At 38.0% G+C, this 270,439-nt stretch overlaps 5 protein-coding genes across 16 annotated transcripts; 3 read left to right on the top strand and 2 right to left on the bottom strand.

The window, feature by feature from the left end:
• The first annotated feature begins 21,463 nt into the window (after nt 1–21,463).
• FAR1 (fatty acyl-CoA reductase 1) lies at nt 21,464–59,866 on the top strand. 6 transcript variants are annotated; one of them, XM_061999236.1, is made up of 13 exons: nt 21,464–21,563; nt 22,064–22,166; nt 34,579–34,773; nt 37,295–37,470; nt 39,996–40,175; nt 42,846–43,023; nt 43,937–43,981; nt 44,084–44,211; nt 45,420–45,487; nt 47,473–47,644; nt 53,615–53,744; nt 54,868–54,995; nt 57,000–59,866. In XM_061999236.1, the coding sequence occupies exons 2-13, from the start codon at nt 22,158–22,160 to the stop codon at nt 57,160–57,162; spliced, it is 1,572 nt and encodes a 523-aa protein (XP_061855220.1). In that variant the 5' UTR covers nt 21,464–21,563; nt 22,064–22,157; the 3' UTR covers nt 57,163–59,866. The 6 variants fall into 6 exon arrangements, with proteins under 6 accessions (XP_061855220.1, XP_061855224.1, XP_061855221.1 ...); XM_061999240.1 differs by having other exon boundaries at nt 21,466–21,563; nt 44,084–44,202; XM_061999237.1 differs by lacking the exon at nt 47,473–47,644 and adding an exon at nt 47,002–47,173 and having other exon boundaries at nt 21,466–21,563.
• A 21,501-nt stretch (nt 59,867–81,367) lies between these two features.
• On the top strand, nt 81,368–100,599 carry OVCH2 (ovochymase 2). Its single transcript, XM_062000045.1, has 22 exons — nt 81,368–81,458; nt 84,346–84,455; nt 85,130–85,221; nt 86,315–86,487; nt 87,220–87,315; nt 87,706–87,857; nt 88,513–88,708; nt 90,082–90,105; nt 91,465–91,555; nt 91,661–91,794; nt 92,148–92,288; nt 93,219–93,349; nt 93,725–93,818; nt 94,634–94,765; nt 95,163–95,243; nt 95,827–96,013; nt 97,118–97,187; nt 97,618–97,813; nt 98,066–98,217; nt 98,549–98,717; nt 99,121–99,175; nt 100,580–100,599. The coding sequence occupies exons 1-21, from the start codon at nt 81,368–81,370 to the stop codon at nt 99,141–99,143; spliced, it is 2,535 nt and encodes an 844-aa protein (XP_061856029.1). The 3' UTR covers nt 99,144–99,175; nt 100,580–100,599.
• Nucleotides 100,600–104,456: 3,857 nt separating this feature from the next.
• Nucleotides 104,457–125,228, top strand: LOC104550691 (NADH-cytochrome b5 reductase 2). Of its 2 annotated transcripts, XM_062000559.1 has the most exons (10): nt 104,457–104,527; nt 104,628–104,774; nt 105,691–105,763; nt 107,398–107,504; nt 108,496–108,625; nt 110,042–110,125; nt 110,559–110,644; nt 111,403–111,502; nt 113,227–113,425; nt 124,898–125,228. In XM_062000559.1, the coding sequence occupies exons 1-9, from the start codon at nt 104,522–104,524 to the stop codon at nt 113,397–113,399; spliced, it is 906 nt and encodes a 301-aa protein (XP_061856543.1). In that variant the 5' UTR covers nt 104,457–104,521; the 3' UTR covers nt 113,400–113,425; nt 124,898–125,228. The 2 variants fall into 2 exon arrangements, with proteins under 2 accessions (XP_061856543.1, XP_061856544.1); XM_062000560.1 differs by lacking the exon at nt 124,898–125,228 and having other exon boundaries at nt 113,227–115,001.
• PPFIBP2 (PPFIA binding protein 2) lies at nt 114,405–216,983 on the bottom strand. Of its 6 annotated transcripts, XM_062000554.1 has the most exons (29): nt 216,921–216,983; nt 197,810–197,903; nt 182,429–182,643; nt 163,511–163,600; nt 159,392–159,505; nt 150,410–150,541; nt 142,231–142,323; nt 139,669–139,777; nt 138,159–138,191; nt 136,396–136,457; nt 133,799–133,874; nt 133,452–133,547; nt 132,284–132,381; nt 132,027–132,091; nt 131,731–131,799; nt 131,261–131,321; nt 129,340–129,381; nt 127,629–127,773; nt 124,889–125,027; nt 124,097–124,225; nt 123,468–123,618; nt 123,189–123,300; nt 122,664–122,752; nt 121,653–121,775; nt 120,484–120,606; nt 119,522–119,710; nt 118,959–119,129; nt 117,363–117,428; nt 114,405–116,706 (listed from the first exon to the last, which is right to left on the bottom strand). In XM_062000554.1, the coding sequence occupies exons 2-29, from the start codon at nt 197,871–197,873 to the stop codon at nt 116,635–116,637; spliced, it is 2,928 nt and encodes a 975-aa protein (XP_061856538.1). In that variant the 5' UTR covers nt 197,874–197,903; nt 216,921–216,983; the 3' UTR covers nt 114,405–116,634. The 6 variants fall into 6 exon arrangements, with proteins under 6 accessions (XP_061856538.1, XP_061856536.1, XP_061856542.1 ...); XM_062000552.1 differs by having other exon boundaries at nt 114,405–117,428; XM_062000558.1 differs by lacking the exon at nt 138,159–138,191.
• An 11,152-nt stretch (nt 216,984–228,135) lies between these two features.
• Nucleotides 228,136–234,617, bottom strand: OLFML1 (olfactomedin like 1). Its single transcript, XM_010197974.2, has 3 exons — nt 234,492–234,617; nt 232,272–232,560; nt 228,136–229,348 (listed from the first exon to the last, which is right to left on the bottom strand). Exons 1-3 carry the CDS (start codon nt 234,615–234,617, stop codon nt 228,570–228,572), a joined length of 1,194 nt encoding a protein of 397 aa, XP_010196276.2. The 3' UTR covers nt 228,136–228,569.
• Nucleotides 234,618–270,439: the final 35,822 nt, after the last annotated feature.

Here is a 270,439-nt window from a genome sequence, read left to right as displayed (position 1 = left end):
TTACTATGCAAGAGGAACTGCAGCTGGAGAGAGGAGAGAGAATGTGTGAGAGTGACAGACCTGCAGACACCAAGATCAATGAAGAAGGAGGGGGAGGAGGAGCTCCAGGTAGCAGAGCAGAGATTCCCCTCCAGCCCATGGTGAAACAACTGTGCCTCTGCAGCCCATGGAGGCTAACGATGGAGCAGAGATCCCTCTGCAGTCCGTGGAGGACCTCATGGGTGGATGCACACAAAGGAGGCTGTGACCGCATGGGAAGCCCATGCTGGAGCAGTGTCTTGGCAGGACCTGTGGAAGCGTGGAGAGAGGAGCTCACACTGGAGCAGGTTTGCTTGCAGGACCCCCTGGGGGACCCAAGCTGGAGCAATGTGTTCCTGAAGGACTGCACCCCATGGAAGGGACCCAGACTGGAACAGTTCATGAAGAACCGAATCCCATGGGAAGGATTCATATTGAAGAAGTTTGTGGAGAGCTGTCTCCTATGGGGGGGACCCAGCACTGGAGCTGGGAAAGAGTTTGAGGAGTCCTGTTCCTCAGGAGGTAGGAGTGGCAGAGACAGGAGGAAGTAAAGTTGAGGCCAGGAAGAAGAGGACGAGGGTGGCAGGTGTTGATGGTGAGGTGTTTATAAGATTTGGTTCTGTTTCTCATTATCCTTCTCTACTTTGATTAATGACAAATAAAACTTCCCCAAGTGAAGTCTGTTTTTTCCTGTAACAGCAATTGGTGAGTGATCTCTCCCTGTCCTGATCTAGAACCTTAAGCCTTTGTTTATATTTTCTCTCCCGTATCCATTTGAGGAGGGAGTGATAGAGCAGCTTTTGTGGGCACCTGGTAGCCAGCCAGGGTCAACCCACCACAACAGGTAATAGTCCAGCATTACAAACTGGAAAACAAAGGCAAAGGGGTTACTTGTTTCACTCAAAGTCTTGAAATTTGTGCTCAGAGTGTGTGTGTGGGTGATTTAACACTTGCTCTTTTAAATAGACACCACAGCTATTGATTTCTGTGTTGTTAAAGTGTCTTTCTTGGTGTTTTTCTAGGGAGGCAGTATGAATATACTCTGCTTTGTAGCAGAGAATAAGTGTAGTGTAAGAGTCCAGCCAAGGGCCTGCCAGTTGAGAAGCCACCATATTTTTCCTGGGGAAGTAGAAGAGTTATGTATTGTCACAGCAATACCAACTTGTACAGCTCTGCAACATGTCCACATTTCACTCTCTCTGTGTCTACAACTGTTCCAGTGCTGGAATTGCTCCCTCAGAATTATCACCACTATTGGCTGCACAAGTGCAAACTTTTGGGTGTCTTGAACTACTACAGGACTTGGGTCATAATTTTGTCATTTTAGCAATAAAGCTGAACATTTTCTTCCAAGAACAAATTCCAGTGTTGGCTGCATGGTTTCTGTGGATCTAGACTTGCGTATTTATACTCTGTATTCTCCTTCACCTTGGTGCAAATACAGCAGAAGATAGAGGTGATTCATGTGTCTCTTTGAGCAGATGGCAAGTTTTTACATCATTTATAAATGCTATGCATTCTTCTGGGTTCTTTTTTAATTTCAACAAGGAACTCGCCTTGCTCTTGTGTGTTCCTTCCCAGGGAAAGCTCTAACTGATGGGGCATTTATAACTAAGAGACTCTCTTGGTCCCACCATTCACTTCCTATTTCTTCTGCCACATGCAGCTATGAACATAGGAACACTTTGCTTAAAAATGAAAAACAAAGGAAGATTTTAGAGGCCAGTACTGTCTTGCTGATAAGCGTGAAATTTATGTTTACTCTCAGGGAATGAGTAGTTTTGCCTACTTTTTGTAGTAACTTAATATCCATCCTAAACCTTTTTCTATCCTCTCTCTCATGTATTAACAACTATGCAGGCTCCATCTTGTTCCTTTCACTGTAGGCTCACATTAGAATAAGCCCTATTGACACATATAATTCTTTATTCCTTCCCTTCTTTTCTTTGAGGTGGACTCTGTACAAACTGTTCCAGTTCTAGGTAAAGTGAAACACTGACTGTTCACGATGAAGATCGGTATCATAGAATGGTGGGGTTGGAAGGGACCTTTAGAGATCATCTAGTCCAATCCAGGATGCAGAATTCTATTTCATCAGAGTCAGTGTTCACCGTGATTCTTGGATTTAATGTTTTTTCCTTTAAGAGCTTATATGAGGTGTAACTTAGCGTCTGTTCTCTAGGATCTCTAGCCACTTTTAAAACAGAACATTGTTGCTCTTAAGTTTTTCTGCCTGCAATGATTTAAAACACTAAATCTTTTAAACATAGTAAAACTGTAAAGGGATTTCCAGCAAAGTCTCAGATAAAGTTATTGGAGCATTAAAAAGTGAATGCTTCTTATGATCATGATGGGCATGTCCTTAACTCAATATACATGACACTTTTTCATCTTTCAGGATTCATACTTGTCACAAAATCAGTGCACATAGAATTGTGAAAGTCCATGCTCCAATATTACTATTTTCTCCAGTAGTGCTTTGATGTCAGAGGAGCTAATTATTACCCTGAATTCTTGTTTGAAAAGAAAAATCAAATGGAAAGTACAAATCTATTGAAGGATTTCCACTTCTTCTAGTTTTAGCTGTAGAATTACAGATGTAATTTGCCAGGAATTGTTTTTTAGAAAACTTCATTAAGAGTGAGGGGTACAGATTAGATTATTTTTAACAGTAGTGGTTTTAGCATGACATCAGTCTAGTGCAGTATCCTCCATAATAGTAATTTTATTAACCATCTTTTAGAAATGCTTTCATAGTTTTGTCTACATGAAAAATTCAGATGGCAGGCGCTGCTTATATGACTGAAACACTGGTGCCACTTCATCACCATGCAACTTCCCAGATTTGCCTCTAAACTGCTCCTCAGAAAACTAACCCAGTGTATCGCCTGGCGTATTTGTCCTTGTATTCCAGGCTGGAGTTTGTCCAACAGTGTGTCTTCTCTAACAGTGATTTCTGTTTTATTAATCCCATTGTCTGCTTTGTTGTCATGTCCTCTCTGTCTTCTCTGACCTCTGCAGCAAAGAACCTCATAGCCATCATGGATTCAAACGGTTAGATGTCACATATTTCTAAGCCAGCAAGCAGACTGTGTGCAGAAAGAGGAGGTAGGAAGTAGGGGAGGGGGAGAGGTGAGCAGTGAGGTGGCACTAGAAGACTGACTGTGTACAGCTGTACTTACACTTACCATCGAAATCGGTAGGTCAGAGCCCATCTTAGAGCAGCTGTAATCCATCTCTCTGGCTTGGAAAGATAGCACAGGCCTGAGGCAAGTATAAAGCTTACACACATAAGCCAGATGGACAGAGGCAAATTAATGACTTAAAGGTTTAATGAGGCTTCCTGCATCTTCCTGTCCAGGTACAGACATTAATGTGTAAACGTGCAACTAGAGTTGCTCTTCTAGCTTCTTGCCTTCAGGCATTGTATCGTGCAAAACACATATATTTATGTAGGTAAAGGCAGTGTGATTCACGTTGTCAGTGGCAGTTTCTTGCAGTTCACTGCTATTACACTAACAAGATGATTTAAAGTCAGTGGGAAAGAAGGATCTGAGGCCTATAAACCATGTTAAGCATTGTATGAATGTGCTTTATGACATGCACAGCCATTTTCTTAGTAGTCCTTGTGAATGTACAGATGTTTTCCTCCCTTCTAAGAATCAGGCTCATAATTTCCTAGAGAAAGGTAACATTAATACTTAGTATTTATCGTGACTTATACAGATATTCAGGTAGCCATTTCATTGGATTCTATTTTCCTATCATCAGTACATAATACAGAGCATCATTTATTGTCATTAGTATTGAGTTTTGTCATCATTAACTATCTTCAACATACACTTTGCTCTACTCATGACTTGCCTATTCATGAATATGACTTCCAGCATTCCTTTATGTTAACGACTCTATAAGGTATGCAACTTCTTATCAATAATAAATTGGATGGAGCAAAATGAATTAAAAAAATCTTAACATTCCAGCTAATTTCCTGCTCACTGGACAAAGCCTGCTCAGCACTCTCACTGTTCACAGTAAGAAGGCAAATGTTTTCAAAAAGAATTACCTGACTGAGGCAAAACAAAATGATATATCTTGTGTGAGAGGATGTGCAGGGTCAGTTTTGAATACACACAGCAGAATCAGCTCAGATGCTGCACCATCTCTACAGAATTGTCCTTAGATTTCAAGTCATATTAGAATGCTTGAATGTGCACTCAGCACACAACTTCAGTGTGACACACATATTCATATATTCAGTTAAGTTACCATACTTCATATTAATCTTGTATAAATTTAGGGACAGGTATGATCAAAAGATACTAAGGCCTAAAGCTATCACTATAGATGCATCTGTTTTGCTCACAGAGCTCCTGTGATGCAAACTGGACTACTGCTGGGCTATGTGCTAATCCCAAATAAGGGAGAACTAAGATAAATGTAAAGCAAGCTATGTCCTCTCAATCCCAGTTCTGCATCAGAAGAAATATAACTGAAAATATAGACCAATATTTCAATAGCAGGTGCACTCCAACATCTGCAGGACACAACAGAATGTACAATATCCAGGGTCACTCTGTCTGGGAAGATTCATAAGTATGCTATACATATTTATTTCTTCTACATGCATTTCTTCTACATGCAAGACTGTAGGACTTGCAGAAGCAGCCTTTCCATATACTCAGCTTTTCAGAAGTCATGGCTATGTTTGTTGGAGTCACTAGATAAACCTAATGCTCTAATATTTTATATGTATGTAGGGAAGAGTTGCCTGCAGTTTGGCTTAGAAAGAAGAGCAGCAACTGTTGACTGAGGAAGATGAATCTTATTCTTAACCTTGATAGGCTGTTTAGCTTTTAGCAAGCCACTTAACCTTTCTGTGCCTCCAGTTCAATACCAGTAAAACAGAAGTAGTAAACTAATTCTTTATAAATGTTGTTGAGTCCAAGGAGATAAATATACTAGAGCAAGGATAAATATTTGCAAGCAGACATGCCCTAGCCATTGGAGTAAAGTGCACTCTCCTCAACACATGATCTTGTAGCAGGCTTGTGGAGTGCAGTCCATTTGCACAGCCACTGGATCAGTTCTGCTTTTCTGCTTATAATGCAGAACCATTGGAGAGCAAACAATGAAAACAGTACAAGAGCCTGTGATTTACAAGCCCAAATAACAATCACGTACCTGGAGTAGGGAGTCTTACTAAAAATATAGTCACTGCATTCTATTTACTTTCATCCAGAATGGATGAGTTAATAGAATACAGTTTATAGCTCTGTTTATGTGTCACTCTTTTTGTAACCCCAATTTCTGCAAGTTCTTTTTTCTTAATGCCTGGAATACATATTTTATCCTTGTATAAACATCCACAATCAAACTGGTTTCTTTAGATACCAATAATGAAAGCAGTGTTTGCAATGTGTGCAAACCAACATACTCTAAAAAGAGATCTCATGCTCTCACATATACTACTTAATCAGTAGAGATTGTAAGTGTGATTGTACATAGACATAAACACACATTTATTCTTGTGATTGTGGCCTTGTTTGTATTAGCAAGTGCCATAGCACAGCAGGAAAGGATCTGTAAAGTAAACCAGTTGATTCTGTGGGCCTTATTTCACACTATATGTGTCTTGGGAGGCAGTTTGTCCACACCAACTCTAGTGCTGTCAACTGAATTAGTTGTTGGGTCACATTAGGAGGGCTTCCAGGGTAAACTTCTGGTTTCAGGTTGTTTCACTGCCTGAATCAAAGCATGATTTGCTTTGGAAGTGCATGCCTAATCTGAAGAAAATGCTAATGTAGCTGCACCCTAAATCGTCCCAACACTTACTGCTTCTAAATGAACATCTGAAGGCTGAGCTGAAGAAGACTTTATTTTTTCTGCACTATCCAGAGGAAACCTAAACGTCATGTGCCATCATCCTTCAAGCTATGAAACTCTGCCCTCAGCTCCTAATAAGAAAAGAAGTTTCCAGATGTCTCAGTTTAGGCCCATCAGGGAACAAAAGACCACGATTAGCCTCAAGTACCAAAGACCTGAGAATTGCCAAAGGGCAGGGAGAGCTTAATTGCCGCTTTAGGTCCAGGACAAAACAGACCAGGCTACTTGGCTTGAGAAAGAAAGCAGAAAATAATTTAATGCAACACCAACTAAAGCGCAACCATAAAACCCCAACATAACAAACATAAAACAACACAGAATGGTACAACAATGAAGAGTCTGATCAGCCCTTTAAGACCACCTTCTCCCCACTCCTCCCCTCTTCTTGGGCTCAGAGCACTGATCCAGGTATTTTTACCTCCTCCCCCCTTGAACGGCCCAAGGGGGTAGGGAATTGGGGCTTCAGTCAGTCTATTCCTGATAGCTTCTGCCCTTTGTCTCTCCTCAGGGCAGATGGCTCCACACCAGCCCTCCCTGCAAGTCCGACCCCCCCCCCCCCCCCCCCCCCCCCCCAGCCCTGCACAGGCTGCTCCAATGTGCATTTATCCCAAAGGCTCCTCTGTGCCTCTCGTGTGGGGCTGCTCTGCGGCGTGCAGGCTCTCCAACACGGCCTGGGCCATGGCCGTCTCCCCACACAGTCCCTCGCCCGTCCGGGCTCACTCACATGGAGCTGCTGGTGGCTCTCAGTCCTGCCATTGCCCTCCAAGGGCTGTAGGGGTACGGCCTGTGTTCTCAGCACGGCTTGCAGAGGGGTCTCTGGTCTGGTGCTCCTCCTTCCTTCCTTCCTCCTTCTCTGACTGTGGGGTCCGCGTGGTCACATCCATCTTGTATCACCCTTACATCTCCTGCAAGCACTTCAAATTCCCATCCCTAAATAATGATGGCAGAGGAGCCAGATTGACCCAACTGGGCCAGAGGTGGGTCTGAACCCAGGAGCTGGGGGAGAGTCCAAAAACTCTTTACAGGGTCTTCACTGCAACCCACAGCTCCTTGCTAAACCATGACACCAGATATCAGAAAGTGATGAGTTTTAGCATAAAATAAGCAAATCCTTCTCAGTGGAGTTCCAAATGTGCAAATGGCTTTCTCTGTTATCTTCAGCTTGGACTCTGGAAATTGGCTTTGGATATGGCATACAGGATCCTTTCTGAGTCAGTTTGTATTTGTATTTTTCTCCTCCTGGCAGACAGTCAGCTTACTCTTATTTTCCCACATTTTAAGCCTGCCAGAAAAAGTAAGTATCTAAGTCCTCCCTAACTTTGTCAGTCCTTCCATCACAAAAGAATTTAAGTATCTTTAGCTAAAGAAACATTCTGTGAACCAAAGCCCTCCTTATCCTCATGCAACAACTTGAATATCTAAGAAAAGAACAAGTTCCAGCAACTTTCTGGGCTTTTCTATTGCTCAGAGCTCCCTGTCTCCATTTTTGTCTCCGGATTCCTCTGTGCCAAAGTTACATGTGTATACCTTTCTTTTGTATATACCAATACTGAGAATTTCTCTGTGAGAGAGGAAGTTTTCTTCATTTTATCTAGAATCAGCCTTAATTTCTTTACACTTCTCTCCGTGTGGACTGTGCCAATTGCATCACATAGCCATGAGGGAAAAAAATAGATACTGGCCCATGACATTTTTCTAACTTTCTGTAATGAAAAGCTCCATGGATTTTACAAGAAACTGAAATAAAATGTTTTATTGAACTATTTTTTGGTAAGAATTACTAGAAAAAATGTTTTCGCTCTGGAGAAATTCATTCAGCAGTGATGAATCTTTTCCTGTTATTTTAATGAGCTATTTCTGTAAACAATTACTAGTTTCACACAAGATTATGTCTTTTACCAAAAATGTGGCAAGTAACAGCTTGCTGAGAGATCTGTCCCACTCACAGAATATCCTGTGTTTCAAGGGAGGAGAAATTTACCTAATATGTTCATGCCATCTGAAGTATTTCAACAATACCTATATATTTTCAAATCAAATTATTATTATCACAATCATTTTCAAAACACAGCATTTTTAGTTGTCAAGTTCATTTCACACAAAGAGAGCCATCACCATGAAAATTTTAAAAGAAGCCATCAGATCGAGATGTGAGTTTTCTGAACACAAGCTTTTCCACAAATGGGCAAATCAGTATAAATGCTTCTTTAATGTATTTTAAAATGTCAGTGGGAACAAATGAATATTTTATCACTTGAAAGATGAACTCTTCAGCATTTAGCTGGGATTATGTAACTTTAAATTGCATCTGAGCACAAGTCTTCCCCCATTCTCTAGGCGATAGAAATGGCCTAAACTGGGAATAAAAATGAGACTCTGAATCCCAGAAGCACGATATTGCATGTCACAAGAAAACCACAATGAAAAAGGGTTCAGAGCTGCAAATTAAGTGGCTTTATATACAAAGAAGTATTCTGGAGAAAACTCCAGGATTTGGTATATCTGTCTGAAGAACTTCAGGAATATGTCTGGAATAATCAGCCTGCAGCACTTATTAAAGAAAGTACATAAGAAACTGATCCAGACAGAAAGATACAAATCTAAATACTATAATATCCCAGAGGAACTGAAGACAGAGGCTGAAGACGATGCTAATGTGTATGGCAAGATTCCTGCAGAAACTGGAGTTAATGAAGGTGTAAGGGTTGGTAATTTGGTAACCTGGTAAATTCTGCAAAGTAAGGCCGATCCTCTACTAAAGAATAAGACTGAACAAATCCAGTATAGTAGCCTTGACTATATAGAGACTTGCTGCAGATAGAAAAGTTAATGAGCACTGCAGCCTCTGACTTTATTCCTACATAAACAGGCGTGAGAGAAAAGGACAGAGGTGATAATGTCAAGTCACATCCTGATGTGGAATCAGGACAGAGATAGAGTTCACATCTGCATTTGTGAGCCCAAAGGCATTCCCAGACATCTACACATAGATAAAAAAACTGAGAATTGGCCAAACCTTGTGTATGTGCAAAAGGCAGTAAGTTTGATCCCTGGAGAAAGCCAAGCAGTATTTCTCAGTTCCAGTATGACTAAACAGCTCTGCCATCTATTTTTTGCCTGGATTCTGTCATATTGGAGAGAATACATGCTTTTGTCTAGAGCTTTTGTTTAGGTTTGTGAGATTACAGCTCTTTATTATTTTTTGCTGAAGCATTTACAACGAAAAGATGGCTTAAAGTGATAAGTATTTTTTTCAAACTTTCAGATCAAATGTACTCCTTTGACTAAGCAAAAAAAATTGTGAAGGGAGATAATTAGGCCAGTGTCCCTTACAAGTTAACTATACGTGTGTCTATTGCAGACTCCTGAGATATCAAATAGCCCAGCTGGCTGTGCTAACCCCAGAACTGGAATCAGTATCACTGCATCCTCATAGTACTGCACTCAAACTAATTAGTTGTGCGATGAGAGATGGCTTTTTCAGCTTGCCATGTGGTTCATAGTATATTATAGCTCAAGCTAAATGTCTCCACTCTGCTTGCTTCTGGGCCATATGTCTCTGTTAGCCTCCAAGAAGTTTGCTTAGGGGTCTTTGCATTCAGTCTCCCGTGGGATGTAGTTAGGCTCCAAGCAGACATCTCAGGCGATTGGGTAGGGCCTTGGAATGGAAAAGAGCCTCTTAAGAGAGCGTGCAAGAACAGCATAAGATTGCCTGCACCTTAAACTGAAGGCATGGCTCCATTTAATGGTGTTTCTAAGGTGAAGAGGTAGATATTGATCTGCCTGTAGCTCTCTGCATAGCTGGCTACTAGTCTCCTAACTCCTCTGACAAGCATTTGATCCTGGTAAAAAAGCCATCAGGTCAGTGCTGTTGCTATGATTTAAGAACTGTCTGCATCCTTATGTTCCCTGCAACGGTAATGTAACAGACAAGCAGAGGCATTTCATGCTACTACAAGAAACTGAACTGGAGATCACAAATCCTAGGCTATCCTTACTTGCCACTCCCGTAACTTCTGCCTGGGATCACCACCAAGTGCCAGGGCTGTGTTGCTGTATGCTGACATAACCCGATTTTCTTTTCAAGGTAACGTTTGTTCAGAACTTTCGTGTTTTGTAATACTTTGATTGAGTATTAATTTCAAGATCTCTGTAGTGTATTTGTCCAGAATTACTGATAGGTGCACTTACCTGCATTGTAATTTCAGGTTTGGAAATTAGAGAGCCCTGCAGTGATGTGGTTGTATGTGATCCTTTGTTCACAAACATATGGCAGGACTCACCACCTACATGCTATGGCTTCTATGTGTGTCCAGTTTAATTTCAAAACAACCACAGATCCTTTGTCCTACATAAACAGTTGTAGAAACAAGAGCGATGAGATCAGCATAAATTAGAGAAACAGAAGTTGCAGCCAGAGCAAAGAGATTTACCTTTAAGATTGGTTAAGCCTTGGAGTTGAACCACATAAGGTCCCTTCTAAATAATTTTTTTCTATGATTCTAAGAGATTCCAAGAGATTGTAGCACCCAGTCTAGCAAGGTGAAGAGGAGATAAGAGAGTGAAGAAATAAGAATGGAAAATGGATTAAATTTAAGGGTAAAACAATAGGAAGGCTTGATGTATTCTGAATTCTGCCTACCAAATGGATTGCTATACTTCAGGCAAAATTAATGGAAGCAAATGCTACAGTTTCATTCCCATGAAATACTAAAGAATGTAAAGATGTTTAGCTAATAGAAATAGTTAAGCTAAATGCAGTTGATATAACATCAGGGAAACACAGATTTAACAGACCAAACTCACAGTACAAAATACTATTTATGACATAATAGTGTGACAAAACCCTGTCCTGCATTAAGCAGGAGGAAAAAAAAAAAAAGAGAGAGAAAGAAAAGGAAAGAAAACCAGATTTAAATTCCAATTGGATATATGTCACATTCAGTGTATGGCCAAAGACTGGGGATCCTGACCCAGTGTCAAATAAGGGCAGCTGTTACAATATTGTGCTGCCATTCACCGGGATCTTGATGGGCTTCAGAGTTGGGCAGAGAGGAACCTCATGAGGTTCAACAAGGACAAGTGCAGAGTCCTGCATCTAGGAAGGAGCAACCCCAGGAAAGGCTGCGGGAACTGGGGAACTGTTTAGTCTGGAGAAGAGGAGACTGAGGGGGGATCTTATTAACATTTACAAATGTCTAAATGGTAGGTGTCAGGATGTTGGGACATCCCTTTTTTCTATAGTAGCTAGCAACAGGACAAGGGGTAATGGTATGAAGCTGGAACACAAAATGTTCCACTTAAACATAAGCAAAAACTTATGTGAGAGTGATGGAGCAGTGGCACAGGCTGCCCAGAGGGGCTGTGGAGTCTCCTTCCTTGGAGGTTGTCAAGACCTGCCTGGACATGTTCCATGCGACCTGATCTAGGTGAACCTGCTTCTGCAGGGGAGTTGGACTAGATGATCTCTAAAGGTCCCTTCCAACCCCTACCATTCTATGATTCTATGATTCTATAATCTTACAGATGAAAAATGCTCAGATTGGTTTATTCTACTTCTGAGCCTCAAAGTTCACAAAATCAATCTGAATAAGGTTTGCAAAGGTGTTTGACTTTTAGGCATCTGCCTGCTTCAGCTCCTGACTGGAAACCCTGGATCTCTAAGCAATGCATTCAATTGTAATTCTGCTAGCTGATCCTGCCCAGCATAGAGAGAAATGTAATTTACAGCCCAAAAGACAGATTTCAGCTGCTTCTCTTATTAAGGGAATCCTAGTTAGGAGGAGGGATGTATTTTCTAATCCACATTATATCTCTATTCACAACTCTGTTCCAAAGATTTTATTACATAAAGCAAAACAGTGAAAGAAAGAGAAGATTGACACCCAGAGTGTACAGTAGCCTGTTGTCAAGGTCATTATCATGGACCATGGGAGAAAGAAGTAACGCTAAAGTTACAAATCAGATAAGTCAACACCAGTGTGAGTGCCTTAACCACCACATTACTGGATCATTTAGACTTTAGACAAAAGGAGATCACAGCTCAGAATGACTTCTGAGTCCTGTTGGAGTAAGGGCTATTGCATTTAGACTGACACTCAGGTGGGGGGTCTTTTGGCTCTGTCTAGATAGAAGTATATATCATCTACTTAGCATTTAAACAGTGAGCCTGACATGTTCAGGCAGTAGTAGACCACCTCTACATATTCTTCATGGGCAAAACAAAGTATTTTTCAAACTCCAACGCACAGAGTTTGCTGTATTTGTTGTGTATTTGCAAATCATTGTTACAGCACATGCACAGTAGATCTGAATCTACTGAATCTGAAACTACTGCGTGTTTGTTACAGCGTTTTCAATTTCTGAACATCCTGCTATCTGCTTAGGACTGAATGGTGAGACAACCAGAAACCCTCAACAAATGTCCAATATCCTTAAATCCTGCCCAGTCAAAATATCTGTAGAACCTTTTGCAAACAAAGGCTGTATCCTTCGGAACCTAAAGTCCTGATTACTCTGCTATAAGAGTCAAGTCCCGTTGAGGATTGCAGCAATATTATAGCAATATTGCAGCTGCAATTAGAACATAAAGTATAGACTATAAATTCAAATGTCTTTAAAAGAAAAAAAATACCCCAAGGCAGCAAGTGTTACAACAATGGATTTGCTGGAATTTAAGTTTGTGTTGCCAAGAATATAATCTAATATGGCTAATATGAAGGTAAAGATTAAGCAGCTCTGTAGTATGTGGCTCAACTGACTGTAACTTATCTGAACAAAGGATTTTTTCGGGGTTAGAATTAATATAATTCATTGCTTCATGGAAAAATAATCTTAACAGAGGTGTCTTGGCATCAGTGGCATCTTGCAACTGTGCATCACAAACTTAGACGACATTGCTCAATGTGTGTAAATCTGCTCCTCTGATTTAGTGAAGATAATGACTGCCAAACTGTGCCAATATTGTCTTTCTCAATGTTACCCTAAGTATGGCCAGTAAAAGACTTAAGGAAACAGCGTAAGAAACAAAGGCAGGGTGTTGTTCATCTTAATACCCAACTTCTGTCTTTCAATGCTACTTAGATGTCATAAATAATTTATTGGGAAACTGCCTATGGCATTGTGGTGATGGCTTTAAATCAGTGTCAAATATTACATTAGAATCACAATGGCATCTTAAACTATAAATGGTCCCTGCTCCATATAAGTGATAACATAAAGTAAGACAAAAGAATATGCCACAAATGAGTTAATTGCAAATACTAATCTCATACTCAGTGTTCAGGAGCCTTCGCTGTCTTTTTTTGCTACTGCTCACTTGTCGCTCTATGTAAATAAATAAGTTAATCATAGGAAGTTCCACAGTTCCTGAATATGATCTCTCTCCCACTGCTACCACTATTTTTCTAGTTTTTGACCTTTAATCATGTTTCAGGTCATATCACTCAATGACTCACATGAAATTCTAGAGTCATTTTTAGGCAAGTGGAAATAAAGAATCTCAGAATGGGTACTGAGACTATGGTGAAGGACCTGAAGATGAGTACATACCAGATTGATCTTTTCTTCTTTGTGCTATTGTATCTGCTGCAGTATCATTTAGGGATAGTTTCCAGGCTCTGGCCAGACATGCTGGCAGACTAACACAATAACAATAGGAATCACTTCAACATAACATTTTCTTCATCATGATGAAGTTTCCTAAGGTGAGATTTGCATTTGTCCATACTTTAATGCATGTTACAATCTGGCATCTTTACAGTGAACTTGTACACATTCATCTGTTGAAGCTGTAATCTGCAATGAACCTGAGGCTGTTCTGATGATCTATTCGCATTATGTTAGCCTGAAAACTTTGATGAAGGATAACAAGACTTAGCTCTGTAACAAGTACAACACATGAGTGCTGACAGTGCAGCTGTGAGAAGACATATGTGTTTTTTTCCTCATGCTATTCAAGGATTCACAATCAAAGTTTCCACCATTCTTCATTTCTATGCCTCTTGGATTTTCTAAACATCTTTCTCCACCTCCACTGTCTGAAAAGTCAATGGCACATCACAAAACCATTCAAGATTTAAGTGTTATGTCAACAACTCCATTTTCTGCCTTCAGCTCTTCCTCATCCATATACGCATCTTCATGTTTTAAGTCCTTTTTCCTGCCTTGCTTATTGTTGCCATTCCCCTCTTTCTTTTATTACTTTTCTTTTATTACTTTTCTTTTATTACTTTTCTTTTATTACTTTTCTTTTCTTGCTCTTTATTTACTTGCTTCTGCCACGTCAAAAGCTATATTTCCATGTTCAGATTTCAGAAAGGTGCAACCAGGAACTTTAAGAAAATTACACTCCTTGTGAATCTGTGTCAAGAGAAAGCCACATGTATCTTAGGTAGTGAGATTACCCCATGACAATATCAAGGTTTGCTAAACTCACAAGAACTGCTGGGCTTGAGGGAATCGTTGCCTGAATAAATTTAAATTAACAAAAGCAGTATTCTTGAAGATCAGGAATGTTAACTACCTACAATAGATACAGCAATGACAGAGAGCTTGAAGACATCCTCAGATGGGAATACCCTACAAAGCTGGCACATGCCACTACACAAGAAAACATAAAACAGTGGGTACCAGTGGCTCAGGATATTCATTTCCTAACCTCACAGAAAATTCTGGAGGTGTTATGTCTTTAACTTTCTCCCCACCCCAACCAGCATCAACAGATTCTTATATTAAAACAAAAATACTTTTTGAATGTGTTTCTAGGGTGGAAAGCATGGGGCTTCTGGTGGAATAACAGCAATTAGCTCAGAGCTGTGGAGAAGTAATATACATTGCTGACCTGATCAAAAGACCATAGTGCTCTGTGCTATTGCAGCAGCACAGAGTTTGCACAGGCAGGCAGCACTGGATGGCAAAAATGATGAAGTATTCATCATGAGCAATATGACAAGGAATTGTATAGTTTATGTAATTATACTGATAAAGAAATGACTGTTCCTGTTTATGTGGGCTAGATGTTAATTGTGTGTAATCAGCCCTTGAGGACAAATTATCAAGCTTATGCAAGAAACGGCTAACTACTGCAGAAATAGAAGAGAGAGCTGACCATGAATTCAAAAGTATCAAATTTTGGGGTATGTTATGTAATTACTAAGCAAAACAAGTAAGCAGATTTCAATGTTTTGATATGGAAAACTAATAAATCAGATAAGAGGAAAAGTGAAGCATGAAATGAGCTGTTGCAAAAGTTAATGGCTACAAGTAATGTTGATGTGGATAAATGCTAAGAAAATTCACCAATAAAGTAAAAAAAACCATCACTTCAAATAATTAATGATTTCCAATTAGAATTAATACTAAACCAGCCTACAGCCCAGACTAGTAGAAATCAGAAAAAAAAAATCATTCATATAGAAACATGTATTTTTGTGCTTGGGAACAAATAACAACACTGTATGCTAGAACCTCAGCAGTTTGTCATGACAGAAGAGGAAACCAAAATATATTCATCAAAGTCACACCTTTTATGAACTGCTGCCATGAGGCAGTTATGAGAAAAACAACCATAAGCCTAAGCTGCCATCAAGAGATCTGTTTTCAGTAGAGGTATGAAAATATTTTTGCTGTGTAAGATCTCAGTGAAACTACATCTGGCATATTGTATAAAATTATTAATCTGAAAAAAAGGCAAAGATGAGCTCCTTTAATGATTATGAAAGACATGCTCTACACAAGAGAAAGCTTACAGAACATCCCTGTTCTAGCCCAATACTAAAATGGGATTTCTCTTTACAGGAGTAACACTGGGAATGATTTATTGGATAAAAGGCAAGCGCTGGTGGAGAAACAAAGATGTGTATTGATAAATGCATTTAGACTGCAAATTAAAGGACATAGAAAAGAAGATTAGAAGCAGCAAAATGCAACTGTGTTAAAAATGAAACAATAATTTTACAAAGGGACTTCTGTGACCCAATGCCTGTGACAGGTAGGTACTAGAGCCATGAGCCCTTTCAGTTCCCTTTAGTCCTAATGTTCATAACAGGGCTATCTGTCTTGTAATATTTTTTCAGCCACTCTGCTGTTCCTAAGTGAGCAACAACTTTAATATCTTTAATATCTGGTTCCTTTCAACAAGTCTATCCTGTACAAAATTTGTTCTTTACTGAGCTATTTTATTTTAGTCATATGATTCAGACAGCCCCATTTCTTAAATGGTGTGATGACCTAAGACTCACACGATCAAGTTGTAACTAAACCTCTGTCCTTAAAGGATCAGTTCACTCTATAGCACTCCTCATACATATCAGCCATTCCTAGCAACTGTTCCACTTACCCAGAGTTTTATCTGTATACACAATGTACTACAAGGCAATTAAACCTATTGATATGTCAAAATGCAATTCTATCAGAAAATTTCAATAACAAAGAGGGAAAATATCAAATACAGATACCACTAATATCAAGCTGACAGGACTCAGCATGGAAGCCAGTAGAGATAAGAAATGTTTTAATGTGTTTTTTTCAAAATAAAGAGTAAGAAATTAAGTTTCATACTTTGGATCTTGCAACAGGTATTTCTGCCACTCTTAAATGATGCAGCAAGAATGCAAAAGGATAAATGATGTTTGTGTAATAGCAAATTATGAAAATCAACTGACAGGAACCTTAAAAAGTTCAACACAGGGAACTGCAAAACCCTGCACTGGGGAGGAATAACCAGATGCACCAGTACAGCCTGGGGACTAACTAGGTGGAAAGCTGCTTTGTAGCAGCCCTGGGAAGCTGGGTGGACAGAACATTGACCCTGAACCAAGCAATGTGTCCTCATAGCAAAGAAGGCCAACAGCCTCCTGGATGGCATTAGGAAAAGCATTGCCAGCAGATCAAAGGAGCTGATCCTTCTCCTCAGCACTGGAGAGACATTTCTGGGGTGCCAGGACAGAAGAGTCTGGGACATACTGGAGTGAGTAGAGCAAAGGGCCATGAAGGTGATCCAGTGACAGAAGTATCTGTCATGTGAGGACAGGCTGAGAGAGCTGGGATTGTTCAAGCTGGAGGAGAGATGGCTCAAGCAGATCTTATGGGTGTGTATGAGTACCTGGTCAAGGGTACTTAAGGGAGCGAAGAAAATGGAGCCAGACTCTTCTCAGTGGTGTCCAGTGATAGGACAAGATGCTACAAACAGAAATACAGGACATTCCATTTAAACAAATGAAATTTTTTTTTTTTCTTGTAAGGATGGTGAAACATTGGCTAGGGTTATGCAGAGAGGATATAGTCTCTGCTTGGATATTCAAAACCCAACTGGACACAGCCCTGATGAACCTGCTCTAGGTGGCTCTGCTCTGAACAGGAAGGGTGGACTAGACAGTCTCCAGAAATGCCTTCCATTCTGTGATTTAGTGAGTTAGTAATCTTTACTGATGATATATTATAATCCTAACAGTTGCTACCAAACCCCAAAGAATTAGCACATTAGCATGGCAAACACACAGAGGGTAGTAGAATGCATTAAATATGTTCAGGTTTAAATTTAAAAACCATTCAGAACACTAAATGAGCGTGCTCAATCAGTTAATTCATTAGTAAAAGGACAAAGAATCACTTGACCAAAAACTTAGTTCTTTGGTGAGGTCTTTGCACTGTTTTGAATCCAAAGAGATCTTTAAATATTCTAATTCTCTTTAATATATAGCTGAAAATAAGTTCCTGGACTTTCTTAAACTGATTTAACTAGTTTGGATCAGACCCTTATCTTTGAACCATAGTATCACTAATTAGAGAATAGTTTAAAATGTATTAGTTACTGCTCATATAAAGCCCATGTTCTGAGCTTCTGTATAACTGACTCACTCATACTACATCATGTACAAAATTAAGTCCAAAGTTCCAGCCTATATTACTGTGACTGCAATGCACTGTAGGAAATCAGCCATTAATGCTCCTAACATCAAAAATACACCCTTTATAAACACCTTCTTTAGGCATGGCTGTTAACTCCTATCAGCATAAGCACAATTGAGATATTGTAAGTATGTTAAATTTGCTGAACAGAAACTTCCTGTGCACATACAGCATGGAATGAAAAAGTTTTGTTGACTAATCTCTTCATTAACTGGGTTACGTTTAGCAAGAAATAGAAGTGAGCACCCATACAGCCCTCATAAGTAGGCAGCTTGTGGTAAAGAAATTATGCAGCACCCACTCTCTTCCCCCATAATAGGTCTGCAACTGACTGAAATAAACTACCGTTTGCTCTGTTTCTGAGGTATATAGTGATGGAACTACATACAAAGAAACTAAGTTTCTGTATGAACATTGTGTTTCTGTAGCATGGCTGCAATTTCTAGTGATACTTCATGGTTTTGGTCTGGCACTGCTGCCAGTGACACAATTTTCAGTTTCCAAAGCAGGGAGACTGGGGAACCTAGTCCAGGCCTGGATGCAAAATTAAAGAGTTTGTCTATAAAAGGCATAAAGTTCTTACAACGATTGGTTTTGCTTAAAACTGAAGAGAGGCAATAAAGTAATCTCTGGAAGATTCCTGTGAATGAAATAACTTGCTAGTATTGCTTAGAAACGTGGACCAATTTAGACATGAATGGGATTGCTTCCCCCCACCCCGATTCTGAGTATGTAGGTGTTTGTTTCATACTCTCACAGATAAGAAACCAAGATTTGGCCTTGCAGACACTTGTAGCTCTTAACCTATAGATTTCTGTAACATTGTGTCACACAACCTCTTTGTGGTGTGTAAAGGTTTTTCAAACACTTTTCTTTTTTTATATTAGCTAATGTAAGTCTATGTTCGTTTTTAAAATAATTTATTCAGCATTGCCAGACTACAGCAAATTTGTATTAGTTAGTATTAGTATCTTCCCAGTTTTTCCTGTGATGAAAAATTCACAATGCTATTTTGAATAACCAGTTTGGTAGGTCCTTTGAGAAGCAACTATATGTTACAACATTAAAATGCAAATGCATTGTGATACTATGTCACTATGATGATTTCCTGCTGATAAGTAATTTAGGAGGGGTAAATTAATTGTGACTTTGAAAGAGTAATATGGAACTAAATGAGATTGTTATGTCTTATAGTATCCTCACAATTTCTGAGGCTCTTGAGATCCTGAACACTGTGGACTCACACTGTATCATTACAGTACTCTGCTTTATTAAGACATTTTGGCCTAGTACAGTGTAAGCCTGGTTTAGACAGCTAAAAGTACATTGCAACCTGTTTTGAGTTCACTGAACAGGACTGAATATAACACCAATGAACACCACAAACCGACAACAGTGTGCTCTGACCACTCTGTATTTGTTTTGTGTTCCGATGGCATCTGAAATCACTCTGTGATACCACTCTCTGCTGTGTTGCCATTGTCAGCTTGTGGCGGTGCACATATTTGATCTGTGATGACGGCGCGGTGATCTTTTCTTCAGAGGTATGGAGGTCATAGAACCCACAAAAACGAATCTGTGACTTTTATGTTGTACTTTGCCACTCAGTTAAGGACTGCAGTAATTAGATATTTTCAGCCTGCAGAATACACACTCGATAAATTTTGTGTATTTTTATGTTTTTTCCCTATTTTGCCAGGAAATTGAGTTTAAAATCCTGATACTAGAATCGCTTAATTATTATTATTATAAACAAGAATTTCTATTAAGTGCCAACAATTAATGCACTGTCATTGCATTATAACCTATCATTAATGAGACATAATGATTATCAGATATTTTCATTACAGATAAGGTTTAAAGACCCACCATTTTTTTTGCTGTTTTAAAAAATGAGACTGGACAATATACACTGCTGTGCCCACATTGTCTTCCCCTTTACTTACACGTGGTGTAATAGACACATTTTACAAACTGATTTCTGAAAAAGGCACCCAAATTTAACTTCTGTAATGACTTGAGAAACTTTAAATTACACATGCTGAACACAGATTTTTAAATAAATATATTTTCAGGAGTGTTCACGTGCACTGACTGCAATTTTGCATGTGCATCTCTCTGCTGCAGTGGACTCTTCCATACTGGGAAGTTGGAAATGCACAAGCTTCATCCCTATAGTCAGAAAGGCTGTATTTCACCAGCATAAAAAAGTAAACATGGGTGCTGTAATAGCATAAAACAAAGTATTAAAACCTTTGAGCAGAAATGTGGGAGATTTGGACTCAAATCTTTGCACTGCCTGAGTTGGTTTTCCTATACAGCAGATGACTGGATAATGCTTCAGCTTCAAGGAGCAAGTATTTTCCAAGGAACAGTTGTGATAAGGAGTTCAGAGTTACGTGATTCTAAATACTCTGTCAAGAAGTGCTTAGGTACTAGGTTTAACTAGTATGGAGTAGAAAAATCAAGAGAGTACACATCCAGCAATAAGGATAAAATCATATTTGAATTGCTGTGGATTATCTGAGCCCAGCATTCATTCTCATGGCCTGCATCGGACAGAAGCCATCTGAAAAACCGATATGCAGTTGCATAAGCAAAGACTGTGCTTACAGTTCCTATACAATTCTTTATATGCACGATAATCTGAATATGGCTTACACAAGCTTATATAAGGTGTTTCCTAACTTTTGAATGCTAGATTTTATTTTTTTATGAGCTGATGCTTGTCCATCTGTGCAATATTTAGTTGTGAAACAAATGGCATATGGTGACAGGGCATGGCATAATGGCATGTTGCTTGGTTGCCCAGCAGTATTTGGTAACAAATGGTGAGGTAAGGGGAATGGGGAGTGCAATGGTTTCAGTAGCACAAATATGACATGTATCAATAACACGCTGGTAATACTGACATTCCGCATGTAACACAGCACAAGGTCCTCAGACATTTGGTGCAAAGTGCTGGATATTTCTCCGTTGTTGCTGCTGTGTGAATGCCAGCTTAGTGGGAAAGGTCCACCGCTGCTCACAGCCTTCTCCAGCTCCCCTAGCCAGGTTCACTGTTTCGGAGACCACGGTTGCTTTATATGGCTTCAGTTGCTTTTGGATCTTTTGGCTCATTTCAACTTAGTGTCTCAGCATTCCAGGTTTAAAACTTATCAGCAATGAGCAAAACCACTGACAGTGGAGTTGCTGGGTATCTACCTCAGGGGTCAGGCCTAGAGAGCAGCTGTACATAAGCACGGGACAGCGCGACGGGCTCGTGTTCTGCTTGTGCGTGGCGCGCAGCTGGGCGCAGGCCGTGGAGGGCTCCTCCGGTGGCGGCCTGCGGGGAAAACTGCGACGAGTGGCCACGAGCCCGGGGCCGGCGGCAGAGGCTGCGCTCCCGCTGTCGGGCGGCGCGGCGGCCTCTGTTTGGCGGGCACGGGCACGGGCACGGGCATCGGCAGCGGTGCGGGATGGGGCGGAGCGGAGGCACGAGCGCAAATCACGGCCGCGGCCGCGGCCCCGCGCGCCCCCGGCCGCCCCACCCGCCGAGCCGCGGCGCTGGGTGGGGCTCCTGGCAGCCGCCAACCCCCTGCGTCCTCGTCCCTCCGAGCGGCGGAGCGAGGAGCCAATCGGCGGGCGGGTAGCGTGTGCGCAACGGCCAACGGGAGCGGTTCTTTTAGGACCGCTGTCCAAGCCCCTCACAGCGGCGGGGGACGGCGCGGGGAGTGTGGCGGCCGGGCGGGGCACAGCGCCCAGAGCAGGTAGCTGCCGTGCGGGCTGCAGCGGGAGGTTGAGGCGAGCCGGCGCGTCTGGGGACCGCGGGTTGGGCCGCTCCATCCTCTGCTGCTGTCCGTGAGAGGGGGTACGCAGGGACCTGGCCGTCGGCGCGCGTTTCCGGGAGGCTGCCGGGGAGGGAGGGTGGCGGGAGGAGGGGGAGGGAGCTGGGGACGGGGATCTCTGAGGTGCGTTGTGGTGACGGGCAGGCGGCCGAGCCGGAGGCCCGTTACGGGCGGGGGAGCTCAGTTACCAGGATCTGTGCTTAAAAAACGGGAGAATCCCGAACGCTTCTCGGCGCGCCTGTCTCGGCACCGCCGGGCTGGGCTCTCGTGTGTGCAAGGCCGAAAGCCACGGCGGCTCTTCCACCTGCCGCTGGGCCCGGAGCCGGGGGCTGACACCCATTGCCTCATGCTGTTCCTCGCCCGCGCGCCCGTCTCTCCGGCTGCTCTGCACTCCTGTCGCTGGATGGGCCTCTTGTGAACAGCCGGCTCTTGCTGCGAAGCAGTTCAGGCGTCCCCCAGCTCCGGCCGTTCTGCCACGGGAGTTCCCCTTCCTCAGAAGCAGTGGAGTTGCGGCTAATGCAAAGGGTAGGCTTACAGGAAGAGGTCCCAGGTTTCTCTCCGCTTAGAAGGATGTATGGGGAAGAGAAACGAAATAGTACGTTTCTTCAAACGGGAGGCCCACTTCAGTGGGTCCATGCATCAGGAAATAGTAGGTTGAGAGCTGTGATGGCTCTTGGTATGTGCAGCAGCCCCAAACTCTGGGTAGAGTCTTGGAGGGTCCTTGGGCAGGAGCCGAGTGGGTCTACAAACCTTCTTGAGTGGTTTAAAGTGTTGCTAGCTGAAGCAATACAGTGATTTGGAGCAAACTTGTAACTGAAATGCGCTTAAATCCCATGGAAATAGAAACCTTTAATTTCATTTAACCTACTTCATAGATAGAATAACTGAAAGCTTTTGACATCTTAATAACTGTTGCAATAGTAATTAAACCAGAAGTGGAGCATGTAGGAGTTTCACTTTCTGTGATGTTCATTGGTACAGTAACAGGCTAGAATTTCATGACCCCTAACTTCCCCAATTTGTGTATCGTGTCTGTGCTTCATATCTTAAGATACCGATATGTCAGCAATTTGGAGATTATGTATTAGGTTTAAATATAGATATATTTCCAATATCTTTACTCTTCAGCTTGTCTACACTGTTTTTGTACCCTCTCCCTAAATATAGGTGACTTAAAAATCAGCCGTTTCTCTGCCTAGAAGCTGGATACGAAAGGTTGGCTGCAGGATTTTGATTTTTTGTTTATTTGTTTTCTCCTCATAGCTGTTGCAGAGCTATAAAGTAATATGACAATTGAAATCTATAACGTTTTACTGCAAATTCTTAGTCTTGATAGCCATAAGCAGCTGATACTTGCCAGTAAAATGTTAGCATTGAAGCAAGACTGTAACTTTTATAATAGCAAAAGATTTCTCAGTGTATGGTATTTAGTGTTCCTCAGACTCTGAAAATGTACATGATACCTACTAGCCAGATTTAAGCAGTGAGTGTCACTGTCAGTCTTATAGTGCAACTCCTGAATACATGCTGTGATTCTGCTTAAGAGAACCAGATTTAAAAGTTCAAGGACTACATGTCTCAAAATAACTATACTAACATTTCTCCTTGAAATGGAAATCCAGTTCATCCATAGAACCTTGTAGCTCCTGAGAAGCCAAACTGAACCTTGTCCTGACTACTATAAAGCAAAGGATCACTTGTCATCTTCCTGTTTCTGAGCTCTGGCTCTTGCAGGAGCTCAGTTCCCCACAACCACGATACTTTCAGTGCTTGGAAGAGATGTGTAGCAAACTCAAATGGTTATACAACAACTTGGAAAGTATAAGTAAGTGCTAGAAAAAGTACTAGACGTCACTGGAGACATAGCTGTATGATGGCAGTGAATTCAGGTTTGGTTAGCATCTCCAGCTAGAAATGGTGTCTGTTTTGTTTGTATGGTTTTATGCTCACAAAATACTCAGTGTTTGAGGAGACTCTGTTTTCAATACAGTGTGCCTGTTACTTGTGTGCTGGAAGCTGGGTAACTTAAAAGCAAATGTATTTTCTTTTGAGAAGTAACTAATATTATCCACACTTGTAATTAGTTTGGTACTTTGTAGGTGGGGTAGTTAACATCATTTAATGGCTGGGCATGGTTACTGCCATCATGTACACCCCTAGTGTTTCTCCCATTTGCTATTTCTGAGCCTTGCAGTCACACAGTTCCCCAGCTATGCATTATTGAGCCTCAACACTTCGAAGTTTGGAAGCTGCGAATAGACTGAACAACTCCATTCTCTCTGAATAGACGAACTCTGACTGTTTGCTTTTTTTACTTGTAAGTATCTCCGAGACAGGGTTTACACTGAGGCTGTCCTTAAAAATGTCCTTCCTTGCCTTTAAGTTTCCAAACTTTCTAAAGAATATGTGACTCAGTTGATGTACCCTGTTACTTTCTTCCTTTGGACCTGGTTAGAAAGACTATGCTTAGTAGGTCTTGCTAAGTGACACCTGGTGTTGGGCGATCTGTAGTCACGACAACATGCCAGCCTTTCCGTGCCATTGTTCAGCTTGATGTTTGTAAATTTGTAGGGCTCCTTGTGCAATAGGCATAATTGAGAGATCCAAATAACACATCTATTAGTGTAAACAGGACTTAAGATTGGAACCCTTGGTATCTATGTAATCAGTATCAGCTGTGGGAGCGGAGTGAATACTTTCCATCTTCTGAGAAGGAAAAAACCCTTAATGAATCCTTTTGTAATTGGTGTTCACTTCTATGTGTCTTGTTTGTAGGAGGCTTGCTTTACCTGTGTATATGTTTAAGCTAATTTTAAAGATAAAGATATTAAGATGGGCTTTTATTTTTTAACAGGGTATTACTCTATGTATATAGGAAAAAAGGAAAGGTAAACTTGTGTGTTTTTTAAAGAAGGTGATTAGGCTTCAAATACAATTTGATAGAGCAGTTGCCAGATAAATAAGTTACTTTTAGGTTTCAGAAGAATTATTGAGAAGTTCTGTAGGACCAAAATGGGAGAGGAAATATCTTCAAAGATTTGCAATGGAAAGGCATAAAATTGCACCATGTTAAGATATTATATTGATTGACTATGATTTTGCATGAAGAATTTTGAAATGGCTCACCTAAACGTTAAGGAATTTAGTTCTTGGTTACAGTTATGGAGGACTTGAGTGTAATTTTAAGGAAGAATTTTAAAATCTTAACTGTTTTTATACCTACTTGCCAATCAACTTGCCAGCTGTGAGAATGTATACTGCGAGTGTCCTTTACTGCAGAAGTAGTAAAATTGGGGTTTTCTGAAATATGATCAAGAGCAGTTGAGGATTTTCTTACGAAAGTGTAGTCGGTGAGTTAGTACTAAATACTCACGTGTATCTATCAAATAATGAATTACAATTGGGTTATTTCCTCCCCATGCCTGTAAATATTTCTTAAACTATCTGAAACTCTTCAGTCAAAAATTACCAAGAGGATCAGCACGGTTAATAACTTTGGATTTTCTTTTTAATTGTAAAAAGTATGTGGAAGAATGGAAGAAGTCTGGAAGTGTTGACTCCTAGAGTTTCCAATTTGTTGTGTGATGTCTGCTGTAAAATGTGACTCAAGCTTTTGAACTCCATAATAAATGGAATTTAAAACAAAGGGAGATTTAGAATTGGGTCTTTTATTCTTGATGAGGTATTGTAATTGTAAATGGTTGGTAAATAAATTTAATCCTACATCCCAGACTAGCTCAGATGGTTTATCTTTTCCTCCTGATGTTTGAAACAGAATGCCATTGCAGGTACAGTTTTTGGGTAGTTAACTTTATCCTGTTTGATCAAAATGAGGAATGTGAATCTGGGTGTTTAACTATACCAGCTGACAAACTGTTGAGCCACAGGAGTGGTGCTTCTTTTACATCTCCTTCCCTCTACTTGATTTTTGGCTTTCCCCTCCTAGCAAAATGACAGTATCACAGCAACAATTGGAGCAATCATTCTCCTGCTCCTAAGACTTCCTAGTGGTAACCTGGACTGGATATCAGCAGACTCGTATGAAGGGTAAACTGATGTCTTTGGCTAACTTTCTGAATGCAGTCATTGAGTGATCTTGTAGCTTTAGCAGTTTGTGTAGTAGTCAACTGTGAGTGAAATTTCCAACGTAGATCTCTAGTTAAATAAAATGATCTGGAACTACGATCCTTTTCAGCAAATCTGGAATTTGCCTGCCTCTTGTTTTCTTAGAACTTGTTTGAAAGTTCTTTGGATATAACTACTAAACATGTTTCCACGTGAACTGAAGATGTGGTATAGTAAATGTACTTATGTGGCATGTGCTTCACTGTAATAGCTTAACTTCTAATCTATGCCTTCTGTGCAACTTGGAGAAATGAAGTTAATTATACCAGAAGATTGATTTTTTTTTTTTTTTTTTTTTAAATTCAAGATGAACTTGGAAGATTAAGTTCAAACAGTAAATAGTTTGGAAAAAACATTAACTTACAACCAAACTATAAAGGGACAGTAAAACCTTTTACTCTGTTTTGATTCATTTTCAGAGGAGGGACTTGTTATAAAAGAAATGTGATTACAGCAAAGCAAGAGCTCTAGCACTCTGTGAACAGAGTATTTACTACTGAAAAGTAATTTCTAAGTCCTCTGGTATAGAATCCATGAGTAGAAGTGTAAATGAATGGAAAGTTGTAGTAAAATGAGATTTTTTGCTGAAAAGGAAATGTGTGAACACCTACGTAAGAGTTATCTGTGTAACTACATGCACTGAATACCTCTAATGGCTGAGTTCTGCTGAGATCAACTTAACAGTGGCCCACAATGAGGACAACTTCACCTCAGTGAAACTAAAAGATCAGAAGTTAAAGACCCCATGACAGCCGCAGGCCTGACTTCACAGTGTCTTACTTTTGCAAGGTTGTCTTCAAATGACTAGTGAAATAGTTTGTGAATTGGGCTGAATTCTGCTAATTTTTTGAGTGGTCATGGGTTAGTCTTCCTAAAGCAACTGAGTGCTTCGTTTTTCTCATTGTTTTCTTAAAGGTGGTTACAGACCTGCTTCAGTGTCTGGTATCCGTGTGTTTTTTGATATTAAAATGCTGTAGTGCTGTTAAATAGTTCATGGACAGCATTAGTTAGGTCACTTAGATTGGTTTGATAATGCTCCTTGCCTTGAATGTATAATACAGCCAGAAGTAGATGTTACATCCAGGAGAAATGTAACTTGAGGAGCATACAGTCCAGGAATAACTTTCAGTATCTAGTGCATTTCTGTTAAGAATACTGAGGAGAGTTGTTTTTTAAAAGCAAGTCTACTTTGCTTATAGCCTTATGTCCACAAATAAACAGTTCTTTAGTTAGTTACTCTTAACTGGTGTTATGTTGCAATAGATAAATGATTTAAGGTGGACAAATCTCTTCACTAGTAATAGCTCAGTCTCTTTGAACATCCTCTAGATTGAAGAGTACAACTAGTTTGAAATGTCTATTGGGGTTTTTTTTGGGTTTTTTTTTGAGAATATCTCTAATATACTGAATATCAATCACAAGTTTGCTGGGCTTTACTTATAGCTTTGGCTGTTTTAGTGGCATTTATACTGCAATTGTGATGATAACTTTGGTGTAATCTTTCAGATTTTTTTCTTCATTTTGTTGCATTTCACTTGTTTGTGGAGATCATGAGTAAGGGCATGGTGGTATACATAGGAGAACTTTCTATTACCCTGAATCCACTCCAGTTACATGTTTGGAAAATGTGGGACACCATTGCACATACTACCAAGCATAGGCCAAGCTGGCTAACTGGTATTAAATTAGTAGACTCATTGATAACTCTTTAGAACTTAGCTGCTCTAATTGGCTTCCAAACTTGGCAACATATCCTTCAACTCCTGGAGATGTGTTAAACTTTCTTGGCAGGTTTATCCTGCGGGGACCACGGCTTACAACTAGTAAAGCAAATGACCTTGCAGAGAGTAGATAAGAATGTTGATGAAGTCTAAAACATGGCTAAACTTGTCTTTGCTAGCTATGGGAAAAATCCCAAGCCTTCCATGTGATAGCAAAATTTGTTACAGATATTATTTAAGGTTAACTTGACCCAAAAGCAGTTTACAACAGGAAATACTGTGTTCCATCGTTTCAGTCTCTACCAGTCTTCTAAAACAGTATCTTTCAGAGATAAGGTTTCCCAATGGATATAACCTTGGACTGGGAAGGCAAACAGTCATCCTTTGGTGATATGTTGGATAGGTATTGTCCAAATAGGGCAGATCGTTGACCTTTGTGGTGGCTGAAAGTGTGGACGTTCTGCTGATAACATTCATTGATATACTTGTGTGGAAACAAGACATCAATTGAAATGAGACATATTATCGTGGTATGACCCAGGCTTGTCTTTCTGGCAGTAACTTTGTTTAGATGAGTTAAATATTACTTCCTTTGTTGCCTGAATCTCTCAAATTTTTAGGTTTCTTTGTTTGCTATAGTGTCCTTGCAGTGTGCCAGTTGAAGGTCTATATAAGGGGACTTCTGTAATGGTTTTTGTCTGGTGTAGATTCAAGTTTGGTGTTTAAAAAATACTTGGCATATTCATATTTGATGTCTAGATGGGCTTCGTCTCCTCCTGAATATACATAAAATTCCACCTTTTGGGCCTTTTCCTGTTGTGCTGCTAGTACTAGGTTCAAGCTATCAGAGAGAAAGGGGGAAGTTAATCTGTCAGGATGTATTTTTGCAGAACTTTGTGGCCTATTGCTGATGCTTGAGAGGTTGAGAAATACATGTTTTCTGTTTCCTGTGAGTGATAATCTCAATATAATTGAATTTGGAGGGAGCATGCTGTTGACCTAACAGTTGTCAGTGACAAAGTAGAAACAGATCATTTATTCTGAAGGACTCTTTCTGGTAGCTGGATTTAGCATTTAAACATTCAGTGGAACTACAGCAGGCTTTCCTGGCACTTGGAAAGCAAATCTTTAAGCATCTTGCTTTGTGTTTGGAAAAATCTGAGAATTGATCTTTTTCCTGTTAAAAACAGAATTGTCCTTGTTTTGAGAGCCAGAGACCTCTGTTTGAAGCAATGAGTTAAATATTGCTGCAAGTAGCTCTGAAGGCAAACAGAGCTGCTGTTGTTTGCTTCATAATAGCACTTGTTCAGCCTTGAACACTAGAATTTTTTTACAAGATGGGGAATGTTGGCTACAATCCTGGAGTGTGGGTTTTTTTACTGAACTGCTTAGGAGCTCTTGATTTATCAAAGGACAGCACCCAAATAAGCAGTATCTTTAAAGTGTCACCATTGGTTTAGCCCTTAACCTGTGAATTTGTATGTATCTTAACATAAGTTTCTCTGTAGCAACTTGATGAAGCTTCCTGTACTAAAGGCTGTTTATCTGTCGTCTGGTAATTTTAATCATCTCTCTTCTAGAGCACATATCCTTTACAGAACTTTTTCACCCTTTTAACGGTCAGATTTATCTTTTCTTGACTGTTACTACTTACTAGCTAAACGTAGCTACGACACAGGGATTCAGATATTCCCCAGTGTCCATTAGACAATTTTGTGTTATATGAGTTATATGTTCTGCGTGTTTCAAGAGGTAACTGCTAACAAGTCATTGGGTAACTGAAGTCATTGAAAATATGTATTGCTGGTTAATAGCTGCAGTTCAGCTATTGCAAACTTGCTGTAAGATAGAACTAGATAAAATGGTTGCTGACACTTAAATGTAGCATTTTAAGACAGATTTTTTGTTTTTTCTATGTTGGCTTGCAAGGTAGGGATTATTTTTCTAGATCTACTCCAGCCTATTATGTTAGAAATAAAACCAAAGTCCTACAGGGAACTATGTCTGTTTCTTAACTGTTTTTTGAAAAAAACATAATTACAACATAGTCCTTCAGTAATTTGCTGCCATAAAGAACTTTAGAAGGTAACACAGGTAATAGATCGTACCTGTGAGGTAAGTCCCTTCTGAGCTTGAAACTGGGAGTCGCCAGCAGTGCTATGTAAACTGACATGTGGAGATGCATTCTCAGAGAAGGCAGGGAAAGGTGGAGAATGGGAACATTCTTTCCTTTTCTGACAGTTGAGAACTTTTCTTTTGAGTAGGGCAAAACAGGCTGCTGATTTCCAACTTTGTTCATTCACACCTAGATTCCATTCATGTTTGTTTTACTCTTAATTCAAGGGGTGGTTTTTTTTAGTGCTTCTAGGCAGTTCCTTTACAATCCCAGTGTTTATTGCTGTAACTTTGGCAGGAAGGTATACTTCTGAAAAGGTCACCAGTTCTGTTTTCTAGGTAGAATCTTCTTACAAGTAGAAGACATGCTATGAATGAAGTCTTCTGGGGCTGGTTGTCAGAGAGGGAAATGATGTTGAGAGTTTCTCAAAGTGTGCATATCTGTCATGATTTAGGTCATCCATCAGCAAAGCACCTTGTGACAGCTTGCTTGCTTGTTTCCTTACTCACCAGTTGTGGTTTCAAGCAAAACAGACTTGACATGGGGAGGAAGAAAAAAATCAATTGAATTTGTTACCAGTCAAATCAGAGCAGGGTAATGAGGAAATAAAACCAGATCTTAAGAACACCTTCTCCCACCTCTCCATTCTTCCTGAGCTGAATGTTGCTCCTGATTTTTTTTTTTCTACCTCCTCCTCACCAGCAGTGCAAGGGAATGAGGATTGTGGTCAGTTCATTACATGTTTCTTCTGCTGCTCCTTTCTCCCCAGAGAAGTGGATGCTTCACATTCTTCCCCTGCTCCAGTGTTGGGTTCCTTTCAGGGGAGACAGCTCTTCATGAGCTTTTCTGACATGAGTCCTTCCCATGGGCTACCATTCTTTAGGAACAGACTGCTCCAGTGTGAATCCATTCCATGGAACCTGCAGTCCTTCATGAACAGACTGTAGTGGGATGTCTACTGTCAACATGCTTCAGGTGCTGCTGCCTGCTCTGGTATGGGGTTTGTCACAGGCTGCAGGTGCATCTTGGCTCCACTTTTACCCTCCATATGCGGCAGGGGCACAGTCTGCTGTCTCATCGTAGGCTTCTGGGGAGTGTCTGCTCCAGCACTCCTGCTCCTTCTTCACTGACCTTAGGGTCTGCACAGTTATTTCCCATCCCACTCCTCACTCTGCTGCAGGTTTTTCTGTCTTAAATGAGTTATCCCAGAGGTGCTACCACTGTCACTGATTGGCTTGACTTTAGCCAGAGGCCAACTAGCTTTGAGCTGGGGAAGCTTCTAGCAGCTGCTCACAGGAGCCCCTGCCAGTAGCCCCTCCGCTACTACCAAAACACCAACACTCAAGACACTGTTAGTCCTTTAAAAAGAGCCTGCAAACATATAGATGTTGCTGCCTCTATAGAGTGTGGGTTTTTTATGTATGTTTGTGCATTTTTCAGGTTAATTGAATTTTATCATTATGTTAAGCATGGCTTTGCATTGGTATGATTACCCAGAAGGCTGTGCTGCCATTCAGGAAGATCTGGGTAGAGTTGGGCAAAGAGGAACCTCTTGAGGTTTCACAAGGACAAGTGCCAAGTCCTGCACGTGGGGAGGAACAACCCCATGCACCAGTGCAGACTTGAGGTGACCTACTGGAGAGCAACTCTGAAGAGAGGAACCTGGGAGTTCCAGTCAATAACAAACTAAACATGAGCCACTAATGTGCCTTTGTGGCCAAGAAGGCCATTGGTATTCTGGAATGCATCTAGAAGAATGTGACCAGCAGGTCAAGGTAGATTCTGCTCCCGCTCTATTCTGCCTGGATGAGGCCTCATCTGGAGTCCTGTGTCCAGTTCTGGGCTCCACAACTCAAGAGGAACAGGGAACTTCTGGAGAGAGTCCAGGGCAGGGCCACCAAGATGACCAGGACACTGGAATATCTTTTCTGCAAGAAAAGGCTGCGGAACTGGAACTGTTTAGCTTGGAGAAGACTGAGGGTGGACCTCATCAACACTTATAAGTATCTAAAGGATGGATGTCAAGAGGCTGTGGAGAGGCTTTTTAATGTTGTTTCCAGCAACATGATGAGGTGTAATGGACACAAGCTGGAACATGAAAAGTTCCCCTTGAACACAAGGAAAAACTTCTTTTCTGTGAGAGTGATGTAGCCCTGGCACAGGCTGCTCAGGGAGGGTACAGTCTCCTCTGGAGGTTTTCAAAAACCTGCCTGGACATGTTCCTGTGTGACCTGTTTGAGGTGGACCTGCTTTAGCAGCAGGATTGGACTAGGTGATCTCTAGAGGTCCATTCCAACCCATGAGAAGATCCTCTATGATGATTCTTGGCCTGGTATCAACCTCATACTCAAAGGAATATGGTCAGAAAAGACTATGGCAGGAAACTATCTGATCTATTCTGACTGCTAATTTTCTTTACATTGTATGGCCCTAAATATGGTTACATTTTTCAGTTAGCTAAAATACTGGCCAGAGCCACACAGATATTTCTACTGTCAGCATAGGGGGTTTTTTTTTCATTGTTTTTGCTTTTAGGAACGGATGTTGGACTGTAGCCCATGTACTGGCTGTTTCAGTGAGATTCCTGTGTTTACATAGCCAAAAACTGTCTCTGCCCATGTGAATAGGGTTGCAGAATGAGGGTACAGCATTATGTCAGAAGTAGTATTAAGCCTTCCTTTGAAGACAGGCAAGCAAATGATGGTATTTAAGTACTGTTGTAGAGTCTTCAGGGGTAAAAAATATCAATTGTTGCTAGGCAGGTATATTAGTAAAAAGATTATGTTGGAGCCATAACAAAACCATCTTGGTGACAAAATTGGTACAGTGATGGTTGAAAGGGTGTTCTGTTTTTTCTCTTTGAGGGAACAGAACATTTCCTATATCCTATATGTAGGAGCAAAGATGCAGGATTTTTTAGGTGGAAATGGAGTTGTATGTTATACTGAGACTATGACAATGGAAGTTATGGGGAGGACATACTAAGCAGAGAACATTGACTGTGGCTCTTGAAAGGGCAATTAAGACAAGAAGTCAGTTATCTTACACAAAACAGGGGGGAAAAAAATGACTCATAAGCATGCTATATCTTGCTCTGCATGCATTATTGCAGGAAGTGTGCTTTGAAATTTGTGTTAGTTTAAGTATGTGGCCAAATTGGTTAGCATTTTTTTTTTACCTCTTTCCATCTCATCAACCTTCAAAGAAACAACTTTGGGTCATGTAGCCAATGGAAATAGTAGTGCTTGTTGTATTCTGAACTAGCTACTGTATCCAATTATCAGTTTTTAGATGCGTCAATAATAAATGCAGAAGCTAACAATGTCAAAGAAGGGAGCCAAAATAAAGTTTGTAATGTTGGGCCAAAACCCATAAGACTCTGCACTCAGACTCCTGAAACTGATGCTTGTGCAGGTGATAACTCATTTCTGCAAGTAATCACTTAGAGCTCATTCAGAGGCTTTGTTGTGTATGAGCACATGAAAAGTACAGCACAATTTTTTTAGTATGACAGATACCAGAGATGTAGACAAGCATTCAAAAAATGTTTACTTACTTTTCAGGCAAAAAGTGCAAATTAATCCTGTAGTTGTTTAGTCCTAACATACAACATCTCCTGTGTTCCCTAAGATCCTACTTACAGTAGCTTACTCTTTTAATTATGTTTATAGTTTTTTTTTTTTTTAAAGTTGCATTCCTTTATTCTTGAGTGGTAGATGAAGAAAGGCTCTCATCCTGTTTTAGGTACTCAATGTTACGATTCTTATGTGCTCAAGAAACATTCCATCTGTGTTTCAGAAGAATAATTTTTGTTAGTTTTCTAGTATCATGGTTTTATGGAATCTACCTCTTTAGTGTTTTGGTCATAATAATTTGTTTGTGAATCTGCTTCAGGAAGCTACAACTAAACTTAAACTACATTTACTTGTTTTCCTAAGTCTAACTAGAAAGATGGGTAAAACATGGTGGAAGTATATCTATCTACATGTTACACCCTTCTTTTTAAGGGTTACACTAAAGATGATATATTGGACTTAACAAAATGGCTTGAAGTTAGCCTGAGGCACAGATTGAGTTCTAAAGGACATAAAGGTCATTTTCCAAAGACCACATTAATGGGGGAAATCTGAAATTAGACATAATTTCCAAGTGGTTTACCTGGGGAGGAGGGGAATAATAATTCTCATAGTTAACTTCCGAACTAAAGCAAAACATGGAACAATTTTGAGTTTTGTGCTGATTTGTGTAACAATCCCATGCCCTTCATTTTATTAGGACATATATTTGTGGATAACTTAAGTCTTTAGTTAGAGAATTCTAATCACTATTTTGAGAGACAAAACCCAACAGATTTAATTGATAAAAAGGATGGTAACATGTATGATTTGTGGAACTGTATGTTTTTTTGGTAATCAATGTAAAACCATCAGATCTCATACCAAGCAGCTATCTATACCTTTTCTCTGGCCTAGCATAATTTGTAGAAAGGCTCAGCCTAAGACTGACGGGGGACTCTGCTGACACAGGCGAAATACCAGGGCCAGCAGTTGGCAGATGTCCGGCTTCCTGACTTCTATCAACAGATTTGAAGTATCTACTTGCAATTATATTTTAATGATACGACCTTCAGTTTACATGGAACAGCCACTTGAATGGTAAAGGACCATGCACATAGGGGTAAAAAAAGAATTAAGTCGAGCTTTTTTTCCTAGACTGAATGGGTGTCTTAATTCCTTGAGACACTGTTAACAGGGACAGTTTACAAGAAGGTCTGGGTTGACTCTAGTGACCCTATAGGACTCTTGGAAGGTGATGAAAAAGATATCTTGAAGTACTGGTTGTAGGATAAAAAAATTAGTTGTAAAGTGTTTCTTTCAGGCATGAGATTGAATGTTTGTGTCTGTGCTATTTGTCTTCTGCAAATCTGAACTCTTAGAAGTTCTTGAATATACTTTTGTGTTTAACTTTTATTAAGGTCATAATGGTTTCCATCCCCGAATACTATGAAGGAAAGAATGTCCTCCTGACAGGAGCTACAGGCTTCATGGGAAAAGTGCTTCTGGAAAAGTTGCTCAGATCTTGTCCTAAAGTGAAGGCAGTATATGTATTGGTAAGACACAAAGCAGGACAGACACCTGAAGCACGAATAGAAGAAATTACGAGCTGTAAGGTATGTATTGTATGCTCACAAAGTGAATTTTTTGTCCTTTATAATGTTCACTTTTCATTTTGATAACAACTTTGCTTTGTCTAAAGCAAAATATTGTTGTGAAATGTGTTTTCATTCTAAGAGAAATTAAAATCCAAGACCTGAGAGTGCTTCTACAGCTGTTTTTCAATCTGTTGGTCTCTAGCAAAGCCAGTAGTGGAAAATTATCCTGTATTTAATTTGGGAGGTGGACATTCAGCTGTAATCCAGAATTGAGGATGTCAACCACCCATGATAAAACTTAAGATTTGAAGTATAATGAAGTGCAAGGAGCAATGTGGACTGAGAGTTACAAGATAGGGCTGAGAATCTTCTTTAGATCTCAGGCAAGTCACTATTTTCATTGTGCCTTTTCTGTAAGATGAGACTTAGTACTTCTGATTTTCTTGAATGGGCTATTGGATCTAATAGTACCCTGTTGAGATCATCTATTCTTGCTTAAGTAGCTTATGTTTGCAAACAGAAAATAAATGTTTGTCTTAATAGATTCTATTACAAATTTCTGGTAGTCATGCGGATTACTAGAAGCTTATCAACAAAAGAAAAGACACAGAAATTTTATGTTGTGGAATTCTCAAAGTGACTATATAAATGATTTTCTGTGCCTTCTGGGTGGGATAATTTCCTCCTGCAAAGATCATTACCCTAATACTCTGGTGTGGTAAGCTGGACGTTCTTAGTACATGCACAATTCCTCCAGAAGATTATAAAAACTTTTAATAGGATCTGTTTTCTTAAGTTGTCCAGTTGCAGGGGCCTTGCCAGGAATTTTTCATAATTGTTCATTAAGTGTTCTACAAGTGCTTGGACTTGTTTCTCAAGTTTAAATCTAAATGGGTGAATGTGTTGAGATGCAAATAGCAAAAAAAAAAGGTTGAGATTTCTGCTTTCTTTGGACTTCAGATATGTAATTCCTCTGTTAATTTGCCATATGTATTGTGCTCTAGGTGTTTATTCTTGTTCCCTGTTTTTCCCTGTCAATACTAGTGTGAGGTATGTAGGAGTAATGTATGGCTATGGGTGTGAAAAGGGGCAGAACAGGTAAAGCATACAAAGCTACTAAAGGGTTGGTTTTTTTTAATGCTTATCCATGGGACAGCTTTGCTAGTGTAATACATGCCACACATTAACATGACTAAAAGGTAGTTGCTTCAGTTCCCTAGAGACAGAGACCATTGAAAATGTAGGAGGTTTATTGTCAAAGTGGCAAAAGATTTCCTGCCCTTCAGTAAGCACAGATTGCTTTACCTCATAAGAATGACAGAAGCTTTAAATGCTGTCTTGGCAGCTTTGTCTTTAAGGTGTAGTTTGACATTTATGAAAGCAGTTCAAGATCTCTTGTCACTGAAGATGTCCCAAATTCTCCCTATAGCATCACTACTACTGCTTTAGGTGGCCACAGAGTGAGGTTTATTTGCTCACAGTTGAGCTGAAAAAATATATCTATAAAAGTAGTGATTTTCAGCTGGATCCACAAGCCTAGTATGCTCATGCGGCTTTCGGGCTCCTTGATATTGCCAGTGCAAGAGAAGCAATGAGAAAGTAGAGAATTCAGGAGAGGGAGCAATCTGTTTGGTAGCGGTACAAACTTATGTTGCTGTAAGTCATGGAACCGTACCTTTGGATGACTTACTTTATAATTGAAAATGAGTTAATGTCTCTATTCTGTAAGGAAATGTATTTTAGTTGTTTACATTTGGTATATCCACATTCATGGAGCAGGGGGGAAAAAGTACTGCTGTGACTTTAGTACATTTTAATTGAATGATGTTGAAGCAGTTGCTAAGATACTGGCCCCTCTACAATTAAGAATACGGATCTGCTCTAGTGAGACTTCAAGTGTGTTTTATTCCCACAACACTGCTTTGCTCAGGAAAACTAATGAGTGTTAAAAAGATGAGGCAAGAATTTTTGACTGTGTGTTAAGCCAGTTAATTGGGAGAAGCATAGATGATAGTGGTTCTTGAATTACTGGAGATTTTTGAAGTTTAGTGAAAGCTTTCTAATCCTAAAACCCAACATGACTTGTGCAAGCCTAAGAATTTGCGTAGCTATTATCAAATTTGGGAGGTGGGAAGACCTTACCTTTTCCTTTTTTTGAAAATTGTCTTTTGAGCCCTGATGTCTAACAGAGGCCGTTCCTTCCTCTTCCTGGTATTGATATCTCCTTTTAAGGATAGGGATGAGAATTAAGAATATTTAAGTGCAAAATGAAGTCTTATTACACTTTGTACAACACATGCAATACTGCTTTCACCATGTGGGATAAAACGTGCAGAATTCATCACTGAGTATGTTCATGAAAAGTCAGAAGCATATTGTAGTAATCTTAACATGCTTTTCTAACTTACTGAGTATCTTGAGAAATAAGGCATAACACTGTACAGACAGAAATGTGGGGGTTTTCTCCACTGAAATGAAACATGTATCTCTTTATCTTCATTGACTATTGGTTTGACTTTTTAGTCCTTTTTTTTGACAGCTCTTTGACAGGTTGAGAGACGAGCAACCAGACTTCAGAGAAAAAATAATAGTAATTACAAGTGAACTTACACAGCCAGAACTGGACCTTAATGAACCAATTAAGGAAAAACTTATTGAATGCATTAATATTATATTTCATTGTGCTGCTACAGTGAGATTCAATGAAACATTAAGGTGAGTCTAAAATTCTCTGTACTCTGGCCTGGTAAACCAGTGTTACTCAAAAGGAGCAAGCAAATCAAGTGTCTGCACAACCCAGCAGTGTGTCAGTCTGCTTCATGTGCTCTGGTATTTGTGTGCTTGGTCAGCTTCATGATGCTCTTGAGGCAATGATCTTTCACCAAAACTTACCTTGGCTGATGAGGTTTTGTTTGCTTTTCTTAGGTAGATGAAGGCATGTTATTTAGACTTGCTTGGCCCCGAGGTTAAATTACCCTATTTAACATGGAAAAGTTTGTATCTTTATAACTTTAGGGGAAAAGGACAAATACATTATTAGCACTTCGCAAAACTACAAGAATAATTGATTTTGTTTCTGTAGGCCCCTCAGATTTGTCTGTGCAGAGGGGATGTTGGTGTGTTTCTCTTTGCTTTAATTAAATCCCTGTGCCTGAATTTTACTTGTTTTGAAGGGATGCTGTTGAAGACACTAGGGAACATGTTGCTATTCTGAGTCTTCCTAACATCATGTTTTGTTCTGTTACGTGGAATCGGTAGGAAGAAAGCTGTAGCGATATGTACTATGCTCACTGCTAACACTGGAGCATTTTTCCTAGTATGTAAAAGGGAATATAAACTATTCCTTTAGCCTTCTTTGTTAAAAGGGGAATGAATGCTTTCAGAGGATAACTTTTTGGCAGAAGTATATGCTGGGGAAGCTCTAAACACTTGATCTCTACCTGTTGAACAAACAGGAGATGAGATACTGCTCAGCCTTTTCCATGTGTTCAGGTCTGTCATTAAGAGGAATAGAGATTTGCATTGGAGGGAGTAAGGAGAAGTAGATGCATAGGGAGAAATATGGAAGCTTCTGCTACTAGAGAAAGGAGTACTAGAATTAGGAAAATATTATTTTTACTTTTTGTGAAAAACAGTGGCTTGATTTAGTGTTGAATTACTGGAATAAATACTCAATCTGAGTAAACAACCTTGAGGAATGCCATCAGTTTTTATGTGGGGAGCACAGGGAGGAAGCAACCAAGATAAACCACTTATCAAGTTGGGTTTTTTTTGAGTTGCTATGAGGGTATGCACCTGCTCTCTTAAGAATACTGCACTGTGTGCTGAAACATCACTGAATTGCCTCTATTTGCTACTGTTTTATGTTTTTGAAATTTTAAGGAACTGCCAACTTGACAGAAACCCAGAGGAACTTTTAAAATAATTTGAAGGAGTGGTGGAAAGGACTCTTGGTAGAAAAATGCTCTGACAGCTCCTGATTTCTTGGGAGGCCCAGTATGTTGTTTAGCTAAATAGAAAATATGAGCATTTCTTCGGTGTCCTGGTGTCTAATCTTAATTGACAGATATGCTGGAGTGGTTGAAGGAACCTTACAAATCTGAAGACCACCTAGAGCAGCCTTCATCAGATATTTAACAAGAATGACTAATGTCAAGCTCAAAATACTTGGCTTAGAGCCAGTGGTAGGAATAAAGTTGAAGCAAAATGCTTGGGTTTTTGTTCTGTTTTGTAACTTATAATTGCTATACATGTCTGTATCTTGAAGTGGTATGTACAGCTCTGATTATGAGCTCTTTCATTTCTTGAAAGAGACAGTGAAGACTGAGAGGAATATGTTTATCTAAAAATCCTCACTAACTTATTCAGTAGTAACATTTTGTATTAGTGTTGATTACTTGAGAGTAGTGATCCCCTTCTGTCCCACCAATGCTTCAGTAGTAATTTGTGATAAGTTTCAAATTTAGTTGTTTTTTTTTCTGGGGGTCCAAGAGATTTTTATTGATGTGAAACTTTGATAAAGCTTTATTTAGTTGTATTCTTGAAATTTAGTTCATCAATGCCCTGTGTACAAGAAAACTAATGCCCATAATAGTTGGTCAGTAGCTTGTGTTCTGGTGGGAATTGTAGATAGATCTACCTACTTTCCTACAATGCCCTTAGAGCACTGATTCAATGAGAACCAGTAAGTTGGAGAATGGAAGCCAGGTTCTCAGTGGTTTTCTTCTTTCTTCCTTCCTGTAATCCTGTTGTGCAATTGAGCCTTGTGCTATCCTATGAGAAGATGCCACTCTCCAGCTTACAGCCTTCTACATCTTCTGAGTTTTTGACCTAACTCAGCTTGAACTAGGAAGTTCAGAGAAGTTCAGTTCTGATGTGACAGCCAGGTCTTGTGTTATTTCCTTCCCATTTTATGAGAAATATTGTTTTGCGAATAGTTTGAGGAGATAAATATGCTAACTTTCTCCTCTAGTAATGGAGCATGAGGATTCCAATAAGAACCATGTAAAATGTAGGAAAATGCTCCTGAACATTAAAAGATGTTCTAGGTTAAGACTACGACATATTGTTCTGAGCAGAAAGGTAGAAAACTGTCCGTGCTGCTTTTCTGGGGAGGGTGAAGTATTTGAGAATACTTTATATAACCATTGTTGAGACATTGGGTAGTGAATTGACTAGTTAATTCTTTTTACTTGTTTTTGTCTTGCTTTCTACTAATCAAACTTATGTTTCAACAACAGAGATGCTGTTCAGCTCAATGTGACTGCCACACAAGAGCTCCTCTTCTTGGCACAACGAATGAAGAATCTGGAAGTGTTCATGCATGTTTCAACTGCCTATGCATACTGCAATCGAAAACAGATTGAGGAAATATTTTATCCACCTCCTGTTGATCCCAGGAAACTGATAGATTCTCTTGAGTATGTTTTATGAAGCTACTTCAGTAATCTGTAACTGCTTGCTTCCTAGTAATGAAGTATCAAAAACTGGTTAGAAAGCACAAAAGATGGAGAAGTTAGCTAGTGCTGTCCTGTAAGTCTGACAGCATGTCTGACACTTCCCTCTTCTATAAAGGAGATTGGTTAAGGTTTGGGTTTTTTGTTTTATCTGAGCTAGGTGTGGAGTGGTCCTGAAGGAGAGGAATGCTCATATCTACAGTTGATGCCTCCTGTGTGCTAGAAGTGGCAGTTTTTGACCTGTATGATGACCTGCATCAGGAGCTATTAAAAACCAAAATAAGCTGTGCTGTTACAAATGTGCTGACACTGACATTGTGAATGAAAGGGATAAAACTAAGACAGTCATCTTAACAACAGCTTCCACTATATCCATCTAAACACCATTGCAAGATCAAACTCACATACTGACAGTATTTTTTTAACGTCTCAAAAACACAACTGTAGAAATAGTTCTGTCATATATTCAGAGAGCACAAACACTAAAAATCTGTTTTCTGTAGCTTTTTAGTCTTGAGTCAGACATTACTGGGTGGAGAAAAAGACTTATTGTATATTTCATTTTTTGTGTTTATTAACTGTCTTGAGGCTGAATTTAATAACTGTCAAACCCTAACTAAAACAGGTGGTAAATACAGGCTATATAAAGTGTAATGCAATAAATAATCATCTCAACTCTAAACCTTAATCTCTCTCATCTTCCCTGCCATACAAAGTGTATACTGAGCCAACCTTTTTTTTATAATACTGATTTGAAATACACTTTCAAATGAGATATTCTTACATAGTAATATTATTGTCTATCTGTTCACAAGCAGGTTAAAGATAACTTAAACTGCTTGGTTTGGCTTTGGACAGCTGTCTGTATTTTGGAACTCATGGCAATGAGGGAAGAATTTTGTAAACTTACACAAGAGTGTAAGTTTACAGCTGGCTGAGACACATAGAAACAAATTTGTGTCCATTTCTAGGCTTTTCTGCTTTTCTTACCCCAATATACGTTGTGGAGGGAGTCTCATGCATGTTAGCTTTGATTGTGACAGAACATTGCTGAATAAAAGAGTTGGCTAAATTCCATTTACATGGCTAAGATGTTAGGTGACTGGTGCAAATAACATACTAGTTGTGTTTTGAAGTGGAGAACACAGAAGTCGCTGTAGTGTGAGGCACATCTGTTGTGCTTATATGCTCTGACTGAAGGTTACTATGATCTTAAATAGAAACTGATGAATGAATTGGGAAACAAGATGAAATTGCAAACCTTTTCTAAAATGAGGGGAGAAACATGGTGGTGGGTGATGGCATAACACCACAAGGGTGAAGGTGATGGTTGTAGTGCAGCTGGTACTCCTTCACTGTGGCATGGCTTTTTAGGTCACTTAATGCTGACTAAGGAGCAGTATGTCTATGTCCAAAAGACTTAACTTGCTATGTTTGTACATCATATTTGAGAATTTAGTTGATACAGTTAGGATTATTATAAAGGAATGTATTACTTGCTCTATAGTTAGTGAGTAATAAATGAATTACTCAGACAAAAAAGTAAATAGCAATATATTCCTTCCAGTGGACACTGAACACTCCTCTCTTACTGAGAAACTTGTTTTTATTTCAGTCTGTATCCTTTTCCTTTACCATAATTTTTCCTTTCTCGTTCAACTTAAATCTTGGGGTTTTTTTTCCCCTTGAATGTTTATTGAAGTTCATGTACTTTCTTTCTACAGTACACCATATAAAATACTTCAGAAACACTTCAGAAACTGTGTAACTGGGCACATGTTCTGGTGAAAGATTTTGTTTGTTTGTTCTTGACATTTATTCTCAAATGTTCAGGTTTTATGCTTTAATTTGAAACAATGAGCATAAAGTCAGTGTAAGCAGTCTTCTGGAAGTTGGTAGTGGTGTCTGTAAAAGAACCAATCTAACTACACTGCCACTGTAGAATCTCAAATATAACATTCTTCCTGAAGGTGCTTCTTACATATAGTTTTACCACTTTCATCAGTAGCGTATAATCAAAATGAGTAACAGACAGGCTCTTTTAAACTTGATTTTTCTTGCCTCTGGGTTTCGCCTTCAGTTTAAGTAAGCAAAAAAAAAAAATCCAAGCTCTTCTATTTTGATGAATGTTTTTTTAGGAGACTGTGGTTTTCAAGTTAAGTGCATTATAAGCTGTCAACAGACACTTTTTGTTTGATATGCAAACGCTTACGGAAATGTTTTACAACTTTAAGCTGTTGAAAGGAGAGAAGTGTGTGACATACTTCAGTGGAAGTTGGTGTTACATTCTGAAAATCAAGCTGAGATTTGAAGTGTACGAGTTTAGTGTTAGGTTTTGGTGTTTTTGCAGAAACATGACAAAGACCTGAGTTTAGTTATTGTCTAAACTTGAAAATTTCTTGTTCATCTGTGCTTATGCAGCTTCTAAGGAGATGGTAATGCTTTGGTAGTTTTGGTGTGGCTATATTTTTGTGTAATCTTTTTGCCTTGGGTAATGTTTCTAAGAAGAGATTAGATTTGAATTTTACTTCCCAAAATATTTCTTTAGTTGATTATTCTTTCTGCATATTGCTTTTGCCCCCTGTGGTGAAGCAACACCGTAATTTATGCTTGCCTCTTGTTTTGTTTCTTTAGGTGGATGGATGATGGCCTGGTGAATGACATTACTCCTAAACTGATAGGTGACAGACCTAATACTTACACATATACAAAAGCCTTAGCTGAATATATAGTACAACAAGAAGGTGCAAAATTAAACACAGCCATTATAAGGCCGTCTATTGTTGGTGCTAGCTGGAAGGAGCCTTTTCCCGTAAGTCACCTGAATTTTCACCTGACTGTCTTGCCTGTAAATTGCAGTACATACTGATAATCTGTCATCTAGTGACCTTCATAGAGGAAAATCTTTTAGTCTGAAGCTGTGGCTGGCTTGCTTCTGGATAACAACTTTGATATAAGAGCTGTCAAATACGGTACTCATATGTGACATTTAGGAGTAAATGACTTCTAGTCATAGCACAACTTGCTTCTGTCACAATGGGAGATACTATTTCACAGGAATAAAATTGTTAGCTTTCTGCTTGATGATTCTCTCTAGCTTCATGGTCCCTCTTCAAGACCATTGAAGATATAGCATGTGTGCTATATTTGTGGGAGATTAGTGTTGAAATAGCTTCTGCAGCTCAAGACTGCATGTCTCAAGCCCTTAAGATTGATGTAATTGGATTTTTGTACCTTTTTGAGTATGTATAACATACATATCAAACCAGTAAGTACATAATGTCCATAAAAACTGTCATTGAAGTTGAGCAAGAATGTCTTCTCTTAGAAAAATAAAAAACCTCATAGTCAATAGCAAAACTATGTATCTGTCTTCTGTGAGTTGCTAGGAGCTAGTCTAAAAGTACTTGTAAACTTGAATACTTTGTATGTATAAATATATTAGTGTGCTGCAGTTTATTCACTAAGAAATAAGCTAGCATCTCATGTTGAAGGACTAGTGAATCTACAGGTAGATCTTGCGTCTGAAGTCATAGCAGCTTGTTCCATCACCAGATGTTGCTAAAGAAGAACTTCATTTAGAGACATAGGAATTAATATTTTTCTCCTTTATGCTCTTTTACCTTCATCCCTTACACTCGTAGAAACTTACCAAATTTTCACTTGAAACTGCTAACTTCAGAATACTCTAACCACATCCTTTTCTTCTCCCCTGTTCATAATAGGGATGGATTGATAACTTCAATGGACCTAGCGGGCTCTTCATTGCTGTAAGTAATGAATGTACTTATTTTTTCCTCCTTTCGGAAGGCAACAAAGCTTCATATGTTTTACTGGTGGATGTTCTGTCTCTCTTTGTTTTGTTCTTTAAGGCAGGAAAAGGAATTCTTCGAACAATGAGAGCTTCCAACAATGCAGTAGCAGATCTTGTTCCAGTAGATGTTGTTGTCAATACGACACTGGCTGCTGCCTGGTATTCTGGAGTTAATAGGTATAACAGGTGACAATAGAGAGTACTAAGTCAGTCTTCTATTGAACTTCTAATCATTGTCCTGCTATTCTCTCAGGACAAACGAATCTCAGGTTCTAACAGCTCTAGTCCCTCAAAGTCTAACTTTGTTATACTAAAGAGGAAGACATCACCTACTGATACTGTTCATGAAATCGGAATAGTTTGGGTTGGAAGGGACCTTAAAGATCATCTAGCTCCAACCTTCCTGTGATGGGCAGGGACACCTTCCACTAAACTAAGTTGCTCAAAGCCCCATCCAACCTGGTCTTGAATGCTTCTGGGCATGGGACAGCCACAGCCTCTCTGGGAAACATGTTCCAGTGCCTCACCACCCTCACTAAGAGGAACTTCTTCCTAACGTGTAGTTTAAATCTACCCTCTTTCAGGTTAAAACCATTACCCCCTACTCTGTAACTACATGCCCATGTAAAAAGTCCCTCTCAAGCTTTCTTGTAGGACCCCTTTAGGTACTGGAAGGTTGCTGTATGGTCTCCCTGGAGCCTTGTTCTCTAGGCTGAACAACCCTAGTTGTCTCAACCTGTCTTAATAGCAGAGGTGCTCCAGCCCTCTGATCATCTTTGTGGCTGTTCCATGGCTTCCTTATGTTGGATACTCCAGAGCTGGATGGTGGGGTCTCACAAGAGCAGAGGAGGAGAATCACCTCCCTCAAGTTGTTTCTTTTGGTGCAGCCCAGGATATGGTTGGCTTTCTGGGCTGCAAAAGTGCATTGCCAAGCCATGTGGAGCTTTTAATCCACCAACACCTCCAAGTCCAATCTGTATCTCGGGCTGTATTTGTGCTTGGTGTTGCACTAACCCATGCGCAGGACCCTGCATTTGACTGGGTTGAACTTCATAAGATTTGCATGGGCTGACCTCTAAAGCCAGTCAGAGTCCCTCTAGATGGGTCCATCTGTTGTACAAGCTATGCCTGGAAATTCCTTCCTGGGCCCTTTTAATTAGTATGGTCTAAGGTAATGTGGGTGATGCCTTCTCTGACAGAAAAAGATGTAGATAATAGTTAAAGGAGGAGAAAATTACTGGAAGATGATACAGAAAGCAATCTAATGAGAGACTGATTCTCTCTGCTTTATGACAATTATGCTGTGGAGGGAATGAAATAACTTTGGGTATATCTTTTGTCTGTGTTTTTAAAAGGTTGTCTTCTAACTTGCTCTTTTGTCTTTTTGTCCCCAGACCAAGAAATGTCATGATATATAACTGTACAACAGGTGGCACCAATCCTTTCCACTGGGGTGAAGTTGGTATGCCGTGTTCCTCTTTTTCATTAGCAATAGAAAGAATTAAGTCAAATAATAAAAGCACAGGCTACAATCAGTAGATCACATTGCATTTTTATTTTTGAAGCTAGTATAGTAGCCATACCTCTCCATTTTGCAGTTTATTGTGCTTTTTCATTGTTTTCAGTTGTTGATTCTTTTCCCTTGCAGCTTTATCACTGTTTCATTTTGTTCTTTTTTTTTTTTATTCCATTATAACTTAAACTATGGGAGAACTGATTTTACTGTTTACTACTGCTGTGACCTAATCTGCAGAGTGTGGGTAGCTTACAGGGAGAAAGTATTGCTCAGAGAAGCAGTAGTGATGTCAGGTTTAATGCCAACCTGACTAAGTACACACTGATAAACAGCCCACAATTAGATGTTTTATATGGTTGCATAATTGAGAGGTATGGTAGTAGTTTTGCACTTGTGTAGCTCTTTGTGTTTCGCTTCAGATAACTGTTGATTGAGGTGGCTTTTTTAATCTTCAGATAGCTACATGAAACTTAAACTATTCATGTGCAGGGAGAAAAGGTATCTTTAAGAAAGTATTGTCACCTATTTTCAGCTGTGTGAGATATCCTGACTAGAATGTAGCTTGCATGCCAAAAGCTTTCTAATAGCTTTTGTTATAAATAGCAATACAAGTTGGCTGGCATGGTAAAGCTCTGGTTTAGTTTTCTTTTTTTAAATAGGTCAGATCTCTTGGTTAACTTCAATACTTTAATATTTTATTTCTTTTTACTACTTCCTTTATGCTTTTTACTTACTTTTGCCTGTTTTATATGCATCTGTATTTATAAACTGTATTTCTTAAACAAAACGTGGAAAATTGCTGCCTTTGTTTATATCCCAATATGAATTGGGATATTTAAACTGTCTATAAATGGCAGCTTAAAATTATAAAGCATTATTAAAAGGAGTGTTGAACTTCAGCATAACTTTTAAAGACATTGATTCTGCATATCTGTCGTGCAGAGTTTTCAGAGGTCAGCAGGAGTTTCTCATGGAGTCCCATTCTAATACCTTTTTTCTTAATGCTTAATTGTTTAAAAACGTCATTTGAATTGCACTTCAGAGTCTTGCAAAGTCTTTGGTCTGTTTTGAAATTGTTCTTCACACAAGATCAGAATAGCCTTCATGAAATACAGATGTCTATTTAAACAGCTTCACATACTATATAAACTGAAACTGCTATGAATTGTTGAAATCAACAACTTTTAAGGTAGGGAAAGAGGAACGGAAAGAGAGAAGCTACAATAAAGTATGATGACAAAAATGAAGACATAGAAAACCTCTTCATTGTAATAAGAACCAGTTCAACAGTATTTTAGGTTAAAAACTTGAGGTTTTGTTTTGTTCTCTGTGGATTCTAGAAGTTAGGGTGGTTGTTTAAGTAATGTACTGGCACAATGTTGTACACTGTAATGTACTTTGAAAACCATTACATTTTACATGGTTATTATCAAAGCTGTTACACAACTTTTCTTTCTCAGAATACCATGTAATTTCTACTTTCAAGAGGAATCCTCTCGAACAGGCCTTCAGACGGCCCAATGTAAATCTAACTTCCAATCACCTTTTATATCATTACTGGATTGCTGTAAGCCATAAGGCCCCAGCATTCCTGTATGATATCTACCTCAGGATTACTGGAAGAAGCCCAAGGTAATGGTGACTAGCTCTGTCTTGTCTGTTCCTCTGACTTTTAAACCAAGCTATACTTACTTTATGATGTATATTGATTTTTTTTTTTCTTCCACTGAATGTTTTGTGACTAAAACTCAGCCTTTATTCCTGAGAACAGGTCTTTGAATTCAAAGTGACTTTTAACTTTCTAGCAAAGATGAGGATGTTTTTGTTGGATAGTTTGGGGGTTTGAGTAATCAAGGTAAACATCTAGCAAGTGATGGTTGTTCTTGAATAATAAATATTAAAAATATATTGATCCTTATTTTTTCCTACAGGATACCACATTAATTTGAATTTCAAGATAAATCCGTTAGAAAATGCAGTAAGGCGCCCTAACTGTAGTTTGCAGTCCAACCCTGTTTTGTTTCAATATTGGACTACAGTCAGCCATACGGTGCCTGCGTATGTGCATGATCTTTTGCTCAGATTGACAGGTCATAAACCATGGTAAGAAGGTCAGGGCTAAAAATACCTTGCTGATAAGGTGGTGGTGGAGACTTGTGAAGAAGACATGGCATGGGTACTATCTAAATTTACTAACTATAAGCAATAACAATCCAGTGGCTGTGTTTTCAAGAGGTTAATGACTGACTAATCAATACTATCCAAGATATCTCAGATCAGAATTCTAGTCAGTCATTAAGCTCTAGGAAGTGGCTTGCATTATGATTGTTGCTATTACAAATGGAATGGGAGACGGAGTTAATAATCACAGGCTATTCCTGTAGATGATACAAATCAACATACCAGATCAAGATGTATCATCTCAACATTCCATTCAGTTTATAATATTTATGCTGGCTAAATTCTTCAGTGATAAAAAAGCATGGCTCTGCTGAATAGGCTAAACTAAATTATATAGAATAAATAGGAGATGTCATTTGAGTTTTTCAGCCAAGCCATATGATCTGAACTCAGTGCATGTATTATGTCCTCAAAATTATCTGCCTTTGGACTGTGAAATCTCCATGGTGGTGAGAGTGTATTAACACAAGTGAGTATTCATTCATGGTTCTGTAGTTTAGGCCAGTTACAGGGAGGGGAAAAGTTCTGTAACAGATTGGTAGAGGATCAGTAGAAGGTAAGTGACTTTCAGGAGAACTTCTAAACTGCCTTGGCTTTTGTTGTTCCAGGCCTCCTCAATAGTGTAATACAGCAGCAGCTGTGCCTGTATAGTAATCTTTCACAGTAAAAAAGGTGTAATCTCCTCAGATCAAAAGAAGGTGTTGAATGTACAAGTTCCTAGCTTTTAGGTACTTTTACAGTTTTGAATTATTCTTAATAAAAAATGATAGGACTTCCCTGACAGTTGTGAAGACTTCCATCACTCACTAAAGATTTATGCTATAAATGCCAATCTGCTGTTTTTCAAATGGTTAAAGGAGTGTTGCTGCCAGAATCTTGTCAGTCTTTAAATGGTGTCAAGTCTCTGACCAGTGGGAGTTTAACAAGTCTGTGAATGATCATGTTACTTAGACCACTGTTAGCAGCTTTATATTACAACATTGGGAATGTTGGATCTTGTTTTTGCTTTTTCTGGGGTTCTTACTTGGTGTCTAAAGATTGAATTCAGAGTTTTAGTCAGTGCTAGTACAGTTGATGACATCAAATTTCTAGCCTATGAAGTAGTATTACTGTGTTTTTAATTAGTTTAATATGACAGTGGGTGGGTGAGTTTCTTATCATGGATTTGTGGTTTGGAGGAAAGATGGGAGATTCAGCTGAAACAAGCTCTTGTTCAGCCACTAAGGTTACTCAAATGCACTTGAAACAAAAGCTTTTAAGCTTGATACCCAGCCTGCTTATAGGAATATAGCTTTCATTATATAGTGCTCTGGGACCCTGCAATAGGAGCAGTAGAAGCAAATATGCAAGCAAGACATGCAACATTAAATTCTGGGCTGTTTAATGACAGAAGTTTGAGACAGATCCTTACTCTTCAACTTCTTGTCTTCTGGCTCCAAGTAGTTTGAAAGCTGCTTTATTTAACTGGTGACCTGGAGACAGTCATAGTACAGGGTTGTACTACTGTTGCTGTAGTTATTGTGTCCTGTACATGAAATGGTTTTAAGTGTGAGGCAGAATATACAAGGAAACTTCTGAAGCTGTAGAGACACGATTGAAGATTGTTAACCTCTATATAATGTTCTGAGTGAAGAAGACCTGGCTTAATAAAAATAGGAACTTTTCCACCACAGTTTAATAGAACTTGAACAGTATAGTAAAACAGTAGTAAAATAGGCACAAGACAGTTAAAATACTGTGCTATACTTGACTTCACATGGTGAGCAACCTGCCTTCTCTGTGCTCAGTCTGAATACACTTCTGAGCTTCAGCAATGAAATTACTGTGTATATTTAACTGCACTGTTGTCATACTATCAGGATATTGTACTTCAGCAGAATTTTTAACAAGTAGGAGAAATACATTAGGCCTTCAGAACTAAAGGATTATATTCATTATAATGAAAAGCCTTCCTCTTCAGGGTTTCTTGAAATCTTTTTGCAATATAAAATCCATTCTTTTGCACCTCACTCAAGGAAGCAATATTTTCAATGAGATGGAAACATTTTTGCTGTTCATGCATCTAGTTGAAGATTCTTGAATTTAACAGTTCTCTAGTAATATTAACAGTTAAGGAAAGGGAAGGAATAAATAGTAGTTATTCCTAAATGTATAGAAAGAATATGTACAATGAAGACTTAATATTTTATACTAAAGATTGTTGTAGCATTGTGCAATTACGTAAACCATGGTGATTATCCTCTGCATCCAAGATTAAGGATACAGTGGTTAGTGGTAGCTTGGTTGCATAGCAAAGCTTATTTACAGTCAAATTAACTTTTAGATAAGGCATAGATGTCTCTTGTAACTTTTGCATAATGCCTGGCCAAACAGAGCTATATGTTACTTAAAAACAATTCAGTAGATTTAAAATCTTAAAGCCTATAAAAATACCTACCCAACAGATCTTTCCAATTACTCTGGAAGAACAGAACATGGCATGAAATATTTCAAATTGTAATTCAAGGACTTCTCTCCAGCGACCCATTTTTTGTTACTGATTCTTGGAAAGCTAGAGGGAAGGTGTGATTGGTGTATGTAGGGAGGTTTAAAGGATGCAGTTTCCCATCTTATCTCAGTTTAAAGCTTCTTAAACTTAACATGAAGCACCTTTCACATAGTCATTTTTGATTTGTAAGACGGTAACTAAAGAGCACAGTTTTATTGACTAGATTAATATGGCTTTTCTTCCTAGAAGCACTTCTAAATTGTGCACTTGGAACCACAGAGCTGCTGGAAGGGTTAGAATTCCAGTAGTATGCCTTTACAAAATTTACAGGCAAATAAAAATCTGAACAAAGACAAAACTGAAAGTTCATTTTATTTATTTTAGAGGAATCCTTTTAAGAAATATATTAGTAACTCTAATGCTTATGCAGAGACTTGAAGGTTACTTGAAGGATCAGTCTGTATTTAGCATGAGAATTGGTTTTAGCCTGGAGACAATAGATTGTTTGCAAGACTTCTTCAAAATGCAGGTTACTTTCTATGGTCTGGTATAGAAACATGGCCACCTAACTTATGGATAATTAAATTAACTATTGCTTAAAACATTTGATTTAATGACTTCTTAAAATGCTGTCATGTAGTTAGTGTTGATGGCACTAAGCACTGCAAATTCTACCTAGTGTCTAGGTACAAGTCTAGCATTGCTGACTGACACCACCATTAGGATGATCAGCAGATCTGAGAAATTGTCTTCAGCTTATAAGATGTGATGCAATGCTTGATGATATACTGACTGGTTAAATGATCTTGATATTTATTACTTCGATCCGATCGCTATCTGTGGAACAACCTGTGAAGTGTATATTTCAAATCTTAGGTTAAAAGATAAAGTTCCATTATGTGTATTCACACTCCTTATTTGAGCTGAGTGCATGTTCTCATTTGCAGGAACAGTATGCTGCCACTGAAGTTATAGAACTTAATCTGCCAGAGCTACACAAGTGTCCACAGTCATTGCTGACATACCTGAATGAGAGGATGTCACTATACTTTTCCATCTCCTCAAGAAAAACTGTAGTTTCAGGTTGATTTTAGGCAAAATAACATGCTGCCAGCAAGAAAATCAGCCCTCTTCTGCAACCTTGTAATTGATCTAGCAGTTGAGAGAATGTGGAGACATTTGATTCTTTAGCCTGATATGTCAAGAAACTAACTCCCCAAAGAAAACAAAAAAATTGCCAGTGGTGAATTGAATCAGCGGGTTCTTTGGCCAATCACTAATTCCAATGTGAGTCAAAGGGAGGGGAAAGGCAGCAGCTGAGGTAGAATTCTTTTTAGCTACTTCATTTTTTTAATCTCATGTTTTTTAATGAGCTTATGCTCTAAAACATCTATCCCTAAGCAGAGACAGCAAGATTCCCAGCAGAGGTTAGTCTTTATGTTAATTTAAATTCAATTTAGTTTTTACTTACGGTAAAGAGCAAAAAGCAATGTCAGTGGCCAGTAACAAGCTCAAATGCTTATCTAATTAGATATTCATTTGCAACAATTAGTATTTTTCAGGGTCACAAGTTTTCTTAAACTGTAGCACTCTAACTGAAAGTCAGGTGGTCGTCCAGTTTATCATAAGAATTGGGGAGGCACAAAGGGCAAGTCAACTAAATTAAATAATCTTAAGACTCTTAGTGGGCAGCTGTTTGCAAAGAATCTAAGTACTTAGCCACTGTGTCTTATTCAGCATTACTGTTTCCAGGCCGTTTTTTCTCTGAGGTCTTTCTGGTTTGTCTGACTTGTTTTCCAAGTTCTGAGTATTTTGATGTAACTAATATGCTATTTGAATGTTTGGTTCAGCCTTGTTAGTGTAGGATGTGTTTTGAATGTGCAGCATAAGTCCCTAACCATTTCTCAATCAGAGGAATTCTGGTTCAGTTCATCTCCAGCTCCTACTGTTGCCACCTTGCTCAACTGGTAAAACTATAAAAAGATGTACTGTCTACTCATAAAATTCGGTGGTGGTCTAAAACTTGAATACAACCCTGAGTTACTGTGTTGATAGGTTCCTGTAGGGTTTAAGGAAAAATATGCTTAAAAAATATTCTACTTTTTCAACTGTTCCTGTAAGTTTGTATTATTCCAGTCATGAGAAGAAAGAGACAGTTCTTTGCCCTTAGATGCTGAGATGCCAGTCAGTAGTGACAGTAAGGGACACTAATGTGATACAAAATTCTTTGTCTTTAGAAGAGTTTCTAGGATGATGAGCTATATAACTTCTAGAAGTGTGAATGCTTCAAGGCAGATTTCAGAGAAAAATCAGTGGGTTTTTTGCTTCTGTGAGCTTTATTGAAAAAAACTTACCTTCAGAAAGCCATTTGAGTTGTTCTGCTTTCTTTGCTGCCCTCCCTGTGCTTAAAATGATCGGTGTGTCCTACTATAAGGATCAAATTGGAAGCAGTTCTGCAAGGTGGAAATAACTTGAGCACTCAAAGCAGGAATTTGTTAGCATTAGGTTATGTGCTACTAGTTAGTACTTACTAAAAATTGACTGTAACAATTTCATAAATGTGGAAACTGCATCTGAGAGACTCAAACTTTTTACGTTCATTTCACATAGTCTGATTAAAGAGAAGCTTGCCCAAATTGATCCTTATAACATAATTTCTCTGTATTTCAAGTGATGGTTTTATAGAATGGCTCCTTTCGTGTAAAAATAAATGATGGAAGGTATTTCTGCATATTTTGAAGTAGTATAGAACTGATCGCCTGACTAGCAGAATCTGCGGTCTGTCTGTGCCCTTAAATGTTTTCGTGCCCTTAAATATTTCTCTGTCCTTTGCTGTGGAAACAGTAGGGTTAAGGGACACAGACTTTTTTTTTAAGCCTTGATCTCCTAGTGACCATAATAAACCATTTTTTTTGTTTTGTTACAGAGATCTGGTATTGCACAGTGTGCAGGAAGATCCAGGAAACTTACTTCCTTACTTAAAGTTGTCATGTGCATATGTTCTGCTCTGTACAATTTGACTCTCTCATCAAGTCAGGTTGTTCAGTACATCTAGATAATCCAGTATACTGAAGTGTTCTGTGTCATAAACTAAGAGTTACCAACAGAAGACAATATTTTATTATCTCTTCTATAGGGAAGAAACTATTGTGCTGGAAAGTAGGGTGAGGAAAGTAGTCATCATGTGACTTCTGATTCTATGTGAAGATTGGACAGCTAAAGGCCACTTAATATGCAGAAATATCCTGTTGATCTATTAACATGCTTTGAGTACAGAGCAAGATGGAATATGTTAACAAAGGGCTGTGGGTTTGGAGGGTAAAAAGTTTACAATCTCACTGTCTGTTCTTGTTTGAGCTAATCTTCACCACTGTAACCTGTACATTTCATGACTTGGACTGTAGGATGATGAAAACAATAACACGTCTTCATAAGGCCATGATGTTATTAGAATACTTTACAAGCAATTCTTGGATCTGGAATACTGAAAACATGACTATGCTGATGAACCAGCTAAATCCCGAAGATAGAAAGGCAAGTAGCTGTGTAATATGGGCATAGAGACTGAAGATGAATATAAGCTTATTTATTCAGATTGATTGAGGATGTGATCTGGTAATGCTCTGGTAATGTGGAGCTAGCCCTAGTACTCCTTTCAGTTACGCCAGAGCTTTGTTATGAGCCGTTGTATTGGTGGTGTGCTCAGAAATGAGGAAGGGCAGGACCCCTTTGAAGGAGGCATGATATCAATGATGATTGCCTTTGGAGTTGCCTGATCAAGTGATCTAGTGTTACCCGTCTATCAACCAAGTGGCCAAGTTGTTATGGCTTTACATACATCATTAATAAAATAAGGCTTTACTTTTTGACCACTGTTTTTTGAGGAACAAGAGGTAGATTTTGAGGGACTTTCTTACTTGTTTTTAAACTAGTATCAACTTTTATATACTCATTTTATGCTTTGCCCCAAGTGCTGTTTGTGTTGCAAGAAATTTAAGTGTAAACTACGTCACTTGTTTCTGAGGCACACTTGCTCTGTGGCCAAAAGTGCCTCATACAAGGGGAAAAGTATAACAGAAGCAGGATGACAGAAAAGTTTGAAGAACAACAAAAACACATGAAGTGCAGGGTCTGAGTAAAAGTGAATGAAGGAGCTCCAAGGAAAAATCAAAGTCTTCCCACTGTGTGTTATTGGCTGCGTGTGTATGTAAGCCTCAAGTTTTATGTGGTTTACCAATCTGAAATTAAGACACCTGTGTGGCAGGCTGACCCTGGCTGCCTGCCAGGTGCCTTCTGTAGCTGGTCTACTCGTCCCTTCCTCAGCTGTGCAGGGGAGAGAAAATAATGAAAGGCTTGTAGATGGAGAGACAGGGGAGATCACTCACCATTTACTGTCAATGGCAAAACAGACTCAACTTGAAGAAATTAGTTCAATTTATCACCAATCAAATCAGAGAAGGATAATGAGAAATAGGACCAAATCTTAAAAACACCTTCTCCCCACCCTTCCCAGTCTCAACTTTACCCCTGATTTCCTCTACCTTCTTGGGTGCAAGAAATTTATCTGATACAAAGACACTTATTTTACTTTAAATTGCTATATATATAGCAGGTGCATTTTCAGGCAACTAACACTGAAAGCTTTTATTTTATACAGACCTTTAATTTTGATGTTCGACAACTTCATTGGGCAGAATACATGGAAAACTACTGCATGGGAACAAAGAAATATGTGCTGAATGAGGAAATGTCTGGCCTCCCTGCAGCCAGGAAACACTTGAATAAGTAAGTATAAACTTTAATTTTCCTGTTTATATTTTCTGTGTTTTTCTGCCCTTGTCAAATTTTGCATTTGCCTCTTATGACTTAATTGATCTTTATGAGCACCTGTTGAGGTTCTCCAGAATATTTCTGTTCCAGTCCAGTGGTCTGAAGCATTCTCTAAAGAAGCCAGGTGTCATCTTTCTTGTTCTGTTTGTTGCTCTTGAGTTCTTCTCAATGTTAATATTTACACTATTAGTCCAGGATTATGGTTCTAGCCCTGATCACTGGTGTATACTGTAATCCAGGTTTGTGATTCTACCCAAGTATCTTTTGAAAGGTAAAAAGGTACACAGAAACACAAGGTCAGAATGGCTTGTTCAGTTGAGGAGGCTTAATGGAACAATAGTTGTTTCTTCTGGGAAAGTGATCTTTTGAAGCGGGTGAGCAAACAGGCATGGACTCTCCATGCCTAGAGAGTCCATGCAGGAGACTTTGATGTTGGTCCTCTAAGATGATTTCTCTTAGCTTTTTGTCTTTGACTTAACAATTTGATTGCATTATTACTGTACAGAATTTTACTGGCAGGGTTGCCCTAGCTTTGTAGACTTGTTGATTTATTTCTTTCAAGAGTGAAATAAGTGATTAATTCTCTTCTGCAATACTGCTTCACATCAGTTATCCTGATAGCACAAAGAGAAGTTGTCTGAGTCATTATGTGTGTCATTCTTCTAAAGACGGGATTTGTAGTTGTAGAATATATTAGCATGTTACAATACAATCTGAAATATGCTTCTGAAAGATGGTAATCTGTGCTAATGGTGGGGATAGCTGGAGGGGTACCTCCTTCTATGTTTACTTTTGTGTGGCTTTTTAATTTGGACTCTTGTTAGAAAGTAGTTGTCATGCAGTTACTATCTTTTGTACGAAAGAGTGTACCAAAAAGTAACATGAGAAATAGTCTTATATTGGAACAGCATCTGGCTGCCTCCAGCTGTCAGTTTATAAGTGGGCTCTTTTGCAAGAGTTTTGAACTTTAACACGTACTAATTCTGAGGTATTAAATTGGTCTCTTCTGTTACCATCTGTCTAAACTGTATTCTGAATTGGGAGTCCACTGCTTCAGTATTAACTAGATGTGTCAGCCTAGGGGACCTGGCTTCTCTAGGAATTAGTTCTTGAATTAAAAAGTAGACTTTACTTTTGTAATAACAGAAATGGGTTTTTTTCTACAAATAAGATGTGTAGAGGAAGATCTGGCTATAGTAAAAGGCAGCTTCCTTGTAAAATGGGGTAAAGGCAGTGAGTATTTTTTAAAAAGGACTGCTTTTAAAAGGTATTGTCATGATATATATGCTGACTCAGATTTCTCTGTTTCTAAGAAACCAGAGCAAGTTCTGCTTTTTATTTGTCTTGAAGCTTCTATCTTTACGTGTGAGAAGATTGTTACAAGTCACAGTTGTCCTGAAAGGACATTTAGTTTCTCCTAATATTTAAATATAGTTCTCTGAGAAGGAATGAGTTTAAAATTGAAGAGAAGACTCTGGACTCTGTGGCTGGAAAATCGCATGGTGTGGATTTTTTTTTCAGTGGTAGCTGAAGTTACTTCCGCATATCTGGGAAGTTTAAAACCATGATGGGGACTATGGGAGTTCACATTAAGTGTTTATTTGGTTTTTGGGGTGGATGGGAACCTTTTATAGGGAAGTTACTGTGTGTATGACATTAGCTTCGTGAGGTTTTTTAATAAGCAGCTATAAAGCAAAAGTACATGTGGTTGCTACAGGCCTGGCTTAGTTTCTTAGTTTTAATGCGTTCCACTTTTCAGCAGTGAACTTATGGATAAGTCTTCACTATTTAGTCCTTCACTTACCTTAATTCTATCATTCACTTAATACCACTCATAATGTGTCTTGAGATGAATAGATGAACAAATAAAGTTGTACGTTAGAAGTTAATTTTTAAAGTGTTCTCTTTTTTTTCCTGTAAGTATTTTGGCTTTTAATGATTTCTTTTGTCATTTGTTAGGTTAAGGAATATACGCTATGGCTTCAATACAGTTCTCGTGATCCTCATCTGGCGTATCTTCATTGCAAGATCACAAATGGCAAGAAATATCTGGTACTTTGTGGTTAGTCTGTGTTACAAGTTCCTCTCCTACTTCAGAGCCTCCAGTACTATGAGATACTGAAGAAGATGATAATTTAGCATTAGGACATCTATGCATATGGTGGTCTAACTGCACAAAGCCTGTAACATGTAGTCATCTCACATTTTGTAAAAGCATAATTTCATCTTAAGTTGGAGTGTGAAATACACAGTATGGTATATGTAATGTTAGCTGTATATCTTCCTGGAAACAGAGAAAATAAAATGGTCATGTGCCAGGTTGAATTGGCATTAGACGAAGCATTTAATTAACTTCAACTCTTTTTGAGCTGGGGAAAACATTTTAGGCCACTGACCACCGTAACTGTGCAATTTGAACGTGTTTGATTTGGAATCTGCCTTAATATGATTTTTTTCTTGTAAGTTTTACTCCACATTAAGCAAGATAAATACCAGCTTGGTTGTTGCTAGTTGCTGTAGACATATTTATTTTAAGTTCTTCCAAGATACAAAGGGTTTTGCAAGTTCTAAAGCGTAAAAATGATGGTGGATGTTCTGAAGGAAATTATTTGAAGACTTCTGTCTTTACTTTTTGCCACTTCTTCCCTTCTCATCAAAGTAGAGATGCAAAAATAGTGCCTACTTTGCTTCAAAAAGAAAAAAAAATCCAAACCAGCTTTCCTTAACTACTGAAAGGCCTTTTGTCATATCTGGTCTTCAGAATGCACTTATTCATTCCGTTCTGTGCATGAAACTGGCTGTATCCAACTTGTGTTTATGTCAACATGAACAATTCTCTGAAAGCAGAATTGATCCTATCATTGAATAGACAAAAGGAAATGTAACCTTGAGGGAGGCAAAAATAAAGTCATTGACCATCCTCTTCTTTTTTAATTGGATTTTTGTTGGGAACGTAGAGCCAGCACTTGATTGTTACACTTCAGACTTCAAAATGTAAATGTATTTGAAAGGAATTTATGATGCTTAGTTTCTGTTTATGTTACTGGCAATAGTAGTTGGACAAACTATAGGCTTTCACTGAGATATACCTGATTTTAAATTCTAAGCAAAGTTAGCAAATATGTCATGAATTAATAATTTTAATCTCTGAGATGTGAAATCTGATGTGTGGACAACACCAGTGTGTAAGCACACTTGCTTATCCCTGCCCCAATAAAACTTAATTTAACTGGGCAAGCAGAGCAAGGTGTACCTTGCTTCAAAATGAAATTCTTCTGTCCATCTTTAACGTAAATAACTAGGTTAAATCTGAAGAAATCTGGGGTTTTTTTGCATGTTACTTTGTTTCAATAGGTAAAATATTTGTAAAAATAGCACACTGTAAGAAAAGATTGGGTCTCTGTTTCAGGCAGTACATGAAGATCTCTTTAAATTTTTGTTGCACAGAACTCTGAGAACACTGTAATGTTCCTCTAATTGATGCACTGACCAGCACTCTTGCCCAGTGTTTGTTCATTAAAGTCAGTTTATACTGATGAATATATTCTTGAATCTGCTTGGAAAGGCAAATGATGACTTAATTACAGAAGAGCTACATTATACTTGCCCGTGGTAGTTTTTTGTCCTATTTTAAGTATGTAAAGAACTTATTTTGCTATTCTTGTGAAAACTCTTACTTTATAGAGAACACCTTTCGTGCAGGTGTATATCTCATTTTGAAAAGATAATGGCTTCCTTGTTGAAGCTGAATATTCTGTAGTAAGTAGTTTAAGCTGTAATTCCTTTTCAAAATTGCCTGTGTATATATTAAGCTAGTGATGAAAAGCCTGAATGGTCTAGGACCACACCTTGTGTGAGAGACCTCTGTGGCTGAAAACAAATTACAGCTTCTGTGATTGAAGATACTACACTTTAACAAATGCATTAGGTGTATGACATTTTTAGTTGCCTCCCCACTTGTCTTTAGACCTGAAAGTATGCTTAAGAGTTCCTGCATTGTAGGCTTTTTTCAGAGGTGCCTACTGTCCAATGACACCCCTTGTTACATGTTGGCATGTGGCTAAAGTTTGTGTAAGAAAAATACTTCGTATTCTGAAAGTGATTCTGTCAAGCAATTCACTTAAGAATTTGGTTCTTCAATACATGGTATTTTAAATGTTTGTTAATACTGAAAACTATGAAGCCAGTGAACTGATTATTTCTGGTCCAAAACACTGCTTAGAAATCTAATCTTTTGAATAAATGATGGAGAAAAAGATGACTTAGAACATAAGGCTATTTAACTTCTTTAAATATTTGCCAATTTAGAAACCCAAATTCTTTCTCATCTTTGGAGATGATGGATTCTGTGCACTCATCAGTCATCCTATTTAACTGACAATAGATTTAGCGTCATGTTTAGTTTTGTCACTTCTTATGGTCAGTCTGTGAGATTCTACCTGAACCTACTGTGGTTTTTTTCCATATCAGAACCTAATTCTCTTGCAGTTCTTTGTACCAGTGTTTGCACATAACAGATGTTGATGAGAATATACCAGAACTCTTATTTTGATACAGTAAGCTAGACTCACTGTACTGACTAGTAAGTTCCAGGAGGTATTCCAGTTGGTTAAATAGGAAGAGTGGTCAGAAACAACACAATCACTTAACAGTTAGTGGTATTTAAATTTGGGACCAGGAAAAAAAGTTACATTTTCCTGTAATGTTTTTCTGATGTAGGAACAGATGTTTGGAAGCAAATGCTAAATCTGTGACCTTTTATAAGACATAAACAGAAATATTGGGTGCCTTTGTTTGTAAACCAAAAATAAACAAATCCCTTGAAAGTGGTGTTACAGTGTTTATTGTATTTTTCCTTAGTTTTAATCTAATTTGTGGGAAGTAACTGGACTGTATAAATGCTATCTTAATATATGTCAACACGCTCTTTCCTTTGTGAGAATCTTTGGAAATCAAGGTCATGACTAATATTGCATTTTAGAAAACAAAATGAAAAAAAACCCTTCACATTACAAAAAAACCCCAAACAAAACTCCTGCAATCCAAACCTTCATTGGGTGGTGTCAAAACACATAGTGAGGTATTCTTGGATGAGATGTTTTTCTGCCCCTTGTCTGTTCATTTGTGGTATTAGTTTCAAATTTGCTTAAATAGATGGGTGTTTTTTCATGTGGTTTAAAAGGGTTACTGTGATATTTCTGTATTAGCTTTTGGATTAATATTTTGAGGAATTGCAAACAACTACAGTGTAGCATCTGCATTTTGTGGTGAGGGAGGAAAAGGTGACATTAAGTTAGTACATCACCAAAGTGGATTGGGTTTTGTTTTGTAACCTCAGTTTCTTCAAGTGTTCAGATTTCAAGGATTCTTCCTCTTTGTATTGAAGGCACAGTTCCAGAGATGATGCATCATCTGTAAGCTGTGGTATGAAGTCTTTAAAACATAACCTTTCCTTTAGTTAACCATATATAGATGGCTTTTGTTGGTTTGTTCAGTTGATTCAGAGGTAAGAAAACAAAAGAAATTGTTATCCCTTACATCTATCATGCTGCTAAAAATTTTGCTCTTTCTTCATAGTACAGTACTACATCATACATTGTTCAAAAACATCAAGCATTTAGAGGTAACTTGGATCTGAGAAGTACACTGAACAGAGCTGGGAAGTGTTAACTTTTCATAGTATTTTTGTATATTTCACAATATACTGAGGAGACTTTTAAGACAGAAGCAAGGAAAGATCACCTAAGAATGGCCACTCTGGAGAAATGTAAGTGAGCTACTTTTTAAAGTGTATTCACAGCTGTTTTGCTGAAGTATGTACAATTTATTTTGTTGACCTTGGTGACCTTCACTGTGTACTTGACTAAATCTTTAGAAACTGTGGAATGGTTCCAATGGACCTGAAATGAATTGTCTGCTCTTATTTTTAATATGTGCTGTACCGTCATAATTTTAGAATCAAAGGTTGACAGGTCTCACTTACCTAAGCTTTAAATTCTAGGTTTTCTTACTGTCTTCTGTAGTGTTCTTCAGACAGCTCTGCCCTCCTTTCTGCAAGATAAAGGTGACCCAAATAAACTCTGAGCTGCTTCTCTGCCATCTCAAACTAAATTTAAACCTACTTCTACATTCAAGATATAAGTTCTTTCCTTGTTAATTTTATCTTAATACTTCTCTTCAGTGTGGAGTTGGCATTCACTTTGGTGTTCCCTGCTCTACAACAAATATGACTCACTGATACATAATTAGTAAGTATGCAATTGTCTTTTCTGGAATGTGGAACAGTGACATCTTTGAGCAGCTTTTATTTTTACTATGAGAAGCAAGAGAAACCACAATTAATTAGTGAAAGCAAAAGTTCTAAGACATTAATGCACTGAACAAAACCGGAATGCTTAGAGCCATGGGCTCTAGTTGGAGTGATTCTGTTATATCCATTGACTAGAAGCTCAGTGATTATCACCAGAAGACTTTAATTTCATTTTACTTGAATTATTACACCCTTCAGGATGGTAATTTTCTATGGCTCCTGAAAACTTCATATCCTGACATGTAGAATCAAGGCCTCTTTAGCTTCATTTATGAGTATATGAAAAAACTAAAGGCTGAGCTTACCATAAGTTTATTAGAGGAAAAAAAAATCAACTCAGCACTTGGTTAAAATTTTCCTGGGATGTAAAATGAACATATGGTAGAAGTTTCTGCTACATCTTCTGTCTATGCCCTATTTCTACTATGAAAACAGCAGTTCAGTCTGCCACCATAAGTGTCAGAAAGTAGCTGTGGTATTCTTGTTTAAATCAGCAAACATCTGATTTACTGCTTAAGTTAAAATTATTTGGTACTATTTGCCATTATTAACTTCTAAGATTGATAAACCAGACTTAAAACAGCATCATATAGTTGAATATCTTTAAGAAACTCGATAGCTCATCTTTTCCTTCATTCCTGATGAAATTATCCCAGAACCAGATGTCTAAGGATACAAATAGTTATATTTACTGTATAAGGTACCTAACTTGGATGCAATTCTCGAATCTGAAATTAGGAGGCTTGCTTTCCTCTGTTACACAGTTTTCTCAGTATGATTTATAGTAAGACAAATACTCAAAGGCAGTGACATTGTGGAGTGGAGAGAAAAAGACGTGGAAAGGAAGTGATTAAAATTCTGAGAAGAGGCTGAATATTGTCAATATTTGTTCTTATGATGGTATGTATGTGGAATTGAGGCTGTATTGACATGATGTTGCATCATGTGCCTCATAATCTGCATTGTATATATAGTGAGCCAAGCAAGTCAGGCAAAAGTTATTTGTGAGCCTGTGTGAACAGTTCTCATTGCCAGCACTTCTCACTTAACTTCAAGGTTGAGATTCAGGTTGGAGAGGGACAGTACTTGAAGAGGAGTCTTGGAGTATTTGTTGCCAGTGTATGAAAGCTTGTGGAGTCTGTGGAAAATGAGGTTTTCTTTGCAATATGCAGAACAGACATCTTAGTGCAAGTTATTTACTCAGTACAAACTACAGGAGTATCCGACAAATACACAGTAGTCCAGCCCATGATTAGACTTCTGTGAACAGACTCTCAATCAGTTCAATTAGGCTTTGAAACTACTTGTATTTCAAGGAGGTAACTAATTTTAAACAATTTGCATAGGCTAGAATAAGTAGACTTGATGGCCATTTTAAGTCCTTAGCAGAAAGAGTGGAAATTTCTTGCTCCACTTACTGGGCTGTGTAACTTCTTGCTTCACGTTCCTTCAAGGACTATTTATTTAGTATTCTTATTTCTAAACTTTTAGTTAGTAGTAAAGTATAATTCTCTGACTATGTGAAGCTACTTTTAGTCTCTCTACTTTGAGAGACTAGTTGGTTTTTGTTTATCTGTGTCTTTCAAACCCATCTTGCCTTTCCTGTTTCATAAAGGCTGTCCCAATTTAGGCCACAGCCTGCTATTTGTTGCATAAAGCACACAGCACATCCTTTCAGAACCTTGCATCTAATAATGAAGGTAAGGATTCAAGTCTACTTTAGGCCAGAGAAGCGGCATCCTCCTGAAGCTGTTGAGCTTTCACTTAGTAACTGTGAATTAGCAACATATGCTATTCTGACTGTTAAATGCAACCTTCTTCAAGCCTGCAACTTGAAAGAGCTGTCTTCTGAATACAATGGGGGAGGACCGATAAACTGATTTCCCCTGGCATTCTGTTTACTTGCTGGTAGAGCACTTATCAGCCTCTTAACAAGATCTGATGTAGGCCTCCTAATAATCACCTCTTTTCTCTATATCATGTTGCAAGAGTGACAATCCAGGAGGCTGCTTCCCTATTTGGCTCCTAGGTTTAAACTTCCCTTGCTGAAGGGGCTCTTTTAAAAGAGAGACTAGAGCTCTGGATTTAGCTATGCTTCAGTAAGGTCTGCTAAGTTTCAAGTATTTTATGATGGATTAGTTTGCGTTGAGCAAACAAACTGTTGGCTCCCTTTTCCTCCTACACCCGAGTGCTACTGTTTGTTCCTTGGCCCTTGCCACCCGCTCAGCTGCCTGTAGTGCTAGGCTTTTAGTGTAAATGCTTCTTATGAAAGATGCAGACACTTTGTTTTATTGGGTTTTAGTTCCCAAGAATATTAAATTCTGATTCTTGGAAACAAAGACTTCTAATTCTCCTGAGACAACACATATTAGTATAAATTATATCCTTATGAGGTTACTTAGTGACTAGAGAATGTTTCTACTTTTCGATCTATGTGTGTAGTTTTAAGCCACAACTAATCTTTCCTTGTCAGTGACACCTGTGGTTTTCCTCTGTTAAATATTTGATTTGGAAAGAAAAACATGCAAGGTAACTTCCCCTCTTTGTGACTCTAATGTAAAACCTAGTCTATCCATTTTTAATAGCAATGTGCTGCACTTAGCCTAGTAAGTCACCTTCTGGGTGAATTAGCTACTTCTGTGCTGGTTTCTGCATTCCATCTGGTTTCTGTATTTCGGAGCCAAATGAGTTCAAAGAGCTTGAAATATGACTTGAAATTCTACAGAACATTAGATGGCTGAAGATATTTTAGGGACTAACATTCTGATACTACTCCGTGAAAGCTTTACTTGTAACAATTCTCTCTGGTTAGGGAGAGAGAACCACTCCTTTATAAAAAGAAGTGTTAAGTGATCTGTTATATCAGTCTCCCAGTGTTAGGGTAGAGAAAGGAAAGTACTGATGAGTTAGACCTCTGATAGGAGATACTAGTCATGTCTGAATTAATGAGCTAAAATATTTTTACTCAGACTTGGTAGAAAAGTACTGGCAGAATTATAGAAGCAGTTGATGATTCTCTCTTTATTAGCACAATGGATCAAATAACCTTGCTTCTACTTAGAACTTTTTTGTTTTTGCTTACAGAAGTTACAGTAAATTGCCGAGACCAGAAAGCAAGTGCAAAAAAAATATAATCAGCCAGTCTTCTTGGCACTTCTTTCTTTGTTTTAGAATTAAATGCAGTCTTGTCACTTTGGTCGTTCTGTTGGAAACCCTTGGGTTTTGTGCTTCTTGTTTGTCTTTTGTTGAAATGTCAGGAGTTATTACCCTGAGTGCCAACAGTGATCACTGTAGCTGGCAGAGAGGCTGAATGAGGGATGTGGAAACAGATGCTCCCTTCAATCTCCGTAGCTTTACAGGTGCTTGACATGCAGGTTTAGTAATTAACCTTTTTATCTTTTTATAGTGGGCATCTTTTAGGATCTGAAGCTGGATATGTTGTGACATGGTAAAGTGGCTTGCTTCAAGGGGCTATTTTTTCAAGCACTTAAAAATCCTGAAAAACCACACTAAAGGGAAAGCCAGTATCACCAGCATTTAGTATATGATTTAGTAATACCCTTGCTAAATCATGAGGTGCTGGTGTCACCACATCAGAATGTTTTTTGTTTTTTTCTGTTGAGAAGCTTCTAAAATGTGACAGGTGAATATAATTGCAGCTTGATAAGTGCTTATGATCTTAAAGCATGAAATCTGTTCACAGGTCTCTTAATTCTTCCTACCAATGAAACATTGGGTGACTCCTATTTTAAGATCACCTTCTTGGAAACCCTAGTTTAGAACAGCTGTTTATTAACATGTTGTGCTGCAAAGAGATGCAGGTCTTGCACATAAACTGCTTTGGGGTTAGGAGAACAAGCTCACTGTGGCCTCAAGTGATGCTGAAAGATTGGGCTACCTCCACTTCAAACTGAGAGCACCTGCTGCTTGTCTTCCTGCCCAGTTTGTCTCCTTTCATGTGATTTTCTGGGTTGATTGCTGCTACATCTTCTCACTCATTCATCTAGAAGCTTTTGCTTGCTCTCTTAATCAGGAGCAGTTTTGTAGGATTCCTTAGGAAGCTGGTCACAATTGGCTCATCTGCATAGATGAGCATAGACTTCAGGTAAGAGCAAAGTATTAATTAACAATCTCCATAAAGACAGAACAGAAAAGACTCAGAGATTCCTCTGAATAGTGGCTTGTTTGAACTGACCCACAGTGAACTTGCTGCTCTATTTTTTCATCTTTTCTGCATCATCCGTGTGCCTCTCTATGCTGGCTTGTAAACGCTTGCCTCCCAAGGGACTGCTTGCTTCCTCCACTTCACTGCAGTTAATTAAAGCGTTTGTCCTCAACTGCTGTCCTTGCAGTCATAGTTCCTTTGATAGAAGGCAGCAGCTTTTTCTGTTGGAGCATGTATAGTGTGCTAACAGCTGTTCAAATATGCTTCACAGCTTCTGGGTTTTTTAGAACTTCTAAGATATCTTACTAAATATATGGCAGATTACAAGTTTTTGTTGTGCAATGCTTTATCTTCTCAGGACTTTGGTATCCTTAGCCTAGGTAGATTTGGAGGCTAGTGTGAATTCCTAGACATAGCTCACCAGGAAAACATTAATGTGATTTCTTGTGCACATAGTCAATACTTGAACTTGTAAGATTAAAAATAAGTGGGCTTTTTTTTCAATGTAAAATGTGTGAAGTGAAAAACTACCAGTGTCTTTGCTTTTTACCCCTTAGGGCTGTCTGCAAGATCATGCTGGCTATCAATTGTTGGGTTTTATAGGAATTCTTATACAGTGACCGTAACTTCTGTTGTTCAACCTTCTTGTTTATTACTGGTTTTATGTCCTCTGGAAATAATATTTTCTGACAGAATTCTATTAAGATCAGGTATCTCCACAGCAGATTTGAGTCCTCATGTTTCTTTAAATTATTAAGTTGCATTAATCCTATTCAGAACACACCTAGTAATTGGCAAGCATTATCTAATAATTAGAAAAATTTCCAGTATTTAACATATATGTCTCAATCTCAATCAACATGTACAAATATGTATGGACTAATATATACTACTAGTCCTTCCTGCTCTGTTTTGTTTATGACTCCTGATTTCATTTGTGGCTCGTTTTGGAACTGAGGGAGGAAACACTTAACCATTACTATTTTGAACACAACTTCTTTGCAGGAAGGTTAAATATAGTATACCTGTGCTAATTTGTGCCATCCGTTGGGTGCTTGGCTTGTATCAAAACTGCACTAGTCCAGTACTTTTGATGTTTTCATACCATGGTCGTCATGCTGGCTGTGTGAGATCACTCTTTGGTCTGAGAAGACATAAAGCTAATCTGGATATGGCATGATTTCAAATTCTTTGGGACTAATGACTGATGCTGTGCTGTAGAATTAAATACTCTCAAGGTTATGTCCCCTGGTGAGCTTCTAAAGGAGGCTTTTGAGGTATACACCATTGATAAATGCAAAAATGCCAATAGGTTTGACAAATATAAATATCAAGGGACACCAGAATTGAAGTGAGGGGGAACACAGGTTGTCGCTAGTGCCTCAACAGATGTGGAAGATGGGAAGAAACATTTCACTCATTGCAGAAATTACTTCGTGAGACTCATCTAAAGCCTTCTGCCTTGCTACCTTTTGAAAGAAAGAAGTATTTGAAAGAAAGGGGAAAGGGGCAAAAAAGTGTGAAACTTTATACCACTGGATTAAACACTACCACAAGCTGTGTGAGGTTTATTTGCACCTGACTGAAAGTGGAAAATGAGGTTTAAAATGGAAGGTGAATGATGAATCATTGCTCTTAAAATATTTCTACTCTTGTTCTTTAGGGTGGGAAGTATAACTGCTTTAGAGATTGTGTTTTAAAAGTAAGCACTCTTACTAAGTAAATTATTGCAAATGCTGATTTTTGATCCTGCAGGAATTGACTACAGTTATTGGTAAAATTGCTGTAGAATAGCGTCTCTTGGGCTGTTTAGTTCTGTTCTGCCAAAATGAAGTATCTGAGGAGATATGAAAGGTACAAGAGTCGTAACTGAAATGTTGATTGTATTGCAGGTTTTGAACAACAGACTCCTGGCCAGTGTCTGGGGTGTCTTGGAACAAAAGTAATTTGAATATATGTGACTTTAATTGTTAATATCTGCTTAGATTTAACTACACTATCATTTTGAACAGTGTGCATCGGTAAGCTTAGTAGGAAAACAATACTTGATGTTCTGAAAAAGTGGCAAAATTAATCTCTGTATGTACTCAGACAGCAACATTATCATAGCAGGTTTTCTGACACCGCTGTTCTTTCAACTCTTTTTCTTTAGAGAGTAATGGCTGAAGATTAGTTGTTTGTTGATAACTAAGAAACACAGAGCCCAGATCTCTCTTACCTGGCAATTTACTTCTTTAGGAAAGAGGCTTGCCCCGGGAGACTGACTGTAAGTGGTGCATGTCTACCAATATAGCATTTTATAAAGTACTCAATCTATACAGTCAATACTGTTTACCACTAGTGGCAATACCTACTGTATTAGGATAGTCAGGCAGATGGTTCTAATTCTAATAGATTGTCTTCCATGTCATTATAGAATAGATGATTAAAATACTAGCCCAAATTTAGGTATTTCTGAACAAAAATAATCCCCTCTAAATTAGATGATTTATTTCTTGTTTAAACTCTACAAGCATAAGTGTGTGTATACACGTATATGCGTATGCAAATGTATGAATGGCTTTTCAGTGTCAATCTCTGTAGCAAAAGTTTAAATGCTTGCAGTGCAAGAGGATTTTCACCACTTCACAGAACTGGAAGATTTATCTTCATCATTATAGGTATATTAAATGCAGTATATGGTTTGAAGCCTTGTAGTTCTATAAGTTGTTAGTTACTGCACATAGTAACTGATGCATGTATTGTCAATAAGTTGTGCTCCAGAACAATTGAGTTTCGAGTAGATAGGATAAAGAGACTGAAAATAGAAAAACTATGTCATAAAAACTATTTTTATGGCTGTGTTAAGATGTGTAAGCTCTAGTTTTAGTGTTGAGTTTGAAAGCTTGATGACTGGTAAATGAACTTGCAGAGAGATGGTGTCAGTCTTAAAAATACCCTCTGCACATGCTCCAGCAGGTAGCAATAAATGGAAAGATGAAAGAAGAGGAGCAAGTTCAGTTGCATTCCATGAAAGGCACTCTCACTCCTGCCAGTTAATGAAAACAACCTGGGAGCTTGTAACTGCACACATTTGAGGGGAAAAGAAATCATTTTAGCTTTACTCGTTCTACAGCTATGTCGGAGCTGTGTTCTAGAGTTAATTTTTAGAGGAAACTTGAATGCATAACTAAGCAGTGGTGGAATGAAATGGTGGATTGAAAGTGCTGATGCACCATTAATAATGAAACTGCAGATGCTGTTGGTTCAGTGAGTTTATGAACTGACAGCTCATTTGAATAGAGTGAGCCAGAAGAGGATGTTTTAAAGTGGGGATCATACAATGGCCTGTTGCACACAGACTGTTAGGTAAGCATTGATAAACATAATGCATGGTGATGGCAATTATTGTGTGTTGTTTTTGAAGACTTAATTGTACCTGTTGACAAATAAATTGTTACTACTGCAGAGGCTCATGATAGCCTGTTGTCTAACTTCACTTGAGTAATATAATTGCAGTTAGATGTCTTGAGACAGATACAACATTTTGTTTCACACACCCATATATCTCTTGTTCCGTGGCAATACTGCATGCTGTCACTGCTGGTGCTGCCAGGAATGCTTTGTGTGCAGAGATGAGAAATGCAGGACATTTCAGATGACCAGCTCCAAGTTGCTCATGTTCTTGCAATATCACTCAGAGCCGCTTTTGTTAGGAATCTGTCTGTGTTTCCATAGTAAACTCTGGTCTGAAGCTCTTCAGGGTGGACTTGGCAAACAGGCCAGGCCTGATTTTCTCGCAGCTGCCACTAATCTCAACTGCAGGAGCAAAAACTGGAAGAATGAAGTGAGTTTTCTTCAGGGGGGTGAAACAGTTATTGCATCAAGGATGCCTGGACATGTTCCTATGTGACCTGATCTAGGTGAACTTGCTTCTGCAGGGGGATTAGCCTAGATGATCACTAAAGGTCCCTTCCAACCCTACCATTCTATGACATTCTGCCCGACAAAACCAACTCTTTACAAGAACTCTCATGCATACATACACTTGATGTTTTGTTGGGGAAGAGGATTGTTTCCATTTAAAGAGAATTTTCCTGAGAGGAAAATGTCTAAAGAAACCCAGCTCAGCTGTTGCTTGAGTTGGCCAGTTAAATTTAGACTGCAGCAGATGATTTGATACCCAACAAACTTTAGTTCTGAAAGCCACATTTTCAAGTCCTAAACTCTCTACTATAGAGAGCTTTACAGTAGCAAGGACTGTAGTTCTTGCTAGGAAGTTTGGGTGCCAATAGAAATCTAACTATGGCAAAGTAGAACTTCCTCTGGTCTCAATCTTGTCTTCTTTGCAGAACAATTATTGGCCTCAGTCAATCTCAGAGTGTTTTAGATATTGAAGTTTTTAGAAGTTGAAATGACCAGGAAGACATGTAAAATATGCAACAGAAGAGTGGCATTTCAGAGGTTCTTAATTGATTTTGATATTTTTATCCTGTTTTTAAGTTAATGTATCCATTCTACTATTCTGACCTTTGATGTGGCCACTTAGGCAATGTTGAGATGAAATTCTGGGTTTGTATATTTACTTGTATCAATAATAGAATTTTGTACAGCACATTGGGTATTTCAGAGTCATGAATGAATGAGTGTAACAAAAAAACCTTCAACTCTAAAATTTTAAGCCAAAATGTACTCAAATTCTATTGTCAGGGTTTTTCTACATTTATGAAGTCTAGATGGTTGCTTTGTGCCAGCATTACTTTTAAGTTAATCTAGGAATGAAGAGAACCTTGGCTAAACACAGATCACAATTGATGAAGGTTGTGAAAGAACAGAAAATCAAAATGTAACCAAAAGTTTCTTGTACTCAGTGTTGAATTCTGGTCATAGAATCATGGAATGATAGGGGTTGGAAGAGACCTTTAGAGATCATCTAGTCCAACCCCCCCATAGGATACACTTTGTGGCATTGCAGTGTTAAACTCTTTAATTTATCTGGTGTTTAAAAAATGACTCACAGGGAACACACCTGTTAAGTAACCACTTGTTTCTTGCTTCCTGCCTGTGACAATAACAATATTGGAGACTACTTGAATTATTAATTCTTTCTAATCCTAAATCTGGCATCCTTTCTGCAAGTTGAGAGCTGCAGAAACCTTTTGGTTTGCTTGCTTGCTATGTGGAAACAGTTCAGGATTCATAGAATCACAGAATGTTTGGGGTTGGAAGGGACATTTAGAGATCATCTAGTCCACCTCCCGTGCTAAAGCAGATCCACCTGGGTCAGGTCCACAGGATTGTGTCCAGGCAGATTTTGAAAAGAAGAAGGAGCCTCCACACCCTCCCTGGGCAGCCTGTGCCAGGGCTCCCTCACCTGAACAGTAAAATAGTTTTGCTTCTGTTTAAATGAAACTTTTTGTGTTCCAGCTTCTTTCCATTACCCTTTGTCCTGTCACTAGATACAACAGAAAAAGCTGATGCCCCAACCTCCTGATATCCACCATTTAGACATTTGTAAATATTAATGAGATGCCTCCTCAGTCTCCTCCGGACTAAACAGCCCCAGTTCCTGCAGCCTTTCCTCATAAGGAAGATGCTCCAGTCCCCTGATCATCTTGGTGGCCCTGCGCTGGACTCTCTCCAGAAGTTCCCTGTCCCTCTTGAGCCGGGGAGCCCAGAACTGGACATGACTTACTGAGGATATACTCCCTCCTCATCCTGGTTGTTGATGAAGATGTTGAACAAGACTGGCCCCAGAACTGATCCCTGTGGAACTCCACTGGCCACAGGCCGTTGATCACCACCCTCTGGGCTCTGTCATTCCGCCATCTCTTGATCTGCCTCACTGTCCAGTCATCCAAGCCACACTGCCTGAGCTTTTTGATAAGGATTTTATGGGAAATGGTGTAAAAAGCCTTGGTACAGTCAAGGTATATGACATCCACTGCTCTCCTTCATTTACCCTGCCAGTTATGCCCTTAGAGAAGTCTATGGGATAGGTCAAACAGGATTTCCTCTTGAGTCCACATTGACTCCTCCTGTTAACCATCTTTTCTTTCACATTCCAAAGGATTCTAAAGACTATACCAGGTCCATGGAGGACCTCTGACATTGCAGGTAAAAATACAGTGCAGAAATAAACTGACTCTGTTTATCTTGGTGGAGAAGAGCATGCAAAAGATGCAGAAGGTGCTAAACTGAAAGAGTTATTGGTGAGATCATCCTCAATGTTGATGGCAGGGTGTCCCTTGGCTGGCATGTGATGTTAATCCAACAGTCCTGTTATGTGTGACATTAAAAATCATGTTTTATTGTGATTTTCTTGTTTTGAGGTGAGTTTTTGTTAGTTTTGTTTTCTGTTTGTTTCAGTAGGTTACTCTGGAGGCAGATTTATATATCCTAGCCCCTTTCCATTCGTGCATCTGTTCATACACACACACATACACACTACCCAAGCTTTTTATGTTGGCTTTCTTTTCGTGAAAAAATACCAGAAACCACAGTTTACCCCGGACATTTGCTCTAGAGAAGGTAGGGCATTCCTAAATCATGAATTAGTGATGCAATGCCATGCATATTACATTAGGGCAAGGAACAGTACAGCACTAATGTCTACTAATTCACTATACACCAGCACAGAGTGGCACAAAACTACAGTATTCTGCAGTATTTGTGGACTGCAATGTTCTGAGGGCTTGACATGGCCTTTTCCTACATAAAAAGGGTTGCATTGTGCACAAAGTTTTGAAAGAAAGACTGCTATTTAGTGTGTTTCAGCTGTTTTTCTGTAGGGAGTCAGTATTTACTATCTAGTTTGTTGTAGGCGGGGGGGGGAGGGATGGTGGTTATGGGATTTTGGAAGGTTTTTCCTTTTGTTCTTTTTTTTTAAGAACTACCCAGATTGCATTATCAGCACAGTGTTGCTCACAATTATGACTGACCCCCATGCCAATGAAGTCTTAAGCATGTACAGAATTTGTAGCTGGTCTAGTTTTATCTCCTCCTTACATCAGCTTAAGAATGAAACTTGGTTATGTTATTTAACACTATGCCTGTATTGGTTGAATTCATATGTCTTTTTGAGCCACAAATAAACATGCTGGCCAGTCTCCTGGTGCCACATAGCACTATGTCAAAAATTACTGTCTTTGGAAGAAAGAGGGCTGATACTGGAACTTGCCTGTTCAGCAGCTTCAACTGACACTGATTGTGTGGAGTAGAATGCATCTGCTGATGGAAGGCAGAAGCCACTTCCTGTCTTTGAGCATAATGTGATTTCTGTAGTGTTCTGTGATCTTCATTAAAGGCCTCCAATTTTGGACTTAATTGCTGCAAGGGAATCGACCTTGACTTTTTTTTCTTTCCCCTCCTCCTCACCACAGTTATTTTTCCAAAGACTTCAATTGTGTTTGTACATTTGAAGTGCTGGAAGTTTGTTTTTTTCTTTTTACAGCAGACCTTTCCTCTCTTACTCTATCTTTCGAGCTACATCTACCATTATAGAAAAATATCGTCCCTTTACTTTCCATAGAAAAGTTTTCTTCTTTCTCTCTTTTGTTCTACTGTGTGATATTTACTGTAACACAACACCTGTTGTGTTTTTCCGTAAAGGAGACAACTAGTAGTTTCCTTACTGGCTGGTGATACTTAAGCAGCAAGTCCCCTGTGGCAGATCTTGCAGGTGGTTGCATTGATAGAAGCTGCTTGCAAAGTCTTTGCTGCTTGGAGGCAGGAGGCTACTTATGAAAGTGAGAAAACAGGCAATTAATCCAGCTTGAGAATTCTAAGCCAGCTAAATCTTAAACCCAGATGATTTTTGTATCGGTGCATATGTCTGTACTAGGATGAATCCTTAAATTTGTTGTGAGGCAGAATGAGGTTGTAAATAACTGTCCCTTGTACACTCAACTTTGAGATACAAAACTGGAAAAGCCGTACAAAAATAATGCAGCAAGATCTGTGCTGTGAGTCACTGTTACGGGTAACGAGGTTCCTTATTCTGACGGGAAGCACCACAGATTTCTTGGCTTTCCTTAAGCCTTCTCTGCACTCATCAAAATGGGTTACTTCTTCAATGTCTACTAAGAGGATTATGAACTAAAATACCTGATACCTCAGAGGATTTGAATGAGCTTTGTCTTGCAGTACAGAGAGGAAACAATTGATTTTTATATCTACATCTGCTTGCATGGCTGCATTTTACCATACCAAACAATGGCAAACTGTCCAACGTTTACCAACTACCTCTACAACAGGAGTGGGGTTGCTCTGCCATCTTATGGCAGAGTTAAGAACAGAACACAATAGTTTCAGCTTTAGTGAAGATTGCTGCATGCATATTACTCTGGGGCAGCTAGAAGAATAAATATGAATTCAGTTGATTGATTCTGCTGTTGGCTGTATTTTAATGATAAATAAAGGACATATCCTGTCATTGTTAACTAGTCCTGTTTGGCAAAGGTTTCCCAGCTTTCTGAAGTTACTTTCTCTTTGATCTTGGCCTGACTTTGTGCTTTCTGTACTCTTAAGTTACTCTGGTAGTATAATACAGAGACATAGAGAAAAAGAGATCCTGAGAAGAAGACTGCCACAAAGTTAAGACGAAACTGTCTTCTGTCTACTATTTCCATGTTTAAAGGTGAAGACTGGGGATCTTGCACTTTTTCTCAAACTCAAGGCCTACTATCTAGTTTTCAGCCTGGAAAGTACTCCCAGAGAATTTAAAATTAATCTTTCTACAGTTCTGGCATAATATAAATAGCTTTACAAGCATGCTACTTTCTCCTTCTTCTTTCCTTTTTTTCTGGCTTCACCTCCCAGACTAAACCAGTAGCTGGTGGGTATGAACCTGCTCTCTGATTCTTCTTGTGCTGATTACATCTTCCCATGGTTCCTGAAAATAAATTATTTAGCTATGGGGACCAAGCCTGGCCAAAAGCAAACAGACCATGGTTCTGTGCCAGTTTTCTGTAACAGTGAAAGCTGGTCTCTGTTGACTGATCAAGAGCAACTATGTGGATTGCTTTTGGATTTCCTTTTACTGGACTCTTAAGTTCCTTGGACAAATCATTCTTCTCTCAGTCAGTATGAACATATCAGAATGATTCCTTTCAAGAGGATGATGAGGGGACAAGTGATTTTTTTTTTTTTCAAGTGGCTTGACTAATTACACTGGAAACCATTCTGTTCTTTATCGTTGGTTATGCTGAGAGAAGTATGTTCTTGGAAAAAAAGAATTTTGTCCTAATCTACAGCGCCTGCTTCATGAACATTGTTCAGCCAAATCATGCTGGATTGAACTGGTGTAATCTCAACGGTTCTTGTTGAAGTGTGGTATGATATTAAAATGTATTTGCTTATTGGTTTACTTGTTTTCCAGCAGTAAGCTGTGTGAAGCATCCTTAGGGCTCTTTTCTGTGCACACAGTACTGACAGCAGGAGGGAGATGGAGGAGGGAGGTAGGGACGGAGAGAGCTGGCAGCAATGCAGGGCCTGCTTTTCCAGTGCCTTGCATCTCACAGCAGTGAGGTGCCTGCTGAGTGAAGAGAGACAAGACCTCACAGCCTTGATGCTCGTAACAACCTCTGTGTGGTACGCTGCCTCATGAGCTCAGGTTCACTGCGTTGCAGGCTTTATTTTTCTGGATGTGAGAGGTTGCTAAATACCAGGTCTAGATGCTTGTGGAACAACACCAGTAATTGTTGCTATGTAAGTGTTGTACGTGAAATTAGTGCTTTAGTCTTCCTCAATTTTTTATTAATGTTTCTCAATCTTTTATTTATGTTTACACTGAGGAGCTGCCACTGTGCTAAAGACCACACATTGCCTTAGCAACAAAAAATTCCTGAGGGGATGCTGTGTGCTGGTCGCTTAGCACCCAAACATACTTCTGACTGTAACTGCTTAATCCCTATGCCAGATTTTCCTTGGCTGACAAGTGTTAGTATTGATCTTCCTTTAAAGCATTTTGAGATACTCAGGCCAAATATTTGAGCTAAGCACAAGTTTGTACCCTTTCTCTTCCTTTCTGTTTTACCAATTAATGCCATGCTGTAGATGTAAGGCTGGACTGTACCTTAGCACACAGTGCTTTTGATAGCCTGCAGTATTTTTGTGTTTGTTGATGTTGTTTATCTTTTCACTTTGAAAGGTGAAATCTCCATCTATGAGAGGACTTAGCTACAAAAGGAAAATGTATGTCATTGTATTACTCATTGTAAATGCAAGTAACTGAGCCTGCATCTACAATTCTCACAATTCAGTGAGCTCTTAAAGCAGGAAGAATGGAGCTGAAAAGTGGCAACAGGCCAGCAGGTGTGATTTCTTTTAGTTCTTGGTTACTGGTTACTTTTGCCTAGTATAGCAACTGTTGCACTTTGCGTGGCATCATGAAAATGAACTTAATGTGTTTTCCTCTGAAGTTGTCCTTTTTTTGCATGGGCGACTCAAGTAGATCTTGATGCAGATCCAAAAGCCTGAATTAAAGACCAAATGTTCTGGGAAATGGTGTCTTGGGGGTGTTTCTGTGGGTTCTTATTCCAAGTACTCCTTTCAACATTCTTGCTATTGTACACTTTGTTCTGTGCCCTGACAGGTCAACTGAAGAATTTAGGAGGATGTAGCAAGTTGAAGTAAAAACATTATTAAAGGACAATCTTTCTCATTTTACTGCTCCCTCTGAGTCCTTACTTTAGTTAATTAGAAGCAATAAAACATAACTAAATATCTCTCTGCAAGGCAAGAACACTGGCCCTTTCAGTTATGTGGAGGGCTGTAACGGGAACACAGTGGAAGTGGGGGAGGAAATGTTAAAAGCATGAGGTCTCAGAAGCTAGCCTGCATCCAAGGGCATCTGATATATTGGGCTGAGGAATACTTGGGAGGATGTGAAATGGGTCTAAGTTGTGCAGAGGTAATAGCAACTTTTCCAAGTTTCCAAAGATGCTTTGCCCTTTCAGGGATCTTCACACCCTAAGAAAATGGGTTTCATAATCCCCAGAGTGTGATAGCTGGTATTTAAATATTGCAGAACATTTTAACTGAGACATATTTACTAACCAGAACCAGACAGGAGTTTGTAACAAAGCTTGGAGCAGAATGGAAAACTGGGTCTGTTTTTAGTACAATACTGTGTGTAAAACCCAGTCTGGCTAAAGTTTTACGATTGCTTTAGGAATTTTAAATCATAAGTGGAGGCTGCAGCCCCCAGGAGTGGACTGATCTGTCCAATGCATGCATTCGTTTATCCTCCTTCACATTGGCACTCGCATTCAGCTTTTGACTAACAGCTTTGATCAAGAAACCAATCCAGCTGTAAAAGCAAATCCAGCTACATAAAAAAGAAGAGTATTCAGCTCCCCACACAGCCTGACCAGAACTGAGGCTAGCACAAGGAGAATGGCAGCAATGAGCACTTTCATGGGGGACAGGGTACAGCTGCCCTCTTGGCAGCAGCCTAAAGTTAGTAGTTGAAGGCTGCTGTGAATCTGCAAGTGCTGTGGGAACATCTGTAAATTTTTTGGAGTGCTTCTGAAGCATTTGCTTTGTGTGTTTTCAACAGTTATTGTGTGTCCTTCGTACGGTAGCAATCAATCCTCCGCACTGTTTGTAGCAATAGATAGAAATGAAATAGGTTCAAAATGATACTGACTTAAAACTTTGATTTCTGGTCTTTTTCAAAATATTTCTTTGCTTATTTTTCAGCGTAATATTTTGCTTCCCCAAAACTGTCCCCGTGGCTGAAAAATCATCAATACAAATCTCTTTGGAAAGGAAATTTATAGCACTTGAGCATTATTACTGTAAAATTTTAGTTTGCAGATCTTTTTGCAATATTTACCTAAACCTAGCTGTAATCCTAAATGATAATACTAGCTTAACTAGGATTCACATGTTGAGGTGAAATTCTGTGTTCTGGGGCGTGTCTCTTTTGCAAAAACTCAAGCAAATTTGTCAATGTTCTTTGTTCACAGCCACGTGACTCCCAGCTGAAGGCAGAACAGCATGGTTCTGCCCTGAGATGAGACTGTATCTGTAGGGAGAGAGAGGGAAAACCATTTGTGAGCCAAAGAGTTATTCAATGTTTTGATTCTAGGAGCTGAGGTTTGCAAGGAGATAATTCTTTCAGCTTGATCTTTGAAGTATCGTGAAGGCTTTGGCTGAAAAAAATGAATGAAAAGTTAACCTGACTCAATGTGTGGGTGGGTGGTGGGGTTTTTTTTCAAGCATATTAATATTGAAGTGTGTTTTGCACTGGTGCCATTTTACATGCATCATTGTCTACTTTCATTTTGGGGAAAGGTTATGTAATAATGGGCTTATGTTGAAAATTGAAGTTGATTTTCTTGTTGCGTCACACTTGGGCATGATTTGAATGGAGTAATTGGAATTACAATAGGCTAAACCTGCTGAAAGATAAATTTGGAAAATCAAAACTCATGCAGAGCTGTCAAAACAAATGCATTCAATCCCTGTTAAAACTGCATCTACTTTCAGTGAAGAACTGCTAGTATTCATAAATGTAATGCATGAGTGATAAGATTTCTGAAGCTTGATATTTCAAGACATTGTATCTGTTAAAAATATGAAACAATTTTATTGAACTAATAGATTTTTAAGTTTTCTAGCTGTGACCTTGCAAACTGCTTGGATGTGATCAGTGACCCTTGAAAGCACAGCTTATTGTGTTTAAAAAACCCCAAACCAACCCACAACCAATCCCAACAAAAAACCAGTCCAATTTAAATGTATTTTCTATTGATGTTCTAACAGGTTAATTACTAAAGAGCATTTTCTGATGGTTTTACCCTTCCCACCCTCTGTCCTTCACTCCTTCCCTTTTCACTTAAACTTCACACTAGATGAGTAAATTTTCCACCTTTCTTCCTCCTCAGACAGGAGAAGCAACATGAAGCAGCTTTTCTAGCAAGAACAGGAAGCGATTATCAAGTGGGGGTTACGTCTTGCAGTCTGGCCATCCCAGTGGTCTACTAAACTTCACTGACAAGCAGCCTACATTTCCTCCCATGAGCCTTCAGCCCTCTTTAAAAACCCCTAAAACGAGAACAACAGAGCAATCATTCTAGAAGGTGCTAATGGAGAATATTATCCATATTCTTTGCTTTCTTTTGGTCCTAAACTTATTTTCATATGTGCATGTTTGACTTTCTAAAAATAATCTTATAGGAAGGAGCAGCAATGTACATTTCTACAAGCTCAAGCATGGTTGGATTTACGAGCATTTTATTCCCCAAGTGCACACAGCAAATGAAGGGACAGGCCAGACCAACTAGCATCGAGCAGCACCATTATTTTTGGGCTAAGGGCTGGCTTTGCCTGCTAAAACATGGATCAGGGCACTTTGCACACTTAGTGATTTAGTGGCTTTGTTTTCCTTACTGCAAAGATATAGGACACTAACAGGCTACAAAGCCAAATCTGCATTGAGATTCAGAGCAAATGTGTGGATGGAGATCAAGTCGTAAGATGTGACCTTTGCCTGCCTTTGTGGAGTGATGCTGGTGAGCTGCCTGCCAAAGCTGCGAGCTTTAGGAGCAACAGCAGGTCTCCAGTGGGGGAAGTAGGTAAAGTCATTAGTGCCTCTGCCTGCACACGATAAAGATAACAGTTTCAAGAGAGAGATAAGTAGCAAAAGAGGAGAACAAAGAATAGTAGGACAAGAAATTCTGCACTTCTGGTTTGCCATCCCAGATAAGGAGCAGGTTGTACAGAACGTGCCCTTCTGTGCAATTTCTTTCTGACCTCTTCAGCTGCTGCACAGTAAGTGTTGCCTCTGTCATCAATTTGAAATGACCCCATTGTTTCTCCATTTGCCATTGGGCCAGATGTTTCTATTTCTCGTTGGTAATGTGACAGATGTAGTTTGCACAGCATCACTTAAAACTACAGACATGGTTTATTCTTAGTTTTATATCATCCTGTTGGATGGCATCATTCCAAAGGATGTCCTTGTGGTGGGTGGTCAAAGAGCTCTACTGTACATGAAACTGGTTTAGGGGGTTTAGGGATTTTGTTTTGTCCCTGTGGAAAACAAATGAATTCATAAAAGAAAGCAGCCTCCCAAGTTTTGGATTGGAGCTGCAGTGATATTGGTGATGCAGGTTTCAGAGGTTGCAGGATTAGGCATTTGCACAGGACAAGTAGGAAAATTGTGGTATTAACAAGTTCTGTATATTTATAACAGAAAACAACCACAACTCAAAGTTTCTAGGACAGAGTTTGTATTCAATTGTCTGTTATGAAATTTCATATTCAGAGTAAAAGCTGATTTTTGTTATCCTCTGACTGGCAGAAGACAGCAGCAACAAAAACCTAGAATTGAATAAAGACGTAAGTGGTTGTTGGGATGTTGACTGATTGTGGAGGAGGGGAGTGTTTTGAAATCCTTGGCCAAATAATAGAACATATACTTGACTCATTAGCCTCAGTCTATTGAATAAGATTGTTTTCTTTAGGAGTCTAAGCAGAAATAAAAACCATGAGTCTTTCCCACTGTGATGATAACCACAAAAAGAGAAGCTGTGTTAGTACTGCTGCAACTTATGTTAAAAGAATCTATATTGCATTTACCTGTTGAAAAAAATGGAGTTTTGGTAAGCTGACTAGGAAAGTATTGAAGACTGAAATTTGTATTAGCGTGCATGTGTTATTTACTTCATAGTTCTGCCTTCAAAGCTGAATGCATTTCCCATGATGTAAATTACGGAGTTTGTGGGACTGTTGAAGGTGGAAACACTGAATAAATTTTTACAAAGAAAGAGCAAGCTGAGGATCTCAACCACTTAAGCCAGGAAAAAAAAAAGCCACAGACAAACAATGTATTTCTCTGTCTTGTATAAATATTTCTTTGTTCTCAGGTATAAATATCCTTTGCCCTTCTGGTACAAATGAGACTCGTGGTTTCTATCATCCAAAGTAGATCTATTGATTCTCTTGACCTGAATGTCTTACTGTGTGCTTATATATTTAATACAAATTTAAGATAATTTGGGTGATATTTTAATGGTATTAACCTCTTTATTCAGTCATTTCCAAGTCAAAACTTTCATCAGTTTTAGCAAGTATTGCTAAAGTGTTCATTTTCCAGGGTAATTGAACTTATGTTTTCTGTTTTATGAAATCTTTTAATTTAGCTGCTCAGTTGTTCTTTATTTAGGAATTTAACAGCCTTCTAAGAGACTTGCACTTAAATTGCTGTTAAAAGCGGAGCTTAACCATGAATGTGACTCGGAACTGGCACTGCTGATTACAGCAATACTGAAACAATTTTTAAAGGCTGAGCCTTGTCCTCCTTAGGGTGTAAAATTAGGGTATAACCCTGCTGTTTTGGAAAAAAGACTGATGCAGAGAGCCATCCTTGGCATGTGCCACACCGAGCATACTGACAGCAAAATTACAAACTTAGGTTTTATTTCTCAGGTCTGTAAAATTGGCCAAATACAAAGTGTATGGGAAATAAAAGGCAGTGCCTCTTCAAAAGCTGTTGAAATTGTAGGGACAAATAGCAACTGACATTCTGTTCATGTGTGTTCTACTTCGATGTGTAGGTCAACCTGGGTAAAAGCTGCTAGCAAAGCATGCAACAGCACCTTCACTTTGTCATTTAGCCTGGAAAATCTACTTTCAGGGAGGATTTTAGCTAGTGTTTTACAGCAAAGACTTCAGTAATGGCATATAAAAGAATCATGCTCTGTTAAATTTGGAAAACTTATTTGTGCAGGTAAGTGCTTTATGGCTGGATTAATGAGTAACTTCCACTTCAATTAGTTGCTGTTCTCCTGCAGTGCAGTATTTGGGTTTCTTTTTCCCTGTAAAACCTCTGCTTGTTTTCACGCAGTCAGTTAGCACCCCAGGATGTGCATTGCCCCCAGTAAGCTGCAGTTACTCCTGATGGCAATAGTTTGTATTCCAGAGTTTCATGCTGTACCATCTGCTCTTCAGAAAGGTAGGTTGAAAATTGCATGTGTGCCTTTAACAATTTTTTAAGTACTAACGGTTTTGTTCTTAGGCAGTGCCAAGCATGGGAGTCTGTGATGAAGCGAAGAAGCTGCACTAGTTTTACCCTCTAAGTTTCTGAACCTAAGAGCTCATAAACTTAGACAGAAGGTAGCATTAGAATAATTGGTCTGGTTTCCATTCTTTGTTTTTGTTCCAATCTGTAATTCAGTTATCTTTTAATGAGTAATTCTTACAAAACATTTCTCAAGTTCCCTGATGATTTAGAATGAATAGCATAATATTAATAATTAATTTAAATACCCTTAGATTTGCAGCAAGTCGATGAAGGTCATGGTTTAGTGTGTTACCTGTGGGCTACAAAGAAAATACAATGAGTCCTCTCTTCCGTTGTCTTACATCGTAAAATCCAGACTATTTAGAGGAGAGTGGGGACATAATTAATGATTGCATTTGTTCCTGTTTCCTTCATGAAGATGTACTGGTTTATAGTAAACTGGAATGGAAATCAGTTTTTGGCTGTTTGCATAACTGTTTTGCTTCCATTTTAAATTCCTGGTAATAAAATGGGAAATACAGAGCTTGATTTCCAAACTTATGCAAGTTGTCTTCACTGTAAAAACAATATTTTGGCTGCCAAAACAGGCATAGTATCTAAATCATCATCGTAAGTTGCTCACTGAAGCACTCCAAAATGTAGTGTTCTGTAGAATGATTTTCACTGGCTGCAGGGTCCTGCCTTACAGACAAATGTGATACACTTTGCATAGAGAACTCCCCTCTGACCAGTGAGCAGCATTGATCATGAAGCAGTCTGTAAAGCAGTCGGCAATCTCTTGGGCTTACAAATCTTGTGACATGCAAGATTTTTAGGGTATGTCAAAATAGGAAGAATGTAAATTTGGTGTAATATAAATATTAACTTTTATACAAATCTTGCATATGTTAGAAGAATAGACTTATTCAATGCTGAAAGGAAAAAACCCGAAGTTTTAGTTCAGCCATCTGATTTTTAGATTATTTATATGGTTTTGCCCATTTCCCCAGTACCAAATGCCTTTTGGTAAAACCTAAATCCTGTTTTTCTAAGTTCTATCTGTTTCTTCTTTCCCTTTATCTTTGCACATGAGTGCAATGAGAATCAGGAAATAAATTTAAAAATCAGATAAAGGAACTATGTGATTTCTATATAAAACCTTTAATGTTTAAATTCTAGGGTAAGTATCACTGTGTCAACATTATTGTGACACTGTAATCACTGGCATCAGCCATGCTAATCCTGAGGATGATTGCAAAACCCATTTTGTAGAGGTTGTAAGATGCATTTTATAATAAAGCTTGGAGGATTCCACACTTGTATAGAAGTATTGGTACTTATTCCTTTTGAATACGGCCACTTATCTGCCAAAACAACAACAAAATGTTCCAAGTGTATAGATGATAAATCTTTCCCAATGTAGTGTTTAATGGAAATGCTAATAAAATGTCTTAAAGTTATATGAGATCTCATTGAACCCAAACACATCTCTAAGGAAAAAAAGAATAAATTGTGGCCACTTAGGTTTGAGAAGTGCACTACAAAGAATTCCTCTGTTACAATGTGCTGCTTGGCAGAAGTGCTTACTTTGGTTCTGTCTTTCTTAAAATACTCCCAAATGATTAATTATCACCACAGATGCTTGTTTCTGTAAATACATCCCTTTACAAACACATAAATACTATCACCTTCACTTATCCACAGTAGATGATAGTAGTGAGTTAAGAAGGAATAACACAGTAATAAAGGTTCCAGAGAAATTCAGCCAGTTGTTAGTCATCAAGATCTATCCATTGTGCTTCTTGACCCCATTTGTCCAAAATATTTCAAGTACTAGTGCTGGGTGCAAAGAGATTACACAAAAAGCAATAATGAATGATTTAGTCCTAAAATAATCCCAAAACTCTTTCCAGTAAGAGAATGTTGATATTCTAAAAGTTCAAGTAAGCATGGACCCAGTGAGAATATTAAAATGTAGATGTGCACACACGTTCATGGAAAGCAAAATTTACTATTTGTGATACAAATGAACCAGAAAGTGTTCATTTAGAGAAGTTCTGGAAATCTGGAGGAGACTGAGAGATCTTATTAACATAAACATCTAAAGAGTGGATGTCAGGAGGTTGGGGCATCCCTTTTTTCTATTGTAGCTAGTAACAGGACAAGGCGTAATGGGATGAAGCTGGGACACAGAAAGTTCCATTTAAATGTAAGAAAAAACTGTTTCACTGTTGAGGTGAGGGAGCCCTGGCACAGGCTGCCCAGGGAGGGTGTGGAGTCTCCTTCTCTGGAGGTTTTCAAAACCCACCTGGATGTGTTCCTGTGTGACCTGGTCTGGGTGGACCTGCTTTGGCTGGGAGTTGGACTAGATGATCTCTGAATGTCTGTTCCAACCCCTACCACTCTAGGATTCTATGATCCTGTGATGAGGCAGCAGGCAGTCTAGTACAGATGAGCCTGCAGCTATTGCAGCAGGTTGTGTGGCAGTAGACGTTACAGATGCCGGGGTAAAAGAGGGAGCAGCTGAAGAACAGTATGAGTGCCAGTCTTTATACTGAGAGAATAAGCTCTGCTGAGCAGGGAAGGCAAAAACCTTACTTATCTTGGACAAAAATTCTATGATTCTATGAAACCAAAAAACATTGCCTTTTCCTTAGTCCAATACAGCTTTTGTCTGGGCAGTTTATATTAGGAATTATAAGATTTGGCTCCCATCAGGGCAGAGACTGCACTGACTTCAGCACCAGGCTGTGCTTTCCAATTTTATGTTGCCAAAAAAAAGTAGAAAAACTTAAATCCAGACTGAATCCTTCCCTCTTTTCCCCTTTTTGTTCCTCAGATCCTAAATGTGGGCAGAAAGTTCAAGAGGCAAATCCATGGAGTTACTTTAACCTTTTCACTCGGATTGTTGGGGGAAACCAAGTGAAACAAGGCTCACATCCGTGGCAGGTGGGCACAAGCAAATGTCATTTTATCTTCAGAATAGAGTCCTGACTTTTTGTAAAATATAGCAAAAGAAGAGATCAATATGCTTTGAGCTTACTGGTGCTTGTGGTGCATTATTGAGCTCCACCCTGCCTTTATGCAAAGCAATGAAGCAGATGGGAAGGACATGGAATGTGTCCTTCTCTGTAATAAACTTTCTTATTTTTTTTTAGTTCTGTTTATATTTCTAATTATTCTAATTATTTCTGAAAGATTATCTGTAGATTAGTCTATTGTAAAGCCATGTGGGTGAAACTGCTCAAAAATAGGACATCAAAGGACATCACTCCCAGCCCCCAACTATGGTCAGACATCATGGATTCACAGTGCTCCCAGTGACCTACAAAGGAACAATTGTCTGCTACCTAGAAACATTTACAGCGTGCTGAGTACCTCAGTGACTTGACATCTATTACATGTATATTGCTTTTCTTCAGGTACCAAGTCACAGTTGAGAGGAGAACAGCAAGGTTTAGACTCTTAGACTCAAGGGCTGTAAGAATATCACAAGTATTTGCTTGAAATGCAGCATGTACTTTAGCTATGTGAATCTTCTACTCTCTGTTTTCTTCCTCAAATGCAATCAGGGTAGATACAAACATATTCTTTACTTGGCTTGCTGTCTATATGTGATGCAGGTTTCCTTGAAACGAAGGCAAAAACATTTCTGTGGAGGCACCATTGTTTCTGCTCAGTGGGTGGTCACAGCAGCTCACTGCATCTTAGACAGGTATGGATGTGATATTTCAGGAGCAGGCTGCAGGTGCAGAAAAATGTTGATTGTACAGATGTGTGTGTGCTGTAGCATCTTTTTTTTGGCAGTTACTTACAGGTGCTACCCTTTTATTTATAACCAATGTTTTCCATGTTTGGACAGAAAGGTAGAAAAAACTAAAACTTGAACATCTCAAAAATAATTAAAATCAATTTAGAGGGATTGGTGGAGAATGATTTTGGAACTGTAGGTAAAAATATGTATATAATTATAATTATCAGGTGGCTACATATTTTTTTATCACTACCTGGCAGAGTATATGTAATCAAATGGTGAGTGGATATAGTGCTGGCCTCTTGCATGTTGGTGATTTTCAGCCTTAGTGTTTAAAAAAATGGTCCTTGAACAATGTATGGGAGGTTTCTGTTCTAATTCTGTGGTGGCTCTACTGAGCTTCTAATTCCCTTGTTGTTAATACTGAATCTTCATACTAATGGATCACCTGGAATTATAAATTTCATTGTATGTGATCACATCTTGGTCAAAATATCCAATAGCTGCAGAGTTTATGTTAACTACAGAAGGACAGGCACTGTCTAAATCAGCATACAGCCTCTTGACTTCTTCAAGTCTGGTGAATAAATTTGAAGTATGATAATAAAGTTTATAATGATTGTATTTGTTTATAATGATTGCATTTGCTGCACATATGGTAGGTTGTGCCATAAAGCAGGGTTCACAATGTTTTTAAGGTATAAACTGAGAATGCTAGAAAAGTGATCTTATTTTTTCTGTACTTTCCTATATTCAAATTTTCCCTCCTTCTTCAAAAAGCAGTGTGGCTAAACAGTAAGATGTCCTGATTCCTTAGTGGACCACTAAGCCAGAGTCAGGAGTTTAGTTAAATGATTTTTCTTCTTAGTCCTTTTCATCTCCCGATTGCTGCTGCAGGTCACACTCAACTCTTGCTGACCTATTAAGTGCTCTAAAATCTTAAGATGAAAGGTATTAGATATCAACAATAACAATCATTTACTCTGTTTATAAACAACTATATTTTTTCATTTGGAAGATTCTGTAGCTGAAGTATTATTTTCCAATTCTGCAGGAACCTGCTCCAGTACTTGAATGTCACTGCAGGAGAGCATGATTTGAGGATCATGGAGAATGGCGAGCAAACACTGCCTGTTAAATATGTCATTAAGCATCCAAAGTTTGACCCTAGAATGCCAATGAACTATGACATTGCCCTTCTGAAGCTGGATGGAGCCTTCAACTTCAGTAAGGCCGTAGTTATTTGTGGTCTTTTTTCAGTGGGGAAGATAAGGAAAAGTCTTGAAACTCAATTTAAATCCATTGCACAGCTGTCACATTAAACCACTAAAAATCTCCAGTGTTTTGCAACTGAAGTATTTAATTTGCAAGAGCTAAGTCATAAAAATGTGTCAGTAGAATTAAAAAATGTGAGACTTCATACTCCCTTGAGCAAAAATGTATTGTCCTTTATAGAAAAGAGATGAAAATCAGACCAAATAGCTGTGTATTATTGGTTTTTTTAATCTAAGGCAAAGGTACAGATTTCTGTCTGTGCTGAACAGTAAAGCTAGTCAAAGCTTGGCCTTATGGTCAGGTTGAAGGCTACTTTCACAACAGTTTTACAGAATACTGAGGTGCATAGGAGGATTCACCCAACACTTTACTGTTCCAAAGACTCCACCTCAAATTTTTAGGCCATTACTTTTTCTGATAGAAGTGTGCATCATGATAACAGCTAAGTTTAAGCTGAATGGCGAGGCCCAGGCTGAAGTTTGTGGTGCTCTTGGCTTTCTGTTTCCATTCCAAAACACTATAAAGTGGAGGCACAGTTAAATTGTCAAATGACAGATTAATTATCAGATGCCACAAAAATAACAGTACTTTTCAGTTTAAAACAAACTAACTAGGAAAGGAAGGGGAATTTTTTTTGTTTTCTTTCAAATACTTACCACTAAAATTCATGTCCACGTGGGGCAGGTTCATCAGTTTTGCCAGCATGTCTTCCTGATCCAGGTGAAAAGTTTGAAGCAGGATACGTCTGCACTGCTTGTGGTTGGGGCCGCGTAAATGAGAGTAAGCCACGCAAATTATTCTTTGACGTTCAGATTTCTCAGTGGCTCGTTTCTGAAGCTAAGTTGATTGCAAAGGTGTTATCAGACCAGAAGAGTCCATCAACCAATTGTAATAGTTGTAATCTCAAATCTTTGCTAGCCTCTATGCCTACCTGTGCATTACCTCAAAGTGGGTCACTGCGGTATAGAGACCTGTATTTCAATCTTTACATATTTTGAAATTTATTCAAGTAAAACTGCTTATGTAGACATACTTAGATGTTTATCAAGACATGCCTGTAACCATAAAATAGCTTGGGGAAAGTTTCCAACTAATTTCTTTGTTGTATTAGCAGTGACATTAAATTCAGCTTTCAGCATTCCTTATGAACAAGGGGGGTTTATATTGCAGATGGAGTACTCCCTCAAGTCTTATATGAAGTCAATCTGCCAATCTTAAGCAGTAAGGAGTGTTCAAGAGCATTATCAACTTTAAAGAAGCCCATCCATGGTGACACTGTAATGTGTGCTGGATTTCCAGATGGAGGAAAAGATGCCTGCCAGGTCAGCTGAAAAGAGGGTCTTGAGTACTTCACATGTGTTTCTCAGAGGCTCAGTGCTCTGTGTGCCTAAGTGCACTGTAAACTGCAATCTTTGGAGTGGATTTATTTTGATGTATAAATTCTTTCAAAGGTTCTGCATGGGACAATACACTTCATTATGTGATTCCATTTGAATTATGGGTTGTATGACAGGTTCTTAAGGGCACTTTTGCAATGTATCCCACTGCGATAACGCTTCAGGCTTTGTAACTTCAGAACGCTTGATAAATTAATTAGTTGATGTTGCTAAGATGCTGAGAACAAAAGTGGAAAGTATCATCTTGGATTAGGAGAAGGCAAGGAAGTGAGGTAAAGGTTAAGTGATTGTTCCTTGTCACAGGGGTGATAAAAAAGCTCCTCACTCCTTTTTACATGGTGAAACAGAACAGGTAGCCACCCATGAGGGAATTAGTCTGTCGTCTTCCTTATGACAATCCTGATTAAAGGCACTTTTTTTATTGTTTCTTCACAGTTTTTGTTAAATTCCTCTCCCTTACATTGCAGGTGTGCTGGTATGGCACAAAAGAGAGCTCAATAACCTCTTTAAGGTTTGCCCTGTGTTATGCACCTTTCTTTTGAAAGCTGTGGATTGTGGGCTTTTACTTCTGTTTTTCCAGGGAGACTCAGGGGGCCCTCTTTTGTGTCGGCGGAAGCATGGTGCCTGGACTCTCGCTGGTGTCATCTCCTGGGGGATGGGATGTGCTCGTGGCTGGACAAATAATGAGAAGAAGAAACATTACAACAGAGGATCTCCGGGAATATTCACGGACCTTAGCACAGTGCTTTCTTGGATTGAAGAGAACATGAGTGCTGGTATTAAATCTCCACAGTAATGTGCCTCTCACTTTTAACAAATCTTCTGTTTCTTAATCTTTTTCAAGATACAACACTTACATTTTCTCATTTTTCCTAGCAAATCACTGTAGTATTTCACAATGCCTTTAAGTATGTGGTACTGATTGGCAGTTGACAAAACCAAATTGAGAGCATTCTAAATGTTTGCTTGTCTTCCACTTTGTCTCTTGCTTGAACTACATGTGCACGTATGCATTGTTTTCTATTAACTTGAAGAATAGTTCTTTTACCCAGATAGCCAATTAGCCTGGTATTTTTGTTTTTAAGGGGAAGTTCACCTTTTGAAAATGTCTGAAATTCCATACGTACCTCTCTGAAGTCACTTGCCATTTATCTCAGATGAAATGAGTTGGATCAGATATTTGATTATTTGGGGGAAAGTCATGCTCCCAAAAGTGCTTTTGCTTATTTTGCCCAAAAGGCTACATATGCCCTCTGTATAGAAATGGAAATAACATTTTCTTCCAGTTTGGGCTACTTTTTGTTAAAAGATATTGGAGAATGTGTTAAAATATAAATAGACAACTCAAAAATTGAGGACAGCTGTTTAAGAGGTTTTGCTAGCCAATGATAATAAAGAAAGTTGTGAGAGAAAAAACAGAGAACTTCCCTATTAGAAACCAGCTTCAGCTGGTGATTGAAAGAAGGAACCCTTGTAGTGATGGAGACCAATTAAAAGGGGTTAGTTTCTGAAATATATTTTGGTTTTCAATTTACAAACACAAAAAAAGAAAATTTGCTAGTTGGTCCATTTAATTATCAGGAAAAAAACCCCAATATGATTAGCTATTGTGGTAATTAAATTGTGTTGGATCCAGTGAACAGAAACAGTGACTTAGGTAAAGTGAGAACACGGTTCTCAATTGCACTGCACTAGGTTTTGCTTGCTCACTCTTTTACACTGTCACACTAGTGCAACAGATCTTTACTCTAATTGCTGTTCAGGCTTAATATCTCTCTGATGTGATTCTGGCAGTTGAATTCTGCTATCCTTACCTGAAATGTGTAGCATTTACTCAAGAATTAGGTATAAAGAGAGTACTGTGCTGCTCACACTGAGCAGTGGCCTATCAATGTATAATTAATTCTAGAAATGACTTGCCCAGAATTTTTTATTCCAAAGTCAGAGTTGTCTAAACCTGCAATTTTGTTTAATTCTAAGCCTAGTTAATTGTAGACACTATGTTCCCATGAAGCATTTGAATTTACCTTAGTGCTAGCTGTATAAAATTACCATTTCACACAGATAAAAATAAAGCCTGCATTGTGAATACAAACCTACAGTAATTGATTTTTTTTTCCTCTCCCTTCCCCTACCCCTCCTTTATTAGATCTGAAAATGAAAAGCACCACAGGTGAGTACAGTATTTTTTCAGTATCTTCTGTCTGTGTTAGAGCATAAAAAGACCCCCCTCAAAAGTCTGATATATTACTTATGGAAGAAGAGATATGAAAAAGCTTGATTCATCAAAGCACTTTAAAATGGAAACTTTAAATATATAGTTTTTTCCTTCTGGTTCTGTAAAGGAAATTACTTATGTGGAGTTCAACTTAAGTGCCGGTGACTTCAAAAAGGAATTTTCCTTAAGACAGCTGCATATGAAGCCCTATTTATATTGAAATGCTAATGAAATTAATAGGAAAAATGTAGAACAGAACCTTAGGCAATGCATGAAATCTATTGAGTGAAGCTGATTCTATATAAAAATAAAGATTCTAAATAGAAGGTATGAGGTAAATTTGTACATTCTACAATGGCTTTACTTATCTAGTGTCTATTTCTGTGAATAAAAGGCAAAAACACGCTCCACAGAACCCAACCCCAAATGTAACAGGTTTTAAAATGGAAATATTTCTTTGATTCCGCCATATTTATGTTCTTGTTGGACACTCTGTTCATCTAAGTAGAAGTTCACCTGAAGATGCTGAAACAACTCTCGTGAACCAGATCTGAAAAAATTAATTTTAGTAATCTATAGTGAAATTTCTAAGTGAGCTTTGGGCACACAGTCAGTGTGTGTGGACTTGCTGTGGCCAGTGAGAACTGGGTATTCAAATGCTGTTTGTATCTTTTTGACATTTTTTACTCTTCTTCCTCGGGTACCATTAAGATAATCTTATAAGTGCATAATTCCTTTAAACTTTTTCATATACATGATTGTTGCTATATGTCATACTGGCTTACCTTGCAAGGAGAAAGAAAGGTAAGAGGAGATAAGTGTTGCTAGAAACACAATTACTTACAAAACTTACCTGGAGAGGAAGGCTTCTTCTGCTTCTGTTAAAATGTTTTTAATACCATGTTGTACTGTTTCAAAAGTCTGCTGCTGTGACATAGCTGAGGATGTTGTTACAAATGGTCTGCAATGAATGTTTATGTCTTGAGATATGCAGTTTTCCTCCCTGAGAAATATTTATACTGAAGTCCTAATTTAAACAAAGAGTTTACTTCAGGTAAGAAGCAAACACTGACATTTGTACAATAAAATATGATAACATGCTGGCAGTGCTTCATTTTTTCTCCCAAGTTATCTTTTTAAAAACTAATTTTAATAGTTTCAAATGAAAGAGAAAAGACCCAGCATCACTCTGCCAGCAGAAACAAGATACACCTGTGTCATCTTGAGTGTCATGATGTTCTGTAGATGTTTGAGCTTTTTGGATTGCTTGTGTCAAACCTGATTCCTTCTATATGTTTTAACTCTACAATGCAGCATTTTGTAGCATTCAGGATGGCAAACTCCCTGGCAGTGAAGGAGAATTAAATTTCCCTGGAAGTCCCAAAAAGTTCTATCAAAACCACCAGTAAGTATAAAATCACAGTCTTTCCCCAGAAACTATTCTCTGTACTGGTGTAGTTGGGTTTTTTTTGTTGTGGTTTGGTGAACAGGAAATAATTTGTTGTTCCAGATTGTGTGTATGGACTCTACTTGTACCAGAAGGGAATTACATATTGCTTCATTTTTCACACTTTGATATAGAGCCAGAAACGTTTTGTGACTATGATTCTTTATCAGTCTATTCAAAAGATGACAGACTTGTTGGTAAGTTGCTGTCCTGTCCTCTCATTCTTTGAAATAATTTGTCAGTGTACTTCATTCTAACATGGTTGTGTGAAATATGATGTAAAATAAAATACAGTGGGGAAGGAGAAAAGAATAGAAAATGCCTGGTAGAGAATTGTGTCAGCATATGACTTTCTGGTGGCAAGGATTTTCAGTTTTTAATACTGTGCATCTATTTAGGCTAATGGATTAATAGAGAATGTAGAGGAATGAATAGGAAATTTTCTTTTCAGACTAAATTTTTATAGCTAAGTACTAAAAATTGTATATGCAAGTTTTCTCAGGTGACTGAAGACTTTAAACAGTGATTATTCTCTAATGATATATTTCAGGGAAATTCTGTGGAGGAGTTCCTCCATTACCTATTTTGATTGGCTCCAATAGTATAAGACTGAAATTTGTTTCTGACAGCAGAGATTCTGGAACTGGTTTTTCCATGACCTACAAAGTTCTTACACCAGCTATTCTTCCTGGTAAGTCTAAGTCCAGTGATACACCTGTCTGCATTCTTGGGTGGTGACCTGAAAAGAATTTTCAGGAGAAAATAAATCAGAGGAAGCTGCTATAATATTTCTATGTAGATGACGTTATGAACAGCATGAAGTGTAGTTAGGGTGCTGTGTGATGTTGTGGGGAGTCGGGGGTGCCAGAAAGAAACAGCATAGATGATGTTAAGAGAAGCCCTTTATTAACTTTGCCTTTCCTTCGTGCCCTTCATGCAAGATCTCATTCCTTCCTTACTTTCAGAGTGTTTTAAAATTCAGTTAATAACATTAGTCAAATGAGCAAAATTTCCAGATGAAAGCTGCTTTGCTAGTCCCAAGCATGCTGTCATGGAAGGGCCCTGAGGGAGACAGTTAATGCTAAGATATATGTCATGGAGAACTGCTTTCAGTTTTGCTGTGCAGAGTGATTCACCATCATTAGAGAGGGCTAGCCTAAGGGCTATCTGCTGAGTCTGGACAATCCAGTTACCTGTTGACCCTGTTTCTGCAGCTTTTTGGACTAGTTTCTTTCCTTTGAAGAGTGTAAGGGCAGAATGTGGAGAGGAATCCCCTCTGAGGGGTCTTGCCACTTGATAACCCATCAGCAAGATGTCCTCTGATTGTGGTTTATGTCCCCACTTTGCTCTCTGAAGAAAGTTGGCAAATGTTCTTCTGACGTGCTTTTCTATCACCCCACACAGGTACTGTGCCTACAGCACACTGCCTGTAGCCCTGTAGGGAGTCGGCAGCCATGGGTTGCATTGCTGTTCTGCACAGGAACAGAAGGATTTGACTTGCTGCTCCTGTCATGTTCTCTTTCTCACCTCCACAAGAGGTTTTCTGGTTTTATTTTTTTTGTATGTGATTTTTTTAAGAGAAATTCACAGTACTTCTGTTTTTGTTTTCCTGGATTTCCAGATTCTGGCTGTGAGTCCTTAGCTGTGCTTTTTGAAGAAGGAGTGTTACAAAGTATGCACTATCCAGAGCACTACAGTAACATGGCAGCCTGTCAATGGATTATTTGTGCACCAAAGGAACACGTGATCAAGGTACAATATCTCCTGTCTACAGAATGGAAGTGAACACCACTGAGTTAGCAAGAAGTTATGTGGTTAAGGACAAGCAAGATCAAGCAACATAAGCTTGATGCAGTTAAGAGAAATCACTTTTCATCCCAAAAGCCAGATAGGTTTTCATTTCTCCTTTAGGTTATATCAAAACAGGATTTCCCAGTTTCAATTTTATCATGAAAGACTCTTTGAGCAAATGTAATATGCTATGTATCACCTGTGAGAGTCTGAATGTCATAGAAACCAAACCCTAAAGGAATCATTGTGTATGCTAAAGACCCTATTGTAGATATTTGATTTTTTTTCTGTGTGAATTTAACAACAAGGTTCACTGTTTCATTTTTTATTTAAAAGCTTACATACCAGTCTTTTGAAGTAGAAGAAAGTGAAGACTGCTCTTATGATGCCGTGACTGTGTATGAAGATGTTGGAAAAGAGGAGGAAATTGGTTCGACTTTTGATGTTTGATACATTTTGGGGATGACTTGTTTCTTTTATGACTTTCACTAGCCCTTTTTTACATTCTAAAACCAAGTTCACCTCTAGAGTCTCAGGCACTGTTACAAGTACTGGTTTCAGTACCTTGAAAAATATTTGCAGGTATTACTGCTTCTGTCCCACTGACAGAGGCAAAACCACATTGAACAGAACAGTTTTGCATATTTAAATCCTGTAAGAAATGCAGTTCGGAATTCACATCAGGGAAGAAAAGGACATAATAGCGCAATCGTTTGTTTTTATAGTAATGATCAGCCACAGAAAGAATCCAAGAGGTGTCCTTTTAGTCACCCAGTTGTTCACTCCAGATGAGTATTCATAAAATTCTTGCCACCTTGCTGGAAATTACCCTGGCTTAGGTTGAATGAGAGACAGATCTGTCCCAATCAACTGATTTCAGCACTTGCTTGATGCTGGTGCTTGTCTAAGCGCTAGCAGATGCTAGTGTTGAAACATTAACAGGGGAAAATTCAGTTTCCAGCGTGTTAATGGCAACCTATGAGTGAGTGCTGCAAGATCTTCTTGTGAAATAACATGAATCTCCTTATTCTTGTGAGATAATTACTGAACAAACACACACTATCAGAACAGAACAAGCCTTCAGCCTCAGTCAACTTATCTCTACTCCCGTCTTGTGCACAGTTATTTTTTACCCTCCAGCATGAGAACTACAATGCACAGAGTATTGAGTACCCAGTGTTGAAAGAGATAAGCATGAAAAAGTACATGTTAATATGCAGTGACCTGTTACTTTCTCATCTTTAGCTAAGTCCTGTGGATTTACCCTGCCAGCAACTGTTCTAAGCTCCTCTGCTACTATGGTTGTTGTCTTTCACTCTGATGAAACAGAGACCTTTGGAGGATTCAGAGCTGCAATATCTTTTGTTCATGTAACAGGTAACAGAAGTAACTTGGGAAACTGGCAGCACAAAGGGCTCCTTGGGGAATCTAGCTATTCAGAATTATTTTGCTGTAAGAGAATCTCATCCAACAAATCATTTCAGGGAAAGAAACGGTATTATGAACCTATTGAGGCATCGAACAAAGGGCCTATTGAGTGGGTGAAGAGAAACAGTGAATCTACACAACCCCTCTGAGTTTTATTTTTTTCTAAGAGTAGTTTGGTGCATTTTAAACGGCACTTTACCATCATGTGAAGATGCAATAGCACGGATCTCTACTCTAGAATAATCTGTTCTTTCTGCAAAAATTATAATAAAGAAAAAAGGGATTTTTGTGATAAAAGCATCCCTCAGTACAGCCTGATAACACATTTACTGTTTTAATTTGCTAGAATTAGGTACTTTGAACTCAACTAGTGAAGAAAAATTTGAAGATACAGATATGACTGAAGAAGAAATACAAGTTACAGCAGGTAAGCCAACCCAAGTTATATTTTCTTCATGGGAATAGGAAGTACCTTTTGGACTATAATTTCAATGGTGTTTTCTCTAAATTTTCCATTTAGATTTTTAGGAAATAGAAAGATGAATAGTAACACTTCTATGCTTTAGCTTTAGAATTAGCAGAATTTAATTTTTCTTGTTTCCTTCAACTTGTTAAGTCATTTACAGCAATACGTGATGTTATTTCAGCTTGTGTGACAGTTTGTACCTACTTGCTTTGGTGGAAATATCTGCAAAGAGTACAAGGTAGTTGAAAAGAATAATCAGAATTTTAGAACTTCCCTTTTCCCCTCCAGTACTTTATTGAGAGTGGATGAGCCCATATTCAGTGCAGTTTTCATCATGATGAAGCTCTGGTTTTGTTAAAATCATCTATTCATACTATCTCTAAACATTTGGATCCTTTGTGATGAGGGAAATGGAAAGATTTAGCAAAAAGGGGAAGGGAGGAAGCTTGAGAAGCTGTTGGGCAGCTCTTAAATGAACTGTTCTTTGCTTCTTCAAATCTTAGCTTCTAAAAGCTTCTTGAGACATCAGTGCTTTCTGTTTCAGGTGATATTTGTGGAATGCCTTCGAATCAGCCCAGGTTCATCTTCAGTAGGATAATTGGAGGTGAAGAAGCTGTACCATACTCCTGGCCTTGGCAGGTCAGTTTACAAATTTCAGATGAGCATATCTGTGGAGGAGCTGTTCTGGCCAAAGAATGGGTTGTCACAGCTGCTCACTGCTTTAATTTGAAGTAAGTACACTGGGATGAACCCTTCCCTGTAATTGCACGGTGTGTCTCTGCAGCGTGGTAGTTCTGCCCAGGGTGGCTGTCACAGTTTCGGTTACCACCTACTTACAGCTCTCACTGGCACTGGATTCTTTTGCTCCACATGCATGTGGAGCACTAGGATCATAGTGGCTACTTAATAAGTAGCCTACTTCTGTAAGCTTGGTTTTCATTCAGATCAGTTTTCAGAAGAGATGACAAGATACTAAGACCTTTCTCTTACCTTATTTACCTTAGGTAACTTACACCTTACTTACTCTTAGGTAACTAATTAGCGTTTGTGTCATTATGGAGCATGTTTTTGTTCAGGTAGAATCAACCTATCAAAACACTTTAAAACTACTAAATTTGTGTAGATTTTGGAGAACAGAAAGGAGGTTTCTGGGTACAGGGTTCATGCTGTTCCCTTGTAGAACCTATCAATCTATTAAATCAGATTGCATAGAATTTCTTCTGTCATTATTGACATTCACATTCTCCAGTTCTTTGATTTTCTTCCCCACCACAACGCTGGGGATCTGAAATGCAAGTGCTGTTTTGAATTTTGAACTTTTGCTTCTAAGTTTCTAGATATTATTTGGCAAGATTTTATGTCAGGAGCATTGTTGCACTGTGTTAAAGGTACTGCTTTAAGAGCCATATTAAGGAGAAATTCTCTATTACACATTATCATCACATTAGAATTTGCATATGTGGCTTAATGATTGTATGCAACTAATTTCATCGGGGACTTATGATACATTTTCAGGCAGTAAAAGGGTTTGGTTATGAAACCAAAGGGTGGAATGAAATGTTTCTGTTGCATTTCTTTGATATCACTTGATAGGTAGTAATGTTTCAGAGGTCACCCATTTTTTCATTTAAGAGGTCAGGACCAGCACTGTCCCTGGATGATGTGTAGACCATGCAGGCCTTGTGTTCTGCAGCAGGCACTCCCAGTCACAGAATCACAGTGAGATAAAGATAAGATTAGTATCTGTTTTAAGTGGGGGAGGTTTTAAGATTTCACAGGTTTCAAGAATGCTGTTATAGCAGCCTGAGAATGGGAATGCCCTTTTATTTTTTTAGGGAATTATATAGAGACTTATGGATGGTGGTAACGGGACTTCATGATCTTGCAGAGCAAGAATACAGACAGGTACTGTAAGTTCTGCTTAGCAAAAAAATAGAGATCAATCTTGAAAAATAGTTTTTAATGTAAACACAGCCTGCATGCTGATCCTAATCTGTGTTTACAAAACTGCTTTTGCATGACTGTCAGAGAAAGTGTATCAACACAGATTGGTACCTTCACCGGGAAAGAGTTCCAAAGCTCAGCATCTCAGACGATGTGTGACTGAGGAGTGTATTGTCTCTAAATGCCCTGGTGACATAACTTTCCACTTCCTTTAGACTTGACAAGTATTTTTCCAAGATGCTCTTTCTGCACTTCCTGGGTAGAGTTTGCTGCATGTTCCCTGATCTAGGTCCAAAAGGCATTATCTTGACTTGTTAATATAAGACAGCTGGTGTTTTCAGCAGCTGCTTTTAAAGTCATTCAGAAAATGTCCACGTCTCTGTTTTCCTAGAAAAGGTCAGTAAAGCAGTATATTATACATCCAAGTTTTAACAAGACCACTATGGACTCTGATATCGCCTTACTGAAACTGGCTGAGCCCTTGGAATTCAACCACTATGTGCGCCCGGTGTGCCTCCCTGCCAGGGAGGAGGTGGTTCAGCCCTCAAGGGTGTGTGTTGTCACAGGATGGGGTGCACCTGAAGAAGGTATGTAAGCTCTGCTAGTTGAGTGAGCATGCTGTAGCTGTGTTTTAAATACTCCCTTCTGTGTTGTAACGTTCATTCTGTCTGTACATTAGCTTCTGCAGAAAAGGCACGTTAAAAAGATTTCAGTGGTGTAAGCTCAGTTGATCATGCAGGGAAACAGGTATGGGGAAAGAAGTCAGCTAATTTAGATTGAAACTATTTGAAAGCTTCTTTCATGGCCCTGCTCGTTTCTGAGATGTCTTTTACTTCAAGGCAGAGCAAAAGGGAAAAAACTGCATCAGCTGGAAGTCCCCATCCTGGTGCTTGACACGTGTCAGAGCTATTACATAAATCTTCCCAGTGCACTGACCCAGAGGATGATCTGTGCAGGATTCCCTCTGGAAGAAGGCAAGGACTCATGCACAGTAAGTTGTGTCCATCACCTTTGCCGACTGACACTTGGGTTATGGCCAAATGGGTTCTGAAAAGGGGATTGTTAAGACCTCACTAAGAGCTATATTCTTGCCAACAGGCTGTAGGTGATTTACAGGGAAAGACTCCTTAACGATAGGATTTTAATTACTCGTGTTGCAAGAGGAAGTACTTTCCTTGAACAAAGGTTATTTCTTTCTCTGCCTTTTTAAAACAAAAACCCTCAGACATGAGTAGCTGGGACTTCTCATAGCTGAGATGGTATTTTAAAAACATAAGCAGTGAAGTTAGCTCATAACAAGATTCCTTTGTCCTTGTGCACAGGGTGATTCTGGTGGCCCATTAGTTTGTCCCTCAGAAGATAACTCGGGATTTTACACCCTTCATGGCATCACTAGCTGGGGCTTGGGATGTGGTAGGAAGAGCTACCCAGGAGTATACACAAATGTTGGTGTTTTTGTTGACTGGATCAAGCAGATTGTTAATAGTAGTGGTATGTATGAAAAAAAACCAACAAAGAACCCAATTAAATGAATGCTCTTTCTCTTGCTAGAGGCTTAATTTGAAGTCTTTTCCTTTTTGAGGGTGCCTTTTCTTATATTGGGGTGTCCAGCACTTCCTGAAATCTTGACTGTTTAAAATACCTGCAGAAACAGACCTAAATCAGTAACCACTTCTGAAAACCTTATTTCTTCTGGATGTATTATATTTCCCTCTCTGTTGCATTTCTTGCATTGATCAATAGGTTTTCCTTACTGCTGCTTTGTTTCTCAGGGTTGGGAGGAGGTAGGAACTGACACATGATGACAGATTAGTCCTTTTCAATAAGTTTGCAGCCTGCCTTTGTAGACAGTCTTGGCAAAGTTTACCCTGTTTTATTTTTCTTCTTTTTTTAGATCTCCCCATTATCATGGTGTGACCATCAAAAGAGCAGTTCTGACAGGCCACATGGTAAACATATCCAAAACACAACTGTCATTAAAAGCAAAATTTGGTGGGAATGTGTTAGCTCATGATTGGTGAACAGATTCCAAAGGAGCTGATACTCTGGTGAATTTACTGCTGATTTATCTGAAATGAGACTTTGGCTTTAAACACTTGTGCTTGGGGCGGACACAAGTTAGTTGCAGGCTTCTGACACTGTTAATCTATATTAGAAAGAAGGAAAGGGAAAATAAGCCACCATGTATACCATACATCAGGCATGTCCTTGAATGTAGTGCTGGAGAGCAAAAAACAGGCCACAGAAATGAAATAAGTTCCTGTGTTAAACAACTGAAGGGGCAGTAAGCCCTCCTTCCATCAAGGTGAATGTGAGTGTTACCCCTGGCTCTGAGAGGAGGCACTGGCAGTAGTAGTTCATCACTGAGGAGCAGGATGATATTGTCTAGTTGTTGGAGTTATGAATCATTCCAACTGTTGGGGAAAGAATATCTTTAATATAGTTCCTGTTTTAATAAATTGCATGCTGTTTAAACAGAAGTGTTTGAAAAGACAGGTGTTACAGGCCAAGGGCCTTTGGCACCATGCAAGAACTGACAGATATCCTATTTAATCTATACCAATAATTAGAGGGGTATTGTGTAATCCACACTGCAAACTGAGTACATTTACTTGTAAATAGCAGTTTGTTTAATGCCCACATAGCTATTTACACAAGAAATGGTGATGAGAGTCTGCAATTATCTTTGCAGACTTCCATGCACAGTCTTAGTGTTTAGAAACTAGATCAGTATGATAGTAGGTTACACAAGCATAATCCTTCTTTGACTCATTGGCCTGGAAAGGAACTGGAAGGTTAAGATATCTCATTTTGTTTCTGTTGATATTACTAGCAAAAATCTTTAGAGATGTGTTTCCCATACATGCATTTCTTGCCACTAACCCTATTTTTTGGTGGCATTAGTTTAGAACTTCTGATTTTTTTTCTTTAAGACGTAGTTTTATCCGGTAGCTGTGGAAAAAAAAAATCTCCCTTTATTTTCAAATTAATATGGCAAATGTTTCTCACCACTTTCTTCACTGTAAAGTTTTAGGCAAAAGGCCACAAAATAATCTAGAGCATGAGCTTTCTGTGAACCTCTGAAAACACTTCATGGTGGAAGGATAAATTCGGGTTCATTGCAAGGCACAGCTGGATGACATTATTGATAGACATCCTCATTCTATCTGTGATAAACTCTCTGAGGAGTCTTTGGAGATCAATGGAGGGAAAATAGCCTTTGTAATTTTTCATTGTAAAAGTCTGTTAATGTTAAGTTATGGTAGAGTTTTCTGCTAGATAACAATATCTGTTTAACTGTGCTGGCAGCAGATGTGTCTAATCACTTCGTTGCTATTCTGTTTTGCTTACAGGAACAAGATGACTTAAAATACCTGTAAAGCTTTTGTCTACTTATAAATTCAATACAAGGTTATCAAGTGTGGGTGTTCAGGAAGAGAAAAAGGTGGAGGGAGAATTACAGGTGGTATCAGCTGTTCTAGCCCTATTGAATGCAGTGGTTATATGCTGATAAATTGATATATCTTAAAATTCCTTTCATGTATTTGTAATGCTATCTTAAAGTATTTGTGTTTGATTGATAGAATACTTACTTTTTGCTTGACTTCATGGTGTTGACCTTTATGATTCTCTTAGTATGGTTTTGCAAGCAGTTTTGCTTTTGTTTGTTGCATCTTTTTAGCCTATTGTAAACTGCTAGTATCTTTTAGCAGTAATGTGAGCTGTTTCATGATGCAAATGAAATCTGATTAAAAAATAAATCCTTTTAATGGTGTTCATCTGCTATTTTAGTTTTTACAAAATTTATATTAATCCGCTTTAATTTTTGACAGTTTATGAGACTTCCCTGAACCCTGCAGTCAAAAGGTAGGATATTAGTAGCCTACCTGAGTATTGAAGTAGGCTGAAGTTTCCCACTTGCTTAAAATCTGGATATAAACATTTTTTCTGTGGCATGTAAGTAAAAATGTTGTCTTTGTAACGTTCTTCCTATGGATGCCTACCTGTGACCTTATTGAGGGGAATCTGCTAGTCCAACCAAGGAGGTTGGACTAGATGATCTCTAGTGGTCCCTTCCAACCCCTACCGTTCTATGGTTATATGGAAACAAATGAAGGCTCATTGTCTTGTTCATTGGCACTGTGCTAAATATTTAGAGTAAAAGCCTATGTGCAAAAATACCTTGCTCTGACCTTTGTTTAACGTGAGCCTCTGTGACCATAAGTCCTCCTGCTTAGCTCTGAAATGGTAGTCCTGCATGGGCCTGTGTGCTGGGAGTGTGGCCAATGATGTGGCTTTTGTAGATGTGTTGTTAGAGCATTTTTGTAACTTGTTGAAAAGGTAAGATCTGTTAAAGCATCTCTGGCGATGTTACAGAAGAGGAAGTGGTTGTCTGAAAGTCAGGTTCTGGCTGTATAGACACAAATGATGTTAAAACCATAGCTGATTTCTGAGTGTGTGGCATTACCTCTGTGAATTCTTGATTCATGATTCTTTTACTTTCCCATCTCTTCCCTTTCCAGCCTTAGGCAGCATAGTGCCTTCCTGCTTTGTACTGCTTTCGGTTGCTTCCACTCCTGTGACCTCCTGGCTGAAACCAAAGGAGCAACAGAGACCAGCATAGTGTCCTTCCTTGAGATATCCTGGAGATATGCAGGCCATGCAGTTCCTGACTCTCTTCTTCCACAATGAGTCTACCCAAAAGGATCTGACAATCATTGTATTTAGGTGGTAGGGTGGAACTGTGTTCTCATGTGATGTTCCCAGTTTTCTTCTCTTTCCCCTAAGCCTTTCTTCCTTTGTACTTTTTGAGGACAAGTGGCACAAAGGCACATTTCTCATTTAAGAATCCATTTACTGCCATGTGTTGAATGTGCAGAAGGACTGCTACTTCATCTGAAGTGACTAGACTTGGATCTTTGCATGCTCTCAGAAGAGTGAATTTAACAGTAACAACAGTAACATTTAACACCAGAGGAACTGTAGATTCTATATCTGTGTAAGGCAAGTTAACAAGAGGGAAGAATTAGGCTTGGCACTTGGAAGAAAAAAATGTTAAAAGGTTTTTATCTAGGCCAAAACCCTGCCTCTGGCAAAAAAAGGAAGAATCAAAGGAGCATTAGGAATAGTTAATATAGAAAACAAGAAATACTTCTCAGTGTTTGCCAAGCTCTACAAAACCCCTTACTTACCTTTCTCTTGTTGAAGGCAAGAGAAGTGTCTTGTTCTTGAGGGGTGATTAACGCTTCCTATTAATAGTAGAATTCAGAGAAGCACTGATAACTGCATAGCTTTGCAATTATTAGCCACAGCAGACAGAAAGTCATGTCTTGAGTTTATCCTTTGTTTAAAACTTATTTTCATATTTATCATAGATTCATAGAATGGTAGGGGTTGGAAGGGACCTTTAGAGATCATCTAGTCCACCTTCCCTGCAGAAGCAGATTAATCCTTCACTTGTTTTTATTTATCCTGCAGGAAAAGTAATGACTGACAAATCTGAATGTTTATTGTCTCAACTGTTTTCCTTCTGCTTTATTCTGCATGAATTTTGAGCCTTTTGCCACATGGATATAAGGTAGATCACTCATGAAACCAAAACACTAAAAGCTGCAAACTGTAGCCAGTATTGTTAGAAAATAAGAAGTCGCAGCACTGGGGTGGGAGACACTAGCTTCTGTGATCATGGTGAAAGTGTCATTGAGCCTGGGGGTCCTGTGCTCAGTTACAATATGCTGAGGACAGTGGCTGTATGTGACACTGATACAAGGAGTTAATTTGCTTCAGGAACAGTGCAATAGTTTTGGTAGAGGTTCCCCTGCTTTTGAACTCAGGTGAGGAAAGCTAGTATCAACAAATAGTTAAACAATGTCTGAGGTATGAATTCTCTGGTCTTCCATAGTCAGTACTTCAGTAGCAGAAGAGACTGAGTGTCTTTTTCTTTCAGTTGTTTTACACATAAAATTCATTAAAAAACCTAATAAGTCAGATTTGTTATCTTCTTGTCATCTACAGCTTGGCATAACATGACGTTGTTTCTGGCACTCTTTCCTTCCCCATAGGTTTGATCAGTTTGTTTTCTTCCTCCTGACAGACATGTCTGTGTGATATGGACATGCTTCATTTTCAGATGAAGTTTCCTGAACCTTGTGATATGGAATTGGACTTCAAAGACTTATTTTCCTTTAACTGACTTATTTTCCTTTCCTTGTGCCTGTCCCAAGCTCTGTGCTCCTGTCTCACACTCAGTAGAGGGAGTAATGGTACTTAGTCTCTTCTGTGGCTTGTGGGATTTTTGGTTTGATGTTTTGTTTGTTTTTGAGAAAGTGTGGGTTGTTTTGTTTGGTTTTGGGGTTTTTGAAGTCCATAGGTACTAAATACTTTGTTACTGCTCTTTGTCACAAAGTAAAATTTTGGCCCAGGGTGTAGGGAGGAAATTAAGAAGTAGCTTCCATTTTTTCCAGTCACAGGAGATAAAGTTCAGGTTTCTCACCTCTCCTTTCTTTAGTCATTTGCCAATAGTTTGCCACAGACTGTGGGCCATACTCTCTGCAGAGGCAGTCACAGCAAAGCCAAGCAATGAGCAAGGGTAGTGCCTCTTGCTGGGTGCACTGTCCTTGTAATACAGTCTTTCCCTGTCACGGTGATATTTCATCAGGGTTGCACCTATTGCAGACTTGAGGGAAGATGTTTGTGTATGAAAATTAAGATGCCATCTTTACCTGTGAACCTTGTATGTGAGATTGTAAGGTTGGGTTGCATGCTATTTCTGCTTAGATGACTTGAACTTTTGCTGTTTTACAGGACAGGCTATGGCAAATGGACTGGCCCAGGGCTCGTGCATCACTGTTTTTGGTTGCTGAAGATGTAAGCAATGAGAATTGAAGCAGGAAAATGCAGAGGAAGAAAAACGACTATAGCCAGTGAGTGCCCACCCTGGGTAACTGCATTTTGTGGCTGTTTCCACTCCACTGTGTTGTGCAGAGTGAGTCTGGTCGCTTGCAGTGGCAGGTGTAAGTGGTGCGCTCTCATCCTGGGACCTGCCGTCCAAAATGGTCCCGCAGCCCGTTCTGTCACGGGAAATGCTGGTAGAACGCTAGGTGCTTTACAAGGCTCCAAACGGGCGTTCGTTTCCCTTTCAGCCTCAGTTGCGAGAGGAGATGAGTTTCCTGCAGGCCCCCGCCCCTACCTCCGCCCGCCCGCGCTGAACCGCCCCGGGCACCGGGAGGAGGAACCGGCGGGAGGGGCTGAGCTCTGCAGGCGGGCCGAGGGCGCGGGAGCTGCGGGCGGCCGCCATGGAGGTGAGGGGACCGGGAGGGAGGCGGCCCGGGGCAGCCCCGGCCTGGGGCCGGTGCGGGTGTGGCAGCCCGTGCCCCTCACCGTCCGCGCTTCTCCTCACAGGCAGCCCCGGTGGCGATCGCTGTGGCCGTGGTAGCCGCGACTGCCCTGCTGCTGCTGCTGCTGCGAGGGACGGGGCGAAGGGCGAGCGGCCGCCTCACCCTGCAGGACCCGCTCGCCAAGTACCCGCTGCGGCTGGTGGACAAAGAGGTGACCGAGCGCCCGGGCGACCCCTCGCATGCCTCGTCCCGATCCTGTGGGGGATGGGCTGAGGGGCGGCCGGTCCGATGGATGGGCCCGGGGGAAGCTGAGGGGCGGCCGGTCGGATGGCTGGGCCCGGGGGAAACTGGGGGGCGGCCGGTCGGATGGCTGGGCCCGGGGGAAGCTGAGGGGCGGCCGGTCGGATGGCTGGGCCCGGGGGAAGCTGGGGGGCGGCCGGTCGGATGGCTGGGCCCGGGGGAAGCTGGGGGGCGGCCGGTCGGATGGCTGGGCCCGGGGGAAGCTGGGCCAGCCGGTGGGATGGATGGTGGGGGCAGGGGGTGGTGTGACTGTGTGGTGGCCGGGGGAGCAGAGGGGGGGTGGCCATGGGCAAGGAAACGCTGTAATGTTTCCACGAGGTAGAAAAGGATTCTTAAAAGCATCTATGTCAACACTACGGTGTTACAGTCGTTTGAAAAGTAGACTCGTGTCTCTGTATATTTAAGTCCTAAGTTCAGAGCTGTGTTTCTCCCTTAGTTTCTGTACAGCGTGCATCGGAGAGGAGTAGCCCCTAACAGCTTATGCTTTGGCACGCTGTGTCTTGCCTGATCTTTGGCCACAAATGATGAAATCTACTCACTGGCCTGGGGCAACAGAGGGTTTCCAAATTTTCTTTGTGTAAAGGTGCTGTAGAGATTATGCAGACAGGCAAAAGACACTCCCTGGGAAATTAACAAGGAAAAGACTGGTTCTAAATATTTAGGTCTATATAAATTTCATTTTTCGAAGCCATTTCTGCCTCTCTCCCTAGTATTTGGCTTGCATGCTAGCAAAGAACAGACTTAGTAAGGCATACCATGTTTAGTAGAGTTTGAAATTCAAAGCAGTGGTGATGTTGACCTCATTCGGATTTTGGTTTTTTGTTCAGGAAATCAGTCATGACACTAAGAAATTCCGATTTGGGCTACCTTCACCTGATCATGTATTAGGATTACCTGTAGGTAAGTACTTGAAAACACTTTGGTAAATATATGTATAACTGTACTTGTAGTTCTTGGACTTCTGACTGTGAATTGAAGGCTCAGCAGAGCAGGGAGTCTGAATGCTGCTGTGTCAGAAATGCCAGGTTTCCCAAAGGCTTATACTTGTGATCTTTTTTGTGTGCTTTGTTCTGCTTGTGTTATGTGGTGTAGTTTCGAAAAAGAACAGTGAAACTGAACTGAGTCTGATAGAATTCATCACCAGTCGGGAAATAAGCAGAATGGTATCTTTCAAAGCTTTTTCAATTTTATCATTCTACTTCTATTTCATGGCTTCAGTTTATTTTCATCTGCCTTCTTGCTTTTGGTGAGTACCTGTAAATGAGAATAACAACTCTTACACCTGGGAGGCTTGTAAGTATTCTGTGCAGAGCAAAAGGGAAAATACAGCCACTGTGTACAGAAGATGCTGAAATATTCAGAGCGTTTTCTGTGTGTGCACTTCCCTTTGGTTTACATACACATGCATGCAACCTTGGCTTTCTGTTGAATGAAGTTCATCTCAGACTAAGATTGGCACGATGATCATTCCTGTGCTCTGCAAAGCTGATGACATTGAACTTTGGACTATGAATCTAATCTGTGCAGGGGAAAGTCTCCCTTTCTGAACTGCAGATGTGGCCTTGTTTGTTTTGAGCTGTGTTTCATAGTTTTCCATGCTGTCTGGCAAGTGCCAGGGTCACACCCATTTCATGCCATGAGCACATCCTTCTTGCATGCTGCCTGTCAAGGGCAGCAGCCTTGCTCCAAATTCTCTTCTGGCTTGGATGGGAAAGTGTAATTGAACTGTCAATGTGAACTAGATAAATGAATGGAGATGTGCCCTGCAGCGCTTGTGTTTATCTAGACTTTATTTAGGAATAAGATCCTGAAAGTGTGTGGGCCAGATTACTTCCTGGGAGGTTCCTACCTTCTGCTGTTTACCAGGATCATTTTGCTAAAAAGAAAAGTGATTTTTGCTAGCGCTGTTCTATACAACTCTCTACATTAACGCTGTCTGACCGAGGAGACTACTCTTGGCAAGGAGATTGAGGTTTTTTAATCAGCAGAAAGAGATGGTTGCCTTTTGGAGTCTGCCTCTTGGAGCATTAGGTTGAGCAAAGAGCTCTATGTAGACAGCAGTGTCTAATGCTGTGGAAGCTCAAGGCTTTGCTCTTGACATCTTGTTGCACAATGTCTGGGAAGTTTGCTCTGAGTGGTTGCTGCTATTAAACTGTAGCACTTACTTCTTTGTGTGAACTGATGTATCTTTAATCCTGCTTCACTACGAAATACGAGAACAGCAGAACCCAAGGTAAAGAGAGCACTGAGAATAAGCAACAAACTTTTTATATCCCTATTTTACTATAAATTTCCTACTTTCTTTGCATCTTACCCTTGATTCTGTAACACACCAGCTCTCCTCAGTTAGCTTGTGCTTGAGAACCTCTTGTTGCAAAAAGAAGAAAGACTAGATGTTTTATACATCATTTATATGGTAAAGATTGTCTCCATCATTCCTTGTGTTTAACAAGTCACAAAACCTGCTGTTCTCTCTTGTCTTTTCCCCCAGGGATGAAAAACTAAATAATCAGTTTGTAATTCTTTCTCCTTAGGTCAACATGTTTACCTTTCTGCAAAGATTGATGGTAATCTGGTGATTCGAGCCTATACCCCAGTTTCCAGTGATGAGACAAAAGGTTACGTTGATTTAATTGTAAAGGTAAATTTTGTTTACCTTCTCGTATAGAAAAATTGCTAAGGAAGTGAAACACAGAGTTTATTTTGATTGATGTTCTTGCAAATAGGATGGCAAACAACTCATTTCACATTGTCCTTGAATAGTGAGCTCTGTGTGGTGTATCTGCTGTACGTCACAGAGAGAACAGAGGTAGGGTACATGGAGAAGGGAACTACTGCCTTGGCAGTCCTGCAGGAGTTTCCCTAGTATCTTCTGTTTGGCAGTGCACAAACTGTGATCACTCTCTCTTAAGATACCTGTGCTACTACTGATACTGCTAATAACTGTGAGTAGGAACCGTCAATGAGAACTGATGTGACACTACAGAGAATGCAATTATATGAATGTAAGCACAGGAAGTTGTTGCTAATGGGTTTACTGGTTAAGAAAATGGGATACAGAAACAAGATAAATATTTTAAGCTAGGGAATGCAGGATGGCTTGATCCCAGAATGTCTGGATTTTCCAGTTCTTTTCTATGATAGTTTGTCCTCAGGCAAAATCAGAGCATCTGCATGCTCTGTTCTTCATGTTACAAGTATGATGAGTTGTTAGTACTTACTAGGTGCTTTGAAAGGTGAAAAAAACTACCACATGGCTGAAGTCTCTGGGAAAGTCTGAAAAAGAAAAGATGCAGCCAGTGGTATTTTCAGAGCTATTGCAAAAATGGGATGACAGAATGTTCTTGCTGAAGTGATAGTGAAATGAAGGCACCAGTCCATAATATGTCTGCAACCTATTCCTGTTAGCCTGGCTGTTTACAGACAGCATGAGATCGTGTGCCTAGCAGAGCATTTTATTAATTTTGGCTGCTTACTGTTGCAAGGCACAACAGATAACTGAGGAAAAAAAAAATGTCTCAAGTTCTTTCTTAGGTGGTTAATTTTAGACTCACAATGTCATGTTCTATGGTTTGTGATAATGTCTGCAGGAAAGCTAGAGGCTGATATCACATAAATTATTGTTTTTACAGGTCTACCATAAAAATGTGAATCCTAAGTTTCCAGAAGGTGGGAAGATGTCCCAGTACCTAAATGACATGAAGATTGGAGACATTATTGATTTCAGAGGGCCAAATGGGCTCCTTGTCTATAAGGGGACAGGTACGGTGACATGAAGGTGGGAGAGCAAAAGGGAGGAACTTGTATTGTTATAAAACTTGACAACTTCATAGAGAACCTTCTTCTTAAAAAGTGGAAAAGAAAAAATCCACCTGTGCTGGTCTTGACGAAGAGCCCATGAGAGTTGCTATGACAGGAAAAAAGTACTTGTGTTTACTTGGGTGAGGGTTAGCTAGTTCTCGTCTCACTCCTGGGACTGTAGAATTCAATCTGAAAAAAACACTATTACGTTGTATTACTGGGAAGGCTGCACTGGAAATAGTACCTCAGCTATACATATGGAAGGAAATGTTCCAGATGCTGCTTAAACAAGGAAGGTTGTGGCCCAGAATGGCCTCTAATAATCTCAGCATTGTTCCTGAATAACCTACTAACCGAGACTTGGCTCTGTTTCAGGATTGAACCAGGTCTGACTTGACTGAGAGGAAATCAGTTCAGAAAAGTAATCCTCTTCCAAGGTGCAAGTGAAATACCTTGCACTCATCTTGGCTGGGAGGACCGTGCACTTAACTCTTACTTCAGGGCAAGAAGTGCTCATTGACTGTGATCATGACTTTTTACCATGGGTAGTATACTGATGACTCTCCTACATCTCAGAGGAGACTAGTGATGCATGTTTTACAAACCTTTCTTTCTGCTCTTCTTTGGCTGAACTAAAAAGTAGTAGCTAAGAAAGCTTGTTACTAGTTACAGATCTCTTAAAATTGGGATATGTCAAGTGCATTTCAGGTAGAATACTTTTTGTGGGGTTTTCATTTGGTTTGGTCCTTGCAGATGAATTCCATTACAAGCTGCCTGATTTTGTGATAGTTCCGAAGCAATAGCATAACCAGATGTGAGATGGAAATCAGCAAGGTCTTCTCATCACAGGGTACTGTGCAAGGTAGTCACCTCGCTGAGGATCCTCCATAACTGGAGGTGAATTACAATGATAAAGCACCTGATAGCAGTTTGCAAGGCTCCAACATCCCAGATTCTCATCTTTGCAGGGGTTCTTGCTTGATGCTGTTTTAATTACAATTCCAGTGAAAGTAGACACACACAGATGGCTGGATCCATGGTGCAAGTGAGGATGAGGAGAATGGCCTAAGAAACCTGTTTCTTGGTAGTAGGGGCTGTGATTACCTTTAGCTGCCACTGACAGTTGCTGAACTGGGTTCTAGGCCGTGATGTGGGAACGCTTGAGTTTATTATAAGTAGTGTTGGGTAGCAAGGTGGTAGTAAATCAGTTGTTCAATGCTAGGATTGGAGTTTAGAGACAGAGATGTCTACTTTTTGTGCTTAATGCTATGCTGAGTCCTAATTAATTGGTAGGCTATAGTCATTTATTCCTATGGAATTTGTATCCAAGTATTTTTAGGAGTTAATATACTTACAGGTTGTGCATATTTCTTCTAGGTACCTTTCTTATCAAGCCTAATAAGAAGTCTGAAGCAGAGAAGAAGTTTGCAAAGCATCTTGGAATGATAGCTGGAGGAACAGGTAAAACTCTTCTAATGATCGAGAGAATGAAGATGTATTCACAGATGTGGGTGAGGAGCATCGGATGCTGAAGCTTGAGCACAGTCCTGGGAGCTAGCAACTTCAGAGTTTAATCATGTTTTACTGTGAAGCTCAGAGAAGTCACTTCATCTCTCTGAGCTTCAGTCTCAAAATACTTTAGAATGTCTTGAGGATAAAATGACTGTATAAGATAGAGAATGCCCCAGATGCAGGTATGGTTGGTTTAGTTCTGAAATTATTTGCAACCTTAAAACCTCCCAGCCTCTGCATTTGGCATGGCTTGGAAATTCAGAGGTATGTAGCCTTGTGCAAACTTGAGTTCCCACTGAAGACTGAAAAGAGGCAGCGCTGCTATTGAAACTGTAGCCAGAGAAAGAAATACCTGTTTTTTAACTGCTTTGGTTTTTAACAGGAATAACACCCATGTTGCAGCTGATTCGTCGTATCACAAGTGATCCCAAGGACTCCACAAAATGTTACCTTCTTTTTGCTAATCAGGTGAGTATCCTGACTCATCTGTTTGTCCTTCTTTAATAGCCTGCTGCTTTGCCAGCCTCTGAGCTTTTTAAACTGGTGGGACATTGACCTCTGGAGCAAATACAGCTCTGCGTGTTTCCTTCAGTGCCTTATATTTTATATTTTCATCCAGCCATTTATGAAAAAAGATGCTCTGAGGTAGCACATTTAAAAATGATCAGTATAGGGTGGAGCAGGAAATGGTCATGATGGTAAACTCTTAATATATTGTCTTGGGTCAAAACAATTGGAGGAGAAATTGAATTAAAAAATTGTCTGTAAGGCTGTGGTGCTGTTATAGTTCCCATGATCCTCCTTTGTTTTGAAGATGGTTCCTCATAGTTTCACTCATGATCCCTTAATTCTTGTATTAGGGATTAAATAGTGTGAACAGATCTTGATTCCTCTACTCATTCTATTCCTTCACTGATTTCGAGGAATCAGGATTTTGTTCTATTGATCATTTTATGCAGTTAACCTTTACCATGCTGGTACAGGGCCATATTTGCCAGGCTCAGAGACAAATCCAGTTATTTTTGATTTTAGCAGCCTTTAGGTTGCTATTAAGTCTCAATAGTTTGTTGTTCTGAGTCTGAATTGGCCTGTAATGATAGTAGCTATCGTGTAAGGGTTTGGCTTGAATGAGTTATCATTGCATTTGTCTTGCTGAATGCCAGATGAGCTCAGATTTAAGAGCATCTTGAGATGGTTTGGAGCTCAACACTGGTCTCATTTTGCAGACAGAGAAAGATATATTACTGAGAGCTGAGCTAGAAGACATTGCTAAGAGGCATCCTGATCAGTTCACGCTTTGGTATACACTGGACAGACCTCCACAAGGTAAGCTACTGGTACACACTGAAGTTGCCTTTGCTCGTCACTGTACAGCACTCAGTTCCATTCTTGTTCAAGGGGCCATTTGTATAATATCACATCCTCCTGTCTGACACTTTCAAACAGGCACCCTCAACCCCTCAGGAACAAACCTTACCACAGCATTTGTTTTGAAAAGTGATCTAAACTCAGTAGGCCTTAAAAGTGTGAACTGATCATGAACTTCTGTTGTGTTAGATATGTTACTCTGTGGATCTTTTGATGTATTTCAGTATATGGCAGTTTTGGGGACTTTTCAGCAAAAGTTACAGCTCTGTTTTGGGCTGTCTCCTGAATCAGGTTATGTTACCGTTTTGTTCGTGTTAAATTGCCTAATACTTGTAAATGGTACATACACATCCTTGTTTTACAGCAGCTCTAGGTTAGAGTCTGGTAAAACAGAGCTGCCATGTGCATAGATTAAGGCATTAACTGTAGGATGCTGTGGCACTGAATTAGGGATGGAGGGAGAGGTCAAACTCTCCTTTACAACCTGGATGCTTGTGTTTGCTGATAAGTGATCTGAGCTTTTATTTAACAGACATAAGAGCCAGATTGAGTCAGATCTAAGTTCTGTACCTGTTGTCAGCAATAGCCACGAGGAGATAGCTAGAGAAGAATCGTGATAGTCTTCTCGTCAGTCCTGAGCCAAATATGTCTCTACAGATAAGAGTAACCCTCAGTAGACTGCCTTTGTGTCTCCTTTGGAGCCTTTGTGAGCTTTTTGGCAGTTAGTGGTTTGATAGGATTAGCCCTTTTGTGTGAAGGATGACTTCCTGTGGTTTGCCTTTGCCTCTGAATTCTTGTGTTGGAAGAGAGTATGAATAAATACGCACCAATTGTCTTCACATTACTAATTTTACATCCAGCTGGGTCAGCCCTATGGCCCTATCTCTTCTGTACAGACCATTGCTGGTCTCACATAGTGACTATGTGCCTGTGCTCATCCTTTTCTCTCAAACTTCTACTCTGCTATGTCCCTTTTTAAGCTGAGCAGACCTGAGCAGCAGTAGCCAAGGTGCCATGCAAACTGTATTTTTCCTTTCCTAATACTCTTAACATTTCATAGGCCTTTAGACTGCTGCTATTTTCCTAACAAACACCAATATCTTGCTGCTGGTAAATGAGCTTAAAGCACATATTTTTATTGTGAAGGCAGGATGATTTTTCCCACTTGGCTCCCTTCATTACTGCTTGAAATCATTTAGCATTTCTTTCCTCTTTAATTTTCTTAATCTTTTATGCTATGTAGTTAAGTGATAACTTTTGTCATCATCAAGCTTTGTTGCCCCACCCCTTGATGTCTTTCCCAGGTGGCTTTTTCATGTGTTGGATGGCACAGGTTTCAGTACCTGTCCCTGCACAACTGCCCCTGCCTGACCTTTCTTCACTGGAAAAGCTCATTTACTTTTCCTGTTTATTCTCCTCTGCTGCCTAATTCTTTTAAACCTATCATTTATTTGTATACCTCCATATCTTACCAACTAGATCCTTGGTACTCTCATGCTTGTTGTCCCTGTTCAAAAGAAGCCCTAGGTTTGAGCTCAGAGATTTAGCCCTCTCCTGGCTTGCAGTGATGGTGGCCTAACTTTGCTGATTCTTTAGCTACTTTGTGAGTACAACAAGCACAGTTTAAGGAGATGACAGACCATACAGAGTTTCAAATTAATATTTTCCTTTCTTTGTTTCAGATTGGAAGTACAGCTCTGGCTTCATCACTGCAGACATGATTAAAACCCACCTCCCCTCCCCTGGCAGTGAGACGCTCATTCTCATGTGTGGGCCCCCACCTATGATTCAGTTTGCATGTCAGCCCAACCTGGACAAGCTTGGCTATCCCAAGGGCAGCACATTTTCTTACTAACATTGATGTCACCTGATACCTTTTTTGTAAGTACTGCCTGTTTTCTTACAAGAACAACCAGCATCTCGACTGTACAGTATTTCTTTTGTGTGTGTGTATTTTTTAAGCCACTTAATTGGATTTCTGTGGTTTATAGCTTCATAATTACCTTTGTGTGTTTTAATGCAGAGAAGCTGAGAGATCACCTTGAATGGTGTGGCAGTACTTTAGTCTAACCTCTTCACTTAGAATGAAATTTGAATTCCAAAAGTCAGATAAAACTGTGGGTATGGACTTTGGGAAGGCTGGACTAGGATTATTTGGCTGCTCCAAATTCAAGTAATTCATTTAGTGAATCCTGCGGAAGGTGTGGATGAAGAACAGTTTGGGCTTTTTTTTTCTTTTAAATGCTATTTTACAGCCCTTTAGCACAGACCAAGAAACAAGTCACAGTATGCTAGTGAAGCAGTGAGCAGAATTTGAGTAACATGCAAATTGCTTATTATTGTAACAGAAATTCTCATTACTTTGACATTTATTTGGGAGGATTACATTACTTCAGGCTGTGTCCCTGAGCTAAACAATCTCTGCCACAGGAAGCTCTGGGCTGCATAGAGAGATAAAACTACTCAGTGATGTTATACCATTTGAAGAGCATTCTTGCCTTTGCTTGCTCTTTTGGCAGTTTCAAATTTCCTTTGCTTATGGGAAGCTTCTTGCTTCCCCCTGTAAGCTACACTGAGTCGGTCTTATATACAGCTAAGCCTCATCTTAGTGTGTTTACCACATAGCATTTAATGACTGCCTTAAGTACCACACGTTCATTTCCAGGCATTAGTGCAGCCTATATTTGCTTTAGGGTCTGACACATCCCTGAGCCAGAAAACTTGTTTTTTTTTCAGGTGGTAATGAATATTTTTATTCATCTAAAGCAAAACAAAAGTAATCTACTATTTGAAAATGGACATGAGATTTTGTGCTTCATCCGTTATATTTCTAGCAATAATGCAAAAAAAAGACACAGGGATTCCAACTGTGATTCTGGCCCTGATGAGATCAGCCACATCTGTTTGTGTTAGAATGATTCTACAGGCAGCAGGAGATGGAGGAGCATTCAGAATTTATTAATACCAGTCAAAAAATAAGCATTTATGCCAGTGTTATGCTAATTAGGATTTTTTAATCTATATATATAAAAAAATCAATAATTCTGTAGATTGATTATTCACAGCTGAGTTATCACAACACCACACTGAATCATACGTATATCTTCAAACCAAATCTGGAAATCTGCTTGGGATATCCCAGTGATAAGAAGGCTGTCTCTGGGCGCAGCTTAACCTATTTGTAATGCTGTAATAAGTCTGCCAGCTAATTAACCTGACAAAGTATTTCAAAAGCCCATAGTATATGATCTTGTCATTAGTGTTGATTGAATTGCCAGATGGGGGATGTACTTGACTGGTACATTTAATACCTTTTATTAAGCATATTTAGTTTGCTGATGGACTTCTCATTCCTTTGGATTTTCCATTATCATTTCACTGTTCAGCAACTGAAAAAAAAATACTTGCCTTGGTTTTACCATTTCAGACAATAAATTTATGTGTTCCACTTCTCAAATCTGACCATCCACTGCAGAGTCATTCTTGTGTCTACAACAGAGCAGAGTTCTGGCACTTCCCTGTTCACTACGCTATCATGTTGGTACCTTATTAATATATGAGGCATAGGTCAACCAGTGCCACAAGTAACTGCTGTTGTAAAGGTGTCACTTTCACCCTTGCACAGTCCCTCAAGGTGCTAGTGTGAGGCTGTTATTTCCCTCTGTTACAGTGCTGCAGTCCTGCCTAGCTCAGCAGAAGAGCAGCAGAGCTATTATCAGGTGTCCTACAGAAACAAATATGTGTTTTATTAGGGTACTTGCCTGAGTCAGAGTTGTCACCTTTTCCACATCCCAGAGCAGTAATGTTTGCCTCCTATTGCTAAATAAAGTATTCTATGAAAATCTCTTATCTGTACCTGGAATGAAAAGAGAACTGAAAGTGAACAGCAATACTGTTTACAACATCACCAGTTCTCATGCAAATGTTCCAAAAGTGTTTCTACTGTAATCTCTGTTCCTCAGGGCTGTTTGCAGCCATATGTTTCAGTAGGTATAACTAAACAAAGAAAAGAGGCTTATTCCCATCCCTGTTGTCCACAGAGCCAGTCCTGTGTTCAGACCAACCAGCTACAGGGCTCAGAAAACTTGGAACCATTGTGCCTGTTCTGAGACTTACAAGCATCATCCTGACATGCATCAGTACTAACCAAAGTGTCAGTATACAGACAGAGCCCATTCAATAGTTCCAGTTAAAGAGCTCCCATTTAAAACCAGTGGATCATGCTGGAAATTGTTTCACTTACCCTATGGAGCACTGCCAACAAACACCATTCTTAGTTACACTTGATATTAGTTAAACATGGTTTCTGTTTGACAGCGAACACCTTAGTGCCCATGTACAAATCACACACAAAAAAACCTATCATTGAAATGCACCAGCTTTGAGTCCCCTCAGTTTTTCTGGTAGTCTCAAAGTAACATTTCCTGTTGTTCAGCATCGTTTTTAGTTAGGTAAAGATCTGTGAACCTTCCATCCTGCTTGATTGTTGTCCTCCCAGTAAAAGCAAGGGCTTGTCGGACAGCATCATGTTCCACTCTTCCCATTCTATGCTGCACTTATGTACATAAAAAGAGGGCAGGACACGTGTGAGTGAAAGGGATGAGACAGTAAAATCCTTTTGTGGGAAACAAGTCTCTGGCCAACCTGCAGTCATGGTTCGTACCCCATTACCGCTGCCCTCACCAGCACCCCTCCACATTTCTAGGTGGCTCTGATGAGGCTCCGTGGTACAACAGAGCATTAATAATTCCTGCATTACAGGTTAGATATAAAAATAACAATCTACAAAAGATCTTTCGTATACCAGTAAAAGATGACTGAATAAACAGGTAAAACATGTTGCCAGCCTTTCCAGACTCCACGTCTGAGTTCCCCTTCTGTCACCATCTATTTCCATCATGCAATATGGAAGGTAGCATGGAGGAGGGTTACCTGTAAGGCTGTGCTACACCAACACTATTAATGCTATGTGGTAAGTCTCACTGACAGAAAAGAGATGAAGCTTTTCTGCACCATAGCATCAAGCTTCTTCTGGCCACCCCTCTGGACAGGCATGAGGTATTATTAGTGTTCTTGGTCACGTTGAAACATCATCTCCAGTCTTCAAAGGTAGGTGTTAAAAATCTGCTGTCATTCAGCATTTCATCTTGGCTTAACATTGTCTGGAAAAACAAGATGTGAACGAGTCGGCACGTTCAGTTAGAAGCCTTTAGTTAAAGAAATGCAACTGTAATGAGATCAGATTCACAACAGAGGGTGTTAGAGCCACATCAAATTTAAAGGAATTTCTTGAATGCAACTTTAAACAAACTGGTATTTACTTGAGGAAATTCTCATTCAGTCTGGTGTTTGGCATGTGACTCAACCATGTTACGTTGTTATTTGTTGTACCTTTCAGCCAACTTATTAGTCAAAAGTTAGCTGCTGTGGGGTCAGGACTTTATAGTTGTTTGCTTTTCATAGTTTTAGCTATGTACACTTTCAAGTCTGTCTTTGCTAGACTTTGCTGTGACTGAGGCATTAGATGGTGGTTACTTGCAAAATCTTTGAAGAACTACTCATGTAAAGGCAGGAATATCTGTCATTGGGTCAGACATAGCAGAGTTCATGAAAACTTAAAATAGGCCTAAATGAAACTTAAGTTTCTCATGGAATTTCGAAGCAGGGTATTTTTTTTGACTGTGAATGTGCAGCCAGGCTATAGAGAGGTATTTAAAAAGAGTGACCACACTTAACTACCGCCAGCAATGAGCAGCTTTTGCTGGATTCTAGCAGGATACACTTGTGATTTCAAAACATGAGTGAAAAGAGTACGTACCGTAAGATGGCTTATGCCTTGAGAAAGAGCCCCTATTTGCATTACTGTGCCTTCTGAATGTTCCATCTGTAAAAGTATTCAGGAACTAGTTCAAGTCAGACAGTATGTACAATTTTGTTCCCTCTACATGCATCTCTGGGAGGTATCTGCCTAGCAAGTGAAGGTGGGGTAAGTTTAGAAGCTCTGCACACTTAACAAACATGCCTCCATGCTCTGAAGTACTTGACAATGCATTTAAGGGCAGGAAGAGTGAATCCCAATTAGGAAAGACTGATTTCATGAAACTTGAGCTGTAATTCACACAAAAAAAGAAAAAGCTTAACTGATACTATCAATGAAGAGTAATATTTTCAAGCTGGTGTAACACTCATTACACTTGTAGTAGTTGTCTTTCACAGGCAAGAACTGTCAGCCCTTCCTGATACAGTTCCTCTCCTTCCGTGAAAAGATTATCAATTCTAGGGCACTGAGAAGTGAAAGACCCTACTCCTAGAGAAAAATCCAGTCTTCTTGTAGTGCTTGAACAACTGCAGAGTAATGGCTCAACAGTAATGGATTCACTCATGCCTCTTAACGAGACAAGGAGACATCCTCAGTGGGGCAGGGCCAGGGTTTGGGATGGGCCCTGCATGGAAATGCTGCTTTATGGTACTGAGGTGGACTGTGGAAAAGACAAGGATTAGACAATCAACTCAGATGAAATGTTAGATGCAGCAAACCATGCAAATGAAGAAAGTACTTTCACAGTTAGTCTTTTCAACTTTGTGACCATTCTCCTATCAGGCCTAAAATGTTATTCTCTCACTTAAGGTGACCAGAGGTAGGACAGTTTACCCCAGCTGCCTCCATCTGGCACTCATATTGCCTAACTTCACGCAAGCCTCCAGGAGCTCTGTTTTTCAGGGTTTACATCCCTTTACACAACAGCAAAGTTGAATAGAATGTGATGGCTTTTAGTCTTCACCATTTGTCTGTATGATGTCTTGACAGCTTCACTACTACATAACAAAAGTTAATTAAGTATTGGTTTATTAAGAATCTTGTTCGTTACGGAGTCATTGCTTTCACATATATGTCTGTCTAAGCATAACTACTTCCCACTGTACAGAATGAAAGAAAAATTCAGTTGGATTCTTTGATTAATCTGTTAAAAATATACAATCTAGTTGTATTTTAATATATAACTCGATACTTTTGTACAAATTAGTCCAAATAAATTTATTACATTAAAAACCACCCATAAAGATAATGGAAAAAGTAGTGTGCCAGAGTGAGGTTAGGAAAGGCAGAAGTACAAAACTCTTATGTTTACTGCAATCACCATCAGAACTGTCAAATTTCATCGATCTTCATTGTGTAAAGGTGTTCTGTTCCTGAAAAAGGGCTTGCAGATGGATGAGTTTATGATGATGTTATTTAAAAAATTACCCTGATGTTCTTAGTGTCGAGCTCTTTCCCGTGTCCAGAGCCCACACTCCCTCACTCAGTTCATGCAGATGGAGCGAGTGCTGTGTTAGGGGCGAAGGTTTGGTTATTGCAAGCTTTGGAATGCATGGAGAGGGTGAGGTGAGAATGGCATCAGTCTGGCTGTCCCACCTGATCCAGTTCCCTGTCAGTCAGTGGACTCAGGCCTTTGTATCCACTGTAGTTTTTCTGAGCACCGTTGGCAGCAGCTGGGCTTGTATCCAAAGGGCAAATGTAGTCTGTTGATTCATCAAACTTCTTTTTTCTTAAATTTCCAAAATGTGAAAATCCCAACTTCTTTGGCTAAGAGAAGACAACAACACAAGAATTTTGGAATAAGAAAAACAAAGTTCTTCTTTAAACATTCAAAATGCTCCCCTTTTTTATTTACTACTCTACCCTAGTCCTTCAAGTATGTAGATTCTGAACTAAATGAATTTAATTGGTTTCAAACTGGGAGTTGATGTTAAATACATTTAGATAATGTATTTATATATTTAATGATTGCACGCATTTCAGAAGCAGCTTTAAACAGATACAAATTGCACGCTCTGGTACCCAGAATTAAGAAAAAAAACAGTAAGACTCCTAGAACTGGCCTCTCCCTGCCCACGTGGGTCCCTGCTTTGCTCTCTAAGCCGGCAGAGAGGGAGGCTGTCACTCTGAACCACGTCCCTCTTGCAGGCAGTACGTACCCGGACTTTGGCAGTGGTAGTCAGAGGGCTGTATGCTGTCGACTCCGTTATTTCCCTTTTTTCTTGTTGTGCCTCTGGTCCGATTAATACGTTAAAATTGGTGGTGAGGTGGCGTCGCAGCAGGGTCTTCTGAGGGGGAATGTTCAGCAGCATGGCCAGCGTGTCGCCATTGAACCGAGGTTCCAGCATCTGTTAACAAGTGGCAGAATGGGTTTTTGTACAGTTACATAGTTGCAGTAAGTAAACCATTATGGTGCTTGCTGAGGGGAATGCCTCATTCTCATGAAGCTAGTTGTCTACAGTAGACCTTTTTTATGCTCACTGACATTTGAGTGGAACTTACGCTAAGAAATGCGGAAGCAGCACAGGATCAGGCACTTGTGTATGTCAAACCTGGCCTTTATTTGGATTGAATGAGCACGTTTTCACTGTTTTCTGCTCTGAGTATAAACTTCAGCTTGGCTTTTTTTTCTATTTCATTTTTACCAAAGTCCTGCAGCAGCAGAACCATGGTATTTCAGAACTCTGACTTCAGGGAGCTGCAGATAGGTCTGAATGTTTTTAATTAAAAGAAGGTCATTCCTGATTGCTGGCGAGACCACTGTGAATTCAGGGCAGTTAGTCACCAGGGCTCAGAATTCTGGTGAAACCACTTAAAGAAACACTCAATGATGCCTTAGCAATAAGTTACTTTCCCCTAGTACAGTTTGTTTTTTGAGGGGTTTTTTTGTACTGCTGTTAAACACTAGCACAGCTCAGCTTATAAAAGTGTTTTAGCAGTTCCTTTTCTGTTTTAGCGTTATTTTGTAAAATCAAAGTGCATGCATCTTAGAGAGCCCGATCATGCTGTCTGCTGGCAGATGTGTTGGATTCCTCCTGCTTGACACATAGCAGCTAACAGCACTTTGATGTTACCACCTGCCAGCTGGCAGTAGCTCTGTAGTGCAGCCTTAAGCTCTTACAATGAGGCCCCCGTGGACACCGCTGCCTCTCAGGTTGGGCGCGTACTCTGCCAAATCGACCGAGCGCAGCCATTCCATCACACGGTGGTTGGACCACTGCACCACTTCAGAAGGTGAAATGTTCTGTTCAAGCAAGCAGAAGAGACGATACACTGTCACTGCACAGCCACCACATCTAGCCTCAGTTCAGGTAGAATGAGGCTTCCTCTTCTTCCTCCCAGGGCAGTATTTTCCCCCAATTCTGAGGTACTGTTTCTGTTTAAGACATCTTTCAGACTTCCTTATGAGGAAAGGCTGTGGGACCCGGGGCTGTTTGTCTGGAGAAGAGGAGACTGAGGGGGATCTCATTAATATTTACAAATATCTTAATGGTGGGTGTCAGGAGGTTGGGACATCCCTTTTTTCCATTGTAGCTAGCAACAGGACAAGGGGTAATGGGATGAAGCTGGGACACAAAAAGTTCCATTTAAAAATAAGAAAAAAACATTTCACTGTTGAGGTGAGGGAGCCCTGGCACAGGCTGCCCAGGGAGGGTGTGGAGTCTCCTTCTCTGGAGGTTTTCAAAACCCACCTGGATGTGTTCCTGTGTGACCTGGTCTAGGTGGACCTGCTTTGGCTGGGAGTTGGACTAGATGATCTCTGAATGTCTGTTCCAACCCCTACCACTCTAGGATTCTATGATCCTGTGATGAGGCAGCAGGCAGTCTAGTACAGATGAGCCCGCAGCTATTGCAGCAGGTTGTGTGGCAGTAGATGTTACAGATGCTGGGGTAAAAGAGGGAGCAGCTGAAGAACAGTATGAGTGCCAGTCTTTATACTGAGAGAATAAGCTCTGCTGAGCAGGGAAGGCAAAAACCTTACTTGTCTTAGATAAAAATTATGACATTTCAAATTATTGTCTCATAAGTTGAATTAATTTCTTTAAACCAAGCAAATAATTTCTGAAGGGAAGTGCATGAGATTCACTTAATAAATGGCCCAAGCACTTAAGGACAGAGCAGATTTTTATCCTCAGTAAGCACACGTTCCATTCCCAAGCTGGCAAGCAGCACACCTACTGCTTTACACACAATTCCAGTCATAGCACTGATTGTATGGTATTGTGTATATCCCCTTGGGCTGGAATTGGGTAATTAGAGTTTGTCTAATTGATTTAAACATTCTTTTACCTCCTCAGCTGGTCTCCTGCGTAGACAGTTGGGGTTAAAACCATTGACATGCAGCACATGAATGGCACATTTAATACTCAGGTGATGCAGCTGGCTGGTGACTTTCAGGAAAAGAAGGTCATTCTGTAGAGGAGAGAGTGTTTTAGGTGGCACAGAACACACACCAAAACAGGTACTTTCCCCAAGAAGAAAGATTTTAAGCTTGATGTGTAAAATTTAATATAAACCACAGTAACTATGGTTTAGATAAAGAGGGATTTTTTAAGCTGGGAATTTGGGGCTTGATTTGGGGTTTTTTTTTAATAAACCTTGCACCATAGCAAGACCTGGCTAGAAAATGAAGGTGAGCTTGTAGCCTATTAAGTGAAATTCAGGCTCCTGATAGTTTAAAAAATGTTGCAAGTGTCTCTGATCTAAGATGCCATTGTGAGTATGATCCCAGCAGGCAGTAACCCACACCTAACCATGTGCAGGCTCTTGTAAGAAAGGCTCCTTAAGCAGTGCCGACAAGGCTGTACCTTTGATAACAGCTGTATTGGGCATTTTTTTCATACCACAGTTAACAAAACCAAATAATTATCCAAAGCTGGGTAAGGAAATTTAAGAAACCACCTTGGCTGTGTAGTGCATGGCTTGCTACTAATGTGGGCAGAGCTGTACAAATAACTGCATTTGCTGCTTATCTTTAGTTTACTGACTGTTGTTGCTAACTTGACGTAGAGAACATCATACTCCAGAAGCTGCACAGGAAATAGGCCATTTTACCTGTAATCATGGTGTGCTACATCACATTGAAAGAGAGGTGTTGCAAAAGTTATCTGTGCCATATCCTGTGATGTATTTTATTTACCTTAGTAACACTAATTGTGCACAGGCAACACAAATGAGTTACTACTGGCACTATTCCTGTCTTGCAAAAGACTCTAACTGCTCACATTCAAAGGAAAGCTGCAAAATCCTCAGTCTGAAGTTAAATTTGAGTAAACTGAGGAAAAAGGATTTTTAGCTTACCACAGTTAGGTACTGCAACATCCTCCCATCCACTCTGGATTCATGAAACTGGTCTTTGTACTGAGGTAGACCGATATCATCAAGCCACCCTGCAGATAAAAGAACAGCAGTGTACTCAAGGCCCTTCTCCCCTGCCCGTCGAGGCTGGGCTGCTTCTGAGGCACTTGGGCAGTTCATTCTACCTCTTCACCTTTCCAAAGGACAGCCCCTTACCAGCAGCCTAAAAACAGCTCCCTCTGATATTTTACAGTGTGTGAGCACATACCCCCTTCTGCAGGACAACATAGCTCTTGCTTGATTGCCCACCCCCACACACCCCCTTACTTCCCCATAATCTGAATGGCACAGTTCCCCTGGGAAACCACATGGTACAGCCATGTATTTGGACACCCGGAACACCACCAAAATCCTTTTTCTACTATGTAGAAACTTAGTGCTTTTAAAGATGTGTTTGGTAACTGCCTACATCCCTAGGGGTGGGGAAAGTTCCTTTCCAAGCACTTCCATGACAGTTCCAACACTTACGTGTCACCCAGATGTGATCAAGTTGTGCAGACTTCTCATCTTGCTTTGCATTTATCGATTTAATGGCCAACACTAATTTCTTCCTGTGCAGTGGATGCTTTATTCCCATTTCCTGCAACAATAACCATTAACCAATTGTTTGCCTTGCCCCCCATTCTTTTCATCTAAATACATATACACAAAAACCAACACTGCACATTTCAGAAAGGTGGATCTGCCGGTTGTTCGAAGGGGCCTGGTTAGACAGAATCAACTTGAGAGAAACAGATTATTTATTACCTTTTCCATGTCCTGAGGTGTCGCAGTTAACAGCGTATGGCCTGAGGTCACCCACTGCCGGGCAAAAATGACGTACTGACTGAGACCAAAGTCCTCGAGCCAGTTACAAACTCTTTCCGTGCTCCACTGAGCAAAGGGGGCATTGTAGTCACTGGAAAAGTACAGGAAATGTTTGAAAAAATCTTAAAGAATTAGTTATCATCAGGAAGGTCATGGAGGTGGTGCTGGTGCGAGTGTGCTGTGGTCCCAGGGGCCTGGGGATGGGGCTGCTTAGACTCAATGAGGGAAGAATGTGAGGGGGAAAACAAGAATTCCTCATTTTCTGTTTGAAAAGAGGAAAAAGGGAATTGCTGAATCCTCCTCAGTTTGCAGCTATTCCTCCAGAAGATGAGGGTAAATTTTGTTGTTCTGTAAGCAAGGCGGAATCTTTGCCAATCCAACTGGTAATGCTGCGGCCTGCAGCAGACTAGGGGTATGTGCTCTACCACAGAAATTCCTTCCAGCTATGGAACTCCACGTGTAAGGAAGTATATGTGAAATAGGTTTTTCCCAAAGAGGAGGGTTTGGCTGGCCAGCACATTTAGCAATACCCCAGGATGTGCTGTGTGAGGTCAGGGAGGAGCCATTACCTTTTCTGGCCTTTGGTTTCCTTCGATCGGGATAAGCGCGGCCCGGCTGTCGCACGGAGACCACCTCTTCGAAACTCTGCCAGACCCAGGTCGTCTGCAGGGAAGTTACCTGACTGAGTTCTTCTTATTCTTTCAAGACAAGAGTGTCACGACAACACTGTTAGCTTGCAGCAGAGAACATTCATTCATATGGAAACTATAGTGATAACTAGAAGCTGTATTAACCTTCCCATAAAGCTGCAAACATCTAATCCAGGTGGTAGCTGAAGTGGTTCTGGGCAAAGGCTGCCTCAACCTAAGTGAGGAAAGGGCAAAACTCTGCAGACCTGCCATAACCCTCCACTTCAGTTAATGGGACACACTGGGGACCAAACTTGTAGCTCTCTGCTGTCCTGAAGCACATAAGTTCACCACAGTGAAACTAAGTCCCCCTACTTTTTGTTTCTTCTAGCTTCTCTTTTTTTTTTTTACCTGATGCCCTCTGTAATGAACAACTCAGTATCATTTAGCTTTGATAGCTAATCAAGTTAATAATGTAGAATGTTAGAGTTTTCAAGATGACAGCAGAGTCTCATTTCTTCCAACAGCATGATGCTGAGAACACCCCATCCATTTTTCTACACCCCTGTGTACACAGAGATGCAGCCACGCAGTCACAGAGCTGCCTTCTCTCCTTTGCCTGAATTTTTACTGTATTCTTGCTATAGAGAGTAGTAGCTTTTGCTGAGAATTGGATTCATTCTCAGCTGAAATGCTTTGACAGGGAACTAAAAAAAAATAAATTGATCTTACTTTCCCCAGATTTTCCTTATCCCTTTTGGACTCTTTCTGTTTTCTGGAGACAGTGGAGACTGCGCACTCGAATCCGTTCCCGAAGAAAAGGGTGAAAGGTCATCCGAGACTACTGTACTATCCATATTCTCTGTTTCTCCTGGGTTAAGAACAGTAATATAGTCACATTTTGTACTAATCACTTAACAAAGTTGTTACCTGGGTGACTAATGTTTATATAATAACTAAGTGAACATAATAAAGTGATATCTATAAAACTGTCCTTGTATGAAAAAAACATGCTCTGAAGGTGAAAAAAATAGTAGCTGTATATTTGATACACACAAGAAAATAATAAACCATGGGGTAAAATAGCATTGTTAGTTCAGTCATTTGTATTTAAAGACATTAAGTAATTTAAGGTCTTCAGACTCTTGCCTTGCCTATTCTTAATACCGTAAGTCCTCCATCAAAATCAATAGGAATCAGTTGGCTTCAGTAAAACCAGAATTAAACCAGGAGTAACTATCTTAAAAAGAAATCCCATCTGAATGCCATATAGCAAAAGTTGTTTCTTCATTTCAGTGCTGCACTTAAGGAATTCAATCTGGATGGCCCACTTGGTATTAGTGTGTCACAGAGAAAGGGAGGGAAAAAGGAAAGGAATAAAGTAAGTAGCAAAGTTCACGTTTGAATTGCATCTCATTTGGGTACAGTACCTAGCACTGGTGCACTGACACTCCTGATGCGATCTTCAGTCATCCCAAGAAGCAGAAAACCAGATGGAGAAGCAAAGATACAAAACACCAGCAAAATAAAGTTACAGAAGAGCAAGGAAGTAAGCTAAGCATTAAAAGCAGAAACAAAAAGAAAAGGAGCAGTTATGCTTGACATGAAAAGTGAACAGGCATCGGTGTGCACAAGCCCCAGGGATTCTCTGCAGGTCATCTTACATAGATAGGGATGATAATTTATCTGGTTGGAGTTCTTAAACTGTTCTTATTTAAGCACATAGTGCAGAGCTCCACCTGGCCTGTAGAATATCTGAAATGAAGCAAGGCCTAAGATTACATCCAATTCCTCCAAAATATGGAATTGGAGGTGTAATGAGTCCACATGCAAGAAACAAACCAAATCTGCATTAACAAATTCTGTTACTTCTGTGTGTTTAAGGAGTCATGGCTTGTGGCTAGAAAAAGAACATTTGCCTTTACAAGATGACCCATCCTGGGATAATCCTGCAGTTGAAGCCCTAACAGCATGGCTTATGCATCGCCTACCGTCTTGCAACCACAGAAAAAACTCTTCTAAAAAAACTTAACCCACAACCTATTGAAATCTTGAAACTACAGTAACCCAGCAGCTTTGAGGACCATGCGGCCTTAAAATAAATAAAACCCCACCAAACAAAAAACTCCACCAGCACAGGGACACTTCAGGATCACACAGAGTACTCCTGTGCCTGAGCTCCCAAGCTTCACAGTCCTTGGCAAACACCTGATTCTGTGCCTCCCTGGCAGCATTTGGTCAATAAATCCACACTTAAGGTGCCACTGAGTACAACTGATAGAGGTTTCCACACATAGCTATGGTTGTGAAAAAACAATGTACTTGTATTTTCAAAATCCACTGATGATTTCCATACCTGGTAAGTTAATTTTTCACTTGCAGGTCCCCACAAGCTACAGCAACCAACAGCACTGACATTAGGATTTCTGCCCGAGAAGTGCACGTTAGTGCTATTGTCAAGTCTCACACGCTAAGATGCAGGGGGATAGCAAGGGATGGGTTTGTTTCATTTAACACATCATCAATAATTTTTAAAAAGTATTGATGCTGTACTTGGCTGGGCATTTTTGTTTGCTTGCCTGTTTTATTAAGAAAACACATCAGCAAGCTCAGGGCAGCAATGGAAAGCTACTTCACAGTAAGGGTGAGGGAGCCCTGGCACAGGCTGCCCAGGGAGGGTGCAGAGTTTCCTTGGGAGGTTTTTAAACCCACCTGGACGTGTTCCTGAGAGACCTGATCAAGGTAGACCTGCTTTAGCAGGAGGCTGGACTGCATGATCTCTAGAGACCCCTTCCAACCCCTACCATTCTGTGATTCTGTGAAAGTGGCCTGGAAAAAGTCCTGCTTATTCATCTCAGCAATATGTTTGCAATCTCTACAAGTTCCAATCTTTAGCCATGGCATTGCTGACTTTCATAGAATCACAGAATGGTAGGGGTTGGAAGGGACCTTTAGAGATCACCTAGTCCAACACCCCTGCAGAAGCAGGGTCACCTAGATCAGGTCACATAGGAACATGTCCAGGCGGGTCTTGAAGACCCCCAGGGAAGGAGACTCCACAACCCCTCTGGGCAGCCTGTGCCAGGGCTCCCTCACCTGAACAGTGAAAGTGTTTTTTCTTATGTTTAAGGGGAACTTCTTGTGTTCGAGCTTCATCAATTTCAGAAGTTTCAGAATGCTTTCCCCAGAATCTCCAAAACAGTGTCTCTTCATTGCTTATGCCATCAGTGACACCAGCACGTTGCATCAAGTGCAACAGAAAGGAACGCTCTCATCTAAAGCCATCCTTTACTCTCCAGTGAGCTGAGGTGGAATATTTTTGGCACATTGTTAAAAACCACAAAGTAGAACTGAATCACGTGAACATTCTAGCCCATTGTTGTGGCATAGCAGAGCCACCCTGTGATGTCCCAAGCCCTCCCACAGTTTGCCCTTCCCCTCTTGCCCCTTCCCCCTGGGCACAGGTACGCACTGAGGCTGGGGCTGCTGCTGCCCTCGCTGCCGCCGGTGCCCGTCCCGTCTGCGGAGGGCTGCGCTCCCTGCTCGCCGTTCTGCAAGGGCCGAGGCAGCTTTCCTGGCAACGTTTGGTACTTGCTGCTTTTCACCAGTGGCTTACTCTGTTTTTTTTGGGTTTTTTTTTGCAAGAGGGGAAAATGACAATAAATAAAGAGAAAACTCAAATCGTTCCAGGCATTTGTGATCCAACACATAATAGAAGCTGAGAAAAAAGTATCTTAAGTTTGTCATTTAAACTGACACCACCCCCTCCATCTTCCTGCTTACAGAGAATTCAAGTTACATCTGACAGCCAGCTGGCAGGGTTTTCTAGCTAAGAAACAGCCTTCTCTTCCCTATCTGCCCTCCCACTTCAGCCAGGCTGTTTATTGTATTAACATACAGGTTGAATATACCTGGCTTTGTCATAACAATTTTTATAGCTGTACCCCTTCCTCTGGGACCTTGGCACTAGATAATAATTGGATGTTTCCAAGGTCAGCTTCAATAATGACAGAAACACATTTAGTTACTTCTCAGCTCATTCTTGCTCTTTTCTTTCTTTTTTCTCCCCATCCTTCACCAGACTGTGTTTCTGCCTCACAACTGTATCTCACTGAGATTTAAGTCAAAAGTATTTGTATTACTCAAATTTTGTTAAACATATTTGCCCACCACCATTAATAACAGTAAAAGAATCCTCAGCACAGTTAGGATACAGAACTAACTCTTGGAAGAATGTGTCTCTCTGTATAGGTAACATTACAAATACAAGGTCTTTTAAAATATAGCTAAATATATAATTGCCAATTCCATTATAGAATCTGAGCAGGAGGCATAAGTTTTGAACATCTTCTTAATACTTTTCTGGCCAAAGTTTGTGTTTCTCAGGTGTGCTTGTCTACAGCTTTGGGAATGGAATGTTGGGACTCCTTCAACACTGAATCCAAATGAAAAGATGGAAGAGCCATCACTCTGGACAGAAACATCTATCCCATAACTGTCACAGCTATAGGAACAGAGAGGCTTTTTCAGACAAGCAGGGGGCCTACAACTCCCCTTGACAGTAGTGGGAGTGGTGCACATTTGAGGTGGAGTTTGGAATAATTGGCCTTTTTGGTATCAGACAGGAGGTTACTTAGGAAAACTTTGTGCTGAAAAGACACAAAACATTTATATATAGAAATACAGAATGAGGTTACTCAATAGGAGCATGCTCTAACAAAATTAGTTCAAAACATTTAAACGTTGTCTGTGACAGTATAATACATGAACTATTTAGCGAGAACCACTGGTTTATCTATTCTTACTTCAAGGCCTAGAGGGATCTTGAGGATATTTTAACTGCAGTCCACATTCCTTAGTTCCTCACCCTTGCTCCTGTTTTGGCAACTGCAGGAGTACATCCTGACTAGTACCCAAAATTATAGGAATAAAGAAATCGCTTACTACATTAGCACTGTATTTTCTGAAACTTGACCGGCTTCAGCTTCTAACCTCACATGAAAGCTTTTAGATTAAAACGGTATGTATTTCCCTCTCAAATCCTTACCCTTGTTCTCAGAGTTTGTCAGTACTGGAACTATGCCAACATTTTAAAAAGAAAATTAATAGAAAATGAAAACATAGTCATACCATCACAGCACATCACAACAGAAAAGTGTTGAGAGAGTTTACAGTTAATATACCTCTTGTTCTACAACAGGCTGAACTGGTTTTCCGTCTACATACTACGGAGTTGCAGGGAGGGTAATTTCAAAGTTTTATGGAAAAAAGCAACAGACAAATGTTAGTATTAACATACATACACAGAACAGCAATCGTAGTCTTATTACTATAGTGATGCCACTTAATGCATTGACAATATGGTACAAGGTCTGTTCTCTCTTCATTTCATTTCAATGAAGTAGTTAATACAAAATGTGTTTGTTCAAAACCACTCTACAGAATTCAGGGTCTGTTTAGGGTCTGTTGTGATCAAAGGTGTTTTTCTCTTTCAGGCTTCTGGGTGGTCCCTTTAGCCTTACTTTAGCCTGGGAACATAACAGTTGTTAACAGCTAATGTGAAAGTGACTGACATAAAAAAAAAAAAAGGAATATACACAATACTGTGTGTGTCCAGCTGGAACTGTGAAGAGCTGTAATAGAAATGTAGGGGTACATACACCAGCACTGCTAGAGTCAGGGACACCAATGAGGTTTAGTTTATTCTATTCTGTCGTTATTATTGCTGGATGTAACTGCAATTGGATTTTGGTGCAATACCTCCAGTAAGCACTGCAGCTAACACAGGACCTAACTGAAGAAGCAAAGTCTTGTCATGCTGAGTCAGCAACACAAGTTTTCTGAGCCTTAGTTTTGGTTGTAACTAATCGACAGCCACTCACTCGTACACATAGGCAGCTCTTGGTTATTTCTCCTAGAAGCCTCAGGCCTAAATTAGGATACACAATTTAAGTTGCCTTGCTGAACATGGGGCTGGCTTGCTGGAATTCTTTCATCTTTGGTAGTCTCTTGTTTTAATATGGACTCTGACTTCTGACACATATATGCTCTGACATATGCTCTGACACACAGAGCATATTTACAGCCTACATGCATAGGGACAGCCTTATCACATCATACCATACAGACAAATTACCTGGAATTTAAGAGAAATAATCTGAAAGTTAAGAAAAGAAAACAGACCTTCATAAATTCCACACAGAATGAAATGTTAGTTCTGAACTGATTTTTCATGTGTGTGACCAAAATCAATGAGTGTGACATCTTTCAAACATTCTATTTGGTCACTGTCATCTTCAGAGATTAAGAAAAAATTAAGAAAGTTTGAAGAACTGGAACAATCATTTACTTGTATCCATTTTAAATGGCATTACTGGGTGCAAGTAATCTACTATTAAGCCTCATTTGAGAATAGAAAGTGTCAATAACAGTCTCACAAAGCATTAACTACATGTGCAGGAAGATTTCAGTATATAGTGACAGCACAAGCTTCTGGAGCATAAGGTAATGAGACTTTGTAAACTGGAAAGCCTATATTCTGGAGTGAAATCAAGCCTTTGAATAAGTGAGCTCCTGCTGCTTTAACTAAGGCAGCATCACCACTGTCTTCAGGAATGCCATTTGTATCAGAGGTCTAAGTTTGGGAGCGACACTCAGATTTACATGCAGACACTCAAAAAGTAATACCTTATGGAAATACTCAGTCCCGATACTTAAGACTTCTTGTCTTAACATTTTCAGTGATTAGGAAGTTCAAATTATTTTACAAACACTTACCTATAAACTAAATAATACTGCAGTTCAGCAAAATGACTTGTCATCAACACTATTTGTTGTACTTCAGTTGAACATTTTTCTTCACTTTCAGCTGAAAAGCTGAATTTGAAGATGCATACATATGGGTGTGTCAGCTACCTTTTTTATTCTAAGCTTGGCAATGGAGTAAAAAAAGAACCTGAACTGGTTTGTCATTAGGGCTTTTTCTCCATATGCTATGTCAATCATGATTAGGGTTACTATATGTGAAACAAAACTAATATATGTGACCTTTATCTTTTAGTTACAATATTAAACACCAGAAATCATGATTATGAAGAAACCAACCTTTTCCAGGGATTCACTCTGCAAGTCTTCCAAACTACTTGACTTTTTTTTCTGGGCAACCCTTAAAAACAATGACAAGCAAACAGCAACAGTTAATACGACGTAGCATGTTTGCTTATGCCACAACCTGTATCACATACTGTCTGCATACAACAGATAATTTGGGATTAGGAGATGCATTTCTTTAGTTATATTTTTAGCCTAAAAGTAGAATTAGGAAGTGCAAAAGACGAAGTCAGAAACAGCAGCAAGACATCCTTTGATCAACATTGAAAGGCAACAAAGTGCAGTTTTAAACTTTATAAACTTTACTTAGATGACTTTTTAAGAGCTCTTAACGAGCAGATAGTAATAACTGTGAAGAGTGTTGCAACATTAAGGGATTTTTAAAAGGGAAACAGGCAGAATGATAAAAAACAATTTCTGGGTGTATGTTATACTTTTCAGTTAAGTATAACCTTGATTCTTACCTGTTCACGGTTTCTGAAGATTCTTCTTGCGGAGAGGTTGAATTAGTTGAAGATACTGGAATGCTTCCACTTCAAAGCAGAAGAAAATACACTGATTTAAGTATTACAATTCATATATCTTCCAGTACATAAAAGTGCTAATTTATTCCTGTAATTCAAATCTTATTCAGCTAAGTATTACAGACTCCCATGGCAAACACGGCCTTCACAACTACCCAAAAGTTCTTGCAAAGCCAAGAACAGGCAAGACGAGATGCCAGGAGTTAAACATGAAAACCAAAAAAAAAAGGTCTTGCCTGATTTCCTTAGCTTTGTGTGACACTGGAGAGAGCACAGCTGGTGACAATTCTCCTGAAGAGGCCTATTGAAATACAAGAGTTTCAAGCCTTTAACTAGTATCTGATTCTGAATCTATTATATCCCAACCAAGAAGTACAAAAAATGCAGCCGGGGCCAAATCCTCATCTGCATTACTTTAGCTACTACAGAGAGACCAATACACACAAATCATATATATAGCAGAACTGGCTGCTAAAACATCTTTATTAAGTACCTCTGTTTTAATTAAGTCTCCATGAGGATTATTCAAAAGAGTCCACTTCCTTAAAGTTGTCTCAAGTTCATCTTCACTGCCACCAGAGACAGAAGAGCCTGCAAGCATTAAACGTTTGAATTAGGGAGAGAAACAGGCCAAAAAAAGAACATTTAGGACCATATCAGACAGTCTAAATGCGGCAGTCTCTAAATTTCCCTTCAGTCCTCATCTGATGCATGCAGCTTACCAGCCTCTCCACTCTCTACCCCTTCCTTTGGGCCCTGACTTACAAGCAAGCTGATTTATACTGGAGGAATGCATTCCCTACTTATTCCCTACATGCTTTGCTCAGCTGTGGGTAGCTTAGCTGCTTATGAGGCAGCTTCTGAACCATTCTACTGCAGAGTTTGATGTTCTGAGGCAAGTTCAAGTCTGCAACATTTTCTCAGTCACACTGTATTGCTTTATAGGCAATGTGCTTGTCTGATACCATCTATAGGATGATGCAGTGCCCTGTGCACTGTTGAGGATGAATGTGGTAAACACATTCCAGGGTTTTCTGGATAGCCCAGGTCTAAACAAATACTGAAATAGTCCAAAACCATTATTTAGTATGAAATTTATGTAAACTTATGCCTTTAGCTAATTTAAATGAACTTTCCTAATTGCTCTGTCTGCATGAGTGTCCTGCTGTTTGCTCCCTCTTTTTCACCCTTTTTGATATAGTTCCTTTGGTCCGGCCTCTACAACTTCTTGTACAACCAAGGGAATGGCAACCAGCAGCAGCAAAAAAGGAAGTATAAAGCTTTAACCATGAAGGACACAAGTCACAGGCTTGCACCACGGAAGAGGCTTACAGGAGTCCCACCAGTAAAGAGGAGAGGATTGTATGAAGTAGCTAATAAAGCCATGGCCCTAGTTGTGCCCCCAGCCATTGCTACAGACATAGGAGTTCTGCAACCAAAGCTCCTGCCCCATTGCAGCACACAGCAAAGTGTTTGAAGAAGAGCAGTTGCGGACTTCAGATTGTCTTGGCACATAAAGAGGTGAACAGCAGTGCTACCCAACTGATGAGCAGCTCTTAATCCTTAAAGACACCATCTAAGACAATGCAGAGCACCACCATTTGCTCCAAGAAGGAATTTACTATTAACTGATGTATAGCAAATTTTAGGTTATGACTTACGGAGTCGAGCATAAGATTCAGTCGCAGAAGTCTTGCTGAATAGTAGTGTTGTAACTAAAGCTCCAGACAGATTTGACTCTGTTTTTTTTGTACTGCCTACAGCATAGGAAACAAAAAGGAAATCTCCACAAACTACTGACAACAACACAGAGCCTGGTCAAGGCACATTGTGGTTCTCTCTGCATCTGTAAGGGTCTACACTTACTCTTACAGCATTCCAGCATGATACAAACATGTACATAACAAAACATGTATTACATATACTTAAAAGGACAACATATAGCAGTTACAATGCATGCAGTTTTTAAAAGAAATGATATCAGGAAAGTATTCACAAGGCATTTTACCGTGAGCCGCAATCATTATCTCTTTGACCCTCCTGTACTGGCTTAGCAATAGCGTTAACTCCTCTATTCGACGGTCCTGGGGAAAACAGTAAATCAAATGGTATTGAAAATCCTGCAGAAACACCGTGTCGGGCATTCCTTCATTTCTGTGACTTTGGTCTGCTTCTACAAAGATGAAGCCTCTCACATGCTGGACAGTATAAAATTAGGGATATAAGGGAACCAGAGGAGTTTGGTATCAGTAGTAAATTAGTTATTTACAGAAGCACATTCTGGAAATCTGCTTTCACTTCTAAAAGACAAGGGAATATTCTGGAGTTGACCCTCAGTTGCTTGAAGTGGGTAGTGTTTGTTTTTTTGCTAGCATCACACCTGTAACCATAAAGTAAACAATGTGTATGTTTTGTGCAGTTTAGCAATCTAGTCATGTTCTTTAATCCTCTCGTAGGATGTGTGCTGCGTCCTGACATCTACATTTTGTTGTTTTGAACACACTCTTTTGAACTTAGAGAGTCAAACCTGTACAGAATCAAATAAATGAGGTCTCATGAATGTCCGATGCCCTATCCAACTCCACTCTTTCTCCTACATTGAACACTCTCCTATTACATACAGAAAGCATCTTGATTCATGTACTCAGGGACAGCCCTTGCCTTTGGCACTGACACAACACAGCAATGGGCAGTAATCGTTCTTTGATGAGATCTGTTGTTTTTCTTCTTTCTAGATATGATATTGTGGCCCCAATAATAATCAATTCTTACTATCGGTCACTCAGTGTGCAATCTTGCAATTTGCAGTCTTAGAGTTTGCCCTGTTTCTTTGATCTCAGTTCTAAACCACTCTGTGCAATAATCTTGCCCTGTGCTGTGGTTAGACAGCATTGAACACAAATCCAAGGAAGTTAAAAAAACTAATTTTCACAAGCAGGTGTCAAGAAAGTCAAAGAAGCAGAAAGAAGTTGGCACTGGGAAAAAAAAAACCCAAACAGAACAAAAAATAAATCCCAGGGAAGCTGGCAAGTATTTAAGTGATTAGCTGATACAGAGCTGCTGCACTGCCATAGTTAGGTCAGTGGCATGATACTTCAATTAAAATCTGCTCCAGTGCATATAGGCTACATTACAGTCACAGTAGATACCAAGTGAATTGCAGAAGCAACTGCACAGAAACCAGAGTTTTGCTACATTACAGAGTGGCTGATGATGTTGATCCTTCCTTCACACCTCAGCAAGTATCTCTATGCAAGGGAGGCCTAAACCAGGCACCAAGTTACCCAACTATGGACAGAAGCAACAGGTTCTTCATAGCAAAGAACTGACACTAACATACCCAGTTTTTAGAAACAGACATACATGCATCACCCACTTACTAGCAACTTAGTTGAGCACTTTCTGTCCTAAATGACACAGTGAATAATTAGTGTTACCCCAGAAGCTATCCAGAGCTATTTTCCCCCAGGAAGAATATTTTATTTTGCAATGTTATTGACAGTAACAGTTCTACACGAGACACTTCAGAAGCTGTGGGTCAACCATCAATCCACTAGTTTAAACAGCAGAGTTTCCAAGGAAATAATCCTCCTTTCCCTGTGAGTATATGCAGATATTAGGACAGAAGCAACAATATTTTGGGTTCTCTTCAAATACCAAAATCTTAAGCAGACCTGGAATAATTTTGTCTAGAGATAATGCCATGTCTTGTTTTCCAGATGTAAATTTTGTCTTTTTGATTTTTTAAGAACTAAGTGTTGCTATTAGCTGCATTAATGTTTTCTAGAATTAACCACTGCAGTATCCAGATTCCCCACTTCCTAAAGCAAGTTTTTGGGGGATGTATATTATTGTCTGTCTAACTGTATATGAGTGTGTCACCATAAAGGAAAATCCTGTGGGCTGGTTTATGATCATAAAATAAGAATTACAATTTCCTTAGGAATTAACCTCCTCCTTGAAAATAAGGAACAATTTATGTAGTAACTCAATGGCACCTGAAGGTGGAGACTGAACATCCTCCTCCAGATTAAACTCTGCACTTGAATTGTCCAACTGACAGGCAAACAGCATCCAGATGATCAGAGACAGAAGCCACATTTACCATTTAAATGGGCGTAATTTTAGTCCTCCTCTCCTTTACTGCTTTTGTTGCTTATATTTTTACCTTTGTCTCTTTAAATCCCAATATCTTTCTCCCAAAATATGAGCCTGATTCAGAGGCCACTGACTTTATTTTAGTATCTCAACCTAAATTGGAGGTATTGATACACTTCAGATTAGGCTGGAAGACAAAGAGCTGCGAGAGATGACCAAACCTCACTGATCTATTCAGTAGCAGAAACCAGGATATTCTGCTTATTGCAGCGTTGACTTTCTACTTCCCTCTGGAATTGAACGAGCCTCCCAAGTTGTGCAGCCAGGTTAGCAAGGTCTGCCATGCTTTCCATTTTAAAAATAAATCAACCTGCTGTCACAATCTCACAGGATAATTCAAGAATCAGGGCAATACCATGCTTACAGAAAGCATGTTATTCAGAACACTTCAGAAATTTGAACCCATTATTTCATTCTCATGATGCAGAACAAGGACTATTTGCTCACCTTTTCTTCGTTTGCAGCCAGTAATGATTCCATCCCTATCTTCAACCGTTGAACTTCCTGATCTAAAAATAGTTTAAAAAATATTTTTAGGAAAGCACACTTGCTATATTTAGTATAAACAATATATGTTTTGTGATGCTCTCCTTATGTTATTTTGAGTAATCAAAGCCATGTCAGTGGCATGGTAAATGTGCTACTAAGCTACACTTGTGGCTTTCCAAAAGCTGAACTATTAATAGCATCACACAACACAAACATGCTGGGTTTGCTTATAAAAGGCTAGGTAGTACTATTTTATACACTAAAAGTCAAGTAGTGAAAAAAACTCCAAGGAAACATTGAAGCTTATTTTGCCAAAGATGAGAGTGTTATTTAACGAAATAATTTTAAGTATGATTGAAAATTAATTATATTCCATCTGAGAAAAATACGTGCCAGCTCATGAGAAATAGTTCGAGGGCATTCCTGAAACTTGGGCATGAAAAATAACAAAAGCTAGTGTGATACAAAGAAAAGTTAAAATCTACATCAAGAACTAATACAGAATTGCCTCACACACAATTTAGTGTTAGGAGATGGAGGTTATTCAGGGATGTTACACTCAAATCAATATAAACATACTCTCCGAAAACTGAAGAGGTTGTTAATCACTTCACCCTAACTTTGCTGAATGAAATTTCATTTCTCCACTACATACAACTCCTAGCAAGTCCTCCAGTACTAACCTATACTAAATCAAGTGTAGATAATGGAGACAGAACCTGAAATAGTTTCTCTGTTGTAAATGTCACGCAAGAAATTTATGCTTTGACATTAAAACAGACCCACTTATTTTGCAAAAGACTAACAGATGTAGCAGATATGAAGAGAGAGAAAAGGAAGAAAATCAATACTGCTAAAGAGCATCTTAAAAAATGTTTTGTAACTAAATGTTGAACATAAAATGTCATATCTAAACTACTTGAAAAACTGTAATTAGTTTTTCTTGTGATTCTGAAAAATGCAAACTTTGTTACGATTAAGTTTTGAAACATGTAAATGAACCTTGCAAACATTTCTCATGGAAAAGAGAACACTTAGTAACACGACACATGCATAGACACAGCCAAATCAAAAACTAAAGGCAGCAGGCAGGACACAAGCAGTTGGAAGGATTTGAGAGACGTTAAAAAAAAAAAAAAAAATCACAGTCCTACTGATTTCTCTTTACAAATATTAGACTTCAAAAAGAACTGGTGTCAAGGCATTTTAAAGCAAACTTCACTTACAATATTTATTTTACTCACAATATTTAAAACATCAACTATGGAACCAGTTTTATTCAGACTGTTGTAAATTAATTTATAGCACTGATTTAAAAAAAAGGCAGCCCAAATCCTTCCCCTTCAAGGAATGAGAATGTGAATTAAATTGAAATGAATTAATTTTCATTGAAGTCATCTTTCCAAAAATTATATGGGTTTCACATATCTACAAATAAAAACAGGTACAGGTGAAGTTTTAGCTCTATTAACCTTGACAATGTCCCTTTGAAGTCCAACAATCTGATTTGTGAACCTTTGATTTTTTTTTCTTTCTGAAGTAAATCTTACTAAATAGGGCAGGTAGCTGTCTGCTTGCTGCAAGCAATGAAAGCAATGTCTCATGTATATTACAATTAGACAGCAAATCTAAACAAATGAATTATTGCTGCAGAAGGCATCTCAGTTACAGTTTGTGTGAAAAGAAGAGAGATAAAACCAAAAGTGAATGGCAAGGCTTACGTTTTTCTTTTAGCCTTCTCTTATAAACTTCCTCTACGATGGTAAATGGTGAGAGTCAAATAAAGTATGTAGAAAAAGCACATATTAGATAACTTTTGCAATATAATTAGAATTTGCATTCTAGCATACAAGTACATTGATATTCATTTTCAACTTTCTTTGAAAAGACCACTGAAGAATCTGATATATCAGTAATTTTTTGCAGAAGAATTATCACTGCTGCACACTGTTTCCATTCAAATATAGTCTAAGTGGTTTCCTTAAATACAGCCTAAATAGTCTGCATGGAGTTTGATTCCTGTCTCATGAGAATCAAGGACAGTTCCATTCATCTTCAGCCTGAACGGGAATAGACACAACACTAAGTTGGAAGTTGCTTGATTTATTGTTATATCACTATCTTTCCTTTGAAATATCATAAATTACTTGGACATCTCATAGAAAACACACAACTCTATTAGTAGAAGAGTTCCTCTACAAAGCACTGCTGTTAGACAAATGAATTTTTTAGTTAGACATGCAGTTCTCTACATGCACGAGCTCTGCAGGTGAGCGAAATCAGCACCAAGTATATGTTAAGTCACTTCTTTGGAATAAACAACAGTCAAAATACAGTGTCTTCTAGAAAAGACACATCTGCATTAATTCCTGTAAGGATAAGGAGGCAGCACAGCATCTGAGAAGTCACATCTCAACATGGGCACTCTTTGGAAGTGTTAGCGAACACCACAAAAGTTAGTGCAGCTATGCTGATGGAGTGCAGTAAACTACACACATATATTCTTGCATGAATTACACAAGGAAAAGGTCACTAATATATTGCTCATGGCCCAGCAATTGACAGAAGCTCCAAGGAGTCAATATTTCAGAAAGCTGTGACATGACTGGCTATTACTAAAGGCTAAACGAACCGTTTTTGTTTGGGGTTTTTTTTGCCATTGGCCTCTACCAATAGTGCAGATGTAAGGCAGAAATCTGCAATGTAATAAAAATCATGGAACAACCCAAACTGGAAGTGACCTTGAAAGACCACCTGGTCCAATCTTTCGTGGGACAGGGAGCCTAAAGGAGAGATAATCCTGAAGAAGGGGAATATGTGAATCGATGACTGTTTTAGAATGTCTGGGCATTTAAACACTCTGTTTACTAATGTGAATTCATTTTTTTTTTTCCTTAAAAACCAGAAACTGTAAAGACTTTTCAAAGAAATTTCAATACACAAAAACCACATTCCCCCTAAACTATATTGACTCTGTCAAATGATAAACAGAATTCCAGCAGAAGCTGTTTCACTGCCCTTAGGATACTTTTTCAATTTGTGCTGCCTCTAGGTTGGGAGAGAATTTCACACATCAAAGGCCTCTAACTCTACCAGAAGACAAAATAAGTTTGCACCATTTTTCCTCCCAAAATAAATTCTGTAAGTCTGTTGTGTATCCCCTTGTATGTTTTTGAAATAGCCAAGCTGCTATCAAATTTAAAGTAGGATTTTGATTTCCCATCCTCTTACCTCTTTCTGCCACTTCACTATGTGATGAGGTCCTAGACAGCTGACATTGTAAGCGTTCTATTTCTGCATCTTTGAGAGCTAACTGCTCTTGCAGCTGGGCTATCTCAGCCTGAAAGACAGTACAACAAAATCAGCATAACATTGTCACCGATTCTCTGTGATTCTTTCCCATGAACTAGAAGACTTCCAAGTGTAACACTTTGATTGCTGTCCAGTTCACAACTCAGGGCATTTCATAAACCCTGTAACCACCGTACATATTTCATGTTGGTACTGTCACAGAATCGTAAGGGTTGGAAGGGACCTCAAAAATCATCTAGTCCAATCCTCCCAGAAGCTCATCTTTTCCAATGCCATTAGCTCTTGGAGAAGAGAGACTTAATGAAAGGTAAAATTCAGGGACTCGTGTAGGTAAAGAAACTCTGGAAAAAGTTTCTCAATACTACCATGCTGGTCAGAGTAAGGACTATTACAGGGCAGCTCTTGAGTTTTGGATAAAAATCTCTAAAATATGACAAAGCACTTTTCAAAATATACCATTTTTTAATCCTAGTTGCTACTTATTAATATATCTCAGATTCTATTAATGCTAAGCCCTCTTTTCAGTTTGATAACAAAACTTATTCTTCACATCAGATAGTACAGTAAACAGGCTGGAAGCAAAGCATGGCCCAGAAAACAACCACATACATACAACAAAATATCAGGGGTTCTTTACACTTAACTGCCACTTGACTGGGACAGACTATCACACATTAAAGATCTCAGCGATACACAGGGAGAAGAATTTGGTGATTGTCCAGCTTGAAATACAGTGACTCTTATGTTTTTCCTATTTCTGAGAACATTCAGCAGCAGCATACTTTACTAAGTCAGTAGCTTCATCAAGATTTTTTTCAGCAGCCTTAAGCTTCTATGGATCGACACTGCATACCAAAAGCATACCAATCCTCCTTGCAGTTAAAGAAAAAAGGAAACAAATAGTCACTAATGTGACCACTTGTCCAAAATACTAAAATAAAGCAGGAAAAAATGTGAAATGCCAAATGACATTATCTGACAAGGAAAACCATAGACTAATTTCCTCTAATATACACAATTACTTTCACTAGGAAGCAAGCAGCTGGATGGCAGTAAAAGATCACCACTCTGCCTGCAATTCCATATGGAATAGAAGAATCTGCCTTCTTGTATCTCTGAAGGGCTCCAACACTTCCCAGTGACTAATATGCTTTTTATATCCAGCCATGGAATCATTCCAATTTCTCATCTAAGAAGCTGGAACAACAAGAAAACAAAAGCTGGAGACCTCTTAATACTAGATTTGGTTTCCCTCCCCTGGTCTATTTTCTCTCATAGCTCTGTTCAATGCCCTCTTTTCCTTTAATGTCTCATTCCTGTCATCTCTACAATTATGTTTCTACCTCCTCTTTCTTTTCCTGTGCTTTTCTTCCTTTAGAGTCCTAAACCTTCTCTCACTCAGTGGGTTTTAATTCTTCTTTCTTATTTTTGTTCTGCTCCTACATTTTCCATAATCTTTATCTGTCTTGGCTGCTGGCCACACACTGCTTGAGAAAATATTTTCCCAAAGACTGTTCATATCCACCACGTCAGAGAGAACACTTTCATGGATACAAGAGTTATCATCTTAATAGAAAAAAAAAGGCACGACAGCAAGATTTAAATATTCATCCAAGAATTCTCAAAAGAAAGAAATGTTAATACAAATAAAATAAGAGTTGTCTGTCATTTTGGGATGAAGCTACTAAGTATTAAAAGCAAAATTCAGTTTACTAATCAGTTTCTTCTAGATCCAACCACGCCTCAAAAAAAACCAGACAGGGAATATGGCACTACACTAAATAAATATGTGATTGCAACACAAAAGTGTACCTCAACAGGGAAAAATAATAAAGTACTTTTTAATCTAGTGGAAAAGGGCTAAAAATTCAAACTAGAAGTACAGTACAACTCTTCAACAATGAGAATATTCAACTAGAAAAATTAATTACTAGAGAAAATGATTAAATTTTTCAAATGTTGAGTTTCCCCAGATTATGATCCAACAGCTTTCCAGGATTTAAGGTCAACAGAAGGGTAAGGCAGCTATACACGAAGCCAAAGCAGATGATCTAATGGTGTATTTTAGGCTTAATGTCTACTGAAATAAATTCCATAGTAAATGAACACTCAACCAACTTTGCATGTCTCTTCTCTTTGGTCTGGAAAGCATATTCCACAGAGTCTTGTCACAATTACGCAAATTAAAGACAGAAAACCTTCAAAGAAGTCTTTCCTCTGAACAGGTCTTTTGTAAGTCAAAATGCCTTTTTATTGTTTGTTTGAAATAAGAACTACAAAAATGAGGAAGCAAAAGGTACAAAAGGGAGCTACAAACACTTTAAATAAAAATCTTGTTCTAAAGATTGTAGAAGGAAACTTAATTTTATAGCAAGCACTGACACAAGGCAATTGTAAAAGGATTAAATACTGATGAGAAGTGGAGCGTATCCCTTTCCAGCTGAAAGCCTGTCATTAGCAAATGCCACGTATTCTGCTTACTTTAGTCGCTTTTAATTTCCATTCATATTGATTTCTTTCATTTTCCAGTTCTTCCACTTTAATTTTGAGGTGTCTAAGTTCCTGCAGCAAACCCTGCAAAGGAAGGAAGAACAGCAGCCAAAATTAAGATTTCTCTACTAGATACCAATTTCTTGTAGTCCTGAATTAGAGACCATGCATGAACCAAACTGTAATCTACACTGAACAACCATATTAAAAACTGACCTAATCTAAGAACACAAATACTATTTTAAATTAAGAGATAAGAAATACTTTCTCAGAGAAAGCTTTCCACTCAAAGCGATGAACACATTTCTTAGTCTGGTGACTATGCCTGGTGAAATCATGTGTGTGCCAGCAAAAATTAGCCAAAAAATCCACAACTGCAGTCTCACGTGATATTTATTATTGGAGCTTTTTTGGGGAGGATTGGGGTTTTTAATGTTTTGTGTTTTGGGCTTTTTGCTTGTTTTTTCCACCACCCCAGAAATTAAGCAGAAACATGCACTGCTGAAAGATTACTAACTTTAATGAAAGTGACAATCCTCTCCCCAAATGGGTATTTAAGCTACTTACCAATAAAAGACTAGTGTTTATACAATAGATACAATCAAACTACATATATGCTCTTTCAGCATTGATGTTTGCCATTTAGCAAACTGAGTTGATGCAGCCTAGAGCTCCAACCAACAAGACTTTCTAATACCCTCTGTTAGAAACACCTCTGACAAAACCGTGTCTAAAATATCCTTTCTCCATTTCCTTGACAGAGCCATATCTTCTTCATAATGAAGGACAACATTATTAAATCCTTGATGGAGTTCTGACAAGACCAAATGTCTTAAAATGAGTTGAGGAAAGGAAAAATTAAGAAGTGAAAGACAATTCTGGAATCCTGGATAGTAGGTGCATTAAACAGCAATACTAATACTTTGGGTTAAATTCATGTTTATTTTGGATGACTCTCAAATTTGATACTCAGATTAGGTCTCCAATACTGCAGCTTGTACTATAGTCTAACAATTCACTAATCAGTTCTGGACAGAGGTAAGCTCTATTAACAGCACTATTAATGGCACTAATAAATCAATAACACTATTTTGAAAATAGACATCATATCCAAATGAGTTATTTTTGTAAAATAAACATATGAGAAAAAAAAATCCTCACAGTATAAGAAGAATACTTATTAAATGAGCTCTGGGGATCCAAATTTTAACCAAAGAGATCTGGCAACTAAAGGAAATGGATTTAAAAGTAAATATTAAAACTGACTTTTTTCAGACATTAGTATCATTCCACCTTCAGTAGATTTAAGCAGTTTATACAAAGTGGCTTTTCTTTTTATACGTGACAGTTTTGATCAAATACAACTAAGATCTGTAATGTAAATTAAAAAATGTACATTTCAAAAATGTCAGAGGTGAAAAAAAGAAGTGTGGGATTCTCTATTTTAAAAGTATAAGCACATTATTTTTATTATGATTCTTTTCATTCACTTTAACATTACCATCAGAAAAATGATACATTTCAGATAGTCTTACTGGAACTGTATTTATTTGTGTCAAGCTTTTAAGACACTCAGGAATTAATAATCTGTGTTCAGAGGACTGGTGCATCATCGTGCTCAGTTAGGGTAACAGTAGTGTGAGGAAAATTAACCAACTACCAAACCATGCTAGCATGCTGCATATCAAACAGACAAATCTCAACTAAGAAAAAACCCCAAACCAATCCCAAAAAGAAAAAAAAAAAATCCCAACCCATGCCACACCAGCACTACAGACCTGCAAGTACAATGAAAATCAAAATCCTGAAAAACGTGATTGGATCTTACAGATATCTGTGCTTTAGTAGGCAGATATCAATGGTGACCGAATTTGCTACCATTTGTCACTGTAGTTTGTTCAATGGAGTGTCTGGAGGGTTTGGGGTTTTGGGTTGGTTTTTTTTTTTTTTTGGTCATTTTTATGACCATCTCACTCTTTGTTAATGAAAGCCACAAAGATTAATGCCAGCAATTCACAACATAGCTCTGGTTAGCAGAATTCAGTTTCTGCAAGAGAAGAGGCAATACACAGGTTTCAGCTAAGGTGTGCTTCTCATACATCACATTGAGAACAATTCTTCTGGCTGACAGCCTCTACCACTGATCTTGGACTAGACTGAGGACCATCAGGAGTCAAGTCTGGTTTCCTATCCTGAGACTTTCTTTCTTGGATTCTACTATTAATTTCCAGCTGCAGTCTACACATCTGCTCCTGTAGCTCACTGATCAAGTTCACTACTGACTGAAAATATGGGAAGAAAGGAAAAAAAAAAAGAAAAAAAAAGACAGGTGAGAAAGAAAATTATGCAAAGAAGAAATTTCAACAGTTGCAGCACAAAGAAATATATGAAACACATCAAAGGCAAACTAAAAAAAGAGAGATGATGCATGTAGAATGGAAACATGAATAGAACAGAATCTATATTCCAGACTAATTAACGATTCTGATCCCAATGTGAACATCAGAATTCGTCCCCTCATTTTTGGAAACTTATATAGTCACATCAAGTCAGACATCAGGAAAAATTGGCATGTACTTCAATATGTTGGCTCAGAGGAACACTTTTGCTGAAATAAGACTTGATTACATTCATTTACATAGCCAATTCTTCCACTAGGAAGAAGTCACAAAGTGCTCATTGGTGTCATTTTCTTTCACAGTTTATACACAAAACTTACTGGTAAAGTAATTCTGTTTCCAGGTCTAGTATGGATCAGAAATCTAACTCCACTACCTAACTTGCTAGCTAGGCAGTATCTTGACATGGAGAGAGGTAAGCAACGTACATAGGAAAAAATCAAAGGATGCTGCAGAAGAAAAAGCAATGGCTTTAAAGTGCACCAATTTGATGGCCAGGTTCTTGGACCCTTGTACATCAGTGATACACACAAAGCAATCCAGCTACAGAAAGCCAACCAAAGTATTAAAACCTATATAGCATTTCACTTAAATTCCCTAAGTCAGTAACAAATAGTGCTGGGTATTTTCTCAGGTATTACAAGTTTGGAGTGCTTTTTTTTCCTCAAATTTCATGTATGTTAACAACATATGTTTTTGTGATTTCTGAATCTCCTGAAGTGGAATAAATTCGATGAAATTAATCCATCTCCCAAAAGAATGGAAAATACTTTAGTGAACAGAACAACAGATGACATACCATAATTTAAAAAAAAGTTCTTCATTACAAAGCACAACAGTCCTCCTGGAATCTCAACTCTCAACAATCTCAAAGCTAGAGAACAGCTACTACAAGGATAGGACACTATTCTGACCAGGTAAGTATTTAACCCAACCAATCTCAAACTGCATCAGCATCCAGAGTCAACTTTAAAACATTCACAAAGACTTTGTTTCAAAAGTGTACATACCAGTTGGTTAAAAGAGTTTCACATCAGTATAGTATTTTTCTATTCTTAAGAATATTCTTAAGATAAAATTCAGAAAAGCAGTTGCATATATCTCATTTTATACATTTAATTGTCAATCAGGTTTACAATGTGACTTTCATCCAACAAACCTTTAATGCATGTAAAAGAGGATTAGTTCTATAAACAATCAAAAATTTAGAAAGAATACTGGGCCCTAGCACACAAACTCTGAAATATCTAGTCTTTTATAGGCTGCCACATTTTCCCAGAGTTGCATAGGTTAAGAAAAGTTCCCCTGGGTGAAACCATATCCTTCATATGCTCAGTGGCTAAATTACCACTTTGCAGCAGCACAGCAGAACATCCCCCTAGCTAACTCATCCTCCTAGCAGAGCACTGGAAAGCAGAACACCCATAGTACTTGCTGTACATACAATTCAGATACTATCATCAACTCCTCTGCCTTCCGTGCTTTGATTTTGGTTATTTTTTTACCATCATCTTCACAATCAGATACCTCACTAAGTAGTACCAGATAGAGATGGGAGTTGTCAGGACGTACTTCCATCTACTGAGCAACTTTAAGAAATTGCTACATTAAGAAATTACATTTCCAAAGTTTCTAATGCTTTGTAGTGGTTTTGTCTGGGCCAGGTTTGGTAGCAAGGAGGCTACAGGGGTGACTTCTTTAAACAAAGCTCTGCCAGAAGGTTCCCCTGTAGCTGACAGAGCTAATGCCAGTCAGTTCTAATATGGACGCCACTGCTGACCCAGGCCTGGACAATTAGTGACTGAGGTGACGACTCAGTGAGTAATGTATTTGAGAAGGGGTTGCTGTGCAGTTGCTAAACTGCAGCAGCAACAGGGAGTGAGAATGTGAGAACAGCATCTCTGCAGACACCCAGGTCAGTGGAGAAGGAGGGGGAGGAGGGTGCTTGGGCCCTGAAAGAAAGACTCCCTTGTGACCTGTGGTGAGGGCTGTGGTGAGGCAGCTGTGCCCCTGCAGCCCATGGAGGCCACCAGGGAGCAGAGACCCACTCACAGCTCGTGGAAGAGTCCACACTGGAGCAAGTTCTTGGAAAGACCTGGGAGCCCATGGAAAGAGAGGAGCCCACACCAGAGCAGGTTTTTCCTTCAGTACTTGTGATCCTCTGAGGGACTCAGGCTGGAGCAGTCAGCACCTGAAGGACTGTTGTCCTGCTGAGTGACCCATGTTGGGGCAGGGTGTGAGGAGCTGCCCCCATTGGGAGGCCCCATGCTAGAGCATTTCATGAGGAACTGTAGCCCATGGGAAGGAGTCACACTGGAAAAGTTCATGAGGGACTGTCTCCCATGGGAGAGATACCACACTGTAGCTGTGAGAAGTGTGAGGAGGCCTCCCCCTGAGAAGAAGCACTGGCAAGGTCCATCTGTAATGAACTGACTGTAACCCCCAATCCCTGCGCTGCTGGGGGAGGGAAGCAGAGTCACAGAAGGGCTGGAAGGCAGAGGGAGGGGTGGGGGAAGGTGTTTTAAGATTTGTTTTTTATTTCTCATCTCCCTGTTCTTATGATTCATTAATAAATCAAATCCTGTCTGTTTTGCCCATGATGCCAATTGCTGAGTGATCTCCCTGTCCTTATCTCAAGACACAAACCGCTCGTTACATTTGTCTCTCTCCTGTTCAGTTTTGGAGGGGGAGTGATACATAATATCACTTGGTGGGCACCTGGTACCCAGCCAGGGCTAAACCACCATAGGCTTCTCAGGCAAGAGAAAAGCTGTCCAGGGAGATTTCAGAAACCTTCATAGCATCACTGCGTCAAAAGTAGAACGTTATTCCACAAAAAGGGAATTAAAATTACAAAGTCAAGAGTGAGACGGTCCAGTTAGAAGCAGTTATTATCCTCACCCCAGTGGCTTTATATATATATATATATATGTGTGTGTGTGTGTGTGTGTATATGCACACACACACACATAAATGGCACTTTAAATTTAGCATGTGTTTTTGAAGGGCTGGACAAGTGGCATTCAGTGTGAAACGAATACCTTTAAGAGGAGGGTAACAATGCTTGATAAACTCTTTGCTGCTAACTAAAATGAAAACTAAACTACAGCTGCATAAAATAAAATTAAACAAATCTGACCCATTAAAACTTGTTCATATTTAGAAGGATGTCTTAATTTGCTTTGTTTCTACCCAGCCAGAGGAACACCTCTATAGATAAATTCTATGTGGCTGGAAACAGCTTCTGTAAAAGAGGCTGGCAAAAAAATCGGAGTCCAGGGCAAACATGTTTTAGCTGTATTATGCCGCAACATCAAATTTAAATTTTATAAAATGCATAATTAGATTTAGAAATGACCGAGTCAGCCATGAAGTATAATGAATGAGCTGATAACTACTTGGATGCCTCTGTAACACATGCACTAAGATGAAAACTGAGGACTACTACTACTGACAGTAGCAAATGTATCAAATCAGTGCTCTGTTCACCTCTGTCAGTCCTAAACTCCATCTTGAAAGCAGCAACTGGTTAGCTTCAGTCTATAAGAAAAGCTCTGTCACCCATGGTTTTGTTCCATTTATGTAAAAATACTAATTGCAATTTCACTTAAGGCAGAATATGCTGTAAGAACATGTTGTAGTAGCCAGAACATTCAGAGACACGATTACAGCAAGATTAATTTCACTCAGTCACTATCAGTTTGGAGAACTGTCTCACTCTGAAGCAATTAGGTTACCAGAACACAACTGTGTACACATAAACAAGGGCAAATAAGACTGTGTACGTAAGAGTGATTTATTCACTAGAAGGATGTAGTTGGGCAGTGGAGACAAGGCCTTCAGGAAAACAATCAAACTATGACCAAGTGTAAGAGCATAAAGAAAATATATTACTAAATTTCATTCTGATGTTTGAAGTTGGGTTGGTATTGAAAAATTAATGAAATCTACAGTAAAAGGAGATGAAATAGGGTTAAAGAGTTATAATTCAAGTAAACATCCAATTTGATGGAAAGCAAACCCCGCTTATCTTGACAAATGGGATTAATGCTTATTCAGGACAATCTGAAACGATTTTTTAAATGGTTCAATGAGCAAAGTGAAATTGCTGTTTATTTCCCATTGCTTTACAACACCTATTTTCCTTGCTTTCTATACACAGGTTTGTGACATTCAACAGTCCAGAAATCTAATCACATCTTGAGGTAGTTAATAATGCAGGGCACACCTAACACAATGATTCTCAATTTTTCCATCAGATTAGAACTATTTTCCATCTCAGCTGGAATGTTTCCTATCACTTAGCAATACAACAAAGGCTTTCAAGGCCAATAAAGCTCAACTTTTCCATCCACAAGTGCCCCACACCTTGTTGCAGTGGCAGAATAATTTCTTAGCCCGGCCCTCATCACAGGTCCAGTCCTACTGGGTATTTAAAAGTCCTGTCAGTGCAAATACTCTCAAAACCTTTGTTGCTTTCCAAGAGTCAGGTTGACTGTGCATGTCCTGCAATCACTTAGGCAGCCTCATCCTAGTATTCAATGTAATAGGAAGTGCTGAAGGCCTCTCAGGAAGGCAGCTGCTGGGAGAAGGCAATCAGGCACTGCACAAACCTGTTCAGATTTTCAGGTAGTATGAGGCTGCTTATGCCTTCTGTACACAAGACACTGACAATTATGGGTGAAAGAGTATGAGAATGCCACAGATGGTAAAAACAGCAGCTGGTGCCTCTCTGTCTTGCAACCTCCGCCAGAAATTACTCTCTTTAAGCTATCTATTAATCTCTAGAGAAAACTTCAGAGGATAAGTCACAAAACAAACAAACTCCAAACATATTATGTCACTGAAGGTAAATTACTTATACATAGTTATCTAATATTCCACTAGCAACTTTATGGAGAGCAAACAGTCTTCTAACATTGCCTGGATTTCATACTGTCCTAAGTCAATGTGAAGCAGTAAGTCTTTTTTTTCATTCAGCAATATCCAAAACTTGGGCCTAGTAATCCTCCCTTGCCAGGTAACCCTCTCCTGCTAGTTGGACCCCTCACAGGCCCACTGATTAGGGCAACACACAGCAATTCATGTGAATCATTCTATTTCATAAGAAGCTTCTTTCCCAGCTCCCACCATCTGCTCACTACCATGAAATGGACATTGGTCATACGATTCCCTGTTTCGTATACTCTTTCTTAACCATTATGGTAAAAAGCAAAGGTGTTTTTGATATCCAGAAATATTCGTATCTCAAAAGGAGTAAGAATTTGAATTGCCTCCAATGCACATTATTTTTCAGCACTATTTATTTTGCAACCACAAATTGAGGAAAATCCCCTGCCTCAAGTGCCATATGCATTAAAATCACTGATCATCTAAGTGTTTGTAGCACTACTGAGCTAACAGCCTTTTCTGCCACATGAACAAGGAAGACCTGGTAGGCTTCACATGGCCATCCCAGTTCAACTCCTGTGGACAGGAAAGGGTTAAGTGAACACCAGTTGTAATGTGTGCTTCTAGAAGGGACTTTGTGCCTTGATTAAAGCCAAATAGCAGCCTCTGAAGAGGCATAATGAAAGAGGGGCAGAGAAACCACATCTTGAAACCACATAATCATATTCCTCACTGAATTCACATGATCAATGATACAGACTGTGTTGTAAGTATGGAAAATCCTATTGCATACCAATTTCAGTTCAAAAGCTCAGGTGTATGACAGTTTAACATAGACATATGAGAAAAAAAAAAGAAAACAGGATAATAAAGAAACTCACCTCTGCTTTGTTCTGTTTCTCTTCATATTCACTCTGTTCCTTTTCCATACCAACCAGCTTAATCTTCAGGTCTGAAACTTCAGCCATTAGATCTAACTTCTGAGTCTCTAGTGATGTTCGACTTAGCAGCTCCTGAAAGCAGAGTATTTTCTCTGGTTATTTATTTGAACACTGACAAAATGCCACATGATATATTGGCAAACCCACAGAAAAGTCTCTAGCCTAGTATTTAACGCTCTCAATGTGAAATAAAAATATTTCCCTTCAAAAGCCAGACTTGCTACTCCTTTACAAAGCAGAAAACACATTTAATGTAACCATTTACTTCAGGCAGAAAAAGTAACTAAAAATATACAAAATAACAGAGTGACTGGCAAATTCATACAAAAGCAAATTTCTCTAGCAAATTTCTCTACCTCCCCTCACAGCATTATACACTTTGAACCATTTGAACTGTGTGTTTCAAGTTCTGCAGTTATTTTCCCCTAATCTGTCCCCCCTGCCTCCTTATTTCAAGAAAACAGATGTATGGCAAAATTAATCTCCAGGAAAGACACGAAATCAGAAAACAATACTAAGGCTGAACAAAGACCTACATAATGCCCTCATGATACGTTACGAAACAGTTGGCTACTTGCTAAAATACTCATCAGACAAAGCTATGTTTTAGTTTTACAATGGAATACTTTAGAACCTCTTATCATGTGTTATTCACTGAAGGATGTATGAAAGAATGAGTACCCTAACAAAAAAGTACAAAATACAAGCAACATTTCTGCAATCATGTGAATAACACTTAACAAGTGTTACCTGCTGTAAACTTTCAACTTCTGAAGGCTACATACTGTAGAGGGAACAGCAGTAAATGAAAAGTGGAATTTAAAAGGCCATGGCTCACCTAAGTAACAGTATAAAAGACAAACAATTGGCTATGACTTCTGCTTATGTGCCCTGAGTTTGTTTTTCAGATTGCAGAGAAAAGCATACTTTTGACAGAGTAGTATTGCTGTGTTTGGAAAACATTTCAATATTCAAACCTTCATTGCATTTTTCAGTTTTCAAGAAAGAAAAAAACTTAAGAGTGTATTATATATATAAAATGCATCTTCTGGCCTCTATTTTGAAAGAAAAAAACACATTCAAGAGTTGAAGACGTATTGAAAAATCAATACTAAAAAATTAACCTTTGCAAAAGAATGTTAAATGGCTACATTTTTTACACGGTAAGTCATAACTCACCTTAGTGTTTTGATATCAAACACACCGAGGAATCACAGCAGATTCTGCTTTGAATCACGTGGAAGTGACTTAACTGAAGTTGCAACAGTTATTTCGGATCTACCCTCACGTTTCCAAGTGATCAGAAACTGCCCTGTCTATTACCCTTTTCTCATCTCTTCCTCTTCCACAAACTGTATGGTATGTTGTAGTCCATGGCTTTGAGCCAAGGAAGCCACAGAGGTTATTTTAAAAATTATACATGGGACCCAAATCTGCTCTATATGTAAATTGTTTTAGTCTGGTGGGGAATACTGCCCAAATTAAAAATAGTACTAAACTTGCATCTGCATTGCAACACCAATTATCTAAGCCGCCCACTATTCCCAGTGCCATGCCCATTCCTGCTGACACTGACAAGGATATTTGTGTATGGATGGGAAAATAAACAGAAATGCAGTCTCATGGTTTGTTTTTCTTCTCTGAATGAAATAAATCATGCACTAATCAGGAAAAGATAGTGCACTGACTTTTTTATTGAGAAACTCTAAGAGGTAGTCATCTAATGAACTCCTCCATGGTAGCTGTTTTCTACAAAGATAATTAAAAATTACAATTATAATTACAAATAATTCCTTTAACTTCCAGAAAAACACTTATTTGCACAAAGTTCCAGGGGCAGATTCCAGTCTGGACTGGACCGGGCTCTGTACAGCTGTTAATACAGAAGACTTCTGCAGATTATGACACAGCTTAAAAGAGAACTTTGATATAAACCAAGGCCTCTGAACATCAAAAAGGCTAGCAGGACAAGGTGACTTTGGCCCCATGGACAAAACTCTATTCGCTGTTGATCTGAAAAATCATTTATAATTTCTCTTTTTTTCCCCACACTGACATGGTATTCCATGGTATGACAGGAAGATGTCTTTATGAGACAAGGAAACATGCCATCCCTCTAGAGGTTTTTAACAAAAGATCTGTCCTTTTAGTGCACCATCTGGCACACCTACTTATTTTTTTCTGCAGACTCACAAATTATACTTAATTTGGCAATGGAGAGTAATACCTCACTGCCTTCATTATGAGTTCAGTAGCTCCATGTGAACACTAAGGCAATACCTTGTTTAAGGGAGCACAAAGGCAGTTGATTTTTTTTTCATCAACTTAAAATTTTACAGTTTGCTCTGAAGTTGGAGAGAATCAGATCCTCAGCCAGTGTAAACTGGCATAAAACTCTTGCCTTAAAATAGACAAAACAGCTATCCCTAGTTTGTTTTCAATGGAGCTTCACTGATTTAAAGCAGCTGACAATTTCTCTTGGATCTAGAGAGTCTAACTTTTGCTTTGAAAGAAAATGCCGTTAAAAGTAAATGTCCCCTCTTGAAATGGTAACATCTGGAAGCAATTATTTTCATCTTCAAGCAGATGCTCACAGTGAACAGCTCATTAAGAATGTGACCCATTTTGTTACAGAGAAATTACAGTGTATTTCAGTGGTATGATGCAACTTTAATTCATCCAGAATAAATGTACAATTGTAAGAAAAGAAAATACAAATTTATGTTATTGGCTTTAAAGCAAAAAAGATAATAAAAGAGAGGCAAAATGGTAATTTGGGCTGTAGCAGCTTTAAAAGGGACTTAAAGAGCTGAAATACAGAACAGAAATAGAATATACCCTTTTTTATAAATGAGACACTTGTTTCAAATTTTAAAACGTACAATAACTTAATTCATCAAAGTTTTTTTTTTAACTCAACTTTTAACTTTAAAAAATAAGGGAAAAAGCTACTTTAGAGTAAAATAATTATAAAGATGATTCACGCAGAAGATACAACATGCATGTAGATAGATCAATGGAAAATAAACCATTTCCAAAGACAACTGCAATTTTGAAATTCCCACTGTATACTTTTCACACCTTTAATCACATTTTCCAATATTCCTACTGAAACGGAAGCACATGCTATATACCTCACTTCTGTTTTTTGATGTCCTGGAAACACATCTTATAAGGCAGCATATAAATTTCACGGGACAGTTGTCAGCTGCAAGCACAGAAAATTCTAGGATATTTAGCACTCCACACACCAGAAGAAATAATCATGCCATACGTTGATTGAGAAACCGTAAGTAAGATTATAGTCAATTGAGGGGAAAACAACGTCAACAATCCCATTTTGAAACTTGTGCAGTGTACAAAACACAACGCTCAAAAATTTCAGACTTTTCACCCTTATTAAAACAGTTGAGAGAGAGAGAGACAGACCAAGCTACCTACCCGGCAAGCAAGATTCAGCAAGAACCACTGCTAATGAAGACTGCACTTTTAAAGAGCTGTGTGTCAGCTGTGGTAGAAATAAGATATTTGCTTAACTGAAAACACAGCTGAGAGCAATGTACATGTGTAATCAGCATGAAATGGTGCAAGTCAGTAGCAGAGAGTGAATTATAGCCTTCCAATTCATCATTTCCCATTATATAGTTAAGCAACAGAACTTCCCACTGCACTGCCAATTTGAACAGCTCTTTGCATATGCCTGACAAGCAGATTTGTGCCTATGTTAACTGTAAAATAACAAAGCAATGTAATGCTCACCTGTATAGATAAGCTGCACAACTTGAGAGCACGCTCTGGAAATGTTATGCCTCAGCACCAGAGCTGCACAGAGCACACTTCAAAATCTGAAACACTAAGCTAGCTGCTGGCAAGAAGTTACTGTGTGCTATAAACAAGTGCTGAAATTCATCTAAGATCAGATAACTCAAGCAATTGAAAGTTGCAGGAATGATCCTTGCCGGCCAGCAAAGTTCCTGAGAAGCAAACAGATACAAGCCACATTTATACCCTGCAACCAGGATAGGATTTTGGCTCCCCTGAGCACAAGACAACTGCAAAACCAGAACAGATACACACTAAACTGTGTTGGATTCAAGTTCCTACTCTCATACAACTCCTCTTTGCATCTTTTAGTCCGCTAGTTTTTAAAAGATTCTCCATCGTGCCTCACAATGGGCACTGTCTGGTGCACTTTCCCTGCTCCTTGGTAGAAGTTGGCAATAAACTGACACGAGAAACAGAAATCCACTCATCTGCATCCAAGTACTGCAGTTTCTATATGCATTTTTAAGACAGAAAGAATCCTAAATCCAAGTGCTTTTTACTTTGCAAGAGAATTTAATTGATAGAAGACACAAGCACGTTTACATAATGCAACCACCTGATAAGAGTCCCTGGATTGCTTCTTGCAATTAAGTGTCAGAAATAATTTGGAAGGTGGAAAAACACCATCAAACTGCATCTAGGACTTAGTACAGGTCAGGTACCGGTAACATACTGTGACACTGACCAGCATTTTTGTTGCCAAAGCAAACAGTATGTTGTCACACTTTATGCCAGAAAGCTTCAATGGGAACTAGTATCTGTTAAATAAATCAAGCACAGCACAGGAATAGCAAGGCGGTAACAAACTATTTTTACTCATTGTAATTTCAGTAACAAATACACTTAAAAGAACCATGAGGTGAAATCTGTATGTGCAGAAAATTTACTTTTTAAACTGACTTAACACAGCTGTCAAGACTGACAGCACAGCTTCCATAGCACCAACATGTTTACATTGTGCACGGCTGGTACTTTCTGTTATGGGGCAATTTAGGCTCCTTCACAGAGCAAAAATTACAAGTTGATAGAAGGTTCCTGCAAGGCTAACATAGCAGATGTTCAACAGACTCTCTTCTCTTAAAAAAAGTATTTCTTTCTTAAAAATGCCTGGGAAAAAAGTATTAAAAAATGCCACAAACTAACTTAGAAAAAAGACACACACCCATCACTGTTCTCTAAAATTGGCTGACATTTTACATTTTAACGCAGCTGATATACTGGAAATAGATTACACAGCATACATTTTTTTCATAGGATGATTTTAGGAGGTTTTGTTTGTTTGTTTTTTTCATTTCAAGACATATTCATTGCAATGTGCTAAAGGGTGAGGCAGTCAACTACTCACAGGCTGGCACTTCCATGTCAGCAGATCTGTAGAGGATAAGACAGAGATACCACTGGAAGGCAATTCAGTGAGAGCAAACTGGTGTCTTCCAGCCATGCTTCAGAAAAATGTTTTTTAACATTTAATATGAAGGATGAGGCAAATGTGTTTCTTTGCCCAAACTAGAATAACATTTAAGGACTCATTAAAAATTTTGCCTTTGACTTTCATGACATTTCAAAAGACTGACTTTAAAATAAAGAAAGAAAATGCGAACACTTGAAGGTGGAAAAAAAGGCTTTATCTTGATTAGCTTGTACCCTTACAAAAGGAAAATGTCAAGTTTGACACTGTAAGCATCACATCTTATGAAAACATACATGCATTATCTGTAACTGTGCACATCAGAGCATCCCTGCGTCTGTTATAGAGGATTCTCTTGTTTCTCAAATGCTGAGGAGTTGTATTTTCTTTGGCTATTGTTTCATAAACACATAGGTCAAATGTACATCTCACCACAGCTCTTATGCCACAACTTGAACTTTTCTGTGAGCTGATTCAATACACTAACCCAGTAGAAAAATGTCCTCTTCTTCTTAACCGCCAAGTTAGTTTTCTCCTAGTCACTGAGGAAAAAGTCTGATGATCATGAGACTCAGTACAAAATAATTTTCACAAGCATGTGGTCAGGAACGGTGAGCAGGATCAAAGGAGAATGAGGCACTCTCCTTTTTGTAGCAGTAACATTTAGATTGGCTCAACTAATTTCTTGAACGTTCACATTTTGACTATAGTGCACTATCCTCTGGAGTAATAAAGAATCATGTTTTTCAACAAACATGCAGCAGTATCTGTTGCTACTATTCTGCATTCAAGATCCACCTTAAATGTTGAAGAACCATTTTATGTAATTTTTATAAAGTTTATTTTAGCTGCTGTTTCAGAAGTGTTTCCATGATCACTTTGTAGCAGGGTTCAAAACAACTGTGCATAAATCACAAGCCAGAAGGATTTTAGCCAGTAACCCCACCCTGACAAAGTGGACAAGTCTCTGCTAGCATAGATTCAGCAAAATCTATTTTGCAGGGTAGCATTACATACCCTCTCTGTTATGGAACTACCAGATATCATCATTAAGTATGTTTTCTGTTTTTATGACAGCATTTTGGGCACAGAGTTAATTAAGGGTCCATTTTCTTGTAGTTCTCAAAACTAAAAAGACAGGGCTTATCCTGGACTCAGGAATATAGTTTCCCAGTTAAGCTTATCCATCCTGCAGTTAGATTAGTTGTACTAATATACATTAAAGATCTTTCAAGCTACGGCAATTATCACTATTATTCCATTTTCCACTTAGAAAAAGCAGTCCACTTAAGTTCACAAAGGTAAAAACCAATGGAGTTCAATATATTGTAAATGAGCAAATAGAATAATGAAATGAAATTGTATTTACATGCACCTCAGAAAGATAATAGAAGTCTTTCTGAAAAGCAAGAATATTTGTATAGGTACATAGGACTAGATGATTTTTTCTTACTAGAAATAAGTTAGTTTACTGTAAAAATAAATATTGTCTTGAAAGAACCACTGGAAAAACTCAATGACAGCACCAGTATCTTTCATCTCTTTGTTAGGCATCATAAACACTTGTACAAGACACTGGGAACTAATGGCTGAGAAGATCTGAACACAACTCTCCCCAAAACATGACTGATCTATCAGTCTACTGAAGGCCCCGAGGCTTGACACTCACTCTACTTTTGACAAATTAACTGCCAGGTGGCCCACTGGCCACATATCTTACATGAATGTCTTAGTCATCACATTATCAGGTTATTCTCTCCAAATCTCAACTCATTCCCTGTAGAGAGTAAACTTTTCAACAAGATGAACTGAGAAAAGAACCTTTAAAATGAATTATAGCAATCAGGGCCCTCTGTTGAGCCATAATAAATGTAAATTTCTCTGACTGTTGAGTTTCCCATACTCCACAGTCTACTGGGGGATGTAACCCATTTCAGAAAAAAAGCACAACTACCATTCCCTCATCATCCTCTAGCTTTCATTTAGTTTGCCCTTTTTAGTGTTCACAAAACCAAAATGTTAATATCATTTTTTCTTATTCTAGTGAGAACATCTGAGTTCCATACATTATGTTCAAATACAAGACCTCAAAACTATAAGACAAAACAATCAACAAATTTGAGCTTATTACTAACTATTTAATAAATGTGTAAGAAAAACCAATTGAAATTATTCCCATCTGGCAACAAATACAGCCAAAGTGATGTCAAAATTTATATGTAAGGTATATGTTAAACATATTTGGAGATTATCTGACTTCTTTAGCTTTAGAGTACAGACTTTTGTAGCTTACGACTTTAGAAGCAGCTTTGTAAGCAACTTGCACAATTTCCTCAGAAGTAATTTGCAGTTTCATCAGAAGACTATCAAAGGAGAAAATTTTAAGTCATAGAAACAATAAACAGGTTTAGTAGAAGTCTCAGAACAACTATGTAGTTTTAGATTGAAACAGGAAACTTCTGCACTCCATTGTGAATGCCTTCCTGGAGTTTAAAAACAGATTCCCATAACTTAAACACTGTTCTTTGAATTTCACTTCAAATATCACTGAAAAACTAAATGCACTCACTATTTACATTTTTTACAATGTCTACCCTCAAGTCATTTAAATATGAGAACGAAGCTTTTCCCAATTGGAAGTATTTTGGGCTGAAAAATTTGTCCAAGACTAAGGTTTTTTTGGAGAAGCTTGGAGAATAATAACTTTAAAAGGTTTAAGACACAAGTTTATCTTATAGAAAATGCTACTGAGTACATACATAGGTACACGGATTCTCACCATAATAAAATAAGTTTATATAGATTAACACAACTATAATTCAAAGCTAGGAACAGTTCATAGAAAGACTTGTATATTTGTCAGAGACTAAACCAGTAAATTTATATCACAACATTTTGGGTGAGGAGAGGAAGTAAGTTCACCGAGAACAGTATCTACTTTGCAAATATCTGGCATTTCGATATCTATGTACTGTAACCAGTGGATAATCTGCAGTAACAGGAAATTACACTGTTAAAGTTCTTCTGCATTGACAGACCTGCCAGCTCTGCAGTAACTCACGACCTGTAAGGTATTTAACATTTGTTCTGCTCCCTCAACATATAACAATAAAGAGCAAATATTAAAAAACATAGCCTGAAACTGTCGATTGAAATAAAGAAAAATGTATCTTTATATACTAATTTTCTGTGAAAAATAATGGGAAGACTTCCAAATTAAGCAAAAATCATTATAGAACCAAATCTGACACAGTAACTCATTTCAACTTTCTACCTGTTCTGCTTCAAAACCATATAAACCGAAATATATTAAATAAAACTTCTTAATTCTATAACTCCTAAATATAGTAGATACATTTAACCTGTCTAACCAGTTACTCAACCATGTCCAAACGTAGTTCATCAGCATAGTACAAATAAGACTCGATAGTTTCATTTTACATGCTGCCATGTACAGTATTATGCAACCAGACAGTAAAATGTTTCTGTGACAGGAAAACAAAGAAACATCTATTACAAAAAAAGCAAAAGTGCAAAGCAGCAAGAGAACAATAAAAGAAGCATTTTTTTTTTACTTCATTTTATCTTGGTCATAAAGGCACTTGCACATGCAGACAAGTTGATCATATATATCCACTCCTTTGTTGGAGAAGATTACACAAGAGGCTTTCCAATCGAGATTTTTTTACCTGTTGAAGCATTTCTTCTGTAGCATTCAGTTTCAACTGATGCCCCTCAAGACAGATTTCCAAGTCCCGGATTTTCTCTCCTTGAGCTTCCACCTGGTCTGTAAGAACACTCACCTGGAATTTGAGAAGCACAACGCCACTGAACCGACTGTAAATAAGTTTCAATTACCTTATACAATTAACATCCAAATGCAGACTTTAACAGCAAGTTCCCTTTTAAAGTCCTCAGTGGTTTAATATTCTCGTGCTCTGCAGCAACCTGTTCTATCAAGTTAGCCAATTTTTCAGTCTTACCTGGGTTCTGCTTCAACCCCGCCCTCTGACTTCCCTTCACCCCCCCCAGTTATTTTATTTTAATATAAAACCGAAAAAGCATTTCTAGAAGAGATGGAAGACTACCTATAGGTAGACTAAGTTATTTCAGGCAGAAAATTAGAAAGCACTGAACAAGAACATAAGATACTGAAAACATTTTATGTGGTTTTGGAGCACACATTGCCATTTCAGATTCCATTGGCATTTCGCTCCCTAAAATGGTTAAACAATAGAACTGTTCATTTGGAAACCAATCAATTACTTCTTACAAGAACAGAAAACCAGCTTACCTATCAATAAAAAGTGTTTTGAAGTTATAAAGAATGCAATGAAGAAAAGGCATGTTTTAGCAGCAGCAAAGTTCTAGTCCAAGAAAAATTCCCAGGCTTTGCAAGCCAAAACATGAAAGCAAAAGAAGTGAGGTACAGACAATGAATCCCAGGAAAAGAAACAATAAGCAATACTGGTAAAGAACTATGGGAATGGGTGTACAGATCAGTGATGTGCAGTGGAAAAAATCCCAGTGCTATACAGCACACACACTCTGTATATTCATTTTTTACTATATATGTTTACAAAAGCCTCAATTATACTAGAAAACTGTTATATTAAACAGGTGTTTCACCTCCAGTTTGCATGAAATTTGTTGATAAAAATTTATCTGTGCTCATATCCAACCCTGCAACACCTCTACTGAAAAAAATATTAAAAGGAAAGGTACAGTATGTGGGAGTAAAACCTTTAAGATAGAAATGCTGTGTAGTGGATCTAAAGCCTAATCAGCAAACAATCTAGTTCACTTCAGGGAAGCTGCAGAGGGAGTGACTGAGTGATCTGTATTTGTTTTACCTGCAAAAATAATGACAAGTGTGCCTGAGAAAGGAACACAGCTAAAGAAAAAAAGTAGTACTATTTTATTTTTTTGCCTTTAAAGTAGTTGGCTGCAGGGTGGCGCACAGATGAATGCAGGATGAGAGATGATAGGAAGGAGTGGGTGGAGGCACATGGCAAGGGAACATATCTAAGCTGGGGCAAGGGGAGAACTCCCTCGCAAGAATGTCTGTTGCTTGTCTTTTATTTTGCTTCCATTAAATGAGTGATGGCACACACACACACACAAAAAAACCCCCTATGAGGTCAGAAAGCAAGAAGAAACAAATTGAATCCTCTCCTTTAGTCTGATGCAGGTTCCAGAGAAAGAAAACAAGCTCTACTTAGAGGGTTGGGTTAGGTTCCAACTAGCACTGTAATGGGTAAGGAAAACTCTGTATGTTAAACGTGACCTGCAAAGGAATTTAGTAAAACCTTAGCAGCTTTAGAAGTATGTGTTGGATGTTCCAGTAAGGCTGAGAGGCACATTAGCCACTTTGAGCTCATATTTTCCCCTCTGTTGAGGATCACATCTGTCAGACTCTTCAGGGAATCAGTAGGCCTCACAAAGAACACCACCCCAGCATATGTTATGTTGGCAAGACCATCTTGCCGTAAAGTATAACACCCACAAGAGTCAGCCTGTAGGTAATATGTTTTCCGTAAACCCCTGTAAAAGTGAGACATGTTGAACAATTAGCTAAAAATCAAGTGGCCTAAGGCATTAAAATATCTTTGTGATTAAAAGCACAAAAATCCCAAACACCTAAAGAAGTTAGTCCCTATACACAGGCACTGAGCTGTAAGAAGGTATCCCAGATACTGTAGCATTTCCAGCCTTCACTACAGACTGAAAAGTGGAAACAGAGTTCAAGGTGCACTGTTTGACTCAGCCTTGGTGGACAGAGATAGCAGCCACTGCCTGTGCCTACTACAAGGTGCCTTGTACTCCTGCTTCTGCAGCAAGACTCATGCAAGACTGGAGTGCTCCCACCCTCATCTTTCCTACAGATTACAAATACAGACCACAGTCACTGGCACAATTCAGCATAAAAATATAGAAGTGTGGTGTCCCGTTTTCCATCAGTTTCTCATCCTTCATGACAATGGTCACACCCAGGAACCAGCAGACTGCAGATAGGGTTCTAACCCTAGGTCCATCTTGGCATCTTTATTTGTTGTTAATGTCCATCTACCAGACTGAGATTTTCATCTAACTTTCCTGGGGTTTTTGGAGTTCTACTGCAATACTGTGCAGTGCGATAAGAAAATGCATAATGAATACTGGCTAAGCCTCTTGATTTGATGGGGGTGTGATGTAGAAGTAAAGAGAGATAATTTCCACACCTGACTTTACTACCTTCTTTTTGAGAAAAAGTCTAGGCAGGTCTCCAAACCATGTCACAAAGCCCCCTTCTTTGTGAGTTTGGCCCGCTGCATTCTATGGGTTCCTATTTGTGTAGCTGAAGAAATAATTACTAAAAATCAGCAAGACAAAGGGAGGAAAAGTTCATACTGAGCAGTAGCCTGGAATAGTCTTCAGGAACTTAAAAGTAATGGAGACTAGTGGTCCCGTTAAACCCACAAAAGCTGATACACTTTGAACACCAAGATTCTGCCAAATCTGTACAAGCCTACGAGCACACATGACCATCAACAGCAAGCTGTATAGCACAAACCACATCCAAGACGACACTGGCTGCTATATACAGACAAAGATTACAAGACTTATACACACACGTGACAAAACAAAAGAGGCCTTCAGTGACAAAGCCACAGGTGTACCAGTACAAGCCTCTGCTTCTGAGTAAACAACTGGGTTTGAACTGTGCAAGAAGTGAACACCCAGCGTGTAAAGTTGTTTGCTATTATGAATGCAATCAAGATGTTACCGTTAATAACCATTTGATTAACAAAAGGTGTTCTAATAAGTGTCAGTTGTGACATTGTCTCCTCTGACCTGATTACCTTTCAAAAAAAAAAAAAATTTGCAGTACACACCTAAATACTGCAGGATTTTGTTATTAACTCAGTAGTGTTCTTCCCCATATATTTGGTACTAGAAATTTTAGTTTAACAGTAACAAAGAAAATCTAACCAAGTCTAAGCTTATGTCTCACAAAACATTTATTGTTTATTTAACAACAGCAGTGAGAATTCTGCTCCGTAAATTGGCACAAGCACGAACAGAACATACAGGATAAAACATGTTTACAGAAACTAGTAACTGAAAGTAGGGAGAACATCTACCCAATACAGTTAAATTTTGTTTAATATAAATATGCATGCTTATAATGTGTTTTTATAAGCATAAAGACAAAGGATATGAAAAGACCATTTAAAGATTCTTCAGCTTCAGTTTTAAACAGCATGTAGTGTACAGTTTAGTAATAGTGAAAATATTCAGAAAAAAATAATTAAGTTTTTTTCATGTATAACGTGTTTTCTCCAGGAGGAAAACTTACATGGGATGGCGGATCTGTTTGAAGAAGGCTTGGTAAAGTGAAAAATGGGAAACCTGGAATAGCTTGGGCATGGTGGAAAATTTTCTTTTCCTCCTTCTACTTCTCCTTAAAAAAACTATATACTATATACTTCTATATACTTGCCAGTCTCCCTGTTCATTAAAAATGGTGGCACATGGAACCTAGGAAGATTAACTGGTTCAACCTAGCATACCTAGAATGAGAATCACTACCACAGCATTGTCTTGGGACTCCATAGCATTATTTTTAAGTTGGTTTTTTTTCCATTGTCATAATTCTCCCTCTTACTGCTGTTACTCTACTCTCCTTTAACAAGTTATCCTACTATGAAATCAGATGAATTACTGGAGAAATATTGTATTTAGTGACCTTACTAGAAAATAATATGTTACTTCAGCTTTATTCACCGAATGTCAACTACATTGACAATGTTCTCTTTAAGACGTACCTGAAGTATGAGCGACTCTTTATCACCTTCTAATCGTGCCAATCTTTCTTGATAAGTTTCATTATTAGATGAATGATGATTCGCCTGTGACTGGGGGGAAAGAAGTGCTATGAGAATTTTTGCAGTGAATATTACCGTTTCAAGCAAAAGTTAATACAGAATTTGTGTATATAGAGTGGTGATTACAATTAAAAAAATGTGTAAAATATGTCTACAGACTAAAACTGTCCATTTCATATGCATTAAACCTTTTGAACTTCTCTGTTTTTAGCTAGATTTTGAATACTTCCTCATCTCTGGAAATCAAGAATGGTATAGGAATAGATTTGTTACTTTCTAGCAGACCATCATTTAATTGGGAAATACCATCTTATCAAGACAAAAAACCGAAAACCTTAAGGTGCAATACATGGTCTCAACAGTGTTTTGCCAAAGTCTTGGTGTTTATTTTTCAAAGGTGAAAACTGTCATATGTATTATACTATCCTAGAAATTACTGAACAAAATTTGGGGTTTTTTTTGGTTAGCAATTAACAATTTCATTAAATTATCAAATTCTTAGCAGGAAACACTATAGCTATGTAATCACTTACGGATTTCTAAATGGCTCTAAGCAGCAAGAGATGGCTTGCTCCTAACTATTAAATCCCATTTCCTATGAATTTTAATACTCCAGAGAGAAATAGCCGTTTGCTTAGAGTACTGAAAGTACCATAAGCCCATGGCTGTTCACTTCCCAGCTCCACTGTGAGCAATGGATTTCTGCTGGGGAATGAAGCAGTATGTCAGGCTTTTTGGCTAACACAAGAATACAACTTCATGGAGGTCTAGGTCAGATACACTACTCTGCAGCTGACTATTCATAGTTAATTGTACAATGGCACCAATATAATTACAATCCTCCTCCCCAACTGTCCTTTCTTTTTCAACTGAACATTTGGGAATAGAATTTTCTTTTAATATTAAATATATTCATGGATTCTTGATCTTCACTGAGATCTACAGGCCCAAATACAAAGCAGATAGTCAAAAGAAACATGGTGCTAATTAATGCAAATCAAGAAATCAAATATTTATCCAATCAAAAGACACTTTTGAAACCAATAAATGCCGGATTGGATAAAAGTGTGGCACCCTTATGAGCTGAGAGGAATTGAGCACCCTTGTCTCTGATAATTTTGAAAAGCACTGAGAGAATCACAGAGACACTAACAAACAGGACTGGGAGGTGTCAGAAGACATTATCTGGTTCATTATTCCATCCTAGGACCAATGATTATTCGCAATATTCTTGTCTTGTCTGCTCCTAAGAAACCCATTAGACAGCCTTCCCAGATGCTTCTCAGATACCCATCATTAGCCCATATTTTTTTTTAATATCTACCCTGAATCATCATCTGTTCAAGCTATTGGTTCTTATCCTATCACCTTGGATAAAAAGAAAAAAAGGTCTTTCCCTTCACTTTAGAAAATTTTTATATATTTGAAGATGATCTGTACATCTGCAGTTAGCAGGTCACTCTTTGAACTAAACCAGGACAATATTTTCTGTCTTTTCCAGCCTAGGACCCATAACTTCCAGATCCTTTTTTAAAGCTCTCATTTAGTCAGCATCCTCTTCATCCTGTATTTACTCATTGTTTCTGCTTAAATGTAAAACCTTGCACTAGTCTATACTGAATTGCATCCTATTATACTGTTTCCCTATGCATCAAGCTCTTCTTATGTTTTAATTATGTCATTCTGCATGTCTACAAGGCCCCTAACTAGAATCACTTATAAATTGACTAAGCTTGGTCCTTTTTCTCGTTCCAGAGGGTCAACAAGAACATTGAAGAAAAGAAAGTGCAGAATCTCACTTATCAGCATTCACTGTCAAAAGAAAAGTATGTTAATTCTACTCAGAATACACTTTTCTCACTACCTTTTGAACAGCTTATAGTAAGTACAACAAGATTGAACTGAATTAAATATATTATAATCAGTAATTAAGAATTAATTCAACATCAAATCACAAATAAGACATTTTACTACACTCATATTTACCAAATGTATAGCCTCCAAAGATATCTGCTGCACCAAGTGACTGTTAAAGTTCCTCTGCTGGAAGTCCACTACTCAATACCCACATTAAAACCTAGTGAATCACATCCATGTGAAAAAAAGTGAGAAGAAAAAAAAAATCCCAGTCCTGGGGGTCAGACAGACTGTGCTCAGACAAGTACAGGAAAGTACAGTAGGCAGAAAGTGACTTGCTAAATAAAAGTGGCTGACTGACACACAGCAGTTGTTTAAGACTTGGGAAATCTTTGTGGCATGCATAAAGACAAGATAAAACAACGTAACATGAACCAAGGCCATCTGTGGATGGTTGGAGTGCATTCTGCAGTTGTGAACGTCAGTACTTAGAGGGAACTGGGCAAGTATACTTAGATACCACACGTATCAGCAGCAACTGAATATAGGACCTATAACACTAAAGTCATAAGACTACTGGAGACTCAAGCTGGTGTGAGAGCTCACAAACAACAGTAACCACATGAGGAAAAGGCTGAATCACCAAGATTTTCCAGAGGATATTAATTCACAAGATGCAGCCTTAAAGATCAAAAACAATAACCCAGGCTCCACTAAATATGTTACTCACATAAGCTAAATATGTTACTCACATTTGTAAGGAACAAATGACAGTAATTCCATAAAAGATGTTAAAAAGTGTGTGACAACACATAGTAACAAATTAGAAAGACAGACATGCTAAGGCAAGGTGGTTGTAACTATGTTGATGATAGTACCATGGCAGATGAAAAGTCAAGTGCATACCATAAATACTTTGCAAAGCAATTTCTTGAAGCATCTATATTACATTCTCCATAGAGATTTTGAATGTAGTTTAATGTCCATCAGATTGCATCAGATGATAAAACAAAATGCTTCCTAAAACAATTACAAGTCAATTGTTTCTCCCAGTTCTAGAAAAACAAATGAAAAAAGAAAGGCTTTTGCATTCCATCACATCCTTCAGCTGCTTCATTATTAATTTCCAAATATCCCTCTGGAATATGCTACTTACTCTAATCTGGACACAATACTGGTAGCTGCTGGAAACTTGACTGTCTGAGTATCACTTACATGACCGAGTCATTGCAGAGTTCTTTTCCAAGAAAAAGGCTTAAATATTTCTCCAGAATATATGACATAAATAAATCAGACTTCAGGGTACGATTCAACAGCTTTAATTTAAAATGGGGATAACCACCAAAACTATAAAACAGTATGGCAATAAAGGGAAGAAATCTTTGATCACCTTGGCTATCTTCATTTTCAAGAGTCTTCCCAGAGGCTGGTAAGCATGGAATGTTGTGCTTTCTTGTATATTAATTTAATAGGAGAGAATTAATAATGCAGCTTATTTTCAGAATGACAGAACAACAGACATTCTATAGCACTTCTGTACAGTTGTTCTGTTCTGAAGCTCCTGTAACAGAACTGCTAGCTGAATCTTAACAGGTTGTAAAAGTGAGCACATGCACAAGACCATAACATTGAATACAGGCCAGTTTAAGTTCTCCTCATATTGTTGTTTCAGCTCAACATAGTTAATTTTAAGACAAAAAATACCATCTTCTGAAGTTGATCACCAAGCTGCTAGGCAGAAATTTGACAATAATACCATGAGTCTCATATTGGGCTGTGGAGAGTGGAGGAGCTGGGAAAAAAAAAACAACTGGCAGGCAGTTGAAGTGGTGATTTGTAAGGTTTTTCAACAAGTTACCCACCTCTTTTAGGTGATAGATTATGTCATAACCCTCCTCTCTTCTTATTTAGTCATATGAATCACCTTCAGTACCACTGATAATTGAATAAGATGCCTGTGGCAACTATAGTAGTTGCATTAATGGGGAAGATTAGGGACATGCTTGATGTGTTGTCTTTTGTTGCAGTTTAGAAGCCGAAAACAAGGAGTATAGCCAGCAGAGTTCAACTAGCCAGTTCTCCCACAGACTGTAGTGTTATATTTCAAGACAATAAAATGTATAATATAGACTTTTCTCAGCCTATTTCAAGTTGGTAATACTTAGGAGAGTACAGACTTTCCATCTCTTTAGTACTCTTTTGGGTCAGCAGAATTGATGTTATGAATCACAGTAATTGCTATTGTGTAGTGATGAGTGAGTGGCCTACATAGTAAACATCTTTATTTTGGCATCTGAGTACGGACACAATACCAATTTAATCTGTTGGTGTGTTAGTGCTACCCCAGATACACACCCATCTGAATACATGTGCATTCACTTAGTGTACTTGAGGAGGAGGAGTAGGGTGGAACATGATTTCTGAATCTGTAATTCTTGCCTTTCATCTCAAGGTAATTAATAAATCAACAGCAGGATTTTCTATTTGCTGTTTTTCCTTCTTGAGTAAGTGCCAGTCACTTTGAACAAGCTAACAGCATATAGTCTGAAATTAAGTACAGACTGAGCTACGTAAATTTCTCAAGTCCTTACAAGACAATAATTCTCACCAAATATTTATATTTTATCAGAATAACTTTTCCTAATACTAATACCCAGTTTCTTCTCCAGACAGTTACATTACTTAAAGGGCAACACCCTTATAAAAGTCATAAGATTCACTCTCAATATTATGAACTTAATAGCTACAGTGTAGGTTTGATCACTCCACCTCTTGCTAATATAGGTTATGAACAGAAGAATACAGATTTTCCAGAAGAAAAGAAGTAAAACATAAGAATAATATGCATTTCTTTCAGGTAAGCCATCAGCTGTGTTGTATGCACTTCAAAAGCTGAGTCTAAACAAGCTACAAGAGCGAGTAGACACCTCCACTTTGTATGAAGGCACCTGCCTTTCAAAATTAGACATCTTACCACTGTACAAAGTTTTCCAGCTGCAACAGACTTTCCATTTTGCTGCATTTCATTCACTGCAGTTCAAATAGCTCGGTTAATTTAAAGTTTTCTTAGATAGTCAATAATACTGTTTGTATTAAATGTTATCATTTATGTTTGTGATGCTTGCTAACAATTTGTGGATATACCTACACTATTACGTACCACAATGGGGGGTTGTGTCATTTTTGCTTGGAATAGTGTGTTCCAACTAAGGCCACATAGAAAGGTAAGAATAAAGCAACAGGAAAACAGACAAAAGCAAACAAAGGAAAACGTATTAATTGTGCTTCATATATAACTGAGACAAAGGGAAATGGTTTTTTTTGGCTTTGTTCATCTGCTCTTACACCTTGTCTATAGCCATTCTTGGCATTCTTGGCACAGCATTTTCACAGGTCATTTTAACATCAAGCCAAAAGGCTTGAAGTGTAGTGACACCCTGTTTAAATTTGATCAAAATATTGCTTTGTCCCGGCTGCTGTTGCATAATGTTTACATTATGTTAGAACACTACTGCTTAAAAATCTGATCCTCTCTTCTAAGCATCTGAAAATAGTAGCTGTATCTGTCACTTTGCCTGCCTGGGTCTCATGATTTTTGTATTTGTCTGCTGTCCTAACCCAGTCCAAGCCACAGATACCATGGAAATCTTGCTTAACCAGCCACTGCAACATCAAAACCGATTCTGGTCTCTGAAGTGATTTCTGCTAATGATGAAATTCGAGCCAGCTTTGGCATACTTGCCCATGGGTTTTTCGAAGTCTGCTGCAGTTAAGCGCCATTTGTTACTCTGGAGGGTACTCATACTTTCATGATCAGCCAAAGAACAGCAGTTTACGATTGTAAAGCCTAAAATCTTTATATTCTATCACAGTCTGTACCAGACATGAGACACAAGGATTCTTGAACATGAGAATTAAATAAGCAACTTAGATTGTTTCAAAGGAATTTAAGAGCAGACTGCTTAAGTTCTCCTAGGAACAATGCAAGATCACTTTCAGTTCTCTTCCCTTCCTCCACATGTGTTCACCCCCTTAAAGGAAAAACAACAGTATTGATATTTTCCTTTATGCAGACTACATAAAAGGAATTACACTCAACAACATAAATAGCATTATTAATTTCTGTAAAAGCCTGTTCCAAACTTGAACACAGTATACTTTTTGGACACAGTACTTGAAAATCATCCTCAAGATACTCTGTGTTAAACCCTGAGAACACTTCGGTGTGAGAGTTTCTTCATTGAACCTATTTATTGAGCCCTTTCTCTTTATGTTATTGTCCTCAGTGTATCCTTAATGCCACAAAACCTGGTGAGAGCACTCCTTTGCCTTTTGTTAGCAAATCTATTTGTTTAGAAGTTAAATTTAAACCAGGAGGCAGGGATGGCAGACAAACCGTATTCACAACCTCATTTAAATAACAAATTAATACGTGATCTCCAAAACCGCTAGAGTTATTCAGCTATTACTGCACAGAACACAGGTTAAAATAACAGTATAATGTTACCAACTGCTACTTCCTGTTGTCTCTCTTCCTTCACTATCCCACTCACTCCCCATTTAATCCCCTCCTCATCCACACTTTAGAAATGTAGCAGTTTTCAGAAGCTAATGTAAATATTTTCTAAATTAACTTCAACATTGTCAAGCTTTTGTTGAAGACTGGCATTATAACATGAATATTTCATATTCATTCAAGAAACTACCCAAATTAAAGTTCTTAATCATGTTTCAAACAGGTATTTGCCTAAATTTTTTGTTTACATAGCTAGTAAATACAGTGCATGTGCATATATATACATGTGTGTTTTTACTCCAGTATCATACAGAAGCACTAACATCAATAATAAATGGTGTGCATAGAATTTTCAAGAAAAGTACACACAGGTTAAAACAGATTTAAAAATTATATCGAAAGGGTGAAATGTTTTCATAATATATAATTAATATTGTAATAAAAAACCCCAGTCTAGTGTGAATGATCTATTTGCATCCCATCAATGGATTTTTCAAACACTGAAAAAGAAATACTTAGAACCTAAAAAAGTCTAAAAGCTGACAAAAATGAAGTGATTTTTCCAAGATGATGAGACAACTGCACAAACCGAGTTTTTTCTTTTATAGGAAGACAAAAACAATCTCATCCAGTTAATTCATGTTCAGACAGTTCATCACAAAATTAAGACTTTTATAGCACTGTCTTTTTAAAATATAATTTTGTTAGAATAACAGGAAAAAAAGTACCACTGTTTTTATCCAAAACAAAGGCATCCCAAAATGTCTCACAGAGCTACCTCGATGAAGAATGAAGTGAACAACTAGTACACATGATTTTTCATTTAAAGCATAACATGGTAAACAACATATTCTCCTTTTTTTGTCCACACATTCCCATGCAGGATTTGCTGTTTTGTATTACAGTCTCAGGAGAGCCTGACCACTTGCTAGAATCTATTGCCATTTGTTCAAAGTTCGATTCCAGAGTTTCAGTTTTAAAGACAAAGACAGCTGATTCTCTCCCCCCTCCCTAAACCTCCTTCTCCTACATGAAGAAACATCTTTAATTCATTTCTCCTGAAGAAACTTACAGTATTTTATGTCTGAGGCACTCAATATGTTTCCCAAAGCTGAGAATTCTGACTAAGACTTGCTCATGTTCATTTACAAAGAGAAAACAAAGCCCAGCAAATCACTTACCCTCTTTAGCCACGTGAAGTGCTTGTAAATATCAATCTCACCATCCATGCTTTGGGCCCATCTCAGCAGTCACATTCCCAGGATTAAAAGAAACTTTTGGAAGCAAGCACTCTGCTTTGTTTTACAGGATATAGCTGTGACTTCTTCCCCTTTCAACCCTCAACTTCTAAAATCTTGAGAGTGTGTTCACATTTTAAGCTAAATCTTCTGCCTCTGTCCCGCAGCCTTACCCGGAATGCTTCACACAGATGTATATATAACACACAACTGTGTAAACTTTGGACTCTCCCCCAAACATCTGGTTTTTTTTAAACAGCAGATCAGTTACCATCAAGAACAATGCGACTCTAAAAATGTCAAAAATATAACTTGCTAAATGATCTTTAAAAAAGATCTTTCAAGAATAGTATAAATCTGCAGAAACTGTTCTCTTTTAATATTGAATAACAAGCTAAAAATTATTAAGCTGTCACTGAGAAACTATTTCCAAGTAATGCTTTCTCTGGCTTTCTGTTTCAAGAGTGGCTGGAACTCATTACTAAAGACCCCCTATTTCCTGTCTCTGTTTTACTCCCTCTTTATCGTAACACTACGCAGCCTTCTCAGTTTATTTCAGGCTCAGACTAAACCTAAAAATAAGTTCTGCTCTTTGAATTACTTGCCTGTCCTCTCAAAAGACATTATAAAAGTGGAGGAATTCAGGGACGATCCTGTGGATAAGTTAATTATCCCATAAACACTGCTATTGCCAAAGAGGCAATTTTCCATCTTAACAGAAGATGATGATACCCTTCTAAGATTTTTGTCTGTTGCTGCTGCAGCTGAAGTCTCATAGCACAGCAATTTTTGAAACTTGCAACACCAGGCAGGATAAATGCATATGCAAAACAACGCTCTGGCAACAGGAGAAGTTTAAAAGTGTTGCCTGTTACTGTGGTGTCCTCTAGTGCCTCCACACAGTAGTTATGATTAAGTTCTATTTTTTCCCAATAAATTCCTGTTTCCAATATTCCTACTAGTTAAAAGTGGCTTTGGCCTTAGACTGGGCAACTTATTGTTACATATACAAGGACAGCTGTGTGGGCAATGCCTAGTAAGACCAAAATGCAGCTGTTTCCATGGAATTTTTGTAATGAACTCAAAACATTTACTCATCTCCCCATTTTCTTCGGTTTCTATGGCCAAATGCACTCCTGCATTTAAGGTGAAGTAAACCAGAAGAGGCAGTGTCAATGTTGTCTATCATAATAATGACATATGCAAAGAATTCAAAGTCTGAAGCTGTGTAATGCCTTGAAAAGAAGTTCTTACAGAGATCTGCTTCACTTAGGCATCTACCCACATTCCAAACTGTGGAAGTCACAGATAGATGAAGGAGCTTCTGCAAGGGATGTAGACTTTCATTGTTTCAACCGTTCTTGATCCTTGTGACCTGACAGACCTCTTTTTAGAATCTTTCACAATACAAAGTAAGAGGGAAAGAAACAAACCTAGGCTTCCAACTTTCTTCATTTATTACCTGTTATTTGAAGTCACATGATAAGAAAAATATCAATGGTTTTTAGAAAATTAGTGCCACAAGTCTTCTAAAGGCACAAGGATATCTAAAATCACTGGTAAATGTGACAAGGCAAAACAACTGTCAGTTTCCAAGAGTCAATCATGCTAAAAGACAGATCACATGTTCTGTACATAGCATAAAACCTTCTACAATCAGCACAGAATAAGTATGTTCTGTCTTAAAGTTGATCAGAATAGCTATTTCTTGAATAGCTCACATCACCTGTCAAATGCTTTAGTACACTGTCAATGGTCCTCTTAAAAAAAAAAACAGAAAAATTAAGATAGACTTAATACAGTACATTTGTCTATGCATGACAGCCTCTGTCATGGCTGACAAACTGAAGACTGACTAAGGGTACAGCTTAAAGTTGTTTTTTTTTTTTCTCCCCAGAAAACTACTTATCTAATTATGGTGAACAGCAAATACATCAAATTTTATCTTAAAGTGCTGCGTATCCTCCTAGCACCACCACTATGGAGTCTCAAGTTCCACATTTCATCCATTTCAAAACACAGGCTCTAAGACTCTCATTTCAGGCTTATTTAGGGAAGGGAGAAACATAACTACTGAAACATTCCACCACACATCACCTCTTATTTTGTTTTTCATTAAAAAACCCTACAGAAAAACGACATTACTCCACTTATTAGTGCCTCAGTGTAGCATCTGCAGCTACGTGAGTATCCATTTCTCCACTTAAAAGTATTTAAAATGACAAACATACCTTATTTCTGCCTTGTCATTTGTCCTGGATTTCATGCAAAGGCTTCTTGATTCTGTTAGTCATTCTTCCTGATCACAAGGTAAACGTGTCAGAATTTTCTGCACCTTATCAGCCACTAATGTTGACAACATACATTCCAGACAGTCACATGTTCACTTTCAGCCTGTCACCTGCATGCTGAACTCTACATCCTGCTTGAGCTTTGGCCTGAAAAAGTTTCAAACACCAACTGACTTGACTGCAAATCAATTGCCCCAGATTTGTTTAGAATACTTTTCCACGTCACTGGAAAAGCAGGTTAGCTTCTCTGGGCACAGTGAGAATAAGGAAAATATGTTGCAATCTGAGGATTGCTTCATCAGAATACCACTGTTATTTTTTTTCCTTATTTTTAGGAAATCCATTTCTGTGTGTAGCTCTTCACTGAGAACTAACTTCTAGTTCAATGAAGAACTGAAAAACAAACAAGCATAAACAAGCAAAAGTCCCTCAGTGTCACTGCAATACCACCACCCTCAATCGTTACCACACAGAGAATGATATAGCTGTTACTTCCTTATCCCTCACAATTCTTTATTTTCTCCAATGTCTTTAAAAGTAAACACACAATATAAATGCAATGTAGGACACTAAAACATCTTAAATTAACAAATTTTATATGATCCACAAGCTGTAAGAAAACCCATTAGTCTGTACTTGTACAGAGAACTGCTGACTACTGCTACTGTTGATAGAAATACAGACTTCATCTTCAGAACAAAGGTTCTAGCAACATGAATGGCTGCTGACACAGTACATAAAAAAACTCACTCAACTATGCAACTCATTACTTTATTAGTTAGAATGTCAAATACTTCCAACGAGATTCTAAATCTGTTTCAAACAGTAAACTGAATTGCTGTAACAGCTTTGAGACTGAAAGGAACAGAACGCTTTGAACAATCAGTTACACTTCTTACGTCCCTCCATGCCAGACCAACGAGGAGGCAAGATTCTCTTTGAACCGCAGAGGGAAGGGCAATCTGTCTGGTATATTCCCTCTTCTCCTACCAACACTGAAGCTGAGGAAGGACAGAATTGTTTCCTTTTCCACCTCTTTTCCCTCTTTCTCCCAGCCAGCTGAGGCCCTAAGAACATTATAAAAATTTTATTTGTTACTGTTATTTTAGCAATTTTACTTTTTATTCAGTTAAATTTGTGCTAAAACACGGGGTTTTGTGACCTTTCAGAGAAGTACAAATGCAAACTGTGAATAATGTTATTATATTGGCACTGCATTGCCTAGGAAGGCAAGGGAATATAAGAAGATGGGAAGTTCTTGGGTCTGCGACAGGTCCAGATCCCTGAAGCATAACACCTCTCTTCCTTTTCAACAGTAACTTTTAGATAATTTTGGTTTCAAAACCCATTAGCCTCTGAAAACAGTAAAGAACATATACTTTGCCTTTCAGGCCAAGAGCTGAAATGATAAACTACAAATCTTTACAGCCTCATCAGGGTGTCCAGCTGAGTATGGGCATGCAACAAAAATTTCCTCATTCCCAAGAATCAATTTTTCCTACATTTATTACTCCATGCTGTTCCCCATCCTAGTGTTTGGGCTGGCCTGGAAAGAAAGGAATTAGGACCAGATTTTAAAAGAGAACAATTTCCTCAGCATGCCAATTCACACACCTGTCATTCTCGTGCTGCAGAAATATGAGAGAGTTTCAGAGTGAAGAAAAAGAGATGCAGTATGGAACATGCCTGCACAGGAATACTACAAAGAAATTCACGTCATTTTTGCAAAAGACAATGAAAGAGGAAATCTTTCTTTACATGGTGAGGAAAGAATGGCTTCAGAAATCTACACGAAGCATTTCCAGTAAGATAATTTGTCTTCAATTCTTAATCATGACTAACTGATAATGCCTAAAAGACAGAGAAAGAAAAGTCTTGAAACAAAATGAAATTTGCAAATATCACAATTCTGTGTCTGAGCACATTTGCTCTACTTGTGGTAATTTAAACAAACAAACAAATAAAACCAGTATCCTTAGAAGCAGATTAGAAATAATGTTTTGTAGACACATGACCAAATAATCCTTTCCCAGCATAAAATGCACTCAATCCTAATGACTTCATTCTTCGATTAATATCTATATTTCGGAAACAATCAGACTTAGAGGGCCATTAGTTCCAAGACAACATGGTTAACACTCACCCTGATTGCATATTTGGTGGAGGGAGGTAATACTTCAAACAGGTGCTGACATCTTTGGAGTCATTCCCATCTGCAGGCTGTATGATATCACGTAGCTCTAGCTCTATTATGCCCTTTCTGGTTATTGCTCATGTGTAACTAGCTCTCTTCCCTTAGCTTGCACAAAGAATGTATTACCAATACTTAGATGAAGTTACTGTTTATTAATTCATCCAGAGACATTTGTACATTCTTGGCAGTTTCAAACATTCCTTGCCATATGCTGAAATACTTTTTCCAGCCCAAGTTCTGGAAGAACTATAACTTTTTGCATTAAACTCATTTAGAAGAAAATATAGATTGTAAGAAACTTGAGTACTATGTTTTTGCATAAAAACCTAAAACTATTTTATACTTAACAGAAAAAATCACTGTGAACACTCTCCTTACAGTTATTATCAGCGATAAAAAGAGTACACTGATAGGTAAAGAAAATACATATGTTCACATTATATTATTGCTATGTTTGTCATAACTGATTAGCAAATGAAATAGGTCAACTTATCCACATTCTGTGAAACTGAATAAAGGTTACTTACAGAAATACTCCAAACTTATGCCTTTCCTCTAACATTCAAGTAACACTTCCAAATCAATACAGGACCTTTTAAAATGAAAATTTTGCCCCCAGTAAATGCCTCATCAGCTAGCATCATTGTTTAACAAAATAATTCTCTCTCACCAATTCCTCTCTTAATTACTTTATGGGAAAAAAAAAATCCAATGTTCCCTTCAGCTACACTTGAAAAAGCAGATACTTCATAGCACTTACATTCGTACATTAATATTTGTCAAATTAATATAGTGGATCATATTTAAACCAGTGAAAAGCAATGCAGCTGGTAACTCTACTGACAGATCACAATGAAATGAAAAAGAGACAGCATACTTAGCATTAGACACAGAAGGAAAGAGATATTCAGCCACTTAGTGCAAAGGAAGCTACTGAAGCCAACAGATGAAAGAGTCTTAGATAACTGGAACTAAATAAATTACATTAATGCTTTGGAAGGTTAACATGCAACTTCCAAACACAATCATACCTTCTCTAGAGTAGTCCTCTATTTCCTCTGTCATGATCACACAGAATGATCAAGGTGTGGACAGTCCATATAGGTGAGGAATGCTTCCAAGGGTTAAACTTCACAGTATGTCAGTAGACTACCTTGAAATCTTGGAAAACTTAACATGCAAAAATACAGGCCCTACTATTATAACAGGAATATCGCCTTTCTTCCATGAATACTCTAAGTCTAAGGCCATAAGACAATTCTTTTTAATCACTTCTAGCCAATGTAGTTTAAAGGTGTCTCTGTTAAGCTTTATTGACCACTACAACGGTGAAAGAAAACACCAAAATCTGATCACACCACATAATTTTAAGAAAGAGAACTAAACTAGCCCTACTCACTGCAAAGCTATTTTAAGATTCTATTAGATCTTCATGCAGAGAAAACTTTCCTTCCTCTACTGACAGCCACTACAGCTGTCAAAGATCATAAGGTTGATTCCCAGACAAAGCAACCACAGAATATTAAAAAAAAAATAGGTCTGGTTTAGAAAAAAATCCATGCAAGCTGTGTACACCTCTCTTCCACTAGCTCCAAGTGGAGGCACTCTCTAGTATTCATAAATGTCTGGCATTCAGAAATAACTGCACATTAAGAAAGACACTTTGACATTTCTTATGTGCTGTGAGTTGCTTCTATGTGTCTGAGGAACTCTGAAAGGACCAGATCATCCAGTTCAGAGCTTCCTTGCATCATCAACTCTTTGAAAAAGAGCTGCAGCATAGCAGAGGACTAGGTCCTACAACGTTTGACTGACTACCACACAGAAAATGTATCCATCTAAGGTTTCAAGTTGGCAAAAATAGACATGAATGCTTAGGGAATGATGGCTTTTCTATACTATCCCAAGCAGGCTCTACTGGTCCATTTTCAATTAAACATGTGTTAATAGCACTTGGCAATGGGAAGATTCATCTATATATATCTCCATTGTGACTCTCAACAGTTGAGCCCCATAGTCAAATCTATCAGCACAAAAATATACTGGCATTCCTCAGAAGAGTTTCTCTTCCCACTCAACTGTTGCTGAAAAATCCTATTGATACTTTTGTAAAGGCACGTTTTCAGGTATATTGAAGTGCCATATATTGCAGTAATTTTCTGTCTCAGTTCTGCACAGATAACTCTGTAAATTGCATCTTAGACAAAAGTGAAATAAAGAGAGCAGTGATTATGTTTCAGCAGAGCACTTTAACACTACTTTAAAGTCATATTTTAAGCATATTTGAAAAATTTTCAATCTCTACCGAGTCAGAATTCGGAACTGGGGTTTACTGGTTTAATCCAAGTCCCTGTGCACACACTGGGGGAAAAAAAAACTCCTCGATTTTAACACACAATGGAAACAATCACTTCTGAACATTAATAATGCATAAATAGCATTCAAGACTAAAAAAAATATCCGATTTCTGCTAAAAATTCTGGGTTTACCGCTACAAAAACACAGAGCATGAAACAAGTCAAAGCACAGCATATGTCACGAGACAAATCACATTACTTTGCCAAATTGCTTCTATCACATTTTCTTCTATTATTTCTTTTTCTCTCCTCTCCTTCCTGTTTTCTCAAATTTAGAACATTTAGAAAAACTTCAGAGCTAGGCTTCCAAGAAAACACACCATCAGGAAATATTGGTGAGCTTTCAAGACCCATCATGCAATGGATCAGTATATAGTACTATGTAACGATACATGGTGAAGTAGCCTGATTTAAATATAAATGTTCCACTGGAAGGAAGATCATGTTTTGCACTGCTGGAAATGTGGCTTTCACTCATGCTTACCATTGATTTAGGACCACTGTAAGAACACTAGTGGTTCCTCTTCACTTAGAAAAGGGACTTTTAGGACAAAAAAAGGATAATTAACTGGGTAGAAGTTCATTATCTGGGTACACTTAGGAAACGAAACTGTAACTAAGTACATTCTCTCATAGCTCATCCAGTCAAACACAATCAGCTGTTACTGCAGCAGTTAATTTTTAATGCTGAAATTCCCACCTGCTTTGTGATATGTCACGTGGTCACTAGTAATACTAAAATATTTAACAAGAAGCAGAGAAACTATAAACAAAACAGTTTTATATGAACTCTGCATAGTAATCCCTAGGTCTTTTCTGGTTTTAAGGCCAAAGAATTTACAATCATAACGCACGTAAGACACTTCAGACATTCACTTTGAGACTAATTTAATATAGTTCTTAAGTGGTTTAAAAGTCTACATTAAATGATGCTTTATTCCATTTTAGTCTTGTTTAAAGATTTGTGCAGTTCCAGCAACTGTTAAATTCTCATTCCATGATATATAGTAACAATCTAAATTCAATATTTTGTCAAGCCTATTTCATCTGTCTCAAAGCAATGGCAGCACAGTTGCTGTGCCCAAATATACTGTAAACTCAAGAACCTGGTACATTCACAGATTCCAGACCATGGGAACACATAAAAGGAGCCTTTTTGAAAAGCACACCTTTAGTTCCACAAATGGTGTTCCTTAGAGGATTGAGAGAATAAGCATAAAACACAGATCCACCTTTCTGTACTGAATTATGAGGTTACATTTTAAACAGAATGCTTAAAAGAGACACTTTGTAGCAAATTCTACTTGAGTGCATCTGGCATTTTCCATGTAATGATAATTTACTGCTAGTTACCAGTTGTAACACTTGAGGCCCCATGCCTCAGTAGTGCCTATGTGAACTCCTGGGGTACTTGTTCACCAGCACATGGGTTAGCAGACTGCAGGGAGCTTCATGGTTACACACAAAAACTAAAGCATCCACATGTCCATTAGGAGATGGGTGTAAATAAAGAAACCCACAGAAGACTATTCAAGCTTGTATCCAACAGTATCTGTGCAAGGATGGGTGGGTGGGTGGGGGGAGTGGATGTGTGTGTGGGTGTGTTTGCTTTTTGGAATTCATTGTAGAACTGCATTTAGAGATTTGTAGGTGTTCCTTAACATTTCTTAAGCACCTAGTACTCTGGTTTATCTGCTGTGTTCCTGATGTTGCCCACAGAGTCACAGATTCTTAAGGGTTGGAAGGGAGCTTGAGAGATCATCTAGTCTAAGCCCCTCGTCAGAGCAGGACCACCTAGAGTAGGTCACACAGGAACTTGTCCAGGTGAATTTTGAATGTCTCCAGAGAAGGAGACTACACAATCCATCTGACAGCCCATTCCAGTGGTCCATCACCCTCACAGGGAAGAAATTTTTCCTTATGGTTCTTTAGAACCTCTTATGTTCCAGCTTCTACCCATTGCCCCTTATCCTATCATTGGACATCATTGAGAACAGCCTGGCTCCATCCTCCTGACATCTGCCCTTCATGTATTTGTAAACATTAATAAGATCACCTCTCAGTCTGCTCTTCTCCAAGCTAAAGAGCCCCAGCTCCTCAGTCTTTCATCATAAGGGAGATGCTCCACTCCCTTAATCATCTTGGTGGCCCTGGGCTGAGCTCTCTCCAGCAGATCCCTGTCCTTCTTGAACTGAGGGGCCCAGAACTGGACACAATATTCCAGATGTGGTCTCATGAGGTCAGAGAAGAGGGGGAGGAGAACCTCTCTTGACTTTAAATATATCTTTAATAAATCAGCAAACCACTTCAATCTTTACATGTTAAAACCATATATTTTGAGCAGCACTTTTGAATTGTGCAGGACTTTTTTACTGAAGTCCCAACACTTCATAGACAAACAATTACTAAGCTTTGTTTGAAGCTTCCAATGTGAAGTGATTCATTGAGCTACAGAATTCTAATTCTATGTGGCTTACTACCAGGACTATCCTTTTTCACATATCAAGTATCATGTTCCACAACTCTGGGGTAGAATTAAGCAATTTTCAGTATCGGACATAACTATGAAATACATATTCCTTTTCACTGACTAGGATGAATCTCATGTCAATATCTAAGTGAAACTGCTGCTGTCAGTGGAGAAAGTTCGTCCAAATTTGAAGTCCATGGAAGTCATGTGCATTTTTAAAATATATAAAATTTGTCTGTAAATACATAGATGACTATCAATTTTCAAATAACAGAGTAACTACCGTCCCTGTACATGCCTTTAAAAGGAGAGCAGAATTTGCCAGTACAGAACAGTGCAAAATAGTTGAAAATTATCTCAACATACTATGCTAGAGATACTTTTTACCAGCAGTTTCCCTGTTCTGTTAGTTCTGAATCCAGATTGCCCAGTTGCTTTATGAGATAAATACTACTCTTGATGCATCAAACAAGCCTTTTAAGACATCAGTAAAATGCAACTCTAAGAAGCAACTGTGGCTTCAGTTTTGGCTGGTTTTCCATGAAAAAAGAAGATACATATATATATATATATAGAGAGGTTAATATAAGGAGTCAAAACATCAAGAGTTACTTACCTTGCAGAGCTGAAAAGCTAACTTAATAAATATTGCTGTAACAGAGGGGGCCAAAAGCCAGACCAGTAGATTAAAACTCTGCAACTTGGTGGTTAAGAGCCAATTTTACTGAGAACAATTCTGAAAATGTATGTCTTTGATGTATTAAACATATACTTTAGGTAATGTAAAACTTTGAACATTTCTGCTAAGGCAGGAATTTAGTAAGAGCAGGGCTGAGGATATAGACTGAAAATATAATACTGAAAATCCCAGTTAAATATTGCTTCCACCTTTTCCTTTCAAAACTGGTTTGAAATTCTCATTCCTTTCTCTCATATGACCTCAAACAGGACTTCTGAGCCATAGACTAGTGCTCTGTGGAGAATGCCAACAAACCTGCAGTTGACAAATTCAAACAAAAGCAGCTACCTTTCCAACAACCGTACGTTACGATAGGCACAAGGTTGCTATAGCAGATGATAAACACTGAATCAGAAGCTACAGACACAATTACATTAAAGTAACGTATTTTGACAAAGCCAGAAGAAAATCCATTCATCTAGAAAACTTTTCAGAAATTGAGAAAAGTGATAGGTAGCTTTTATTCATTAGGAAACCACCATTCACTTGCACTGACAGTCTTGGTGAAGAGGAGTGTTCTGGCAGAATTTACTGTTCATCTTCTGTTTATCTATGGGTCTCTTGTTTGATCATCTGTCTGAATTTCCACTCCTCACCTGGTAAGCCACAATCTTTTCCAATATAGTCAAAAGTTTATTCCCCATCTATCCCAACATGAATGTCTCACATTCAGAAACTACGGCTTTCATGAATTTACCACCACTGCCTGGTGTATACGATACTTTAGAGATTCCTAACATCTATAGTTCATCTATAGTTCCCCATCTATAGTAAAGAAAATGAAATGAGGAAAAAATAGGAGAATCATCCAATTTGAATTTTTCCCTTCAACAGACAGTGCCACTATATTCCAAATTGGTAGTTTAAAATGAAAAGTTTTATAACTAGTTATAAATGTGTTTGATGCTTCCAGCAAAGGATCAGCAAAACCAAATAAAAAACAATCCATGGAAAAGGCAACTTTTTTGGTGGTTAATTTTTACTATGTTTTCTCTCACCAAGGACAAACTATCTGCATTGCTTCAGTAATCAGCACATAAAGTGATAATATCCTCAGCTTTCTATGATTCCTCACCATCCCCTGCAGCTCTCTATGTATGCAGTTTTCAGTTACTATAAAAATAATTGAGGCATCAAAACACTTGAACCAAAGCTGTTTGCAAACAAAACAGAAAAAAAAGTAACTAACTACTCACCAGATTCTCTTCAAACCATTCCCGTATACACATTGCTGTGGCCCCTGGAATTTGATTTCGCAATGCTTCTTTCTCTTGAGGGTCCTCTAGCATTTCCAATGCCATCTTTAGATCTTCCAGGAGATGCAAAATTTGAAATGTGTCCAAATATACTGATGGAGCAGGTGATACAATGTCATAACCACCATTAGAGTACTCTGTAGCTGACTTGGTACCTAAGACAAGTAAAATCAAGAGAAACAATAATGTTATGCAATTGTTTTGTAAGTGACAAATATATAGATGTTACACAATACAACATTTGTATTTCAGATACTCACAGGTATCAGTATTTCAGGCTTAGAAATACTTGAATTAGTCTCTAAATAAATAAAAAACACCAAAGAATTAAATGTGAGAGGTATGTACAAGCAAATTTTAAAATAATTTTGCCCTGGAAAACGTTTGCAAAAATACCTTTGCAAAAAATACCTCTTTTGTTACATATCACCTGTAATTTTCCATGGTTGCCATAAGATGTCACTAACTTCTCAGCTACATAGAGATCTCCACACGGAGCAGAATTAATCAACTTAAGAAAGACTGGTGTATCCCTTCGGCAAGAAACTTAGATGAAAACAGATCATGTTACCAGAACTAGAAAAATACCGTTTAAAACCTTCCACAGAGAACAAACACCCAAAAGTTAGCAATAAAAACAGTCAATCAAACTTTTCTACCCCTCTAAACTACAAAAAGCTCTCTAAATTACAATAGCTCCCTGCTGCAAGCCCTCCAACACCAATACTCTCTTCTTAGAACAATAAGCACAGCAACAAACAAATCCGACTTGATGGGAGAATAATAAATCACACAAATTCTAATATCTCCCAATATTTTTTCACTTAATACTCTGCTTCAATGAGATGCATTCTCAAATGAGCTATCTTTTCTCAGTCTTTAATTTTAGACCTTGATTTGATTTAATGCCCCTTTGTTTCTTTAAGAACTAGCCAGATGGAAAGCTTCTGTTTGCCTGCTTTTTACTGTTTTTATTTATAATTCATTGCCTCATGCACATAATAGATTGTACTCATGTTAAGTCTTCACTTCTGTTCTCTCTGGCATAAGCAATCACATTTTCTTTCTTCATTTGACTTCACGCAAGACTTTAGGCTTTTCATTATTTGTATTGTACTCTGCTCAGTCCTTTTATTTTGTAACATGCTTTACAAGTGTATGTTGGATCCACATAGCATATGCTATTGCTGAGAAAAATATCATTAATCTACACAAAGAGACTGTAGTAATTTCTATTCTATTCCTCATTTTACTCCTATGTTTAACATCACTTACATCTTAGTTATGAAAGGAACAGAGATCTTCACTGAGCCATTGAAAATTATTTGGGTTTTTTTTGTTTTGGTTTTTTTTTTCATGAGCAGATGTATCCAATTTGAAACCCAGATGTATAAGTAATTAAAATTTTCTTCTTGAATGCACAGTACTGTGCAGTAATCAATGTTAGCTTGATCTGCTATGGTTATTTGTCTATCACACACTGGACATTACAAATTAAGTTTAAACACAATGGAGCATTTTACACATAGCCTGATATAAATAATACCTAAATACATCCCATGAATACACAGATGCTCTAAGTCCCAGTACATTGAAATAGCTTCTGCACCTAGATTAGCTTTTAACCAAAATACTAACTGGTTGATTTATCCTAATATTGTTGTCTTTCTCAATTAGATTTTGATCCAAGACAATATTTAGTCTCTCATTTTGTGAATGCTGATCCTTACTCAAAGGCTTTGGAAAAACTGTAAATAATATTAACCATGTTTTCTTCAATCACTGCTTCAATCACCAAAGATTCTGTCAGACCAATTATTTTTGACAATAAAGTCCGGTCAAATTATACTGTACGATGTAAGTGGGTTTTTGTTTTACTGTTTTGAACAATGCAAAACCATTCCTAGAAATTTCTCAAGTTTTGCAAGGGATTTTATTTCTTTTAAAGCAACACTCTTATTTTCAATACTGGAGTATTTCATATAGTCTTGACTTCTATTTGAAGTCAGAATATTCCTAGTGTGGTCCTGTTGACTTCCGCTGTTTATGAGTTTATTTTAATACCTCAAGCATATCACTCAATTTCTGGCTAAGACCATGTCCAAGATAAAAGTTTCTTCAATATCCGGTGCTACAAAGACTGCTACACGAGACAACTTCACTTTGTACATCAACCTTGTCTTCCTGAATTACTTCCTTTTGAGGAGAGGATCAACCGTTTTGCCAAATCTGAGTATTTTAACCAGTCAAAAGATATTTCCTTGTTTATTTCTATACTCTCAGCTATTTATACCAGCTTAGTTGTTTCTGTTTATGTACTTTGTACTGCAGATTAGTATTAACTCCAGCAACTAAAGATAGCAGATTTCCAAATCGTGTAAGAGCCACTGGTATCATATAACCTCTTAAACCTTTTCATTCAGGTAGAGTGCCTCACTACTTACTTTCCAAAAGAGATACACACACAAACTGAAACCTGACATTGTCCTCTTCAATAGGATTGATGCGACTTTTAAAGATGAGGTTTCTTTAGTTATTGTGACATTAGGACTTTTAATCCAGTTTTCCTACTCTTTCTTTTGGAAAAGTCCATGTCATTTTTTTCCCGTCTTTTTGCTTAACAAGTACTCTTCACATCAGAAAATCAGATAGGATCCAAAGTTATTTCATCAGCAGTTTTGGTAGCTACCCCTTCAATGAACTGACAATTTAAAATAGATATGGAATGAAAAAAAAAAAACAACCCTACTGGAGTATTCTGGAGTAGAATTCTTCATGCTATTTATATTAATATTTTTTATATACAGACAAGAGAGAAACAAGCAAAGAAATATCCACGATCCATACAAAACCACATAAACTTTCAGGCCTGCAACCAACACTTCACATGTGAAATAAAACACATAATCTTTAAGCTAAATACAGACTTAAAACAATTGTTCAAGAGTTCAGTTAATTATACTAGGTAGTTAGTTTATACATCCAAATACACAGACATACCACACATACCACTGTAACTTTCTTTAAGACAGCAATGGTGTAAATGCCTCACTATGTACCATATCTTGCCTCAATGCTTTGGTTAACAATGGCTACAACATTACTGGTAACATCTACCTTCTTGAGAAAATAGAAAATTCTGTAGGAAGAAACCCTATACATGCACACTCTTTAATCTTGACACGCAAAAGAACTGTCACCCTTAAGAAACGAGAAAATTCTCATGTGCTGGAGAACAGACAGAGCCATGTTATGTGATTTCCCGAGACTGGTGAGACTCCATACGTATGCTTCAGTTATCCCAAGCTCTTCAATTGACTGTTCAGACTGGCAGAATTCTAAGCATTCTCAAAGTCTCACATTTTACACAGCAGTGGGAGGTCATAATTTCTCAGAAGCCTCAAGAACTAAGTCCGTATGTAAGGCACATATGGTGAATTTCCATAGTTGTACTCTCAAGGTGGGTCTTGAGGAAAGTCCTGTCCTATACAGGGAGATTTGGAAGGTGCTAATGTGTTTTTTACTTGGAAGGAACATCAGCTTGACATCTACTAATTGAGACCAAGTTAATTTAAGAATTTAAGTTTTTTCTTAGTGTTCTCTTTCCTTCAAGTTTTCTTCCATTTAAGCTTGCATGAATTAAGAAATAAAAAAAGCCAGAAGATGGAATTATTTTTCTATTCTTTGTTAATGAAGAAAAGAGATATCAAAAATGAAAATCATGGAAGACATCCCAATGTCAAACTACCTAACAATACACAAATGTTGGTGTATCTTATAATTTATCCCATACTTATGACTGGGAATTCACTTTAAACATAAATAGTGCAGCTTTTTAAACTGCAGAAGACAATAAAGATACTTCAAAACTTTCTTAGCTAATAAGAGTAAACAGACAGTACAGTATTTGTTTGTTTACATGAATAAAGACGTAACGATCTTAGAATTGAACTGTCTGTAAATTCTTATATGCACTAGTTCCATTAAACCTTGAAAGGAAAAACATCTCTTTGATTAATGCCAACTAAAATGACATGAAGGAAGTAGAGACTGAAAGGCTCAACTTGATTCATAATTTTAGATCTTATTATCCATGAAAGAAGTTATTTAGAATCCCATGTATGTCAGTACTATTCAAGATTTGTATTTAGACTTCAAAAAGTGGGCACTAGTGAGAGAAGAATGTAGCCATGTACGATGCCATTAGGAAGATAAACATATCTGTACTTATGTCATGCCAAGAATATAGCACATCATTCTGAGACATGCTGATGGTTCTAGCTTCCAGCAATCAAAATTCCACTAGTTTTAGGTCACTGAGATCACAAATATTAAGCAAGGACTTGAAAGTGCTTTGCTCTGCTGGATAGGGCCCAGAGTACTCAACAAAAGTTACAAAGTCCTCCCATGAGTAATTGTCCTTACCTGGAACAGAAGTCATCCACAGATCTTAGTGTATTGCTAACAGAACATCACCCTTCACATCTCCGCATCAACTACACACATACACTCCTGCCTTTGTGAAATGATTTTTGAACTGGTTCACTATGGGTTGCTATTGGAGTACCTTTTTTTCTCTTGGCTAAAATGGGAAAATAAGAATTCCTATGAACTCAACAACTAACACATTTGACACAAGGTAAAGCAATGCAGAAATGCAGAATTCAACTCAGCATTTTAATTCAGAAAGCTTCCTGTTTTACAGTTTAAATTAAAATGAATCACAGCCTTGCTTCTCATTTGCTTTACATATAGTTCTGGATTAAATAAGATATACATTGCTCATGAGAAGGACAAGAGCACACCCTGAAAAAGGGAAGTAAAAATGCATAAGAGTAAATAATTCTATTTCTTTGCACTACTTTAAACCTTTAAATCATTATACTGCAAAGAACACTAAGCTTTAGAATTTCGATGTCCTTGCAAACTGATGTAAAAAAAGTGTTCTGTTTGCAGAGTGACATTTAAGTATTACCAGTATACTCCACTATTAGCAGCAATGAATTTGTGTGTAGCTTTATTATAGATCACTGAAGAAGGGAAAGACATCATTCAAATAGAAGAATTTTATAGATATTGAGGAAAAATGAGCAGAGTTTTGAATTCTTGCAAAAAGACTTGTTTGTATAGCCTTGAGTAAGTCATTCTTTCTGTGCTTCATTTTTTCCAGGGGTAAACTGGACACAGGGGAATCTTTTGTCACTATGTTTATACAATACTCAACACCACGGTTTCCCAGTACACTACTGGATCACAATCATCATAAATGTCTATCTTAGAGAAGTAGGAAACAGGAAAGAAAGAAAGAGGAAACTAAGACATTTCAAGCAGTTCAGTTCTGTCTTCCATGTAGAGATAGCACATGAAGGATATCAAATGTTGTTGCACGCTACATATAGTGTGAATAACAGTAGCAGTAACAGAATAACAAAAGCAATAAAAAAAGGAAAACAACTCTTAAGTTACATATTGCCTACACGTAGATCATGAAAGCACACTTTTGGTTCAAAGTTCCTTGCAATTAGCTGAATGGTTTCAAAAAACCATTCCTTTTGGGTAAATACATAACCTATTCAGAAAACAGCCACTACTGGTGGCCTGTGAAAAGAAGTTACCATGCAGAATTAAAGAATGAAGCAGAAAGCCTTTACACTTTGGAAATCCACTCTCCTCGGTTTATGTTGAGCATATTCATCCATAAGCCAAGTTTCATCACTCTTAGCAGTGGATATTGTTTCTGATATCTCACTTTTTTTTGCATCTTAACTTCTGACATATTCATCTTTTATCATCTCAGTCTTTTCATTCTAAAACTGGATGAATTTTAGAAAAAAAAATCCTGGTAATACACAACCCAACCACCAGTGGTTAAAAAGAGATTTTCCTAAAACTGCTGACTCCTCTAGTCCAGAAAACAGCAAAACACAACAAAAGCCCCACAACAAAATAAAAATTCAACTTCTATACTGGGGTAAGGATGACTTTCTATAAAGCTGAAATACTCGGGGGTAACAGTTTTGACATCTGACCAACTCAAACTATAAACATACATTTCCTCTGACCTTTCAGTCAATCATTATACTGCTAAAGAATTCTTTTTTTACCTGAGTTTTCACTGAACGAGCATATGGGTTGTCCAAGTTCTTCCTCTCCTTCAAGTCTATGAGCTGTAATTGTCTTTGAAGCATAAGTCTCTCTCATGAAGTTAGCCTTGAAAATGTGAATTTATGTAAACTAGTAGTACGGTCTGGATGAGACATAATTCTGCCTCCTCTTTCCTAAGCCTTCTGTTAAAGGAGTGAAGAGGTAGCTTACACAATCCTTTCTTCTAATACTGGAATGCAAAATACATCACAAATGGTGTGTTTTGAATCATAGGTCATATTAGCTTCTCCTCAAATCTCTGCTTTTAGATCTTTAACTACAAGGAACAGTAACTGTTAAGCTGGATTAGCAGGAAGCCCTAGGAAAAAATTTCTGAGCCTAGAAACGCTAATGACCACATTCAGATGCAAGTTTCACGCAGCTTGCATGATTTTTAACTGAGTGTTATTTCCAACCACATGTGGAATCCTTGAGACAGTTTTCAAAAACTGTCTATAATTTCTTATGCAAATCATCTACATAATTACTCGACATATTGCCTTTAACTTGCTTATAGACTCTAAGCTGTGATGTGCAGCACATTAGGTACTGTATACACAACTACAACACAATGACCCCTCCTATCCAGAAACACAAGCTAAGCAGGCAGGAAAATGGATTATGCAGCTATGATGGAGATTTGAGACTGAGTCTCTACTGCACAGAAAAAACAGGACCAGCACATTTTACTAAAGATAAGGAAGAACAAATGCTTGCATCATTTTTTTTTTTTTTGGCTACAAAATAAAGTGTATTTAGGGTTAGTGAAACCAGTTAGTGTAATTAAAGCAGTTTTGTGAGACAATAAATACTACATCTTAGTAGAAAATCTGTAACTGTTTTTAGTAAACACTGGTAAGCTACTGGTAACATGTACGGTGTTATGAAAAAAAAAAATCTCTGAAAGCACAAGGAAACTAAAAGCATTCAATTTGTGCGGAAATAAAAGTATCTCACTCTATAAAAATCACACTGATTTTTTAAAAGGCTCTTTCAAATGAAGTTAATTGCCTTAAAGTAGGAAGTTGTGAAACTATGATTTTGAATTAAAAGAAATCCTATGTTTGAGAAAACTGTTTTAAAGTTAAATCTTAAAGATCTGTTCACTATCCTGTTAAACAACTGAGTGACTCACGTACCGAAAAACATATCACAGCATATCAAACACAAAAGACGTTTTGCGTCTCAGATTTTCAATCCTATTGGGTTCTGGTCATAGTGATTTAACTGCCTTTTCTACATACTGTATCTGCAGCAATTTACATTTTTGTTTCTTTTCAATACTTTTTCAAAACTCAATAAAAATATCTATAACGTATGGATTTGGTTTTGCATAAACACAATGCAGTACCTTTTTTGTATGTTGATGTAGGTGTTTAGGTCATGAGTATTGTGGTAATTTTACACTGACAGAGAAACTTATAAACAGTTATTTATAGCCAGAGATAAAGAATTTAGAGTAAAATATTTCAATTGCAGATTTCTACATTTTGAATTAGTTTAAACTCCTATTTTCAAGAAAACTTCTAATTGTGTTGTTTTGCTGGAAAGACAGGAACACACAAGAGAAGCCAAAGATCAATGTGATCTGTAAATTACTATTTGACTTGGACTTTCAAAGGTCTTAGACCAAACAATTTTAAACACCTATTTTCATAAAGGATCATTAAGTTCTCAGTGCCTCAGGCTCCATAACATTCTGTCATACTATCCTGTTTATAGAGGGAATCCATCAGATTCACAGGCATAATTCACAGAATCTTCACTCTCTATCTTGCCCTCAGACCCCCACTACCTGTGAGAAAAGATGCTTAGAACAGTGAGAATATGAGAAGCATGTTTTGGGACATTAGCTCAAATAGCTATAACAATCTCTTGTAAGGTTAAGCACTCAAAATTGAGGCAATTCCAAACTTCAGGTTACTCTGCCAATCGTGGATAAGGAATGAGTAGACAATGCTTCACATGCACAATCAACATGCAAATTGCCATGACTTTCATGTGCTTTTAAAACTAAAATCAAAAGTGCATCTGAACAGTTATGCAAGGTCTTAATTTGAAAGCATGTAAAAAGCCCCTACAAAATATAGTATCAAATGTCTGTAATGATTATTCAAGTGTGCGCAGTTTGTCAGCCCATGTCTTAGATGCTGTTAACAAACCTAAAAGACTATAGAGAGCTGATGTGAAAAATTATGGATTAAATAAATAGAAAGATGGTGAACTACTATATTTTTGAAGTTTAAAACCATTTAAAATCATTATAATTGTTACTATCTGTTACTGTTAAGAACACCTAAGGAATTAACTGATTAGCTTTTCCAAAGTCAAGTATATGAAATTAAACATCAACCCTAACAAGTTGTAAGAAGTGTCAAAATAAAGATAAACATTGAACTACAAATTAGGAACCCTAAATATTTGTGTTAAGCTTTTTATATTTTCCCATTTCATATTCAGGCTGGTTAAAGGTCACCATTTATCTCTTTTTTTCCCCCCTCACAATACTCTTGATACATAATTTTCTGGAACTGTTGTGATAGGAAGTTGTATATTTCGCTATCAAAGACCAGATTTCAAGTAATTTATTAGTTAATTTTCTTTTTTCATATCTCCATTGGTAAAAGATCTATGCACAAATACACTCTAGTTAATGGTTTCAAAAACAGTGTCTTGTCTAGTACAATTCAGAAACACTTACCTTAATTAACGCATAGTAGTAACAAGATAAGTAACAAGTGTTGCAGATATACTATTTGTTTTGTTAAAAAAAAAAAAGACTAAATTATTGATTAAGAAAAGAACAGAGAATTAAAAGGACATAGACTAATCACAACTGAAGCTCAGCCCACTAACACGATTACAATTTATTTTGAAAATACAAGAAAACCACCGCAGCTGTTGCTGTTTAACTATTCTGATCTTTAACGAAAGAAACTGCTCATTATTTAAATGACTCTTTCACTCATCATGATTACAACTATAGTCTGTGTCAGTTCAGTGCTCTGAAATGAAATTCTACATAGATCTCTCTATTAATATTATAAAAAGTTACACATCTTTACTATAGAAACTAAACTTTGAATGTGCAAATACTTGAATAGGAGGTAAGTATTCAAAATATAAAGCCTTCTGGAAGTATACATATTGAAAAGGAAAAAATAGAGGCTACTATTGCACACAGTCACAAGAGGCTCATACTCCTCATCAGCTGCAAGTCAGCCAGCATGTATTTCAAATAAGATCTACTCAGCCTTCCCAACACACACCACCAAAAAAAATAGGATTAAGTGCTGTCTGTCTGGTCTGGACAATTTCAGTCTTTTATGAAGCAGAACAGAGTTGTCTCTTCTCTTCATTTAAAGTGCTGTGACACTAGTCCTTACATTCTGAATGAATCCTGTGATGATGTATGTGACTGTTCATGAGTAAAGGATGAGGACACTAGGAAAAATTTTAATTTCTTATTATTTGTGTAGGAACTCAATGCAAACCTTATTCCACAAAGCTTAAAATTCATCTAAAGGGATTAAAATGACCATTAGTATTTTTTGTCCACTCCTTTATTTTTAATCCAAGTTCTAATCAGCTAACTAGAAGTGACTTAGTTACCTAACACATCCAGGAACATAGCATAGCTCTGAAATTTGAACTCTATTGTTTTTATAGTACAATTATTATGCAGTAGAACAATAAAAGAAACAGCAAAAGAAAACCCATGAACAGGTCACCCTTCAAATTCTGGCAAATAAATCCCACAAGGAAGATATATCAATCTTGAATTAAAATACTTTTAATCCCTTAAGTATAATTTCCTCTAAAGGCCCCTTTTTTTCAGCAAGGGTGTGAAGTGGCTGGGTTTGTAGTACATGACCAAAGTAATGAACTGAACACAAGTGTTCTGCCACCTGAAAAGAATTGAAAAATGCATACTTGCACAACTTCCTGAACAAAGTTTTACATTATTTAAATTTTTAAATCTTTCAGTAGTAAAAATAAAATATTGGTAGACATTCATAGGACAACAAATTTAACTTTCTCATTATTTTTCAGCTAACAATAATTGCAGGAGCTCTGGTTAAAAGGGAATTCAATAATTACACAGATTACTTGGTGAATTTGAAGGGACTGGAGCTGCAGTAGACTGTAATTTTGAGGCAGAAGTTTTTAGATCTTATAATTATGATCACTATTCACAAAAAGAAAGAATGGATTTACAGATTGTTGACAGAGGGAAGCAGTTTGAATATAACATAAAAGTAAAAGAAAAATATTGCAGAATTAGGATATATTGCAAAGAAAAACTATTCAAATTCTACAGTCTTAAAAAGAAACATACTTTAATAAATGAATATAAGCTGAATAAAAAGGAAAGTAATGACTTGGTCGTACCTCGGAGGGAAGCAATGCCAAAGTCTTGCACCTTAAAAAAAGAATGGGTAGACAGGTCTGACAGATGAGAACTTTCTTTAGAGAAAGCCTGTGTTTGGACTGCAAGTCATTCTAGCTAATGGATAAGTCATGTTCATTGACAATCACATTAGCCCTTTTTGCTATTTTAGTCAAATAAGGCTAATCATTTAGCATGCCTAATTTATATAGCTATGAGGGTGGGTTATCAGTACAGATGTACTGAGGCATAAAAGACTTGGGAACACTGACCTATCTGTCAAATTTGATCAATGCCAATGAAATCCAATTTGTTAATCTTGCTTCACAAGCTTACTCTCCCGCACTCTAAACATGAATATGCTTTGTATTGCACAGAGATACACAGTCTACAGTGAGAGTTTTTATTGGGATTAATCAGAATCATGTATGAGTTACATTAATTTTTGGAGTAAGAGACATGACTTTCAAAATTAGTAGGCTAAAAGAATGACTGCAAATCTATAAATATTTGAAATATGTATTTGCATGCCCAGTTGTCACCTTAAAGGACAAGACTGCAATCTAGTATTTCAATAATAGATACAGCTAATAAAAGAAACTGGGACTGGTTTCTCATTAAACAGAGAATGCTGTATTTTGCTTGTGTTTTTATACATATCTACTCAAGTTTGAAAAATTGACTAATGCAAGTACACATCTCTGGACTTCTCACTTCCATAAAATAGTGATTAATTCTCCTTTTGTGCCTAAAGCAAAGATTTTTGAGGGCAAGAGAAAAGTATAACTCTCCTAGTACCTACTCAGGCCTCATTCCAAAGGAAATATCTTTTTCATCAGATACATAAGTTTCCAACAGTCATGAAGTTCAGCCTTAGTCCTTGAATCCAGCGCTGCCTAGAGATATCCATGGAATCCGGATACAGCGAACTAAAATAGCACAAGCTCTGAAAAGTTATGTTTTGTTATTTCCAGTCTGCTCTTAAGAGCAGCTTCGTTTGCGCAGATGATTTGTCCAATATTTGCATAATATGATATATATAAATCTGTGGTTAGAAAACTCTTTGCCCTCGTTTGTTTCTCGACAGTCCTCCAGTCCTTCAGAAGAAGGAGTTTCCTATCTTATTTGTTCTCTCACCATCCAGGACAAGAGAACATTCCTGTTTTCCAGTCTCTGCCCAAATTGCGTACAGAAGCTTACTGTATTGCATTAGAGAGAATCAAACTTGAGTAATTACTATGGTCCTCAATTTGACACTAATTGGGATAATAACTGTATCTAAGTATAGGCTCCAATGATATATTTGGTCCTTCAATCATACCAGAATATTCAAGAAACAGTTCTGGAACACACAGAACATTACCTAGAGGTGAACAACCAGAAGAGACTTAACTCAGTCTGTCTTAAATAAATGTCTTTTCCTTTTGTAAAAATGGAAATAAATAAATAAATAAATAAGGCAAACAATCTCCCCACAGTATTGAGCTTTTACTTTATATTATAACAAAAAATAAAGTAGTGTGATCTCTTCATTGGTACAGGTAAATACATTTCAGAAAACATACAGGAAGTATGCAATTAACATTTATGAGACTTGACAGATGCATCATCTGGGAAATATCTGGGTTCTTTTACCATTAGATATCCTTATATAAGTCTGTTTTGCATATTATGCTGAGTATCATTGGACATTAGACTAAAAATGTAAGTAATGTTAAGTCATGAAGTCAATTCTCTTGAAGAGGCTGCCAATTTACTCACGGTGTATCCATGCACTGTGGAAACAAACTCTACATACCACTAGCATGTTCGAATCTTTTTTGTTTTGGAGTTTAGGCATGAACATCACTACAGAACAGCTGTGAATGAGATGTGCAATCTGCTGATTCACCCACAATAATCCATCATTTACTTTGCTTCTCTGTACCACTGTCTCCACCACAGAATCATAGAATTGTTTTGGTTGGAAAAGACCTTTAAGATCATCAAGTCCAACAACTAATAGAACACTGCCAAGTCTACCATGTGAGAATGTGACACCAAGGTCAGTGGAGAAGGAGAGGAGGGAGGTGTCTGGGCATCACAGGAGAGATTCCTCTGTGACCTGTGGTGAGGACCATGGTGAGGTAGCTGTCTCCCTGCAGTCCACGGAGGCCACAGTGGGGTAGAGATTCACTTGTAGCCTGTGGAGGACCCCACACTGGAATGGGTGGATGCCTGAAGGAGGCTGCGACGATGTTGGAAGTCCAAATTCCTTGCAGGACCTGGGAACCCATGGAGAGAGAAGCCCATACTGGACCAGGTTTGCTGTCAGGATTTGTGACACCATGGGAAGCCCACACTGGAGCACTTTGCTCCTGAAAGACTGCTTCACCTGTGGATGAGACACGTGTTGGGGCAGTGTATGAAGAGCTGCACCCTATGGGAAGACCTAACACTGGAGCAGTTCATGAAGAACTGTAGCCCATGGGAAAGACCCACATTGGAGCAGCTTGTGGAGACCTATCTCCCATGGGAGGTATCCCACACTGCAGTAGCTGGAAGCATGAAGAGGCCTCCCTCTTAGAGAAGGCAATGGCAAAGTCCATCTGTAATTAACTGATCATAACCCTCAATCCTCATCCCCCTTTGCTGCTGATAGGGAGGAGGTAGAAATTCCCCCTGGAGAAGGGAGGGGTGGGGGGAGGTGTTTTAAGATTCTGTTTTTATTTTTCATTTCCCTACTCTGTTTTGATGGTTTGTTAATAAAATCAAACCATATCTCCCCAAGTTGAGCTTGTTTTGCCTGTGATGGTAGTTGCTGAATGACTTCCTTGTCCTTATCTCAACTCATGAACCCTTTGTTGTATTTCCGTCTCCTCTGTCTAATTTAGGAGGGGGAGTGATAGAACAATTTGGTGGGCATCTGGCACCCACCCAGTGTTAAATCACCACAACATCTCATCTACACATCTTTTAAATATCTCCAGGCGTGGTGACTCCATCATCTCCCTGGGCAGCCTGATCTAGTGTTTTAAAACTCTTTCAGTGAAAAAGTTCTTCCTAATATCCAGTCTAAAACACTCCTGGTACAACTTGAGCCCATTTCCTTTTGACTTATCACTTGTTACTTGAGAGAAGAGACTTGACCCCACCTCACCACAATCTCCTTTCAGGTAGTTGTAGGGAGTTACCATGATCATACTGCTGACTTATATTCAGTTAGCTGTAGATTAACACCACTAGGTACTTTTCTGACAACCAGTTTTCCATACACTCTTTTCCCAGCCTGTAGTGTCACATGGGGTTGGTGTGGCCAAAGTGCAGGACTCACCTCTTTCATGCCACTACCCAGGACCATAATCCAAGGCCTGCAATGGCTAAGAAATTATTGTAGTTTCATAGTTTATGAATTATAGTTTCAGACTTACTTTCTTTGTTCTCTTTTTATACATCTGAGGGAAGTCCAATGGTTCCCTGACTCTGTTTACATGCTTTGCAAGAGGTGAAAAAATCCCAATTACACCTCTGTTGGTTAAAATTTTGTTTGAATAAGGTTTTGCACTCAGAAAAAGAAGGGAGAACAAGATGCATACCTAAATACTCCTATTTATCTGGAACTCATTCCATTGGTGTAAAAAGCTATTTGTGAAGTTTTATCTATCACATATGCACATTTACATTTGTGTACATCTTAGGAATCTGTTAAAGCCTGCACATTTAGAATAAAGACTCATATGTGGATGAGAAAAAAGATCCAGAGATTCTTTAAACTAGAAATCCTGGATAACAACTTCCTGCCTAACCAGAGCTAGTCTGATGGTAATATTTGAAATGCCACATTAGTCTCTAGCTTCATGAAAAGAGCAGGAAGAGCATTGGGAATCACAACTGCAGCAACAAGAGGTTGATGTCATCTTCCTCACCATTAGGAGGGAAAAAAAAAAACCCTGAAGGCACAGCATGGGTGTTGCTATTTCAATTTATAAAGCTCTAGTGCCTTCCCATTGAGCATAAGTGAGATCATGGCCCTACCCAGATAGTTCTTTTAGGAGCTTATATGGAACAGTGTGTGAGCACAAACCCCAAGGCAATTGCATCCTAACCACAGAAATCATCTTCTCTTCTTGGGTGTTGTAACATTGAGAGAAAACTGCCTTACCATGATACAAGCAAAAGACAGTAAATTCTGTCTTGCATTATTTGCCTTTAGTGGACAGCTGTGCAGAATGAAATTCATAGCTTCACTCCTGTATATGTCAACAAAATGATATGCATTCCAATTCATTAGACCATGAAAGTAATTAACAGGCAAGCTATTTTAAACATACACATCATAAACAAAGAAAATTTTGTACATTTTTTAATATACATATCTATGTACACCTATATATGTGTGTGTGTGTGTGCAAAATGCAGACATATACTATCTAGCTAACTGGAAGCCTTGGTGAGAATTTACTTCAAAGACACACTGAAATAAAATCCACATACAATATGGAATGTTACCACACAAATTAGGATGTGTTTAAGTTACCACATAGCATTAGAGCAAAGTAAATCTCTATTATTTATATATTCACATGTCTGAGGTAGAATTGTGTCCTTTATTTTACTTTAAAGTTTCTTCACACACTGTTGAACCAGAGAGATCTGCATGTCACAGACAACTTGACAAATTGAGAATGATCATTAAAAAATGAAAAGTGAAAAAAAAAAACAAACAAGAAAATCATAGCAGGGAAAAACCAAAACACAGTTAAATCTCAGAATAGTTTCATGTAAAATAAAGCAAAGAAAGAAAATACCTGCAATGATGTCATCCATCTGCTCCAAAGCTGCCTCCAGCGCATGACTAGCATCAGAAGCCATCGTCTGTGATTTCTTTGGATCTTTTTTATACTGAAAAGACAGAAGAATTCACATGTATAACACTAACTCAACCTGATAGAAAAATATATGTCACTGTTACATTATAAATTAAGCCACTCAGGCATAAGTCCACAGTAGAAAAAGTTCAGGATAGCAACATGAAAACTAACAAAACTGTTCCTATGCTTAATAGATGACTTGAGGTTCCTGAGGTTTTCATTTGTGGTTGGGTTTTGGTTTGTTTTTTTCTTTAAAGAAATTTTCCAAAATAAAGAAATGCAGATAGAAACAATCCCAAATACCAGAAGCCTGAGATTCCTCTACCCTTATCCTTAAGAATGATGTTCTAGAATCAAAGTTCAGTGCATTTCAACCTTTTGGACTGGTGGGAAAAAGGATTATTGATGGTTCGATGTAGTAATAAACACTATAAGCAGAACTTTGTAGGAATTCTGCTTTTGACTGCTGACTTAAGAGTAAAGATAATTCTGAAACAATTCTTAATCATTCTTTCTATACTCCCATGCAATCTTTCCACCACTTTTTCCATAATGCTGAAAACACAGTTCTTTCTCTTTCAATAACCAAAATATCTAAAGTACTAAGTTTCTCACGTTACTGCTGCCTCTTTCAAACAGGATTAGACATTTATGTTACCATATGACATTGAGGATAACAAACAAAATGTTCCAAAAATAGTCCCTATTTGTGAGTTGGTGTTGCTGGACTCTTAGTCAAGTAGCAGTTACTATTGTCAACAGATACATTTCAAAGGGGAAAATATTTTGCACTGGGCACTTCACTGCCAGTGAGAAAATTCTCTCCGAAATAGGCCCTTATGCACATCATTTCACTGCTGAAGTACGAAACCAGTGCTCACACAGCAATGAATGAAAGTGTACTTATGCATGTTTTTTGCAATGCTCTAACACACAAGCCAAAATACTAACAAAGCCTTTAAAAGGGCATAAAATTTCGATTTCTCTTCCATGAAGGGTGCAATTTAGTCCTAACATTCAATTTTTTGACACAATTTTTAAATCTGTGATGCAGAACTGTTCCATTTTGATAGCTTTCTAAGCACCACAAAAGACACCTGTCTTGACAATGGCTGGAGGTATCCTTCAAATGACACAGGATGTAGGTAAGTGTATAGGCAATGGTCATATGTTTGTAAGGTCGATTATTTCAAGGCCACTTAATTTCACCAATCTGTATTTATTATGTGATTACTTCTGCTAAGAGTTCAATTATTTTGAATGTAATTAAATATTGCAATCTAATGGCAATTCACATAGATGAAAATATTTTGGTACAGTTTTCATCCAGTGACAGCTCAGCCACTAGCCACCATGACCAGCTGTATGACTGGTGGCTAAACTGCCCACAGTTAACTCTCTCAGTTGGAGCCTGTCTAAACATTACAATATAGAATCAGTAGCAAGAGGATAAAGTCATCTTTAAAATAAAAGCTTAACTACCTTTTGCTTCAGAGGGACCATCAGAAAAAAAAAAAAAAAAAAGAAATGACCAACCCAAAAATACACTTAAGTCTGAGTCCAAATTACTGCATGACAAGAAATGTTGTTCAATCTCAGTGCAATGGAAATTTTTACTAACAAGTCAAAATTATTTGCTTCTTTTACAAACTATGAGTCTCAAGATACAGGCTTTTCTCGTTGGTGCTGGTAAAATATACACAAAGCAAACAATTTTTTTAATAACATCTGTATTATCAGTAAAGGTGTGTGTCCCACATACTTCCTAGTCAATGTCTACACCACTACTATCTACAGGGACAGATGAAAGAATAAGAGTCAATGTTCTAATTTGAGCTCAGTCATTTATAGCCTGTTGCAATGGGTAAGCCATTATTTAACTTCATATCAAAATGACCTGAAGAGCAATATGAGAATGTCTTATTGGACAATGGAAGAAAAATCGTTAGTTAACAAAGGCATAGATTCATGTACATGAATAATTGGGTTTTATTTCATTTTTTTTGAAAAAAAAAATTAAGTATGAACAATCCTAAATGTAACTGAGTTTCACTAAAATGCACCTGATTCAAATACTTCATTCAGTGATATTGAAAATAACACAAATTATGCTCAGAATAACCTGTAAAGTTATTATATCATCTGATATAAACTTAAAATTTCAGAATGCTTACACAAACACTCTCTCTGATTCTGTTGCTAGCTTTGTTGCTTTTGCTAGATTTCTATCTTGTGTTGTCACATTTACCTGCCAGTAGTTTAGTAGACTCACTAAATACATTAGAGATATCTGATTCTCAACTGCAATGAGCCTCCTTCCTGGCAATACTTCCTCTAGTTCAAAGAGCTATAACATTGGTAACAATCACCTCAGTGAAAGGAAATCCACTTACAGGAAGCAGCTGCCAAAGAGGCACCTAAGCTACTCTGCTCCTTTGGCAGATGTGGCCAGCAGCCACTCCCCAGAAATCTGTTGCCACAAACTGTGTTGGTAAATCAAAACAGTCAAAAAAGCATGAAAAATACTAAAAATAGTATAGAGTTTCTACTGCTAGATTGCACTGCATGCTCTTATATGTGCTGTAAACTACTACTTTGTGTGTTTATCGAGTAGCTAGAGCAATACCCAGTCATTACTAACAAGAAAGGCAGAATTGATATTTATTCTAAACATCAAATTTTTTTTGACCATCTGTAGTGAAAAGGTACAGAAAGTGCTGATACATCTCATTAAAAACTTGAAATTTTACTTATAGAAAAACCTTCAGTCAAGACCTTGGCATAAACCAGAAAGTATTGCTGAAAATACTGCCAGAACTAAGTCTTCTCTCCTCCCAGCCTCCACACTCTGCCTATTCTCTCACCTGTATCCACAATCTATTTTGCATCTTAACTGCATTAAGCTAGAGTAAAACCTGCTGATCAAACAACGATTTATTAATAAAAGCAATGTTCTTTGCTCCAGAGGAATAATGCAATATTACTTGCCTGACATCTTTTCTAGACAGACCTGTTGCTTGTGCTTCAGGCAAGTCTTACTTTCCCAGACACTCCCTTCTCACAGTTTGACTGTTCTGAACAATATTATGAAAATAGCTTGTTAGATCTCACATGCTCTCAGCTACTACTTCTCATCTAGTTCTATAGAAATATCTGCAATGGTGGATTCTTTTTTTATTATTATTGAGTAACAAGACACCCATATCAATCCCAAGGCATGCTGAGTGTCTCAAACAGGATCCATCTCTTTGCTGGTATTTTAATTGCAATTCTTTTTATGGTTTTCACTCATGAATGACATCAACAGATGCAAACCACCATGACTTACCTACCTATATAAAAATATGCATACATTTTGAAAAATAAGTTTTTTCAGCTTTGTTAAGTACTGAACAAAAGCCTATCTCTAACAAATTCTAGCAAATGTAGCAAATTCTGATATTCAGGATTTTTTAGATTAATTTATATATTAGCAAAATACAAGAACTAATCTACTCACCGTCTCAGGTCCCTAAGAAGAATATACTTTTTTGCCTGATCATTAAAAATTATTCACTCTTAATAGCCAAAGTTTTACTGTTAAGCAGACGTAAGTCTAAATAGTTATCACCCTTTCAAAGTAACACACTCATACTAATTTAGAGCCCAGCCCACAGATAAAGATATTGCAACTCTGTTTGTTATAATTACACAAGTAACAAGATCTTCCAGGAAGTGCAGACAGAGCAAACTGCCCTAAATTTATTCTGCTCAGATAACTTTACCCTATAAATCTCAATCTGAGATTTGCACTTCAAATAAAATGAAAAAATCTCTGGTACAACTGTAGTGCTTAAAGCCAATATCCCTTGCAAATTTCTTAACCTACTTTCTGTATGTAAAACTGATGATTAATGTGTCCAAAAAGAACACAATATTTATCAGACATAGTCACTATGAGCAAGATTTCTTCAGAATTATGAAAAGCTCTAATTAAATTTGAGTTTTTCATGGCTGCCTTGAACCAGTAGCTGTCCAGAAATAAGAATGTGAACATTTAGGCAACTTTTAAGTTAGCTGTTTTTCCAAGGTTGCTCCTAATAATGAGGTTTCGAGCTTTATCAGTTAAGGAGAGGGCTGTGGTTTGACAAGAACTCTTGAAATCCAGGTTTTGTCTCAATATCAATACTTTTGAGTATCCTACAAATTCCTGTTACATTTAGAAGACCCAGCTAATAATTAACTACCATCACTTTTTTTTTTTTTTTTTTTGAGGGGGGGTGAATAAAGACATGTTTGTAATCTGCTTAAATACTCAAATTCAAGTTTCACGTTGCTTTGTACTTAATGGTATAATGAAATATCAAGTGGCTTGGGTAAGCTTCAGAAGTCCTCCACATTTTTTTTTCAGCTGCAAGCTGACTCTTTCGCTGGAGTGAATAAATGTGCAAAATTTCTACCCCTCTTACTTCTCACCTTGCTTTTCCCCCAGCCACATGCTCCATTGCATCCAGTCAGTTCTGATTTATCTCCCAACCCGGCTCAGTAGTTCTCATGACATCATCAAATACAAAAGTTATAAATACATATTTGGATCCTGGACTTTTAGAACCTCATATACCTCTAATTAAGCTAATCCTTAGCCCTAAATAACCATCCACAGCTGCTGGGAACAGAAGAATTTCTGATGAGCACTAGAATGACTGCCTAAGCAACAGTACTTATATAGCATCTTCCAGGACAATCCAGCCAGAAATCCAGCTCATCTGATTATAGCTTAAATGTAATTTACTTGTTAATACAGACACTACTTGCTCTATTTCCCCTTCATATGCTTCACTGGCATATGCAGAAAGGTAAATAGAACCCCTCCTTCACTGACTACCTTTTATGTAATAAATAAAAACAAGACTATAGAAGGCTTTTTGGTTTTTTTGTTTGTTTGTTTTTTTTCAATAACTATAATGGGAATAATAAAATAATAACAAAATTTCAGCTAGAAAGTGTAGAGTCCCCACTAGTGGCAAGACGGAAGCTCTAGAGAGAAATATGGACTAGCAAAAGCTGAACATTTGATAGTTTATTATTTCAGGTAGATGGTAGAAGAACTGGTAAAGTATCTACTCAGCATATCACTGTCAGTCCTTAGGTGAAGTACAGTACTGGTACAATATCTCCATTACGAAAATGAGCTAACTAAAGCTCATTAACTAAATAAGCTAAACTAACCTAAACAGGTAGCCAGGCATTACTCTGACTCTGTGAAACTACCATTTTTGTGTGCTGCTGATAGAAGTTAGTGATAAGCAGTAAGAACTATGCTGCTTTTAAACATATTATACTCAGTAATTTGATTTAAATTCGAAGAGAACTAAATGTAGCACAATTTAATGCATTATAAAGTAGCAAAGTCAAAGCTGAACATCTGTTTTCAAAAATAGACCCATTAGGTTTGCTAACACCTTGGGAGAAGGGAGAGGGAAGGAAAAAAATCCCAACCTTAAAAACTGCTCAGTAACCTGACTGATACTTTATGATGCTTTAAGAACATAAGCCAACTCTTAGTAACTCCTCCACAGGATTCATGGATATTAAGTTACAGTTGCTATTGGTACTATACCCAAATTTCCTGACTCATGTTTGTACAAAGTTTCATCCTTACATATAAAAGCTGACGCTGACAGAATGGCATGTGCAAACTTAAGGCTTCTTCAGCTCCTCACCATAGCAGATCTATCAGCTGTAGAAAGTTCCTCATTCCTTCAGTGGTTTTTTTAAACACTGTTCATAAAATCTTAAAGAATCACTTTATAACTTAAAATTAAGTAATTATCAGATATTTTGTTTTCTATTACACACAGTACAGAGAAATGTTATAGCTTCTGACTGCAAATCCTAAAACCAAAATTGCATTATTTATTAAGTGAAAGGAAACCCCAAACCCTAATTATTTTAGCTCAGCTGTCATTTAAGTAGTTAAAATTTCTAGTAGCTATTTTTTTTTTAAATCACAATGAATAAATGTTTTGGATCTAAACTTCAACTGAATATAGCATTACCTGGTAAAATATAAGAGAGGAAAGTTTCTGAATCAAAATGTGAGCATTTGTGGTCTTAAAATAAATGCATAGATCAATTGCATGCAAAAGTGAGATTTGGCACTACAGTTTATATTTAGTTATAAAAATATCTAAATGAAGAAGAGTTAGAGCCTCAGAATTCATTAAAATAAATTATGTATTTTTGTTTGCCTTCTAATCTCAGGTATTCACTGTCCTTAAGGTCACAGCTTTAAGTTTTTTCCCATGGAAGTCAACATTCGGCTAGGTGTTCCACATTACTTAACTGCATCAACGCTTATCAACCCCTGCCTCCTCCCCCACCCCAAAAAAGCACCCACAAAAAACAACCACCAAGAAAAACATGCAAGTGTTGAAAAGCTTAAGCTGAGAAATGATATAATGCATGATCCTGTGACTAGTAAATGGAAATGTGAGAAACGGCAATGAAATGAACACAGAATTCATGCATGAATAAACTCTTTGCCCTGGAGTAAAATAGAGGACAAGACCTTGACAGAAAGTAAGATTATGTATATATGGTTAACAAAATACTCAAGGCTATCTTCTGTAACAGTGCTAAGAATTCAGACAAACTATATTGCTAGAAAACACACTCTCAAACTTGAGAATAAGTTTATTTCACAAACAGTTCTCAGGCTTTTTCAAATCTCTCTGAAACAAAAGCTTCTCAGCTTGGCCATAACAACCTACTGGCTCAGGTCAATCTCTTCTAGAAAATCCTAGTGTTAAATTTTCCTTTTCCTTTCTGCATTTCAGTAAGTTTTGTAACTGGAAAACATTCTTGCCCATTAAGCTGTTACAGAACCAACTTAGCAGAACAAGCATTAATAAGAACTAACCTTATTAATCTACTAAGTACATGTGTATAGACCCCACCAGGGATACAGAAGTGTATATAAGCAGTGTGAAACATTTTTTCATTAACTTATGCAGTAACCATTTGGAATATTAGTCTGAAAACACAGATGTATCATTGAAGATGATCAGCGCTAACATGAGTACCAAAGATCTGATATCTCTAAGAAATGCAAGAAGGTCTAATTTTAAAATCTGATCACAGTGTCCATTTTCTTCATTTCCTTGATGTACACTGAGGATTGTTGTAAAATTCAGCTGCTTTGCCAACAAAAAGCAAACACTCCTCAGCCAACTGGCTTAGTTTTTAGAACCCATACAGTCCTAGTGCCTTCATTTCTATTTATTATTGCCTGTAGTGTAATCAAGACAGGTATCCATCGAATTCATGTGACTCAGAGGCAGAAAACAGATAATGTATTTTTGGAACTCTTACGACACTATAAGAACAGTCATGCTTGCTCAGACTAAAAGTCTGATTGGCCCAGCACTCTGACTCTAATGATGTTCATTTCAACACAGATGCATAGGGATCAGTCTCCTGCTCTGTCTTTCCCAATAATCAGCATGCATGAGACTATAAAACACAGACTGGATAGGAATCATCATGCTTCATAGGTGCTGAAGGACCTACTCTCTGTAGATTTCTTTTCAAATCCATTTTGTATAATTTTTTAGAGAATGCTCTGACACTAACCCCAAACCAGGGGTTTATTACTGCTCAATTTTTCATGCCATTATGTTAGAGTCTCTTTCTAGTCCCATTCCCCTTTCTCCTCTACAACATTCTTGTTTAACTGAAGAATTGTTATCCTGCAAGTCTCTTCTCAGAGTAAACCAGATCCATATTTTTCAACACATTTGTTGCTTGTCTATATACTTTTTCTTCTTTTATTGTGCTACTGTTGAGATGAGGTGACCATGTAGCACTCAAGTTGCAGAATACTTCTGATCTTTAGAAAAATGCCACAAAAGAAATACATGATGACAGAGGTGAATATGTGAATGTCTCCACACTAAGTAAAAACAATGGATCTTTACAGAAATAATTCCCTTTGGAGGATCAGAAGAGTGGAGAGCACTAAGTTTTCCTTAAAATGGACAGACACTAAAGTAGTTGAGAATTTATAGAGGAATTGGTACCAGTGGACACTGAGATACCCAAGGTTTGTTTATCTGCAACAGAACAAAGAGGAGGCTTAACAAGCTAGAAAACTGATTTCCTCCAATCAAGAGAGGCAATTTTCATCCACAAGATTCCAAAGGTAAAAAGCTGGGCTCTAGGTAAGATGATACAGAGAAATAGCCCAACATAAACATAACAGAGAGATACTTTTAATGATTATTTCTCTTTACAAATTGATCTTTTCTTGTGTTACTCAGGTCATAAAGCTCTGATCTGAATTTCGCTCCCATTCATTAATGTCATATGAAGACTTTTGCAAAGTTTAAAAGCTTTAGATATAAGGCTCAAAAATAAACACTAAAAGGCAGATTTTCTGATTTTGTAGAGTTTCAACTCAATGTTAGTTTTTTTCTTCTTTGGAACATTTTGTGCAACAATTTATAAATAACTGGAAATATCACTAGACTGGTTTAATAGGACCCATCCTGCATCTGTGAACACAAATATGCTGAATTCACACTAACAGGAACTGACAGTATCAAGTACTTCTGTATAAATTTAAGCTTCAGTAACTATTTTGAGGAAAGTGTCTGTTGGAAACAAAAGGAAAATATATTCAGCTAGAAACAGCAAATTCTACATAAATGAATCTGCTTGAATTAAAAGCACTAAACTAGGAAAAACAAATGAAAGAACATTATGAAAAGCAACATATCCCAGATTGCTCATCACCATCTATGAAAATATAAATTTTAACAGCTGTGTCAGTTTAATGCTTACAAACAGAATGTTCTTACATTGATTACTTCCTGAAGATTAATGAAAAGACCTTTGAAAAAAGCTATCTTCAATTATTTCTCTTTCATTGCATAAAAAATGGGTATAACCAAGCAGCAAAGACTCTCCATGGCAAGTTAAGTCCCGATCTAAAATTAATTTGTAAAACATTTTGTTGATTTTTCTCCCTGTTACTCAGAATATGAGACATGCTCCATGCAGAACAGGTCCACAAGCAAGGAAACAGCTATTTCAAATATTGTGCCACAGCTGCTTTCTAAATGAGAGAATGATATCTTCTCCTATCATATTTACTCTTCATACTTAATGAAGTAACACGATTTTTCTAATTATGATAAATAACACTATATAGAAAGGCAATGTTATAAGGCAATGATAACTATATATTGTAAGATTTACATAGGTGAGAGAAACTTGTAGTATTTCCCAGTTGAAGAAACATTATTACAGCTGGCAAGAAAAATGTAACATTCCTTATTCTTGTTTTTCCAGTGGATCTGAGAAGAAAAACGAATACCGAGACAACTAGAGACAGATTAAGCATCCACTGAAAATAGAAGCTGACTTTAGAGGGAACACAAAAGAGTCCATAATGAACATGTCAGGAGATATATAGGTCTCCTCAATAACCTATTATAGGGAGATATATTTGCTCACAGAAAAAAACCCTATGTTTACCTAGGCAAGGACCTTAACAGAATCACCACACTAAAAACCTGCTCAAGTGCAAGTTTCACATTCATCTATGTGCACTATTACTGTTTCCACTCTGCCACCATAATTGAAACAAGTAATTTTCAAGTAACTGTATATCCAGTTTTGAGTATTTGGTGGGAACTTTTTTACAGTCTTACAGGCCAGTTCTGAAGGGAAATATAGATCCAATGGCACAGGATAAAAAAAGAGATCCTGGAAGCCTACTGTTACCAACCACAAGGCCTGTCATGCCACGTCTGCCAACCATTTCAAGGCATTTATTCTGACTACTGTACAAATGTAAAAGAAATTTTCATGTCAAATCATGTTATCAAGGATAAGTCAAATAAATTTAAATTTCTCCTTAGAAAATATACATGATAGGTAGGACTAAGGAAGAGATAAAGAAATGCACAGCCACAGTCCTATGCATCAGAATGTCTATTTGAATTTGCAAAACTTAAAACATATACATCATTTCCAGAAAGAGAATAATTGCTCAGTAAATCCGGTTCCATGTATAAGCCTCCAAAACTACTGTATTCCAGTTCAGTCATTTTGGCTTACAGGCTTGCTAGGACACCTAATTCAGAAAGCTTTCAGAAGTCTTGCAAATTAAAAAATGTCTTTCTCAACACAAACTGAAGACAAAAACTAGACATAGAAACAGACCCATTCATATACTCATTACTCTTCTCTTTTATATATATATATATATATATATATATATATATATATTTACATCTGAAGGTGAGGATGCTGTCAGCATAATTCATCAATGGTGTGTGCATAAAGCATCCCTTTTGTTCTCTTTTAACAGTGAATTCCCATTACTTTTAGGGCATGAAAAAAAATAGATGTGAAATCATTATAATGAATATACATGGGTTTTCTGTAGATTCATTTCCAGATAAGTACTTTAATTAACTGCTTTAATGTGAATAATGACCCAAAAGTATTTGCCAAAAAATAGAACTGTAGCCTAAAATTCATTCTACTGTTACTTTCAGTTCAAAGAAAAACTTTTTCAAATAGTTGAAACAAATAGAAAAGTTATAGTTGCAAATGCTAGAGTATAACAGTCCCTGAAGAGTTATATTGTTATAAAGTCAGACATTTTACTAAGTCTGAAATAAATGGACTAGACAACTTCATACTGACACAAAAGACAAATGAAACAAAATTCTTAAATTCCATTAAAAGGCTCGAGTATCATTATAGTAAAGATAGAAATCCTAAAAGGCACTGTCACATTCCCAAACAGCAACGATACCTGAGGGGATACTGAATGTCAGGCTTTTACACATCCTGTCTTACTTCAGAGTACTTCATGTTAAGACTCAGAGCAGTTTTTTATATCTGTCTGAAAAGCTTATTAGTCTTCTTTGGGTCAATTGTGAATAAACTTCTGGAGTTTCCTGAGGTAATAGCTTAATCATATACTTTACTGTTTGATAACAATACTTTTATTGGATCTGCTTGTTAAAACAACCACAAAATGAAATTATTTCAGGCTAATGACTTGCAAAGTCCTTTAATCCCTAACAGCTACTAGTTGACCCATCCATATGAAAAATACCTCAGAACTTTCTTGCATCTGGGGACAAATGACAGTTCTTAAAAGAGAAAATAAAAGAACAATAATAAAAAGATTGAACTATTCAAATGACTGTTCATTAGAATTACATAAGTTATTCTTCTACTTTAGGAGAGAAAAGGAAATCAGAGTTCACTTCCAGTTCCCACAGTTTATTTAATTTTCCAGAAAATGGATCAAAGTTTGCTCACATATTGGAGATCATCATGATCTCTTTACACATTCATACAAATTTGTACGTACAATTTGATTTGCTATTATATACAAGAGAGATAGTCCCCTGTATTTCAGCGGCCTTCAATAACTCAAAGTAGAAATACTCAAGATGGTATTATTAATTAAAAAAAAAAAGTCTTTTCCTATTTGAAAAGAAGAATATGGTCATTTTAATGAACACTGAAATACTGCTCTGTAATGAGGCAATTCTTTCTTCTTTATTAGTCCTTATTGATAAGGGATAGTTCTGCTCCATGGAAGAAACAGTACTGTTTGTTTTGTTAGTTCAGAAAAGCAAATAAAATACATTCATGGTAAATAGGTATTTATAGGCATACTGTCTGGTAAACTAGGTGAACTGTCTAGCATAGTGGTTTTATCAGTCTCAACTAAATGCTCTGCTTCTAAGTGACTAAATATGAGTTTCCAAAGGAAGTGAAGAGCTGCTAGTCCCACTCTTTGCAATGAGTCCCTTGATAATCAGAAACTTTGATTAAATAAAAGACTACAAATGACTGGTGACTCCAAACTAAAGTCATTCTAGACGATGGATTCTCTTTGTGTCAAATCCTTTACTCTGAACACAAACTCCCCTCCCCATGTTAAAAAAAAAAAATGCAATCTTCTACAGTCCAACCTTTTGCAAGTAGTTTATGTGAAATAAGAACCATCTGGGTTTCACAATTGACCAACAAAACTGAAGATGTTACTAAATTTCCTAATGAAAATGGAGCAATCAAAGCAAAACAGATTAGAAACAATTCTTGCAACAGTTTTTTAATCCTTAGCCTAATCTACAACTATTATGAAATGTTGTACTCACTGGGCGAAATATAGGTGAGAAACTATTGTGAACTACCAAGTATTTTTTACATTATGTTCTGCAAAGCAGGCTGGAACACATCTCTTTCCTGCACAAAAGCTTGTTTTAATAACTCTCCTTTCTTCGAGTAACAAAAGGTTCTAAAATGATTTTCCATTTGTATACAAGAAGATTATAAAATCAAAGTATTAGTTGCTCTTTTCAAGTAAAATTACTACTTTGTATACACTCTGCTTCCTACATTGAAGAACATTTTAATTAAAAAAATATTTGACTAATAATTTAAAATGCTTATGAGTGAGATATTCAGGTTTAATATAATCTGTACGACTGTTCAAATAATTTGTATATATACTTTTCACTACAGAACACTACTTTCAAGAAAAGAAAAATATTCATTTAACTAAATTTGGGAGGGTTTTTTCAGATGCAAGGAACTCATGCTCAAGACAATGACATATCCTATTTTCATTCATATTTCACAACCAATCTGTGTTCCTGCTCCATATAAGTAAATTTTAAGATTTATACTTCTTCCCTTCTTGAAACAGTTATTAAGGTACGTATAATATAAAGCTTAGTAGAAACACTTTGCTTGTATATGTATATATGCTTACATAGCACTTGCATAAACATACCTTAAGTTCAGCTAGAGGAGGGGTTTTTGTTTGTTTGGGTAATGGTGTTTATTTTGAAGCTATTGTCACCTTTCCTAGTCTCATGGATTCTGAAGTTGTTAACGCATGTCCTGAATACATTTCAAAATCTAGTGATTTGTTTTGCCATTTTTTCTCTTAGTCTGCTGGGTGATCATAAATCTGACAGTGAAACTGTTCATGGAGTGATGGTAAGGCCACTGGAAGAAGACCCATGGTTAAGTGATTTCTCACTTGTGCCCTCACTGCAAAGTATATGGAGAGGTTACCATCACAGATAACCCAAAGTATTAATATTTTAGGTTGGGCATAACAACTTCCACATTAACTAAAGGAATGGAATTAATACTGAATTTCAGGTAAGATCTTATGTTAACTGCATTAATACTAAATTTTGGGTAAAACTTTATGTTAACTGCATTATGAAGGCATGCACTCAAACTTAATGAGAACAGTTTTATGAAGCATATGGGAGTTTTATCACAGAAAACTGAGATACATAAAAGCTGAGATTGGAAGGCAATTCTTCTGGTCACGTACTTCAAATTCCCAAGAGCTTATTTTTGTTAATATATAGGTTAACAGTGGCTGAAATGTTACCAAGGCACTGAATACGTAGGACAAAGATAATTTAACAGAAATTTTGTTATTAACTGATGACAGCGCGTTTTAGAAAGACAGAGAAGTCTTATGTAAGATGATCTTCATACACCTCCTGTTTAAAATTGTATATAGAAATGCAAAAATTCTGCTTCCAAGGTGGTTTGTGCTCATTTTACGTCTATTTAAAATGTTGGATTTGCCTCCCCAATGTGTTTGCTTTTTCTATGGAGTGAAACATCAAAATAGTTTCGTTCAAGAGATGACCAGATTACATGCATTAGTTTATCATACTCTCAGAATCACATTCATAAATCTAACTGTAATATCATTAGACTAAGATGTTCTGATTATGCATTATTAAAGCAGATGCCACCATCTGCACTGTACAGCAGTGGAATAAAATATGATTCACTACATTGAGAGACACATGACAAATATTTTCCTCTATCAAATTAAGACTTTTGAAATAAAGTTTGGGTTGAAAGTAGCACAAATTGGAAACAAAATGACTTCTTTGTATGAGCAGCGCAGACAGAAACAAAAAGGCATCCCCAGCAAGTCACCTTCAAATGTGGAGACCAACCAGACTTGTTTTCAGAGAGCATAAAGCAAAATAGCAATTTCCATACTGCCAGTGCTTGAAATACAGGTCAGAATTCAGTAGCTTAGGTTTATCTTTAGCAATTACTTTAACTGTTGATCTTAAAAGAGTATGAAGACATAGCCAAAAAGTGAATCATTCCCTATGAATATTCATGCATATTACATTGTTGCTCTAATGAAAACAAGACTGGAAGTCTGCATTGATAAGAAACATTCGTAAGACAGCCAGGCCTCGGATCTGTGTTTTTCTTCCATCCAGCATGTCTTGACTTTGAGCATTGAGTCTTATTTCACACTTCCATCCTAATTCAATATTTTGCATGAGGAGAAACAGCCTTGCTGATCTGTTTTCTCCAAATTTGTATCTGCTTCAGGAAACCATCATCAATTTAGCTACATTGTGGCTATTTGGATGATACATAAGGACCTCTCACACAATGAGCAATTCACACTCCATAATTGCAACATTTTAGAGATCAGATCCACCATTTACCATTGCAGGCTTATTGTCTGCCATATATAATCTGGTCACCATTGAGTTTCTTATCTTTTCCCCACTCTGTAAACCAGCAAGTGCTCTATTTTATCCTGTATTCAATTTTCTACTTTTATCTTGAATTACTTCAGGTTTAATCTAGAAAATTCAGCTAAACAGGTGAATAGACACGTAGATATAAAATAAATATAAGAATATATTTTTTATATTCTACACACAGAGTTGAGAAAAACGCTAATGGTTCCCCGACAGTTTGCCGATACCTGGCAGAGAAATAATGTCCTGTCTTATGTTTGTGAAGATACCAAATTTTTCTCTTTGATCAGAATGAAAATATGCATCTCTTTCCCCTCAGTGGCTCTAGGTTGCAGGCCTTTCAGAAATACTAGTAAGCTACATAATATTCACAACAATCTTGCTTTAAGAGTTATCAAATAAGAGTTTAAAACCAGGTCATGCTTACAGTCCTTCAAACCACTACGGTATAACTTGGCAGATGTATAGTGTAAACATAAAATCCACAAATTGACCTAGACTGCTAACAGTGTCATTAGGCTTTTTTTTTGTTTGATTCTTTCAATAAGAAATTAGCTTTTTAATTTAACATCTTTAACTTCTTTGTTCTCTGCATCAATGAATTGACAAATAAGAGTAAAGTGCTATTGGGAATAGCAAATAGACACATGAATACAGGGAAACAACAGAGGTTAACTGTAATGTTCTGAAGTGAATAGAAACTTGTAATAAAAACATTGTGCTAAAACATGTAGGCAGAGGCATCTAGCAACAACAAAAAAGGGATCTTTATTTTGTTGCTTAACATGCATCTATTTAGAAGAACTATAAAATACTATAAAGGAGTAGCAGGAAGATATTCAAGTTGTCATAGTTTATCAAAAATATGTTATCACCTCAAGGCTGGTGTTTAGACAATGTTAAAGAACAAACTGTCCAAAGGTGGAAGTCTCATTTTATTCAGCTCTTCAATGTAACAGGTAAGTTGATAGCACAGAATAGACAAGAACAAACCAGTGAAAATTTAGAGAACTTGAAATAGTTTGTGGCTTAAACTTTCAAATTTTTAGGGGATCAAAAGTTACCAAAGTAGAATTATTTCATATACATCTACTGAACCCTGGTGACTGGTCAAGTATGCCTTCAAGGGTGGCCACTGCTGGCTAAACTTTAGTCAGTAGATTATCACAATATCAAAATTATACTTTAAGAAGTTGAATTCACTCTTAGGATGAGGTGGCAAACTGAGATGATAAACATCTTGAAAGACTTGAATGATGCAACTTCACTAACAGAAAAGTTTCTTTTGAAGGTTCTCATCTACTGCCCTAAACAAAGTCATCTTTTGTTGCATCACTATTTCTACACTATTTTGAGAATATGCAGAAAAGCCTTGCTTGGTACAGTACATTGAATAACATGTTTGCATCTATACTGAGTGATCATTATCACAAAACACATTCCCTTATGTATAATTTCTCTGCTTTGATAAACACTACATCCTCTGAATCATACTAAGGACATGTAAAGCAAGAAGACAGTTTCATAAGTTTCCTGTAAATATCTTTTTGAGGGGAAGGCAGATTTTTATTTTTGCTAAGTAGCAGAACCCCACTGAGGCTCTGCATTACCTGTATGAGCACAGTCTTTTGCTAATCTTACCAGATCAAGGCCCTCATTTGTTAGAGCTGAAAGGCTCAAGTAAATCCCTAGCTGTGGGGAAAGTGAAGTAAGTTTCTGATCTGTCTCTTAATAGTCTAACAACAGTGAAAGTAGTGTCTAGGGATAAGTGCTTTATAGGTTTTTGTGGGAGTTTGTTTGTTTTGAAGTGCAACAGACCGGAAAGAAGCAAACAGGAAACAACTTACGTAAATGAGAGCTAGGACCAGAGCTGCACGTGGGAAAAAACCAGGTGGGTCACTATCTTCTGTTCTTTTTCATTTTCCCATGTTTTGCACTCATAGAATATTCTCTCTCTCTGCCTTTCCCTCTTGCTTGCTGACCCCATCAAAGTGTTCAGGGAAGGTGATTCGTAAGGTCTTCACTAACTGTTTTCACCTGTTCCCTTCCCACGCTCCATTCACAGAATCACAGAATCTTAAGGGTTGGAAGGGACCTTTAGAGATCATCTAGTCCAACCCCCCTGCCAGACCAGGACCACCTAGAGTAGGTCACACAAGAACATTCTACTACATTAAGTCACATTACGCTGCCTTGAAGCCTGTACAGACAATCTGGAGTAACAGAGAAACTTGGTTTAACAGCAGTATGACAAAGGAAATGGGGAGAGTTGATTCAAGAACCCAGAAAGCACTTCTCTCGTCTATGCCTACAGTGATATATTTTCTCTTTGTTTACACTCCCCACCTCCCACTATCCCCCCATCTCGATCACATTTCCACATTGCTAGTACCACATTAACAAAGACATAGTGAGAGGAGGATTGTGTTTATTATCCAACCCTTACTTATTTCTTCCCTACTGCCTTCCTATCTTCCCTGCTTCTAGCATAGTCCTTATTTGGATGGGATTGCTGTAGTGAAATCAAGGTGGCAGCAGCATCATCCTCTGCCACCATTCCTCTAATTCCCTGCCTTCCCAGAACAGGAGATGAAAGCCACATAGGAACATGGAACCAGGGAACAATGCTCCCAAGCCAATTCCTACCACGCTTCAGCCACACAGATTAATCAGTTTCTGTCTCCTCCCTTTAATTTGATGTTTTCCTCAGGGCCGAGTCCCAGATGTATGACAGATAAACTGCTATATGTTTTGCCAGGACACTTGATCATTACCTGCCTTAGGTAAATAAAGGATTTAAGTTTTCAAAAGTGGTACTAACATCATTACAAAAGAATTACAGGCATATCATGTGTGTCTACAACAGATATAAACATCAGCAGTCAGTGTCAAGATTACTCTTGAGCTATCACTCTGCTTAAGTCTTGTTACAGGGAACTTAAAATTGTTTAATATACTACAAATTATATTTTTTTTTACATATTACTTTTTCCTCATATTATGGTACCAAGTTATACCTGTCCTGAAGGCAAACCTAAGGCTTATTTCAGTTCTCCCTCTGCTCTAACTTACATTGAGTTTCCTTAAGGTTCAAGAGACTCTTACAATTGCTTCCAAATGGAACTATTGTCAAACGGAGGGTAAATCTACATAATTTTAGAATAATCCAAATTTGCTTAGGGTTGTGCCAATCTGTCCTGTCAGTCTCCTGGTATACAGAACTCTACCCCAAGCATTTCTCCATTAGGAAGGTATAAGTAAGCGTAAAGATTTACTGATTTTAGCTAAGTTCATACAGTGGATCCAAGTCAAAGTCAAGAATACAAGTAAATCAATAAACCTGGAAAGCTGAAATTGCTCTTTCTTTGCTCTCCCATATCCTCTTTCCACCTGTCCTCCTTCAGCATGAAGCCCTTCATCCACCTGTTCATGCATTCTTTCTTTAAAAAAAAACCCAAAATCCCAAAAGCACAGAGAAGTGCCCCTCATTGTTTCCTCTCATGCTAAAACCTTGCAGTTAAAAGTTTTAAACTGTAGAAGACCTTTATGACTATGGAAATACAACGTGTTGTACATGCAAATCTTCAAAAGCACATACTGCACTTCATCTACAAACACTCAAAGCCACAGTTACTGACCTACCAAATTAATACTTAACATCTTATTTTGCCCCATGCAAACCTGAACAAATGTGATTCCTTACCCTTCTTGTAAATGTTAAGGGGGAGGTATTTTTTATCACGGTAGCCCGATGGGAGCTGAACGATAAAACTGGAGATCACTTGACATCTCATTCTCTTGAGTCCCTTATCTCTATACCGGTAAAACAGCCCATAGCAGTCAGTTTCATCATCCGGCTGTTCTTTTCTGAACATCCTTTTAACGATCATATTTCCCCCACGTACCTCTTTTCCGAATTAATTTTCAATCACAGACTAGAAAGGAGAACCCCTCGCTTCCAGTTTAGAGAACTTGGCTGCAATTGGATGTCACGGCTGACAGCCGAGCTACGTTAATAAAACGGTTTATTTACCGAACTGCTAGTTGAACTCAAGTTTCAAAGCTTTGCTCACTGTGAGAATAAATATTTAACTTACAGCAACCGCGTCTGTTTAAAAGTCTTCTCAACAGCACGGAGTCCTTAACTTTCACAGCAAGAGCAATGCAAAAAGAAGGGAGAAGCAACAGGCGCTGCAGTCACATCTTCAGCGGGACTCGCGAAGGATCCCCTTGCAACATGCCGTGTGCAGCGCCCCAGAAGCCGCCGGGAGCCTGCGTGCCCCGCTGACCCGCCTCCTGCCCGGCCGTGCCCTCCACCGCGCCGCCTCGGGACAACGCGGACACGGCGCTCCGCCGCGTCTCCAAGTCAAGGAGATCCCGGGCAGCGGCGCGCATCGTCGCCGCTGAGGCAGGACCCTCCCTCCAAGCCCCGTGCCACGCTGCCCACCCCCGCCTCTCCTCGCCCGACCATGGGAACCGACCTGCGCGGGGGCGGCGTGTCCCGGGCTGCGCTCCGCGGCCGGCCTCGCTCCCTGCCCCCGCGCCGCCAGGTGCGCCACACGGCGGCCGGCGCGCGCCCCCAGTGCCCCTCAGGCGCGCGCGGGACGCGGCGCGCTCGGGCCTCGCGCCATTGGCTGCGGGGACGGGACCGGCCGCGGCTGCCACCTGCCACGTGACAGCGAGGCGCGGGGCGGGCGCACGGCGCTCCTGCCCCCCCCCCCATCATCCGGCGTGGGCAGGTGCGCAGGGGTCATGGGCGGGGCGGGGCGCCGCGTCCCAGCGCGACGCCTGCGACACGTGTCGTGGGTCTGGCACACGGCGGGACGTGGCCCTCAGAGCGCAGTCCGGGAGCTGTGAGGCTGGCACGCAGGTGGCTGCCCTCCATTTCTCCACAGCACCGTCTCAGTGTAAGCGTGTGCAGCCATAGTGGCGTAAAAATGACCAACGCCCACCACCAACCCCCTCAGGTCAGCGTGAAATCAAGGCCTCTGGTTATGGAGTATGGCCTGGTCACTGATAGGGCAGACAGTGGAGGCAAATTCTGGTAGGTTCCTGGCTGGTGCCTCTCGAGCTCCTGGGCCTTGCAGCACCTCAGGTTCTGTGCCCTGCAGGTAGAAGTGAGGTCTGGCTGGCCAGGCTGCAGCTTGGCTCCACAGAAACCTTTCACATCACATCATTGCATAGGTGGAAACTGAGTATTATCAGCCCTTGTAAATTTCAGTGCAAAGTAAAGGATTTGGACAGCTTGCCCTTTGCTTACCCCTCTCCAGTTTCTTTGGATCGTTATTACTGGAAGTAGAGCAATTGATTAAAACTATGTTGTTTTAAATAGTGCTACGAGGCATATTTTTTGTGTGCATTGCTACATACCAGGGATTTTCTAGGTTAGCAAAACCACTATGTCATTATCTCTTATTACCTCTTGTCTCTAAAGATTTAAAAATCAGGTATCTTTATAGTTAAAGCACTTCGTATATATTTTAATTCTATTAGTTAAATAGCCGTTCATATTGGTGTAACTGATTTCCATCATATTTCTGTTGACTCCTGTTTGAAAAATATTCTCTGATGCTATGTTTATGATTGCAAAAGTCTCTTGTACAGGAAGTCTCGGAGGAGGCATACATATCAAACAAAGATACTTAAAATGTTTAGGTTTTTCTTCTCTCTGTAGAGATTTCTGGATTACTTCTGGAAATGTGAAAAATGCTGGAAGTTTTGGTCATTGAGAGTTTACTGGTCACTTTGAGTGCCTTGCTGATACAGAATCTGAAAAGTGTTTCTCTTGTCTTGTTTTTAACCAAGCAAGTCATCCCACATGTGATACTGACATGGCTCTTTCACAGCATGTATGTGCTAAGTGCTTTCGATTATGTCATTTTCCTAGGGAGCTGGCTAAACAACAACAAGCATTTAGCAGAAAGGGAGATAAAGAGTTTTGAGGACTTGTGACATTGACAATGTAATTAAAATGCATGCTTTTCACTGCTTCTTGTCTTTCAGCCACCACAGTTTGCAGTCTTCTTTCTGTAATAATGTTCACTGCCACCAAAACAGTCTAAGCATGTTTAAATGCATGATGTTTTAATGTTTTATAGTATTTATCCTCAATGTTAGGATTTCCTCTTGCCTAGCATAAGCTTGTGCTGTGTATGGAATGCTGAAACATTTTGTTCCCTGTTATCAATTGATGCACTCTGTGACCTTGTGAAGACTCACGTATGATTTCAGTTTTCTTTTAAACGTATGCATGAGACCAAGACTATGAATCACATACCAGATATACCAGATAAATAGTTGGATCTCAGTTACAGAGCAAACATGCCCAAGATGGGAGAGGGAGAAAATGGCAAGTCAAGTACAACGCCTTGAAACATCTCTGAACATGATGAATAATAATTAAAACTGGCAAGAATCCATAGGCTTACTTTTGAATTTTTCTTGTCTTTCCTCTCAGCTTTGAGGTAGCCAGCTTAAACAGGTCATGTAGAGGAGTGGTCAAAATTACAATGGTTGGTAGCATTTACATCTTTCATAACACTGATACCAGAAAGTATTACTATAGCACTGCTTGCTACTGTGCCATTAAATATTCGGGAAAGGTTCAGTGACATTTAGCTCAGTCTGGGCAAAGCTGTGAGTCATTATCAACACCAGCCTGGTTCTCCTTCCTTTTCTCCCAACTACCCTCACTGGTGGTCTAGGACAGGTGTCTGAGTGGTTTTCCACATTATGGAAGTACCATTTGGGACCTCATATACTCCTTACGGCCATTTAGGGTTGTTAGTTCCTTCTTTATTCCTGATCTGGAATAGGCAGGACCCTGCTGGTACATGCTGTATTCCAGTGTTTTGCTGGGAAAAGCAGTGTCAGCCAGTGCATGGGAAGGCGAGCATGACCTTGCCCTTGTGCTGTGAAGGGAAAGGACCTAGAACAGGGAGGCTGTGCAGTTACTGCCACTCCCTCGGGAAGCGCAGGTAGGAGCAGAGGGAGTTTGAGCAGCACAGGCTAAGCATAGAAAACAAACCACTGTCCCACTGCTGCTTCAGTGTTCATGTGTAGTCATTTTACTGGTCTGTTTCGGTACTGATTGATATATGGAGTGTTGATACTACTGTAATATTAGTGTACCGCCAGAAAGCAAGAGAATCCTGATTTTGCGCTACTTGTTGATCCTGTCTGTCCTGTTTAATATAATTTTGACTGAGGTGGATTAATTCTGCATCTCTCTTTGCAGTGCAGAAGCACTCCCTCAGCTGTCTCAGCCTCTTGGCTAATTACCATTCCAGAAATCCCCCCTTCAATAAGAGTGGTTTGTTTCTTTTCTACGGTAGCACAGACATGTTACTGTTACAAAGCTGGCATTGTGTTAATTCTTTGGCCTCTCTTATGTAACAATGACTCTTATTCAGGGAGAGCAGAACCATCCTTCTCAGGAAAGACCTATGAAAAAAACAAGTTAGGAACTCCAGAAGAGAACACTGCTGGACACTGCTTGAGTGACCATCTTCTTTTCTTCCATCTTGAAAATCAGTGGAAAGTTGTCTGTGAGATCCCACATGTTGCTTTAGAATTGTTTGTCTCGACTAGAAGTTATGACCAGGATATATTTTTGTTTTGTTAAAAATTATTGAGAAAAACTGTCTGCATCTCTCCTCTTCAGTGTCACAGTAACATTATGGGTCATGCCAATGCCAAGAGGTCCTGCATTGGAGTTCAGGCCATGTTTTTGATCCAGCAGGCATGCCTGCATGATGGTTAGGCTTATGCATGTTGGTGATTCTTTCATAGTACACTGTTTGGTCTGTTACTGGGTTGTACAGAAAAGCGGCAAAATGTTTCTTAGTCACTGAAAGGTGAGGATCAAAACAGACACTTCGATGAAGGCTCTAAATGGCTTTGCTCTCTGGATAGACACTCATGGCTATAAGGTCAGCAAGAAAAAGAAATCATATTTTGATACATCAGTTTGCTGTATGTTCCAAATTGCTTTTTTATTTGCTGAAAAGTTTTCATAAAGCTTTAATTTAACTGATTATAAAGGAGAGTAAATTAGCTGCAACCAATGTAGTCTAAATTCAGTGACACCATTCTGATTTTTTGTTATCAATTTACTCAAGAGTTCTCACGAGATACCTCAGACCTCATGTCCTTTTCTATCAAAAGCATTACTTGAAGAAGATTACAGCAAAAATTAGTCATAGTGTGATTTCACTCTTTTCTCCAAATCACTGTACTCATTCATAGACTGCACAGGGTATGAAACACCAGCTTAAAACAATGAATAAACATTGTGATGCAGGACTGTGAAAGCTACAAGTAATCTCTTGTTTGTGGGGGGGAAAAAAAAAAAAAGGAAGATCCATTTAAATGCACAGAGATTTCCTTTCATGTAAATCTGGTTAAATCGGCTGCAGGCAGTATTGGAGAATCCTCCCCATTGACTCCATACAGCCGATCCATTATGTCTCATTAGAAAGTGTAGCCTACCTTATCTTTAACAGAGATCTGTGGCTAGTCACGTTACCAATTTCCTCTGGTAAGGTGCACAACCTTCTCTTAGCCTTTGAAACTGTTGTTTGTTTGTTTTTTTAACATAATATGGCATGTTCTTCTTTAATGGCTGAGGTATGGTTGTGGGAATTTTTTTACCTGTTATTATTGGATGGAGTTAATGTGAAATATTCAAGATGAGAGTGTAAATAAAATTATTTTGTCTCTACATAAAATTACACTTGAAATTTTCTTGGATGGCCACAGGTACTTGATACTAAAATGGGACTCACTATTTTTTCTCATAGTTCAGATCATCAACTATTCTATAGCACTAATCCTGATACAAAAGTCATCTTTTCAGATGTCACTTACTAGGAGAGATGAAATTCACTTTAAAAAAAACCCTTTATGTATAGGTAGCTTTGTTAGCGTGCACTATACTTGTTGAGCTGTTGTTATTTTGTTTCCCCGTCTTCTGTTTATATTCCAGAAACTTTCATAGACACGTACAGTTCTTTTAAAAGGCTTTTAGGAGCATACTATTACTTTTTTTTCAGCATTTTTAAAGATATTTAAACAAGCCATTGATCTGTGTGCTTGCATGTAACTAATTGGAATCATACCTGAAACAGCTGTTAACTAATCTAAATGTAGCTAGTAGTGCTGTAAGGCCATAGCTCCATCTCGTGTTCAGCTTTTAAATCAGGCACAAGAGATCCTGAGAGTTTTCACAATGAAAGTTCATAGCTCATAGGTAAATACTGCCTTTATATTTTAAGGCATTTGATAAAGTTTTGGGTTGGCAGATCTACCATTGTAAATTAAAAACGAATGGAAGGCAGCTGCAGTCTTTTCAGGCAGACACAGCTGTTTAAAACACATGTATTTAACCACTGGGCACAGGCCTTCTTGTTGCAGCTTGGAAAATAGAGCTTATACTGTAAGTATACATAAACATGCAGTGCAGTACCATACAAGCTGTTATTCCATCTTCTTTACTGAGGCAATTGAGTCATGGGACTTGGTTGAGTCAGACTGATGTCATAATATTGGGATATATGGCATTTGTCTAAAATTGTTACATTAAGAAATGGTAGAAAAATAAGCTATTTCTTGACTCAAAAGATATCCATTGTTCTATTATTTTTTTCATGAAAGCTTCTAGCCAGATTTTAGGTTTGATTCAAGTAGGATGCATTTTCAGTAAGATCTGTCTTATTTTAAAAATACATACAAAATTCTGTACCTTCAAAACCTTCAAGTTTTGAGCCAGCAAAGAAGGGTCTCTGTGCACTTTTTTGCAGGTAATGCTCTTGATTGCTCCTGTCTTTGATTGTTATGGTTGCTATCAGGCAGTTCTTTTTCTCATAATCACACATACAGGTGCCATAAGTCATGCTTTCAACTTTGTTGTAGAATTGGACCTTAGGCAGCTCCAGTGATGCTGTTTAGTTATGATTTAGTTAGCACAGAGTGTTTTGTTATATCAGACTTACTTAGCTGCAGAAATGAGCCGTGGTATATTCTTCTAACTCTTGGGCAGTGAAGATTAGTTTAAACCACTTTCATCTAACCTCTATATTAGCCAGAGCAGGCAAGGTCACTTAGTTCGACTCAGCTGATAAACAGGAACTGATTCAAGTGCCTGAGCTCTTGATTTATTTACTCATCACCTTTCTTTTGTTGTTTTCTGGTGTTTTCTAAATTGTGAGTTCATAAAGGATGAATGATGTCTTTTAATGGAGATTAAAGAAGAGTGGGCAACAATGTATCTCAGTCTTTGCCAATACACGTCTTAAAATTATCTCAAGGATCAGCCTTCAAGCAGTTGCTAAGCTCTATTAAAGAAAAACAAACCTCATCACTCAACCCCAAACCCCAAACAAACAGCAGAAAGAACTAGTTCCCTATCTCAAATGATTGTCTTGGATTTAGTAGCTGATAACCTGTATGTATGAACCATTGCATGCATAGCTTGGAAATGAAAAGTAATTGACTATGATTGACATATGCAACAGGAACTCCTAGATTTACAGGTTCCCTGGGAACATGTAGCCTGATTCTACACAATACAGGTCTCCTGTCAAAGAGCCTTTCTTGTCACTTTCTGTAGTCTTTCATCCATTTCCCTGTTCCCTTTGTTTCTCTCTGTCTTCAAAGATAAACTTTATATTTTCTGAAACTTAATCTAGCACCTAAGACCTATTTTAGCTATCTGTCAGACTGCAGATTTTCAGCAATTCTTCACTCCTTAGTTTGTGTTTCGGTTGTTTGGTTTGGTTTTTTTTTTTTTTTTTTTCAGATTAAAAATACCCACCTGTTGGCCTTTTATAGATCTATGAATTTAATGTTTTTCTTGGATAGTTGGTCATGTGATGTTTTATTTCACTAAACAGTCAAACAAATTCTTTTAGAATAGACACATACAAGGGTGAAATTAAAATGTGATTGTTATGAATAGTAATATAGTGTGGAAGATGTTGGGAAAGTAAAAAATTGAAGCCACTCCTAATATGGAGAAATGTGCCATACTGGGCATGTGTACGCAGCCCCGTTACACTTTGTATGTAACTTTCAGATGACCTTATTTTCGTGTTACTGAGTGCAAGACTTTTATTCAAATTAAGCTACCATTCTATGATTCTATGAAAGCTGTTAGTTTCAATTGCCAGAACATTATTTTCCACCTTTAAGATACTAACATTAACAAAGCTCCAATATTTGTCATCTGTCATACCTGTTTTACAGTAAACCTCTGTAAGGGATTTGTTTCTTACAGGCCTTGTTTCTTAAGGAAGCTCCATGTGTGATACGCTAATTCTTGTGCAGGGTCAATTATTCAGTATTATCCCTTAAAATATAGCCAACTGTTAGGAACATTTTATTTTTCTTCATACCTTGTGTAGTTTTAGCAGTGACATACAATTTTATGTCACATTTAACAGAAAAGGACAACTTCTTCAGTGATTGACATTTTCAGTACCCCTTTTACTGCGAATTGGGCTTCTTAGGATGTATATAAGAGGAAAATTTGGCTTCCCTTCCAAATCCACTTCCCAAAGTATTCATGCCAATACTGCCCAATTTCTGAGATCCAGATGAGCCCACTTTGAAACAAAGTTAGAAGAGGAAAGATTAGGACTCATGTAGAAACATGCAAGTGTGGTGTTGTAAACACACAACAAAAGTTAGACTTTCAGATACACCAGCAGGCTTTGGATTAGGCTCTGGATCAAAACAAATGGGTGAAAGTGTCCTTGTGAAGAAATCTGCACAAAAATCAAGCTATTTAGGAGAAAAACAAATGATATGGAGGCAGGTCAATGTCTGGCAGCTGCCCAGACATATCCAGGAGAATTTTGGTTTCCTCTGGAGACAGGAAAGTTCCCAGGTAGTAGGCCCAGACTCCTCTAGAGTAACTACTCAAGGAGTATTGTGTATGTTGGGGGAAGGTTCACGCCTGATAGCTCTTCTGGACCTCTCACATAAAGCTCTCGAATGTTTTGGCCTCTCTTGGAGACAGCAGAATTTTCCATATAGAAGCCCCAGACTCTTAGGCATGTATCAAACTGAGAACATTGTATATGCTGGGGTACAGTCTATGCGCTGTAGCTCCTTTGGACTCTAGAAGATGCATAGTGCTGAGTGACATGGTATAGTGGTGGATGTAGCAGTGCTAGGTTAGCAGCTGGATTCTAACCTTAAGGCTGTTTTCCAATCTAAACAATTCTATGATTTTGTATAACACAAGCAGTGACCATTATAATCTATCAATGGATACTGAAATCCATTACTTCCTCTAAGTGATGCCAAGCAGCGTGGCAATTCTTCAGCAAGAAATCTCTTTACTGTTATTCCCCAGCATATACTACTGCCTTGCCTGCACACTGGAGTTCCTCCACATCTCTAGATGGAGCTTGTTTGCACTTTTCTTTGATTTTCTGTAACTACATTCCTTGGATTGTATATTCCCTTTTCTGGGATTAGGGCTCAATATAGTACAACTATAATAAAAAAGTGTAATATTCTTATGTACAGTGCAAAACCATGAAAAGTTCAAAGAACTTAGAGCCACGGGTCCCAGTTTTTGCCTTCAGGAGGAGCTATTTCTTCAGTATTAAGAGAGCTGTACCTTAATGGTTTTGGCTCTGTAGTTTCTTTTCTAAGCTTCCAAGCACGTATTTGCAGCAGTGGAACAATCAGAGGGGACTCCAAACTCTCCTGTCAGAGGTAATTCCTATTGCTTCAACCATGAACAGGACATAATCCTTGTAGATTACCTTGACCTGAGCCAGCCCTCTGCAAAACAGCTATCAGGAAGAATGGAGGGCACGGAAGATGAGGAGTATCTGTGTAGTGAAACCCTTCTATCTGAACTCACCATGGGATGGGGCAGTCATGATTTAATGCAGAAAAAAGATGAGGTAACTGATATCAGTGGAAAGGGACCTTTATCACAGCCAAAAGCACAGAGAGATGCTGCTGCTGTTAGGAAGATGATCCAGTGATATGGAGAACACTGGATTCCACTCTTAGAGCTGCGGTGAAACAGAAGAGCCAACCAGGAGGCCTTGTCTTTAGAGTCTGAAAATGAAATTTCAGCAGTGAAAGAGCAAAAGTCCAGTGATTCAGATGGAAGGGGCACATGAATAAAGTGCAGTGGGATGAGGAGGGGGCTGGAGTCCATGCACACGAGGGGAGGTGGAGGGCAGTCTGTGTGCCCAAGAGGCAGCAGAGGGGCATGAGGAGCAGTCCCCAGTGAAGAGGCCCTCATCCCTGCAACCTTTCTTCTCCCAATGAGACCTTCTTTCAGGCCACAGGCCCCTCAACTCCCAGAACAACCATATTTGTCCCCACACATTGCCATCACAGTGGCCTACTGATGTCATAAGCTACCTTGCTGCTGTTTGTTTGGGACCCTACAAATACAGGGACCCCAGCAGCTGGCCCACAATTTGCTGAACTTTGAGAATGTTGGATTCCAAGAGTGGTTAGAAGAAAGGGGATTCACAGCATAAAAATGTGCAGCTGTTCACATCTACATGGGAAGGCAGAGACGCAACTGCAGGGGAGGTGGAGGAAGAGGAGGCAGTGTTAGAGGGGAGCCACCATCAGCTGCAAGGTCCCTTCCAACCCAAACAATTCTATGATTCTATGCAATTAATGAAAAAGAAGTATTTAGTGTTGCTAAGTACAAAGAGAACGCTCCTGACATCTATCCCTAAAGGGAGAAATTAATGTTTGCACTTTTTCATACACATTTGTTCTTTATTGGTACTTCTTCAGGATCGACTGTTGGATTGGATAACTCAGGTTCATAAGGCTACTCTGATGTTCTTACAGTGGACAGGACAAAAACCAATGAAATGCATTGCAACAAGGAAAACTGAAGTGGTACTTTAGGAAAAGTGTTACAGTATCTGGCTTGTGAATTGACGGGGTAAATTCCCTGGGAATGTGTGGAGTCCCTATAATTCAAGGCTTTAATGAATAGTTGAGTCAGGCTAATTCAGTGATACCTCCTTCTATCCTTGGTCTCTTATGATTGTATGTGAATGGTTTGCCAGCAAATCAGTGTCAAGATTAACATCTGGGTATTCCAGCTCTTCAAATTGTTTATTGTTCATGTACATTTTTGAAACAAAAAAAAGAGAAAATTAGCAGCTCCTTGTAACTGAACCTCCATTTTGAGATTTGTGAAAACTTTGTTGCTTTTTTTGTTTTGTTTTAATTTCCTTTGCATTTTGTACAGTATTAAATATTCTCATGAAACTCATCCACACAAAAATTCTGCTTTTATCAAAACTAGGCAGTATCTTTAATTATTTATTATTAAGACTGGATTTCCAGGGCCGTAAGGTTCAGAGTGGATTCTGACTGAACTTTTGAGAATTGCTTCTTGCAATCTCTGTATAGAATAACTTAGGCTTTTGTAGGCTCTGTTGTGTAATGGTGTGGCGTGTAGCATATTTCAAGAATGTGTTTTCTAAAGAGCAGACTCAATCCATATTGACATCAAAAGCCTTTATTTGTTAAGAAAATCACACATCATTTTGCAGTACAAGATCTCAAAGCGTTCTGAAGATGGCTAATACCATTTTGTATTTCTGTGTTTATAATTTTACAACTGAAAAATAAAGGCCAAATAGTTGAATCTGCCTTTGGTGGTCACATAGGAAATCAATGTCAGTCCACCTTACTTTCAGACTGAGAATATCTTTTAACTGTGGTCCCTGTGGCTTCTGTAATGCAGAAGTAGTGCTCTAATCATTAAGACTGCTTAGAACGATATTTTGCTAAAAGCAAAGTAGCACCGTTGCAACTAAGCTGTCCATACACTCTTAGTTATATTCTAGAACTCCTTTTCAAAATCATTCCCTGATGTTTGACTGTTCTGTTGAAACTATTTTTAAACAGAACAAGACCTCTTTCAGTGTAAAGAACAAAATGGGCTTTCTGTAGAAACAGCTGTGGATTGCTTTGCAAGCACCATTTTTAGTCATTTTTGTTTGCAGAAATGCAGCTGTCCAAAACCTACAGCCAGTACCTGTGTTTCACAAGTAAAAGTCTAGGGTTGTTTGTGGTTTTTTTTTAATATATTATTTTTGAAACAAAAAATGTATTTGCATTTATCTGGAGTTTACCTGTTATTCTCAAACCCAGGACCAAACAATGGCCTGCCCTCACTTGCACTGTTGTGCTCATCAGGACTACCATTTCTGTACAGATATTTTACTGGAGTCAGAAGATAGGATTAGAAGAATTCTGCTATGAGCAATGGAAGTGATTTGAAGTGTTGAGGAAACGCCTCACAACTAGGTGCTGGAAAAGGACTAATCAGAAAGGAAAGAAAGAGTGATATGTAAAACACTTAAAAATATTACATGATACCAAACAAATCATCTAGGAACATTCCTTCTGACATACAAGCAGTGATATGGTGAAAAAAGTGGAAAGGTGGTAAATTGGAGCTGATAAAAGTGAATATTCAACTGCAACTAATGTATTAACAGGATCAAAAGTGGACTTATACAGCTATATGGAAAACAAAAATGTGAAAATTTCATTGGAATACTCCAGAAGTCCAATGATTAGGAGTAACCTTGGTGTAATGTACAAGGACTATGTGGTAAAAATAAACTATGTTTATGGGTATGTATATTCTTTATGTTATAATAAACCTCTCCTATTAAACCTTTATAGATAATTTATCTGGACGCATGTGATTTTATAGTGCCAACAAGAAGACTTCCTACAGTGAGCTTCAGAGTAGTGAAGGATTTCTAATTTGATTTCCATGGTGCTGATGCAGGATACATAGTTGTGATAGGAAGAGAACATGACAGAAATGGATTATAATTGTTTTAAATTAACCTTAGTCTTTAAGATTATTTGGGGAGGAGGATGGTTGTTACACGTGTGTTATCTAGTCATCATATAACTCATGTTAATGGAGTCTTTCCGTATTCTTGATAGGACATTAGTTTAAGATCACTGGGGTATGTAAGCCTAAACTTACATAAAATAGATGAAAATGGTAACAGAGGGGAATAATGCAATTTTAATACAGTTTAATGACCATCTTGACATTAGACTGCTCACTTTCAAGAGTATTTGAAAAGTTACTAAAGAGTCTACACTTTTTGCTTTGTGTGAAGTTTGTAAATGATCTGGGATCCATCACTCCAAGCAAAGAGTTGCTTTTCTTTATGATTGTAATGTATAGTGGAGTGGCTACCTTGACGTTTTGGAAAATGCAGTGCTGGGACTTCGTAAGTATTTACAGCATCCAGAACGTCATAAATGCATTTTATGAAAGAGGTGCCTCCACTTGGAAGGTTGTAGACAACATAGAGTGTATTGCATGCCATGAAAGCTGCTTCAGCATCCTTGCTACTGCATGATGTGTCCCAAGTGTGCTCTACTGACATGGTTATGTGGTTGATTTTGGTAATTACAATGTTCCCTCCAGTCTCTGGTTCTGCATGGATTGCCCAGAGGCCATGCTCATCGATGGCAAGATCTATTTTTGTAGATGGAGAAAGCTGATAGGCAGGAATCCTTCCAGCCCCTGGCAGCAGCATTTGGTCAGTTATACTTCTTTTCTGGACATTGAACTTAATTATCTCGTTTAAGGAGCCATGCCTGTGATAGAACAGGAAACCCTGATATATGACATGGCCAGTCCCTTCCCAGCGAAATGGCAAGGTAACTCTGCGAGCTTTTAGTGAATGATTACTTTCCATGAATGTCATGATGTTTGTAAATTCCAAAATAATATTATTTAGAGAACCATTTAATAAATAAATCTTTGTATGCTTTTTGCCAGGATCTTTCATCCAAGAGCCGTACTTATCTCCAGTCTTCTTAACTATCTTTAGAGACTTAATACTTGCAAGCATGTGGTCACAACCTGCAAGGAAACACCCAAAGACAAACAAACAACAAAAGTTAGAATATCTGTGAGTTTTTTAATCTCTCTTATTTGAATTACTTAGTTTCCTTTTAATCCAGCTATAAGGACAGAATCAATATATCAGGAAAGGTGTCAGCAGTGTGGTTAAGGTAAGCGATGTTGAAGCTAATTTTGTATGATATATTCAGCATCTACTGCTCAGGAAACTGTATATCTTCAGATACAGATAGAGGACCATAGCGTGCTGTTAGACCACTGTTATCCAAACGAGGTTTTATTTGTGGACCTGAGACCAAGAGTACAGTTAGATTCTGTGATTAGTGACTTCTGTTTTCGATTAACACAGTAAATTCATCAAATTTATTTCTTACTGAGGGCATACAAATTAAAATGTGTTTTCCTGATATGCCATGTGCATAGTAATTTTGTTTCAGGAATTCTTTTATCCTCTATTAGCCTCTTTTGGTTTTTTTTCCAGTTATAATATAAGGACAAATAAAATAAATCATCATAACAGAAAGCCAAAACACTATCTTCTCAATCCCTTTCCTTGTGCCTGTAGCACAAAGAAACTAGAACATCTATATATATACAGATCACAAAACTGGGAATGCCCATACATTAAAGTGTCTTTAAATTAACTGATATAATGTCTGTGTTATCAGTTCTTATGCTATAATCATGTCTGGTGGAATTACATAGTTGTTTACATCACTGTAGGGATAAAATTTGCACCAGCAGAGAGTGACCCCTAGTTTTGGCTTCGTTATGTTTTGGATGCACTTTGCACAGACGTTCAAGACCAAAAAGCTCCAACCTTCTGAACACTCAGGTATTTAGACACTGAAATCTTTATCAAGTACCATCATTTTCAGGAAAAACTGATGCAAAACATATTAACAAGCTTGTTTACCAAAGGCACTCATAAATTACAAGAGACACTATTTGAAGTTTAAGAAATTGCCTTTACTGAAGTGCATCCATTTTAGTAAACAGAACAAACAAAGCTCTAAGGCAGGAGGTTCTGGCAGTAGATGAAATGGAGAAAGCAAAACCAGCCTCCCTATTTGGCCTGACATGAACCTATTGAAGTCAGTGGCAAGATTCCAGTTCCCTGCAGAAAGCAACCTTCGTGTCATTTGTGTGTACTGATACCCTCTAATGAAAGCATTTGGATATTGCTGCTACATGGATTTTTTTATTGCAAATCCTCACTCAGGGTGCACCTTCCCCAAACAAGTCATAGTAGCAAATAAACAAAACTAATGTTTATTGCTTAGTTAGATTCTTAAAACTTTAAATTGTTGAATAAAAATACCTAGACAGGCTTAGAAACTTCTTCCTCTGCAGGAGAAGGAACCAGATTACTATCTGAAATCTAAGAACAGTATCTCTCTTCTTGAGAGAAGATTTTTAGCTTTCCTTGGCTTTCATAACAGCTTGGAGGAAGACTGAGAAGCTGAGGCATTCACAGTGAGCAAAAAGTTTACCAACATTTTTCCACATTCTCCACAATGATACTTTCAAAGCCCACTGTTTCTTATCATACTCCCAAATGTATACTCCAAGATAATTTCCCATTTCCCACCCAAAGCACGATGAGGTACCAACTGCTGCATATAAAGAGAGTGATTCTACATAATTGCTGTTTTCAAGTCTGTGTGAACTTGAAAAAAAAAAAACAACAAAACACTAACAAAGTTGGACTTAAAAAACCTGTTTTTTTGCTAGAGTTGTGGAGCAACTCAGTAAAAATAATGGTAACATCCAGTTAATAGATGATAGTGTAGAAACAGATTTTCACAGGATCCTTACTACCCTCACTTTAAAAATCCCCAAATTCTTTTGCCTCGGAAAAAAAATGCCTAGTGTTAAAAAAAAATCTATATATGGAAAAAAGAAATCTTGATATTCAGAGCACTCAATTTTGGTGTAGGATTATAGCTGAGAAGCCGAATAGGTTTTGCTTCTGTTAACATCTGCCTTAGTACTGTTTTGCTGGAAAAGTTGTTATGAACTTTTTATAAAATTACATCAGTCTAACTCTGTTGAAGTTAGTGGAACTGTATAATTGATGGTGCTGTACATCTTTCACCTGGCTCTTTCAAAAAATGGAAGCTTATATATCTTACTATTTATTTTTTATTTTTACTGCTTTTGAATGACAAGGAAATAGACACAAATATATCTACAGTATGGAATTTACATCTATAACTCAACTGTCTTAAGGTAAAAATACTTATAAAACTTATTTTTTTAAAAAAGAAGTATAGATTGTGTCTATATTCTTTATACTATGTACCTTAACACTTTTCATATGAGGACTGAGTTTTGCATGCAGCTAAGGCAACGTGCTCTGTTGATGAGGTACATGGAGGAGAGAGAGAGAGAGAGAAAGAATAACAGAGGAGGACAGGAAAACAGATGCAAATTGTGGAAGTCAATTAAGTCTTTTTATTAACTTGTGAGTTCACTTTTGAGTTGAGGTTTTGAACCTTGCCTGTTATAAGAAAACCACCATTAACTCCTTGGTATAAAAGCAATACTCAGAAAAGCACTGGCATTTTTTCTAGGACTTTGCAAGCTCGTATCTTTAGAGGCTTTTAATGTTAATTTAATAATAAGCATCAACTTCCAAAGAACCCATTTGATATGCAGTAGAGCATCTGCAAAATCAATATTGGTATTTTACATTCTTCCCTTCTTCTCCCATACCTTTTTGATGTTGAATTTGTTGGTTTTGTGTGTTGCATTTGGGTTTTTTTAAAGTCTAGTATTTACACAGTCAACCCCCCATGCAATTATATGTGATGTTCACATGACTTCTGAAAATCTGTTATCCTATCTGTTATCCTGTCCATACATTGGCTAGGAGACTGGACCATTCACATCAAAGTTCTGAAAAGGAAACTGTTCTTACTTGCATTAAGCATGAGTTGAAGTTTCTTTTTTAATTCAGCTTCTTCAAATAGCTGCTGTTTTACCAGTTCTTCGTGTACTTCTATACATGTATTGGAATCTGTGACAGATCCAAAATAGTCAATATCCCTTTGTGCTCGTTCAATTCTTGATAGCAAATTCTCTATTTCACTTTTAACCTCAGCCTTATAATTGTTCAGTCCTGCCAGGCGTGACAGCACCATCTTTGAAAAGTCCCGGAATTCTTCCACGTAATCCAGTATGTCTTGGTTGCATTTTTCCAGCCTCTTCTTGGGTTAAAACACAGGAAGAAAATATATGGATATACATCTATATGCTGTATAGATTACAACCTCATTCATGATTACATTAAATTCCAGCCCCCCTGCCCCCCATTTATTTCAACCCAATGTTCTGTTGCTATATATCTACATGAATAGAACATATTAGACAGCTGGACAACAACACACTTTGAGTGTTTTTTTTTTTTTCTTGATGTGTTTATTGCCAACCAGGTACTTTGTTTTGCTGTGTAAAGAGAGAAAAGTGCTCCTCTGGAAGTAGAGATACTTTGGGGACTTGATTTCCAGAAACATTTCAGAACTCCTCCTGTAGGACCACAACTGAAGCAGATTCAAAGAGTTTTCTGCAGGAAATTTATAAATGTGAACATTGCACATGAGTACACCTATTCTGACCCAGACAGTATCAAGTGTGGCAATTTTTCATCTATTTAAAATGGAAAATGGAAATATTTACATCTCTGTGTTTAAGGAGGTTTTGAGTTTTTGGTTTTTTGTCAAATTATTGTCTGCATTTTAAAAAAAAAATCACAGATGTTTCTTACACCTATACTCAAATAATCAACATCTCTAAAGGTGAGGAAAGTGATTTCTTTGTTGTAATGCAACTCCTTCTGTAAAGATCATAGGTGGCCTGAAAACAGAAGCCTAATTGCCACTTTGGGAAGATGAGGAAATAGGGCAAATATTTGACCTCAAACACACAATCATATTAGATCAAGCTGGTAGACTGGGTGTTCTGATTTGGTTCTTTACAAGCGGATTTCAGGTATTCTGTTTCAAAGTGGCTAGGGCATGGCTGAATTTACTGAGTGTAGTGCAGCATCCATGTATTCTGTGTCAACTTGGCGATGGTGGTTTGTTTGTTTGTTTTGCTAGGTGTGGTTTTTGTGTCCCCCCTCCGTCCCATTTATATATGACCGTAAATCCCCATGAAGCTGTTTAATTACTTTAAAAAAAAAGAAATCTTTTCAAATGTTCCCTTTGATATCAACCTCACCCTTTTCCCTGTTCTTTCTTTGGTGCCCCTTGCACCAAGTGCCTCAGGTGAAATTGCATCATTTTTAATGGATGCCAAATTACCATGTGAAATTATTTCTGTAACAGCTAAGAAAGTTTAAATCTCAGTCTAAACACTTGGAACAGAATACCAGGCTAATCCTTCGTTTTTTTCTGTGTTGTGAAGTTAAGACCAGTGAGAGCTTTGTACTAAAGGGGAATGCAAGATTAGGCAAGTTAAAGCTCCTCTAAAAGTCTTCCAATGCAAGTCAGGAGCCAAAGACATGTTAATGATTTAAGATAAACTAAGGATGATTATAGCATGCCAGTACTGAAAATGTATTTTGCAGTACTCCAGAAAAAGAAATAGAGGAAATAGGTACTGGTACTTTTATATAATTAACTGAAAGCCAATATTTCAGTCTCTCAGATATAAAGGGATTATTTCAACTCCTAGTTTAAGTGCAGCTGGACTGCTAATTTACACAAATTGTTTTAAACTATTCTTACAGGTAGGTTCATCTATACATAGGGAAAATGCCTGACAAATTTCTATCTCCTTGTTAATACTTGACAGAACTTCTACTGGTGACAATGTTTATACCATTTCCTAGGATGGATAAATGTTTGCATATTTAGCCAAATTCACTGATGTTGCTAAAAAATGCAAGTGATAACAGAATAAAAATGTAATGCTATGAAATTAAGTCCAGCAATAAATAATGAAGTGGTAATTAGGAATCTTTATAGTTAAAATTTTAGCTAGAGTTTTACTTTATTTGTAAAACCTGGAAATTCATCTTGCTGATATTGTTTATCATCCAAACTGTTCTGTGTTCAGAAACATATAAGAACAAGCATTCATTTTCAAAGCTCTTGGCAGTTAGACAGTATTACAGAATGATACAGCTAGCACATACCTCTGCAGTTAGGAAACGTCGATCAATGTAGTTCATCAGTGCTGCATCTTGCATCATATATTGCGCTGCTCCCATGATGCTGGTGAGGAATGGAACTAATAAAAACTGAAGTTGAAAGACTATCATTGTTTCTTAAAATTTTGAAGCAAAATAGTAGTGAATTAATTGTGTATATGGAGAGCAATCCCAAACAGCACTGCTATTCCAGAATTAGAAGAAATGTAACAGTTGTCTGATGCCGCAATGTGCACAAAGTGATCCCAAAAGTTATAAAAAAAGTTAAAAATACTGTGGCTACAAGTATTAAAAAGATGTAAAATGGCTGTTGCAGTTTATCATTAAAAAAATAAAGCTGTGACAGAGGAACTGAATGTGTTTATTTCTAGAAGCCAGATGACTGCTTTCCAGTTTGTGATCCTGTGATCAATCCCAGATGTTCTATACTGAGTCACACAAAGCCTGTAGGCCAAATTTTATTAAATACAAATAAAAATAATTTCTTCTCCCTCCTCTCTCCTTCCATCTGCTTTCCTGTGTGACCAACACTCTGCACTATGTACTTGGTGTTAGTCAGTATAGATTCAAAGTCAGTGGAGCGCTGGTCATTCTTTCCCAGGAACATCTGATGCATAATGTCTGTAGCTATTTCAATACTCACAGCTGTTGCTGTAAAACAATCTAAAGCAATTTTTTCACTTCCAGTATTGAGGCTATTTACAGGAGTACTAAAAAACATAGATAAAATAATATTTTTAGACAAAAATAGTTTTTCCTTCCCCTCTTGCCAGTAATTTTCCAGCTAAAATAAATATTCTTAACACAGTTCTGATTCAATGTAATAGAGTCCTTGATTGGTCTCCTCTTTCAGAATAATAATTCTACTTAGGATGACTTAAAAATTGATTATAATGAACTTACACGAGTCTATTTCATTTAAGATAAATTTCATTTATTCTTTTTCATAATTTTTGTGACTGAATGCCTTCTCTGGAAATGTATGTGGCTATGCTAACATTGTGTTGGCTAGGAAACCGTGCGTTAGGATGTTTGAAAGCTTCCTTTGTATCTGAAGCCAAACAGGATGTCTCTGTTTCTCAGAATTCTCCACCTCTTCACTTTATCCCTGAGTCATCTGTTCTCTGCATTTTTTTTCCCTCAGGTTTACATAGCTTTCCTTTTCTTTCTGACTGCCTTGTGTGTAAACATGTGACTTGTGACAGAATTCCTGAAACTGTGTCACAGCAGGCAGATTTTTATCTCCCCTTGCTTGTTTGTTGTGAGATGCAGTTATGTGTACTTTACAGGCAAATTTCACAGATGTGCACAGATAAGTGTTTTTCTCTTTTAATATGACTTTATCCTAAGAGATGTAAACAATTTGCCAGTTCCTATTTACAGGCAAAATCAGTGATGCAGAGAGGCTAATACTTGGTTCTTCACTCCAGTGTCATTTCACTCCAGAAGTCCTGCCTGGGAGGAGGGAAAGCTTGCCTGCTTGGATCCTTGAAGAATTATGCACTGAGAACAAACACTCTAGGAAGTGTACAGCCTTCCTTGATTATGTCTTATGGGACATCTTGACAAAGTGCAGAGTCTTCTTTTCTACAAGATAATAATCTTCAACACTGGGGAAAAACACGGAAAACCAATCTCTTTTCTAACCTCTTGGGTGAGCCTGGAATCCTTCAAGGTTGTTCTCTGAGTTTAATATATCTATCACAATAATCATAGGTGATGATCAAGAGATGAAGACTATGGGATTCAATAGGTTATTTTCTTATTTAGTGGTGGGAGAAATGATATATTTCTGTAAACTAAAATCTACCATGCCTTGCCTGTAGTCTGGGACATGCTTGATTTAAGTTATGACTGCATGTCTTGCCTTAAGGGAACATGAAGTAGCAACTTAACTTTATGACTTTTAATATTCTTTTTCATTGCAGTTTGTAGTCTAAGTTGCCATCTAAAATAAGGGAGTAGTCTCTTTGGAGAATTTTATTGGAGTATATCAGGGCATCAGTCATAGCAGACTGCTGACTGAAAGATTTTCCTTAGAGGGGGTATTATAGGTTGTGTCTGAATTTTTGATAGTTACAGGCAATTCTTCAGACTTCGTTAGATAAACAATACCATTTATCAGTTTCAGAGCAACTTTGTTTCTGTTTGAATCCAGACCACCTAAGCACATAAAATAGCCTAAGCTAAAACTTAAAAGTCAGAGTATAGAAAGTCAGAGTCTGACTTCTTAAAAGTCAGAGTGTAGATATATAATTTCTTACCTTCACCTTAAAACAGGGACAAAATAAACATCCTGTAGAAGCATAAGCATGCTGCGTAAGAAACTGGATTATACAATGTTGTTCTACCCTTTCTTAGAATTACCAGCAGCTGAAAGACCAAAAGCTTACAAGACTTCTCTTAATAAGACACTCCAATTCTTATGAAACCATAATGTCATGGTAAATGGCAGTGGTGGTCCTCATCAGACGCAGTATTGGAGAGTGTGCTATAGCATCTGGTTAAGAACTGAGCTTTGTTGTTCTCTTTTTTTGTTTTTATTTTTTTACTTTAGTTGTTATATATTTTCTAATCATGTTCTGCTTATATACATGTATATACGTTTATACATGTAGGAGTTTTTTCCTAGCTACATATTAGCTGTGTGCGTAACAAACAAATAAATAAATATCTATGTTTCTGATAGTGATTTAAGGCAGGATTGCTTGGCATGCATGGAAAGACATTGGTCTCAGTGCATTAGCTGTTACAAACTGAGCAGAAAGATTGTTCTTATCTCAACGAACACTTTCTGTTGTGAACTACTCTTGGAATATTTTTCCTACTACTGTCTTGACAGACAAATCTCTAAAAGGAAACAAACATGTTGATATAAGTGTATATGCCTTTTCACTCTGCTTGTCTTTCTCTGGGTAAGATGGTATTCTTTACTTGTCAATGCTGCTGCTTTGCTACACATACTCCACTTTCTCACCATTCAATGTCTCAATTTTGACAACTGAAGTTTCCAAATGAAAAATAGGCATTTTCAGCTTCTCATCTGTGTTTGTAGTTATTATTGCTGGTGCTGGATTGAGCTTTCTCTGTTTTAAAAGTGATATTGAAATCTGACCAGAGTGGACACTAGATCTGGGGAAAAATTACATTTCTTTAAGATATTACTTTGCTCTTATACCATTGTATACTATATTTTCTTGGTTTTTTTTTTTTTTAGAAAGAATTTTTTTTCTGGTATTTTAAGCAGTAAGACCAGAACAGAGCCACAGTAAGTCAGGTTCTTTGCAGCAATTTGTGTCACTCTATACTACCTACAAACTCTGTTACAGTCAAGGGGAATGTGTATAAACTGTATGTTTACTTTTCAGAAACTCATTTCTCAATCACACTCATGGTGGAGAAATCTTACCTGTCCTGAGATAGGACTTCAGCCATGGAGACCTCTAGATTACTGTACAAAGGTAGTTCTTTACCTTATCCTTACCTTATCAGTTCTTTACCTTATCTCTGATTTTTTGCAGATCACCAGTTCTTCCACATCACTGCTGTAACTTCCTGTTCCAGGTCTTACCTCAATTCTTTGTCTTACCTCTGTCTTACCTCTAGTCCCATTGTGGCTTCTTTTAGGCATGCCACAGTCTCTCACAGGAATCACAAGACATGTTTTGTTGTCTCACCAGAGCCCTAACACATAAACCACATTGTGTCATTGCTGGGTCTGTCCGTGCCTGTGACTGTGATAGACTCCCAGTGTGCTTTGTAAACCCAGTCTGACATTTTTCTTTCTGAGCCTTGGAAACATCCCTGAATCCCTTACCCTTCTTTCCTGCCTTTTACTGAGCAACGAGTGTTCACCTAATGCCTGTTACTGATATTATTACAACCCTAAAAAATATGGGAAGCCCACACTACTGTCTCTTAGATCTAATTAGTACACATATACATCAGGTTTTACTCCTGAAGTTCAGACTGACTTAAAACAGGGTCGATTATGTTTTTCATCTCTAGTTAACCTCTCTGTGTAAAGCAAGAATAGATAGATGAAAAGAAAACATTAGAGACATAGTGTGATTTACAGCTTTCTATGTTACTGTCTTTATACATGCATTAGAGTAACTGGTCCTCAGCCTGATGTATCAGTAATACTTCAATGCATGTGTGCCTTGTGCTTTTGCATCTCGTGATCAGTAATCAAATGTCTTATAAACAAAACAAGAGGGAAAGAGATAACTATCTGAAATAATGGGATTTTTGTTTTGAAGGCATTTTTGTTTAGTTTATAGATGTCTAATTTGGCATTGATGGTGTTTTGTGTTAATAATATATATAGTGTATCAATGTCTTGTATATTTTCTAACTTTGTTCACACTTGGATCCAAAGAATTAAGTTCCTCGTTAGTACTGGCCACTACTTGATGAAGTTATCTAATGCTGAGATCTGTGAGGTTAGAAGATATTTTTGTCACAGTGGGAAGTAAAACATTTTTAGAAAAAAATGATTTTCAGTTTTGTATCTTAGAGAATGACTTATATTGGATGACTTATATTCTGTAAAGAAGACAGACGTATGAAGTCCAACTGAGGTCTTTATGTGATGTTCAGCTATAAGAAGAATTGCGAGAGTAATAGCAATAAGGAATGTATTCTGTAGTAAAAAAGGACTCCGTTGAGTGTTGGGATTCAAACAGAGGCCTCCACTAGGCGGCTCTCAAGTCCTTGGAATTGAAAAGCAAACTTCACTGATACAAACCCTTTCCAAATTCTGAATGGAATAAAACATACAGAAAGAAGTATGGTTCAGATGGTCCAAAATGACAGAGACATACGTGAGTGGAAAGCTATTAGTAAGCCAGGTGCTAGTAGGCTTTAGCAATCTGCTGATGAAGTGAAAAGCTCACAAGAGTTAGGGGTATGTGCCTTCCAAAATGGTAAAAGCCAGTGCTTCCTGGAATGAGCAGGAGCTTGGAATATCCAGTATCTTATGAAGACCAAGATAAAAAAGACAAAATAAATCCTTGTTTTATTTGTACTGTTTTAGATTAGATATTAGGAACAAGTTCTTCCCTGTGAGGGTAGTGAGGTACTAAAACATATTGCCCAGAGAGGTTGTGAATGCCCCATCCCTGGAAGTGTTCAAGGCCAGGTTGGATGGGGCTTTGAGCAATCTGGTGTAGAGGAAGGTTTCCCTGCCTATTGCAGGGAAGTTGGATGATCCAGGTGATCTTTAACATCCCACCCAACCCAATTCATCTACAATTCCATGATTTATAGCTAGAGCAAGTTTAATCATAGAATCATAGAATAGCTGGGATTGGAAGAAACCTTTAAAAGTCATCTAGTCCAACCCCCCTGCCATGACCAAGGACATCTGAGAAGGGCTCAGAGCCTCATCCAACCTGACTTTGGCTGTTTCCAAGAACAGAGCATCTACAACTTCTCTAGGCAACTTATTCCAGTCTTTTACCAGCCTCCTTGTTGAAAAAACCTCAGTCTTCCTTATATCTAGACTGTCTACCCTCTTTAAGTTAAAACCATTACCCCTTGTTCTGTTGCTACAGGCCCTCCTAAAAATCCTGTTCCCAGTTTTCCTGTAGGCTGCCTTTAAGTATTGAACTAATCCACAGAACTTCATCTGGACACAGATCATGAAATACTCTGATGTAAAAATTAACCATTGCTTATTATTTTGAATGGCTTATTTGTTTGTCGTAAAACCCAGAGTTACATGTTTCATTGATCATTGACCCACCATACCTCAAAGCTTCAATTTCTGTGACTCTGAAACGAAACAGACTTAGAAGTGTACAATTCAATATAAATCAATATTAAAATTTTTACTGCTTTTGGTTTCTTTTACAGTGTCAAATCTCCTCATGAATATTCTCACTAAAACTTGTTTTTCTTGTGTATTCATGTTCATTACAATGACATTGTTTTAAACTCAGAGTATTTACAGGAAATTATGATGTCAATTGCCCAGCTCAATTCAATCACCAATGCCAAGTATGCTTTTTTGGTTATATTTATTTCTGAAACAGGTATTTTGGGGGTGATGCATGACTATTAAATATCATAATGAAACTTATCAGGGTGAAACCCTGAAAAGATATTTTAAAAATTTTACATGCCTACAGTGATGATTTTATTATTATTATTATTGTAGTAGACACTGATATTACAGCATTTCATCATATTTCAGTTTTGTTTCAGTTACTATTGCACTGAAGAGATGGATTTATAACCTGTGTGCCTACATGTTGCAAAGAAGAGAGAAGGGTTCTGTATATACCTTGTTAACTAACTTTCCGTTTGAAATGACTAAATGCCACTAACTGGTGGAAAAAATGTCTTTGCTGATGATGAATAATGCACACTTTTGTAGTTCATGGGCAGATATGAAGAGAGTTTGTAAGAGGTTAATGTGCTCTGAGACTACAGCAGCACATTCAAGACTCCTCAGTTATATTGTTTAAAACTAAAACTCTGACCCTACATTAAAATTCCAAGTGATTGCTGATGACATGTTCAGAGATTGTGGTGATCGCTACAGTACCAGGAACTTGAGCTGAATAGAACAGAGGTATGCTAGCAAGTGTCTAATTAAATCTACCCAAAACCTAAAAGATGGGAAAATGTCTATGCGCTAGGAGAACTAGGACATAAAAGGCCCTGAAGGGGCCATGCAGAATTTGATGAGAATGGTTGAAATCTGTTTTGCTGGTTTTTTCACATTACCAATAAAAATGAGTCCGATAAAAGAAGCAAGGCAAAGCCCAAACTCAGGAGTCATGCTTAAAAATAAGGGATAATTTAAAATATTTTTTAAAAAACCCAAAAATATTATTAAAGAAGAAAATATCTGTGATTATTTTTCTTGCTATTTATATCTGCTTGCTATCATCTGAATCCTGGTCTCAAGATTAATGAGGCCTGCTGTATTCTCAGATTTCTACATGAGAGTCTTGAGATTTCTACTTCTGGAAAAGATGGTAAAATTTTTACAGTCTTTAAACCTACTTCTCTAGATGAATTCAAAATTAAGAACTGAATTCAGAAAGTCAGACAAAGAGACATGCTCTGACTTTAAATGGAGAGCTACAGGTATAGATTTCTGTCTCTCTCTAATCTGCTATGAAAAAGAAATTTCATCTCTTCAATCTTTTTTATTTCTATTCTATATTTCTGCCAACCTGTTTATGATCTCAAATTTGTCCCTGATGCATGCCAGAACATCTAAGCAAAATAAACTATTAGTAATTATGGTGCAAAGCAGGAAGATCTGAGCACAATAAGTACATAATAGGAGAGCAAGGTTTTTTGATACATTTTAATCTGAGCATTAATTTGGAGAAATCTCCTGACAGACAAGCTCCAGGTTGAGGAGAGGGCATATCAGCTGGACCTGCAGAGCAGTCAGCTGTGCAACTTCTGAAAGTGACATTTTTCAAAGCTTCATCATGTCAAGACACTTTCATATATTCATTTAATATAAGCTTCATGTTATGCTACACTGAATCTCTGGAAATGAATACAGTTCACAAATTTTCCAGTTTAGAAACAGTATCTTCCAAACCAACAGGAAGTGAACTCTGAGCATAGCATATTTGCAATGAATGGATTTTGTGGCCTTTATCCTCTCTCTCAGGTTAGAGCTATCACATTTGAAAGTCAGCGTATCAGATGAGGTGGTCCCAGTGCCTGTTCACGATGAACAATAAAGCACATGCACTATGCTGATTGAAAAGGACATAAACTTGTTAAACTGTCATGAACAATAGATAACCATTTCTTTAATTCTTCTTCAAAAGTCAGCCTGTTGTTTAGCAGTGCTATCTATGTATGTATTGAATCTGTTCCTCAAGCTTTGTTGTATCACTGAAATTAATTATCTCCATCCAGGAAAAATGTCACATTTATCTATGCACAGCATATAACATTCTACGATGTTGTACCAAGTGGATTTGATCTATTCCCTTTGACCTGCCAGGCCTTAGTGCATACTGAATTTGTGTGGTTTGAAATGTGAGCTTTTGCTGAAGACAATTCAGTCTTGTCATAAAAATAAGCAACCCACAGAGTATTTTCTTAGGAAAAAAGGCAAAACACTTTCCTTAAGAAGAAAGCCAAAAAGACTGAGTCCATTTGGTAATACATAGCATGTGGTAAAATTTCCATCTCTCTAGCCCTCAGTTAGCCAGACAATCAGAAACTGTTTCTAATAACTGATTAAAATAGAAATTCAGTGCCACTATTGTGCCCTTTTACTGGGATGTAGGAAAAAAGCTGAAAAATAGCTGTTCTGCCCTGCAAGCTATCCAGCTTGGCTCTGTTTGTTTCTCTGAGTAGATAGGGCATGACTAACTCGTCCATATGTTCAAACATAAAATTCCTGCTGTGGATCTCTGCAACAGAGGACAAGCAGCATCTGTACATGAGGGATATCTTTTCTGCACTTGAATCAGTACAGTTTTCCAATGGGACATATTTATTCCTGGCATTAGGGAGCTAGCATACTACTGCATCTTTTAGGCCTGCTGGTATAATAACAAGATATTCCCTTTTCTGCATATGATATGTGAATATTGCGTTCAAATGCTCTACCACAAACTCACTGTCTGCTCTGTTCACTTCTACCTCTGGCAGAAAGATTGTACAGTGTCTCTAGAATTGTCATTGTACTGGGCCCATGAACACAGTTGGGTAAGCAATTGCATGTGCCGTGTTGCCATGGCAGAGTTAGGCAGAGACTTTGTTTATCTTCCTATGGGCTGTGTTAATGTTAATATATGAATAGGTGTTACGTATATCCTTTTTGATTCTTTGACAAAATTATCTATATATATCTATGTATGTATCTATTTCTCTTTAAAAAAGATGTTATTGCCTGATATGTTACAAGTGACAAATTAGACTTGTCCACTAGCTTCTTTTTAGTGACTTTTTTCCTGGTCTCTGTTACAAGCTAATTACTGGTCCTCTAAACTCTTAAGTACATGTGTCATTTACTAATATCTGACCGAAAGAAATTATTTAGAATGTATGAAAAATCTTATGGCAGGTTTCTGCAGAGACTTTACAGAGACTTCAGTCTTTAATTCTGGGTTTCATGTTTTGTTTTATTGGAACTCTCTCTTAAGGAACTAACTTTTGTTCATGTGTGATGTGTGACATTAAAAGGTATAGACAGCTTTGTAATCTGTTTGAAGGATATCCTTTTCCTTTCTTTCTTTCTTTCATATAATGACAGTCCGCAAATAGTTTTGCCTTTCAAAACAACTGAATTGTGTTTGACCCCAGTTTTCTTTTCTCCATATGTCTAAAGTATGTATACCTATTACTCAGACAAGAGACCCCTTGGACCAAGTAAAAAGTGATGCTGGTGTGGGAATTGTTGCTTTATAAACGTGTTGGAAGCTAAGAGATCTTCTTTCAAGTGCTGAGCATTTCCATAACCATCTCTAATGTCATAGTTTTGGCTCAAGTATCAGATGGATGAATGTGATATAGCAAACATGGAGAAAGACATAGGATAAGCTTTAGCTCCTTATTAAATCTTTACCAAACAAATATGCTTGTACATTGTCTTACAAACAAACAAGACACCAGAGAGTTAAAGATTAATCAAAAGAAATCAATGCAAGAAGATCTGGCAGCCCAGATAACGCATCTGTAGTCCTACCATCTAACAGGCCCAAAGCTGCAAACATACTGCTTTTTGCAGAAAAAACAGGTGCTGCCACTGGAAAATGGCTCAGTTTGACATCTATGGCCAGATGGTCAAACCTGTGCCCTCTGTATATTATAATATATGCAGATAATTCTGCCAAGTGTAGAAAAATGGGAATGTGATCCAGTGATTGTCAGCAGTTAAATGGGATGCAGCAAATTTTTTCATACACAGCCAAGGGACATGAAATTGTTGGTGATGTTTATACTGCATGTGTGACCCAACTGTGAGATCTAAGCTTTGGCCCAGCAATGGTCCTGGTCCTGACCTTCAGCAACTGTTTCAGTTTAGGACGAGCAGGTTCTTGTCTCAGGAGGGAGGTAATGGACACTGGACTACTAGTATTGTGGCCCCTCAGTTGCTACTTGTAACGGATTTCATTGTTTACTTTTGTTCTGTACAGTGAAAGAGACTAAAACCATCCACAAATTAAGGTAACCTGTTTGCCTTTGAAATTGAAACAAGAACAGTTTATGGTGTCATATAAGGGCAGGAAGTAAAAGTCCTGCCTCTTAAAACCCATTAACTGCATAGAAAATTAAACTTCTGTTGAGTTGGTCATGCTGACTCTCCTCTGAGCAAACAGTTGCAAAACCATCAGTGCACTAAGCATAGCTGCCAAGGTGGCCTGTGAGGTAGGGTACAAACCTGGACTCAAATCCAGACTAAATATTAATGTAGATCACCTCAGTTATTTTAAAAGGATATATGCACACCTGTAAACTGTCTTGATCTGGTATGTTAGCTGTTAGTGGATGGTACGACATCAAAAGAGGTACCTCTTAGATAAAACTTGTTGTCTACTTAGCATTAATTGCAGATCCACCTATGTGCTTTGTAGCATGAAGAGTAGCTCGAGCTAGATGGTCTAATAAAAGTGAACTCAATAATTTCTTTCTTCTTGAAGTTGCCATTGGCTGAAATGAGTTGGAACCCATTTTCCTTTCTCCATCTAAACTTTACCTGGTTGCTTGTCGTTATTAAACAAGTTGTTACTTTTTTCATGGTTGCTGCATTTCAGTCATAAACATGATAGGTGAAATGCACTTTGGATGAAGGATGCCACAGACCACTGAGTGCTATTACAGACTTGTTTCCAAAGTAGTTATTGGGAATACAATTGTACACTTGAGAGTCTTTTTTACATGCCTAATTACCTAGTGTTTTTGTCTACAACTAGGCTAATAAACTTTAAAAGCTGTGCAAAGATTTTACAATACTGATGATACAAACAAAACATTTGCTTGTATTCGTACTGCTCAAAAGCTCCACAAGCTGTGCTATCCCAATTACCTGTTTTCAAAGAACATCATACCATGAGAAATTTCAAATCCTCTGCAATCTAACTAAATGTAGCCAAAGTGGAAAATGCATATGGAAAATCAGTTTGCCCAGCAGCATTTTTGCACAGATTAATGCTTAGAGAAGAATTTTAATTTACTCCCAAACATCTATCATAATTATTTCATGTAGCAATTGCCAGTTTATACTCCATGAGAAACAGTTTCCACAAGTACCTGATTAGTATGATATACTTCTTTCTCTGCAGCAATATCCTTGGTACTGTAGAATAGCTGTGAACTATCTTTTTTTCCCAGATTGTGACATATGTGTGATGGTTCACTAATGAAATTTTTCTTTTGATAATATCAAATGGGATTTACTTAGAGTAGCACTGGGGGCAAGGGGAAATTCTGCAGCCTCATAGTCAAGGTTACAGTCAAGCATGAAATGAGAATGGAGTTCTGTTTTAAGCATAGCATTGCAGGTTACTAGGGTTAACTGGTGATTAGTTATTCAGAAAATATGGTTCTGGATCACAAGTGTATGTATATAATGATTGATTTCTGGTTTGAACAGTTCACATGCACACGGAGAAAATGTCATGAGATAGTTTAATATAGAGCTATGTGCAGATAGTTTATGTGGGATTTAAGTCCTTAGGATAAACAATCTTCTCATGGTATTATATTTTTAAGTAACTGTGAAGTTAGGAAATATTTCTGAGATGGTAAATATTCTCTAGACGTCTATTGAGTAAATTTCGATTTTTTTTACATGGATTTTATCCCACCACCATTTTCAGGACTAATGTCCCATAAGTTGAACTTTACACCTCTCTGACTTCAATCCTGCTTATGCTGTTGAAATAAAGGTTCATTATCCCTGGATCTGGCACTCTTTTCAGTTTTCTTTTTCCTTTTCACTTGAGTTCAACCTTTTTAGGTGATGCAGTTTAGTCAGGACAGCTTTGATGTCTGCAGGCTCCCCTCCTGCAGCTTTCTCTAATCCTTTAGTATCTTGAGAACCAAGTTAAGGAATTTGTACAAACCTGCCAAAATTTCCATCATTTACTTTTGTATTTGTGTAATGTCTTTGTGAGAATAATGCAGCTAGAAATGGTATGGGAAGGAGTGTTGATGAACATGAACTATATCATATGCCAATGTATTGCCATCGTAAAAGTATCATTTTTTTAAATCAAAAAATGAGAAATTTTCTGAATAGTATCCAGTAAAGAATGATTCTTCAATAGAATTTTTTTTTATTTATGCTTACCTATTTTGGAATGTCTTGATGCTTCACATGTTCTAATTTTCTTTTTCTTCCCTTTTGTAGCTGCTTGTAATATTAACTATATATTCATAAATAAAATACCAGCTCCCTTGCCTGAAGGAAGTTTATTGTGTGTTTGTAAAAGATTGATTCAGGGAGTTGAATTCCACTGGACCACACACACTTGCAGGAACAGTCATAAATTTTGCAATCACAAGCATGGTTAAATCTTTTATTTATAAGTTAACATACTTTTTATACTGTCAGAAAACAGTGAGCAGAATGTAGTTCTGGTGCATCTATCTTAATGTCAGGAATGTCTGCCAGTTTACAGTTTTCAAACAAATAGTTTGTTGTAATCTCAAATGTCAATCTTCAGTATGAACTCTTGGGTACTAAATTAAACAAACAGAACTCCTGTCGTACTATAAATAGAAGACAAGCGTGTTTTGATAAGTTAATTTTAAAAGAACCTTAATTGTATGCAAAATATTGTGGAAAAAGTATAAATTGTGAAAGTCTATTTAATTAAAACTGGCAAACAGAGGGAGCTGGACAGATTGTGGCTTTTAATTCTCAGCACTCCCTATGGAGGCTAAAGTATCTCAGTTCTCCCAGAACTGATTATAATACATCTGAGGTAGTGCTGCCATCTCAGAAATTTCTGAAAGATGTGAATTTTACTGTAAAATTGGAATAAAAAAGACTAAATTTGGACATAGATATGTGTTCTGTGCTTTTTAAACTCCATCTGCTTGGCCTGTGTGCATGTACATGTATATGCACAATAATTAACTAAGAAACTTATTTGAAAGCTTGCATGTTGGGTTTTTTTTTTGCCAGCTGTGTCACTTGATTTAATAAATATGTCTCCCAGTAAATTTTGCCTGACTTATATCCTTAGACTATTTTAGCTACAATAATATTAGTTATTTGCCAGCTTTTGCACATATATTACAATGAGGTTGTGTTAATGTACAAAATAAGGTAGCATGTGATACGTCAGGTGATCAATTAGATGTTAGCATTTAGATTATTTTTAGTCTGGCTCCTGTAAAAAGCTGGCAGCCAGGACAGAGCAGGGATAGGGACGCTGCACAGCAGAAGTGTTGAGTAGGAAGGCTACGTGTTTATTTGTTAGGAAATAAGTGTGCAACTTTGCAATTCAATTTTACATTCTGCTCATGAAACAATAAAATTCTGAAAAGCAGCTTCTTTTCAGCTTTCTGCATTGAATAGTTTTCAAATTATTAATTAATAGAATAGGAAATGTTTGTGTAATGCATAATCTGAATAATAAGTAAGCCGAATAATTTACTACTCACTCTTTGCTAAACACAGTCTCAACAATTTGAGTTAAAAGCTACATTCTGCTGCTGTTCAGTGAAGGGTGTATTATATGATGTTTGGATAATAACAATTACCAGCAGGAAATTCAAAATACATTCAGTAGGTCCATTTTCATATTACATATAATTTACTGTTTTCTAATAGACTTTACAGTGAAAAAGCATAGAAGTCTGCCCTCATATTAAGCATAATGAATCTGAAAACAAAGACAGAATGGAAGTTAATTGTTTGCTTTCATATGTAATAATGTTTATAATATTAATTAATCACTGGCTTAAGTGAGAGATACCAAATTGTGTGCAAGATTTTTATATCCCACAAATTTAAATGTAGTTAACAGCACAGGATGGAATCTGCAATACAATAACCAAACAGTGATGGACTTTGACAGGGATGTTTTAAAGATTTGTGGGAGTGCAATAATTTGTTGCAGTGTTTTTCAACATTTAATTTTCTTTTTAACATATTATCAGGAAAGAAGAATATATGATATAGGAATCACACAGCAGGTACAGCCCTGAAACAAGAGAATGATAGATAAAAGATTGTTTGTTTTCTCTTTCACAAATGCCTGATTGCTTTTCTTTATTATGACTTCATTTTGGCTTTGCTTCACAGTTGGTTATCGTTGCAATCTTTATGCCATCTACCAGCATGGGCCTATCTTTTCCAACTGTGGAGCTGGCTCTTGTTTTGGCCTCTATGAATAGGCTGTACCATGACCTGCTGTGTCTGAGTGTCTGTTCTTGGACTGCCACTACACATTCTTCTGTTGAGTCTCGTTTGCAATCTTGCCTCCTCTGACACAGTTAATGAGCCAAGTTGAGCTGCCCTATGGGCTCTTTTGACTGCCAGTTGGACCAACCTTCTGTATCAAAGTGGTTTTACATATGAATTTAGTTTACTAAACAAATGTTCTTCTGCTGTTGAGCCAGTAAGTATAGACACTTTCCCCTCTTACTTTTTAAAGTTTTGCCACAGATCTCCAATATGTTTTGTCTTTTCTTTCATTATTCAGGGAATGCCATAGAGAAATCAGAGTGGAATATCCATCATGGGATAGACCTTGATGATCTTTTACCTCTCAGATGTCTTTCAAACTAATTTAGACAAAAATAAACACTGACATTTTCTGTCCTGAGTGCTTCAGACATGACTGATCACGGACTACCTCAAATAAGTATCTCATAATTTGTCTTCTTCAGGTCAGAAGGATTAAAAAATGGATACTGTCAGTTGAAAGCACTCTAAATAGCTTAACAGCCATTACCTTACGTAGTATCTTCTACTCTTCATTTTGTCTTGAGTCCAACATATGACTTCATCATTTGTTGACTGCTTTTTCAGGTTTTCAGTCTCAGAAGATGAAGATGCCATCCTTTATCCAGAATAGCTCCCACAAGTCTCTCTGAAAAATTATTTTAGAAATGCATTACTATGAATTATTAAAGATTTGTACCAGGGGGACATATGTAAATGCCCATTAAGTGAATGATATTTCTTTTCGATGTCTAGCCTGGAAAAGATACGAGTATATTGATGCTTCTAAGTAGAGCACTGATCTTTGCTTTCTGTTCTTTTTTTTTTTTTTTGTGATATATACAAATATAACTCATTCCTTCAGAAGGTGAATACATAACAATGTGGTTAAAAGTAGTGAGTATGAGAACTTGTTATTTTCTCAGAATCTCACATGGTATTTAATAACCACAATACATTGCACGAGTGCACTATGTGTCTGTTTGTAGTGAGGGATCTCCAAATATTTTATGACTGTTCATTGTGAACAATAACATATATAGGGGAAGAAATGTTATTTTAGTTTTAATTAATCTTTTTCTGATTTTGAAAATATTTTTATTTTTTCACAAGCATTTGGAGATATTTAGAGCAAGTTCTAGTGAGTGACATATTGATTAAAGTCTGTGAGGACACAAAACACTGTGATTTTTAACTTGAAAGTTAGGGCCCAAGACTTGACTCTCAAATCTCATTTTAAAAATTAGAATATAAAAACTCAATTCTGAATTTAAGACACTTTGTCAAAGATACCAGAGTTTAATACTACTACTAGTGCTACTAATAGATTTCTAGTAGTATGCTTCCTTGGCAAATAGACCAAGCTCTTAAGTGGCCTTTTTCAAATGCTTCAAATTTAGAGGAATAAGGACTGCAGTTTAGTGATAAAAACCTGCTTTTGAGAGACTGAAAATGTTCTGGAAGCTATCTTGAGCAAGACTTTCCCATTGTAAACATTACTAACCCATTTTGGATACATACAATGCACAATCTCAGTTCTATCAGATCTAATGAAATATTGCAGAGGAATTTTCTGTATGATTTTCATGCTGAGCTGAGTAACCTACTACTCACCTTGGACAGATAGAAATGTCACTATTTTAGATGAAACTATAAACTGGGCTGAGTCACAGGTGCACCTGTGTGAGCAGTCATGGGCATACTCTAACAGATGGTTGGGTGGAAGAGCTCTATGTGAACATACAGGGTCATCCAAATCATTCTGTGCAGAAGTGCTAAGACCTGATAAAATAGTGAAAACTGATTTTTATTGACAACTCAGTATTTTTGCTCTATGTAAATATAATGGAACTGGACTAGCTTGCTGAAGAAAAAAGAAATCAGGATGCTAGACAGAAAATCCTTGAGAGAAGACTAGGATAAGTCAAGCTTGAAGAATATGGTTTCTTGTTTGTTTCCTGTGATTGTTTCAGAGATTAGTTTCTACAGGCTTTGAAAAGGCAGTCTGTACAAAATTTGATGTATGAATATTTTGTCCAATGCAAGCTGGGAGTTGCACAAATTTACATATGAAGCCAAGAATGGGACTGAATGCCCATGCATCCAGCACAGAAAGACATTTGGCTGAAAATCACCTAAAATGGCTACTGCATGCTAAAACAACAGACACAGGAGCAGCAGCAGTGTGCTGTATGTACATTATCTGCACCAATCCTGTACCTTTATGATCTGTATACTCCATTAGAGGAGTGAATGATTGCTTCTGTGTATGACCAGATGTTTTATTTGAAGACCATTAATCAAATTTCCCAAGGCAAAAGAAACATTAGGCAATTAATTAAGACGTAATATTGGTCTTGCAAGAGGGTTCTGACTACACTAATTAATCAAACCAAGTTGGAAAATTTAGTTCAAGGAGCTCTGAAACACTTTCTGATATACCTCAGAGAAAGGAGCTGTGAGTATTTCAGAGGAGATCTGAACTATTAAAGACACTCATTTTACAGTCATGTCTGCTTCTGATGTGATGGAATTTGTGTTAGGAAGTCATGGTGAAATCAAGATGGTTTTGTACAGTCACAAAGGCTTTTGTAATGAGCTGCAGTTGTGTGAGTCAAAGAAGCCTGTCTTTCTCTCTGTGACATAGAAGAAAAATGCTTTGATTGTTGAAAGTGAAGCCAAGCTGCTGTTTTAATTATTAATTTTGAGAAAGTATGGAAAGAACATACAGTTAGGGTGAGCTATGTCAATGATAATGTTTAATGCAGCAGCATCTAGCATCCATAGTTTGAAGGCCCTTTCTTGTGGACATTGCATACTTTCTGATGAAGAAAATGTTCACGTGTCACTAACAGAATTTTAAAACTTCAGAAGATTCCGAAAAAGGTAACAATCAGACAGTAGTAGTGAAATAAGATTACCGTCTTTAAGGAGAAGCCTTTCTTGGTTTCCTCTGCTACATGACAATAGGAATGGTGACTTTGTATGATGAAAATGTGCTACTACCTTGCCATGTTATAAGGATGTTAACTTCAAGAAAATGGGGACATACATCCACTGCTGCAACTTCTTGTCTAGTGCTGCAGAGGGGAAGAGTGTTCATGACTTGAGAACCTGTGTGAACTTCCCCTTGTGTAATGGTAATTCAAAGTGGCTCATGTCAGTGAAAATTTCAACCTCAGCGACGCAGAAGGGTACTGCATGTTTTCTCATGATAGGCACAGATAGACTCTTTGAAGGCCAAAAGGTTCTTCATGTTGATAGGAGTATGATAACAAACTTTCATCTGGTACTGAAAGTAACAAGGACAGTTCTGTTAGTTATTTTTTTATTTGAAAGCTTTTCAAACCAGCTCTAATTAGGACGCCTCTTCCTCAGATTGTTATCTGAAGGGCCTGGACAGATAAGTTTATGAGAATCTGCCCACAGTCAGTCATGCAGGAAATAAAGTAACTGGAAATAGAAGATCAGATGATTTGAAGACTGTTTTTTAAGATAAATAACCATTAGGTATGAAAATAAGTAACAAAATCCCTTTTGGCACATTATCAGCTAGAACAGTCAGGAAAATTAATGAAATATTTCGGTAAATTTTCAGACTAACACTACACAAATGGGTGTGTTTGTTTCCGTGGTTACTGGAGCACATTTTGGTTGATATGTCAAATGACTTTCAGAAACTGGCCTGACTGGATAGATATTGTCTGGAGTTCTTTCCAGACAGTATGCCTGTGTAAGAGGTAGACAAAATGTTCATTACTCACAATGATCTAGAGTGCTGAAAATTTGAAAATGGAGAGCCTGCACTTATTAAAGATTAAAAAGTTTCAATGTCATGGAAGATCTTTGGCAACTACGGTAGCAAAATGGATGGGGTTCTCATAGTCTGTCAGATAAGGAGCCAGGAACTGTATTGTCTGGGTTTTATGTGATGAACTGTGTCTGTAAAGCAAAACCAAATCTGCTAACTCTATCAAGGTTAAACAAATACCAAGCAGAACTAAAAGGCAAATAGTGGCTGTAGAATAGTTTCTCTAAAAAAGGCAAGCATGAGAGTACAATATCTTATGATGGTTAAAGGGAAGATACCAAAATGAAAGAACATGACTGAGAGGCTAACTTGATTATTTTCTTGGGAACACTGCAAGATGTACGTTTCCATAGAAACAAAAATGACAGTTTTTTTTTAACGATTGCTCCGTGGGCCAGGGTCTTTCCTTACTGTTTTGTGAGGGTTCATTGGCAATGGATAGAACAGGCAGGTGCCAAACTGATAAAATCATCAGTAGTAATGAAACCATTAGTTGAAAGGGAAAACTTGCAGGGGAACGTATTACAGTAGCTGAAATATAAATAAACAAGCTATCATGCAATGTTCACCCATCTCTGCCAGTCTAGAGAGTCTATCTAAGGATTGCTCTGGCAGTATAAAAGGAACTATAAAGCAGGTATAAACTGTTGTGCCTAACTGCAGTTCAACAAAAAAGTACAGAGAAAAAGAGAAGAATTAAAAATAATATCCCAAATCTCAAAAGAGATGAAAATATGCAGAATGAAGTATCAAATGAAATTAGAGGTGCAAATATTTGTCTGGAATTTTGCATTATATCTATTTAAAACTAATGCAACCAGAAAAAAAAAATAATATAGTAGTGATTTTTGGTGACATCCCATCACTATTTTCTTCCAGGTCCTATACTTTAGTGTGAATTTTTTTTTCATATCTTTTTTTTCAGCGTCTTTCTAGAAGCTTAGCAAACTGTTTGTCATAGCTGCTTTGTTTCTACTTCTGAATAACCTGCTAATAGTGAAATGATGATCAAAAGGAAAGATATTCTGGGATTGTTTGGTTTTGTTTTTTTGGGGTTTTTTATTTTTGGTTTTTTTCACAAGTACAATTTAAATTCTATCATCCAGCACCTAAAAAAAAAAAAATAGAAATGACGTAAAGTCGGCTTTGATATGTGACTAATACTTTGGATATTAATATTCATGAACCAGCTCAAACTGTGACCTGACTATAGCAGGGTTGTTAGAGTTTATATTATTAGGGTATGATAAAACTCATATTTTATACACAGAAAGAAATAATGCACCCTTAATCTGTTTAATATTTAATGGTTTCAGGTTCTCTAGTCTTAAGAATTTTTTTTCTCACCTAAATCATATCATTTCTTTGAAAAATTCTGTTTAAGACTGATAGTTGATAGGACAGAATATTTTGTATTCATTGTTCTGATTAAATAATGTTGGGTTTTTTTATCATCTAGGTCTGCAGTATTCCAAACTTAGAAACATGCTACTGCCGCATTTGAGGAAGGATTAGAACATATCACCCAATTTATGCAAGTCTGAAATGAGAGAAGATTGCATCAGGATATTGTTGGCAAGGTAATTTTTATCATAGCCTGGCATACCTGTCTATACAGCTTACTCCAATTAGTATTTATAAGTTGATTTGCTAAAGGTCATGCATGTTGCATTCTTGTTATGAAGTTAAAGCCTAGATAAAATGTACTGTATGAAGCTACAGTGTTCCTTATTTCACACTGAAGTATTTCGGGTTTTTTTTTTTAAAGTTTATTTTTAAAGAATCTGTCACTGAAATACATCATCTTTAGTCTAAATTGGAATATTTTTCAGGCTAAGTGGGCAATATTGTCATATGCTTAAGAAATTTTATTCTTACACTTCAGAAATGCATACATGATTATTTAATAAAATCCGTAACCCTGTAATTCTAACTGAAGCAAAGTTTCAATACGTACAGTTTTTTCTTTGAAGTCCAAGAGGTCAAGATATTCTTGTGGATATTTATATTTATCTTTATGGGGAACTGGTGAGACTGAAGAGGAGGTAAAAGAAAACAAGGAAAGCCAAACCTGGACTCACCAAAGTTTGCAGCAAAACTTCCATTCACATGATTGGGATCAAAGTTTCATGAACGGTTCTAGCAACTTTATTAATAACCGAATATTATGCCTTTTCATATTCCCTCTGTCATAAAACTACTGTATCACCTTGATACTATGAGTTTCTACTTTCTCTTTTCTTTGATACACTATGGATTTATGAAACACACTTGACTTTAAATTCATGTGCAGTCAAGTTGAATGAATTAATTTTACTATATGAATAATAAAGTTGTCCCAAATATTCTTGCAATATGAGGTATTGATATATTTTAAATGTATACAACTAATACGAGAATGTACTTAAAACCAAACAAAAATTTGGATACATAAAGCATTCTTATCTAGAAAAACATATGTGTATATATACCTAGGACTCACTGAATTTATAAAATTGAATCATGTTTAAATATATGTTTCATTCCACATGAACTTAGGGATGAACTTACACACATCCTAAGCATTTTCTTTAGCCAGATCCCAACAGTGTTAATTAAATTGTGTAGATAATATATTTTCTAATTTTCTGTCTAAATTGTGAATCTAGGTGTTTACAAGGCTTCCTGATAAGACAATACTCAAGTATAAGCCAGATTTCCCTTTCCTTCATTTCTTACTTTCCATGGGAAGGAAACACATAAAAAGATCAGAGGACAGCTAAAGCTTAGGTATAATCTGTCTCTCTTGTACCTGTATGGAATAAGACTATTCAGGTGTTCATCTACGAAAATATATGATAAAATACTAACATAGAAATATCTACATTTTTGTTTTTCTGGAGAAGTGAAGGAAAGTATTATTTCAGAATAGCTTAAAGAAATATGTGGTTGGATAATGAGCAATTCCAGTGGAGAAATTGATAAGAATAAAAGCTTTTTGTGAATTCCAGCATGAAAATTAACATTTTTTGATTTACGATTGAAAATTGAAGTAACCAAGCCAAAATAACTCTACTGTTATTTATTAATTCTCATTCAGTAAGCCTCTTCCATCATTCTCCAGATATTTTTATGTGGCTCTTTTGAGAGCCCTTACTTCAGTATAACTACAAATCAAATTTACTTAAAGTTGCTTTGCTTTCATTCTCTTTGGTCACACTATTTATATGATTCACTATTTACCTCTTGTTAATTCACATCCCTTCTCAGCTTTGCTACAGTTGAAGTCATTTAGTGCAATAACTGACACAGAACTTGTTTTTTACAGGGTATGTTGTGCATGCAAAGACAAGCATGCTACTTCAAATTCTAGCGATCTGAGATGCGAACGGCCTAAAGCCCAAATTTTCTCTGAAGAGCCCTTCGCTCAGCCACAATCATACCAATTAAATCATTAACAGTTTATTGACACATCTAGAAAGCCAACTAGCAGATCTGAAATATCTTCTTTGTCAATAGACATGAGCTTTGTTCTCCATGTTACATATGCATCCTTTCCAGTAGGGAGAAGCATGAGACATGAGTCAGTATAAAATCAAGGAAAATGCATTATAATCTCAGTTTGATCACTGACTTTCTGAAGATTTTGGCATACCATTTTATTTTGATCTCCCATGACCTTTCACGTATCTTTGTATGCATCACAGTCAGATATTAGAGCAGGAAACACATTAGGCTTTTGAATAGAAAAAAGATGTGCTTTGTTATGGTAGCTTTCTATGTAGTCATTGATATTTAGTGTTGACAAGGCTGTAAGTTGTTTTGGAGTAAATGAGATTTCATTTGGCTTAATCTGTTTGCTCTGTCATTTGGCCTTCTATCATGATGACTTCTAGTTGACTTTTTGCTTTTTTTCAGCCTTTATGTGACTCAGAATGAAGCATCTGAGATTCTTTGGGCCCTTTCACTAGCACAAGCAGAAGTCCCCTTTGTTCCCTTCTGCTCTACTGAACCAGGGCATTGTGGTTCTGCCTTGTAAGGACATACTTTTGGATTTACAAGAAACTTACAGAGATGAGGAAATTTTGAAGTCACTCTTGATATTCTATCACTAGAGAAAAAGGAACTAGTGACAGCCCATGATTCGCCAAGAGACAAGAAATAACCTTTGAATAATTGATCTCATTAGATAGAGGCTTGTTGTTATGGTAATGTTATCATCCCGGTTGATGCAGAAAACTGAAGAGGGTCATAAAACAGCAATTAGAAGATGTGTCAGCATGAAAGAATTGGGTAGAAATAGTCTTTAAGGAAGTGATTGTTGGCAGGTTTCCCAGGAAGCTTCTAACCCAGAGATGCCTGATTCACCTAATCCCTTGCTGCAGTCCACACAGCACAATTGCCTGCTTATTGAATGAGGATCTTGAGATCAGGTCCATTCACTGAATCTTGACTGCTCCATATTAAGCTAGGAGTACCTATCCTATTCAGAGACAGGTTGACTTATCTTACAAACCCTTAGGGCTCTGATTATCATACTGAGATCTTTAAAAATGTTCAGAAGTTTGTGAATGATGTGATCGTACTGTGAATATGCAGTGCCTAGTACATACAGAAAAGTGATTGCTGAAATAAAGATTTTGAAGTTGGGGGTTTTGAAAAGCTCAGCAGAAACAGTGAAGAGCAAGTATGATTTTTAAAAATAGATAGAAGGTTAGGGTTGTTGTTAGAGTGGAAAAATCCTTTGCTGTGCTAAGATGAACTTTCTTAAATTAGATAATTTTTTAAAAATCTCATTTATTGAGCAAAAGGAAAGCTTAATTAAAGCAAGATTTAACCATGGAGAGTAAAATTTAACTGTAAGATAATATCAAAGAGTTGTTTGGGTATTTATGAACTCTTAACTGTTATTTAGCCATTTTATCTGCAGTTTAAATTCATACAAAATTCAGGAGTTCATATGACAAGTTGCAGGTAGATCATGAGCTGTTTTGTTGAAGTGCTGCATATTAGGCATTCCCAATTTCTGCACTAATACTATGCAGAACTTTTCACTTATGCGGAAAGAGAAAGAGTAGTTCAGTGACTGGAGTCCTGGACAAGGACTGGAGAAGGCTGCCACTGACCTCTTGTGGGAATTAGACAAATCTAGGAGACTTCTCATTAAGCTATATATATGGAACTGTAATATTTAAACACTTCATATTGTCTTTCAGTCCTGAAAAAAATTTCTGGTTTTCTTTTCAAGAATGTTCAGGCTATGTTGATTCTAGCTAATTAAATAGGGAATGTTGCCATGTATTGGGACTTTGTTGTCTGCATTGTCTCACTTTTTAAAAGTCTCCATCTCAGTTTTGGCCTAAGCTCACTGACACTGACACAAACTGTAGCTAGGTACGATTCAGAGATCAGCATTGGTCAGGGAGCCTTTCCGGTGCACCATTTGAATGCAGCCTATTTTAGCAGGGAAGACAATTTGATAGTGTGGACATGAACCATTCTGTGCAAGCTGGCTTGAGCCATTCTATGCACAGGCATGTACGTATTAATTTACTAGCATCATCAAGACCTACTTTTAGAAAAAAAAAGGTGGGGTTTTTTTTGGTAAAATTAATTGTAATGGCATTGAGTTTCAAATTTTCATTTAAAAATGAAAAGTCAAGACCTTTGGTTTAAAATTCTAAAATGAAATGTTTCAGCTTTAATAGACAGCAGCTGTTGGTTCTTTGCTGAAACAACTCAGGAATTCATTTATGTTCAAATAAAAAGTCTTTTTCTTTCAAATTGATTTTTTTTTTCCAGTTTTAGTGCTTGATGCTCTTTAAAAATGTTGAGTAACCTCAAGTTCCAGAGTAGTCAAACAGGATTTGTGTACTCAGCGCCTAACTGGAGGGCTGTATTTTGAGATGTGAGGCAATAATATATGTATGAAAGAACTGACCTAGACAAGCACAGATATGCAGGCAGGAAGTAAATATCTGCCAGGACAGAACATACAGTGTTTTTCTATTGATTTAAATGGCAACTAGTTAGTTAGATGTGTGTATACTATAAACCCTTCCCTTCCCTTCCCTTCCCTTCCCTTCCCTTCCCTTCCCTTCCCTTCCCTTCCCTTCCCTTCCCTTCCCTTCCCTTCCCTTCCTCCTTTCCTTTCTCCATCCCTTTGGTAAGGCAGAAGGATACAGTCATTGGAACTGGTACATGTGGTAATTGATGATGATAACTCTTGACTTGAAACACAGCATCAGCACATACACAGGTATATGCAGACATTCAGGTTCTGAAATCGTAGGATCATAAAATCGTTATGGTTGGAAAAGACCTTTAAGATCATTTTGTCCAGCCACTAATCTAACACTGCAAGGTCCATCACTGAACTAATCAGAATCACAGAATGGTAGAGGTTGGAAGGGACCTTTAGAAATCATCTAGTCCAAAACCGTGTCCCTCAGCACCTCATCTATGGATCTTTTATATATCTCCACCACTTTCCTGGGCAGATGGTTCCAATGCTTAATAACCTTCCCAGTGAAAAAGTTCTCCCTAATGTCCAAACTAAACCTCCCCTGACACAAATTGAGCTCATCTCCTCTTTGTCCTGTCTTTCATTACTGGAGAGAAGAGATTGACCTTCACCTCACTACAACTCCCTTTCAGGTAGCTGTCAAGAGTGATCATGTTTCCTCTCATCCTCCTCTTCTCCAGACTTGACAACCCCAGCTTCCTCACCTGCTCCTCATAAGACTTGTTCTCTAGACCCTTCAGCAGTTTCATTGCTCATCTATAGACATGCTCCAGCAGCTCAATGTCTTTGTAGTGAGGGGCCCAGAACTGAGCACAGCACTTGAGGTGCAGCCTCACCAGCGCTGAGTGCAAGGGGACAATCACTTCCTTGGTCTTGCTCATCACACTATTCCTGATAGTGGAGCTGTTGATTAACACCTTCACATCCTTTTATGCAGGACAACTCGTCAGCCACACATCCCCAAGCCTTGTAGCATTGCATGAGATTGTTGTGGCCTGAGTGCAAGACCTGGCACTTTGTCTTGTTGGCCTCATCCAATTTATCCAGCTTGTCCAGGTCCCTCTGAAGAGCCTTCCTGTCCTCAGGAAGTAATCTACTGTGATAGCAGAATAAAAAGTCTGTCTCTGCCCTAAAAATATTTCATTCTGTTGAAAGAGTTGACAGAAAAGTGCAGATGGATAAGGTAAGATGAAGTTCCTCTAATTTAAATTTTAATATAAAAGTATAGTGAATCTCTTTGCTCTTGGAATTTTAGGATTTTTAGTGAGCCAGATCCTAGAGTGTGGCAGAACCTCTATCTCCAGGGAGTGAAGCAGTCCTAAATATAGCTCAGTCTGGAAAGTATTTGGATGGCACTAGGGTAGGAAATGTTTTATGAGGTTTCCATATATAAATAAAAGATGAATGCAATTAGTGCTCACCATAGGATATTTCCTTCTATGTGACCCAAATTTATTTTTTCTATGGTTTTCAGCAGGAGATGTGTCATCAAATGCCTTTTGAATATCAAACAATTTGAATGAGCCACCATAATCAGCTCCATAACCTTTTATAACCATCTTTGTGGATGAAAATTTTCTCTTTGAAATCCATATTGGCTATTCTCTTTCAGGTTATTACTTCAAATATGCTCTGCAACTCTTGTAATTAGCAATTCCATCTTTTTTTTTTTTTTTTTGGAAGCTACAGTTGAGCAGAGCTATTTCGACTTCTCTAGGTCAGGACTGCATGCACTTTATAATCACTGAGGCCTCATCTTTATACTTTTGGAATCATCACACTTTGTATGATTTTTAGTGATGATTTTTTTTTTTTTCACCATGACTGCCACTACCTCTGAATTCACTCTTGCTTCCATGAAGATCTTGGAAGTTAGATCTGCTCAATACCTTCAGTGGTCACACCTCACTTTTGATTCATTTCTCTAGAATAAGATAGGCAGTTTTTTAACATTATTAAATTATGTAAATATTTTTGCTCCTATTGATCACAAAATCATTATCAATATTTTCTCAGAATTAAGTCTACATTTGAGCCTCATGAACTCTATAGATGGTAACAATTTGAATGATAATGAAGGTAATTTGGGAGAATGTTCTTAAGGCTGCACTACTCTGCAATGAATTAGTTTCAATAAAATTATCTACCATAACTCTTCCAGAAGTTTCAGATGCCCCACTAACAGTATAGTACACAGAGTAAAGGACAGTTGTTGTAACCAGAAGGGATATTGACTTGAAAAAAGCCTGTCTTCCAATTCAAGAGCAGAGCTAGTATCTTTGTTAATTTAGAATTTCTCTCTTCTTCATGTTAATTCCGTACTCAAAACAATAATTCTTTGTTTATGGTATTGCCACCTCAGAAATCTGAAGGTATTTCTGAAGAAATACAGAGGCAAGGGACCTTCATATTAGGTAATTAATTTTTTTGTGATTTTATATTACCAAACAATATATCAAAGATAGCAAGTCAGAGCTCAAGCTATCATATGAAAAATAAAGCAAGCTATGAATGCTCAAGATATGAAAATATTGAGAATATTTTTCCAATATATTTATTTCCAAGTGCCTTGCATTCCCAGGGGCAATTTTAGTTTGAAAACAGAATTTATGAAGTCCCTGGAGAGTGTCTGCTTCATGCAGTATTTTCAGCCTAATCAGAAGTACATTTTCTCAAAGATCTGGAGAAAAAATCTGTTCCATTTTTCAACTCACAAGCTACTCTTTAATTAGACAAAACCTTCTGTTTTCTTAGTAAGGTTGTCCAGTCAAGCAAAGCGGTAGGATTTTGCTCTTTTCTAGTACCAGGCAAGTTTTTAGTGGTTCTCAGCCCTATCCTTTCCAGTAGGTGATGATTAGTTTTAGTTCTGATAAACTTTTGAACTTTTACAGAAGTTAATTTACAGAAAAATTAAATGTAAGTTTTTGAATATTTCCCATTGTACTCAAATCTTCACTGTGGTTCCTCTCAAATACATTCAATGTGAATGATGCTAAGGATGCCTGGTACTTTGACACAATATTCAGTAGTTTACACGATTGAGTGTCTGCTGTCTTTTAAAGGTAACTGAGAGAACATATTTTCTAGTGAGGACATTCTGTACTCCATGATAATCCTGGTTGAACACTGCTCCTGGACAAACTCATAAGACACAGCCAGAATGAGTGGCAAGAGAGAAAAAGAGACAAATGTATCATGGAGAATCTATGCATCTCCCCTCAATTTTCGCTCCATGTTCTTAAAAAATTTTCTCTGTAACATCAAAATTAAGGACTAAGTTACAACATGTCAGTTGACCAATTTTAAGAGATAATGTATATGCTTTTAGCCCATAGCTGTGAAAGAAATTCAGTGATCTATTTTCCCTCACAGTCCATTACTGCAATTTACTGAGAACCTGCAATAAATCAGTCCTCTGTCGAAGCTTGTCCCAGCTTGGTGTCCTTAGCTGCAAACTGAATCCTTATAAAAAAATGTGTAGTGCCCATAAATAAGCACTAAATTCATCATACCCTTATGACTAAATTCTGGCAAGTTAAAAACTGTCAAGTTGTGATATTACCACATTTTAATATGTTTTTTCTTCCGTCAATGTTTTGCAATTGCAGTCATGAAATGCTGTATATGGTGCTCTATAGATGGAATAACATTCTAACCTTTGCTCTTGAGGAGCTTTTTGTATAAAGCAGACAAATTCTCAGGGAGGGAAACAGGCAAGAGGCACAAAGCTGTTGAGTGGCTCTGACTGGTTTGATAAGCACTGGTCAGAACAGACCAAACTTTGCCATGCTGTTCTAGACATTGCAGAAAAAGAAAGTTTGAATGAGAGTTTTGAAGGAAAACAATGGAATTATTTTTACTTAAATTAGAAAATACACACAAAAAATACAATGCTGCTTGAGAGAAAGCAGGTAACATGAAAGATGACAAAAAGATACTATCTTATTTTATATAACACAACCTAAGCTATCATGTGCACATCACTGTATTCTTTAGCCCAAATATGTATAGGAAGAATGACTGGATGCTGCTGTCACTGGGTACACTTTTTGGAAAGCAATTATTCAGCTTTACAGAGGGAAAACACAGTTTTACTATGTTCTTTGTCTAAGAATAAATCTTCACAGAAGCATTACTTAGTAAGGTTATGAAGTGCAATAGGATCTGTCTTACTACTTCAAATTTCTGCTAATTGTTTTGCTAGAGCAGTGGAATGGTTCAGTCTTCATGTCTGCAAATAGCATTTGTCTGATTAATAATCTCAGTAGTTAGATCTTCAAAAATCCCTTAAACTGACTGAAAATGAAGCAGAAAATAATTCCTTCTGTAGTGTTGAATGAAAGAGACTTAAACGGGGGAAATGAAAAAACTTATATTAAGTAGAATCATCAAGAAATACAGAAAGAGCATTTGTTACAAGGGAAAAATGTAGAGGTGCTGATGTTTTTACTTGCTGCTTTCACTCACTGTATCTTACCAGTACTGCAGTCCTGTGTATACTGATGAGTAAATAATGAATTTTTATTTTAGTTTGTATTTGATTACCATGCATCACATTGTATATCTCAGTCATCATTAAAAAATGTTTCTGAGTATCCACCAGGTCTTATGTTTTTAAGAAGTGCAAGAGAGTTGTGGGTTGACACTATGGAACCCACATGAAAAATACCAAGTATTTAGACAGTATAAAAACCAGATCAGGACATGTCTTGTTCTTTTTTTGGAAAGAGAAGAGAAACAGGTTATTCAGACTATGACCTGCTGAGACAAACTAGAGGAGCTCATTTTGCAGAAATAAACATTGAAATGTTATAAAATGTACAAACTATAGAGTTTCTTTCCATGTAAAATAAATGGACCTGCAAGATATCCTTCTATAGCATCAGTAATAGCTGGAAGTACTTGTGACTGACTGTGAATTTAATTTTTCTTAGTTGCACAACAAGTTTTTGTTTTGATTTTGTTTTGATTTTACAAAAGTAAAACTTGATTTAATATTGAGACAGGCAGTCTCAATAGAGCAAGGTTTTAGCTGAACTTTGGAGCATCAAATGTGAACAGTTCCACAATCACTTGTGATTGTCTTCATGGAATGACACATTATTAATTTAATATGATTTATCCGATTTATCTGTAAAATCTTGAGTTATGGGCCTGTCATAAAAATGCTTGCAATTCTGTTTCATTAGATCAGCATTTGACAAAAGGTTTGTTTGGGTACAAGGAAAGCTGGGGTTTTTTTTTGACAAATACTTTGTAGAAATAATGTCAAGCATTTATGCTTTACGCTACCATGGCTGAAGCTGGAATTCAGTGCAGATTTCACTGCCTTTTTTCATGAGTGGAAAGTGTTAAATACTTGTAAGCTTATGGCTTTTTAAAATAAGCTGCCGATTCAAAACTAATTTCTGATACTTTCTCTAGGTTCAGATACCCCATTAGCTCTAATATAGAGATGGCTTTTTCATTTGACTTTGCTTGAAACAACTGTATACAGTGCTGGTGAGTAGTACTTTTAGCCCTTTTAGAGATATCCATGACTACTTTATATCTTTGGTAGTCCTTGTAAAATAACCCACCGGCCTGACCAAAACCAGCTTTCAAAGTCCTTTCCCAAACCTACATTTTGGCTCAGATATTTATGAAATAATCAGACCCAACTATATCTAGAACTACAGAGGAAAAGAAATTTTAAGTAATTTTACAGTCTTATAGGAAACATTGTGTATAATGTGTACTATTAACAATGACTATTTGGTGCTATGATACTATGATGTCAAAGCAACTTGAAATGCTTTTAGATGAAAAACATATAAATTCTACTTTTAGATTTTGAACTGAGTGAATGCAATAATGTCTATTTTGCAGTGATTAAAATTGTATCATCTATCTAGTCATTGAATATGGTATTCTAGCTAGTAGAATTTTGCTGCTTTTTCAGGACAGAACCAGCAAGTTCTTTAGTGCCATTTGATAAGCAGAGATCCAAGCAGACTAAAAGACACAGGGCCATGAACTCTTCTACAGTTTTCAGTACTTCCTCTAAAAATATACAGGAATTTCACAGCTCTGGGCATCTGTGTTCTTATGCACTTCCAGCATCCCACTGAGATTTCCAGTGCAAGTTAAAATCATGAGTCTGAATGGTGTAGCTGAAATGGCATTTGATGTGTTTATTTTTAAGTGCCATAATTTGGTGCGCTTTTACAAATTTCTGCAAGTTTTCTTCCACAAGTATGCAAGTTTTCTTCCCTAATATAATTTTCATGTAAACTTCACAGCCTCTTTAGAAAATAATTTTTCTTTGAGATTTTAAGAGGACCACAGCACAACAACATTAAACTAAAGTCCGTTTGTTTTAATAAATCTTGAGAAATTAAGGTATAATTTCTTTCTATATCAGCTTTTTTTTCCCATCCAATTTATGGCAATTGAAAATTTATATTATTGTCTATCCTTATGTCACCTAATACTAGATTAATGTTAGTGCTATGTCATAGTCAACTAATTTTGCATTATTTAAAATAAAATACAGATGACCTCAGAAGGGCTTATTTTTGAGGCTCAGCACAGATTGAGCATTCCTGATTTCACTTTTTTTTTTAAAAAGGAGGTTTTATTTTATTTTTTTCTTCTCATTTGCTCTCTCTGTACATTTAATTTTACAAAGGTTCATTGCTACCATTGTGAGATTTAGCAGTGTCTAGTTATTTTTTCCACTAGCAAGTTCCAGACTGATTAGGTACTTACTGAGAAAGTTCTGAGTGCTACATTCATTAATTTTTCTGAGAAATATATGATTATTCTTATTCTGGAAGGTAACATACTTTAGTTGTTTGGAAGCGTCATGTGTTAACTGTGCCATTCACAGTCTGGAATGGCTCAGTGAGGGCACAGTTTAGCAGCTTCTCTGTTACAGAAGAGAATATCTTTATTTCTTCCCCAATCAGGAAGAAATCACTGGTGTTCCTGAGATGCATGATCAGAAAATAGTGGTCAAATGTTCTTCCTTTCAGTTTGAAGAGTTGCTGACCTAATTTTGCAATCAGTTGTTCCAAGAAGAATAATTTTGGTGGACTGGTGTACATTAAGAATACCTACAGTAAGATATGTGAAATAATTTGCCAGTGTGGTATGATGTAGCACATCTGATAGGTGCAGAGAAGGTTTCTAACAGTCTGGAAGAATCTTTTTTTCTATCAGTTACCAATGCAGAATTTCTACTACCTGATACATACTACCAAATTTTAATTGGTAGATTACATGTTTTAAACGTTAAAATTAAAACATAATGAAATAAAGAAACTGCTATCATATACGTATAATGTATCTTGAGATATCTTAGCAATGCACTGTCATGTCTCATCTGGCATAAATCTGTAATTTGCTTTCTTGAACTATTTCTTGTATCAACCACTTAATATGCCTTCCATCACCACTAGATTCCACCACAATATTAATTCATTTCTGTGATAACCCAAAGAGCAGAGAGCACTTAACCACTTTCATCCAGAAGGCACAAATAAATATCTTCTGTTCACCAATGAGAACAGAAATGTAGTCAATACAGTCCTGTTCTAGCTGTTCTCAACACTGTCATAAATGATGGGGTTCTTTGAGTCTTAAGTGTACATTATAAAACAAGAAATAAGAAGTTATGCAAGTCGAGTAACAGAAATATTGTTGTCTGTAAAAATCCTGGCACAGGAACTCCCAAGGATTTCAGTCAGAGGGGCTGTGAAAACAGAGTCTAAACAAATATTTGAGCTAGAAATCCACAGATTTAAGGGGACTAGTAAATAGGTTAAAGGCCAGGTTTTTATCATACCAACTATATAAAAATGACAGATGAGCAGCTTCATCTCTCAAATTCTTGACAACTACATCAGACTTTATGGTATTCATATAGCCTTCTTTCTGTGCATTCTCAGCATGCAAAATATTTTATGCTTTTACTCATGTGGCATGAGTGAATGTATTTTTAAGTGTGTTTAAAGAAAAAAACCCCAAACCAATCACACAGGTTTATACTCAAGAGTTCAATTCAACTGAATTTAGTGCCAAAGATGGTACCATGAAGTAACAAGGGAGAATGCAGTAAAGCTTGAAGTTGTAATAAACAGAAAAAATGAAATAATTGGAGGCTGCCTTTTACTGAGATCAACAAAGGAAGAAGGCCATAATTACAGGGTTCTGTGGAAAACCAATGAGCACGTGCCTGTGTGTGTTAGTCTCTGCCTATTTGCATCCTTTGAGACAACCTGTCTTTGGGCACAAAAGAAAAACTGCATTTGTGGCAGGGATGTGAGAAAATATTTTCCATTCAAAAATTAATCAGCAGAAAGTAATTGAACATTATATAATCAGATAATTATTAGAAACTGTTGATAATTTAGTGGTTATTTTTTATGCTGGTTGAATTTTTCTCATTGAAGTTCTATTAGAAATGTGTAGTTCATACTAATTTATTTCTTTAGTGGTCACAACTATTTTCCTCATTCTGCCATATTACATCTGACTGACAATGAGTAATTAACTTATAAATATTTTCTCAGTAATGAGTTTTGCTGAAAATTGAGATACCACAGAAGAATATTCTATGATTCTGGATGATGATTTCAGTATTTACAGAACTGTTAATTTGTTGTCTTTCTCTGTACAACTCTGTTGTTGTCTCTGTTCTGGTGAGATAAGGAGAAAACTGAAGAACGTGCAGATTAAGAGCAAAAACTGAGAAATGAGCTTTTTCCCATGGGTTCTTTGCCTCAAAACCACTTTTCCAGCTGACTTACCCAACATTCACCTGCATCTCTAGCTGCAGGGCTTTGCAGCCCTCCATGTGTCATTGTATTTGTTTTCACATTATCTCACAAGAAAAAGGTGTACGTTGGCAAATTTTATGTCACTCACTGTAAACTTCACAGTGGCTAGACAGGAGCCTGTGCAAGACATTACCAATGAGGAGACTGGCATTGCTGACAAACTGTTGTGGCCATATGGGGTCATCTGGGGAAATGACTGCATGGGCAGGTGTGCTGTTGCAAACACTTAAAAACTGATACAGCTAGTTTTGTGGGTGGTTGGAGGAAAGCAAACAGTGGTTTTATCTCTCTTTATCTTTGGGTCTGTGTTGCAGAAAGCAGGATAGTTAAATTATAGTACTGCTCAGGTAAGCTGAGTTTCTTAGATGACCTAGAAGAGTTTGGTAGCAGATTGCTAATAGAAGAGCTGCTCCTAAAATCAGTTAGATCAATGTGAAAAGTTGATAATAAGGAGATGTAAGCCTTTCCTCCCAAAGGCTGTGAGAGAAAAAGCTTAGAGACAGCTATACTTTTATACGTGTCCATCTAGGTAAAGCTAGGAGAAACTGAATTTGGAACTGGGTGCAAGAAACAAGGACTGGGGTTCAATGCAATTACCAAGTATTTTGCAGGAAAGCTGACATCTGGTGGCTTTTAGAGGACTTCTTGAGGTCAGGTGGAAGGTGGTAGCCTTGATTAGAGAGGGCAGAAAAGAAGGCTCCTTGGGAGTTCGAGCCTGTGCACCTTCAGAGAATATAAAAATTCTTGTTCAACATATGCCAGAGAGGGCCAAGGCAGCTGTACTGTGACTGTAAACCTATCCCAGAGCCAGTCCAAACTCCGCAGGAGTAGTGGAAGTGAGCCTGAGTTATGTGACAGTTTGTGGATTTGGGTAATGTTGTTTGATGGCTGAAATAATAAAGTGGGTTTCAACGGTGTCTGCAGTTAGATTATGAAACCAACGTAACCAATTCATCCGCCTTGCCTGGAATATTTCTTATATTGAATGATCATTTGAATGATCATTGAATGGACCATGCAAGGCCTGGGAAGGGCAGTTTGCACCTGAATGGTGTACCAGGAATGTTTATGTTGGTGTCTGTCTAGGCTAGTTTCTTCTAACTATTGGACAGACTTGTGCATCACACATAAATCATAGAATCTCAGGGGTTGGAAGGGACCTCGAAACACAGAAAGTTTAAATGAAAGGGCTGAGTGTTGTAATATGCTAATTTTTTTTGGTGCCAACTGAGCAAAACACTTCGTAAGACGTGCTTAGCTTCAACAGACTGTGTAAAGTTCTGCTTTAGTTTTGCACTTTTCTGATTGGTTGGATCAGGACCACAAGTCATCATCTTGCCAGAATCAGACCTTGTGTTTGCAGAGAGTGTTCACGAGCAGTTTGGACAACAAAAACATTGATGGCAGCCTGCAGAAAGTCAATTAAAAATATCCAAGAAATAATAACTATCCCCATCTGTTCATATCTCTCCTCCTCTAAAGCTTTCCAATCCCATTAATGAAACAGTGATTAAGACAAGAGAATGAGATCCACGCTCACATATATGCTGCACCCTTGGTATGCAGCAGATTTTTAATACTGCAGGTCTGAATTATTGTGGGAAAACCACTTTCAAGAACACAGTTAGGTGCTTGGTCTTTTAAGTTTCTGGACATTTGAGCCTCTTCCCCTCTGTGAAAGCACTTCCTTAAAAAATGACAAACACAAAGGGTTGTGAAGTTCTCAGAAACTACTGTATTGTCTATGGACACCCCTTTAATATGTTTTGAAACAAACCTGTATATAGTATGTAGATGATTAGGCACAAACCAGTCTTAACACAATACGTACTGAAGTGTCTAAGTTTTGGATGACTTAAAAGTGCTGGCTGCTCTGAAGTCCTCTCTAGTAATTTGTGTTTTATTTACTTAAGGGCTCATAAGATATTTCTGTCCTCTAGACAATGAGAATGTCAGGCTTGTTCATACATACATCTGCTTTTTGTTATTGAACTTCCTGAGCAAAGTTTACCTTTCAAAATCTGGTTATGAGGAAGCATGCAGTGAAAATAATGAGAAATTAATTAAATAGGAAGCTTATTTTAAAGATAAGAGGATGTATACCGGACTGAATATGTACTGTAAATAATTAATCCTATATCTGTTGCATAAATAATAACGTATATCTGACTGTGCTAGCCTGAGGGTTTTAAATGTTATGCTGCGTGTGTATCCCACAGGGGCAGGAAAAACCAGCAAAGGTTTCACATTTCATTAAACCTTTAGACAGTTTTGTAGATTTCAGGCCTGCTGGGATAAGAGATTGGCCTTACATGACTTTCTCAGATGAGATGTAGTGTAAACACTTTTCTTTGGCTGCAGTTTTCGAAATGTTTTACATGATACTGGATATTCATGTTTGATGAGCAGGCAGCTGTCAACTTACGTATGCCTTGAAAAAATAAACAATGAGGCATCATCAACTCTGCTCTATACTGATATAGGTCAAGTGTAATAATAGTAATATTCTTAGGAAAGTGGATAAAGAGGTTTATATTTTGTTTGTTTCTATCCATGCAAGATGCTCTAGATAATATGTCCTGCTTTTAGTCAGTTGATGAAATAATTAATACATGTGCTGAAAATCTGTCAAGCACTGTAAAATCTAGAATCTAGTGTCCTGGTTTCACTCTCTTTTACTGACTTGTACATATAATCTGTCAAACTTGATGCATTTTTCATTGTCCTGCATTAGAAGGATCTACCATGTTAAGAATAGCTGAATAAGATCAGTAACTCAGGGTTAGTTTAGATAACTTCTCTGATTAATTCATAAAGAAAATAGTAATCAAAGATATCTTTTTATTAGGAGTAATAAAGACACAGTAGCATTTCATTTTTATAGCAGACAAATGTAGAGGCACC

Source organism: Colius striatus, chromosome 7 (genome assembly GCF_028858725.1).
Source record: "Colius striatus isolate bColStr4 chromosome 7, bColStr4.1.hap1, whole genome shotgun sequence".
Lineage (NCBI taxonomy): Eukaryota > Metazoa > Chordata > Aves > Coliiformes > Coliidae > Colius > Colius striatus.
This window is presented reverse-complemented; position numbering and strand designations above follow the sequence as displayed.

Coding starts and splice junctions, on each gene's coding strand:
- FAR1 (XM_061999236.1), top strand. Junction 40,176..42,845: donor AAACTGATAGATTCTCTTGA/GTATGTTTTATG, acceptor TTGTTTCTTTAG/GTGGATGGATGATGGCCTGG. Junction 43,982..44,083: donor CTAGCGGGCTCTTCATTGCT/GTAAGTAATGAA, acceptor TTGTTCTTTAAG/GCAGGAAAAGGAATTCTTCG.
- OVCH2 (XM_062000045.1), top strand. CDS start 81,368: ATGTGCATTGCCCCCAGTAAGCTGCAGTTACTCCTGATGGCAATAGTT. Junction 87,316..87,705: donor TTGGGGCCGCGTAAATGAGA/GTAAGCCACGCA, acceptor TTTATATTGCAG/ATGGAGTACTCCCTCAAGTC. Junction 98,718..99,120: donor GCAGATTGTTAATAGTAGTG/GTATGTATGAAA, acceptor TTCTTTTTTTAG/ATCTCCCCATTATCATGGTG.
- LOC104550691 (XM_062000559.1), top strand. Junction 110,126..110,558: donor AATGATAGCTGGAGGAACAG/GTAAAACTCTTC, acceptor GGTTTTTAACAG/GAATAACACCCATGTTGCAG. Junction 110,645..111,402: donor ACCTTCTTTTTGCTAATCAG/GTGAGTATCCTG, acceptor CTCATTTTGCAG/ACAGAGAAAGATATATTACT.
- PPFIBP2 (XM_062000552.1), bottom strand. CDS start 197,873: ATGGCTTCTGATGCTAGTCATGCGCTGGAGGCAGCTTTGGAGCAGATG. Junction 132,382..133,451: donor TGAATCTTATGCTCGACTCC/GTAAGTCATAAC, acceptor TAATGCTTGCAG/GCTCTTCTGTCTCTGGTGGC. Junction 119,130..119,521: donor CTACCACTGCCAAAGTCCGG/GTACGTACTGCC, acceptor GTCTTCTCTTAG/CCAAAGAAGTTGGGATTTTC.
- OLFML1 (XM_010197974.2), bottom strand. CDS start 234,617: ATGATAGTCTTTCAACTTCAGTTTTTATTAGTTCCATTCCTCACCAGC. Junction 232,561..234,491: donor GACGTTTCCTAACTGCAGAG/GTATGTGCTAGC, acceptor TTTTAACCCAAG/AAGAGGCTGGAAAAATGCAA. Junction 229,349..232,271: donor TCAACTCATGCTTAATGCAA/GTAAGAACAGTT, acceptor GTTTCCTTGCAG/GTTGTGACCACATGCTTGCA.